At 38.6% G+C, this 288,358-nt stretch overlaps 3 protein-coding genes across 3 annotated transcripts in view; 1 reads left to right on the top strand and 2 right to left on the bottom strand.

Moving 5' to 3' along the window:
- The window catches only part of LOC139731106 (uncharacterized), a 91,896-nt gene extending 2,560 nt beyond the window's left edge, over nucleotides 1-89,336 (top strand). The window contains exons 2-8 of the mRNA XM_071641986.1: nucleotides 15,793-15,930; nucleotides 20,062-20,294; nucleotides 21,522-21,588; nucleotides 22,220-22,468; nucleotides 86,521-86,620; nucleotides 87,807-87,931; nucleotides 89,089-89,336. Coding sequence (XP_071498087.1) covers nucleotides 15,793-15,930; nucleotides 20,062-20,294; nucleotides 21,522-21,588; nucleotides 22,220-22,468; nucleotides 86,521-86,620; nucleotides 87,807-87,931; nucleotides 89,089-89,336 — 1,160 coding nt within the window. The remainder of the gene's footprint in view (nucleotides 1-15,792; nucleotides 15,931-20,061; nucleotides 20,295-21,521; nucleotides 21,589-22,219; nucleotides 22,469-86,520; nucleotides 86,621-87,806; nucleotides 87,932-89,088) is intronic.
- A 7,550-nt stretch (nucleotides 89,337-96,886) lies between these two features.
- LOC139731105 (uncharacterized) lies at nucleotides 96,887-256,499 on the bottom strand. Its single transcript, XM_071641985.1, has 74 exons — nucleotides 256,429-256,499; nucleotides 239,150-239,785; nucleotides 238,495-238,644; nucleotides 212,452-212,641; nucleotides 211,755-211,915; nucleotides 201,814-201,900; nucleotides 190,076-190,208; nucleotides 182,802-182,953; nucleotides 181,770-181,848; nucleotides 180,842-180,917; nucleotides 180,005-180,075; nucleotides 179,111-179,124; nucleotides 178,137-178,272; nucleotides 176,269-176,546; nucleotides 175,343-175,558; nucleotides 174,225-174,402; nucleotides 172,957-173,028; nucleotides 171,695-171,787; nucleotides 165,955-166,041; nucleotides 164,988-165,142; nucleotides 164,491-164,571; nucleotides 163,602-163,737; nucleotides 162,193-162,344; nucleotides 161,224-161,381; nucleotides 160,036-160,109; nucleotides 158,175-158,335; nucleotides 157,433-157,646; nucleotides 156,669-156,984; nucleotides 155,871-155,938; nucleotides 153,454-153,717; nucleotides 151,656-151,919; nucleotides 150,980-151,111; nucleotides 150,220-150,366; nucleotides 148,837-149,124; nucleotides 147,505-147,665; nucleotides 146,815-146,947; nucleotides 145,492-145,941; nucleotides 144,753-144,979; nucleotides 143,906-144,038; nucleotides 142,690-143,118; nucleotides 141,955-142,287; nucleotides 139,936-140,613; nucleotides 137,272-138,083; nucleotides 137,166-137,238; nucleotides 136,917-137,120; nucleotides 136,468-136,488; nucleotides 132,402-132,674; nucleotides 131,544-131,762; nucleotides 130,677-130,774; nucleotides 127,177-127,375; nucleotides 123,122-123,574; nucleotides 121,575-121,921; nucleotides 120,833-121,493; nucleotides 116,503-116,643; nucleotides 115,903-116,076; nucleotides 114,585-114,605; nucleotides 113,956-114,125; nucleotides 113,071-113,290; nucleotides 112,218-112,372; nucleotides 111,319-111,397; nucleotides 109,969-110,103; nucleotides 109,390-109,446; nucleotides 108,336-108,493; nucleotides 107,535-107,621; nucleotides 106,409-106,547; nucleotides 105,379-105,530; nucleotides 104,527-104,734; nucleotides 103,090-103,343; nucleotides 102,189-102,278; nucleotides 101,044-101,239; nucleotides 99,889-100,040; nucleotides 99,479-99,557; nucleotides 98,047-98,134; nucleotides 96,887-97,130 (listed from the first exon to the last, which is right to left on the bottom strand). Exons 2-74 carry the CDS (start codon nucleotides 239,669-239,671, stop codon nucleotides 96,887-96,889), a joined length of 14,208 nt encoding a protein of 4,735 aa, XP_071498086.1. The 5' UTR covers nucleotides 239,672-239,785; nucleotides 256,429-256,499.
- A 12,485-nt stretch (nucleotides 256,500-268,984) lies between these two features.
- On the bottom strand, nucleotides 268,985-287,359 carry LOC139731104 (uncharacterized). Its single transcript, XM_071641984.1, has 6 exons — nucleotides 287,260-287,359; nucleotides 277,079-277,432; nucleotides 274,902-275,450; nucleotides 273,230-273,397; nucleotides 270,831-270,906; nucleotides 268,985-270,428 (listed from the first exon to the last, which is right to left on the bottom strand). Exons 1-6 carry the CDS (start codon nucleotides 287,357-287,359, stop codon nucleotides 268,985-268,987), a joined length of 2,691 nt encoding a protein of 896 aa, XP_071498085.1.
- Nucleotides 287,360-288,358: the final 999 nt, after the last annotated feature.

Below are 288,358 nucleotides of genomic sequence, written 5' to 3'. Positions count from 1 at the left end.
GTAGGATTTTCACATTCAATAGTAAGGTTTGAAGAAAATTAGACCAAGCATTACAATACACCCTGTTGGAAAGAACACAGTGCCCAACAGAGTAAAACAGAAGGTAAAACACGGTGTGAAATCTCTTCACACTGTTAAATTTGAGAGTTTTAACGATGTGAGCACATGTAGATCATCAATTCATACAGTACGCGCAATAGAAAACGCCCGACGAAAGTGCGTCCAAATTTCGTCCCAACGCTTTTTTCGTTGTTGATTTCGTCGGGGACGTTTTCAACGCTTTTTGCGTCCAGACTTCATGGACGGATTTTGGACGAATTCAACGAATTCAACGAAATCCCCGAACGCTTTTCCGAAGCTGTGGACGCTTTCAACGCTTTCGACGCTTTCAACCCTTTCAACGCTTTCAACCCTCTGTACACATCACACACACAGCTACACTGTATACAAAGTTAGCTCGAATCGCGAATCGCTAGCTCTCCCTTCGTCGAAGTTGTCTAGGTTTCCCGTCCATTTCTCTCATTTTCTCTCTTTTGCTTTCGTATCATTGTATCCCTTTCTTTTCAGAGTACAATCATACTTCTGAGAGTTTAGTTTTCTCATTTTTATTAAGTGATTACCTTGTTTGCAACAATTTGGGGTGAGTTTTTGTTCGAGTGTTTGTTGAGTTTTTCGATTGAACGATTTGTCGATTATCTTCGTGTGTGCGGGGACATCGTACCCACTCGTTTGTTTCCGTGTAAGTATTTTTACCGTAAAGTGTCTTCATCGTTCGTCTTCACGCATCGGGTTTTCACCTAGTTTTCCTCATCGTAGTTTTCCACATCCATTTTTTTTCCGGTGCAAGATACTCTGTGTATTTTCTGCTACGGTAAAATGCCATCGTCGATAGTTTTTGTGTATTCATCGTAGTTTTCCACCTCCATTTCATTTTTGTGTGCCAGATGTGTAGCTAGGTCTGCGATGTCTGAATCGTTTACAGGTTTGTTTTGAGAGGGATTTTGAGGGTTTCGCGGTGGATGAGATTGACTGGAATGATAGTGATAATAATAATGATTCTACTATCTAGTGGTGTTGATATACGAGCTCTTTTGATGATGCAATTTATTTCGTGTGACCGACCATCATGACGTTGGCGATGACGAGTACGAAACGAGTAGCCTACACATGTATAATGTAGGCCTGTAAGACGAGAGTGACACTGACGACATGGCCTGGCCCTGGGGGGCGGTTTTAGTGTTGGCTCGCTCGATCGTGCACTGGAGTGGTCTAGAGACCTGCATTTTATTTTTGCATTTAATTGTATCCTTTTGCCTTTTTCACTCTGGTTTACTGCTACCAAAATTTATGTCTCTGAAGAAACTCAACCAGAAGTTAGACAATATGTTTGCACATCAAGCCCAAGTCTGTCAATTGCGATGTTCCTACTCCTTTTTAACTCGAAATCCCATTTTCTTTGCTCATTTTTCCACTGATAAATTATTTAGAACTGTACTGCATTTCTGATGAATTGCTTTTGTTATATCAAGAGCCTGCTGAGTAGGTGTTTCATTCTATCCTTTCAATTATCTTTCTATCACTTTCTTCTTTGACCCTGGATGGAAAAGAAAAACCCTATCTTGCCATGTAAAGACAGAACACATACCATCATGAAATATCATGACATTACTAAAGTAATAAAAGAAATAGGAAAGCGAGAAAATTCTTGTTTGTAAAATCATAAATCAAAGGTGATTTCATATGAACCAGCTCTTTGAAACGTATTTAATTTGCCTATTGATACTTGCTTTGCAAGTACACTGTATACGTTTTCTCTCCCATGGACTTTGTGTCCCCCTTTTTTATGTGCTTTAATGATTATTATTCTAGTTTGTTTTGTCAATATCATCATTATTGCTGTATCATTATTACCATACTTTGATATGGTTAATTGCATTTGTTGATTGACTCTCACTTTCATTTCGTTGCCTCCTCTTGGTACTTGTGCAGATCCTTTCAAGGGCTTGCTGTTTGCTCACCCCCCCCCCCCTTTGCTGTTGCTATTTCACTCTTTACCTTTCTTTATCTCTCTGTTGTTCCTTATCTTGTTTGATGTTGCCTCCATATTCATCCTTTTCCTTCAATGGTTGCCCCCTGGCCCTCACGACTATTACTAACCTTCCCCTGCCTTTTGTCTGTCCATCCTCCTGCTCTAATCCCCCTCCCTTTACCTGTTGGGCTCCTTGCCCATGACATCCTACCCTCTCCTTTTGTTTTCTTTGTTTCGTGTCCCTTGCCTGTTCCTGACTGTTCTTGTTGTGTGAAGTCGCTTTACATGTATGTGGTTGCTTTTTCTGCCTATTTGCCATTTTGCTTTTGACGAAGATTCTGCTATGATCGAAAGCTTAGGTCCCTTTTGACTCTATCCGAAAAACATTCATGTACACTCCCAAAACTTGCTGGGCTGTAGTAATGGAAACTTCATTATCTAACATGGGAGGGGGAATGCTTTCATTTTCTCAAGAGAGCATTTGTGTGAGAGAATGCAAAACTTGATTGAGTGTTGCCAAGTTGTTTTCAAGCTTCTTCATTTTATTTGATCTTAAGCATAATCACTTTCGTAAGTACATGTACAGTATTACGATTTCTTCTCCCCTGACTGTAATCGGAAAGTTCGCCATAACGATGATCGCTAATGTGTTTGGATGTGCCGATATGGGAAACACGTGGTTCAAAGGAATGCACCATGTGCTACTGCAAGTTTAATGGATAGAATGCGCCATAGGCTCAGTTACGGTAAACAGTTTACGTTCGATGCGAATGATTATTACGTCTTTCAGGATCGAGGAATAATACACACAAAACATGCAAACAAACAAATCCACGAACGAGTGTTGATAACCAAAATTCATATAATGAAAAGTAATAGGCAGTTTTGATGAGCGTGAAATTAATTGTCATAATTTTGCTGTTTAATTGGGTGGTGGCTGCATCACATAGGACATCGCAGTGAATTTGTCTAGGCATATGAGACATTTCATATATTTCTGTGATTGCATTTGAGTGATTAATCAATTCCTTTTAACAGTTCGGGAACATATAAATGCATTGTACTTAGATCAAGTACACAATAATCGACGGTTCGATGTATGCGCCTAAAGAAAGGCGAAAGAATCAGAACATCTTTGCAATGATTCCTTTAACTCAACTCACCAGCGAGTTCTTCGATCGATATTAGACCAGTGCGCGCATTCTTTCGACTGGCACCTGGGGTCTGGCACGCACCTGGTTTTTAACCGGAGGGCCAAACCCCAAAAAGTCGCTTACTTAACGAGTGAGTTGCACTCTCTCTACAAACTAAGTAGACCATGCTTATTTTCAAGTTTTTATTGTAACAAACAACATTCCACTGGTCTACCTCAAAAAATTTGTTGCGAAAGCCTTCAAATCCAAGATGGCGTCCAAGATGGCCGCCATATTTACTGAATTTGTTATTTGAAAGATAGAATTTGATTGAAACATCAGATTTCAACAAATTTGATGTCATATGAAAGAGAATAAAATTGTCTACAAGTTGATACCATTTTTGTGGGTTATTGTGATAACTGGATTGAGATTTTAAGGAAAAAACACTCATTTTTTGATATTTTTCTGAAAAAAAGGAAAATCATGAAAATGCTTGATTCAGCATAAATCAGAGAAAGACTGAAGGATTATCTTGAAACGTTTCAAGAATTTTGTTTGACATATAATTAATATTTGGAGAAAATTAGGGGCCAGTACCATTTTTGGTTCAGGAGTTATAATGTCTCAAACTTGAAAACTCACTATGTAAAAATGGCCACTTTAGTTGTGACAAGACTTTGTTGGTAGTAAAAAAAAGCCTGTGCGCGCCAAGACTACTACACGCCCCACTGGCACTGGCGCTTGTAGCAGTGCCAGTGGTACGTGTAGTAGTCTTGGCAAATGCAGACTTTTTCTTTGACAAACAAGGGTTTGTGCCTGCAAACTAACTTTTCATACCAAGTGGTAGCTCAGGTGACGCTGATTGCTATTATTTCAAAGTAGATTGTTCTGAAGCAGATGAGATGAAGTAAAAAATATCTTTCAAATAGAAGTAGAAGCTTGAAATAACCTTGCTATAGAAAGTTTAAAACAAAATTTGGATCAATCACTCAAAAAATTCAAGATTGCAGGCCATCAAAGCTGACATAGTGTATTGCGCCAAAGCAAATGTATCACTTCGATTTTTATACAATTTTGTCTGTTTTGGTGTCTATTAATATGGTTTTTATATATTCTGAACATTTTAATGCTATTTCAAACCATCATAGGTTTCTATGGAGACATTTTTCAGAATGCACCATGAATATTTCTCTAAAAAGTTACAAAAAATTAAATCAAAATGTTTATGAAAACCATGCAGAAATTAAAATCTTTCCCATATAATCAATATTTTGGAGGTCAGTATTGTATTTGGTTCAGGAGTTATAATGTCTCAAACTTGAAATCCCATTTCACATAATATTTATTTGCACGCATTTGTTCCCAAAGACGTCACAGAGGGTCAAATCCAAGATCGTGCTTACTTTTCGAGTTCCACTCTCTCTATAAACAAAATCATACATAATATTAAGCATACTAAGCAATGTTCCGTAAGTACACCTCAGTAGATTTGTTGCAAAAACCTCCAAAGTACAGATGCGGCCCAATAGGGCCGCCATTTTTATTGAATTTAACATTTCAAACATAAAATTTGATAGAGACATTGGATTGCAACAAATTTGATGTCATATGAAGGAGAGCAAAACTTCCTAAAAGTTGATATCACTTTAGCTGTGTATAGTGATAAATTGGGGGGGGGGGGTTGTTTGCTTCTCTTTTTTTTGGGGGGGGGGGATCCATATTTTTATATTCTTTTGAAAAAAGGAAGAAATGTAAAAATGCATGATTTAGTATTTATCAAAGAAGAACTGAAGAATTATTTTGAAACCTGCAATTGAGATTGAGATTTACTGAGATTGAGACATAATTCATATTTCTGGAATTACAGGCAATATCATACACTGTTGACAAGTTAACATCTAAAACTTGAAAAAATTATATTCATGCATTATAAATTTTGCATACAATGTGTTTACATGGTCACATGTAATACTGTGTAATGGTCTAGTGACTTGCAAGTACCTGCATGCAAACTAACTTTTCATGCCAAGTGGTAGGTGACGCTAGTCGCTATTACTGTAGCATTTCATCATAGTAGATTGTTCTGAGGCAGATAAGATTGAACAGAAAGTATTTTCCAAAAAGAGATAGGAGCTTGGAATTTGGCACAAATTTTTCCAATGTGTAATAATTAGCGATAAAAACAGTATCCACACAAAATTCAAGATGGCGCTAATTAATGGAGGTTGTCGTTCAAGGCATTTTTTCCCATTAGTGCACGTAAAACAAAAACCCAGCTTTACTTAATTCCTCAAGCTAGTTCTGAACTGTGAGTTAGGGATAGAACAACTAATGTACAAACTTAAATCAGTATATTTAATGCTAAATATTGTTAGATGTACTAAATAGATCTGATAAGAATGTTTTTTTTTATATAATTCAAATTCAAATTCAAATTCAAATACTAAATTGTTAACAGTTATCATGGTTATGGTTTCTTGAAAAGAAATGGTGATATCTCCGTATGTTTTAGGCTTTATTATGATTTTTTTACATGGTAGAATGTTTTGTAATACAACTAACCTGCACATATAAATCGAATGTTATATCTCTCCCAATGGCAAACAATACCTTAAGTGTGTTGCGTCAAAGTTAAATCTCAACTTATAACTTATAATTTGATATATATTTTTAATCTTCTTATCTTTCAGTCTATTACATGTTTCTATACATCCGAACGATATTGTACTAGTGTAAACCATATGGAGGGTCTTTTTTTTTTTTTGGAGGGGGGGGGGGGTGGAGCTCATTCTAGTGTTTGGGTGAGGCCCAATCTTTGATAAAAAAAGAAATGCTTCTGTATCAAAGATACTATATGCTTTTTTACTTGTATGTTACTCTGCTGTTGTAAAAACGTGAATGATGATGGTATATGTGTAATAATGTCTGATCCGTAGATGTCCTTGAAAGCCCTTCTGATCCGACCCCCCCCCCCCAAAAAAAAGAAAAAATCCGACATGGCGGCAATTTCTCAACTTTGCTCTTAAATGTGTTGTGCGAAATTACTTTTCAGTATATTGTTCGAATAAAATTTTCCAAATTGATTATTCGTGCTGTATATTCACATTTACAAATAAGCATGCTGAAACTGTATTTACTGTTATCAGATTTTTCTTACATTGTTTTTGGGCTGATTTCATGTGGGTTATAGTGTCACAATTGATCTGAACTTATGCCATTGGTAGATGCTTTCCCATATTAGATATCAGGATCACTCGAGAGTGAAAATGTTCATTTTCATTTATTTTAGAGTGACCTCGGGGATCACTCGAAGAGTGACGAGTGATCCCTATTCAAAGGCAGGGCTCGACACTAACGTTGGTCCGGTGGCCCGGGGCCACCAAAAACGCATGTCGGGCCACCAAAATGTCAGAAATTAAGAATTTGGTGGCCTGATCGGGCCACCAAAAAAGGTCGGATATTTGCCTTTGGGCCACCAAAAATAAAAGTTAGTGTGGAGCCCTGCCTAAGGTCACTCTAAAATGAGTGAAAATGAACATTTTCACTCAAAAGTCACTCCAATTTCACTTTAAGTTCACCATTTTCTGCTATTCACTCCTCACATCAAAAGTAAAAACTTCCACTCGATTTGTTTTTTCTCTTTCGGAGAGTAGAATATCACTGATTTTGAAAATGTGTCCATAAAAACCTAAGACGGTTTAAGATATCAAAACAGACAAAATTGTATCAAAATCGAAATAATACATTTAATTTGGCGCAATACACTATGTCAACTTTGATGGCTGTCATCTTGATTTTTTTTTTTGAGCGGTTGATCTAAATTGTGTCTTAAACTATCTATAACAAGATTGGTGCCAAGTTTCAAGCTATTACCTCTATTTGAAATTTTGTTTGCTTCATCTCATCTGCTTCAGAACAATCTACTTTGAAATGATAGCGATCAGTATCACCTGAGCTACCACTTGATATGAAAAGTTAGTTTGCAGGCACAAACCCTTGTTTGTCGAAGAAAAAGTCTGCATTTGCCAAGACTACTACACGCACTACTGGCGCTGCTACCAGCGCCAGTGCCAGTGGTGCGTGTAGTAGTCTTGGCGCGCGCAGACTTTTTTATGACCAACAAGGTCTTGGTCACAACTAAAGTGGCCATTCTTACGTAGTGAGTTTTCAAGTTTGAGACATTATAACTCCTGAACCAAAAATGGTACTGGCCCCTAATTTTCTCCAAATATTAATTATATGTCAAACAAAATTCTTGAAACGTTTCAAGATAATCCTTCAGTCTTTCTCTGATTTATGCTGAATCAAGCATTTTCATGATTTTCCTTTTTTTCAGAAAAATATCAAAAAATCATGCCGTCAATCCCTCGTTTGAGGCGAGTCCCCACCCGGGGTGTTCCCAAAGTGGGGTGCGTATATTTGTCGTTTGGGAGTTGGGAGTCGAAGTACTTGTCCCAGGGAGGTGGAAGAAACGGCCCTGCTTGTCCATTGCAAATAAACTTTCTGCTCAGGCGTGACAAACCTGGAGGTCAAGCCAGGGTTTGATGACTCCAGCAGCTGTCGTATTACGTAAGAGCATGATAAGGATATCTGCCTGTGGCAGACCATTCAAAGTGAACTCAATTTTCTCTATCCTTTTTAAAGTTTTCAATTTTATATTCTATTGAGAAATTCTATGGTCATCCATTTTACATTTCGAACGAAAAAAATTGACCCGTAAATAGCGAAAATACAGGAATAAGAAGGAGAGCATTGCCAGTTTGCCGGTGCTATTTGGCAGTGAGTTACAACGGGGAGGTGAGACTACTCCCTGGTTACAATCAGCCTGCTGACTGGATCGTTGAGAAAGCAGCTGTCGTATTACGTAAGAGCATGATAAGGATATCTGCCTGTGGCAGACCATTCAAAGTGAACTCAATTTTCTCTATCCTTTCTAAAGTTTTCAATTTTATATTCTATTGAGAAATTCTATGGTCATCCATTTTACATTTCGAACGAAAAAAATTGACCCGTAAATAACGAAAATACAGGAATAAGAAGGAGAGCATTGCCAGTTTGCCGGTGCTGACAATGTGCTATTTGGCAGTGAGTTACAACGGGGAGGTGAGACTACCTCCCTGGTTACAATCAGCCTGCTGACTGGATCATTGAGAAAGAGAGAGAGAGGGAGAGAGAGAGAGAGAGGGAGAGCGAGGGGGAGAGAGGGAGGGAGAGGGGGGAGAGATGGGGGAGGGAGAAGGGGAGAGCAAAATGGAATGACAATAGTTCCGGTCACTACAGTACAGGCATGCTCTGTCTGCATACACTGAATGTCTACACTCACACACACACACGTACACACACACACGCACCATGGAGCTACATGGCCCATGCCAAAACCAAAACAATCTCCTCCTCTCGCGGTGCCCCCCCCCCCCCTCTCCTGTGGCGCTGTGGCGATGACTGATGCTTAGATTAGGCCAGGGTCAAGAAACAGGTGTTTTATATCTTTGACTTTAAGTCATTGATTGCCAAGATATGCACTGGCATTATTTACTGGGGTGTAGCCTCTTCAAACGAGAGATTTGCGTCATGGAGTGTTTTTTCCTTAAAATCTCAATCCAGTTATCACAATAACCCACAAAAATGGTATCAACTTGTAGACAATTTTATTCTCTTTCATATGACATCAAATTTGTTGAAATCTGATGTTTCAATCAAATTCTATCTTTCAAATAACAAATTCAGTAAATATGGCGGCCATCTTGGACGCCATCTTGGATTTGGAGGCTTTCGCAACAAATTTTTTGAGGTAGACCAGTGGAATGTTGTTTGTTACAATAAAAACTTGAAAATAAGCATGGTCTACTTAGTTTGTAGAGAGAGTGCAACTCGACCTCTGTTTTTAGCTTTTGGCCCCCCGGTTATTTGTGGAAATTTCCACAAAGGGAGAGGGTGGGGTTTTTCCAATCCCAAGAGACCGCATTACACAAGAAGACAATCTCGTCGCTTCTATTATTTTCCGTCACTTGTGTTTCCCCCTTATTCTTTGCTAATAATGAACATTTAGGTTGAACTTGATGATGGTTGTTCACACGTGGTTCCTTTTGTTGTGAGGTGTAGGTGTTTTCTTTTTTATCATTCTTGGGAGGGGAAAGAAGAGTAAAAGAGGGAAAACTCATTTAAATAAACGAAGGGCACGTACGCTCAGCATCCACAGCAAGCCGTCTTTTACATCAGCATCGTTGATTATCATCACCATCATCAGGCATCACTCCGATAATTTTGTCCTTTTCTTATAAACATTTAGAAACACGATCACCATCACTCGAGATAAACACGTAGCAGTGGCAGATCCAGAGGGGGCGCATGAGGCGCACGCCCCCTTTATTTATCGTTAAAAGAAAAGAAAAAAAAAAAGAAGTGAAACCCGGAAGTGGCACCAGAAATATTACAGAATTCCTGGATCCGCCCCTGCCTGTACGAAAATAAATGACAACAAACAAAGTATCAACAACTTCCCCGACAACTACATAAACATTACCACAGAGCACACCGAAGCGGCTGGGATCAAACACCCTTCGAAATACTGCAGCAAAGCGGGAAATCGCCGTTACTAAAATGCATATGTACACAGTGCGAGGCAATTGAAAGAATTACCTTTAAATATTTCAGAATATAAAGGGAAAAAATTAAGTGATATGAAACGAAAGAAATCGTATACCAAACGAGAGGTATGAGAAACGACCTCCAATATTATAGGCCCTTAGCCGCAGCATATCAACAAACATGAGTATAGGCACACGGAATATGCGTGTTTGGGATTCCTCCCTTCTATATTTCTTTCCTGAACTACTAGTATTCCCAATGCCCGAATGAAATAATGACTAGTTTGTTACTCTGATTTCTTCTTCTGAGGTAAGGAAGTTCGTTCATCCGAAAACGAAAGGATTGACACTCCGAAAGTTTGCTAATCGGACAATGCCCCCCCCCCCCCCAAAAAAAAAAAAAAACAGCCCACAAAATGCTCGTTAATCAAATTATTGGTTAATAATAGTGAAAGACGATAATAATGATAATAATAATAATAATAATAATAATAATAATAATAATATGACAAAAGACAGAAATAAAACAATATATGGCCCTATAGCAATTACCCGCAGCATGATTACATTTTCGAATCAACAAACATGGATAGGCACAAGGAATATGCGTGTTTCGGATTCGAAATAACGCCGTAACCATCGGAATAGCGCACCCGTTTTCTTTTTAGGAATAATGAACACCAAGGAAATGAATAAATTATTTCAAACTATAAGAATCCAACGTAATTCTTGCCTTAATGATTTTCCTCCCTTCTATATTTCTTTCCTGAACTATTCCCAATGCCCGAATAAAATAATGACTAGTTTGTTACTCTGAAAGTGGTGTTGTGAGTAAAGGAAGTTCGTTTATCCGAAAACGAAAGGATTGACACTCCGAAGGTTTGCTAATCGAATGACAAAAAAAAAATAATAATAATAATAGATTTTATTTTCACACTAGGTACGAACGTCTGCAAGGTGTAGGGAATTTGCGTGTTACGGAACATTTTATCAGTTTCGCATCAGTGAACTTTACGTGGGTACTACAAAAATGCCTCCCCCCTTAAAAAAAAAAAAAGTATTACACCAACACTTGAGCATAACAACAAACAAGAAAGCTAACAAACAAATAAACAACTTAAGATTTAATCTCATGTAGCTGCTTTGAATATTTCACGTTCCGTCTGTATATTATACTTCTTTTCAGAATTATCTCTCGCTTCCCGCTTCACAACTAGGAAATAAACGATGTCATACTACAAGTATATAAGAATTAAACTTATTGTCTTGCTCTAATATAGAATTCATTATTCCAAAAGTTCGTTTATCCGTGAATACAAAAGGCTCGATACTACAGTACTATACGAAGGTTTGCTTATCCGACAATAACGCACCTACCCAATCACAAACATTCGTGCATTTTCGGATTATGAATCATAATATAATTTGACTATCACATTTACGAACATCTATACTAGTATTTCGTGTAGGGAAGTCGCGTGTATCTGAACGTTTCATTTTCGTACTAACGAACCTTATATATGGGTGCATGGGTACAACGAACATGACCCTCACCCCCCCCCCCCCCCAAAAAAAAAAGACAGAAAGAAAGAAAGAAAGAGCTTAGTCAAACTAAGAATCAGTCAGAATTAGTCGCTTTGAAAATTCCACGTACCGTCTGAATTATCTCTCTGTCCAATAAAGAAATAAACGATATGAAACTAAGAATCAAACTTATTGTCTTGTTTTAAATATTTTTTTTTTTTTGCTTTTCTGATTCAGTAAAAAAACGGGCAATGTAACGCGCAATTGCTGAAGAAAGAAAATATATTTAATGACCAAATAACGGCGAACAAATCCTTCTAATTTCTTTTTTCCTCTTTTGGGGGTTAATTTTCTTTCTAATACTCAAATGGATTTTACGTACACGCAATTTTAGTGAAACCATTTTCTTTTTGGTCGGCATTCTACGATAAGGTTCCTGTGGGTTCCCGCTCGCCAAAATTGCGTGATTTCTCTTAAATACTATGAACCCGAATGATCTCTGATTGGTAATTTAGTCTATTTCATGATCAACAGTTGTTTATTTTCTGCTTGTAAAAAAAAAAAAAAAAAAAAAAAAACCCACCACGTGAACTATACTCGTACTAGTACATCGTACATATCTCTGTTTCGTTCAGCCAGTCTCACCTGCCTGGTTTAGCCCACAGAACGTGGTTCAGGCGAGCGAGCCATGCCATAGCAATGGCGACGCACACACGGCGCACTCGCCTTTCCCACCACGTGCACTTTCCCTGGTTAATACGGTTACATGCAGCCAGCAGCATGAAATGTGTATCAGGTGACTTACTAAATGCAGTGATAACGGTACCGTACTTACAGCTAGGGTAAGGGAAACTAAAACTTTTACAAATTGCTTCAATGAAAACGGCATCGATATATGTATACATGTTACCATTTTAATATTATCATGTGTATCAGGTGAATTCCACGCCTGTCTACAGTTCTCATTCCGACCGCTGTGCTACTTGCTGAGTCTTGCAGTGTGATTCTTGCCGGCTGGCTAGTGGATGTGGCCACTACACACACGTGTATTCCATGTGCGCCTTGGATCACGGACGCTTCTAACGAAATTTGGACGAAACTGCCGAGCTCCGAACACGCATTTTCCGAACGAGCAACGCATTTGCCGAACGGAATTGAGCGGGCGGTCGTGCGTGAAATGCGTCCACAAAGCGTCCACAAAGCGTCAGATATTTACTGGATCGATAACGAAAGTTCGTCCAAATTTCGTCCAGATTTCGTTGCTACTGGATCGATAACGAACTTTCGTTGGAAAACGAAATTGACGGAGGCGTTTCTTATTGCGCGTACTAATAAGGTGAATCATCAATTCACAGTGTGAAACAGAACATTACTATGTGAACTCTCTGTGAAAAACCAAACCACAGTGTGAAATCATATTTACACCGTTAAATTCGAGCGTTTGACGTAGTCAACGATGTGAATTAATTGTGAAAACACTGTGGAACCCTGTGTTCTTTCAAGCAGGGTAGTGTTGAATCTCTTTTGGTAAACATTTATGCCCCCATCCCTGGAAAAGAGACTGAAACAGTTCATGACGTCACAGTCGGGCAATAATACAAATATAACTGATAGTGATAAAAATGATGATAATAACATTATCATTAATAACATTGATACTACTGCTACTACTTAATATTAATGATAATTATGATGATAATAATAATGATGATGATAATAATAATGATGATTATAATGAAACAAGAGTACAAATAAATTCACTAATTCCTTTTCCCAATTACTGAAGTGCGCATTCCTTCGACGTGTTGCTAGCATAAGGTTAAGTGTAAAATTACTTTAGTTACCCTCCGGAAAATGCACATCGAGTGCAGCTGCAGTTCTTTCATTATGCTAGAAAAATGAAAATATGTGTGGAATTCTCTTTATACTGTTGCAATGCACTGAAATCACAAATTGTTATTGTCTTCCTATCCACCCTAATAACATATGGATGTAACGGGGGAAAGCAGGAAAATAAAAAATGATCCATAGCTTTCAATAGAATTGTCCGATTTTCTTAAAACTTTACTCATGTCTACAACTAACACATCTGCGTTCACGGAATCCATGTATTATGTGTGGGGTCAAACTTCCCTGTAACGACTATTCATTTCGCCAATATTACTAGTTAGTATGACTAATATAGGTTTTCCCGGTCAATTTCATACTTTTGTCACTCAAATTCATTAATGTGCATTCAAATTCACGCAGCGCACGCACGCGAAAATATTGGGGCATTCAAATTCAAAATCCGAGCGATCAATTTCATTTATGAGCGTTCTACTTCGTTTTCGTGAAATCAAATTCACGATTGGGCATTCAATTTCAAAATGCGAGCACCGACTTTCCTACTCGTGCATTCAAATTCATACGATAGTCACGTGATATTCCCAATGAGCTTGTTTAGAGCGTTCAAATTCATTTTTAGACGATCAAGTTCCTACTTCGTGCAATGAATTTAACGAGGAAAATGGAGGAGACCTTTAAGAAAGGAAAAAGAGCCAACACAACCAATGAATGCTTGCATATAGTGTAATTAGGATTCTTTACATGTTCTACATTGTTCTCTGTTCATGTATTCTTTGTCTTTCATCTCAATAAATTTCAAATTGCAATGTCCAATCAGCAGTGCATCCAAACAACACGACTAGTAATCATATTTCTTGATGATACTGCATGCTGACAACGCCCCAACACCAACCACATAATGACAATTCATCAATGCTTAAGACAGCAAAACACAACAGACAACACGTATAAAATGCTCATGTATCAGTTTCAATATAGTCAAAATTGTTTTTTTTTCCTCGAAAGTGTCACTCAACCCTCCGTATTATGCTCGTCTGTAGGCCTATACAGAGCCTAATTTTTGTTTTTTGTTTTTTAATTTTCTATCAAAGAAGATGGCTGGATAACCCATATTCAGCTGCAAAAGCTGATCTTCCATATGGGGTCCAGTTTAGATGTTTTGCTCTTTGCGATGAATAAATGAAGTGGGATCTTTTACGTGCATGAGTTGTGACTCTTTTACGCGTGGGACCTCCATTTTATGTCCAATCCCAGGGAAATGTGCCTGTATATTCCTATTTGCTAAGCGCGAGTTTAAAATTGTCAATTAACAGGTGGACCTCTACTGCAAAATAAATAATCAACATAAATCCCAATATATTCCAAGCCAAGTGAGAAACACATGCATACACGGCCCCAAAGTAACTAAATTCAGGACTTCTTTTAAATTGAATGCAGTTATTTGGAACATGGTTACCTATTCACGAATTTGAATGACCGACGAGATTCCGTCGCCAGCTTGACGTGAATTGAATGCTCTTTGATGAAATGCGTGCTCCTCTCTTAAATTTGAATGCTCCGATAGTGAATTTGAATGTTCCGATAGTGAATTTGAATGCTTCGTTAGTGAATTTGAATGCTCCGAGAGTGAATTTGAATGCTCGGATAGTGAATTCGAATGACCGGATTTTGAATTTGATTGCTGATTCAGTGCTGCGAGCGTGGAATGCATGAAATCGAATGCTCGGAATAGGAACTTGAATGGCAAAAGTATGAAATTGACCGGGAAAACCTATAATATGACTAATATAAGTTATCCCATACATGTATGTGGATTCAATAAACGTAGAAACGTAAGTAGTACATATGAGAGAAGTTTAAGGAAAATCGGAAAACAATATTGGAACCCATGTAAGACTACTACCTGTTCGGTCCTATAGGCTATCCAGCGATCATGTCTTGTGCAGATAGGATATGAAAACAGACAAAATCATGGTAAACAAACAAATGATGATCTGTCTACAAACCCCGGAGTTAGATCTATAGAAGGAGAAGAGAAGTCTCTCCTAAATACATTGTTGTGGATTTCGCAAATGCAGAAAGATCTGTAAAAAACTAAGTGCAAATTTTAGGAAATTCGGAAGACAGTTTTATAAGTTATGATTTCATAGAAATTTAGATCATTCCATTAGCATCATTACAACAAATATTCATACCATGAACTTACATCGATGTTGAGAAGTTGGTGCGGGTGAAATGTAGAACACTGATGACATTTGATTATAGGAGAGTTGAGGAAAGATGTCCTTTATTCCTTTTTATCTAATACTCCATAGTTTTCCAATCTGTTAATGTATACAGGATATTGGTCTGCGAACATGGGTAGACAATGGCATAGTAATCGTCATTCTTTGATATGAAATATTTGCTTATTTCCGCAATAGGAATTACTTGGAATAGTCTTTAATGTAACAAGAAGGGTTTCTTTTAACAGTATTTGACGTGTCTGATATTCACTTGTTTTGTTTGGAAATGAAAGAAAAAGTGAATGAATGAATGGATGAATGAAAAGAAGAAATAAAGAAAGAACGAGTGAATGAATGAATAGATCAATCAATCAATCAATCAATCATCAATCAATCAATCAATAATTATCATAAAACGAGCTATCCTTGGTTTTGCTCTGTAGGATTTTCGTGCGATTTCGGTAGGAGAAAGTTCTGGGGTTTCATTAATGACTTGGAAACGTGCAGTATTCGATCCAGCGAGTGGATAGTGGCAAGTGGTTACGGACCCCATGGGAGACAGCGCAATGATAATAAAGGAGGTAAGATTATATTGGTTAAAGTTCTATTTTTGCTTTGCTTTTTTAAGCATGTGCATGATATCATACATAAGCATAGTTAAGGTTCCTGTAGGATAAAACAACCAAAAGTAAGAAGAAGAGAAGGAGGAGAGACTGAGAAGGAAAAGTACATTTTAGTGTAGGGCCTACGTAATTTATCAAGACCAGTAAAAAATATGTATGTATATACATTTTGTGAATATTGTTGGTTTACCGGCATTCTGCTGAAGTCAAACTAACAAAACAAAACCAAAAAAAGAAATGCAGCTGTTATGAAAAGTGATACAACACTAGCTGAAAAAACAGCAACACCAAAACACACACACGCACACACACACACACATACACTAAACAAGTTGCGTATCATATGCCTAAAATGTAGATGTTGTGTAGCAAGTTTAATCCAATCAGCCGCTCATTTATAAAAATCATGTTTAAGTCCCGACATCGCTCATTCCTCCAAATTAATTATTATTACCATCATCATCATCATTAGATGTAGTGAACAGAGAATTAAAGTTGGTTCAAATGAGGATTGAAGCAAACAAATTATCTCTCAATATTAAAGGACAAGTTCACCTTCATAAACATAAGGATTGAGAAAATGCAACAATATTAGTAGAACACATCAGTGAAAGTTTGAGGAAAATTGGACAATCGATGCAAAAGTTATGAATTTTTTAAATTTTTGTGTTGGAACCGCTGGATGAGGAGACTACTACAGCTTGTGAGTCATATGCGTACAACAGTATAAAGAAAATGTAAAAGAAAATTCAACATATTTTCACTTTTTTCGCATAATAATAGAGCACTTGACTTGCCTCTTTCTAAAAGCAGGGGGAATAATATTATCCATAACATTTGTCGGTAACGAGTCAGGGGAATGTGTACTTTTTTCAAAAGATGGAATTTTGTGAAATTCTCTTTATATTTTCCTTATATTGTTGTACGCATGTGAAATCTAAGTTATTCATACACTGCAGTAGTCTTCTCATCCAGCGGGTAGTGCACAAAAACTTCAAAAATTCATAACTTTTGAACGGATTGTCTGATTTTCCTCAAACTTTCAATGATGTGTTCTACTAATATTGCTACATTCTCTCAATCCTTATGTTTATGAAGGTGAACTTGTCCTTTAACAAAAGTATTTATATGTTATTTAGTCATTATGTTGATCACCTGCAAGGCGATATAAAATGAATAAGGTTTGTTTAATTCAAGTTGAATCATCTAAATTTTTAGGTCTTTATATTGACCATGAGTTATCATAGAAATATCACAGAGATTACTTATCTAAGATGCTTTCAAGAAATACATATGTGCTGGAATTTTAAATAAGCTCAAACATATTTTCCCAAAATATATTTTGAAAAATGTATATTCAACGTTTATCTTACCCTATCTGAGTTACGGTATATTTGCCTGGGGAAATTGTGCAAAATCGCACATAGAGAAAATTTTCAAAATTAATACGGAAACGGGTTATCGTTCAGTCAGCCTATCTGGTTTTTATTGTCACACGAATTACTTCGTCTTTGCAAACCGACCCCTTAAAGTTGCTGAATTGTTTTTATACAACTTAGGCACATTTATGTTTCAATTATCAGCCAACGACTTGCCTGAAATTTCTCCGCTTATGTTTCAGAAAAACTATGAAGTTTATGCTTACTAAAAGACAAAGTGATTTATTTCACCTTTCACGCACTTGCACACTCCTTGCTAAAAAACAACAACAAACAAACAAACAAACAACAACAACTTTTTTGTTTTTACCGGACCCAAATTCTGGAATGATCTTCCCGAAGATTTAGTCAAATGTTCTTCTGTGTTTATACAAAAACTCGAATCAGCAATGTTACTTAATGAGGGTAAGTTGCATGATAAGACTGTTTTAACCTGTTATTTTACTATCCTCTTTCAACGCATGGCGGATCAATCTGCAGTGTATGCTTGCTTGACCTCTGGTTCCAGCGTTTATGCTCCCATTATATTATCACAACACTGTCTAGTATTTTCATTTTGAACTCGTTATGAACAGTACTTGATTCTAGATAATTGTTATAATATTATGCTCGTTCACTTGTCTATTTATATGATTTTTTAACTCAGTTCTTATTCTTTTGCTTTTGTTTTTCCAATTTTATTTTTATTTTATTTCCCTTCTTCTTCCTTTTGTATGTACCTCGGTAGTTTAGTTTTCATAGTTTCATAATTTCAGTACGTTTTGTCCTAGTCTCCACTACAAAACTAATTTACATCTTTTTCCTATTGATAGAACCCGCGTTTACAAACTGCTTTTGGGGTTCCCATGCCGTCAATCCCTCGTTTGAGGCGAGTCCCCAACTGGGGAATACCCAAAGTGGGGTGCGTATATTTGTCGTTTGGGAGTTGGGAGTCGAAGTACTTGTCCATTGCAAATAAGCTTTCTGCTCAGGCGTGACAAACCTGGAGGCCAAGCCAGGGTTTGATGACTCCAGCAGCTGTCGTATTACGTAAGAGCATGATAAGGATATCTGCCTGTGGCAGACCATTCAAAGTGAACTCAATTTTCTCTATCCTTTTTAAAGTTTTCAATTTTATATTCTATTGAGAAATTCTATGGTCATCCATTTTACATTTCGAACGAAAAAAATTGACCCGTAAATAACGAAAATACAGGAATAAGAAGGAGAGCATTGCCAGTTTGCCGGTGCTATTTGGCAGTGAGTTACAACGGGGAGGTGAGACTACTCCCTGGTTACAATCAGCCTGCTGACTGGATCATTGAGAAAGCAGCTGTCGTATTACGTAAGAGCATGATAAGGATATCTGCCTGTGGCAGACCATTCAAAGTGAACTCAATTTTCTCTATCCTTTCTAAAGTTTTCAATTTTATATTCTATTGAGAAATTCTATGGTCATCCATTTTACATTTCGAACGAAAAAAATTGACCCGTAAATAACGAAAATACAGGAATAAGAAGGAGAGCATTGCCAGTTTGCCGGTGCTGACAATGTGCTATTTGGCAGTGAGTTACAACGGGGAGGTGAGACTACCTCCCTGGTTACAATCAGCCTGCTGACTGGATCATTGAGAAAGCAGCTGTCGTATTACGTAAGAGCATGATAAGGATATCTGCCTGTGGCAGACCATTCAAAGTGAACTCAATTTTCTCTATCCTTTCTAAAGTTTTCAATTTTATATTCTATTGAGAAATTCTATGGTCATCCATTTTACATTTCGAACGAAAAAAATTGACCCGTAAATAACGAAAATACAGGAATAAGAAGGAGAGCATTGCCAGTTTGCCGGTGCTGACAATGTGCTATTTGGCAGTGAGTTACAACGGGGAGGTGAGACTACCTCCCTGGTTACAATCAGCCTGCTGACTGGATCATTGAGAAAGAGAGAGAGGGGGAGAGAGAGAGAGAGAGAGAGGGAGAGCGAGGGGGAGAGAGGGAGGGAGAGGGGGGAGAGATGGGGGAGGGAGAAGGGGAGAGCAAAATGGAATGACAATAGTTCCGGTCACTACAGTACAGGCATGCTCTGTCTGCATACGCTGAATGTCTACACTCACACACACACACGTACACACACACACGCACCATGGAGCTACATGGCCCATGCCAAAACCAAAACAATCTCCTCCTCTCGCGGTGCCCCCCCCCCCCCCTCCTCTGGCGCTGTGGCGATGACTGATGCTTAGATTAGGCCAGGGTCAAGAAACAGGTGTTTTATATCTTTGACTTTAAGTCATTGATTGCCAAGATATGCACTGGCATTATTTACTGGGGTGTAGCCTCTTCAAACGAGAGATTTGCGTCATGCATCCTATTTCACATGTTATAGAATTGTCTCTTGTGTACACACGTATGTATGCTAACACATCTTCTGGTTATGACCCGCTTTTGATTATTTCATATCTTGCTTGTTTGTATTTCTTTGTCTTATAATATGTATAGATGTCCAGTGAAATATGAAAATTAACGTCCTGGAGCTGTTAACTGTGTCTCGAGTGTAGGACCAGTGCAGTTTCAGTAATTACAATTCGAAAATTCAATTCAATTTTTATCATGTTGATCGAACCTATCTGTAACGCCCAACCTCGCGGTTGCTCGTGAATCCCATTCCAGGGGGATATTTCATTGCTGGAGCCGGAGGCAGGGCCAACGGGGCCGAGTTCGAAATTCCGCAGTCGGCATTGGGGAGACTTTCTGCGGGAAGATTGTCCTTCGACTTCAAGATTTGGCAGCCCAACCCGAGTACCTTGACAGTAGCTGTGTGCGGGGCAACACATCGCATCACTAGAAGTAACTCGGGATGGACTGGACCCAAGGAGATCAATTTCTACTGCTCAACACCTAGGGTTAGCTACTCACTTTTATTTGATCTCGTCAAGGAGAATTCTCCTTAGCAATTATTTTGACGCTGATCACATGCTGATTGAAGTGCAAAAGGAAACTCCCAATTAACACATTGTTGTACGGATTATAATTATATTAAAAGTTTCTCATGAATACAGGATGCAGCATTGTCATCATCCCATTCCTAATAAAAATGATCAGAGTAATTGCACAATACTGGTTTTATTCGCAAGTATTTGACTCTCTCTGCAACGGAAAAACTTTTTCGTTCACTTATTTCTTCACGCCTTGATTTCGGTAATCTAATGGTCTGCTTTTCAGTTTATCAAACTCAAAAATTGTCCAATTATAAAAGCTACAAAACGCCGCTGCACGCATCGTTTCTTTGTCATTGTCAAGTAAACGCAGTCATATCACCCCTATCAAAGAGTCTTCATTGGTTGCCTGTGCACGAGCGTAGTAGGTTTAAGATACTTCTTCTGGTTTATCATGTTATTGTGGGAACGGCTCCTGATTACAACGTTTGTTTGTTTCGTCAATACCAACCTACACGAATTCTTCGATCCTCAACGTCTGGTCTCTTACATATTCCGTTTTCTAGGAAATCTTAGGGGAGGGGGGAAAGAGTATTATAGTAATTTTGCTGACTCTGGACCAACACTGTGGAATTCACTTCCACATGAGGTGAAAGAATTCAAGCTCCATAACATCTTTTAGGAGTAATCTAAAATCCTATTTGTCTAACCTTTCTTTTTGAAGACAGACTTTAATGTCTTCTTTTTCATCTTCTATCATGGTGTATGTATTTTCAGTATTTTTGCTTTGATGTAAAGCCCCTTGAGCATTAGAGTGGAGAATGGCGCTATAGAAATCGTATGTATGTATGTACATGTATGTGTGTTTATGTTGTTTTATTCCCTTCGAATTGTGTGATTTGATTTGCTTTAACTGATTAACTTTTAAAAAAAGAAGTACCACATTAGAAGTTACACTCTTACGGTCCTCGACATCCCTTCTATTTGCCTATGTTTCCACTTCACTTAATAAGAAATGTTGTTTTATGACTTCAAAAAGATCTCCGGTAGACCTGGGTGTGTGTATATATCCTGGTTGTTCAGTGAAAAATAAGAACACGGGAAATCCCCCGCACTTTCCTCTTTCGATTTGCACGAGGCAAAACAATCAAAGTTGTCTTTTCACTGATCATTGCATGTATTTCCCTGTTTCAGATTACTTTCAGAGCGAAAGGGACTGGAAAGATAGCCGTGGATGATGTGACGATTACACAAATTCAAGGTAAATGCAAAACTTCAGGGGGTCACATGGGTAAATCTATCTGGTTTTGGTTGAAATTTGCCTGCTAAGAACAGGTACATCCTACAAATATACCCCCAAAAAAGTTGATAAGATAAGCCTTTGTGTTTTGTCTTTTGCAAGTCACCTGTGGCATATCAAACTTGTAACTTCATGCAATAAAACATAATTTCGCGGCATGAAATTTTTTGAGAATTGGAGTCCATGGCTGTATTCATTGCATGAAATTTCGCGATGTGTCTCCGACATTCAATGCACATAATGCGGACAAGAACTTTAATTCCCGTGCATTTTGGTTTCGTCAATCTTGCGGAATCAAAATGCACGCGAACATTCCTCCTTTTACAGTGTACTGTAATTAGAAATTAAATTTGTTTCCAAACGTCTTTCTCTCATCAACTAAACACACACACATACACACACACTCACGCACACACGCACATCCACACTAACCAACCTGACACTAACACACACACACACACACACACACACACGCACACTCACGCACACACACACATCCACACTAACCAACCTGACACTAACACTAACACACACACACACACTCATCCTGACACTAACACACACGCTAACACAAAATCCACACACGTTGCAGGCACAACGGCACCTACGACAACCAAACGGCAGCGACAGACCACCATGATTCCAAGGAAGGCGACGGTCACGGAGACTAGAGATGTGAAACACTCCTCACAGTCGACAACCCCTCATTCCCGGGCAACCGCGGCCAATGGTGGTTCGAGCGGAAGACCTGTCCGTACTGAAACCATTGGAAGTGCGCCGGAAGTGACGTCAAGAACAGAATCCTACCAAAGCACGACGTCACCAGACATACGACATTTAGGTAGGTCAGGAATACAATGCGTGCATACTGTTTGCACTTAAATGTTTCGCGTATATGCCTATTCACGTAAATACACAGGCAAAAACACAAAATGCATAAGATGTATGTAGGATTAGGATTATGTATATATAATATATATAATGTATATAATATAAAATTTGACTTTTTAATATCTTTTATGCATTTGTGCTTTTGCTTCTGTATTACTTTTTTACAAATATCACCATATTATATATATATATATATATACGTGTATATATATATATATATATATATATATATATATAGAAGTATTGCAACAAGTTCACTCGGTTGACATCAGGTTCATCCGTATTTTATTACTACTCGGAGTTTCATGCCACCTTCATTTACGGGCAATCATCAGGCAATTGCCTGATGATTGCCCCTAAATGAAGGTGGCATGAAACTCCGAGTAGCAATAAAATACGGATGAACCTGATGTCAACCGAGTGAACTTGTTGCAATACTTCTGTCTAAAGCTCTTCCTTTGAGGATATCGAGCACTCTTCATAGAAGGATAGAATCACCAAGTGTATATATATATATATATATATATATATATATATATATATATTTATTTATATATAGTAGAATGGAAGGCGTTGCTTAATTAGTGACTTAGCTGGACAGTCTGTTTCAGCCGAAGCCTCGTCAGCAACTAAATCAGTTTCTTGTTAAAGTACAGTGTAATAAGACATGTACGGCTGTGGTGCACTCAAGCAAGCAAACTTGGAACTTGTACAAGAATTATCTAAAAGCAGCCGTAAAGAACAAAGACTACAATATTGACTCCTAAAGAAAGACATTGGACCCAGTAAGCATAGGGTATGAATAATTTTGAACATGACAATTCTTGAAAATCCATGAATAGAAAATCCCTGAAGTGAAGAATTTCCGGAACTGTGTATTGTTGTTATTCTGTCACTTGTTAGTCACATATTATAACTCATTTTCAAACTTGACGAAATGCGTTCATTTCTTTAAAAAAATAAAAAATAACAAAAATTAACAAGGGTATGAATAATTTTGAGGACAACTGTATACATCAAATGGGTTAGTCAAATACCGGTTAGTGATTGGCTAAACTCAGTCACGTGGTGGAGGTACATTCGTTATGTTCGCCCATGGGCGAACATTCTTGTAAATGTCCTCACATGGGAAAACATTTTCACGTAACAAAATGACAGAAGGCCTAGGACCGCGCGCGCACAGTAAATTTGGCTCTGCGCGAGCGAGCGATCGAGTGCGTTGTGTGTGCTGGTGGTTGATGTTTTTATTGAATAGAATAAAGGCGACAGACTACAATGTAGCAAATTATATAATTCGTCAATTCAATACAAGGTTTTGGAGAGAGATTTTTCTTTTTATAGTGACTCATCTTTCAATCTCTCTCTTTATCTCTCTCTCTCACTCTCTGTCTCTCTCTCTATATATATACATATACATATATATATATATATATAGAGAGAGAGAGAGAACGAGAGATATGACACGCATATATATATATATATATGAATGTGTATATATACACATACATAATATGTAAGATTTTTTTCACAAAGATCCGCATATGCTTGTTATATGTTTTTGTTTTGCTTTGTGTTGGTTTTTTGTTTTGTTTTGCTGCAATGTTGGATCCACTCACCGCCCCCACCAATTCGCCCCAACAAGTCCCTGAAACAGGCACAATGATGAATATTTTCCTTGGCAATCGTGCATTTCCTTGTTTTAGTGTGGGATACAGACAGCTCAGAGAGCATAATGATATCCTGGCCTGATTAATGAGAAATAAGAAAAAAAAATGTGTTGATAATGAAGGACTCAGTGTAAACAATTCACTCTTTTTTTTATAACCGCAAGCACGTAAAGTTATTTTATGACAAAACATATTACTTCCTTGATGACAACACAGAATTCTCTTTCGAATTTTCATCGATCTATTTTCAAGTTGTTTATTACAGGGTTTCTATCTGTATTCTTAGTATCTGTAATAAAAAAACCCCTGTAAAACAGGAAGTTCCCTCACTTTCCCTCATTTTGAATTTCATTTGATAAATGTGAACTTACATCGGGATTTAAAACTGATCACTCTGTAATATCTCTTACATCTAGTGAATGAAATCAGAAGACGTGGTTTCTGGAAGTTTAAAACATCCCTTTTACATGGCTGGCAATGACATTCAAGAAAGTAAATTTTTGTTCTCTGCAATTTGAGATCTAAACAGTTTTTTTTTTTCTTAAATGCCAAATGCGATCAATTACTTGTGACATACTATTCAGAAAGCAAAACGGAGCAGATTAAATGAAAAAAGGTATCTTAGATTCTGATTCTCTTTTCCAGAGTATTAAACTCTGCAGAGATGAATTAGATGCTTTATATGTGAAAAAGTAAAACAAAAACAAACGTATGGTGTCATGGTTAGATCCGGAGCTTGGTGAGAAGAACATCTTTCATTGGGAAAAGAGTTATCAAGACAAAAACTTTTCCAATGAAGATGGTCATTTTTATTTTTTCCACCATGTCCACTAAGGATATTGTGAATCCTGTTAGGATAAGATTATTTTAAATTCATATATAACTCTTGTGACTCCCCCCCCCCCCCCCCCACACACACACACACATACACATACGCACACACAAGCAGAGTTTGGCAATTCATTACCAGATGATATCAAGGATGTTAAAGTGTCTCAGAATGAAAAAGGAAAATGTAAAGGTTGGATGACACTCAATAAGTGTTTAGATAACCCTAAAATCAAATTGACATATGCATATACCTCTTGTGACCCCCCTTCCCCATATCACACTCACAAGCAGAGTTTGAAAATTCGTTACCAAATGATATCCAGTATGTTAAAGTGTTTCAGAATGAAAAAGGAACATGAAAAGGATGGATGACACTCAATGAGTGTTTAGATAATCGTAAAACTATGAAAAATGATACCACTCCGGGAACGGACGGTTTCCTTGTGAATTTTACAGTTTTTCAGAGATGTGGGAGAAGTGTTATTGAAAACATTGAACATTTCTCTTTGTGCTGTCAAATATTGTGCTGTGACCAAGTAAAGAGCAATCTGTCATCTGAATATTCCACAGAAAAATCATGACCTATCATTTTTGAGGAATTAGCCACCGATCTCTATTCTTAACACGAATCATTAACTTTTGGCAACCTGCCTTACTCAAAGGCTCAAGAAAGTTTTGACTGAGATAATTAGTTCTGATCATGACCGGTTTTCTGAAGTGGCGTTTAATTGGTGAAAACATTGGATTGGCATTACATAATGATTGACTCTGAGGCTGCGGCATTTATGCTTCTAGCAGACGCAGACATGACATTTGATAAACTGGAATGGTCTTATATATGTTTAAAGTTCTAAAATATTTCAATTTGGGGATTGCAACGTTTCTTTGATACAGATTTTGTGTACCGATATTTCTTCTTGTGTTTAAAACAACGGTCATGCCCTGAGGTGTTTTTTTTTTAATGTTACGCTATATAGGCATGTGCCAAGGATGCGCCCTTAGCCCGTTGCTGTGTGTAATCCGTCAAGAAATGATGAGTATATGGATCACGAGAGATGATAATGTTAAGGGCGTCACACTCAATGGTGTTGAAATTAAGTTAAGCATTTATGCTGCAGACACAACTTATAATGTTAGAAATACAAACTCTCTTACCAGAAGCTTTTAATCAATTAATTGATAGTTTTTTCCTTCTGACTTTTTATGTATAAAATCGCAAGAAAGAAGAAATCATAGACATATAGGATGTTACAAATCCCATGCTGCAGATGTTTCATTTGCTTGATTTACATATTCAACAAGGCACTATAATAGGCAAAACTACTCTTGTCAAATCACAAGGTATATCTCAACTCATATTCCTATTTTCAGCGCTTCCTAAGATTCTACATGCTTTTATAGAATATAAATTGAGCGTGTGACATATTCCATTATATGGTGTCAGAAAGCTGATGATAAAATCAGTCGTAATTATTATGGGGATTATAGTGAAGGATGGTTGCGAATGTTACAATCAATGATTTCTGAAAATAGTATGGGTAAACTGAATCCCGACAGTAGAGGCAGCTGCTGGAAATGTATCTTTGATTTTAGTAATGAAAGATCTTGGTAGATATTCATTTCTGGTTTGAAACGTATGGATTACAAAGATATACAGTATGTCAGTAATGTATTTATAAGACTTATTTGCTGGAGGAAATTAGTTTTCTTCCAGACCCCCCCCCCCTTAATGTTATATCCACAACCAGATTATTTGAATTGATTTCTGTATCAGGATTAATGGGAATGTTATTGTTAAACATATACTTAGATGAATAGAGATACTATGGGAATTCATTTGTTAAACAAATAGTTTATTTTTTAACACATTCTCAAATCACTAATGTCAAATTGAGTGCAATTTTGGGATTATTTTTCTATCCTATATCTGCAATCCCTTTCCAAGGGAAACATAGTGTTTGGATATGCACAAACGCAGTACAAAAACTATCATGAAGAGCTTTTTTCAGATACAAATAATGTTACTAACGGGTGTAGATTTGCTGATGAAACATTAGCTGATGAGCTTCTTCACGTTAAAAAAATCGCGTTCCTTTTGTTGAAACGCAAGCAGTAGTTGCTTGTGCATGACAAAAATTACCAAGCACAAGCAAAAGGTTATACATATGGGTTTAAGCAATTGTTTGAGCTTGACCTTTTACTAGACGAGCTTGTGCTTGTACTTGAAGCAACTGCTTACATAAGCAATTGCTAGTTTTATGCATTCGGCTCAAATTTACGTCATTGTGTTCCTGTCTTCACGGACCCATTTAACCCTTCCTTATACGGTAACGTGGTAAAACCGGGCAACTCATTATCATGCGCATCTATCAATAGACTCATGTACGCTAAAGTGTCTGCATTTATAACCCAAATTCATGTTTGTATTATGGTATATAAATTGAAAAAAATTACTTCAGTTGAAAGCTTCGAACTTTCACTATCGATATTTTTCTCTCTCTCTCTCTCTCTCTCTCTCTCTCTCTTTGTCTCCTGGTTGTGTGTGTTTTGCCTAATTTACCTTGTTAATAACGGAACATATCTAATTTTGTGCTTGTGGAGCTGCAAAACTACACTGCAAAAAGTCCGGTGTTGAATAGTGAACACCGAGCTGGTGTTAAATTTTCGGTGCTCATTTATGGTGTTAAATTAACACCAACGGGTGTCATTTTCAAATTTTAAACTGTTTTTTGAAGAGTTTCTTAGTAACTGCACTTCTTGTTGATTTTTAATTTAAACAAGACGATCAAGAATTTTACATTAAAATACTCGATTTTTGAAAAAAATGTGAAAATAAATTTACACCAAAGTAACACCAGCTGGTGTGGTCTCTTATTGAAGCTGGACGGGTGTTAAACCATTGATATTAACACCAACAAATATCAAATCAACACCATGTGGTGTCATTTTTGAATGAACACCAGTACAGTGTCAAAATAACACCAGGTACAGTGTCAAATTAACACCACGAAGTGTCAGGTGAACACTTTTCAACACCATCACAGTGCATTTTTAACACCTGTGGGTGTGGTCCTTTATTGAAGTTTGATCGGTGTTAGATTTAACACCCGTGGTGTTAAATCTAACACCGATGTTTTTACAGTGTAGTATGAAGACGTACGTTACCAGGGGCAGATCCAGAGGGGTGCACCGGTTTTTTTTTTTTTTTTTTTTTTTTTGGTAGTTGTTGTTAAAACAAAAAAGATAAAAATGAAAATGGGGGTTGCGCCTCCTTTAATTTGGTAAAGGCGACTCCCCTTTACGGAATTCCTATCGATCCGCCCCTGCTTACAATCGAGCTGATCGATATTGACTGCGAAACTAAACACAGATACGTTCATGTTCATGTTTACGTTCATGTTCCTTATCGACAGGCAAATAGAATAACACACATAGAGTATAGTGGCATCAAGGTTCTTGGAGAATCGTGGCAGGAACGGGGTAAAATCCACGTTATGTTTTGACATGTTATTGTCATGAGCCTTCGGAAACGCCATGACGTGGACTTTCACACGCTTGAGCTCCGGAACAAATACTTCCCAGCGATTGAGGCGCATATCATTAACTTCACCTACTTATCGAGCTCCTATGCTGAGAGAAGAGGTTGATTTTTTTTTTGTACACTCAGCGAGGTGGCGTATTTCCGTTTTTACACTGTGATGTGTGTTTTTTAGGTAGCTGGAGCATGTCAACCTTTTCCAGAATGGGAAGATGTCAGTTTCCTATCATCGTCATCTTGTGTGTGGCTGTCTTCACCCTTTTTACTTACTCATACTTGCGCACATCAAAAAGCTTCCTTGATACAGTGCCGTTGAGGACCCTTCTCGTCACGAGAGAGCGTGATGAGCATGGCCTGAACAAGTCCACTTCGATTTCTCAACGCCTGCAAGAACACAGCATGACCCGAGGTATTCCGCTGGATTGTAGGTCCAGCGCAAATAGTACTGGAAGGAGGAACAACACTCCATCAAGAGCAGCCGACATTAATCAGTGCTACATATACAAACCTTCCTTCAAGCGACCGCTGCCGGAAGCATTCTGGGCTGTGAGGCAATGCAAACGTAGGATCCCGGGTGCTATGGTAGTGGGCCACAAGAAATGCGGCACGGGAACTCTCAGCCGATTCCTAGACCTCCATCCAGCGATCTCCATATCTCACGAACTGAAATTTCCCGCCGATGATGTCGATAATGTGTCCGTCAGTGAATGGGTGAGTAAGATGCCTCTCTCTGGTCAGTTTCAACTCCCCATGACGGGGAGTCCCCGGTTCCTGACTGACCACAGGCAGATTTTCTTCGCCCTGAAACCACTACTACCCAATGACGCCAAATTCCTCGTCATTCTCCGAGAACCTGTGCAACGAGCAGTCTCGGACTACATACACATTCTCGCACGTTCAGGGGCACCAACGAATGCCAGTGGGCCATTTGAACACATGTTCCACGGCGAGATATTCCGGGATACGTTTGAGAGGACAGTTTTCAACCTAGATACCCACCAACTTGAAAGTGAAAAAATTATTATTAGGCTGGGTAAATACATTGAGACTATCCGGTCTGTGCTCAATCAAAGTGTCTATCAGCGCAAACAGTTTCATTTCATTGACGGGAATTCTTTTGCAGAGGATCCATTTCCTATCATGCGAGATATTGAGCGCTTCTTGGGGCACCTCCCTGGTATACTGTATGTACTGTGTGATGTTCGCATGAGCTAGTGGCTAGCTGCGTATACTTCGTACGACTACGCATTCTCTTCATCGCATCGTCGATCGTCGTCACTCGTCATCTATACTGTAATCTAATCATCAGATCAGATCAGATTAGTGAGTGCAGACCACATTATAATAGATAGGGTGGCCATCATGGACGATGATACATCGTCATGGGTAGCGGATATTACCGCCGAGTTGTCTATTCTGAACGCGGACGATTGGGTCGGAGACCCTGCCTGTATTATGTACTTGCCCTGGCGTGTGTACATAAATTCAGGACGGGGAAGCGACTGTGCCCGTGCAGGGCCAACGGTCAACGGCCACAGTTGCACTGCACATTTATGCAGTATTTTTGCACTCTTCATTGTTTTACTAACTAATATGAAGAAGGTGAGCGTTGTATCACCTGCCTGGAATATACTATATGTAAGAAGCAATGCCGAAACCCTTTCATTTTACTAGGTAAACTCACAGTTATAGTTCTGTCAGCTTAGCCTGGTGTGAATAATCTTTACAAAAAAACACACACACACACACAAAGTGAACATTAAAACTCATAGATAAGTACATGACAAATAAGATGTAATGCCTTCTTCAGACAGGAGCATAAAGAAATTACTGTCTATCTCCCTCTTACACAAACAAACAGAACACTATTGTCTCGACAATACAGTGTGAAGGATAACCATTATAAATAAACCTATCACAGGTATCAGTATTTGAGGTTATGTGTGAAAAATGCCCTACAAATTAATGAAAATCGCGGACAGTAGACCTTTGTCCATAGTCAACTCAGTGCAACATCGCAAAGCCATTGTAATGGGTTAGCTTTCTACCAAACACTGATAAATACCAATCAGAGGCGTACCTTTGATCAACAAATAAGGGATGTGCCACGGATACCAATTAATCGTACTTGATGAAGCTCATACCTGTACATATTAGCATGTTACAAACTGATAGGTTCATATTGCCCCTTGACCTATGACCAATATCTGTATTAGAATTAAAACAATGGATTCTTATGAACTGTTGTTCATCAACAACTTCCACACCAATCAACATCCCTATTAGACACTCCTATATGAAGATGTGAAGGTAAATAAAACTGTAACTTTCACGTACAAGGGTATTGTACGTACACTACTGTAACTCTGTAGTTACTACCACTGACCTGACACTGTCAGTGTAACCAAACTTTAACGAATTTCAACTGTAAAGGATCAATTTTTTTTCTTCAGAATTTACATTTCAACATACTTGTAGAAATTCACATGAAAAGATGTACACTTCACTGGATCACTTGAATTTGGTTTCAAATTATTGGACCAAATGCATTGGAAGTTTGACTATAAATGCAACATAGATGCCTGAAACTTTTGCCAAGCTTATGAAAATTACAATCTTTATCAAAATTCCTTAACCAAACTTAAAATGTAGGGCCCCTAAATATGATGAAAGAGGAGACTTTGCTATACAGTTAAATCAATGGGGACAAACAGTATTTGAATCGCAGCCATGAAATCTGGCTATGCAAATTTAACCTGGATTGTTGACGCTAGCTGCTCAGGAAAGTGACCTCTCTGTACACTATTGTATCTATCTAGATTCTACATTTGCACATGAAATACTTTAAATTCTCAATACTGTGATGACAAAAAACTTACCACTACTTGCGATTCCCTGACTAATGACATTTGCTGCCTACTGCTGGGTCAGTTTTTAAGAAGCGATAAACTGACCCAGCAAATGTCATTTCGATTACGGCGTTATCATAATTTGACATAAATGAGAACTTAGAGAAGTTTTTCGCGGAATTATACATAGAAAAATAGGCCTACTTGTCGATGAAACGCAAAGGCCCTAGCAGTTAAAGATAGATTAGAAAAAGTCATTCCACTTCAATCATTGATTCATGTAATAGACTTCTAACGTTACTTACACATCATCTGGATCTGGATTCCTTGAAGTTGTTGACTTGGTCAGCTGGGGTTGCTTGATTGGCGTAAGCCGTGGCATTACAATTCCACCGTGCATGCCGTAACACGAATTTGCACATTCTAAATTCCTGCAAAACTGTTCATGCAACTCCAGCAAGTGGAAAGCAAATTTTTCATCGGCACGCTGACGCTGAAGCTTCCCCCTCTGCCACTGGTCTCTTACTTGTCCTAAGCAGGGAGGTGAGAGGAAACCTCCCTGTCCTAAGCATGCTAAGAACACGTCTCTCTGCGTTCTCCACTCGTCGATAGCGTCAAACAAGTAGATACGTTTTACTCGAGTTGGACGGCTGTTTTGATCTCCATTGTGAGGTTTCATTACTAAACCAAAGCCAAGGCTAATCCGAAACAGTACACGCATAACACACACATTATTGATATTGACATACCGGTACCGACGACTTTATACCAACTTTGTTATGTTCCGATCCGGCCCAACATACTGTAACACAGCTGACGCAGCAGACAATTGCCAATGAGATCAAAACAACCCGCCATATTAGACCGGGGGCCCAGAAGATTTATTCAGCTGAAAAGGGTCACACTTTTTATTGGTCTCATCATATAGGGATGTGTCCAAGGGTCAATAAAATGCATTGCTGGCAAGTCACATCCTGTACCGTAAGCCTAGGGACCACAAAAAGGGACCCCGAAAAATGGATTTATTCAGCCGAAGGGGGTCACGGACAAAAGTTGGTGGATATTGTTCCTTTGGGTGTACTTATCATGAAAACAGCAATGCCTTCTATTTTATCCTGTACGGGGCCCCAGACAGTAGCCCCAAAGGGCCCCAGAAATATGGTGTTATTCAGCTGAAAAGGGTCACGGCTAATTTCTATTGCAATGGAAGTAGTTCCCATCAGAGATATCCAAAACACCAATGCCAGCTATTTTATCCTGTACGGGGCCCTAGACAGTAGCCCCAAAGGGCCCCACCCCCCATAGGCCTACGTATAAACACACACAAACATTGATTTTATTCAATTAAAAAGATTCAGGGCTAATTTCTTTTGCAATGGAAGGAGTACCAATCAGAGATATCCAAAACACCAAAGCCAGCTATTTTATCCTGCACGGGGCCCCAGACAGTAGCCCCAAAGTGCCCCACCCCCTATACGCCCTATACGTACAAACACACACACACACATTGACTTTATTCAGCTGATAAGAGTATAACGGCTAATTTCATTTGCAATGGAAGTAGTACCCATCAGAGACATATAAAACACCAAAGCCAGTTATTTTGTCCTCTACGGGGCCCTAGACAGTAGCCCCAAAGTGCCCCCCCCCCCAACACACATACTCACACAATAGTTTCATTCAGCTGAAAAAGGGTCACGGCTAATTTCTTTTGCAATGGAATTAGTACCCATCAGAGAAATCCAAAATACCAAAGCCAGTTATTTTATCCTGCATGGGGCCCCAGACAGTAGCCCCAGACAGTAGCCCCAAATTGTCCCCTTACCCCCTCCCCCTCCCCCCCCCACACACACACCATAGGCCATACGTACAAACACACACAAACATTGATTTCATTCGTGCAGCTGAGAAGAGTCACGGCTAATTTCATTTGCATTGGAAGGAGTACCCATCAGAGATATCAAAAACACCAAAGTCAGCTATGTTTTCCAGTACGGGGCCCCGGACAGTAGCCCCAAAGGAGCTCCCCCCCCCCCCCCCCAACACACACATCCACACTAGTTTCATTCAGCTGAGAAGAGTCACGGCTAATTTCTTTTGCAATGGAAGTAGTACCCATCAGAGATATCCAAAATACCAAAGCCAGCTATTTTATCCTGCACGGGGCCCCAGTCAGTAGCCCCAAATTGCTCCCTCCCCCCCCCCCCCCCCCCCACACACACATTGATTTTGTTCAGCTGAAAAGGGTCATGGCTACTTTCTTTTACAATTGGTAGTAGGCATACTCATCAGAGATATCCAAAACACTAAAGCCAGTTATTTTATCCTGTACGGGGTCCCAGACAGTAGCCCCGAAGTGCACCCCCAACACACACACACACACACACACACACACACACACACACACACACACACACACACACACATTAGTTTCATTCAGCCAAAATGGGTCACGGCTAATTTCTTTTGCAATGGAAGTATACCCATCAGAGATATCCAAAGCACCAAAGCCAGTTATTTTATCCTGAACGGGGCCCCAGACAGTAGCCCCAAAGTGCCCCCCCCCCTCCACATACACACACATACACATATACACACACACACACACACACACACACACACACACACACACACACACACACACACTAGTTTCATTCAGCTGAAAAGGGTCACGGCTAATTTCTTTTGCAATGGAAGTAGTACCCATCAGAGATATCCAAAATACCAAAGCCAGTTATTTATCCTGTATGGGGCCCCGCACAGTATAGCCCCAAACACGGGTAATTTCTTTTGCACTGGAAGAAGTACCTATCAGAGATATTCAACACACCAAGGCTAGTTATTTCATCCTGCACAGAGCCCTAGACAGTAGCTCCACAGTGTTCCATCCATTATACATGTACTGTGAATCAGCTGAAAATGGTCTTACAAATTCTTTTGTAACGTTAATATCAGGGCCTACTGAACAGAGATATCACAAACACTAAAGCAAGTCATCTTATCCTGTATACGGGGTCCCATAGGTTACAGTAGCAAAACACTCAAGAAATTTGCAAACGGAAGCATACTTCTGTATAGTGCACAACCAAGATGACCATATATTACGACAACCAGTCATTTCATCTTGTACTGGGCCCAGGTTACAGTAGCCATAAAGTGCCCCCCCCCCCCCCCCACATAATTATTATGACATCATTTAGCTGAAAAGAGTCATAGTTGTTTTTCTTTTACAATCGAAGTAGGCCTTAGTTTACATCATAGATACCCAAAACATCAAAGCCAGTTAGGTTTTCCCAGCCAATTTTGCACTTTTGTTCGTTCATTAATTTTGATAGAAGGTTCGAATTCGTAAAATGGGTATTCAAATTGGCTGGTACCCTACGTTCATTCAAATTCGCCTTGACTTGCCGAAAAGTGTATTTCAGTCATTAAATTTCGCGAAAGACAGTCAAATTCCAAACGTGTTCATTCAAATTCAAATCATGCTATTTCTTTGTTTCAGATCTTTTTAACATGTGTTTCTATGTGTGTTTTCGTTTCATCTATGAATTACTGTTATAAAGCAGTAAAAGTGTCATATTTCTTATCTAGTATAACTGGATTTGATTGTTCTGTAACCAGACTGGTAACGCTCCTTCTCTTTCATATACATGTCATTATAGGCATATACGTGTACCAGTAATGCAGCTTAACATCATTTTTTATAGTCATGACAGCACAATATATACAGACGTATATCTCTAGAAGACATAGAAAGAATTATTAAAAAAAAAAATTGAGGATCATAACCTTGACTTCTTGTAACTGGCCGACCGCTCGGAATAAAGCGCTCGTAACGGCCAGATAATTTGTGGCTTCTTATTTCTTTGGATTCAAAAGGCACGTTAAAAAATGGTGTCAAAGTCTCTTAAACGAATACGAAAACATGAAATGCTATGATGCTTACAAAACAATAACTACGACGAAAGAAAATAAGGAAAGAGGCCAAGCATGAACATATCTGTTTAACAGACTGCAGAACATGTTAAATTAGATGGCCAGAAATCAATTTGAATGAACGAGCGCAGCATGTAATCACGTGACTATATCATTATGAATTTATGAATGAACGGATAGTAGAATGGTACTTGTATTATATGGATTTCAGTTGAAAAAGTGTTATTTAGAATAAGGTTAGAGGTAATGTGAATGTTTCAAAATAAATTTGAATGAAGAGATTAATATGACATTGAACTACCATGTCATCTAGGCGAAGTTTTTGCTAAATTTAATTCAACATTAAAGAATTCGATTAAAAGAGGTGCGATATTGGCCCGGATGCAGGGCCCTTGACAGGTATAGCCCCAAGGTATTCCCACCCCATATGAATTAATTGTTTTTAGGTGAAAACAGTCATGTATGCCTATTTTCCTTGGCAGTGGAATTAACAGCTGAGATACGTAAAACACAAACCCATCCAGTTAAGGGGCCCCCAGCCAGTAGCTGGAAAGTGCTCCCGTATTATTATATTCTAAGTGAAAAGAATCATTGCTATAATTTCTTTTGCATTGGAAGTAGTACTCAAGGAGGTATCAAAAACACCGAAACCAGTTATATAGGTGTACGGGGCCCCACGGAGTGTTCCTAAAGTGTCCCCACATGTAATTCCACTATCAAGATCTGCATCCCGATCTATTCAATCTGTCAGATCGGGAGAGAGCGGCAAAAGTGTACGGGGACCGGGAGCATCGTAGCAGCAGCGTTTGGGTGATGGGGTTGGGTCTGGCAATTTTACAGATCGGGAAGAAATTTTGAACTGGTTCAAAATTTCTTCCTCATCTCCCCATCAAGATTGACCTATTTTGAATCGTAGCTCAAACGGGGAGAGAGCAGTGACAGTGTAAATACCGCAGGATGAGCGTAACAATTCCAGGTTTTTCTGACCGTAGTAACAGCGGCACAAGAACGGGAAATATAGTCTAAACTAGACACCGACGACATGGTCCCGCTGCTGCGCCGCTTTCTTGATCAAAGCACGACCTTCCCGCTTTAACGACGCTCTCACTAAGTTCTCTACTCTCGTATAAAATCAAGGCCTGTTCCTACGACGCTTCATTCCTGCTTCGATAACGCTGTTGGCCGCTTTAGCTACGCTGTTCTTACGCTTTCCCAGACTCAATTATGCACGTCTTCCGCTCTCGCCGCTCTAAAATCGAACGTAGCCGATACGCTGGAAAATGTTTGCCAGAACAGCAAAACTGATGATGATGAGGAGGGCGCGTTGTCGTTGTCGCGAATATGAAGACGAAGGAGCGCATATTAAGAAGAAGAGATGCACACAATAAAGAGAATAAAGCAAAACACTTTGGAGCTACTGTACGGGACCCCGTGCAGGATAAGATATCTGACTTTGGTATTTTTGATATCCGATGGATACTACTTCCATTGCAAAAGAAATTAGCCGTGACCCTTTTCGGCTGAATGAAACCAATCTTCTGTGTGTGTGTGTGTGTGTGTGTGTGTGTGTGTGTGTAGGGGGCACTTTGGGGCTACTGTCTGGGGCCCCGTACAGGATAACATAACTGGCTTTAGTGCTTTGGATTTTATCTCTGATGAGTACTACTTCCGATTGCAAAGAAAGTAGCCGTGACCCTTTTCAGCTGAATAAAATCAATGTGTGTGTGTGTGTGTGGGGGGGGGGGGAGGGGGAGGGGGTAACGGGACAATTTGGGGCTACTGTCTGGGGCCCCATGCAGGATAAAATAACTGGCTTTGGTATTTTGGATTTCTCTGATGGGTACTAATTCCATTGCAAAAGAAATTAGCCGTGACCCTTTTTCAGCTGAATGAAACTATTGTGTGAGTATGTGTGTTGGGGGGGGGGGGGGGCACTTTGGGGGCTATTGTCTGGGGCCCCGTACAGGACAAAATAACTGGCTTTGGTGTTTTGTATGTCTCTGATGGGTACTACTTGCATTGCAAATGGAATTAGCCGTTACTCTTATCAGCTGAATAAAGTCAATGCGTGTGTAAAAGAGTCACTGCTATAATTTCTTTTGCAATGGAAGTAGTACTCAAGGAGGTATCAAAAACACCGAAACCAGTTATATAGCTGTACGGGGCCCCACGGAGTGTTTCTAAAGTGTCCCCACATGTAATTCCACTATCAAGATCTGCATCCCGATCTATTCAATCTGTCAGATCGGGAGAGAGCGGCAAAAGTGTACGGGGACCGGGAGCATCGTAGCAGCAGCGTTTGGGTGATGGGGTTAGATCTGGCAATTTTACAGATCGGGAAGAAATTTTGAACTGGTTCAAAATTTCTTCCTCATCTCCCCATCAAGATTGACCTATTTTGAATCGTAGCTCAAACGGGGAGAGAGCAGTGACAGTGTAAATAGCGCAGGATGAGCGTAATAAGATATCTGACTTTGATATTTTGATATCCGATGGATACTACTTCCATTGCAAAAGAAATTAGCCGTGACCCTTTTCGGCTGAATGAAACCAATATATATATAAATGTGTGTGTGTGTGTGTGTGTGTGTGTGTGTGTGTGTGTGTGTGTGTGTGTGTGTAGGGGGCACTTTGGGGCTACTGTCTGGGGCCCCGTACAGGATGAAATAACTGGCTTTAGTGCTTTGGATATCTCTGATGAGTACTACTTCCGATTGCAAAAGCAAGTAGCCGTGACCCTTTTCAGCTGAATAAAATCAATGTGTGTGTGTGTGGAGGGGGGGGGGGGGGAGGGGGAGGGGGTAAGGGGACAATTTGGGGCTACTGTCTGGGGCTACTGTCTGGGGCTACTGTCTGGGGCCCCATGCAGGATAAAATAACTGATTTTGGATTTCTCTGATGGGTACTACTTCCATTGCAAAAGAAATTAGCCGTGACCCTTTTTCAGCTGAATGAAACTATTGTGTGAGTATGTGTGTTGGGGGGGGGGGGGGGGGTGTGGCACTTTGGGGCTACTGTCTAGGGCCCCGTAGAGGACAAAATAACTGGCTTTGGTGTTTTGTATGTCTCTGATGGGTACTACTTCCATTGCAAATGAAATTAGCCGTTACTCTTATCAGCTGAATAAAGTCAATGTGTGTGTGTGTGTTTGTACGTATAGGGCGTATAGGGGGTGGGGCACTTTGGGGCTACTGTCTGGGGCCCCGTGCAGGATAAAATAGCTGGCTTTGGTGTTTTGGATATCTCTGATTGGTACTCCTTCCATTGCAAAAGAAATTAGCCCTGAATCTTTTTAATTGAATAAAATCAATGTTTGTGTGTGTTTATACGTAGGCCTATGGGGGGTGGGGCCCTTTGGGGCTACTGTCTAGGGCCCCGTACAGGATAAAATAGCTGGCATTGGTGTTTTGGATATCTCTGATGGGAACTACTTCCATTGCAAAAGAAATTAGCCGTGACCCTTTTCAGCTGAATAACACCATATTTCTGGGGCCCTTTGGGGCTACTGTCTGGGGCCCCGTACAGGATAAAATAGCTGGCATTGCTGTTTTCATGATAAGTACACCCAAAGGAACAATATCCACCAACTTTTGTCCGTGACCCCCTTCGGCTGAATAAATCCATTTTTCGGGGTCCCTTTTTGTGGTCCCTAGGCTTACGGTACAGGATGTGACTTGCCAGCAATGCATTTTATTGACCCTTGGCCACATCCTTACATGATGAGACCATCAAAAAGTGTGACCCTTTTCAGCTGAATAAATGCTCTGGGCCCCCGGTCTATATGGCCATGAGCATTGCAACTTGCTATACATGAAGTTTAGAGTTTTAATATTTCTTCATCAAAGCATATTTATAAATACCAAATATTAAACAACGTAATATATGAATGATTTAAAATATTGTTATATAATATTTTCAGACATTTTAAAATATTATTGCTTAGATTGCTGAAATTGGCACCATAGTGCAAATAAACAGAGACTGCAGCCAGATACGTACGTACGTACACCACACAGCTCTACTGTTGTGTCGCGACGGGGACCCGTAGGAGAGATTTTCATGCGCATGGCTGTTGTGCGGTTTTGTGCGTGCACCCATTCGGCCCCATTCGGTAGGTATTCGGGCGTCCATGTTGAAATTACAGTGGACGGCTCGTACGGCTCTCGTGCCCCATCTGGTTTTCGCTGGTGCGCTGCGTAGCGTCGTGTTCGGCATTCGGTACGTACGGGGGTACAATAACGGGAGGAGCAGCTTGTCGTGCTTTTCTACTGAGCTGCGAATTGCCTGCGACGACCGGTTGCCTTTAAAGCAGCAGGTCCAGATGCCACGATGTCTACTTTATGCACTGCAAAAAGTCCGGTGTTAAATATGAAACACCGAGCCGGTGTTAAATTTCCGGTGCTCATTCATGGTGTTAGATTAACACCTCCGGTGTCATTTTAAAATTTAAAATTGTTTTTTTAATAGTTTCTTAGTTACTGCACTTCTTGTTAATTTTGAACTTCAACAAGACGGTAAAGAATTTTCCGATAAAGTACTTGATTTTTGAAAAAATCACAGTAACACCAGTTGGTGTGGTCCCCTATTGAAGCTGGATGGGTGTTTTACCATTGAAATTAACACCACCAATATCAAATCAACACCATTAGGTGTCATTATTGAATCAATAGCGCAGTGTCAACAATATCACCAGCCACACTGTCAAATTAACACCACGAAGTGCCAGGTGAACACTTTTTAACACCGTCACAATACATTTTCTACACCTGTGGGTGTGGTCCTCTATTAAAGTTAGATGGTGTTAAATCTAACACCGATGTTTTTACAGTGTACTTGCTATTTATAGATAAATTGTTCAATTTTATAGTAACATTTCACTACTTTCTGTAACGACGCTAAAGATGATTTTTCATCTTTACGTTTGGTAGTAAATATGTAATGTTTGGTATAGGCCTATGAAGATAATCAATTATAGAATTCGCTACACTGCAAAAAGTCCGGTGTTAAATAGTGAACACCGAGCTGGTGTTAAATTTTCGGTGCTCATTTATGGTGTTAAATTAACACCTACGGGTGTCATTTCCAAATTTTAAACTGTTTTTGAAGAGTTTCTTAGTAACTGCACTTCTTGTTGATTTTTAATTCAAACAAGATAATCAAGAATTTTACATTAAAATACTAGATTTTTGAAAAAATGTGAAAAATAAATTTACACCAAAGAAACACCAGCTGGTGTGGTCCCTTATTGAAGCTGGACGGGTGTTAAAACCATTGATATTAACACCAGCAAATATCAAATCAACACCATGTGGTGTCGTTTTTGAATTAACACCAGTACAGTGTCAAAATAACACCAGGTACACTGTCAAATTAACACCACGAAGTGTCAGGTGAACACTTTTCAACACCATCACAGTGCATTTTTAACACCTGTGGGTGTGGTCCTTTATTGAAGTTTGATCGGTGTTAGATTTATATAGCTATATACATGTGTAATGTTCGTTTACGTGTGGCAAGTCGGTACTGGCACTTCGTGGTGTTAATTTGACAGTGTGGCTGGTGATATTGTTGACACTGCGCTATTGATTCAATAATGACACCTAATGGTGTTGATTTGATATTGGTGGTGTTAATTTCAATGGTAAAACACCCATCCAGCTTCAATAGGGGACCACACCAACTGGTGTTACTGTGATTTTTTCAAAAATCAAGTACTTTATCGGAAAATTCTTTACCGTCTTGTTGAAGTTCAAAATTAACAAGAAGTGCAGTAACTAAGAAACTATTAAAAAAACAATTTTAAATTTTAAAATGACACCGGAGGTGTTAATCTAACACCATGAATGAGCACCGGAAATTTAACACCGGCTCGGTGTTTCATATTTAACACCGGACTTTTTGCAGTGCATAAAGTAGACATCGTGGCATCTGGACCTGCTGCTTTAATTTCGAGAACGGTTTCTCGCCCAATCATGGACGTTTCATCAGCTTGTCTCATTTGGAGAGGTCTGTAGTACGGATAATGTCTCGACGACCGGCTCCGAGCAATAACGTCGGTAACGGCGGTGATTTAGCATAGTCGGAAGCGCGTCTGCCTCATGATCCAAAGGACCCGGTATTCAATTCCCGAATCCCAGTGAGAAATGTTCTGTGTAATCATACCATCCCTTCTTGTAAGGGGCAAAGCACTCTGTCTTTTGGATAGGAAGTAAAATGGAGGTCCCGTGTGTGAGAGAATCACAACTCACGGACGTAAAAGATCCAACATCATCCGTTCATCGTAAAGAGCAGGGTGCTTACCCGGTGAACATAGTGGTTCCCGCCTAGCATCCAACTAGACCCCATGGAAAACCAGCTATTGCAACCTAATAATCATGAGATATCAAGTCATCTTCTCAGATGGAACTAAATCAAACAAGCAAATAAACGCTGATCGGCAACGACGTTTTCCCTCTACCCAATCAGGCGAGCAGATGAAGCGTTCAGGATCGGACGTAAAACCGTTCTCGGAATCGAAACAGTGAGTCCAGATTCCATCCAAGGTTCTTGCTGTTTGAGAGTCCTCTTTCATAATTATGTTGTGTACAGTCATGACATACATTTTTGTACTCCTTTCCTACCTGACAGTGGTGCTGTGTTTTGAGGTTTGTTTAACCTACCCATGGAAACAGGTTGTCGCCTCCACACACTCATGTAGCCAGATGGGTGCTTATGGGAGACACAGTTCGTCATTCTGTTGATCTTCTTAGTGACGCCAATAAGTCACCTATGCATTTGAACATTTACGTCACTGGGTTCAGGTCTTCACGGGTCAATTTAACCCATTCCTCACGGAAACCTGGTAAAACTGGGTTCCCGTACACCGTCATCTCATAGACTCAAGTACGAGTACACTACAGTGTAGAGTGTCTGCATTCACAACCAAAATTCATGTTCCATGTGAGTGTTACGATCACGATAAGTTGAAAAGATACTTCAGTAGAAAGATTTGAGCTTTCGCTATCGATATCTGCATAGCATAGCCCCATTCTCAGACTATAACAAATTTCTCTTTACGTTACCAACATCATATCATTATATATTATAATCATAAACATTACTATTCAATAAAAAAATTAGAAGAAATATTGGAGGGCAATAAACATTTTGAACACATATACATAAAAATTGCATGATTATATCTACTGGGTATTAATATCATATACATTTAAAAGCTTCAAATTAAAAATCAGAGGTGAAGTGTGAGCATTAAAAGATACATTGGAAATTATTCGAATACCTTTTTTTCTGTAATACAAACAATTTTTTCATACAAAAATCATTTCCATTGCACCAGGCCACATTGCAATAATTGATATGGGAAATGAATAAAGTATGGTATAACAAAATCAGAGTATATCTGGGGAAATGCCTCAGATGATAAAAAATACCAATACCTTTGGCAATACGATTGCACACGACACCAATGTGTTCATGCCATGAGAGCTTGTCATCTATACACACTCCTAAAAACTTTACACAAGACAAACGAGAAATTGTTTGACCATTAAAATACAAAACAGCATTCAAATCAAATTTTCTCTTTCCAAATACCATAAACTGAGCTTTACTTACATTTATTACCAATTTATTATTAATCAACCAATTACCAATTACTTTGATATTGGATATACAAAAACTACATAACAAAATACAAATAATATGACAACTTAAAATTCTTGAAGGGGTGCGTCAAACTGGGGAAAAACAATTGGGCTTCTCGTGGCTTGTGCTTCGAGGCTTATCCCGGTCTGTGCCGCCAAAAATCACACTGCCTGCAATGCTCTGCAAGTTTGAGCGTGCGCCTCAGCCTCAGTGCCTTCAAATTCCCTGTAACACACACCATGGACCTACTACACATGGACTATGAACGGAGGTCTTTCTTTGATCCCATCATCACCACCGCCTCCTGATTATGTGTATCTTAATGAGTACATTCAGGTGTCTTGACAATAACGATTGTGTGATCATGTATCGTCACTAACAAAAGAATCATTTCCCTCATTTCAGTCTTGTTTCGCTGATGTGCCTTTTTTCAAATGGAAATATCTTTAAATAGATACAGATGATGAGGAGCAGCAAAACCTGAGAACGTGACAACCTTGTGTCAAAAGATGGATAATTGCTGATTCGCACATTTTCGCACACGCATAAGACCTTGCCTAAAAATGGCGAGATATACCTGTTCTCTACCATTACCATCCCTTTTGCTCGAGCCGGAATAAGCTGCGGAAAAGTGAAATATTGATATCACAAATGACAATCATTCTGGCAAAATGTTAGCTTTCTCTAAAAAAAACTGCCTGCTTCTCCCAAGCGAAATTATTTGAGGCATGATTTCCAAACATACACCACAACTACACATTCATTTTACTTGTTTTTTTTGTGAGTTATTTTCCTCTGCGCATATTATATTTTAGATTTCGTGAAATTCCGTCTTGTTAAATCTCCCGGCTTGCTGGCGGTGACGATCATGGGATCAAAGCAATGAAGCATGTTGAAAATGTCTTTGTGGCGCTTTTGAGATGCACAGGTGCATGCATTAATAAACAATACGATGAATATCCTTCTACATTAGGTCAATGCATACACATACTGAGGAGCTTATTGCAGTTCCTCGGCCTCACATCCTTCAGGGAGAAGCCCTGCATCTACCCACACTCACATTCCCTCTCTCAAATCTGGACACTCTCACACTCACTTGAATACACAAACACACAAGATTTTGTAGGAAGTATGCCAAAACCCTGGGCTATGTGTTGTTGTCTTGCTGGACGAGACTGGTAACCTATCCCGTTCTTTGTAATAATCCCACTCTATTGAGTTCTAAACAAAGACTTAAATGTGAGCGTCATCCTCTATGCTAATGAAAGAAGTGGGAGGGGGGGGGGGGTAAATAAAGTAAGCTAGCTGCTTCACTGCTTTCGCACAGGCGACCGTGTTACCAACTTCTGTCTTCTTTTAGTATCGACAGTCAAAAAGAATAGCATACAGCGTATGGCCAGCTATTGGGGCATCAAAGCTCTTAGAGAATTGCAGGAGGGTAAATAAACGTTATGCTTTGAGGCGTTATTATCTTGAGCCTTCGGAAATGCTTATAGCTCCGCGCGAAAAAACACTTCGATCCCAGAGAGGCGCGTTATGATATCTGTTACTTCACTTATCTTATCAAACTCATACTGATGGAGTAGATAAGTAGACATTTTGGAACACTCAGTGGGATGGCGCACTTCCGTTTTTACACTGTGACGTGTGTCTTTTAGGTAGCTGGAGCATGTCACCCTTTTCCAGAATGGGAAGATGTCAGTTTCCTATCATCGTCATCTTGTGTGTGGCTGTCTTCACCCTTTTTACTTATTCATACTTGCGCACATCAAAAAGCTTCCTTGATACAGTGCCGTTGAGGACCCTTCTCGTCACGAGAGAGCGTGATGAGCATGGCCTGAACAAGTCCACTTCGAGTTCTCAACGCCAGCGAGAACATAGCATGACCCGAAGTATTCCGCTGGATTGTAGGTCCAGCGCAAATAGTACTGGAAGGAGGAACAACACTCCATCAAGAGCAGCCGACATTAATCAGTGCTACATATACAAACCTTCCTTCAAGCGACCGCTGCCGGAAGCGCTCTGGGCTGCGAGGCAATGCAAACGTAGGATCCCGGGTGCTATGGTAGTGGGCCACAAGAAATGCGGCACGGGAACTCTCAGCCGATTTCTAGACCTCCATCCAGGGGTCTCCATATCTCACGAACTGAATTTCCCCGCCGATGTTGTCAACAATGTGTCCGTCAGTGAATGGGTGAGTAAGATGCCTCTCTCTAATCAGTTTCAACTTCCCATGACGGGGAGTCCCCGGTTCCTGACTGACCACAGGCAGATTTTCTTCGCCCTGAAACCACTACTGCCCAATGACGCCAAGTTCCTCGTCATTCTTCGAGAACCTGTGCAACGAGCAGTCTCGGACTACATACACATTCTCGCACGTTCAGGGGCACCAACGAATGCCAGTGGGCCATTTGAACACATGTTCCACGGCGAGATATTCCGGAATACGTTTGAGAGGACAGTTTTCAACCCAGATACCCACCAACTTGAAAGTGAAAAAAATATTATTAGGCTGGGTAAATACATTGGGACAATCCGGTCTGTGCTCAATCAAAGTGTCTATCAGCGCAAACAGTTTCATTTCATTGACGGGAATTCTTTTGCAGAGGATCCGTTTCCTATCATGCGAGATATTGAGCGCTTCTTGGGTTTGCCAACATTTTACAGGCGCTCACATTTTATCCAGGACGCAGAACGCGGTTTCTTCTGCGCCAACATGACGGAAAGGCCAGATTTCCGATGTATGCAACCAGGGAAAGGGCGACCTCACCCGAACATCTCAGAAGATGCCTTGAACAAATTGTACGATTTCTATAGACCATACAACCACGCCTTAGCCGAGGAAATAGGGCTTTCTTTTCCCTGGCTGAAAAGTTAGCATCACTTGGGGGATAATGATTCAGTTTGATAATTGATTATCTGATTAGTGTTCCTGCTGTTAGCTGGTGATACGCTAACAGCGTACTACCTATTAATTGCATTAAGTAAGGGATTTCCCTGTCTTTGTGTTTTATTCTTCTATGTTGCTGCATAACCTGTATTATTTTGTCTTACTTTATATTGATAACACTCAAGATAAATGAGGTTATTGGCTTTTTTTTTGCGAAACTCACTCGTTATGTATCGCTTACATAACGATCAGTATCCATTTTCTTTCTTTTTTTCCCTCATTATTTCAGTTGAACAAGAAATAGTGATTATGCTCTTTTCCTACAGAACAATCTGACAAATTTCATTTGCATGATCCTAAAACGGTGATGGCTGTAAAATCTATCAGACAAACCGGATCTATTTTGTAACTCTCTTCCTCGAAGTCCACATGTACTCTGTTGAGGAAGCTATAAAAATAACGGAGCTCTCTAGATTAAAGAGACTTTATTGATATGTCTTTGTGAGTGTACTGTACATGAAATTCCTTCGTGGAAATATCGCCACCCTTAAAATCTTTTACGTAACCATAGGTCCGTTTCATGAAGTCATCACATGATTAATGTCTTTATATAAATCTCAGAATGGCCAAAGTCGCTCATACGTAGCTATGTAGAGAAGTAAAAACCCTTACTTGAGGACGGTCTCTCAAAAGCGTGTCTTCATGAGCGAAAAATTTCTCGTAAGACTTTCATGTAATGGACCCCATGAAACCGAACATGACCTGGCATACAAAGCTACTCATCTCCACATGGCTGACGAAATATTATGTCATGCCTTGCTGATCAGTGATCCAGGTGATATAACTTTGTGTAAACCTACTACGTAAAAGCAAACAAACTTCTCCATTCCTTTTTCCCATTCTTTCATCATATAATATATGATTATTAGAATAATAGAAAAATTGAATATATTATATTCTATTATATTCTATTTTTCCTATACAAAGGTGCTGCAGACAAAAACAAGCTACGCTTATTAATTGTTCCCCTTCTGTATTATTCATTATTATTATACTTTTTTTTTACACATTGTGAGGCCAGTGGAGACAAATTTACTTTGTAAACAACTTTAGTCATAATATTTATGTATGAACAATGTGTTACATAATTATGTGCATGTACAACAATGATGCAGGAACCAATAAATCATATCAAATTAAATCAAATCAAATATAAAGGTAATACCCATGGCCATAAGTTAAAATTCCGCTCCTTCGTTTTCCCCATTCCTGTGCAAATGTAGAGTACTCTCCTCATAATCGGGTAGGCTCGGGCAGACCGTTTCTTACCCGATTAAGCGGAGTACCCGATTAGCAGAAGAACACGTCTCATTCACAATGGACACACACAATGTGTATGTACATGCATTGTACACTGCACCAAACACCTACACTAAACACCTACACTGACATGCTTACGATAACACGCGTGCTTGCACGGCACATTATACACACTTTACACTTGCTCAGTCACGAGCAATAATTTACACTTTTTTTAAGGACAATTATGTCTTCAGAAAACTTTGTCGTTTGACTATAGAATCCTCGCTAACACGCAGGCGCTTTCCGAAATGAACACGTCTCTTTGCGCGCACTAGTCATGCAGAATGTCGGGTTGCTTTTCGAGAAGTGACTGGGGGAAAGCAGAATTATGGAGCTGGTGTATGGCCTGATTTTCGTTGCAAACTTCTCGTATTTTGAATGTTGTTGCGGAGCAAGGGAGGAGCGCAAACTGTGTGTTCAACTACTGTCTGTCTATGCAGCTGTGAGTGCCAGCTATATACATGTGTAATGTTCGTTTACGTGTGGCAAGTCGGTACTGGTACTTGTGTTTTCATGTTTAATCACTCCCCAAATGATCGGTCTTTTCTGCAAATTAAGCAGAGAATGCGATTAGTCGTGTAAAACCCGACATTCATGATTTCTGAAGTGTTATATCTGCGATAAAATGTGGGTAGAAATTAGATAAGAGGAAAATCGTTTACCCGTTTATGCGGAGAAGCAACCCGATTATCAGGTAATTTTAATGTGCATTGGAACTGTTTTTGACATTACTACCCAATTAAGCGGAGTACCCGTTTAAGCCATACCCGATTACGAGGAGAGTACTGTAGTGAAAAACGTATCTTTTTTTATTCCGGCACAACTCGTCATAACGCTAAGCGACCCCCTGTTTTTATTGCATGTTCCAAATGCATATGAATTGTAAATAACGTTGTATATATCAATTTCCAAATATAACTTGGGGTTTGCCTGACATTTTTAAACATTTATCATTCAATTCAACAAATTTGTAGTTCAATTTCACTCCGAGGACTGGAATATGCCATGGGATCTTATTTTCACATTCGTATTTTGTCGATCATTTTCGAACAAAGTCTATTCAATTTAGTCATTATTGTCACACTTTCTTGTCATTGACACTTCCAAATTCGTCCATCGCACTCACTGTACACATAACAACAAAGGCAATTCTGTCTTTTCAGTGCTTTAAAGGGATCGTACGGTTTTGGTTGAGACCTAATATCAGGTTTCTAACATTTTTTTGTGAGATAATGAGAAACCTCTTATAAAATATGAAAGAGCATGTAATTCTATGAGGAATTCAACGTTTATTTGATGAAAATTGGTTTTGAAATGGCCGAGATATCCAAAAAAGAGCAATTCTAATAAAGTGTGGGACCCACACTTTATTACGATTGCTTTGTTTTACTTTGTTTCTGGATGTTTCAGTCATTCCAAACCCAATTTTCATCAAATAAACTTTGAATTCCTCTTAAAATGGTATGCTCTGTACTATATCCTAAGTGTTTTCTTGGTATGTCGCAAAAAAAAAAAGTTAAAAGCCCAATTCTTATCTCCACCAATAATGTACCATCCCTTTAAGCGATCAGTTTCGTCAATTTTCCTTTGAATTCATCTCACAATCTTTTCTGTTGTGATTTCTTGGTTAAATCATTTTTCCTGTAACTCTACAGTTCACTTTTTCCACATTTAGGGGTAACATTCACACACACACACACACACACACACACACACATGATTACATGCACATAAACAAACACACCCTAATCAGAGTACACACAAACGAAATCAGTGATCCACGACTATTCCGGGCAAATAATACGTGTAGGCCTACAGTGTGTCCTACCAAACAGTAAAGAGTTTTGATTTTATTTGTCCTTTTATCATATCGGTGTGTTCCCTTACGATGAGTTCCTTGCATTTCATGTGAAAGTCAGCCATGATTAATGATGAATCAATGTCTATGTTTTTGAGTGTGATTCATTGATTTATTGTACCATGCAGAAACAATAAATGAAATGCAATGAAAAAATGATCAATGACAATTTTACATGTATAGAGTTGAAGCCCTCTTTGATGTAAAGTACAAAAAAAAAGATATTATATTTTTGCTGTTTTCCATGTTGAATATACTTTGCTTCATACATAAGATGCAATAACATAAAATCAGGAAATTTGGATTTGAGCTCTTTTATTTTACTGATTTTACGTTATTGCATCTTAGTAGGTGTGTGGGGATGGGGTAAACGTGTGTGTATGTTACTTCTAAATGTGGGAAAGTGAACGGTAGCAGGAAAAATGAAATAACCAAACATCACAACAGAAAATATATGAGATGAATAATTGCAGGAAAATTTGACGAAAATGATCGCTGTAAGATAAAAATTGCTTTTGCTGTTGTGTGCAGCGAGTGTGACGGACGAATTTGAATTGCAAATTATGAAAATGTCTGACAAAAGACTAAGTTGAGTAGACTTTGTTGGAAAATGATGGACAAAAGACGAATATGAAACTAGGATTCCACATACATAGTACCTGCTGCAACTACAAGGAGTAGACCAGCCCTGGCTGGGGGGGGGGGGGGGGGGGGGGGGAACTCGGTGGGCTAATGGATATCAGGGGCGGACCCAGGAATTCAATAAAAGGGGGCACCTTTACAACAGGCGCAAGCCCCCCCCCCCCCCTTTTTATTTCTTTTGTTTTGATAAGAATCAAAGGGTCGCGCCCGGTGAGCGCCCGCCTAGATCCGCCACTGGATAAGGCACCCATCCTTGATCAGGAGGCCGTAGGTTCGAATCCCGTCCGAGTAAGCCTATGTGTACCCATGATTTCTTTTGTCATGATGGTCACTACTAAAACACTGATCAGCGACTTCTACACTGTAAAAACATCGGTGTTAGATTTAACACCACGGGTGTTAAATCTAACACCGATCAAACTTCAATAAAGGACCACACCCACAGGTGTTAAAAATGCACTGTGATGGTGTTGAAAAGTGTTCACCTGACACTTCGTGGTGTTAATTTGACAGTGTACCTGGTGTTATTTTGACACTGTACTGGTGTTAATTCAAAAACGACACCACATGGTGTTGATTTGATATTTGCTGGTGTTAATATCAATGGTTTTAACACCCGTCCAGCTTCAATAAGGGACCACACCAGCTGGTGTTTCTTTGGTGTAAATTTATTTTCACATTTTTTCAAAAATCTAGTATTTTAATGTAAAAGTCTTGATTATCTTGTTTAAATTAAAAATCAACAAGAAGTGCAGTTACTAAGAAACTCTTCAAAAACAGTTTAAAATTTGGAAATGACACCCGTAGGTGTTAATTTAACACCATAAATGAGCACCGAAAATTTAACACCAGCTCGGTGTTCACTATTTAACACCGGACTTTTTGCAGTGTAGCGAATTCTATAATTGATTATCTTCATAGGCCTATACCAAACATTACATATTTACTACCAAACGTAAAGATGAAAAATCATCTTTAGCGTCGTTACAGAAAGTAGTGAAATGTTACTATAAAATTGAACAATTTATCTATAAATAGCAAGTACACTGTAAAAACATCGGTGTTAGATTTAACACCATCTAACTTTAATAGAGGACCACACCCACAGGTGTAGAAAATGTATTGTGACGGTGTTAAAAAGTGTTCACCTGGCACTTCGTGGTGTTAATTTGACAGTGTGGCTGGTGATATTGTTGACACTGCGCTATTGATTCAATAATGACACCTAATGGTGTTGATTTGATATTGGTGGTGTTAATTTCAATGGTAAAACACCCATCCAGCTTCAATAGGGGACCACACCAACTGGTGTTACTGTGTTTTTTTCAAAAATCAAGTACTTTATCGGAAAATTGTTTACCGTCTTGTTGAAGTTCAAAATTAACAAGAAGTGCAGTAACTAAGAAACTATTAAAAAAACAATTTTAAATTTTAAAATGACACCGGAGGTGTTAATCTAACACCATGAATGAGCACCGGAAATTTAACACCGGCTCGGTGTTTCATATTTAACACCGGACTTTTTGCAGTGCATAAAGTAGACATCGTGGCATCTGGACCTGCTGCTTTAATTTCGAGAACGGTTTCTCGCCCAATCATGGACGTTTCATCAGCTTGTCTCATTTGGAGAGGTCTGTAGTACGGATGATGTCTCGACGACCGGCTCCGAGCAATAACGTCGGTAACGGCGGTGATTTAGCATAGTCGGAAGCGCGTCTGCCTCATGATCCAAAGGACCCGGTATTCAATTCCCGAATCCCAGTGAGAAATGTTCTGTGTAATCATACCATCCCTTCTTGTAAGGGGCAAAGCACTCTGTCTTTTGGATAGGAAGTAAAATGGAGGTCCCGTGTGTGAGAGAATCACAACTCACGGACGTAAAAGATCCAACATCATCCGTTCATCGTAAAGAGCAGGGTGCTTACCCGGTGAACATAGTGGTTCCCGCCTAGCATCCAACTAGACCCCATGGAAAACCAGCTATTGCAACCTAATAATCATGAGATATCAAGTCATCTTCTCAGATGGAACTAAATCAAACAAGCAAATAAACGCTGATCGGCAACGACGTTTTCCCTCTACCCAATCAGGCGAGCAGATGAAGCGTTCAGGATCGGACGTAAAACCGTTCTCGGAATCGAAACAGTGAGTCCAGATTCCATCCAAGGTTCTTACTGTTTGAGAGTCCTCTTTCATAATTATGTTGTGTACAGTCATGACATACATTTTTGTACTCCTTTCCTACCTGACAGTGGTGCTGTGTTTTGAGGTTTGTTTAACCTACCCATGGAAACAGGTTGTCGCCTCCACACACTCATGTAGCCAGATGGGTGCTTATGGGAGACACAGTTCGTCATTCTGTTGATCTTCTTAGTGACGCCAATAAGTCACCTATGCATTTGAACATTTACGTCACTGGGTTCAGGTCTTCACGGGTCAATTTAACCCATTCCTCACGGAAACCTGGTAAAACTGGGTTCCCGTACACCGTCATCTCATAGACTCAAGTACGAGTACACTACAGTGTAGAGTGTCTGCATTCACAACCAAAATTCATGTTCCATGTGAGTGTTACGATCACGATAAGTTGAAAAGATACTTCAGTAGAAAGATTTGAGCTTTCGCTATCGATATCTGCATAGCATAGCCCCATTCTCAGACTATAACAAATTTCTCTTTACGTTACCAACATCATATCATTATATATTATAATCATAAACATTACTATTCAATAAAAAAATTAGAAGAAATATTGGAGGGCAATAAACATTTTGAACACATATACATAAAAATTGCATGATTATATCTACTGGGTATTAATATCATATACATTTAAAAGCTTCAAATTAAAAATCAGAGGTGAAGTGTGAGCATTAAAAGATACATTGGAAATTATTCGAATACCTTTTTTTCTGTAATACAAACAATTTTTTCATACAAAAATCATTTCCATTGCACCAGGCCCCATTGCAATAATTGATATGGGAAATGAATAAAGTATGGTATAACAAAATCAGAGTATATCTGGGGAAATGCCTCAGATGATAAAAAATACCAATGCCTTTGGCAATACGATTGCACACGACACCAATGTGTTCATGCCATGAGAGCTTGTCATCTATACACACTCCTAAAAACTTTACACAAGACAAACGAGAAATTGTTTGACCATTAAAATACAAAACAGCATTCAAATCAAATTTTCTCTTTCCAAATACCATAAACTGAGCTTTACTTACATTTATTACCAATTTATTATTAATCAACCAATTACCAATTACTTTGATATTGGATATACAAAAACTACATAACAAAATACAAATAATATGACAACTTAAAATTCTTGAAGGGGTGCGTCAAACTGGGGAAAAACAATTGGGCTTCTCGTGGCTTGTGCTTCGAGGCTTATCCCGGTCTGTGCCGCCAAAAATCACACTGCCTGCAATGCTCTGCAAGTTTGAGCGTGCGCTTCAGCCTCAGTGCCTTCAAATTCCCTGTAACACACACCATGGACCTACTACACATGGACTATGAACGGAGGTCTTTCTTTGATCCCATCATCACCACCGCCTCCTGATTATGTGTATCTTAATGAGTACATTCAGGTGTCTTGACAATAACGATTGTGTGATCATGTATCGTCACTAACAAAAGAATCATTTCCCTCATTTCAGTCTTGTTTCGCTGATGTGCCTTTTTTCAAATGGAAATATCTTTAAATAGATACAGATGATGAGGAGCAGCAAAACCTGAGAACGTGACAACCTTGTGTCAAAAGATGGATAATTGCTGATTCGCACATTTTCGCACACGCATAAGACCTTGCCTAAAAATGGCGAGATATACCTGTTCTCTACCATTACCATCCCTTTTGCTCGAGCCGGAATAAGCTGCGGAAAAGTGAAATATTGATATCACAAATGACAATCATTCTGGCAAAATGTTAGCTTTCTCTAAAAAAAACTGCCTGCTTCTCCCAAGCGAAATTATTTGAGGCATGATTTCCAAACATACACCACAACTACACATTCATTTTACTTGTTTTTTTGTGAGTTATTTTCCTCTGCGCATATTATATTTTAGATTTCGTGAAATTCCGTCTTGTTAAATCTCCCGGCTTGCTGGCGGTGACGATCATGGGATCAAAGCAATGAAGCATGTTGAAAATGTCTTTGTGGCGCTTTTGAGATGCACAGGTGCATGCATTAATAAACAATACGATAAATATCCTTCTACATTAGGTCAATGCATACACATACTGAGGAGCTTATTGCAGTTCCTCGGCCTCACATTCTCAGGGAGAAGCCCTGCATCTACCCACACTCACATTCCCTCTCTCAAATCTGGACACTCTCACACTCACTTGAATACACAAACACACAAGATTTTGTAGGAAGTATGCCAAAACCCTGGGCTATGTGTTGTTGTCTTGCTGGACGAGACTGGTAACCTATCCCGTTCTTTGTAATAATCCCACTCTATTGAGTTCTAAACAAAGACTTAAATGTGAGCGTCATCCTCTATGCTAATGAAAGAAGTGGGAGGGGGGGGGGGGGTAAATAAAGTAAGCTAGCTGCTTCACTGCTTTGGCACAGGCGATCGTGTTACCAACTTCTGTCTTCTTTTAGTATCGACAGTCAAAAAGAATAGCATACAGCGTATGGCCAGCTATTGGGGCATCAAAGCTCTTAGAGAATTGCAGGAGGGTAAATAAACGTTATGCTTTGAGGCGTTATTATGTTGAGCCTTCGGAAATGCTTATAGCTCCGCGCGAAAAAACACTTCGATCCCAGAGAGGCGCGTTATGATATCTGTTACTTCACTTATCTTATCAAACTCATACTGATGGAGTAGATAAGTAGACATTTTGGAACACTCAGTGGGATGGCGCACTTCCGTTTTTACACTGTGACGTGTGTCTTTTAGGTAGCTGGAGCATGTCACCCTTTTCCAGAATGGGAAGATGTCAGTTTCCTATCATCGTCATCTTGTGTGTGGCTGTCTTCACCCTTTTTACTTATTCATACTTGCGCACATCAAAAAGCTTCCTTGATACAGTGCCGTTGAGGACCCTTCTCGTCACGAGAGAGCGTGATGAGCATGGCCTGAACAAGTCCACTTCGAGTTCTCAACGCCAGCGAGAACATAGCATGACCCGAGGTATTCCGCTGGATTGTAGGTCCAGCGCAAATAGTACTGGAAGGAGGAACAACACTCCATCAAGAGCAGCCGACATTAATCAGTGCTACATATACAAACCTTCCTTCAAGCGACCGCTGCCGGAAGCGCTCTGGGCTGCGAGGCAATGCAAACGTAGGATCCCGGGTGCTATGGTAGTGGGCCACAAGAAATGCGGCACGGGAACTCTCAGCCGATTTCTAGACCTCCATCCAGGGGTCTCCATATCTCACGAACTGAATTTCCCCGCCGATGTTGTCAACAATGTGTCCGTCAGTGAATGGGTGAGTAAGATGCCTCTCTCTAATCAGTTTCAACTTCCCATGACGGGGAGTCCCCGGTTCCTGACTGACCACAGGCAGATTTTCTTCGCCCTGAAACCACTACTGCCCAATGACGCCAAGTTCCTCGTCATTCTTCGAGAACCTGTGCAACGAGCAGTCTCGGACTACATACACATTCTCGCACGTTCAGGGGCACCAACGAATGCCAGTGGGCCATTTGAACACATGTTCCACGGCGAGATATTCCGGAATACGTTTGAGAGGACAGTTTTCAACCCAGATACCCACCAACTTGAAAGTGAAAAAAATATTATTAGGCTGGGTAAATACATTGGGACAATCCGGTCTGTGCTCAATCAAAGTGTCTATCAGCGCAAACAGTTTCATTTCATTGACGGGAATTCTTTTGCAGAGGATCCGTTTCCTATCATGCGAGATATTGAGCGCTTCTTGGGTTTGCCAACATTTTACAGGCGCTCACATTTTATCCAGGACGCAGAACGCGGTTTCTTCTGCGCCAACATGACGGAAAGGCCAGATTTCCGATGTATGCAACCAGGGAAAGGGCGACCTCACCCGAACATCTCAGAAGATGCCTTGAACAAATTGTACGATTTCTATAGACCATACAACCACGCCTTAGCCGAGGAAATAGGGCTTTCTTTTCCCTGGCTGAAAAGTTAGCATCACTTGGGGGATAATGATTCAGTTTGATAATTGATTATCTGATTAGTGTTCCTGCTGTTAGCTGGTGATACGCTAACAGCGTACTACCTATTAATTGCATGAAGTAAGGGATTTCCCTGTCTTTGTGTTTTATTCTTCTATATTGCTGCATAACCTGTATTATTTTGTCTTACTTTATATTGATAACACTCAAGATAAATGAGGTTATTGGCTTTTTTTTGCGAAACTCACTCGTTATGTATCGCTTACATAACGATCAGTATCCATTTTCTTTCTTTTTTTCCCTCATTATTTCAGTTGAACAAGAAATAGTGATTATGCTCTTTTCCTACAGAACAATCTGACAAATTTCATTTGCATGATCCTAAAACGGTGATGGCTGTAAAATCTATCAGACAAACCGGATCTATTTTGTAACTCTCTTCCTCGAAGTCCACATGTACTCTGTTGAGGAAGCTATAAAAATAACGGAGCTCTCTAGATTAAAGAGACTTTATTGATATGTCTTTGTGAGTGTACTGTACATGAAATTCCTTCGTGGAAATATCGCCACCCTTAAAATCTTTTACGTTACCATAGGTCCGTTTCATGAAGTCATCACATGACTAATGTCTTTATATAAATCTCAGAATGGCCAAAGTCGCTCATACGTAGCTATGTAGAGAAGTAAAAGCTCTTACTTGAGGACGGTCTCTCAAAAGCGTGTCTTTATGAGCGAAAAATCTCTCGTAAGACTTTCATGACATGGACCCCATGAAACCGAACATGACCTGGCATACAAAGCTACTCATCTCCACATGGCTGACAAAATATTTTGTCATGCCTTGCTGATCAGTGATCCAGGTGATATAACTTTGTGTATTAAAACCTACTACGTAAAAGCAAACAAACTTCTCCATTCCTTTTTCCCATTCTTCTATCATATATATTCTATTTTTCGTATAAAAAGGAGCTGCAGACAAAAACAAGCTACGCTTATTAATTGTTCCCCTTCTGTATTATTCATTATTATTATCCTTTTTTTTACACATTGTGAGGCCAGTGGAGACAAATTTACTTTGTAAACAACTTTTGTTTTAATATTTATGTATGATACTAACAATGTGCTACATATTTATGTGCATGTACAACAATGATGCAGGAATATGGAACGCCATTAGGGAAACAATACAAAATTCATTTCGCTCCAGCCAATATTCATTTCACTTTTAACAAATGCATTTCACTCACCAACATGTATTTTTCTTTTTACATAAATACATTTCACTTTTAAATAAAAATTCATTTCACTTTTCACAAAAATACATTTCAATAAATTTGCAAAAAACTTAATGCATGTTGTTCAGTAATTCGCTGGAAAATTTACCGAGAAATATTTTCCTGGAAGACACGGTCATAGAAGAAGTTTCCTCCATCAAATTCTTAGGTTTGATCCTGGACAATAAACTTACTTGGGGTTCGCATATTGATACTGTATGTCGTGTTATTTCAAGGAATATAGGTGTTATAAACAAAGTTAAATTTTATCTTCCCAAAAATGTACTTTTTATGTTATATTCTACTTTGATACTACCTTACTTAAATTATGGGATACTCGCATGGGGAAACACTTTTTCTACTTATACAGAAAGAATATTATTATTACAGAAAAAAGCTCTTCGTATCATTTGTCACGAATCGTGGAGAAGTCATACTAATAATTTATTCCACGAAAATAATATTTTGAAAATTCATGATCTTTATCGTTTGCAATTAGGACAATTCATGTATAAACTCACCAACCATTCTCTCCCCCTTGTGTTTGATTCCATGTTTTTAAAGAATGAAACTGTTCATGCATATCCAACCCGTCAATCCCATGAATATCATTTGCCTTTGACTAGAACGGTTTTTGCAAAATCTTTATTCTCCTTTTCTGGACCAAAATTCTGGAATTCTCTGGATAATAACATAAAAGAAGCTTTAAGTTTTCATACATTTTCTTTAAAGTTAAAGAATTATCTAAAAACTTCGTACCCAGCATAATTCATTTTTCTTTTTTTACTTTTGATTTTCAAAGTTGTTGTTGCTTCGTTATTCTCACTACTCTTTCTTCATCAGCGAGCCCGTGCTTCTGTGCCTCCAGTGCCCTGGATATGACCCACCATTTTCCTCTCCTCTCCCCTCCTTCCCCCCCCCCCCCCCCCCCCCTTGTCCACCTCGGACTTACTACCTTCTTCACTGCTATATCTTTCTATCCTCCTCAATTTTTTCCTTACAAGAGAGCCGCCATGTGTTTGTTAATGTGCGTCCGTAAATGTGCTTGTATCTGTGTATTACTCTTGTCTGTTTTTTTTTGTTTTTGTTTTGTTTTTTTTTGCTACCGCTTAGGGAAATTTGTTGTTGTTTTTTGCATTTTTTACATTTTTTGCATTTTTTTTCTTGATGAGGGGACTGCATTCTACAAGCTCTGCTTTTAAGCAGTCCCCTCCATTTCCAGCAATATCGTTTATGCATTTACCACAGTGACGTAACAGATATTTGTATCTCTGTTGATAATTTACCTATATTTTTCTTACAATGTTATTCTGTTCATCGCATTGTGGTACTGATTTCACGACGTCTGTGTATATGAGTGTTTCTTTGTATTTCTTATTTGTTTGTTGGAAGTGAAATAAAATCAACTTGAACTTGAACTTGAACTTGAATAAAAATTCATTTCACTTTTCATAAAAATACATTTTACTTTAAAATAAAAATTCATTTCACTTTTCACAAAAATACATTTCACTTTTAAATAAAAATTCATTTCACTTTTTTCACATTTTTGTAAAAAGTAAAATAAATGTTGGTGAGTGAAATGTATTTGTTAAAAGTGAAATGAATATTGGCTGGAGTGAAATGAATTTTGTTTTGGTTCCCTAAAGGCGTTCCATAGGAGTCCGAGTACGGGCAACGGCGTGGCGGGGATTTGATCTTAGGGGTAGCGGTTAGTATGCGAGGGAGGAAAGCGAGCGGGGGGGGGGGGGAGGTGGGAGCGGGTGTCCCCCTCCCACGGTGAGGCCGCTTTGCATTTTGATGTTGTAAATGGTGCAATTTGATGCATTTTTTGCATGTTTTATTGACTTCAAACAGTCCCACATGTTTAAAGGGGCCTGAAATCCAAATGCATGTTGATTTATGATACCCTCAACATCACTTTTTTTCGGTGAAATGTATATCTAGAAACATTCCATATATTTTTAACGATTTTGTTCTTTCATTTTTCTACATATTACTTGGGAACTCCCACAAAAAAAAAAGAAAAAAAAATCCTTCCAAACGAATATTCCTCAGATGACCTCATCTGTGAATCATTGCTAAAGTACTGAAATCTTTAAGAAAAGACATTGGAATGCGCCTTTCCCTCGACTCAGCATAACTTGCATGTTCCCTCGCCATGTCTTTTGTTTGTCACATTAATATCACAGAAATTGAGATATCTCGTATACGCATATTTGATGGAATATTTTGGAAAAAAACAAAAACAAACAACTGATCTGAGGGAACTGAGCGAGGAAACGGTAAATTAAATGGGGATACGACGTGGTGCCGGAGGCATTATGTTTTCGGGTTGTCCGTCCGTCCGTCCTTCCGTCCGTCCGTAAGAATTTTGTGGACAAGGTAACTATCAAAACCTTTTGAGGTATCCTAATGAAACTTGGCATGTATGTGTATTAGGGGGTGAAGTTGTGCCTATCAGCTTTTGGGTGCACATGCTCAAAGTCAAAGGTCAAAAGGTCAAGGTCAAATACATAGAATTTCACTATTTCCGTCATGTCTTTGCAATGCCTGAAGATATTTTCTTGAAACTTAGTGTATACATGTATTAACCAATTAAGATTCTCTGTTGAAAGTTTGGGTCATTAGGTCAAAGTTCAAAGGTCAAGCAAAAATATTGAAACTTTACCTTTTTTCTCTGTACCTTGGAAATTGTTCAAGGTCTCTGCATGGAAGATAGTATATGGGTCAGAATTTTGAACGATGTACAATTGATCCAAAACAAGGCAAAATTTAAAAAGTAGGAAATTCTCCAAATCATTCATCTTACCTGAAAGAGTATAACTCAAGCTTTAATATGAACCCAATTATACTAGGATTTTCCCAGAGGAACGAGTTTTTATTCACCGCTGAAGTTCACCATGTCCAGAGCAGCGAACGTCCGTGAGGAATAGTACTGCACATACATTTGAATTCCATTTAACATAGTTTCCAAAGATCTAATTCAGTTAAAAATCCTAACGAAATATCTTAAGGGACATGTGTACGTGATTGCAGAATATTAAGCTTGTACTCTTAACCTGTTCGTAATGGTAGACAACTGATGATTTAACTAAATTCGTCATTTCTGTGAAAATATTGCTCTTCCGCTAAACACTTTCTTAACTTTACGCGCATTTTACAGAAACTCAATATTTTCACCTCTTATTTCACTATCCCATACTTTAATCCTCACTCCCAAATAATGATATACCTTTTTAAGATGTATCTCATCTGGGCAGTCTCTATAACCCAACAAACATAGCATAGTTTTCATCACGGAGGTTCGCGTGTAGCTCACGGACGTTCGGAACAAACAAGATATTGAACAATGCAGCTCTCTTGAGTTGGAAACGCATTCTACTCTCAACAAAGAGCAATTTCATGTCGAGAACAAACTCCTCTGCAAAATCCTGAATAGATATTACCAATTCTCAATTATAGAAGCTTGTTTATCTTCTCATACTGGGGAATCAAAGAAAACAATTTTTCCATCTCTCGTAAATGAACGTACAAACGTACGTGTAATCTCAGTGACGTAGTCCATCCTTGAGAACGAATATACTTATCAAAATTTCGTTTTCATGAAGTAAATATTCAGGTCCTAAAGTTGTTATAATTATAAAGTCTACAATGCAAAATTTGCTTTTTACATAACGAACATGGTCACAGCTAAAATTATGACAAAGAATTAATATAGAAAAACAACAGAAATGTGCTCCGTTATAGAAATACGAAGTTTAGCTGGGGAGGGCAAACGAATACGTTAGGAAGAAATCCCTCTGTGTTTGCTCCTTGTGTTACACACTGTTATCGAGGAGAATTTGTGTTATTATATTAGTCAGAAGTGATAATTGGTTCGATACTGCGAAGTTTCGTCATAACAAGTCCATAATAAGTCCATATAACTTGGATGGATGTTTGTGACTTCGATATTATACAATATGGTTTGCTATAACAAACCTTTTGTAGCGCGTCATTTCGGAGGCTCGTTATTCATACAGTTTGTCAATACAAAAATTGATAGAGTTCGTATCAATTATGAAGCTTGTTTATTCGGTAAATGATAGGAATCTCCGAAGGTTAACCGAAAGGCTTATTAATTGGAACATGAAAAATTATGTTCGCTTATCCAAATGTGGAGAAACAAGTAAACGACTAAAATCCTCCAATTTCAAAACCTCATAATAACCGTTTTCACCTAAACGAATATCAGGTCCATTCCACTTTTAGAAGAACGGACCTAAAAACAATGATCCTTAATATCTATTTTTCGAAGAACATTTCTAATGACAAACCTCCTGAATTAACTACAATTTTTGTTTTTCACTTTGGAATAACAAACCTTTGGACATCGGAGTAACGAATCTTTGGAAGAGTGAACGTATCAAAGTGCAACCTTAAACCTATTCTTAATCATTACTGTTTTTAACATATGTTTTCAAAGTAAGCACAAATGCACAAACAAATTGACGATCTCTCTGTCTCTTAAATGTAAAATGAAAAAAAAAAACAAATCCTGGAAAAAAATTACAAATGAATATTGCTTTTCATTGATGAGTATAAAACAACATCATGTGATGATAAGCGGAGGATTTGTGTGTTTTCATCAATCAATAATTGTATACTGCATGATTTTTGTTCGCTTGTGACGGCATTTCGATGAATAAAAAACATAAACAAACAAACAAAAACTTCTCCAGAAGAATTTGGTATAACGGGAGTGCACTGGCAATACTTTTCTCTGTGTGTTGGAGCTCGATTCCCTTCTCTGTTTCTCAGTCATTTTCATTCAACTGCTTCCACGTCCTTTTGAAACTTTTCCGTTTCTTATTCAACACATGCTCATTACAGACTTCTTCCGTCATTATCCTGAATGTGATTGCGTAGCACTTTTCGGATTTGTTTTGGTTTGTTTTGTTTTGTTTTTTGTTTTCTATTTGGTCGCAGCATGTTCAGGCTATTGAGGGAATGAGAGAAAAATCGTCATGAAGAGAAAAATAAGAATGAATTAAGGCATTTAATATCATGACAATTACAGCGAACGTCCGTTATGGAGACCAAAACTGGATGTGTTCTGTTTGAGACGGCAGCTACCATACTCAAAAGATAAACACTTAGAGCACCTGTCACTAAAAAGTGGCACTGATCCTCTTTCTCCTGCTATGTAATCCACTGACTTATTCAACCAACGAACATCCGTGAAAACAACGTTTTCCGTTTGTTATTACAGGTAAATTGAGTGCTGAACGCTATTCACTTTCGGGTATGAGCGGCTCAGTGATTTGGTAATATTTTCAACTAACATTAATCTTATGTGCAGTGATATATTTGTAATTGTCAGAAATTTTCTTTCTCGGACAGAACGTCCGTGAGCGAAACTTTCAGAACCTGTAACAGTACAAGTTGTCGCGAGAACCTCATTAGAAAGAAATTTAAACGCACAGAAATTATAGATTACGCAAAATTCCATTTTCCTATCACTTTGTTTTAAGTGTTTGACTGTTTTTTGTATAATTAGAGGGAAAACAAGGGTAAAATTGTGAGTAAATTTTCAATTGTTTGTTCATCATGATCACATAACGCCTTAAAAATTCTGAGACAACTGCTCTAAACTCATTTTCTACTTTGTAAAACTTTATTTGTCGCTATTCGAGCCAAAAGTTTTAAAGAATACAGGACACTTTCGGGACAAGTTATCCCTATCGGAGGGATTGCATACGTCACGGACGTTCTCTGGAATTATCACGGACGTTCGTTCTACTACTAGGGTCATGTTCGAGGACGGATAACTAATCGGCAGAGAGTACCTAGCCTTCCTAACTCTTTCAAAAATTTGAAAAGGTATTGTCAATGCAAATTATAAGAAATTTGACATCCTTACAACATATGTATTGCTCAGAGGGGGTTCAGGAGGTGAATTTTCAGAGAAAATATTAATTATTTGCTTGGTTTTTGGTGAATTGCATGGTCAAAAAACTGCGGACGAACCTCAGTCCGCTCCAAAAATGGCATGCAGCTCCTCGGCTAGAGAGCCAAAGGTAAAATGCACCTTCGCCATCGAAGCAAGATGGTGTCCCACTCGAAAACGTTTTAATCATCACGGACGTTCTTTTTTTCTTGGAGGTTCGTCTAAAAATATAATTTCGGTTCCTATTTGACAAAGGATGGACAGAAACTCAAAACAAACATATTATCGTGTTGCTAGATCTTAGTTGATTACGACTCAGAACAATATCGCCAATAACGTTTCATGGGCTAAGATCTTTATTAGAAAATAGCGGAGGCACGTCCGTGACGAAAACTGAGTATAATTTTGCATAAAAGAATATTACGTCCCATGTACAGCCAGCAGACGTACAATTTTTGCAGGATATGTTCATTAGGTGGAACACCAAATTTTCGTATACGTTACCGTTGGGACAACAAAGTAGAATTTGCAGCAGCGATAGAAATAAAAGCACCACGGACGTTCGTCTGTTTAGGACTTTGATATTTTAATTGTTCTCTGTAATTTTATACGTGCTCATAAAGTTCTTATAATTTTGTGGTACATACCCATGATATGTCAGATCCAGAACATGGTCAGATATTAGATGCCACGTACCATTAAAAATGCACATCATTAGTTTGAAAAACAAAAATTATTGTGAAAATAGCGTTTTTACCGTATTTTTACGCTTTAAGTCCTTGTGAAATGAAAAATATCAGGCAAAAGTCAATTAAACCATATATTTCCTGAAAGGAAATTTACCAATCTTTGAGATGACATGAAAAAATCTGGTTTCTTAGATCATCCTGGCGTGTTCTAAGGGAAAGAATGTCATAAGGTACGAAAATTGCCAATTGTACATCGTTCAAAATTCTCACCCATATACATGTACTGACTGGCAGTGATTATCTAGAGAATTTAGGGTTCATGGGGTCAAAGGTCAGGGGCCAAAGGTCAAGGGCAACACTTCAAAATTTTACTGTTTCCCTCATGTTTATGCAATGCCAGCAGGATTATTATTTTTTGTTTACACTATGTGTATGCATGTTTAACCTAATAGAGATTCTTTGGAAAGTTTTTTTTTCTTTTGTTTTTGCCTCTAAGGTCAAAAGGTCAAAGATCAAGTGAAAGTGGCTCAAGTTACCACATATCTATGCATCTTCTGCCTGACAGTGATTATCTTATGAATTTTAGGGTCAAAGGCCAGATGAAAATGGTAACAATTTACTATTCAATACAGAAATTGCACTTTTTCTCCATACTTTGAAAATTACTCCATGCATACATGTATGAATGGGTCAAAGTCGAGTTAAAGTCTGTAAATCCCAAATACATGCTCTTCTATTCATCCAATTAAACCTAGGTCAAGGAAGGTGAGCATTCAACACATTTGTGACAAACTTGTCAATTTAACATTTTGCCAATTTTGTGAAAATGTAATCACACATTGTCCGCATGTACTATTTAGACCTATTAGGAGAATCATGCATTATGGCGGAGGCATACCAGTCGCCATAGCGACATTTCTAGTTTTAATATAAATCCTAAGTCTTGTGCACTCAGAATTATTTAGAATTTTTTGTAAAGCTGAAAAGTGTACTAAGGTTAGGGGAAGGGACACAGAGGGGGGGGGGGGGGGGTGGTTTGGAGCCACAGTTTGGACTGTCTCAGCTGATTGCTTCCGCGTACATGTATTCTCGTATTCGCGTCTTCCCATCGTGTAGCGAAAACTCCCTTGTGTACAGTGAACGAGGAGTCTTTCTATTTTTTCTCTCTTGTTCAATCTCAATATCTTCCGTTATCTATAGCTATGGTTTTCTCTTTTTTCTTAACATCACATGCGTACTAGATCATTAATGTTTTGCTGTGTGAAATGATCGTTTGTGAAAACTTTATTTCTTTGCGTATTTTAATGAGGCCCCACATGTTAAGCTCGGCTTTGAATACTGGGAATCCTCCTGTATGGTCACGCAGGTTTTTTTATTTTATTTTTCCTTTTATCATACCTGTGTGTTCCCTCGCTATGAGTTCCTTGCATTTCATGTGTAAAGTCGGCCATGATTAATGATGAATCAATGCCTATGTTTTCGGTGTGATTCATTGATTTATTGTACCATGCAGAAACAATAAATGAAATGCAATGAAGAAAAAAATTCAATGACAATTTTACGTGAATAGAGTTGAAGCCCACTTTGACGTAAAGCAAAAAAAAAATTATATTTTTGCTGTTTCCATGTTGAATGTACTTTGCTTCATACATAAGATGCAATAACATAAAATCAGGAAATTTGGATTTGAGCTCTTTTATTTTACTGATTTTACGTTATTGCATCTTAGTAGGTGTGTGGGGATGGGGTAAACGTGTGTGTATGTTACTTCTATAAATGTGGGGAAGTGAACGGTTGCAGGAAAAATAAAATAACCAAACATCACAACAGAAAATATATGAGATGAATAATTGCAGGAAAATTTGACGAAAATGATCGCTGAAAGATAAATATTGCTTTTGCTGTTGTGTGCAGCGAGTGTGACGGACGAATTTGAATTGCAAATGATGAAAATGTCTGACAAAAGACTAGGTTGAGTAGACTTTGTTGGAAAATGATGGACAAGAGACGAATATGAAACTAGGATTCCACATACATAGTACCTGCTGCAACTACAAGGAGTAGGGGGGGGGGGGGCTCGGTGGGCTATTGGATATCAGGGGCGGATCCAAGAATTCAATAACATGCGTTGACAGGGGGGCACCTTTACAACAGGCGCAAGCCCCCCTTTTTTATTGCTTTTGTTTCAATAAAAATTAAAGGGTCGCGCCCGGTGAGCTCCCACCTGGATCCGCCGCTGGATAAGGCACCCGTCCTTGATCAGGAGGCCGTAGGTTCGAATCCCACCCGAGTAAGCCTATGTGTACCCATGATTTCTTTTGTCATGATGGTCACTACTAAAACACTGATCAGCGACGTCTGGAGATTCTATAATTAATTATCTTTATATACCAAACATTACATATTTACTACCTTACGTAAAGATGGAAAATCATCTTTAGCGTCGTTACAGAAAGTTGTGAAATGTTAATATGAAATTGAACAATTTATCTATAAATAGCACGGTACAAAGTAGACATCGTCGCATCTGGACCTGCTGCTGCAGCTTTAATTTCGAGAACGGTTTCTCGTCCAATCATGGACGTTTCATCAGCTCGTCTCATTCGGAGAGGTCTATAGGCCTAGTACGGACAATGCCTCGACGACCGACTCCGAGCAATAACGTCGGTAAGGGCGGTGATTTAGCATAGTCGGAAGCGCGTCTGCCTCATGATCCAAAGGACCCGGTATTCAATTCCCGAATCCCAGTGAGAAATGTTCTGTGTAATCATATCATCTTCTCTTGTAAGGGGCAAAACACTCTGTCTTTTGGATAGGAAGCAAAATGGAGGTCCCGTGTGTGAGAGAATCACAACTCAAGGACGTAAAAGATCCAACATCATCCATTCATCGTAAAGAACAGGGTGCTTAACCCGGTGAACATAATGGTGTTCCCGACTAACATCCAACTAGACCCCATGGAAAACCAACTATTGCAACCTAATAATCATGAGATATCAAGTCATCTTCTCAGATGGAACTAAATCAAACAAGCAAACAAACGCTGATCGGCAACGACGTTTTCCCTCTACCCAATCAGGCGAGCTGATGAAGCGTTCAGGATCGGACGTAAAACCGTTCTCAGAATCGAAACAGTGAGTCCAGATTCCATCCAAGGTTTTTGCTGTTTGAGAGTCCTCTTTCATAATTATGTTGTGTACATGACATACATGTTTGTACTCCGCTCCTACCTGACAGTGGTGCTGTGTTTTGAGGTTTGTTTAACCTACCCATGGAAACAGGTTGTCGCCTCCACACACTCATGTAGCCAGATGGGTGCTTATGGAAGACACAGTTCGTCATCCTGTTGATCTTCTTAGTGGCGCCAATAAGTCACCTATGCATTTGAACATTTACGTCACTGGGTTCAGGTCTTTATGGGTCAATTTAACCCATTCCTTACGGAAACCTGGTAAAACTGGGTTCCCGTATACACCGTCATCTTATAGACTCAAGTACGAGTACACTACAGTATATTGTGTCTGCATTCAGGACCAAAATTCATGTTCCATGTGAGTATTACGATCACAATAAGTTGAAAAATTACTTCAGTGGAAAGATTTGAGCTTTCGCTGTCGATATCTGCATAGCATAGCCTCATTCTCAGACTACAGTGCACTCCCGTTACAACGAACACGGTTATAACGAAATTTCGTTGTAACGAAGTAAATGTGGTCCCAAAATTATCACCATTAAAGTCTATGGTACAAAATTCGCTTATAACGAACACGGTTATAGCGAAATTTCCGTTATAACGAAGTCTTTTCCGAGCGCCACAGACAAAGAAAAACAAAGAAATGTGCTCCGTTATAAATGCGAATTGCTTCCGAAAATACGTAGCGGAACAAGCATTTATTGTGTCTCTGCACGGGTAAACGCTTCACACCACTGTGTGTTCGCTCCTTGTGTCACGCACAGTTTCTGAGGGGAACTTGCGTTTGTTATTGTAATACAGTTGTCCAATCACATTTCACATAGCTGTGCAGTGTATGATGAGTATTTAGCAAACAGAATATGATATATATATACGTGGTTTCCGTGTTTTTGTTATATATGGCATTTGTTCGGTTATAACGAAATTTCGTTATAACGAAAGAAAACTGCCGGTCCCGAGCATTTCGTTATAACGGGAGTGCACTGTACAACAAATGTCTCCTTACGTTACCAACATCATATCAATACGGAGACTTAATATTCATTATGTGAAATAATTGTGTTTCTAATTTCAAAGGATTACAACTCTTTCAATCTTCCAAAAGGGATATTTACTCAAATAATATCAGCAATCAAAGCTTTCTTCCACTTTGATATTGGATATACAAAAACTACTTCTCCTGTGCCGCCAAAAATCACACTGCCTGCAATGCTCTGCAAGTTCGAGCGTGTGCCTCAGCCTCAGTGCCTTCAAATTCCCTGTAACACACACCTGGCATGGACCTACTACACATGGACTATGAACGGAGGTCTTTCTTTGATCCCATCATCACCACCGCCTCCTGATTATGTGCATCTTAATGAGTACATTCAGGTGTCTTGACAATAACGATTGTGTGATCATGTATATATCGTCACTAACAAATGAATCATTTCCCTCATTTCAGTCTTGTTTCGCTGATGTGCCTTTTTTTTTCAAATGGAAATATCTTTAAATAAATACAGATGATGAGGAGCAGCAAAACCTGAGAACATGACAAACTTTGTGTCAAAAGATGGATAATTGCTGATCCGCACATTTTCGAACACGCGTAAGACCTTGCCAAATGGCGAGATATACCTGTTCTCGACCATTACCATCCCTTTTTGCTGGAGCTGGAATAAGCTGCGGAAAAGTGAAATATTGATATCACAAATGACAATCATTCTGGTAAAATGGTAGCTTTCTGTTAAAAAAGAAAAAACTGCCTGCTTCTCCCAAGCGAAATTGTTTGAGGCATGATTTCCTAACATACACCGCAACTGCACATTCATTTTACTTGATTTTTGTGAGTTATTTTCCTCTGCGCATACTATATTCTAGATTTCTCGAAATTCCGTCTTGTTAAATCTCCCGGCTTGCAGCTGGCGGTGACGATCATGGGATCAAAGCAATGACGCATGTTGAAAATGTCTTTGTGACGCTTTTGAGATGCACAGGTGCATGCATTAATTATCAATACGATGAATATCCTTCTACATTAGGTCAATGCACACCCATACAGAGAAGCTTGTTGCAGTTCCTTGGCCTCACATCCTTCAGGGAGAAGCTCTGCATCTGCCCACTCTCACATTCCCTCTCTCAACTCTGAACACTCTTATACTCACTTGCATACACAAACACAAAAGACTTTGCATCCTACACAGTTAGCACATCTGTATGAAGTATGCCAAAACCCTGGGCTATGTGTTGTTGTCTTGCTGGACGAGACTGGTAACCTATCCCGCTCCTTGTAATAATCCCACTCTATTGAGTTCTAAAAAAAACTACAATGTGAGCGTCATCCTCAATGCTAATGAAAGAAAAGTGTGTGTGGGGGGGGTAAACCGGTCATATTGTGGCACTACGCACTCATGCCCGATCGATATTGACTGCGGAAAGTGAATAAAGGAAGCTGGCCGCTGCTTCTCTGCTTTCGCACAGGCGGCCGGATTACCAACTTCTGTGTTGTGTTCTTTATCGACAGTCAAAAAGGATAGCATACAGCGTATGGCCAGCTATAGGGGCATAGAAGCTCTCGGAGAATTGCAGGAGGAATGGGGTGAAACACGTTATCATTATGTTTTGAAACGTTATTAACGTGAGCCTTCGGAAACGCTTATAGCTCCGAGCGAAAAACACTTCCCAACGAGGCGCGTTATCATACCTGATACTTCAATGACTTATCAAACTCATGCTGATCGAGTAGATTAGTAGACATATTTTTTGACACTCAACGTGGTAGCGTATTTCCGTTTTTACACTGTGACGTGTGTCTTTTAGGTAGCTGGAGCATGTCAACCTTTTCCAGAATGGGAAGATGTCAGTTTCGTATCATCGTCATCTTGTGTGTGGCTGTCTTCACCCTTTTTACTTACTCATACTTGCGCACATCAAAAAGCTTCATTGATACAGTGCCGTTGAGGACCCTTCTCGTCACGAGAGAGCGTGATGAGCATGGCCTGAAGAAGTCCACTTCGAGTTCTCAACGCCTGCGAGAACACAGCATGACCCGAGGTATTCCGCTGGATTGTAGGTCCAGCGCAAATAGTACTGGAAGGAGGAACAACACTCCATCAAGAGCAGCCGACATTAATCAGTGCTACATATACAAACCTTCCTTCAAGCGACCGCTGCCGGAAGCGCTCTGGGCTGCGAGGCAATGCAAACGTAGGATCCCGGGTGCTATGATAGTGGGCCACAAGAAATGCGGCACGGGAACTCTCAGCCGATTTCTAGACCTCCATCCAGGGGTCTCCATATCTTACGAACTGAATTTCCCCGCCGATGTTGTCAACAATGTGTCCGTCAGTAAATGGGTGAGTAAGATGCCTCTCTCTGGTCAGTTTCAACTCCCCATGACGGGGAGTACCCGGTTCCTGACTGACCACAGGCAGATTTTCTTCGCCCTGAAACCACTACTGCCCAATGACGCCAAGTTCCTCGTCATTCTTCGAGAACCTGTGCAACGAGCAGTCTCGGACTACATACACATTCTCGCACGTTCAGGGGCACCAACGAATGCCAGTGGGCCATTTGAACACATGTTCCACAGCGAGATATTCCGGAATACGTTTGAGAGGACAGTTTTCAACCCAGATACCCACCAACTTGAAAGTGAAAAAAATATTATTAGGCTGGGTAAATACATTGGGACAATCCGGTCTGTGCTCAATCAAAGTGTCTATCAGCGCAAACAGTTTCATTTCATTGACGGGAATTCTTTTGCAGAGGATCCGTTTCCTATCATGCGAGATATTGAGCGCTTCTTGGGTTTGCCAACGTTTTACAGGCGCTCACATTTTATCCAGGACGCAGAACGCGGTTTCTTCTGCGCCAACATGACGGAAAGGCCAGATTTCCGATGTATGCAACCAGGGAAAGGGCGACCTCACCCGAACATCTCAGAAGATGCCTTGAACAAATTGTACGATTTCTATAGACCATACAACCACGCCTTAGCCGAGGAAATAGGGCTTTCTTTTCCCTGGCTGAAAAGTTAGCATCACTTGGGGGATAATGATTCAGTTTGATAATTGATTATCTGATTAGTGTTCCTGCTGTTAGCTGGTGATACGCTAACAGCGTACTACCTATTAATTGCATTAAGTAAGGGATTTCCCTGTCTTTGTGTTTTATTCTTCTATATTCCTGCATAACCTGTATTATTTTGTATTACTTTATATTGATAACACTCAAGATAAATGAGAAACTCACTCGTTATGTATCGCTTACATAACGATCAGTATCCATTTTCTTTCTTTTTTTTTCCTCATTATTTCAGTTGAACAAGAAATAGTGATTATGCTCTTTTCCTACAGAACAATCTGACAAATTTCATTTGCATGATCCTAAAACGGTGATGGCTGTAAAATCTATCAGACAAACCGCATCTATTTTGTAACTCTCTTCCTCGAAGTCCACATGTACTCTGTTGAGGAAGCTATAAAAATAACGTAGCTCTCTAGATTAAAGAGACTTTATTGATATGTCTTTGTGAGTGTACTGTACATGAAATTCCTTCGTGGAAATATCGCCACCCTTTATAAAATCTTTTACGTTACCATAGGTCCGTTTCATGAAGTCATCACATGATTAATGTCTCTATATAAATCTCAGAATGGCCAAAGTCGCTCATACGTAGCTATGTAGAGAAGTAAAAACCCTTACTTGAGGTATCTCAAAAGCGTGTCTTTATGAGCGAAAAATCTCTCGTATAAGACTTTCTTGACATGGACCCCATGAAACCGAACATGACCTGGCATACAAAGCTACTCATCTCCACATGGCTGACAAAATATTTTGTCATGCCTTGCTGATCAGTGATCCAGGTGATATAACTTTGTGTAAACCTACTACGTAAAAGCAAACAAACTTCTCCATTCCTTTTTCCCATTCTTCTATCATATAATATATGATTATTAGAATAATAGAAAAATTGAATATATTATATTCTATTATATTCTATTTTTCCTATGCAAAGGTGCTGCAGACAAAAACAAGCTACGCTTATTAATTGTTCCCCTTCTGTATTATTCATTATTATTATACTTTTTTTTACACATTGTGAGGCCAGTAGAGACAAATTTACTTTGTAAACAACTTTTGTTTTAATATTTATGTATGATACTAACAATGTGCTACATATTTATGTGCATGTACAATGATGCAGGAATATGGAACGCCATTAGGGAAACAATACAAAATTCATTTCACTCCAGCCAATATTCATTTTACTTTTAACAAATGCATTTCACTCACCAACATTTATTTTTCTTTTTACATAAATACATTTCACTTTTAAATAAAAATTCATTTCACTTTTCACAAAAATACATTTCACTTTTGAATAAAAATTCCTTTCACTTTTCATAAAAATACATTTCACTTTAAAATAAAAATTCATTTCACTTTTCACAAAAATACATTTCACTTTTAAATAAAAATTCATTTCACTCTTCATTTTTGTAAAAAAGTAAAATAAATGTTGGTGAGTGAAATGTATTTGTTAAAAGTGAAATGAATATTGGCTGGAGTGAAATGAATTTTGTTTTGGTTCCCTAAAGGCATTCCATAGGAGTGCGAGTACGAGCAACGGCGTGGCGGGGATTTGATCTTAGGGGTAGCGGTTAGTATGCGAGGGAGGAAAGCGAGCGAGGGGGGGGGGGGGGAGGTGGGAGCGGGTGTCCCCCCTCCCACGGTGAGGCCGTTTTGCATTTTGATGTTGTAAATGGTGCAATTTGATGCATTTTTTGCATGTTTTATTGACTTCAAACAGTCCCACATGTTTAAAGAGGCCTGAAATCCAAATGCATGTTGATTTATGATGCCCTCAACATCACTTTTTCGGTGAAATGTATATCTAGAAACATTCCATATATTTTTAACGATTTTGTTCTTTCATTTTTCTTCATATTACTTGGGAACTCCCACAAAAAAAAGAAGAAAAATTCTTCCAAACCAATATTCCTCAGATGACCTCATCTGTGAATCATTGCTAAAGTACTGAAATCTTTAACAAAAGACATTGAAATGCGCCTTTCCCTCGACTCAGCATAGCTTGCATGTTCCCTCGCCATGTCTTTTGTTTGTCACATTAATATCACAGAAATTGAGATATCTCGTATACGCATATTTGATGGAATATTTGGGAAAAAAACAAAAACAAACAACTGATCTGAGGGAACTGAGCGAGGAAACGGTAAATTAAATGGGGATATTCCCCTTATACATAAAGGAACCTTTGGGGTTTTTTTGCCTCCGCCACGAAGTGGTGCCGGAGGCATTATGTTTTCGGGTTGTCCGTCCGTCCGTCCTTCCGTCCGTCCGTAAGAATTTTGTGGACAAGGTAACTATCAAAACCTTTTGAGGTATCCTAATGAAACTTGGCATGTATGTGTATTAGGGGGTGAAGTTGTGCCTATCAGCTTTTGGGTGCATATGCTCGAAGTCAAAGGTCAAAAGGTCAAGGTCAAATACATAGAATTTCACTATTTCCGTCATATCTTTCCAATGCCTGAAGATATTTTCTTGAAACTTAGTGTATACATGTATTAACCAATTAAGATTCTCTGTTGAAAGTTTGGGTCATTAGGTCAAAGTTCAAAGGTCGAAAGGTCAAGCAAAAATATTGAAACTGTACCTTTTTTCTCTGTACCTTCGAAATTGTTCAAGGTCTCTGCATGGAAGATAGTATATACATGTACTGACTGGCAGTGATTATCTAGAGAATTTAGGGTTCATGGGGTCAAAGGTCAGGGGCCAAAGGTCAAGGGCAACACTTCAAAATTTTACTATTTCCCTCATGTTTATGCAATGCCAGCAGGATTATTATTTTTTGTTTACACTAGGTGTATGCATGTTTAACCTAATAGAGATTCTCTGGAAAGTTTTTTTTTTCTTTTGTTTTTGCCTCTAAGGTCAAAAGGTCAAAGATCAAGTGAAAGTGCTGAACTAAGTTTTTCCTCCATATCTCGAAAGTGGCTCAAGTTACCACATATCTATGCATCTTCTGCCTGACAGTGATTATCTTATGAATTTTAGGGTCAAAGGCCAGATGAAAATGGTAACAATTTACTATTCAATACAGAAATTGCACTTTTTCTCCATACTTTGAAAATTACTCCATGCATACATGTATGAATGGGTCAAAGTCGAGTTAAAGTCTGTAAATCCCAAATACATGCTCTTCTATTCATCCAATTAAACCTAGGTCAAGGAAGGTGAGCATTCAACACATTTGTGACAAACTTGTCAATTTAACATTTTGCCAATTTTGTGAAAATGGAATCACACATTGTCCGCATGTACTATTTAGACCTATTAGGAGAATCATGCATTATGGCGGAGGCATACCAGTCGCCATAGCGACATTTCTAGTTTTAATATAAATCCTAAGTCTTGTGCACTCAGAATTATTTAGAATTTTTTGTAAAGCTGAAAAGTGTACTAAGGTTAGGGGAAGGGACACAGAGGGGGGGGGGGGGGGTGGTTTGGAGCCACAGTTTGGACTGTCTCAGCTGATTGCTTCCGCGTACATGTATTCTCGTATTCGCGTCTTCCCATCGTGTAGCGAAAACTCCCTTGTGTACAGTGAACGAGGAGTCTTTCTATTTTTTCTCTCTTGTTCAATCTCAATATCTTCCGTTATCTATAGCTATGGTTTTCTCTTTTTTCTTAACATCACATGCGTACTAGATCATTAATGTTTTGCTGTGTGAAATGATCGTTTGTGAAAACTTTATTTCTTTGCGTATTTTAATGAGGCCCCAAATGTTAAGCTCGGCTTTGAATACTGGGAATCCTCCTGTATGGTCACGCAGGTTTTTTTATTTTATTTTTCCTTTTATCATACCTGTGTGCTCCCTCGCTATGAGTTCCTTGCATTTCATGTGTAAAGTCGGCCATGATTAATGATGAATCAATGCCTATGTTTTCGGTGTGATTCATTGATTTATTGTACCATGCAGAAACAATAAATGAAATGCAATGAAAAAAAAAAATTTCAATGACAATTTTACGTGAATAGAGTTGAAGCCAGCTTTGACGTAAAGCAAAAAAAAAAAGATATTATATTTTTTCTATTTCCATGTTGAATGTACTTTGCTTCATACATAAGATGCAATAACATAAAATCAGGAAATTTGGATTTGAGCTCTTTTATTTTACTGATTTTACGTTATTGCATCTTATGTAGGTGTGTGGGGATGGGGTAAACGTGTGTGTATGTTACTTCTAAATGTGGGAAAGTGAACGGTTGCAGGAAAAATGAAATAACCAACATCACAACAGACAATATAAGAGATGAATAATTGCAGGAAAATTTGACGAAAATGATCGCTGAAAGATAAAAATTGCTTTTGCTGTTGTGTGCGGCGAGTGTGACGGACGAATTTGAATTGCAAATGATGAAAATGTCTGACAAAAGACTAAATTGAGTAGACTTTGTTGGAAAATGATGGACAAAAGACGAATATGAAACTAGGATTCCACATACATAGTAACTGCTGCAACTACAAGGAGTAGACCAGCCCTGGCTGTGGGGGGAGGGGGGGGGGGGAGCTCGGTGGGCTATTGGATATCAGGGGCGGATCCAGGAATTCAATGACAGGAGGGCACCTTTACAACAGGCGAAAGCCCCCCCCCCCCCCTTTTTTTTATTTCTTTTGTTTTAATAAAAATTAAAGGGTCGCGCCCGGTGAGCTCCCACCTGGATCCGCCATTGGATAAGGCACCCGTCCCTGATCAGGAGGCCGTAGGTTCGAAATCCCACTCGAGTAAGCCTATGTGTACCCGTGATTTCTTTTGTCATGATGGTCACTACTAAAACACTGATCAGCGACGTCTAGAGAATTCTATAATTAATTATCTTTATATACCAAACATTACACATTTACTACCTTACGTAAAGATGGAAAATCTTCTTTAGCGTCGTTACAGAAAGTTGTGAAATGTTAATATGAAATTGAACAATTTATCTATAAATAGCACGGTACAAAGTAGACATCGTCGCATCTGGACCTGCTGCTGCAGCTTTAAATTCGAGAACGGTTTCTCGTCCAATCATGGACGTTTCATCAGCTCGTCTCATTCGGAGAGGTCTATAGTACGGACAATGCCTCGACGACCGATTCCGAGCAATAACGTCGGTAAGGGCGGTGATTTAGCTTAGTCGGAAGCGCGTCTGCCTCATGATCCAAAGGACCCGGTATTCAATTCCCGAATCCCAGTGAGAAATGTTCTGTGTAATCATCATCTTCTCTTGTAAGGGGCAAAACACTCTGTCTTTTGGATAGGAAGTAAAATGGAGGTCCCGTGTGTGAGAGAATCACAACTCAAGGACGTAAAAGATCCAACATCATCCATTCATCGTAAAGAGCAGGATGCTTAACCCGGTGATCATAGTGGTGTTCCAGACTAACATCCTACTGGACCCCATGGAAAACCAGCTATTGCAACCTAATATTCATGAGATGATGATAATAATAATAATAATCATGGAACTAAATCAAACAAACAAACAAACAAACGCTGATCAGCAACGACGTTTTCCCTCTACCCAATCAGGCGAGCCGATGAAGCGTTCAGGATCGGACGTAAAACCGTTCTCAGAATCGAAACAGTGAGTCCAGATTCCATCCAAGGTTTTTGCTGTTTGAGAGTCCTCTTTCATAATTATGTTGTGTACATGACATACATTTTTGTACTCTGCTCCTACCCGGTCTGACAGTGGTGCTGTGTTTTGAGGTTTGTTTAACCTACCCATGGGAACAGGTTGTCGCCTCCACACACTCATGTAGCCAGATGGGTGCTTATGAGAGACACTGTTCGTCATCCTGTTGATCTTCTTAGTGGCGCCAATAAGTCACGTATGCATTTGAACATTTACGTCACTGGGTTCAGGTCTTTATGGGTCAATTTAACCCATTCCTTACGGAAACCTGGTAAAACTGGGTTCCCGTATACACCGTCATCTTATAGACTCAAGTACGAGTACACTACAGTATATTGTGTCTGCATTCAGGACCAAAATTCATGTTCCATGTGAGTATTACGATCACAATAAGTTGAAAAATTACTTCAGTGGAAAGATTTGAGCTTTCGCTGTCGATATCTGCATAGCATAGCCTCATTCTCAGACTACAGTGCACTCCCGTTACAACGAACACGGTTATAACGAAATTTCGTTGTAACGAAGTAAATCTGGTCCCAAAATTATCCCCATTAAAGTCTATGGTACAAAATTCGCTTATAACGAACACGGTTATAGCGAAATTTCCGTTATAACGAAGTCTTTTCCGAGCGCCACAGACAAAGAAAAACAAAGAAATGTGCTCCGTAATAACGAAATGCGAATTGCTTTCGAAAATACGTAGCGGAACAAGCATTTATTGTGTCTCTGCACGGGTAAACGCTTCACACCACTGTGTGTTCGCTCCTTGTGTCACGCACAGTTTCTGAGGGGAACTTGCGTTTATTATTGTAATACAGTTATCCAATCACATTTCACATAGCTGTGCAGTGTATGATGAGTATTTAGCAAACAGAATATGATATATATACGTGGTTTCCTTGTTTTCGTTATATATGGCATTTGTTCAGTTATAACGAAATTTCGTTATAACGAAAGAAAACTGCCGGTCCCGAGCATTTCGTTATAACGGGAGTGCACTGTATAACAAATGTCTCCTTACGTTACCAACATCATATCAATACGGAGACTTAATATTCATTATGTGAAATAATTGTGTTTCTAATTTCAAAGGAAATCAACTCTTTCAATCTTCCAAAAGGGATACTTTTACTCAAATAATATCAGCAATCAAAGCTTTCTTCCACTTTGATATTGGATATACAAAAACTACTTCTCCTGTGCCGCCAAAAATCACACTGCCTGCAATGCTCTGCAAGTTTGAGCGTGTGCCTCAGCCTCAGTGCTTTCAAATTCCCTGTAACACACACCATGGACCTACTACACATGGACTATGAACGGAGGTCTTTCTTTGATCCCATCATCACCACCACCTCCTGATTATGTGCATCTTAATGAGTACATTCAGGTGTCTTGACAATAACGATTGTGTGATCATGTATCGTCACTAATAAATGAATCATTTCCCTAATTTCAGTCTTGTTTCGCTGATGTGCCTTTTTTTCAAATGGAAATATCTTTAAATAAATACAGATGATGAGGAGCAGCAAAACCTGAGAACATGACAACTTTGTGTCAAAAGATGGATAATTGCTGATCCGCACATTTTCGAACACGCGTAAGACCTTGCCAAATGGCGAGATATACCTGTTCTCGACCATTACCATCCCTTTTTGCTCGAGCTGGAATAAGTGTGGAAAAGTGAAATATTGATATCACAAATGACAATCATTCTGGTAAAATGGTAGCTTTCTGTTTAAAAAAAAAAACTGCCTGCTTCTCCCAAGCGAAATTGTTTGAGGCATGATTTCCTAACATACACCGCAACTGCACATTCATTTTACTTGATTTTTGTGAGTTATTTTCCTCTGCGCATACCATATTCTAGATTTCTCGAAATTCCGTCTTGTTAAATCTCCCGGCTTGCAGCTGGCGGTGACGATCATGGGATCAAAGCAATGACGCATGTTGAAAATGTCTTTGTGGCGCTTTTGAGATGCACAGGTGCATGCATTAATTATCAATACGATGAATATCCTTCTACATTAGGTCAATGCACACCCATACAGAGAAGTTTGTTGCAATTCCTCGGCCTCACATCCTTCAGGGAGAAGCCCTGCATCTACCCACTCTCACATTCCCTCTCTCAACTCTGAACACTCTTATACTCACTTGCATACACAAACACAAAAGACTTTGCATCCTACACAGTTAAGCACATCTGTATGAAGTATGCCAAAACCCTGGGCTATGTGTTGTTGTCTTGCTGGACGAGACTGGTAACCTATCCCGTTCTTTGTAATAATCCCACTCTATTGAGTTCTAAAGAAAAATTTAAATGTGAGCGTCATCCTCAATGCTAATGAAAGAAAAGTGTGTGTGTGTGTGTGGGGGGGGGGGGGGTAAACCGGTCATATTGTGGCACTACGCACTCATGCCCGATCGATATTGACTGCGGAAAGTGAATAAAGTAAGCTGGCCGCTGCTTCTCTGCTTTCGCACAGGCGGCCGGATTACCATCTTCTGTGTTGTGTTCTTTATCGACAGTCAAAAAGGATAGCATACAGCGTATGGCCAGCTAAAGGGGCATAGAAGCTCTCGGAGAATTGCAGGAGGAACGGGGTTAAACACGTTATCATTATGTTTTGAGACGTTATTAACGTGAGCCTTCGGAAACGCTTATAGCTCCGAGCGAAAAACACTTCCCAACGAGGCGCGTTATCATACCTGATACTTTACTGACTTATCAAACTCATGCTGATCGAGTAGATTAGTAGACATATTTTGGGACACTCAACGGGGTAGCGTATTTCCGTTTTTACACTGTGACGTGTGTCTTTTTGGTAGCTCGATCATGTCAACCTTTTCCAGGAAGGGTGGATGTCAGTTTCCTATCATCGTCATCTTGTGTATGGCTATCTTCACCCTTCTTACTTACTCATACTTGCGCACATCCGAAAGCGTCCTTGATACAGTGCTGCTAAGGCCCCCTATCGTCAACGGAGATCGTGATGAGCATGACCTGATCAAGTTCACTTCGATTTCTCAACGCCTGCAAGAACACAGCATTCAGAGTTCAAGCAGCGCCGGAAGGAATAACACTCCATCAAGAGCAGCCGACATTAAGCAGTGCTACATATACGAACCTTCCTTAAAGCGACCGCTGCCGAAAGCACTCCGGGCTGCGAGGCAATGCAAACGTAGGATCCCAGGTGCTATGGTAGCTGGCTACAAGAAATGCGGCACGGGAACACTCATCCAATTCCTCGACCTCCATCCAGCGATCTCCATATCTAACGAACTGAAATTTCCAGCCGATGATGTCGATAATGCGTCCGTCAACAAATGGGTGAGTAAGATGCCTTTCTCTAGTCAATTTCAACTCTCCATGACGAGAAGCGTCGGGTTCCTGACAGGCTCCAGAACGATCTTCTTCGCCCTGAAACCTGTACTACCCGAAGACGCCAAGTTCCTCATCATTCTTCGAGACCCTGTACAACGAGCAGTTTCGGACTTCATACACATTCTCGCACGTTCAGGGGCACCAACGAATACCAGTAGGCCATTTGAACACATGTTCAAAGGCGAGATATTCCGGAATACGTTTGAGAGGACAGTTTTCAACCCAGATACCCACCAACTTGAAAGTGAAAAAACTATTATTAGGCTGGGCAAATACATTGAGACTATCCGGTCTGTGCTCAATCAAAGTGTCTATCAGCGCAAACAGTTTCATTTCATTGACGGGAATTCCTTTACAGAGGATCCGTTTCCTATCATGCGAGATATTGAGCGCTTCTTGGGTTTACCAACATTTTACAGGCGCTCACATTTTATCCAGGACGCAGAACGCGGTTTCTTCTGCGCCAACATGACGGAAAGGCCAGATTTCCGATGTATGCAACCAGGAAAAGGGCGACCTCATCCGAACATCTCAGAAGATGTCCTGAACAAATTGCACGATTTTTATAGACCATACAACCACGCCTTAGCCGAGGAAATGGGGCTCCGTTTTCCCTGGCTGAAAAGTTAGCAGCACTTGTGGATTCAGTACAACGTATTATAATTGCACATCTCTGATTAGTATTCCCGCTGTTAGCTGGTGATACGCTATTAAAGAGCGTACTACAAATTGTTTCAGAGAAATGTAAATCGGCATCCTTCGCTTTATATAGACTTGGAAAAGTTCGTCAGCTTTTGGATGCAAAGACCACTAAAATGCGTGTTCAGGATTTTGTTATATGTCATTTAGACTACTGTAACAGTTTGTTGTATAATATCTAAGACTCACAGCTACATAAACTCCAGACAGTTCATAATGCAGCTGCAAGATTGATCACCCTCACGAAGAAGAATTCTCACATTTTGAAGCAGATACATTGGCTCCCTGACCAGTCAAGTATAGTTTTTAAGATACTGTTACTGACTTATCAGTGCCGGCATTCAATGACGAGAGAATATATCAGTAAGTTCTTGGTAAGGTATGCCCCCCTCGTAATCTAAAATCAACTCAAAAAAATCTTCTCCAATGTCCTGCTATCACAACAAAGTTTTATGGTGAGCGATCTTTAACTCATGCTCCTCCCACACTGTGGAACGCTGTTCCATGTTTCTATATAAAAGAAGCTCCCACAGTGTTAAAGTATAAAACTGCTCTCAAGACGTTTCTGTTTAAAAAGTATTATGAATAAGTTTGGTTTTGCATCTATGGTACATACATTGTACACTACATTTTCCTCTTTCTATTTTCATCCCTCTCCCTTAGAGCACATAGAGACACTACGGTGGTGATATGCGCTATATAAGCACTGTGTTATGATTGTTTGCTTTAAGTAAGGAATTTCCCTTCCTTTGTGTTTTATACTTCTATAATTCTGCATAACCTGTATTATTTTGTATGAACTTATATTGATAACACTCAAGATAAAAAGAGATTACTTTTTTTTTGGTGAAACTTACTCGTTATAACTGTTTCGCTTACATAACGATCAGTAGCCATTTTCCTTCCCCCCCCCCCCTCACTATTTCAGTTAAACAAGGACGTAGACCCCGTTTACAGCCCCGCTTCAGTGTTTACACGCAAAAGGCCAAATGCGAGGCCAAAATTGGCCTCGCATTTGGCCACGCTCTGGAGGTGGTCTCAGGCCCGACTCGGCCGCGGCCGAGTCCGGCCTTTTCTCAGTGTAAACGTAAACTCGGCCAAATGCGCGGCCAATTTTAGTCTGGCTTCCAAAGCCTCTGCCTGTACTATTTCGTTGTTCAGGATATTAACCCCCTCAACATCGAAAACTAATATAGTTTAAGGTGGTTTTGTCCTGTAGAGGATTTTTTCCTTCGGAAAAGGCCTTTGCCCAAACGGTGATTTCGTCGACACGGAATTCAGTTGGCAAAGGGTCTGAAAACCAGACAATACCAAATTGCCTTTGTTTACAAGCAGATCGCCACTAAGACAAAATATTGAAAGGTTTGAATCAAAAGCGCGGCCGAGCCCGGCAGTGTAAACGGACAAAATTGCGGAGCCCGGCCTCGCAATTGAGGCTGGGCTCGGCCGCGGCTCGGCCCAGCCCCGCACTGTAAACGGGGTCTTATACTTGAGTCACTAGATGTCACAAAAATCCCTTCTTTTAATGCTGAATAGTTCGAAAACTGTATATCAGATAAAACTGTCACAGATATGAGAAACAGCTGAGTAGTGTACAATTTAGTCAGTTAGAGGTGATTTGAATATGAAAACCTATAGCAGTTTCACGAAATCCATGAATAGTTTCAAAGTTAGGTTACAGATTTTTATCAAACTTTAACCCTCTGTACAAAACCTGAACTTTATACAGGAACCAATGATGTGTATGTGAGTGTGTACTTACAATGACCCTGAACAATGGACATGGATACCACCTGTTCAGAGCTCTGCTCTAAGGCACATGAATGCTTTATCAATTATTCATGACGGATCGCCCTGCGCACTGCTATTCTGAATTCATGGCAAAGGATGAAATGCATGCACATGAAAAAAGTCAGCACATGTTTCCATGTGCTTGCTTACACCACATTTCAGAATGAATAAAGACTAGCTGTGAACGTGGAATTCCTCATGAATAAATAATGGACATTCCACTCCTGGTCATTGTCCGGGATCATTGTCTGGGTGTCAGCTACACAATCCCATACACACCAATTGACTTGTGTGCAAAGTTGCAGTTTTGTACATAGGGTTGAAAATAGAGCAAAATCTGAAACCTAACTAAAAATCAATGTTTAATTTAATGAAACTTAATCATGCTTTCATTTCGAAATTACCTCCACCAAAATTGAACACTATTCAGCTATTGCTCATATGATTGCCAGTGTTATCTGATGTATAGTGTTTGAACTATCAAGGATCCAAAGTGGGAAATGTTTTTGTAACACCTGGTAGTTATTACACTCTATTCCTTCAGGACAATCTGACAAATTTCATTTGCATGATCCTAAAATGGTGAGGGCTCATGTGATATCTGTCAGACACACCGGATCTATTGTAACTTTCTTCCCTGTGATATTTGAAGTCCACATTGTACTCTGTTGAAAAAGCAATAAAAAAGCACGTAATAGCTCTTTAGATATCAGAGACATTACTGATATTTCATTGTAAGTGTACTGTACATGAAATTCCTTCGTGGAAATATCGCCACCCTTAAAATCGTTTACGTTACCATAGGTCCGTTTCATGAAGTCATCACATGATTCATGTCTTTATACAAATCTCAGAAGGGCCAAAGTCGCTCATACGTATACATGCAGCTATGTAGAGAAGAAAAAACCCTTACATGAGGTCTCCCATAACCCATGTGTCTTAAGAGCGAAAAATCTCTCGTACACGTGCAAGACTTTAAAGGGAACGTATTGTTTTGATTGAGACCTAACTCGGGTTCCTAAGTAAACATTTCTTGGCGAGTTAATGAGAAACTTCTTATGTAATATGAAACAGCATGTAATTCCACGAGGAATTCAACGTTTATTTGATGAAAATTGGTTTTGAAATGGCTGAGATATCCAAAACAGAGCGATCCTAATAAAATGTGGGACCCACTTTTTATTGATATCGCTTTGTTTTACTTTGTTTTTGGATGATTCAGCCATTCCAAACCCGATTTTCACCGAATAAACTTTGAATTCATCTTATAATGATATGCTTTGTACTATTTCATAAGTGTTTTTTTTTTTGTATCGCAAAAAAAGTTAAAAGCCCAATAATCATCTCCACCAATACTGTACCATCCCTTTCATGTATAATGGGCCCCATATTACCCACCATGCATGACCTGGCTTACAAAGCTGTTCATCTCCACATGGCTGACGAAATAATTATGACTTGCTGATCAGTGATCCAGGTGATATAACTTTGTGTAAACCTACTACGTAAAAGCGAACAAACTTCTCCTATCCTTTTTTTTTTCCTTTCTTCTATCCTGGGGATATCTTTTTTATTTTTTCCCATAAAAAGGGACCGCAGACATTAACAAGCTACACTTAAACTGTTCCCCTTCTGTATCATTCATTATTATTTACGTTTTCTAGCCAATGGAGACGAAATTACTTTGTGAACAGCTTGTCATGATATTTATGTATGATACCAACAAAATGTTACATAATCATGTGCATTTACAACAATGCAGGAACCAATAAATCAAATCAAAGCAAATCAAATCAAATAACAAGGTAATACACGTGCGCCTAAGTTAAAAATTCCGTTCCTTCGTTTCCCCCTTCGCTGTGCAAATACTAGTAGTGGAAAACATGTATTTCTTTACTGCGGTAGAGCTCGTCAAAATGCTGGGCGACTCCCTGTTTTGATTGCATTTTCCAAGTGCATTTGAATCGTAAATAACGTATTTTCCAATATAACAGTACTTGGGGTTTCCCTGTCATTTTCAAACATTTGTCATTCAATTCAACAAGTTTGTAGTTCAATCTCATTTCGAGGAATGTGGAATAGCATGCCGTGGAATCTTATTTTCAAATTCGTATTTTGTCGATCATTTTCGAACAAAGTCTATTCAATTGAACAATTATTGTCACACATTCTGGTCATTGACACTTCCAAATTCGTCCGTCACACTCACTGCACACACAACAGCAAATGCATTTCTGTCTTTTCAATGCTTCTAGCGATCAGTTTCGTCAATTGTCCTTTAAATTCTTCACATAATCTTTTCTGTTGTGATTTTTTTGGTTATTCCATTTTTCCTGTAACAGTTCACTTTTTCCACATTTAGGAGTAACATTCACACACACACACACACACACACACACACACACACACACATGATGACATGCACATAAACAAACACACCCTAATCAGAGTACACACAGAAGCAAACGTGTACTGTCACACAAACGAAAACAGTGATCCACGATTTCCAGGCACGTGTAGGCCTATAGTGTATCGTACTAAACAATGTGTATTGTACAGTGAACGAGGAGTCTTTCTATCTCTTTCTCTCTTGTTCTTCTCATTATCTTCCCTTATAGCTGTCCCTTTCTTTTTTTTTTTCTGAACATCACCTGCGTACTAGATCAGTAATGGTTTGTTGTGTGAAATACTTTGTTTACCGTAGTATAAGTAAGTCGATCGTTTGTTCAAACTTTATTTCTTTGCGTATTCAATGAGGCCCCAAATAATATTATAAAGCTCGGCTTTGAATACTCAATGGGGATCCTCCTGTATGGTCATGATGGTGTTTTCATTTTATTTTTCCTTTTATCATATCTCTGGTTTCCTTCACGATGATTTTCTTGCATTTCATTTGCAAAGTCAGCCATGATTAATGATGAATCAATGTCTATGTTTTCGAATGTGATTCATTGATTGATTACACCATGCAGAAACAATAAATGAAATGAAATGAAAAAAAAAAATGATCAGTGACAATTTTACATATGTAGTTTGTTTCACACAAGATGCAATAAAATCAGGAAATTTGGGCTCGAGCTCTTTATTATTACTGATTTTACGTCATTACATCTTATGTAGGTACGTGGGGGTAAGTACAAAACATGTGTTTATGTTACACCTAAATATGGGAAATTACACGGATGCAGGAAAAACGAGATAATCAAGATATCATAACAAAAAAAGATATAGGAATTTAAAAGAAAAATTGACAAAAATAATCGCTGAAAGATAAAACTTGTTTTTATGTGTGCAGCGAGTGTGACGGATGCATTGAATTGTAAATGACGAAAATGTCTGACAAAGGACTAAATTGAGTAGACTTTGTTGGAAAATGATCGACAAAAGACGAATGTGAAACCAGGATTACAGATACATAATTACCACCCACTACTAGTACCTGCTGCAACTACAAAGATAAGAACCTGCACTGGCTGTCGGGCTGTCTAGTGGATAACAAGGGCAAATCCAGGAATTCTGTAAAAGTGGGGCGCCTTTACAACTACAGGCGCTGCCCCTCCCCATTTTTTTTTATTTCTTATGTTCTAACAAAAATTAAAGGAGGGGGGTGGGGGGCTCGCCCGGTGAGCCCCCGCCTGGATCCGCCACTGGATAAGACAACCGTCCGGAGATCGGGAGGTCGTAGGTTCGAATCCTGCCCGAGTATGATAGGTATGCCCATGACATCTTTTGTCATCATGGCTATACTACTAAAACACTGATCAATTCAGTGCTTATTTATATCGATGTATAGAGCAATATCTTAATCAGTTGCAATAAAAACAACTCGACGAAAGAATTTAATGAATTTGAATAAAAAGGACTCCTCTCTCTAAACCCTTCGCAACGTTACAGCATGCAATGATAATGGCATGGCGAGATGGTTGTACGACATCGAGAAAGTTAAATGTCGTAAACGATTACTCTTGGTCATATCTTCTGTCATCTTACCAATATTGCCAGGACGGAAGGGAGGTGCCGAGTCTTCGGCCATCATTGCGACAAGTCTCTTCCTTACCGTCATCTTCATCATCGTCCTGCTAGCTGTACATCGTAGATATAGGTAAGAAATCCCACCATCCAGGAGAACAGACGACGATGGAATGATAACAGTACACTGTTTATTTTGATAACTTTGTCTGCCAGGTGCTCGATTAATTAGCCAGCCTTCGTAGCTTTTGCCGCTACAGGACCTATATGCAATGCAAAATGCATGTAGACTTGAATTAGTTTAGGACACCCTCACTGATCACTTATGCAGCCAAGTGAATATCTAGATACGTGTCATTTATTCTATAATATATATATATTTTTTTACTATTTCTACTTGGATTATTTGGATATTTTACGTCCCCCCACAATGAAACAAAAAATCCTCCTACATCAAGATTCTTTCCATGTTACTATCGTAAATTACCACAAAATTACTAATATGATTTATTTTTTTTTAATTTAAAAAGACATTGGAATGCATCTTCTCCTTGAGTTAGCATAATTTGTATATTTCAGTGTTACTGGGACAATGAACAAAACACATTGCATAGAAACATGTTGCTGAAACTCAGCAACATGCTCAGTCTAAAGACAGGTGAATTTCGATGTCTTTCTGTGTAGGTGAGTGTGGGAGTATCCAAGTAAATTATAGAAAAATATTGGAAAATAAAAAATATATGGCACGTATAATAATAATAATAATAATAATAATAATAACAATAATAGAAATAACAATTATGATAATGATATAAATGATAATGATGATAATAATGATAATAATTATTATTATTATCATTATCATTATTATGATTATTATTTCTATCATTATTATCATTATAATTACTATTATTATCATCATCATCATCATTATTATAATTATCATCATCATCATCATCATTATCGTTGTTGTTATAGAAATTGAAAGCAACTGAAATATTGCAGTCTTGTCCACTCTGAAATGAAATGAAATGAAATGAAATGAAACCTATTTACCAAACAAACATCGTCAACGTAGTAACAACAGTCAATAGTTGAAGTGCAGTTTTGGCAAAAAAGAACCGGCAATAGCATGCAGGCTAGTCGAGGCCAGTCCTTTCAAATATGATATAGATTACAATGTATTACGTATAAATTTACAATATTCACAGAAGAAATTTTATATGTACATATTTGCAGGTTCTCATATGGGATCATTATATACATTACTTGGTAAGAGATACTTGCGACTCTATTCATGCCATTGTGATCTTTCTTAGGGCTGCGAAGCTAAGAGGAGAAGTCACTTCCTTGTCGGATTTTTCCAATATGGGATCACCATTCCGTGTCATCAGAAACGCCTACGCCAACTGGTTTCACAGAAATGACGCAAACACGTCACCGGGTAGGTATCAGTTACGAAACGGATAGAGGCACTTCCCGGGCGCGTGTTTTTTTAGACGGCACAGATTGGGGAAACTAAAAATCTATCGGAGACCCTATTCCTAAACCTAACCCTAATCCTAATCCTAACCCTAACCATCAAACCCTAACCCTAACCCTAACCCTAACCCTAACCCTAACCCCAACCCCAACCCTAACCCTTACCCTAACCATAACCATAACCAAAAACCCTATCCCAACGTTTTTCCCATAGGTTTAACACGCGCCATGCCCCAATCTGTGCCGTCTTAAAAAAAACGCTTCCCGGGCAACCATATAGTCAGTTATGAAAATATGCTTCCGCCCCTTGATCTCTCTCTCCCTCTCCCTCCCTCTCCCCTCCCTCTCTGTCTCTCTCCTATTCTCTATCTATACACTATCTGTGCGCTTTTGCTTCCTGTATCTACCTGATCTCCAGGGTACGTTTTATTGTTTTCCTTACTTAATATACGTTCGTAAGGAAATTGATGAGTCTTTTTGGTAAAAGTTAATGAGCTCGAGTGGCAATAAAAACCAGCCGTAATCGAAAGTTATTATGGTATAATAGTAGCAGCATTAGGATATGAATACATGCCTTGGTCTCTATACATTAGTTTTACTCCTTCGTTGTCTGCTCTTATTTTTTCTCCACCTCCTTTTCTTCCATCTTTTTTTTTTTAATAACAAGCGTCATCGTCTTATTCTGTTTCTTCCATTTCATTTCACCTTTCTCTCTTCATGGAATTAATCTCTTTGATATCCTATTTCCTTTCTTCCCACAGCATTTCCTAATCCTCCTCGCTCCTCTCCTTCTTCTTCTTCTTCTTCTTCGTAGCAAATTCTTTCTTTTATCTATTAGTCATCATTTTGTCACGTAAGGTTAATGATGCAGATGAATTTACCTCCATACCACGTATTTTCCCTTATCTAGATCATCTTGTATGCCCAATATGAAATAAGGTTAAAACAGTTTCGAAGTGCCGGTATTCAAAACAAAATAATAACCTGTTCAGACTATGAATACACAATCATACCATCACATTCGTCATTTATCTACATTTCTTTTTTAAAGATTTTCATCCTTAATAATTATTTTGTCTTGTGCTCAATCCTGTCTTTGTTTTGTTTCTTAATTAAAAGGAGATAATAGTCAGACTGCACCAACATCAAATGGTAGAAGGTCCCCGCCACCACGAGCCAGCCAACTGTACGCTAGCGTGCGCAAGGCTCCGGACTGGAGGCTGGAACTTCACCCCGACAGCGTAGACCGCGACCCGAGTGAGCGACCGGGCCAGCAGCGTTGGGGTTGTAACGGAAGAGACAGCACCCGTTCGGCCGAAGTGGAAATGGTTGAAAACGAACTGTACAAATCACATTCGTTTCACTGATCACTCTATCTGTTTTTATTTGTTTATTTGTTTATGTTTTTGTTTATCCTTCTCTACATCTACAAGGCGGGGCTCGACACTATTTTTTTTTCTCTCTCTCTCTGGTGGCCCGTTCATTTTGTGTATGCATGTTTTTAATACACATACAGCTGAAATTACGCAAAGTCAGTATACAGCACTGGTACTAAGAGACTAAATGCTGTCACATTTTTCTTTTTATTGAAAATTCCGATTCCGATAAAGGGGACTGGTAAAGAGCAGGGCTTGTACTTTGCAGCCACTAATATCTTTAAATTTCACACTTTGGCATGGACTCAAACACATAAGGAACGTACAATAATCATTCCATTTCGATCCAAATCCTAGCAGCAGCCCGATTGGGCCACAAGAAGATAACCTTTTTGGAAATTTGGTGGCCCGACATCAAGTTTTGGTGGCCCCAGACGAGCGCCAGTGTTGAGCCCTGGTTAAATGATGTGTGGAGGCTGGCGCCTACATGTAACTGTTTTAGATTGTATAGACTTGAAAGTTCACTGAGTTATCCAGATGAAGGCAAACTTTCCCGACGGCCTAATCCCCGCCAGTTCAAAGTGTCTGATTTCATAAAAAATGCTCATTACATCGTTTTAAATTCTGTCTTCCATGGATTAGTTCTTGTAATGTCGGGCAAGGTCGGTGGTTGGCAGGAACAACCTTTTAATAAGTAGAGCTTATAAGTTTTTATGATACTTTATGCATTTTTGTAAGAAACAGTAGCCTACGTATATTTGTGAATTCTTATACATGAACATTGAAAAAACAAAAGAAGGCAGAGAAAAGGAAAGACAGGCGGACAAAAAGAAAGAAAGAAAGAAAGAAAGAAAGAAAGAAAGAAAGGAAAAGAAAAACCTGTGTAAACATAATAGTGTGCACAGATTAGTCAACTGGATGTACAGAATGTATATCCAATGAATATACCGTTGCACTCTATTACATAGGGTGTTTACTTCGAGAAAGAAGTATGAAAAAAAAATCAAAACAAATCTATACGACCAAGAGAATAAGATATTAGATTATGTGAATATTCGCAGACAATTAATTTGAATCAATAAGTACATCAGTCCACAACATGTACAAAGATACAAACACATGCATACCAACACATCTGACACACACAAAGCTGCTTGCTGTGATGACTAAACTACCTGATGAAAGTACATCAGGGGGTTGTTTCATAAAGTTGTTCGTAAAGTTACGAACAACTTACGAGCGACTGGTGATCTGTTGCGAAGTGCTATACTTACTAGAATTTCAATAATTCACCACAAGAACTGATCACCAGTTGCTCGTAAGTCGTTCGTAACTTTACGAACAATTTTATGAAACAGGGCCCAGGTGTATTTCCTCCTAATTGCGTTTAGTGTGTAAAACAAACACACAAATAAACAAACACACACCCACATGCACACACACATAACAACAAAGTCACAGAACGCTCGCAAAATTATGCAAAGACAAACTTGTATTCACGTCTGACCATCGTGTGAAATTTTAATAACATTCAAGGTGAGATTTTTTTTTTCTCCAACAGAACACCTTACTTGAAGTAATTATCTACACAATCGTTCATAAAGAGATGTAAACACGGTGTATTTCTATTACACAAGGAGACAGCCAAGCTGTGACGGTGTCCAAATCAAAATAGCAAATTGCGCCATCTTTGGCAGACAAAAAAAAAAAAGTGCGACAAAGCGAGTTACAGGTCCAAATTTTTAATTGACTCATCAGGTCCAACGGTTCGTGGGCGCGTCTTCATCAAAGTCGACCGTCTATGTTGCTTAACACAGACTGCAATTTAGGATACATAGATTATTGTGTCATTTCAATTTAAGGCTGGAGAGTGAATATAATCTGGGGCGATAAATCGCCTTCATGATTATCTGAGTGACATATCAAGTGAAACAATAAAACAACTGGGGGACAAAACAACAATCACATAACATCGGGCACTGTATAACTTTATGTTGGTGTAGTTCAGTCAAATCTTCCCATTCTTACAATATCTGTACTCTCAGTCTAAATGGACACATGGTCATGCTAAAGCTGGGGAAGAGAGTGGATATGACAAAAGCCTAGAATCATCTTTCCTAACATTACAGCATCGTGTGAGTGGGCGCTAAAATTTTTTTGCAGATCTTCTACGACTATCAAAGTCGCAAATTACACCATGATTAATACCCAACTGCAGGAATGCCAATGAAAGTGGGACAAATCAATTTGATCAAAATATATCGGCCAGGGGGGCATTATATTTAATGAAGCATTTTTGTCCGACAACTTGTCGGACAAATTTGCTGTCAACCAATCAGATGCAAGGATTTCAGCAGCTTTTAACATTTTGTCAGACGAAATATCTGACAAAACGCTTCATGAAATGCCCCTCATACTTGTGAAATGCAATGAGGAACCCAGTCTGTGTCAGTGGCCTGGAGTATCCAGATCTGTCTGTAAAACTTGAATATCTGTGGCTTTGTTGAATATGGTTATTATGAAAATGTAAGAACACGACAGATTAATTACATGGAATGTTAGCGTATCACTATGTACATGAGTGTCAATTAAAATGTATCATGCTAATGTTTTTTGCTCAGTTTCAGTGGACCTTGGAAACACGCGACATCCTTGCTTTCTTCATTGTAGTCATTTCTAGAAACAATATTTTATCACATCTATTAGAAAAGTTCATCTGTTCGGAGGAGTTACATATATATATATTTTTTTTTGAAACCTTGACGGTTTTCCACCGTGGGCTTTCGTGAAGCCAGACGTATCTCCGCGGAGCATACCCCCGACGATAAATACACATCTTTCGGTCTACAAATCCGTGTGCTTCGATTTCAGTATCTATCACACGTTATTGATGCTGAAACTCTGTTGTTTAATATACACAAGGATATTTTTGTATTGGCAGCGTACAGAATCTAAAGCATCACACACACACTAGATTCAATTGCATGTCTCTGAAGATAAAATAGCATTCCATCCCATCATGCATCATTCAAGTTCCTGATAGTACTGCATTATGAGGCCATAATTGGCAATATCTATAAAACACATCGTTCCTTTTGTTCCCACACATACTGTTTGATGTACATTCTTCTACATGTAGCACAGGTGCATGCATGAATGAACATTTTGTAAATTATCGATATTAACAATCTGGTGTGAATTTAACTGATGCAAACCAAAAGCCGTTTGTAAATTTAATGAATTCTGCATGTTGATGCCTTTCTTAAAAGGTGGGGGGGGGGGGGGAGATGATGGGGAAAATGGTATTAAAGATACAAGTCAAATGAGAGTCTAGATATAAACAAATTAATACACCATGAAATCAGATGACTGTCATTATGTGAAATGCATATTCTAAGCCTTTCATTCTTTAAGATTTCATTAAACCGTATTTTGCTCACTGTATATGAACTCTTTATAATAAAAGTAATTTGAGTCTGTATTCAATTGTACACTGCTTTTGACTGTTGTGGGTCTACACTGTATTCTTTTACGCTTGTTGAACTATAGCATACAAAGAAACAAAGTAACATCGTTTTGTGCAAGATTTGTTAACACGACTCACAGAGACTCCAACCCCAAGCACCTTCTGATCTGGAGATTCTCCCGCCCGAAACCCTTAGCAAACGGGAGACTCCAAATTGATGTGTGCGAAGCGCGAAGTTCCTAGGGTTCTAGATGTTCTCTGGTGCTATCTCAGGCTTATTTTTTCAACATACGATAGCAATAAGTAAGAAATCCTTTCCAACGGGAGACACAGAGCCAGGGCGGGAGAAATCAAATCTCAAGCGGGAGAACGGGAGATTTTGCAAAAAAGGGCTTTCGGCGGGAGATCTACCGTCGAAAACGGGAGAGTTGGAGTCTCTGGACTCATATGCAATGATGATTTTACATGTGCCTTTAAAGCTCTCACAGACAACTTGTGTAACTCTCTGTTTTGACATGCATACATGAATATACGCATTAAACGACATTGCATCAACTGATGCATTTCTTACGGTAACATATAAGGGGCTTAGATTACTGTAAAAGTGGAAATTTTCGCGGTGTTGAAATTTTCGCGCATTTCGCGCAACCAGAAACTAACGTGAAAATAAAAGCACGCTAATATTTTTGCTTGCCATATGTTCCTGTGCGTGATGTCTTGATTCCGCGGAATGAAAAACACGCGAAACTCTTCTCACCCAGCCAAGCGCGAAAAATTAGTCGCCGAAAATATCCACTTTTACAGTACTCTGGACTGCACTATGACAAGATACATCCATCATAAAAACTATTAGAGGCATTTGATGTGATGTGTGTTCCTCTCCCCTGCTATACATGAGCCATCACAAGATTTTGCAGTACATGTGTTGTATGTTGCAAAAATAAGCATCTACATAATCATACTACATAGAAGATCTATCATGGTACAGTAATAACTGCTCTGATCTACAGCCTTTTTTTTTATAACTTTTATTTCTAAAATATAAATTATTTCTGTGTATTCTTTTTATACATACATTTTACAACATTATCAAAATCTCATATACAGAACAAAAACACATGTACACAATTGTCTGGGGATTTAGTACTTATTAATGCCACTACATAACATCAAGGTGGTGCAAGCATAAGTGCACATAAGTAAGCTATATACATCAAGTGTAAAGTGCAATGTGATTTTCTGTTGTAGGCAAAGTTGAACTTAAAGTATGAAATCATCCAAAGATTTCTACCATCTTTGTTCTGCCTCAAGTTACAAATCCGAGTTTTTGTGCACACCTTACAAACAACTGACAGACAGACCGAGGCACAGTGTGTTTATGTATGTCAGTTCATTTTCTCTCTTTCTCAAAAAAAAAAAAAGTTAACAATTCAAAAATCTTGAAATTATCAAATACAGAACTTCCCTTCCTAATTCCGGAATGCGCAAACTCTGACAAGGCCGCGAGATTTGTTCGTTCAAAGGAAGGCTGCGAGTGGCGTGCAAATGTGAAAATCTTCGTCCCTCGAGTGGAAGCTACAAGATACTGTGTGTGTACAGACATTATTCAGACACAACATATTACATTGTATGCTACATACACACACACACACATACACACACACACACACAAACCTTCTCTTATATATACAAAAGACTTGTGCTGCACATTCTTCATAAATCATATTGCACAGAGATAGAATCGTGATTAAGTCGAGAAATAATCTCTTGATATATCTACTGTACATGAAACTTGGGATGCAGCTCCTTATTACAGTGACAAAACAATGAAGATTTAAAGGCTGCGTGATGCTGATGTATTTACAAACGAGACGACCTTCTAATTTCATTCTTTACGACATTCCAACAACAAAAAAAACAGAAATATCAGGCAAAATACATATATCGCTTCCCATCATGTAAATCAGCTTTCTCCATCTTGGTGAGCACTGCTTACATTGAGTCTGTCAAATTTAATGCTGGTATGTACATTTTCAATGCCCTCCGTTTAAGCCTAGTTTTACAAATTTGTTCATTAAACATGAAAATGTGTTCTGCATCGGCAGAGCCAAACCTGGATCCTCAAAGGTCCTTTTTGCCCACAATTCAAAAGGTAGATCTGAAACAATGATGGTGATCTCTAAGCACACACACACACACACACACACACACACACACACACAAAATGCACACACACACACTCACATTCATTGATTGTCACTCAGCACATTGTCACTCACATTTTTGTCTTGAACAATTGCACAGTGCATAATCATTGTGCATCAAATACCACTGACACATATTCAAATAAACTGCTTCACTTTAATACGTCACTTGATCTTTGTTAGGAAGGGAAGGCTCCAGAAAAATATACAACACTAAGGGGCTGACAGTGCAAGCTTTTCTGCTATAAAAGTAAACCTACAATGTACAGTTAATATCCATTATGTTCTTTTGGTCTCCAATATGGTAAGGTTCAGTGTTACGGGGGGTTTCAGACAAGACACAATTTATACTGTATCTTTTGAAGGCATGGCATAAGAAAATCAACATCAGAGTTCAATGGTGCACTGACTTCTAGAAGTTCTCTTCTGTACATATAATTTTTTTTTTGTTGAAGATCATACAACTCAGATTGGTTTTGATAGCAAAAGACCCCCAAATCCTTGTGAATTATTATTTTATGCCCCTGAAAATGATGCATCCTATATCATGTAAGATTTTTCAATGTCTTAATAGTACAAACTGATATGAACAGAGTAAATGGGAAGGGCTCAGAGTGGTTGATACAAATATCGCATGGCTAACAAAACAAGCAAATCATAACAATGACCACATCACAGTCATACAACCATTCAATGCACAATGATCATAACATACATTTCACATGGGCAAATATTCACAAAACACTTTCTGGCAGATGTACAGTGTAACTTAATTTGTACAAGAGACACCCGTCTGAATTTGCCCATTTTCATTTGGTTACACCTGCACAAAGCCGTACAGCGAGATGCAATAGCGCCATCCAGAAAAATATATCCTTCAAAACGAAAACACCATAAGACAACATGTACACTGTATGCCGATACCCTAGCAAGCATTACACTGTACTTCACAGTAGTGGGATTACATCCTACATGTACGTACCGTACTACACGTATGTTAGTTGAGGAAATGGATTACCGGTATGAAAGTACAGTAGCACTTAATATCTTGGCAGCTGCTTAGCTGACATTGCAACAGCATTGTTCAACCACCAAGTTACTTCAGCCTTCTTTTGGTACTGGCTTGTGCTTAGCCATGTTCTTTGCCCTAACTGGGGACCATTTCCAGGTACATTGTACTTGTACTTTCATATGCATTCTTACTCTCACATTTTCAGTGAAACAGGGAATACAAACAAATTGTCTGTCTTCTCACTTACAAGTTCTTCATTTGGGGCCTGTTGCATAAAACGTTTAACCCGAGAAAACTCTGGTACGAACTGAAAACTCAGGTTAGCATGATTCCCCTATTGACTTTACACAGGAAAATCTCTGTTAAAAATCAACCCGAGTTTTTCTCAGGTAAAAAGCTTTTTGCTATAGGCCCCTGATACAGTATCACACATATCCACTGTGCAATGAATGCTGAGTATAGAGAGGAAATGAATATTCATCACAATAGTTTAGTCCCAACTCAATACCTCATGCCTTGTTGTTGCTGTTTTTGTGGGTGTGTGTCTGTTTATTTGTTCTACGCTGGACTTCCAGTGGGGACTAGCCTGTTGTCTAGAAAGCCAGTAAGAACAGACACATGGGAATTACAGCATGACATGAAATGGGTGGGACCAAGGCAAAATGTTACCAGTGTGTCTTCCTCAGTATGTACACACCCACACAAGGATGTATAGTCCCTCAAGTTAACCCATTGAGGCTGAGCTGATTCTGATATAACACACATTTCCAACAGACATCTGACTGAGTACATGTACACTTGTATATGTACTCAAGACTAATCTTCAACGGGTTAATATCCACGGGTGTGCTCACTCCAACTATTCTGCTCCACTGTTTGGAGTGTCCGCTCCATTGTCCGCATCGGCAGGGGGCGTGTCTGCATCGCCGGGGGGAGTGTCCTCTTTGGGCCCTTCCTCTGGGTTGCTGGGTGGTTCCTCTGGGTTGCCGGGTGGTTCCTCTGAGTTGCCGGGTGGTTCCTCCGCTGCCCCTCCATCTTCTTTGGGTGTGTCTGCTTCCAGTGTCACCTCGGTCTTGTTGTCTCCCTGGTCTACAGCTAGCCACCTGTTGGAGCAAAGTGGTGGGGGATATTAGTAAGCCAGTTCACTGTAGTTCCATTTTAGAAAAAGATTATTTGTTATACTAGGGAAATTTGTTTTTTTAATTCTCAGAGTTAAGTACATTTTTGTATCTGTGATATAATCGTTATTCACACAATCTCTATAAACAGTGCTTGCCAAACACATCCACCTGACAGCGACAGAGTGTTCAATTAAAGCCTAGTATTTGACTATAACAAAAGAGACAAATTGTCAATGCATTCAGTGCAAAATACTGAAATGAGTATGCTTCCCTAATTATTAACTGATGGACCATTCTGATCATCTGGTCTACATGCAGCCAAGTTCATTCTTTATTTCCCAATGAATTCCATAAATTGTTCTGTCAGGCAAGCTAATGCATTATGTTGCTTTGAAAACAAGTGAAGTTTCTAACCAACTCATAAAAAAAAGAAAGGTAATCGGGGAAATGTGCACATGATTTACAGTAACTACAAGCTGGTTTATTCCTGTCCACTATATAAAATACTGTACATGTACGTGCAAGTACATGTATAGCCTATACTCAAGTAAATCATCAATGCCAAAGTCACAAATTGGCAACGTTGCCTAATGAGGGTGGGGGCAGGGTGTTGTCAAGCAACAATGGATAGGCCCTATGTACCCACACTAACCTTTACGACAGATGTACCTTGCATTAAAAACATACGCTTTTTGTACTTTGCACAGCCACAATATACAGTCACGTAAATTACACATGTACATATATAAGCAAAGCTGTGCTTTTAGTGATGTCGGCTACTTTAATACCACATCTGCAAATGTTATGTGAATGGTGGCAAAGAAAAAGAAGAAGAAAGAAAAAGAAAAAGAAGGAGAAGGAAAAATAAAAGTCCAACAACACTACTATGTGTACTTACTGGTCACACCCAAAAGTGAAAGTCTTCTCATCCACACCATTTGATGGCGTTTCCGTGACGATCACTTTCTCCAGGTACCAGCCGGATTCTGGAAGTTAGACATCAAACAGAGGACAAACTCTAAATTCATTTATCAACCAAATCGTCAAAAATTTTGCCTTTGCCAGCCACGCTACACAAGTTCACAGGATACTCTTTTGTTTTTAGTTATGGGCAGGTTCTGAAAGAGCAGACTTTAACCCGTTGAGGACGGGCTGATTTTGCTGCAACGTGCATTTTCCATTGACACCTGCCCGAGTTTACTTGGGACTAGTCCTCAACAGGTTAAGCTTTAAAATTATGTAAAACTCAATACAAAGGGACTTTCCTTGCCTGTCTTGACAAAGAAGGAAAACACACACTCTGGAAAATTGTTTACTAATTAATAGAGGCTTTGAAGTTCAGGGTCTCTTGAAGTGATTAATCTCACCAGGCTGTGCTCTGGGAAAGTAATGGGACGAAAAACAGAAATGTAAAACTCTGCAGCAACCGCAATAAAGAGAAATGAAAGGGAAACAGACATTTTCCACACTTACGAAGCATATTCTATTCCTTACTTAATACTAACTTTAAATGCAGTAGCAGCATCCTTTTAAAAGCCTTTAGAGTTGAAAGTGAGGAGTGTGTAAAGCATCTTTTTTTTTTTAAAGAAATGAAAAGGGGTCTCTAAACATACCTAATTGCACCATTTAAAAAACAAAACAAAAAACTTGCAAGAAACACAATTTCCCATTTGTTTCATGTTTCCAATATGTATAATAATGTAGAACAAGAATTGCTCTTTCAGAAAATATAAAAACTGAAGATAGACTAGCATGACTCATTTCACCTATTTTGAGTCGTCACGCAAAATCAGAGCGCGCGACTTTTTGTTGGTTTTGTGATGCACGGTCATATGATCAATTGGAATTCATTGTTTCTTGGACTTAGAAATTGTCTAATCCGATGTTACAGTATTTCAAACCAAACAAGCATGGTTCTATTTAAACAGGGTTTAGGTTGGTACACTGTACATGTATGTGAGCAGTTAGCAATGTATAGGGCTTACTACCTGCTGAGTGTAGTGGGGTTTAATAGGGGTATAATAATGCAAACACAGGGGAACCTCTTAACCCGTTGAAGACTAGTTCAGAGTATACTTGGGCAGGTATCTATGGAAAATGTGTGCTATAGCAAAATCAATTCGTCTTCAACAGGTTAAGAGTGAGCTGCTTGGCAACCCCTGTAATTTCCTCATTATATCAGAGATAAAGCAAAAGGTTAAACACAAATGGGACTTGTACTTTACATCAGGTGTCTCAGTATATCTGAGCTGGCTATAATGATGTTCAAGGGTATCATGCGAGTATGTTCAATATGTAAAACTCTGTGGGCCATGGCCATTGAACAATACCTGGCGTGGATCCATCATGTCCCACAATGCACTGCAAGATGTCCCCAACGGAGACGCTTTCAATGGTGAACGCATCGACCTGCAAGTTTGATATGAGGAAAATGATGATTCTTTGCTACAGAGTATCCAATCAGAACACATCATGTAAATCTTTATCATACACTATGAAATATAATGGTAGAATTTTAATTTTATGTTTGTGTTTATCTGGAGAAAAGTTCATCTGGCAGAGACTGTTCAGAGTCTGAGCAGATAATCTATGCAACACATTCTACTCATGGCACAAATGATATATAAAAATGTACAATGCATATACATGTTATTCATGATATACGTCATGTATATACAGTTTGTAGCAGTAGCGGCATTATTTTTTTTTTCTGTAACTCTGGTATTTAAATCACACTTACCGCCCCCTTCTCAAAGACTTTCTTGTCCTCGCCCCAGACGAGTTGCCTCTTGCCCGTGTCGCCATGGTTACCGACCAGCATGACATACGCCTGACTCGAGGTTTCTCCGTTCTCCTCGCTACCGGTGTGAATTTCAACCTTGTAACGCACAACTGGGAAGGGTTGATAACAACGGAATGACAGCCATTAGACCAGAAAAGTGAAGATCGGATGCAACATTTAGCAACAAGGCGCTTTAAGAAAGAGTCACATATTGCAATTTCTTATTATCGGCAACAACAGAAGAAGAGGAACAATCATTCTATTACCTATTGGTAATTTCCAATCTACAAAAGACTGATTGGGCTTGCAGAGGCTCCAACTCTCCCGTTTTCAATGGGAGATCTCCCGCCGAAAACCCACTTTTGCAAAATCTCCCGTTCTCCCGCTTGAGATTTAATTCCTCCCGCCCCGGCTCTGTGTCTCCCGTTGGAAATGATTTGCTACTGTATGTTGAAAAAATAAGCCTTAGATAGCACCAGAGAGCATCTAGAACCCTAGGAACTTCGCACTTCGCAAACATGAACTTGGAGTCTCCAGTTTGCTAGGGGTTTCGGGCGGGAGAATCTCCAGATCAGAAGGTGCTTGGGGTTGGAGTCTCTGGGCTTGTTAATCAGTGAAATGCAGAGCACACTTACTTCTAAATGTACTACACATTGTAGGGTTCACTGACGGTACACTCTTGTTGAAAGCTTTTAGGAACTTCTGACTTTGCAATATTTTAATAAACAAAGAACAGATACAACTTGAGTCGCTCCCAAATGGCAGAAGTTAATATTCTCCTCATGAAGACATATCACGATGATACATACATCTAATAAGCTTTATAAATCTGGGGCCCGTTGTATAAAAGCTACAATTATGGTAACTTTGCCATCAAATGGTAACTTTCATGGAATTCTTGATTTTGATTGGCTGTTGAGAATTGTTGCCATGGTAGTTACCATTGGATGGCAAAGTTACCATACGTGTAACTTTTATGCAACAGGCCCCTGGTAAAATGGTCAGCAGTAAAACTATAATAAGTAGGTATCAAACTCATCAACTACATCGTATCCTGATGGAGCACAACATTTATTGACATACAGTGTATTCAAATCATGAAAAATATGCTACCTTTCTCTGGAGGCATGTCAGGCCTTATTGTAGGGAGTTCGAGGACAGGACTGTCGACCTCATCATCTTTCTCCTCGCTTCCTTCTGTCTCTCCGCTCTTCTCACCGCCCTCTCTCCAGATGTTGGAAGACCATTTCAGCCAGCGGTCGACGAAGAAGTGGAATTCCTGCATCGTGTCCTTATCCTTCATTTTTATCTGGGAGGTGAAGGAGGAGGAGCAGATTAAAGAACGATTATTTCTGACACATATTGCACATGAAAATATGAAAATAGGGAAGTGGTGTACCAGCAAAAAGTGAATCTGATAAGAATGGGTGAAATTGACAAGCACAGCTGTGAAACTTTGACAAAAATTGAATAAGAATTCAAAGAGATGTCATGAGCTTTTGAAGAAAAAAACTGAGTTTTCATCAGTTGTTTTTTCTTTTTTTTTATACAAGATCATTGGAACATGCCGATTTCATGACATTGTTATTATGTGTCATCAACTCAGCCATATTTGCACATTGTATCATCTGTTTAATAGTAGCAGAACTTCACTATATCATAACTTCCCTCGCTTGTATCTGATTTTCATCTAATGTTCACTGTTGTGCTTGTAAAATTGTACTTTTACTTTTCAAATTGATTTTTAACTGGTCCAGAATTAGCCTGGGGTAGTCATGATACATTACTTGTAGGTGTTTCCTTTGTATTGGTACAACAAAGTAGCAACTTGTTTCTGTCATTTAACTCTTTGTTCTACATTTGTATGTTCTACATCTTTGTAGCCCATAAGAAGTTTGTTAGCTCACGCACAATGATGCCCACATAAAATGTATGAAGTAAGTCAATAAAGACCTGTATATTCTCAGCTTTGGGCCTGCAGGGCACTGGCACTTATTCAACATACTCATAGTTCATTGCATATGATGTGTATAAAGTGGAATGGTGAGACAAACATTCATACAGTGTACAGAAGAGACATCGATCTCCATTTTTAGTTTATGATTATCTTCCGCTATAAGGTTGCCAATGCTCAAGAAGGTTTTCGAGCGCAAATCAAGGAGGTGCTTGCAAGTTACATGCAGGTCAATAGGCAACAAAAACAAAACAAAACAAAACAAAACAAACAAAACACAACAACGACATGACACCAGCCCCACCTTCTTCAGGAACATCTGGGGCGGATTTGTATCGTCTCCATCCAGGGAGATGCGGATCTTGTAGATGGGTCCAATCTCTCCGACATCAATCTATGGGGAGCAAGGTATGATGACGATAACGGTGATGATGACTTGATTTGAAAAAGACGTCTGGCATCATTTGGCTCATAATTCAAGGTAACACACATGTGAATCAGTTTGTGTGAAATTATAATGAAAAACAAATTAAACATGTAAAGTCTGCATCTTTGCAGTGGTGTAACTTTATTTCTTTTCAGGCTCAGTTCATTATAATTGTAGACAGACACATGCATCCACACACAGAAATCCATACACACACACTACACATCCTCTCTTGAACAAAACACTCGTCCATGGATTTAAACATGGAAGAAGATTTTAACCTTTTTAAAAATGCATCACAGGAAAGAACTTTTACTCTGAAGGCTGCAATCTTAAAAGATGAATACAGTTGACCATATGTACATTCTGGTTATGTATGCTGGTGTTTCTTGGCAGATACAGCTACTAGTTTTAAAATGAGATCTTTAGATCTGTTGTTTTAGACCGTTAACCAAGGCAATCAAAAGATAATTATGGCCGGTATACCCCTTGATGTCCACTACATTGAGATGTCAGGTTTGTGAACTTGTACAATTAAGTACAACTATTTCCTCAAAAGAAAAAGTAGAAACAAAAGCACAACAAAACTCACTGATTATAGCCATGATGAGGTACAGTACTGGGGAGTTCCCAGGCAGAATTATGATGTGTGAAAATTCCACACATTATCTATGTCTATCTAAGGACTCAGAATCAGAGGGACTGTAATATAACATAATATGCAGACTAAATATCACTGAAATGATCTGCAACAGAATGAATTTGCCATTGTACTCACTTCAAATTTCTTGGTCACTCCTGGTGGATACAGCATTGCATCTCCTCCCCCTCCTCCATCATCGCCTGCTCCCTCCGCCTCCCCGTTCTCCAATGGAACAGTCCTGCTGGTGCCCTGACTTCCATAGGCTGTCACGTGCAGCTTGGAGTTGCAGCCCATTCCATCGTCAGATCCGGGGGTGAGCCATAACGTCCAAGACCCCTTCGACCCTGACTCCTCCTCATTGCCCTCTTTTGCAGTCGACTTGCCCTCACCTGAAGGAGAAAAAAAGAGGAAAACATGAAGGAGTTGGGATGGAGCGGCCTTACTGTAACACATGGAAATCCCAATTTCATTTCACCATCATCATCTTCAAAGAACCTCTAAAAACTCACTTGTTTCATTAACTTAAATGTTTAATAAACAATCCAACGGTAAAGCACATTTGAACATGTACGTTTATGGAAAATGCGCTGTGCAAATGTATTATTATAAGTATTGTACATGTATTATTATAATTATTGTATTATTATAATTATTGTATTACTTATGGCATATAAAAATGACAAAGACAAGAGAAAGGTTACCAATTCATAGGTCACATAAACTTTGTGTGTAAGCTCAAATTCAAATATATAAAGTATATCCATGACATTCAGAGTTTTAAAAACGTATGTGTATTCCTCCTGCAACCTCCATTGCATAAAATATACACAACATGAGGAAATTTCAGATGTGAATGTGCAGTGCCAAACTGTGGCCCATTATCATTATAACCTGTCAATAATTAGAGAACTGGGAGTTCTTGCAGAGTTGTAGAACATATATCATAAAGTTTCTATGCAGTGGAGATTGATATATCATTATTACCTCCGCCGGGGGGGGGGGGGGGGGGGGGGGGGGGGGGGGGGGGGGGGGGGGGTATGTTTTCGTTACCGTTGGTTTGTTTGTTAGTTAGTTGGTTGGTTGGTTCGTTCGTTTGTCCGTGTGCAAAATAACTCAAAAAGTAGTTAAAGGATTTGAATGAAACTTGTAGAAAAGGTTGAGAATGACACAAGTAACAAACGATTAACTTTTGGTCGTGATCCGATAATTTTTGGGGAATTTATGAACGATTTTGATATTTTGACAGGTAGGGTCAATGAACTTGGGAGATCAGGCTGCGCGTATTTTGAGGTTTGCATGCGCGCACTAAAGTGCGTGCTCTAGTTTCTGATGGAGAGAGGCGCGCCGCGCATCTGAGGGCTTATGACGTAACAAAGGCTTCTATATTGGGAAATCGGGTGATTTTTCAGTAGGTGAAAATATATCTCCATGGAAGGGCAAGATCATCAGTGGCAAGTAACTGCTTGGCGGAGGTCTGTGCTCTCGGAGTGCTTTTCTAGTTGTTATTGTCATTATTGTCATTCTCTGTAGTAAACTGTTCATCTGTTGTGTTCTCATCTTTCCATCTCTCACCTTCCACAACCAGCTCTCTCTCCGGGCTCGCGTCTTCCGTCATGCCGACCCACTCGTTGCAGGGGAGGACGTACGACTCCTTGGAGTTGGTGGGGGACACGGTGATCGTCTCTGGCAGCCATGCATCGTCTGCTTCGTCCGATTCCACCGCGATGAGCGCCCTCTCTAGTTTGCCGATGTCCACAGCTTCCAGCACAAACACATCCTCCTGGGAGTAAAATATTACATGAACATCAATTGCTGTCATGAACATATGGCTGGAAATGACATGAATGGAAATGCAGCCTTGCACATCAATACAATAAGTTGATGCTGCATCTGACATACTTTTCTTTTTTTTTTGGAAGCCAAGCCTATATCCTTATATAAAAAAATTGTAATATCTCCCTTTAACTTTGCACTCTCACTTTATCATTATTTCTAAACATGTATACAATGCAAACAGAGCATCGTTCAATCTCACCTTTATGTGCATCTGTTTGTCTCGGCCAACTTCTTCTTTTTTTTTTTTTCTTTTTTTTTTGCTCTAACCCCCTCCCTCTGGGGGATATACATGTACAATAATTCTTTCCTGTCTTAAGAAAAAAAAGAGGCATCTGTCATATAGGAATGACCAATGCATACTGAAATGTTATTTGACATTGGACTGTTAACAGTCCTGACACATAATGACAACTTTTTTTTTTTTTTTTTTTTTTTTAAAGGAATAAAGAAAAATGCAAGAGTTAAGAGCTGGACAAATTACTGCTATAAAGTCCGTGGCCTCATCAACGAAGTAAGATTAACTTGATTTTATATCCATACGAGAACCAAGCACAAGGAAAGCACAAAATTAAAGAATTCATTTCTTACCTGTCCCTGCTGGAAGGCTGTCTCAAGGTCCGCCTTCCACAGGTGCCGTCTACCGGTGTCTCCGGCATCGCCGATGAGTTTGATGAAGACGTTGGCGTTGCTCCAGGATCCAGTTTCATCTTTGGTTGTGGTCTTGACTTCATACTCCACAACTGTCAGAATATCACAGGGTATTCAGAGATTATCAGAGTAACGTCCAATCAAGACAACAACAGAAGATGAGACACATACACAAAAAAAAACAAGCAAAAATTGGTATATTTTCAGAAATTTTACTTGAAAACTGTGTAAAGAATAACAACAAACCATAAAAGCAAAGTCTACACAACTACCCCATCTCCTTGGAATTATAAAAAGATAGTCTGTACTGTGATATCTTCCTTGTATGATTTCTAGGTATTGCAATGCACAAAAGACAGCTCATGCACTTTTGATTACAGAACAAATATTACTAATTAACCACCAAAATCTTCAGAGGGTGAAGTTTCATGAGACATCTTGAGTAGTGCCAATGTTCAAGTTGTCTTTAGGAGGGAAAATGCAAAATTTGTGTTATTTCATACACACACACATTACATGATTTGACTACTATTTGACAAGTAAGCTTGTAATCCTGCTATTCACTCCATTTACTTTCCTACTCATTTTTAGACACATTTGTTTGTTTACCCATTTTTAACTACACGTATCTACATGTATTAATTCACTTAATCATAAAGTCATCTATTGTTTCATTCATTCATTCATTCATTCATTCATTCATTCATTCATTCATAAACCCATCCATCCATCCATCTGTCCCGCCAATAATCAAGCCTTCTGTACTTCCACCATTCATTCATTCATTCATCCATTCATTCATCCATTCACACATTCTTCCATCTACTGATTCATTCCTGCACCAATCTATTCATTCATTTTTCCATTCTTCCATCCATTCACCCATTCATCCATTCCATTTCAATCATTCCTTCATTCAACATGCACAATATACTCATTTGACAGACTGGTGACATAATCTCTGACCCACCTGGCAGAGGCTGCTGACCGTCCTTCAGTGTGGGCACCTCCTTAGCCAGTGAGGTGGCACCACTCTTCTCATTCTCCCCAAGGCGACACTCTGGCCGGTAGACGAGCTCCTCCTTAGTGTCCTGGTCAACTAGCCGGACCTGAGAAGAATGGGAGATAAATGGATATTATTAAGGTATCACCAGATCATGCATCAACTGTCTATGCAAAGGATTAGTGTTATGTTGTTTAGGAATTAGATTGAAAAAATATCTATATCTAGAACAATAACAATTCTACCTGTACTACTACAAATAGGATAATGATGACGAAAATTGTAAAAAAGAAGACTGATATTATCAATAATCATATTATTGAAGAACACAGAGATTGTAGAGGCATTTCGGCATGATGCATCAACCTGTTTATGCTCAACAGTACTACATTTGTATGTATGTTCAAGAACAATGATTACGGACACCAACAGATATATATACCAATATTAATACACTTTTACTACTTCTAAAACTGATAATGATCAGTAGTATGAGAATGCAACAGTATTATCATAACTTTTAATGCAGTGATAGTAGTTCTCTGTTTTAAATTTTCTTGAATATTTCAGCAATACAATACAAATGTGTCAATCACACACAGTAGACAATGTCATAAGACATGAACAAGATAAGAAATATAAGTTAACATCACCAATGATCCTAGAACACACAAACAAGCATAATGATGACAATAATGATATCAGTAAAATATTAATGGTAAAAATAACAATCATCATCATTATCATCATCATCATCATCATCATCATCATCGTCATCATCATCATCATCATCAGATGGGCAGGGCCCTCTGGTAGAGCAGTGGCAACACTGAAGAGGTTACCCTGGGTAAATAAGAACTTATTATTATTGTTATTATCATTATTACCATAGTGAAAACCACTACCAGCATTATCTTGTTATGCACAATATATATCACAGAAAAGGAATTGTGTGCCACTATTCCAGTATAGAGAAACATTACCAGTTATAAGCACATTGTATACTGTATCCCTGATTCATTACAGTATGAAACCACAGAATTCATAACAGTCCAACATGAAAACCACAACAATGAAACGGGGAAAACCCTACCGTGTCTACATGGATGACTTGGTTTCCTCCTGAGTTGTCGTGGTCAAGTCTGATCTTGGTGATGGCCGTAATTCCCTCTACTTTTATCTGTCATCAGAGATGGAGCACGACACACAGGAAAATTTTTACAAGTGTATCTCACATACAATAAGCACAGAGCAGCAGAATGGATGTTGCAAAACTTTTCAATGATGTACGGTGAATGTGATATAATAATGCTGCAAGAAATCATGAAAAAACAATTCAATCTACTAATCTCAAAATCAAGCAAAAAAAAAAAATCCCTTTTGGCATTATAATGAACAGTCAACAGACTGCTACTGGATACATTATTTGTACTGTATGTTGATATGTACTATCAGACTGAGTCTTTTGCCATTATCACTTGCTTTACAGGGCCACTGAGCAAGTAACAAATGATTGTGAAAAGCAGAAAACGACGGGACTGGTACATGTACACATTGTAGCTCTTTGTCCCGTATGCAGATCTAGGCAAGGAGACTAAAGTACCTTGCCCAGGGACTTAACTGTTGATGATGGGGACTTGAACTGGGGACCCAATGACTGAGTGCCTATGGTCTTTTCCACTGTGCTATTGCACAACCACTGGAAATACAGCCGTAGTCAAGAGATTCATTCGCACCATAACTACATTATTTAGTGGATGACATAAAAGCGCTTGTGAAGGTAAACATATCATGCATACAAATGTACATACAATTGTATATTTCACAATACCACAATCATTTGTTCCTGCTTTAGTAATACATGTAGTTGTTGTAATATAATAAAACCCCCAACCTTGCACTCTGTTTCCTGGCCCGGCTGGAAGCCATCCTCCGGTGCCAGATGATGCGGTCCCGACGAAGTCTTGCCATCATAGACAGTGAGATGGAGATTGGCGGTGAATGACGACGGTGAGCTCTCCGCCGTCTTGACAAACACTGCCCAGTCTCCCTCTGACATGAGAAAATGGAGGAATCACACAATTATTATTTTCATCATTTTTGTTATATATATATATACATTGTACATTGTATATATGTACATCTTGGAATTTTCCCCATGTTGGACTTCGAATGTTGTAATTATTAGAAGAAAGAGTCTCAAGTACGCCATGGATCCAATGATTACAAAAAATTTTATTACAAAATTTTCGGTCTACCTCAGACCTTTGTCAGTGCAAAGACAATGCAAAGACAATGTCTTTGCACTGACGAAGGTCTGAGGCAGACCGAAAATTTTGTAATAAAAGTTTTTGTAATCGTTGGATCCATGGCGTACTTGAGACTCTTTCTTCTAATAATTATATATATGTATATATATATATATGCACACACGTATACACAAAAGATTACTCAGAACTGTAAGAGAAGTATGATGTTTTGAATTAGTGTACAGCTGCAAATTGATATTGTGCTCCTTTTCTTGCCATATCTTATTCATGTAAAGTACAATCCTGTTTGGTGACCTAAAACTTGGTGTCATTGACACTGCAGATGCATGCCAATAAAATAATACTAATATCGCCCCGCCCCCACCAAGAAAAAAAAAATAAGTTGAGAATGATTGAAAGAAAGAAATTGAAAACAAAAACTTCTACTTGATCATTATAACTGCTGTTAGTCTGGAATCGGTATGCCTTTATACGCGTATCCGGGCAATTACCCCAAGAGGAGTTTGGGTTAGGGTTACATGTAGGATTAGGTTCAGGATTAGGATTAGAATTAGGGCCAGGGGAAGGGTCCGGGGTAATTGCCCACGGGGTAATTGCCCTAGACCCCTTTATACGACATGCAGATATCATTATGGTCTGTATGATCTTTCATATGACTTGGCAATATGCAAGACTTACTTGATTCAGGCTTCTGTTCATCCGCTGGTTCTTCAACTGCCTTTGTGGATCGCTTTCCTGTGACATAATTAGGTCAGAACAAACACATTACCAATGGCTGCTGTTCAAGATGTGACAGACTTGTCACTGATCAATTACTACAGCTGATACATTCTTCATCTTTTTTTTTTTGCACAACTGTTCATCCAATGCTATGCTACACTGTATCTAAACAAATTTTGAAACATTGCGTCAAAACTACAGACTATCTGAAAATATGTCGAAGTACTGTACATTGTAGGCATTCCATGCATGAGAAATATATTATGCAAAGAAAAACCTGCAATTAAGTTTTAGGCATCAAAATATCTCCAATTCAATTGGTTTGATTTTTTTTCTTTTTACAAAACATTGCAACATTTGAATATATCTTACAAAATAAATACTACATAATCTAGGGGATTGAACCAGTGAAATCATACACTATGTTTCAAGTGCAAAAATGTTCTGAATTCTCACACAGTTTTCATTAATGATGAAAAGTATAAAGACGGGTGAAATAAATATTGACTGTCCAGTATTCAGGCAAGATGCACTCACCGATGAGTTTGAGTTGTCTGTGTGTCTTCTTGTCACCCACGTGGTCATCAAGCCAGTTGTTGGCAGGGAAGAGGTACTCCTCCTCCGCATCCTCCGCCTCCTTCACAGTCACATTCTCCAAGTACACCCCGGCACCTGTTGCAAAAAGAGATTCACATTAATCCTGTATGTGCCCAAGGATTTTGAGTAACCTGCTGAAGATGAACTGAATTTGCTATTATACTCATTTCCCATAGGCACCTATCCGAGTTTAATAGTACAAAGCGTGTACATGCACTCAAGACTAGTCTTCAACTGTTTAACACTTATTGTGCTTTATTTGCAAATGGTAATGGGAGTGCTTTTTTCACTGATTGACACAGGCATCTGAAAACAAATTGCTATAGAATGGAGATGATCCCAATCCCCAATCCCTATCCTAATCCCCTAATCCCTATTGTGTCACCAAGGCTTTCCTGTTAGTGGGCTTGCCAATCAACATCTAGGTCAAGTTTGGATGCCTGGATTACTCACTGCCAATGAAAGAGCGCAACAAGATCAGCTATGTGCCTGACCACATAAATGGATAACTTACCTCTCTCTTTCAACCAACATTTAAGTTAATCACTCCAAATTTGACCTAGCCGTAGGTTAACAGGCCCACTCAGATGTAGCAGTGTGCCTCGGTCCAACAAGATGGCCATGGTGACATTATTAGGTAATGTCTATCCATTGAAAATTAATTTTCAGACATCACTGCCAATTGGAGAAGTAGGTACTCCAGCATGTGTGCCAGTGTCAATTGGCAAACAAAGCTCACTACGGCTTAAGTTGAATATTTGAGGGAATGGTGTAATATTGAAGTGCTCTTTCATTGAAAATAATCAGATCACTGACCCTCAGCCCATCAAGTAGTAGGGACATTTTGCAGTCAAGAATCATCTTAGCATTATCCTAGTACATACATGGAATTTTAATCAGTTATCCTACTACATGACATATGCTCACAGGGTACAACTCAAGCATACAAGAAATAAATGTATATCATAGGAGTACCAAAAGGGCAACCTAAAACATTTGATATGCCACTGAACTCGGCTACACCTCGGTATACTACTTTTGTTGCTGTCCAGCAAAAATGCAAAGAGTGCATTACTAGATTTCAGTAAACACATGTGTTGCACTCTGTCCTAGTCCCACACTACAGTATGTAAGGCAAAAGTGAGACAAGGAGAATTGCCCAGACTGAGTGATCCTTGTTCACTGGCGGACAGTTTGGGGGCGTCCCTGTCCTTTGGCAAGGAAAGAGTGCCAATGGATATGCAGATTGGAAAAGAAAAGTGTGGTACGAGTTTAAAAAGACGCACTCACCATATCCCTTGCTGTCATGTCCAATCTCCACCATGGTAAGTTCACCCAGGGACACCGCCTCCAACTTGAACGTGTCCAGCTGTGGAGAAATATATTAAACAGACATTCTAATATTTAACTGTTCTGTAATCTTTATCATCCGATTATCAGCAACAATGCCTGTGCACAATTTTTGTTCCCAACCATTTTCATTCCAATAGATGCAACTTCAACAGAACCTTGCTTTCACTGTTCACTGTGCGCTGCCGATAATATTTGAGGCTGGCTCACTGAACTGCTCTGGAAATGACTGCTAAATTGGAGGCTCAGGTTCAAATTCAGATTTGTAGACAAATATTGATTTATACAAGTCTGTGCAAGAAATAAAGGATGTTGAGTAAAGTGTGCACACATGATACAGTGTATATGAATGCATTCTCCCCTACTGCAATCTAGGGTACTGCCAACATGCAAATGTCTTCCAGCCAATCCTGTTTAAGATGCATTGTGCGATGGCTCGTTAGCAAAGTTGGTTTCATCTCACTTGCCAGACCAATGTGTGAACAGCGCTCCTACTGTGTATGTGACCAGGATGAATTTGCTTACAATCATGTGACTAACACACTGCAGTATCGCAGTGGTGACCAATGTGACTTCAATGGCTGCAGATTAGTTAAATTAAAAATCTGTATACTCTCTTTGTCATATTCAGATTCATACTGAGGAAAAGAGCAGTTACTGCGAATGAAATCAATGAATTGTATGGCATGTGGATGAACACGCACGCCAGACAAACACGGAATGGACAATGCAACTGCACTATCCTACAGTGGATCTGTGACAGGGCTCTACTGTGGTGCTTTGAGTATTGGTGGTACCCCAAAATGCCGAGTATTGAGGGAGCAAGAAGGAAGCCAAACCTGATTTCTGAGGAACTTGGTGTCGTTGCCCAGCGAGTGATAGAGGGCTCTCTTCCCCGAGTCACCATTCTCACCGTGGAGGACGACCCAGAGGGCCGCGTCCGTGTTCGCCGCCCATCGGTCACCCGTGCGCACCGACACGAAGTAGACTTGCACTGTGTGGGTGAGAAGAAACCCAAGATTGTACATTTTAAAACTCATCCTAAGCTAATGTACATTCAGCAAAGTACGTCGTAGGCTTTATGATGCACACATACAGTGTATAGTACAGCACTACTGCTAGAAGACACTATGCGACGTACAAGTACAACATCAATATATAAACATGAAAAATAACACATGATGTAAAGATTATGAACTGTACAATGTTTTAAAATTCACTGCACTGGCACGACGTATTCATTCTAAATACACTTTATTATGAAATGAGATTATTGCTTTTGATAATTTTGCAATACTCTCTGGGAAATACACTTTAAACATTCCACTTTGAAATAGGTTAAGGTATGAAAATGTATTTGATTTACTGAAACTTGTATAGCACGAACCACCTGTATGATTTTACACTCATTCTGCAAGCACACTGTATTCTGGTACTAATTACTTTTATGAAAGTTTTCAGTCCTGACAAGTTATCAGTCTCTGACAATTTCAGTAACAATCCTTGGTTTTGACTGGCTGAGAAGCTCTGGTCACTAACTGTTACTATGGTAATTGTCAGAGACTGACAACTTGTCAGGGCTGACAACTTCTACGAAACGGTGCCCAGGACAAAAACAAGACAGACAAAAGAAAGGTTAAGGAGCTGGAAGGAGAAAAATAGGGAAGAGGGAAGAGGGGCAGTTCCACCAACCTGGCAGTGGTTCCTCTCCTTCTCGCTTGACCGGTAGCTCCCGGTAGAGGTCCATGTCATCCAGACCCCTGCCCATCCAGCGGTCAAAGGTGAAGTCCAGCTGCTCCTTCGTGTGCTTGTCCTCCATCCGTACCTCCTGGAGATGCCAGCCTTCCCACGATGCACCGTCCTCGTAGCCGATCCTGATCTTGTACAGGTCGCCGATCAGCCCAACTTGAATCTTTTTGTATGACAATTGACAGCATACATTTAGACGGTGTTGCGCATCATTCAATCACTTTGTATTCAGTGGTCTACATATAATTGTAAATACTGGTGGATGACTGGTCATTATGCAATCCTGCAACCAGTGCAGCAAGGGTCAAAATTATCATATTACAAGCAGTGACAGGTAATATTATTCATATCCACGAGACTACTAAGTTTCTGCCCCATAGCAAGTGATGGTTCTGATCCCTCATAGCAGCGGGTATTGCATATTGAATCAAATTAATGAATCTTGCATCAAGTTGTTTTTATTGCCACTGATTGACAAAAAGCCTTTCATTGATGGACGTAAATAAACACTGATTATTCAGTGCTGTGAGCAATGGCCATGATTAAAATCATGAGCATACTATATGTACATAAGGGATTAGATGAGGAATCAACACCATCACTGGCTATTGGTCAGAAGCACAGAAGTCTAGTTGATATGATGACTGTCTAGCAATCAGGAGGTCCCGAGTTCAAATCCAGATTTTAAAAAAGAAACAGAAAAAGAGGCAAGAATCATTAATATGAACAAAAAATACATTAAAGATCGCTAAAGAAAAGATCATGTACATATTTCTACATACAACTCTACAAGTAGTTAGTTATGAGCATCAAAACAAAGACACTCACATCAAATTCCTCCGTCTTTCCCGGCTCAAAGCACCCTTCCTCTCTCCTGTCCTTGTTGAGAATGATTGGGTCAGATTTTCCGTCCTTCCCGTAGACAACCATCTCCACCAGGGCATTGTGGGAAGGCTTGGAGTCCTCGTGGGTCACCACGGTAACCTTCCACTCGCCCTCTGCAAATATAATTGGACAGAAACATAAAGGTGTGACATCCTTGAATAATTTGCATGTGTAAGATTAGTAACAGTGTATACACTAAAATCAGTATGCTTTTGAAGAAAAAAAAAAGTTCTAACAGATACAATGTAATTGGGCATATTCGGTGCATGAGGTACAAGTGTATGCTGCAAGCTCTATGCTTTCCAGTGATTTGTACTGTTTAAGAATTGAAAGGAATGAAAAGATCAATGTGATCTGGCATTGCAATGGAAGATATGTTTGAAATAAATTTGACCTTGCTATTAAATATCTCAAAATATTTCCAATTTCTTTTTACATGTGCTAAGTACTTGGATACTCAGGATCAAACTTTAGAGTGAACTCAGTAAATTTACTACATTGTACATATAGATGAAAACGATATGAAGTATTGATGTACACTTGTACAATGTAGGCCCTACATTTGTACTTACCAGTTTCACGTAGATCCGGCTCTGTGTTTGTGAAAGAAAAATGAAACAAAACAGAAACCAAGAAAAAAGTTATTGTCATGAGAAATACAGTAATAGAAATCCACATTTTAGCTCATGAGATAGTCAATTCAAACCAGATCACCTGTCTATAAGAGAGCATGGCAAGACAAGACCCAACACTGACCCTTCCAGCTGGTCGCACTGTAGGGTTCAAACACAGACTCCTCCTGTGTGTGAGGCACATAATCATTATTGTGCTACTCGTCAAACAAGCTTTTTACCCTTCTAGTGGAAAGTTTTGCGAGATTTGACTTTTTGCATTCAGCAGGGTTTAGATGATTTCATGGATGCTCGGGGTTTGAGCGAGCACTCAAACAGCTCATTGATGTCATGGCAGTTTACAAGTACAGTTGTAGGGCTTTGGCAGCACATACAGCATGTACATGTACATACAATACAGTCACCTGTATGCTATGATTAAAGCTGACTGGTCCACATTTACAATATGAACAACAATTTTGCACTTGTCTTTCTGTGCTGGTTTCATATCACACGAAATGTGCAAGAGTTTCCACACAGGAAAATTTCAGCCTTTACAGGAATCCCAAAATTGCCAATACACTACATGTACATGTATCTGCAACAGTATTCATGTGTGCCGTTATAAGCTTGGACATATACATGGTCAGGGTTCCCACAGAAATTTGAAAACAGAATTCCATGACTTTTCCATGACTTTTCCACGACTGAATTGCTGCTTTCCATGACTTCCTTTCTGTCACAGTTTCCAAAATCAGACACATTATGATGGCCTCCACCTCCCCTCACAGCCATCCGTTTCACCCACTATCTTACTCATAACATGTACAAATGTACGTCTATTATCATTAGTATATGTCCGGGGAGTTATGTAGAATTTGGGATGTCACAAAACTGGGAAAAATGGAGATCATGAACACCAATTATAGCAGCAGAGTATGATCACAGAGTATGAGAGTTGCGAGACACGACAAACTGGAAAGCTGCCATAGCCAAGAGGTAAATGCAATTCCATGACTTTTCCATGACTTTTCACAAATTTTCCAAATTCCCTGACTTGTCCCTGACTTTCCATGACCACAAATTTTTCCAGGATTTTCCAGGATTTTCCATGACTGTGGGAACCCTGATGGTGTGCATTTATGTCTTTTTCAATAATGTGGCTTACATACATGTACAATGTACGTCTATCACTGACAGAATATAACTGTCTACGAAAAATTAGTATTCACTAGGAACAGGTCACTTAAAGTCTGGACTGATGTCTCTCATCACTCACTGGTTTTGTCCTCCAGAGTCAGAGGGGTACTCTTGGCACTGTCCAGCAATGACCAGATCTTGACCACATAGTCCTTCTCTGGCTGCAGGTCAAAGAACTTTGCCTTGAGGATGTCGGCCTTCACTTCTTTGGTAGCCACTGGCTGATCGGCCGACTCACCTGTTTGGTCCTTGTCTGTGGAATCAGGTAAAGATATTACAAAACTATTATAAACAATGACAAAATCAATCAAACAGAGCTTTCCAAACTTTCTATGAATTATTGAGCAAGCAGAAAATTGAAATGTTATCTTTTTCATTAACACCTTGTCTTCAGATGTTTTTTTTTTCTGTCAAAAAACAAAAATTTAACAGAAAAACACACAGCACAGGAATGTTTCAAATTACTTCTTTTAGAACCCCATAGGCAAAAGAGAAATTAAAATATAACCTCAACACAGTTTAATTCAACATCATGAGCGTGTACAGTACATGTACATTTGTACATGTAGTTTCTTTCCCAGCCCCCCTCCCCCCCCCAAAAAAAAACAAACAAACAAACAGCAGAGCAGAAACAGTACATGCCCATGTACAGCATATGTAATTATATTCAAGTCCTGACCTTTGACCTCCTGGTCCTCTTCACCCTGCTTCAGCTGACATGTGATCCTGTAGCCAGTCACCTTGCTCTCTGGAGTCTCCCAGGTTGCTGTGATGGTCGTCGCCTCACACTCCAGCTTGGCCTCTACCACAGGGTTGGGGCCTGATGGGTCAAAGGTCAAAGGTCACATTTATGTGATTTCAATTTCCCTATCGTCAATTATTACACGTACATCTATTTCGTGATGGGAGGCTCTCTCACAAGATATATTGCACAAGTCTGTCATTTATTGACCATAAAATACAGTTTGCATTTTCTGATTTGTGTCTTTCTTTTCACATTTCTTCGTAATTTTTCCCTTTTTTAATGTCAGCTGTCAAGGAATGATGATGTTTTACATTCAATCCATATTACTGTACCGGTATTCACATGCACTGTGCCTGTAATCATCTCTTTCATGAGCAATGCCTCATAATGTATGTATTTGGGGGGGGGGGGTATCCCATGAAAAATACACCTCCCACACTACACAAACTAGGATGACTGAATGAAGTCATTTCCTTAAACTTTCAAACATGATGTAAGTCTATCAGACTTTGGTTTTCAAATAGCACAATAGCATGACTAATGTGTTATCAAACTTAGAGCAATAATAAATTTTCCTGAACTGCAATGTACAGTAGACACTAAAATAGCACCACATGCAGTTGTACGACATATTTATTGACACACCAAAAAGAGACAAGCAAATTCATTAAATACTTTGTGTGTGTGTGTTTGCAACATTTAAAATGTATGTATGTGATGAAAGAATTAAAATGGCCTTTAACTAAAACAAAATGCGATACCTTGATGAAAAAAAGGTTATCCTTATTCAAAACAATTGACAAAAATATGAATGAAATGTCACAACAGCAGACAACGTGTCAACAATTGTTGTTGTAAATAATTACCGTGTAGCGAACGAACCACCAAACACATACAAACAAACAACAATGATGCAGTGCAGATAAAAGAATGATAATACTAGTGATAGTAGTTCATACACATCAAACAGTTCTAAATATCAAATCATCAGTGGTAATGAAGTGACAAGAGGAGAGAATGCTTGCTAACATAGTATGGCAAATTGAAGAAGGTGAAACAGCTGAAAATGTTACAACAAAGTATTGAAGATATTTCAGATATCATAATGACATGAGGTAAACCTGGAAGATTTAGAGGAATAAAAAGTGGAAAAACAGACAGCACAGTCGGAAGATGCATTAGATATTCTGTACTAGAGTTGGTGGATCATAGAAAAATACAAGATGTTGAATGATCAAATTCTTGACTTCTATGAAGTGAGAGGGAATGGAAAATATGACGTCAATGAGTTTCAGCAAATCGTTTCCATGGAAACCATTGCAGAGAAGACTTGAGTTAAACAGACAAAGACGAGAAGTAACTGGCATCATGCATCTAAAATGAAAAACTAGGATCTGAAAAGATTATGAGAAATCACTGAAAAGATAATGAAAGAAATTGACCACCTGCAAAGTCAAAGGTATGAGAGAGAAAAAGAGATGGAGAGATGGTGAACAAGTGTTTGACAAAACACATGCATACTTAATATGATGTACAAAGTGTCTCTTCCTTTCAGGAGTCACCCCCTACGATATGATTTATTCCCATACAGTGTTACAGGTATACCCCCATTCCACAGAGATTCTTTCTCATCAGTTACTCAGCGGAAGGAAAGTTTGTTGCTTCTGACCACCCACCCAAGTGTATACAATGTAGGATCGCAGTCGGATGAATCCAACTTGATTGGTCGACTATCAGGTGAGTGTCAGACATGTCGCGCGCCATCCTCATCGGACGATCTTGCCTCATCGGATCACCGCCCGACATGTCTGACACTGACACACACCCGATAGTCAACCAACACAAGTCAGATTCATCGGACTGCCATCCGGTACACTTCAGTGGGTGGCCGGAAGCGATAAACTTACAAGTACAGATGTGTAGCTTCCGATGAGTGACCGATGAGAGAAAATCTCTGTGGAATAGGGGTATCACAGAAGCATAGACTTTACAGTAAGCATAGATACTGCCAAAAGCAGTAAGAAACGAGTTGTGCCGTTTTGAGCTACATTTGTACATTACTTCAACTCAATGTCAAGACTTAACTAGAAATGTCGCTATGGCGACTGGTATGCCTCCGCCATAATGCATGATTCTCCTAATAGGTCTATAGTACATGTGGACAATGTGTGATTACATTTTCACAAAATTGGCAAAATATTAAAATGACATGTTTGTCACAAATGTGTTGAATGCTCACCTTCCTTGACCTAGGTTTAATTGGATGAATAGGAGAGCATGTATTTGGGGATTTAAGAACTTTAACTTGACTTTGACCATTTCATAAGTTTATGCACTGAGTAATTTTCAAGGTATGGAGAAAAAGCGCAATTTCTGTATTGAACAGTAAATTGTTATCATTTTCATCTGGCCTTTGATTTATAAGAGAATCACTGTCAGGCAGAACATACATAAATTCAGCATGTTCTAAGTTTCAAGATAACTTGAGCCACTTCCGAGATATGGAGAAAGAATTAAGTTCAGCACTTTCACTTGATCTTTGACCTTTTGACCTTTGACCTTCTTGGCAAAAAAAAATCCCAGAGAATCTCTATTGGGTTATACATGCATACATCAAGTTAAAAAAAAAAGTCCTGCTGGCATTGCATAAACATAAGGAAAATAGTAAAATTTTGAAGTATTGCCCTTGACCTTTGACCCCTGACCTTTGACCCCATGAACCCTAAATTCCCTAGATAACCACTGCCAGTCAGTAGATGCATATATATACTATGTTCCATGAAGATACCTTGAACAATTTCCAAGATACAGAGAAAAAAGTGAAAATTTAACATTTTATTTGACCTTTTGACCTTTGACCTTTTGACCTCATGACCCCAAACTTTCACCAGAGAATCTTAATTGGGTAGTACATGTATACACTAAGTTTCCAGAAAATATCTTCAGGCATTGCATAGATATGGGGGAAATAGTAAAATTTTAAGCATTTGACCTTGACCTTTTGACCTTTGACCTTGAGCATGTGCACCCAAAAGTTGATAGGCACAACTTCACCCCCTAATACACATACATGCCAAGTTTCATTAGGATACCTCAAAAGGTTTTGGTAGTTACCCTGTCCACAAAATTCATTACGGACGGACGGAAGGACGGACGGACGGACGGAAGGACGGACGGACGGACGGACGGACGGAAAGACGGACGGACGGACGGACGGACGGACGGACAACCCGAAAACATAATGCATTTTATGCCTCATTTATGCCTCCACCACTTTGTGGCGGAGGCATAAAAAACTACAGACGAACAGCATGCATTTTACCCATAAAAAAGTTACATTTCAACAGATTTGAACAGTTGTCATAAAAGGTTTGTGAGTGCATCATTAAAGTAAATCCTAGAGTGGCACTTTTGCTTTTGTTCTTGTTTCATCTTTTCTGTAAAACTTGTGGGGTAATAATAGCAATGTACTTTTCGTTGGAATATGCAAATTGGAGTTCTATGAAATTTTCAATTACAGTGTATTTTGTTCCAACACAAAGTCAACCTTCACTGAGAAAACATCCCCTCTACCACAATATACAGCAAGCACACCAGACTGAATGATCTATTCTACTGTACTCGCATTGTAATTTGCAGGAAAGGCATACCATGGAAAATGAAACATAGTCACCAATGTAGCCAAAGATACACATGTGTGTCCATTTCCAGTGCATCTACATGTACAACTAAATGCAGGAACGACAATCACATGCTCACTTTGAGTCTGTCTACAGGTTGTATCAGAAACATGAACTTTCACATAAAATTTCACTTAAAACACAATACGCATAATAATGAGGGGGAATGTTTGCATAACATTGCATTACAGTATTTTTTCTGCATATTGTTTTACATTTTTTCTGAGTCTTTTTTTTTTTTTTTTGGGGGGGGGGAGGGGTCAAGTGTATGCAACTTACATGTACATGTACATACAATGTACAACTGTACCTGTAGCAATATTCCAAATTCATCAATCACATTGGGAGCACATAGTTACATGAATGAGTTTGGTTATCATTTTTTCGAGTTAGAAGTCCACCCGTGTTGGGTTCCAATATTAGAAATGCACTGGAAATGAACACACAGAAAGAATGCATGGAATCTCTGACACACACACAAGGCTAATGATGCAATACGACAGACTGATGACTTCAAAATGGAGAGATCAGGCAGAGAACGACAGGCTTCAATAACTCTGCATGCAACCCGATGCACAACTCACTCTCCGGTTCCTCTGTTTCCGCCTCCACACTGGCCGCTTCACTCTCCAGCTGACCGTTCAGGGTGACCACTGTCACGGTGTAGCCGGTCTTTGGCCGCAGGCCCGAGATGGTCAGACTGGTCCTGTCCCCGTCGACGATCCTGATCTCCTCCTCGTCCTCGATATCTGAGCCCTGACCTTTCTCATCTGCTGTGGATTTGTCTGCGTCGGCGTTAGACTGATCCTTCGAATCCGTTTCTGCCTTTGCTTCTGTGTCATCTTCATTCTCCTTGCCAGAGTCTTTATTCCCATCATCCGCCCCACTCTTTTCATCTTCTCCTGCCGCGTCACCTGACTCTTTCTGCTGATCACCTGACTTGTTCTCATTCTCGTGCGAAGAGGCATCCGGGCCTTCGCCCTCTTTCCCCTCCTCCTTGGAAGCATTCTCTGGTTTGTCATCTTTCTCCTTCTCATCCTCCTTGTCAGGTGACTTGTCATCTGACTTCTCGGCTTGATCATGTGACTGATCAGCTGCCTCCCCCTGGTCAGGTGCTTTGTCATCTGGCTTGTCCTTCTCGAGGTCATCCGACTTCTCAGCTTGGTCAGGTGACTTCTCGGCTTGATCAGGTGACTGATCAGATGATTTGTCATCCGACTTGTCCTTCTCAGGGTCATCCGTCTTCTCAGTCTGATCACTCTCCGCATTATTTCCACTCTCGGGCGATTCGTCCTTGTTACCTCCCTCTTCAGCTTTGTTGTCAGCCTGCTGGTCATGTGACTTGTCAGCCTGGTCACCTGATGCATCACCCTTTGAATCACCTGACTCCTTCCCCTCGCCGCTCTTCTCACCTGCCTCAGTCTTCTTCCCTTCTTCCTCTCCCTCCGTCAGGTCGCTCTCCCCCGTTTCGTTCTCTGGGTTTGAATCACCAGACTGGTCTTGTGACTTGTCAGCTGACTTCCCTCCTGGGTCAGGTGATGCCTCGTCGGTATGCGGCTTGTTTGGTCTACACATCACCTTGTAGCCGGTTACGGCGCCCTCGGGCTTGGTCCATGTGATGGTGAGGGACTCGGCAGTCGCTGCTGCGCTAAGGTCGATGACCGGCTTGGGGCCTGAAACATGGAGAGATGTCAAACAAAGCAATCACAATGTAAACTGCAAAGTGTATGAAGGAAAAGTGACAATATTTGCTTTTTTTGTATTAAGTACACATTAGGGGGATTCACACGTACACCAATTAGCGGGATACAAATCTCAAGATTTGCATCGCGATCGCAATCTCAAGATTTTTGCACGCGTCGACACAAAAACCCGAAAATTAGCGCGATCAGCAGCGCGACGTTAAACCCAAGAAATCTTGCTCTTACACTGTACTTCTGAATAAGCGTGCTAATTTGCCCTGCCGGAACGTGTGCACGATCGGGTTTAGAGTTTTTATATCCCATCATTCAATGCGCATATCACAACAGAGAGGCCTCTGCGAAGAGGTCCTTTACCTCTTGGCGCACCACAACAGCGCGGGAACCACATCACTTATGACGCTCAAAAAAACAATGGGCAAAGAGAAGCGCGCTGTGTGACCCAGTTTGCAGGTTTGGCTGTTATCTCGATCGGCAATTAGCGGGTCATTTCCCTGTACGTGTGAACGGTTGCAAAAAAACTTGAGATTCCGAGTGCGATCACTAACCCACTAATTTGGAGCATCTGAAGGGTTGCAAAAAATCTCGAGATTTGGAGCGCGATCGTCATCCTGCTATTTTGTACGTGTGAATGCGGCTATTGCAACAGGTACAAATTGTACAGAAGACACATCAAAATTACCACAGACGCTATGCAAATATGTAGTAGGTTAATATACATGTATGCCACAAGAAAGTGCCAAGCTCGTAAAATTGCTTACATTATATTCTCATGCATTCACACCATTTTATAATGCTGCCTATACAGTATCTAAAAAAAAAGTAATGAGTTAGAAGTCAGGAAGCAGCCTTAGATCACATATTGTTGGACCTACGTATCTTGTACATACAATGTACTCCACAGTGTCTTGAAAGCACAGATAGCAAAATCCTTCTGAGGTAAGGGATTTCCTTCCTTTTTTTCAGCAGGGGTCTTTATTTGTTTTTTACCCAATAACTGAGAAGTAATTTCCACCATAAGTTTATGATCGAGAGAAAGACAAAGCCACACTACAGTAAAATAGATTTCAACCTCCATGTCAACTTTTCTAACCAGTTTAGAACCATAAAGACAGCCAAAAGTTTGGACATGTCTGTGAAACTTGTCTACATTTCATCTTTGGTACTGCTTACACTCCAACGTTGTGGTCCGTTCCTGAACGGTGACCCCTTCACTCTCGCTCGGCCCATTCAGAGTCACAACGGTGGCCTTGTACTCCACGTCCAACTCGAGCCCGGAGAAAGTGACACCAGTCGTGTCGGCATCAACCACTCTCTCCTCCCCGTTGTCGGCCTCCTCTGGTGGGGATTCCCCCTCTGGTGGGGATTCCCCCTCTGGTGGGGATTCCCCCTCTGGTGGGGATACCCCTTCTGGTGGGGACGCCCCTTCTTGGGATTTCCCCTCCTGGGAGGTCCCCTCTGGGGATCCCTCCTCCGGGGATTTCTCCTCCGAGGGTTCCCCCTCCGCCACCACCACCTTGGACAGCTTGATGCGGTAGCCGGTCCTCGGTCCGTCGGGGTGCTGCCATGACAGCTGCACGGCATCATGGGAAGGCACCATCTTAAGATCCTCGGCTGGATTAGGCACTGCATTGTTAGTATATATCGGCAGGTTATAAAGAGCTGACTATTCATGAATATTCATGACAGGACTTGAAATACATGTACTATGTTAATGTACTATTCATTAGCTACCGTACCACATACAGATGTACTTACTCTTGGATTAGCTTCAATACAAACTGATCATACACATGTAGCACAATATTAAAGTTGTTTCATTGTAGTTGTACAATATAGATGTACAATGTACCTGTCATGATAAAATAAAAAACAAACAAACAAACAAAAACGAGGGACAAACTTTATGAACATAAATATAATCCATGTAACTTGTGCTGAAAAGTGCTACATCTTGCCTAAAATGAAAGATGAACAGCAAACAAATCACATCAGACAACTCCAGGCATTCCGTCACAGGTAGTCACCAGTATGGTAGAACAGAATATAACATGGCTTGATCATTCAGAGAAAGAAACATCCATAAGTGCATTATACATGTGTACAACTTATATGTATGCAAATAACAAGAAAGACTACAGAGTGTACATGTACATGCAGATGATAGAATCCTGTAGCCACTGTACACGTGTTGGTCTTCTTGTGTGATCCAAGACAAAACTACAACATGTAGAAGGGAAACTGAAAATCACAAAAGATGCAATGATGAGATGAAATGTCACATTGAACATGCGTGATGTAACCATTCATGCCAGCCTGTATGAAAAGTTATTAAAAAAAGGAGAAGAAAATCAAAATTAATGAAAACAGGCAATGAAGATATGTTTCCGATCTCTGCAAATCTGAAGTAAGTCATTAACATGTCACAATGCTAAAGGGCATGCACTGACAAATACAACACAAAACATACAGAGAATATTCTGCCATATATTCAGCATGGATGCAACAGACCATCAAGAAATTTGACACAGGATATTGTCCAGTCTTTGAACCTTGATTCAAATCTTTGAGAAGAATAACTCCCATTAATTCCTTTGGTTACAGTAATTAATTCTGGCTTCTGTACAAAAAAATGATAATAATAATTAAAATAAATGAGTAAAACGAGATGTTGCCTCAATTGACTGTCTCTATAAAAGAATAAAAGTGTTCCCCTGAACCTTTTAGAGGGTAAAAGGCTTGTAGTGCACGAGTAACACCATAGTAGACGAGGTAAATGATTATGAGATAAATTTGTCACTGGGATCTTATTTCACTGTAGTAAAATACAACAGGCCCAGCTGTAAAAAGCAAAACAAAACAAAAAGGGTAAACAAATGTCAAGCATTGAAGTTACAGTACTGTACATGAAGTGATGAGCATGGACATTTTGTATCCATTGACACACAACAATCGTCACAATTCTATTCATGTTAGACATAATTTTTGGATACTAATCTTTGAATGAATACATACACAAGTACTGACAATATGAATACACAAACATGGAGAGAAATGTATAATATACCACAAGTAATTATTTTTCTGTGTACAAGTCATATTAATGGAAACATTCAATGGCTATTAATACAACCAAATGGGCATGGATGTGCTACACATTCACTCTAAAACTGTGCATCAAACACTGACGATAACATTGTAGTATCCAATTTGTGATGACTGCTCAACAATGCAGTCACTTTCAGAGAACAAAATACAAATGTACATGCTACTGATAGAAGCATAAACAAACAACAAATAAATATAAAAAACAAGTAGTAGATTGATACATGAATGTTTAAGTGAAAGCAAGATATTTCCAGGATTTCCAAAACAAAGATAGTGTACTTGATGAAGACATACCATTACATGTGTACATCTTTCATGATACAATCATGGTTAGCATTTGAACGACACACAAAAATCATAAGTGAGGTGGCGGCAATTTGAAGATATATATCAACGCTAAAAATAATGGATTTCAATTGTAGAGACCATACTTGGAATATATATGAGAAAACTGTTTGAATCTGTGATGTTTACACATTGCATACAGGGCTCACCAGTAGCAGTAGTATGGTGGCCCAGTGGCCCTGTGGCCCGGAGCTTCTAAAATACATGGTATGATGTTGAGCCTCCAAATTTCGAAAAGGGCTAGATCTTTTGGTGGCCTGATTGGGCGACTAAAATTGCAAATGTACCGTTACGTTTGTTTTTGTTTTGGGCCACCAAAATTTAAGATTTTAAGATATCTGTGTCCCAAATGGGGCAGCAGAGAGGGAAAAAAGAATAGTATCAAGCCCCATGCATACACAGTGTGCGAAGCATATTGTATACATGAGGAGCAGCGTCAATATGAGTCTTAATTGTGCACTGAACATCGTGTAAGAGAGGTCATGGCACATTCAAGCAATATGTGTGCACAACACGATAGTACATAGTATAAATGCTTTGGTATTCAGCAAACCAATGTGTACTGCACACCTCACACCAGTCTCTTCAAAAACTGTATTGAGTGCAAAAATTATTCATCAATATATATCTTTCAAAACAAACATATTTGGAAAAAGATCTTAAAAAAAAGAAAAAGGGAATGAGAACAACACTATACACATATGTATGTACAGACTAATGATGCCAGTGATGTTGGTTATATGAACACAAAATCTACAAATGAGTTGTTAATTTCAGAGAGCAAAAAACATCATTGCTATCACACTTTGGATGAGAGTGGTGTCAAAACATAAAGACTACAGGAACAGCATCCGTGCATGTTATGTAATGATGCCCAACCTGTCTTCTTCTTTTTGGTCCTGAACTTTTTGTAGTTCTTTTGGATAGTCCTAGCCGCCTGGTCCTTCTTCGCCAAGCGATGGCGGTATTTGACCTGGATCTTTGTCGCAGCTTTGTCCCTGTCCATGGTCTGCTTCGGGGGAGCTTGGGAAGGGTATGGACACAAAAATTGACTTGTCTCTCCCAGACATAGAAAGGCCTGAATCTACAGCTTGCACTTTAGAATTGCTCCACTACAAAATACAATTAGTGAAAAAGTGAGCAAAGAAAAGGGGATTCCATTGGGATTCAAACCTATAAAGACCTCTGGATTGCCGCTGGACGGGTGCTCCACTGACTGGGCTACAGGAAGCCCTAGTACAGTGCTTGTCTAACAAACCTTTAATTCTCGATGCTCATACGTACTAAAGTGTCTACTGCAAAAACTATCATAATGTGTCTGAGCTTTAAGTGAGAGTCATTATTTCTCTTGTTTTTTTTTAAGTGATTCTTATTCATGACTGTGGTATGTACACATTAATTAGATGTTGATACTTAGTGTAAGTTTATGCAGTAAGTACAATATTTTACACTGTATATCACAGCCAATTGAAAGACTTAATTGTATAAGACACAGCAGAGTTTAAGGGTATGAAAACTTGTGGTGACAAGAACACCATCTGAGTATATTTCATGACATACTGTACATAATGCTAAAAGTATTTATTGTTTACCCTGGTACTTGAAAAACAGCTCCCGGTTATACAATGCACATACTACAAATGCATAAGTTGAGTGTATGCAACATTTACGTTGCTTTCTCTATTAGTAAGGTTATGGGATGTAGTCCTCATTTTACCCTTCATTAATAGTGAGATACATTGTATGAGGATTTCTAGGCAAGACTGGAAACTTACATGTTTGGGCATCAACTGTAGAGGGCGCACTCCTCTCTGGACCAGCCAGCGTGAAAATGGTGACCTCGTAGAGACGACCCGCTTTCAGACCGGTCACCTCCAGGCTGGTCTCATCCGGGCCAATCTCCTTGAACTGGTCTTGGTCTTGGTCCTGGTCCTGGTCCTCCTCATCCTTCTTTTTCTTCTTCTTCTTGGACTTCTCGCCAGACTTGTCCTTGGAGTCCTTGCGGGACTTGGTCTTCTTGGATTTAGAATTATCGCCGCCATCTTCCTCCTTCTTAGAGTCGTCTTCCGGTGATTTCTCCTTCTCATCTGTGGGGAGAAAGATAGGTATGGGTAATTTCTGTGTCACAACAAGCAGGCTTTGCAGCTGGTATATCACCATGGAAACCAAAGCTACTGTGACATGATACAGAATGATTAAACTCTCTTGTCTGTCTGTTGGGACTCACAGATTTCATGTACAGGAATGTATCTGTGACTTTTGAAAATCATTAGCCCTTTATGTGCTCAGACATTTACAATGTGGCTTCAATTGCTGCAACTTTTTGTCAGCTAGCATTCAGTAATCCCTCCAAACTGGACCTACATGTACAGTTGTACAAATTGTACATTGTACGTGTACACCTTGTACACTTGTACTTCCTGAGTTGTGAAGTTGTAAAACAAGCAGAGTAAGAGGTTAGTCTAAAAAAAACAAAACATGTTCATCACATGAAATGATGCAAACAATGAAAGCCATATTAATGCATTCCTACTTGACACATACATGTACATTATGTATTCCGAATTTTGATCAATCAAAATGTACCAATATTTACATGCCAGGTACTCTATATCTTAAGTTTAATGTTTCATGCATTCATATTTTCACATACATGTATAAATGTACTCTGTATATACAAGGTTGTACTCTCAAGTTTACTAAATACCTAACAGTAAATTATTGCCTCACTTTCTGTGATTCCATACTTTGTCTGCATTCGGTACATAAAATGCTAGTGTTCTATGTTTCCCCCACACACAGGCATGTACTTTTCACAATAGCTACAGACTACATGTACAGTTGTACACTGTATACACTGAAGGCACACTCAGTCTATTTTGGTCACTTTGTAGGCTCAATACAAAGTACAGTAGAACTGATCTGTAAAAGAGTTGACATTACAACTTTTAACACTGATGGTTACTACAAAGTGTAAGTACTACTGATGCAAGATATAATTTAAGTATGTGTACGTATGTAAACTTGGAGGACAAAGCTACACGGCTGTACATTGCAGTACATATACAGTAGATGGTGGGGGGGGGGGGGGGTAAAAATGCAAGAAACAGCTGACTCTCACAATAATGGATACATGTATATATTTTTCATGTACCTGCCAAAAACAAAGATCTGGAACAAGTTGTATGCGAAATAGTCGCTATTTCTACAAGACGATATGGTTCAAGAGAAGTGTAAATCAGACACAAGATTGTATAATAATATGTACTTCATGCTTATGACACATACTGAACATACTACAAATAATGGCCAAATTTATACCAAGGATGCACTGTAGAGAATAAATATGATGAAGCTATCGAACAGAAATCAAAACAAAATGGAGGAGGGCCACAGGCAGAAAAATGACAGGCACTATGACACATATCATTGATTAATGGTACAGTACCCATCACACTGCATTGTGTACATTAGTTGTGATACAATGTACAGAAGTACATGTACACTAGCACTTTGTCTAGACTTTTAAATGCAATATACAAGTTTTGTACCAACAACTAATTGTCCTTCGCTTTCTACGAAATAAACATGGGCCTATTAAATATGAGAAGTATCGTCTGTAAAATGCAAATTTATGATCATCACATTTTATGATTTTCATTACAAGTTTGTAGGTGTGTACACCTACGTTTGTACATTGCTCGGTCTGAAATTTGAAGGAATATTAATTTCGCTTGATAACGTGTGCATGTGACAAACACAGGTCTTCACGACGTCATTTGCCTTTCTGGGTAGACACTTAAACAATCTCACTTCACTCCAAGTTAGTTCTTCTCAAGCGCTCTATTGACTCACACTGCATTCTTTCAATGTAAAGTGTAAGCTACATGTAAGCACCATGTAAGCACATCTCCTACACATCCTGAAATCTGGTCTTCATTAAAAAAAATGAATAATAACAATTATAAAGAAATAACGAATAAATAAATAAATAAATAATAATAATAATAATACAATATGCACATATATTTTCAGACTTAGGCAAGTACTGTGTCTTTTAGATAGCATTACATAAGTTGTACACATTTAAATGACATATGACTTCTTGAAACTCAAATTTATGCACTTCAAACATGGCGGGGGGGGGGGGGCAGTAGACAAACAAGATAGTAAATGGTGAGACACACATGCACAATATATTATTACAAAATGGGAAATTATGAAATGATTGGGAACTCGAAACAACTGCAATACAAATATATTTGACAGAACACTAAGAATTGCACTGTGAAACAAATATTTCACTCACTCAATTGAGCGCCAAAAAGGATTCTATTCACTCATGAGAAAATAAATTGTTTACCGGTGAATTATATGTGACTATAAAGTATGTACTTGTATAAGATACAGTATCTTCAACATCACTGCCACTTCACTCATGGCTTCCTGAGTTTGCACTTACCTGTACACTGTATGTGGGCAAAATACAATGTTGGATATTTTTCTGCAATATCTGATTTTCATGCTAGGTAGTAGAAAAAAACCACAACTCAAATTGGACACATTTTTCATTCATGAGTTTCTATTTGCACTTACTTGTATGTTGGACAAATACAAAGTTGGATATTTTCTCAAATTTCTTACATGTACATATATGTATGTACAAGTACATCAACATGAAACAAACAAAACAACAACAATCAAGTTGGAAACATTCAGACACAGAAACTGCAAAAGTGAAATGTGATTTTGGAAGGCACTGACAGTATATGTATACGCCAAAAGCTGCTGCTGCAATTACTGTAGTTGACCTTCTAGTAGTTTTCACTCCAGGCAGCGTTGTACTGGGAGGATTATTTACATTGTACTTTTAATACTTGATTGAGCAAACTCTTGACATGTCTAAATAATGTAAAGATGTCTGGGTTGCAAACACAACAAAGTGGAAGGAAACTTTGGGTATTAGATGGGCACAACAAACAAAAGAAAACAAGCTCTAGATGTGTATTCACAAAACAAGAAAGGTATAAACCCGTATACTTGATATTGAGAGACCAACTGTAGCTATAAGTCTAATGTCTCTATGCAATATTTTGTTTTAAGGTAACAGTAGCAGGCACAGGACAAGGTAAACAATCAAACAATCGACGTATTACTCATGTAAAATTCACCTAAGTATGCTAATACAGTACTCAAATTTTGATGCAGGAAATGTTAGCAAAACACACTGTCAGAGAAGTGACACTACCAAACCAGCACTCTGTGTTCTACACACTATACCTTTCTTCTTCTTCTTTTTAAACTTCTTAAACTGCTTCTGTATCGCGAGGGCAGCCTTCTCCGTCTCGGGATCCTCCAGGTCGATATCGATCTCTTCTGATCGTGTTGCCATGGAAATATTGTACATATTCAACAATTTTGAAGTGGGGTATACAAGTACCAACAGGAACCCTACATGTTACCTTGTTACATTGAACAATGTCCTGCAACACTTGCACAACATGATCATTTCATAAAAGCATGCTACAAAAATCAAGTCTGCATTTACATAATGTCAAGTCAGTGTATACTGGATATTTTAAAAGTGAACAAAAAAAGCTTCAACTTTGGCAATGTTTGACTAGCAGATGTTTTTGGTCCATATACATGTATATCATAATTCAGATTGAAAGCTCACCTCAGTTTGGGCTAAAGTTTGCCTATGCAACTGTTACTTCTGCAGAATAAGCGTTCTTGTACGTACAATGCACCTTTACTTCAATTATACAAATACAACCTGTCAGCATGTATCATATCATAAAGCCATTTATATGAAATAAATTGAAATAAAGATATCTACAATGTACTTGTAAGTATAACAGTACAAGGTATGCATTCAATCTTGTTTGAAACTGACAATGATTGAATGCACAGTCACATAATCTTAGGTGCAAACAGCCTTGGGGGATGATATTTGTTAAAAACTACCAGCATGTAACCTTCACATTGTATTCATGTCAAACTCAATGGCTGTGGATATGCTTTTGTTTTAAAAGTTACATTGAATTCTTTCCCGGAACTAAAAAATAAGACAGAAGTACACTGAAATGAATTCATCCTGTTCTACTGAATAAAGAAAAGAAAAATATCTACATCTTCTCACCTTCTTCCTCTTTCTTCTCATCTTTCTTTTCTCCTTCTTCCTTCTCGGCATCTTTCTTCTCTTCCTCCTCCTTTCCATCCTTCTCTTCGCTGCTCCCTTCCTTGGTCTTCCACTCCACCCTGTAGCCAGTCAGCTCTCCCTCAGCGGGCCGGGACCAGCAAACCTGCAGCTTGGTGGAACCGACGTCCTCCACCTTTGGTTCCACAACAGGGTGGGGCTCTGTGGGTGAACGTGTAATGTAAACAATTGTCTTTTGTCATCACAATGATAGGAAAATAGATGGTTTTTGCTTTAACCCATTGAGGATGAGTCCGGAAAATACTCGGGCAGGTGTCTATGGCAAAATGTGTGTTGTAGCAAAATCAGCCCATCCTGAATGGGTTAATCCCATTAAAAGTGCAAGTGCATGTTCAATCTGTATCATCACAGACTGATGGTAAATGAAGGAGCAAGCCAGCAGACAAAAATAACACTAGCAACATCTTTATTCATGTAAATTGTTTAAAAGTTACTAAATCAATTTCAAGCTTTCATGAGTGGTCATTTTTTAATTAAAAGTACAGTGACAGAACAATTACAGTTTTCAACACAGTTGATCATGTGATCTGAAATTGCAGAAAATTGATTTGACAAAAAAAAAAATGGCATACAGAGAGTAAATCAAATCAAATCAAGCAATGTGGAAGCAAATGTGGACTGACGTAGAATGCACAGCACATGATGGATAACATATCTGGCAGACCTAGGATGAGCCTTTGGCTCAGGTGGGCTAGAAACAAACTAATGACCCCTCCCCCCAAAAAAAAACACAAAACAAACAAAAACAAAAACAAAGCAAAATAAAAAAAAAACCCTCACTGGTATATTTGCTGACTGTGACAGCCTTGGACTCCACGTCCCCATTGATGGCGTAGATCTGAATCTCATGCTCTCTGCCTGCCACCAGGTCACTCAGCTCACACTTGGTCTCCTCCCCTCCTTCCAACTTGACCTCTGACCTCTCCCCGTCACCCTTGGGCAAGCAGACGACCTTGTAGCCGGTGACCTCACCGTCCGGCTTGTCCCAGGTCAGCTGGATGGCGTCCAGGGTAGATTCGGCTGAGGGATTTTTGACCTGACTGCTTTCGGAATCTAGAAGAAGAGATGAGATAATGGTTGGACTTTAAAGATTTAAATAATCATATATTACAAACTACAAAATTGTGCATTACAATTGTACATACATGTACAATGTGCACCTGTACTGCATCATGATGATAATGTGACAATTTATATAACATGTATTACAATACATATTTGTATTGCTGGTATTATACATCATTAAATGATGTATTTCAAATACAAGTGTATCATGTATCATATACTACACACATCTCTCAAATGAAGTACAATTATAATAGATCATAATTTTAGAAAATAAAAACACATTGGAAATCGCAAAGAGTTGTAAGTGTAATTTATGATTTAACTGTAAATGGTGTTAAGGTGATATTAACACAGACCAGTATGAACATTATACAAAATCTTTAATATCATGTCAGTTTATTGCAGTACAAGATGTATACCACCATTGTCGGACTACAGCAGAACACTGGTACATACAGTGTATCATATCACAGCTCTTTTCCCTCCAGTACCTGGTCACCACATAAATTGTCCCCTATACTGGGGACTCAACATAATGTACATTGTAGTTTGAACAACTCTTAAGGGCAGATGCCTTGAATTTCCTTCAAATAATGTGAAGAAAGATACAAATTATAATTATTTTGTTATCCTGGCAACTAGCCCTCGAAGAATTATGACATTAGCCACCCAGCTAGTTGGGCAACATCTGAAAGTTAGAAATGTTAGTCAAAGTGCAGCCTACTTTGTAATACATACTTAAATACGTGTGAACTCACAAACCAAACCCTAAGGAAGTCCGGCTTAGTTGAAAGATCAATCAAAATCATAAACATCCATCACACATTAGAATCAAGTTATCAGACACAACCTTTCTTGACAGTTGTACAATACAAAAAACATGTGCTGAAAAAGAGAATAACAGCAAACAACATATCTCGGTGTCTCTTCTTGTTCTAATACCCATAAAGCAATGTGCAAGAAACATGAAAAGAATACAGATTCTCATCTCCCTTCTAGTGATCGTTCATTCATTCAGACTATATGTGACCATGCACCACAAAACCAACAAAAAGTCACACCCCTTGATTTTAAATGGGGACTCAAAAAACGTGAAACGGGTCAAAAGAATCAATGTTAAGTTTGTCATACAATTGTATTTTCTGGAAGGGCTACCCAGGCCTTCTTCTACATTATTCTTAAGTTTGGGATCATAAAATGAATGGGAAAGTGCATTTTCAGCAGTATTTCTACAACCCTTTTTTGTAGAGTAGGAAGATCAGGTATGTCTTAGAGGCCCCTTTTCATTTCTTGATAATCGTTTGCACACTCTTCACTTTTAAGTCTGATAACTTTTGAAGGGATAACGCTACTGCCTTGAACGTTGGCATTAATCATGGACAGAATGTGTTAATAGAGCATGCTCAATTTCAACTTAAAAATTGATAATTCCTTCATTGTTGTTGCTCCAGTGGTTTACATCCTGTTTTTTTTTTGTTGTCCCATTCATCGCACAGCTAGCATGGTTTGGTAAAGATTAAGCGCTTGAATAGACAGATAGACCCTGTACTTGAGCCTCTTTTCTCGGTTCATACTTTTCCAGAGCGTGTGCTCTCTTTCCAATATTTAAATAGGTTAGGGGAGTCCATTTCAATTGAGCTATACAGGGTGGCCCAAAAAGAACGGAACGCCTAAGACCTTCAATTTCAGCACTATCATTGCAAATATGTCATTATGTTGCATACTATTAGAAAGGCCATTCTTTTTCCAAAAGAATGACACCAAGCTCTTTAATTTCAGTTACTGCGTTACGATTTTAGGCCCATTTTTGTCAACCCTTGCAATTTTCAAAATGTGATCATTTTACACTCTCAGAGATACAGAAACCAGTGAGAATTCGGCTTACCGTAGAACCAGTAGCGTTCGCAATGTGCGGAATGTGGGGCGGACAGTGTTATTGTCGTCGGGTCGTCTCATCCACAATGGTAACGGACAATGACAGCCACATTCCACACATTGTGAACGTTACTGCTTCTATGGCAAGCCGAATTCTCGCTGATTTCGGTGTCTCTGAGAGTGCAAAATGATCACATTTTGAAAATTGCAAGGGTTGACAAAAATGGTCCCAGAATCGTAACGCATGAACTGAAATTAAAGAGCTTGGTGTCATTCTCTTGGAAAAAGAATGGCCTTTCCAACAGTATGCAAAATAATGACACTTTTGCAACGATATTGCTGAAATTAAAGATCTTAGGCGTTCCGTTCTTTCTGGGCCACCCTGTATATATCATTGTAAAGCTTAGAGTCTGTTTTTTCAGAATCTGCCCTTAACTAAAAATCCATATCTGGCGACTTTTTGTTGGTTTTGTGATGCAGGGTCACATATGTACAAGTACAGTAGCTGTATTTCATCGTGTCGTTCCTCACAGCACAGTGCAACACCACACCCATACAACCTGTGTTCAAACACTCATTGGTTCAGGAGACGTTTGATGCATTTATAGTCAACTTTTCTGGCAAGAAACATGGCTTTGACACCATGTTCTGTGGTTTACAATTTGCTATGAACGGTAGTCCTAATCTCAAACATGGTTTTCAGACACTGTTTTATAATGCACTGTGGAGGTACACTGTACAATTCAAGTTTATACCATGCTTCACTAGAAAAAAAGCTTTTGAAAGTCTTATACTGAATGCGACCGCTGCCTTAACCCTATTCTAACTGGGGGGGGGGGTCAAATTGACCCCCCCTCGACATTTCGCGCCACGATTCCGCAACGCGCAAAGATTTTGCCGCATCGTTTCATGACTTTTTTCATTGAAGTCTCTTGCATATTTTGAGACCAAATTTGCGAAGTCCGGGTACACCGTTCTGAAGTTACGCAATGTTTTGCATATGCATGTCAACCCGAAAACAGCTCAAATTCATGATTTTGTGGGCAAATCCAATGCAAATTGTGTTTTTTTGTTTAATTGATATAAATTAGATTATTTCAACTTTTGAACATCAAAATTAATCAATTCTAATGTAGATAAGCTTGAAATAGTGCCTGCAACGAATTTTGGCCAAAAAACAATAGAAAATAAAAGGTAAAAAAAACAATAAAATATATAAGAAATTAACAAAACAATAAAAAACAAAAGAAACTGATTTTGATTGTGTTATTTTTTTTCAAGAAAATTGTTTGATGTGTCTTGAGGAACTCTGACACAAAAATTTAGCAATCCTTCATTCTTTTTGATGGAGTTATAGGTGAAAATATGATTTCATACGTAAATTTGCATAATTAATTTATTAAAAAATATGAAACAAACATTTTTCTATTGTATGACCATGTAATCTTGTAGTTGACATCCGGCTCTATGTTCAGGCAAAATTTTGCGGCGATTGCGCGATGGGCGGCCGAGATCTGAAGGGGGGGGGGTCAATTTGACCCCCCCCCAGTAAAAACTTGGTCTCAAATAGCCCAGTTAGAATAGGGTTAAACACAATTTAAGTGACGTCACAAAGTCATCATGAACTCAACGTCTTGTTCATAATACACATCAAGTTACACAGAGCACGTACTCCATAGTTACACTCAGTGTAGTACTCCTTAGTTACACTTGAAATAATCAGAAATACTACAGTACATCAATACTAATTTTGCAAGTTGTACACTGCAAGATCGTGGATATCACAATCTCTCCGTGGGTTAGTAACGTGCTAAGAAGACATTTTTACGGGTGCATAATACAGTGTAGGTGCTCTGTCAGAACCCACTTCAATCTCTGCATCCAAATGAACACAAGTTTATACCTTCTTCATCGTCGATGGGCACTGTGGATTTACAAGAAGAAGAAGAGATACATTGATTAGTTAAGAATATAACTTAACTACTTGAGCTATAGTGAGACAACACTGAGACCTACAGAATGCAATGTCAGTCATCTTTCTTCTTACTCATACTCGCATGTCAACAGCAAAATTGACAAAATTGAATTCTATCAAGATTTCAGCACAACAGTTCAGAAGGTCTACATAGAAAATATACAAACCTACTACGAAATTGCACTTCGTCGCAATATCTAAACAATAAAATGTATAATGTGCAGTATTTCAGCAAAGAGAAAATAGAAAGTTCTTTTACACATGCATTCAAAATTCTAAGTCTTGCCCAGAATTACTGTTTTATATTAACTTTTTGTCAGAGGCAAGTTCATATCTGTAGAAAGCGATTCGGAAGCAATATTTGTTGTTGTACTCACAGGTTTTGGCATTGAGTTTAACTCGTTCACTCTTCTTTTCCCCATTGAGAGCATATATCTTGATGATGTAAGCCTGATCCGGAAGGAGACCATCCACTGTAACCTTAGTGTTGCTGGGATCATCTATCTTGATGTCTTTAACATCTGCATCTTCCTTTGATTTGCTCTTCTTTTCCTTCTTTTCCTTTTTCTTGTTCTTCTCATCTTTCTGGGATTCATCTGCCGTTTCCGCTTTGGTGACATCATCACCATCATCCTTTTCATCATCATCTTTTGATTTGCTCTTCTTTTCTTTCTTCTCCTTCTTTTTGCTCTTCTTGTCCTTGGGAGATTCCTCTGTTGTGCCTTCCTTTACATCATCCCCGTCGTCTTTTTCAGCTTCGTCGATATCCGTGGCAAATGCCACCGATTTCCTCTTGGTTTTCTTCTTCTTGGATTCCTCATCCTTCTCTCCATCATCCTCATCATCGCCTTCCGCTTCTTCTTTTGCATCTGTCTCCTCTTTCTTCTTTTTCTTCTCCTTCTTCTTTTTCTCCTCTTTCTTGTCTGAATTCTCATCACCTTCTTGCTCCCCCTCCACGTTTTCTTGCTCAGGAACTTCAAGAGTTGCCCCCTCCAGCTTTTCTCCATCCCCCTCCTCTTTGGTTTCATCTTCTCTTCCAACCAGTCCTTCGTCTCCTTCATCTTCCTTCTCTTTCTTTTTCTTCTTCTTCTTCTTTTTCTTTTTCTTCTCTTTGCCTTCTTCATCATCATTGTCCTCCTCAGCATCTACATCTTCCTTTTCACTTTCTTGGTTACCATCCTCTACGGCTTTCTCTTTCTTTTTCTTCTTTTTCTCCTTTTTCTCATTCTCCTTTTTTGCGTCCTTGGAAACAGTGGCTGCTTCATCATGATCATCATCCTTATTGTCAGCCTCTTCTTGTACTTCATCCCCTTCTTCTTTGCTCTTCTTTTTGCTCTTCTCTTTTTTGTCTTTCTTCTTTTCTTTCTTTTCCTTGCTCTTCCCCTCTTCTCCTTTTTCCTTCTTTCCATCGGCTGAACAAGTCACCAGGTAACCTGTAACATCCCCCTGTGGCCGTTGCCAGGACAACACCAGGGACGTTGTGTTCGTCTCCTCAACCACCGCATCCGTAACAGGAGATACTTTGTCTGAACTGGCAGGTGTCTCTTCTGATCCTAAGAAGTAAAAAAGAAAAAATATACATTTCAGAAGTCTTGCATACACAGCATGCACAGCTGTAGAACAGTAATGATTTTCTGATGCAGCAAAGCGTGATAACATTTTACTTGGTAAGATTACGCTTTGGATACACTGTATATAAACTGTAAGTACAGTGCTTTGTTCACCCATTGCAAATTAAGCTGGAGTACGTCCCGTACCAATAAGCACAGATGTCTGACAACTATCAATGAATAGGCGCTTGTATTACCTATTAATCTTCTTCACCCCTTTTGTGTCACTGTGAGCTTCCTGTTGGACTGAGGCATACTGCTACATTTGAACACCTGAGTGGGCTTGCTGAAACTTTACCACCAGGGGGGTGTTTCATAAAGCTGTTCGTAAAGTTACGAACAACTTACGAGCGACTGGTAATCAGTTTTTGTGCTGTACGTGTATTATTAAAATTCTGGTAAGTACAATATAGCACATCAAACTGATCACCAGTCGCTCGCAAGCTGTTCGTAACTTCACGAACAGCTTTATGAAACACCCCCCAGGTCAAGTTTGGATAGATTACTGAACACTGATGAAGAAAGCTAGTCAAGCTAAACTACATTTCAAGTGCCCCAGGTATGTAAAAGGGTCAAGGTCGTTGATTATCAACAGATTTCTCACTGGCTGTCATAATTGCTACACTCACACACGAACCTTCTGTATGCCAGAAAAAGTCCACTCTCCTCTGTTACATGTAATACCTCATGGCACAGCTTGTTACTGCAAAACATGATATATTCGCGGCATGAATCTTGGCGCTCGCGAAATTCACGAAATTCAAATGCATGCGAACATTCCTCCTTTTACAGTATAAAGAAATCATCATTTTTTTGTTTGTCACAATCCCTAGGGCTTGCATGGCTGCACTCAGCTCTCTATTTGTTATATATAATGGGTGATAAGAAAAATTGACAAAGAACCTCCGATACTTACCCGTAGTGGCTGATAGCGAAACTTTCTCACTCTCCTTGTCCTCGTATCTGGCAAAGATCTCCAACTTGTATTTTTGCCCACTTGACAGGTCACTGAACTCTGCCACCAGGGTGCTGGGGTCATCGAGCTTGACTTCTGACACGGGGTCAGCATCGCGACCTTTGGCCTTGCAGGTCACACGATAGCCGGTTACGGCACCCTCTGGTCTGTCCCAGGTCAGACTGATGGTGGAGAGAGTGGTCTTGGCTTGAGGGTTAGATACTGGCTTCAGAGCTATGACTGGCCCTGTACGGAAAACAGCATGTACAAAGTAATGAATATCATATAGCTTGTGAAGGATAATGCATAGTGAGTGGTGGTGGTGTCGAGGTGGTGGTTGTTATTGTGGTGAGGTGGTGCTTGTAGTGGTGATGGTGACGGTACGGTGGTGGTGTTATGGTAGTGATGGTGGAGATGGTGGTGGTGGTGGTGGTGGTGGTGGTGTTATGGTGGTGATGGTGGTGGTAGTGATTGTGGTGGTGGTGGTGGTGGTGGTGGTGATGGTGATGTGGTAGTTGAAGTTCTGCGGGCTGTGTGGTTGTGTGCAATGTGAAGTGAAAATTAATCAAATCTTTCTGTCCTGTACAAATATGAACACATTATATCGACAATGAGAGCAAGAAATACATGGACTATTAAAACAAATGAGTGTTTGGAAACACCATCTACACTCCATCACTGATCTCACATTGATTTCAAATTTACGCAAACACTAATTGCAGACGTTTGTCTCTGTATTTTGTTTGTTTGTTTGTTTGTTTTTTTGTTTTTTGTACTTTGTTGTTGTTGTTGTTGTTGATGTTGTTGTTGTTGTAGGGAAAGTCAACATACCCGGTTTTCCTGTCAGTGTAACAGCCTCACTCTTAGTCTCCCCGTCCAGGCTGGAGATCGAAATCACATACTCCTCATCAGGTTCGAGGTCTTCAAATGTTGCCTTGGTGACAGCTGGATCTTGGAGTCTAATTTCCTTATTATCATCATCAGGTTCATCATTATCTCCCTTGGATGCTTTGTCCTTTTTCTCTTTACCCTCCCCTTCTTCTTCTTTGGCTTTCTTCTCCTTTTTGTCCTTCTTTTTCTTCTTCTTCTTACTCTTGTCAATCTCTCCATCTTCCTTAGCATCATCTTCTCCCCCAGGTTCATCATCTTCCTTCTCAGTTTCTCCTTCCTTCTCTCCATCCTTAGAATTCTCCTCTTCTCCATCCTCCTTCTTATCTTCACTCTTCCTTCTCTTCTTGTCGCTCTTCTTCTTCTTCACCTCTTTCTCTCCCTTGCCATCTTCGCCTTCTTCAGTCGCTTTCTCCTCGTCCTCCACCGCGGCATCCTCTGCCTTTTTCTTGTCTTTCTTCTTTTTGTCCTTTTTCTTCCCGTCCTTGCCAGCCTTTCCAGCTGAGCATGTGATCAGGTAACCTTTGACCTCATCACTGGGCCTCTTCCAGGACACCTTGAGTGATCTGGGGCCAGGTTCTAGTTTGGCTTTCTTGACGGGAGGCAAGGTAGGTGATTCTCCTGCAAGAAAAGAGATGGACAGTGATGAATTCAACATCTTACAAAACAAATTCTCAAAATGTCTCTTTATATAAGGTACAAGTGTAGTAATCCAGTAAAATGTCATATGGAAGGATTTCACTGTAGGTTGATGAGAAAACTGTGTTGAATGAAATCAGAAAAATTTCATTGTAGACTGTGACATTGAGAGTGGGCTTCCCTGTTCACTCCAAGGCCAAGGGGAACATTAGGGGGAAATGATTGTGGTACTTGAAACTGCTAATGAGCTTTGTTGACCCATTAGAGCACTTCAGGTGTCTGTAAACTAAGCTGTTGATGAATAGAAATTACCTAATCCCTTAATCCTTATTGTATCACCATGGCCTTCCTGATGGACCTACATGTATACAATGGAGGCACATTGCTACTTTGTTGTACACAAGAATAGGCCTGCTACTCTACAACTATAATGTAGGTCGAGTTTGAAGGGATTACTGACTGGACTGCTGGACTGACATGCACTGTTGCACCCGAGTGCGCTGGCTAGCCTACACTGAGGTGAAGTTTGTAGGATCTTTAAAATCTGTTGAGGACAAGTCTCGGGTATGCCCGGGCAGGTGTATATGGGAAATGTGTGTCATAGCAAAATCAGTCCATCCTCAATGGGTTAATACTGACAAACACCTGCAAGGTAAGACAAATGCCTGGGCAAATACAAGTGTAAAGGGCTACACTGTATTTAGATAGTTGGGAGTCAACGGCAGCATGCATCAGTATATACAGCTGTAGGTAAAACAATCTCTTGCTTATCACTGGTTTTGATCTTAAAGGGGCATAGTCTCGGTAGTGTAGAGGGCGCTGTTGATGATACTGCTGATCACCGTTAGCATTGATATGAAGATTGCTGAAGTTGAGCTGTCATCAAGAGTAAAGTGCGTAGGTGTTGCTAAGTAACGTTGCCTTCACTGTCTTCTCTGCGCATCGCGCAGTCTGTAGTAATGCCAGGGTGCGTGCATATGTGCTTGTTATTATGACATCACAAAAGAAGTTTCCTAAAGCTGTCATCCCCCTCAGCCAAATCAGCCAAACTGTGATCGGACCAATGACTACAGTGAATCGGACTTCTTCGGACTCGGGGAAGTGGGCCAAAGCATAAGCGCTAAAGAGGAGTCGATAGCGCAGGTCTCTATAGGAAACTTGCGCCATGCGCGCGTGTACGCATTTGACTAAAACACCGGGACCATGCACCTTTAACATCCTGGTACACTGTATTGCTGAATTTTCTGCTACTGTCACAATTGTCACATGTCATTATTGCCAAACTAAAAACAAGGTCAGATTCATAAGGCACTGTGTACTTACTTGGCTTTACCGTCACTGAAGACTTTTCTCCCTTTTCTTCCCCATTCACTGCACAGACGTGAATCTCATACACCACGCCCTCATAGAGGTCGGCAAAGGTCACAGAGGTTGTGCCTGGGTCGTCAACCTTGACCTCCCTCAGAGCTGGGTCTCCCTCAGCAAGGTCAGACCCTTCAGGTTTGCAGGTGATGGAGTAACCTGTCATGGCGCCCTCTGTTGGTTGTTTCCAGGTAGCCAGGATGGTGGTGTCCTTCCACTGGGCTGAGAGGTCTTTGATTTTAGGAATGGGTTTGACCTCCTCTGCCTTCTCGTCTTCTTTCTTCTTCTCTTCTTCTTTCTCCTTCTCCTTCACTGTCTCTCCCTCTTCCTGTTCAGTTGGCACATCTTCTTTCACTGCAAATATATCAATTAAAATTGCAAAGTTACAGATGGAACTCAACATAGCCACAGTTTTGTAAAAGTTTTTCCTCCTTTTTGGGGGGGTGTGTGCATTTTAGTGTGGTCATTGAATCAACTTTAATATTCAATGTTGGATGGAAGTATGCAGAACAAACAAAGCCTGATTACTCATATAAATACATCCCTAGTATGAAAGTGCAGATATTATGACCTTTGTCAGTCACATTTTACATATCAAAAAAAAAAAAAGATTCTGTGAGAAAGTATAAAGTGTGAAAGTAAACATTATATTATAAATCTGGCACAACTTTCGTTGTAAACTACTCTGCGGCATACTGTTCTTACTTGTCTTGGCTTTGAGTTGCACTTTTTTACTCTTTGTCTCTCCAGCTAGAGTGTAGATTTTGATCACATATTCTTCATCCGGTTTGAGGTCTTTAAACATCGCCTTCGTCTCATCAGGATCAGAAATTTCCATCTGTCTCTCTTCTCCTTTCTCTTCCTCTATGTCTTTTGATTCTGCCTTCTCTCCATCCTCATCTCCTTCTTTCTTCTCCTCAGATTCATCCTTCTTTCCCTTCTTCTTTTTCTTGTCTTTCTTCTTGGACTTCTTGTCTCTGGGGGTACTGGATGAGGAGGCTACAGGCTGACAGGTGACCAAATAGCCAGTAACATCTCCTGCTGGCTTCTCCCATGCTACGCTCAAAGATGTGGTACCGGTCTGTGACACCGCAGCCTTTTCTACCTTGTTAACTTGGGCAGCTTCTTCTACCTGGCTGTCTTGGACAGCTTCACTAGGAGAACCTGTAAAGTGAGGTCGAACAGTGAATGTTGATTGCTCAAATCAATCAACAACAGAAGTACAGGGCATTGGGTATGGCATTATGTCATCATAAAATGTTGAGAACATGTTCTACAACCTAAAAAATACAGTATATCAGTATGAAGAAGACATCCGATCAAATCACATTAATGTTATGCTACTGTATATTCATACACATATGAAATACACACAATGAGCAAAACCCCTATGCATTTGTTTCGACTGCCAGGACTACAGTACATTTCCACTGGAAAACACATAAACTCACATTGTCACATTAAGGATAAAATACAAAGAACAAAAGCTGCTCCATGGACACGTGCGTATTACTGTATAAGCTGTTATTTCTGCAAAGGCTGAATTTTCATGAATTTTGCATATCACTGTTGTACCGCGAATTTAACGACATGTGAATATGTTGCCCATGCCCTGGTGTAATAGTGCACTTTCATATGACAGCTTCGTGTCAATTGGAAAAAAAAAAAACATCTCCAAACTGTCCATGACTTCCTCATTCGCGAAAATATCTGTACGCGAAAATAACAGCTAAGTGTACAGTAACCCTTTACGTACTTTGAGTGCTGATTGGCACAGAAAACCCATAGCTTTGCACATTCCAACAATTTTACTGTCCATCCAAAGTCCTTGGCACAGAACTAGTTGAGATAAAAGCATCTAGCCTATTGGCATATCATGTCATTGCCTTTGTTGACACAGTGGTGTACTTACCAGTCTCCGCTGTGACAGAGACGGGGGCACTTCGGACTTCGGTTCCCACGGCAACGATGCACACCATGTACTCTGTCTTTGGTTCCAGGTCTTCAAATGAAGTCTTCTCAACATCTGGGTCTTCCAGTATCACCTTCAAGGTTTCAAGACATGTCATAGACGTAGGGAGTGACAGAAAAAATGTCTCAATGAAACAAAATGACTATTTCCTTTCATCTGTTTGTGTGGCAAGCTGCCTAGACATGTGTCAACTTTTTTTTATACAATTACTGCAAAGAACTCTTGGCCATCACAGACAAATACATTGTAACTGTTGTGATCAGCCATCTAATGTAAGTCACCTTCAGCAGCAAATTGCTCAGAATGATGTTCATTTATAGATTGACATGTGTGACAATTGGCAAACTGCAACAATCTGAAATGACAGTACAACTTGGAAAGTATTCATATCACAATTGCAAAACAGTATGATTCACTCAACGGTTTCCACTTACAAGCTGAAACATATCAAATGAAAGCAGAAATCATGAAACCTTATTGGCAGACTATTATAACTTAACCCGTTGAGGATGAGTACCGAGTATACTCTGGCAAGGGTCTATGGGAAATGAGTGTCGTACCAAAATCAACTCGTCCTCAACGAGTTAAAGACATACCCAAAACTAGAGTAGACTACATGTAGGTAAATTAATGCAACAAGCAGTTGCATCAGTTGAAAATGTTCGAATTCACTGAGAGCTTTGTGGGATTTGGTCTACAGGACACTCTGAACCTATTGCAAGAGGTTTACATACTCAAACTACTTGAACATGAAAGGGGGACAAAAAAATAAACATCAAAGACCTACCTCCTTGATAAGTGTCTCAGGATCGTTCTTTAGCACACAGATGAGATGGTACCCTGTAATAGGGCCCTCTGGCTTCTTCCATGTGACAGTGATTTCGTTGACAGCGGCCTTGGCCTCGACGTCACCGACCGGAGGGACATCCTCCGAGGTCTCGCTGGGCTGGGCGTCCAGGAGTTCACCGATTTCCAGTAGCTGCTCGATTCCGGCGTTGATGTCCATGTCGATGTCTCCGGAAGCTGGGGAATATGAAGAATTTGTGTAGCAGCAAAGTTTAGAACCTGTTTTTTCTCTTTCTCTCTTTGCTCATAACAGGGAAAAATTCTCATTCACAAAAGAATAGAAATAGAAACACATGGCACATATATTCAGCTACAATAATCTTTTTACTATGGAAAATTTGCCCGATGACATTGACTTTCTGGTTTCAGGTCACTGACAGACATCACTAATATTTAAACAGAGAAAAAATGTAGATACATTTATTGATAAATTCTAACTATAATTACCATCAAAGCATAAGGTGATGTTTGACTCTGATTCTTTCCTAGAGACCAAAAATTTTAATGGATATCAGTATATTGTAAGTCCTGTGCAAAGCAGTACAAAACACATTCTGGCATTAGGGACAGTTTATGAAATCCAGACTACAGTTGTGTAAGATTCCTGTCTACACCTACACAGTGCAGACACAGTGATTTGTTTCTGTCATCACGCAAAAGTCATGAGTGTTTGAACTCACATGTCTTTCCGGTCAGCTTCACCCTGTCACTCTTCTTATCTCCGACCAACGTGTAGATCTTCACGACGTACTCCTCCTCGGATTTGAGGTCCACGAGCAAGGCTCTTGTCTCCCCGGGGTCTTCGATCCTTATTTTCCTCTCTTCCACAACTTTCTCCTCCTCCTCCTGCTCCTCCTCTTCCTCATCTTCTCCATCTTTCTCATCACCATCCTCTTCTCCTTCTGTTGCCTCATCCGTCTCCTTTTTGCTCTTCTTTTTCTTCTTCTTCTCCTTCTTCTTGTCCTTCTTCTTGGACTTCTTCTCCCTCGGCGTGATGGCCGAGGCTGCGGGCAGACAGGTGACCAAATATCCGCTCAGGTCTCCCTCGGGTCGCTCCCAGGCTACGGACAGAGATGTGGCTCCAGTCTCGGCTATCACAGCATTCTGGACCTTGGGGATTTTCAGTTTCTCTGTGATAGAGAAGCATCGAGAGCAGAAGCACAAGATCGTGAGATCCAAGAAAGTTTAACCCTTAATGTCCTTTGTTCCCTGATTAGCACACAGTCTGGAGAGCTTACTTCATCAATGCACATGGATGTCTGGAAGCTAACTGTCAGTGAATAGAGATTACCTAATCCCCCTAATCCCTATTGTGTCACCATGGCCTGCTCCTGGTCAGAATAAGGTACATTGCTACACCTGAGTGGACTTGCTACTCTACAACTTACAAACTGTAAATGGTATAAAAGATGGGATGGGTTTCTGAATGTTAGATAGCCTGACCACAAAGGGCTATTAAAAGGAGAATTACAATGATATATACCAGTGCCCATTACTTATACATCTCAGATTATGGCCATTCAAAAATAAAGCTTTGGGTACATACAATTACTGTACTTGTACAGGTGTACATTGTGTGTTCACACTAGGGCAAAAAGGTTTGTACAACCTGTAGCTCAAGAGCTGCTCAAATTTGACAACAATTTTAAATAATGCTGTGAAGATACATCTGGGATGACTCAAAACGAACCTGTGTCTGCGCTTAAAGGATATTCCTTACAAACTGTTGTAAATACAATGTATCCATTCATACCAAGAACAATCACAGAGTGGAACACACTGCCATTGACAGTCACAGACATTAAAAACAAAGACACTTTCAAAACAGCAGTTCTCTACCACATTCAAGAGCAGAGCAATTAACTTCTGACTTCTCTATCTCTTGAGTTATCAGCATCGGCGCACCCCCGTCCAGTTGGCCCATGCACTGGGATGTTTGACAGTACCCAAAAAGGAGAAACTACATGACGTAAGAAGGAATTAATCAGATGATTTAAACTTACTGGTTTCCATGGTGACCATGGCAGCTTCACTCTTGGCTGACCCATAGAGAGCCACTACACTGACCAGGTATTCAGTCTCCTCATCCAGGTTCTCAAGCTTGGCCGACTTGTGGTCTGACCCGTCAAGAGAAATCTGAGACAAATACAAACAAAATAATTATTTGGAGCCAAGAGAGTACTATACAGTTTGCCACTACTATTCAGTGTATATATTATGGAAGATCTCCTTCAAGTAGAGAAAGAAATGCACACAGTATTATACCTGTGTTGTGACTCATCTCGATAGGTTCAATATTGGAAGCTAGAAATGTGAAGGCAATGATTGTAAATGTTGTTGAGTTTAAAAATGAGTGAAGAGAATTGACCTTTGGTAACGATTACTGTTTGGTGACAATCAAAAGCAGTTTATTAAAGATTAGATCAGTGTTCTTATTTGAATTAATTGTACTGATTGGATAATCTTGATGATTTCAGTAATAAACAATGATCAGACTGCTAGTAAATTGACAAATATCACAATATTGATGTTGGTTATAATGAAAGATTAACTATGCACCAGGAAAAGATTAAAGCAAGATTAACTATTTGTATGCACCAGGAAAAGATTAAAGCATAGTCTCACTAGCATAATTTTGTGACGTTGGCCTGGCTGGAAAAAAATAAAGAGAAGACATTGTCAGATGGTCTCACCTCAGCGACAGTAGTATCAGGATCAGCTTTGGGGACACACGTGACATGGTATCCTGTGATGTCGCCCTCTGGAGGCTTCCAGGAGACAGTCAGTGAGTTGGATGTGGGTGTGGCAGTTACCTTCTTGACTGGAGGGGTGTGGTCCGCTTTGGGGGAATCCCCTTCTTCATTCTTCTTCTTCTCTGGGTCAGGCGCATCACCTGTAAGCAAACATATGGTGTTAATTGTACAATTACAAAGGAGTATATACACACATTTGTATGACACATATACAATGTATCTTTATGCTTTGGCCAATAAGCTTCTTCTACACTGTACAAGTTCATACTGCGCTAGCAGTACTGTATGTACACCATTTTGTACATGTACAACTCTACAAATATGTATAACTTTTCTTATTCGGGTGATTCATCTTCTTTTACAAATTGTTTGAAGTGACTAGTGTACATGTGGTACCTCTAATTATCACTACAACAATGTTAATGAAGACTGTGTTCAAAATTGTAGGTGCACCAAGATTCAGAGTATGCAATCAAAAGACTTTGATCGAGAAACAATTCGTACAGTGTACATTAACTGTATTTTGTGCATACACACACTCCAAGCAGAAAGACTTACACATCAAAGTCAAGAATCAAACTGCACAAACAGGAAGTGAGCAGTCATGTTAATCCACAGCAAACAAACTTGAGTTTAAGGAGACTCAATTTTTTTCTACTGTACATAGCGAAGTCCACGCCCTGTCTCCAACTACATACTAGAAATGTATAATCCGACAATTTTACTTCAAGCGAAAATGCTGTTGTACAACTACAGTGTACATTACTGAGATATACTGGTAAATTCGCTCATCTAAATTTATTTGTTAGGATGTAACATGTATAATCTCACCCTAGGATGATAATTGCGAGATGTTTGATTTTCTGTGTACAGTATAACTGTCACGATACGTAGCTATGGCTAGATATAACTGCAAGAAGTATGGAGGAAATGGCATAATATCAAAGTGCAGCTCGAAGTTGCTAGACAACACTTACCCCTTCAAACTACAAGAAGCCAGGTGTGAAATGCATTAATTGTAAAGAGGACTGCCTTATCTCAAAAGCAAATACATGTATGTTAAACACAGTGTACCTGTTATGGTGCATGAGAAAAATACACTGTGGGTAAAATCATTAGCCGTTTACATTGCAATGTATGATCATCATACAGTAAAAATATAAACAATTACAGTACATGGTTCACATCTTATAAAAGAAGATGGTGCAAAATAACTGCAAACACATCAAAGTTCAGTGCTGCCACAGGATTCAAAACAAACGGCATACTTACTCGTCTTTCCTTCCACTTTAACTCCGCTGCTTTCACGCCCGTCGCCAGAGACGGCGTATATCTTTGCCACGTACTCCGTGCCGGGGGCCAGCCCCGAAAACGTGGCTTTTACTTCCGCGGGATCGTCAATTTTGACGTCCTCGATCTCGGAACCCTTTCCACCAGATTTCGGGGAGCAGCTCACGCGGTAACCCGCGATGTCCCCATCTGGTTTCTTCCAAGAGACGACAAGCGAGTCGCCCTCCCCAACAATGGAGGCTTTGCGAACTTTACTAACTTTAACATCCTCTGAGGGACATACAGTCAATAGAAATTATTTGTTTTTTTTTTTGTTTGGTTGTTTTTTTGTTCAAAATTGGTTCATTTTGTTGGGGGTTTTTTTGGAGGGGGGAGGAGGGTCCACATCATGTGAGGAATGCATTAAGAGTAAATGGGAATGCATGAAAAAGAAAAGGAGATGCTGGTGAATATCAAATCTTCAAACAGGTTGCATGCAGAAGACCGGGCATTACACCTAAATATAGTGTAGTTTCAAAGTCAGATACTATTTTTCAGTTATATGCTACTTTGCGTTTTCTTTTAGTTGTTTTTCTCCAAATCTTATTCAAGCTACAAGCATGTACATGTTGAATGCACCTATAAAATATATCTTTGTAGGTAACTCACACACACCACACTGCTAAACGTATATTTGTGTGTCTCTGGCATGATGTTCGCATTCTACTTCTTTCCCTCTTACAACCCGTAAAGAAACACATCAAGGCTAATATGGCATAATGTCTTTTTAATAAATCTGTATTGTAACATACAAATTTACAAATGTACATACATATATGTAAATCAACAAAGAAATCCAAATAAAATCACATACAGAAAATACAATTTACTGTACAATGTATGTCCAATATGTAAAAGTAATTTCAATGAAATGAGTCCACTGGATGATGTCATCAAATTCTAGAATGAATTAAAGAATGGCAAATTTTCAAAATCTCAAGATATTTTTTCTCTCTTCTTCTACAATTATTGTATTTCATTTGCATCACATTTTCTCTTTATACATCATGTAAGTTTTGTGCTTTCTGAATTGATATTATTAGTATTATTATGACTATTATACTTTGTGAAATATTCATTCTAACAAGCTTTCTCTCTCTCTCTCTCTCTCACTCACTCTCATTCACTTGCTACAAAGTGTGCCTCTGATACCAACTCAATGTATGAATAGCTAACATTGTACACAATGCATTCATGATTCCAGTAGGAACTGCAACTGGATTACGATAAAGAGACTGCCTTCGACCTTTTCATGCTTTTTTTTTCTCTCAACTATCTACTGTATATAATTCTATACTATGTCAGCTATCATAAAAAAGACCTTACCTGTTCTAGCAGAGATGGTAACTTTTTCGCTGTCCTTGTCTCCGTACATGGCGATGACATCCACCGTATACTCTTTACCGGATGAGAGACCGGTGAACTTTGCACTGGTCTTGTCAGCATCATCTAGAGTTAGCTCTGGTTCATCACCTGAAAGAAAAAATATATAAATACAAATGAATAAAAGACTGAATGGAAAAAATAGCTAGCTAGCGATTTAGCTAGATAGATAGATGGACAAACAGATAGATACAAATGTACATAATTTATATAAATAGATCTTACATCTGTAGATAGCGTAGATAAACAGATAGATAGACAGGGAGATAGATAGATAGATAGATAGATAGATAGACAGATAGTAAGATAGATAGATACATACATACAATACAGTGTACATACATACATACCTGTACATACATACATACATACATACATCACATGCTGTAGATAGATACAAGTAGGTTGACACATAAACATGTTCAAAGGATCGCTTTCTTCACTGATTGGCACAGCCGGCTAGAAACTACATAACTGTTAATGAATAGAGATTACTGATTCCAGGTAATCCCTATTGTGTCAACATGGCCGCCCTGTTGGACTGAGATACATTGTTACACTTGTCTAAGCTTGCTAAACTTTACAACCAGGTCAAGTTTGGATGGATTGCTGAATGGTGATGAAAAAGCTCGGCGAGTTAAAGGTATAATAGGCCTGGGCATACAAAGGGTTAATTGATATTGAAGAGCGCCCCCACACTCACCATCAGCTGGCTGGAGTACGGCTCGGTATCCGGTCACCTCACCCTCTGGCTTCTTCCAGGAGACCTCGATGTGATCTGTCCCTGACTTGGTAGAGTGATTTAGGACCGGCAGGAGATTCAACTCAGGTGTTTCTGGAGGAGGAAAGCAAACAAATGAAACAGCATGTAGGCAGTATTCATGCATGTACAATATGTATATGTGCTTAAAAAAAGTACAATACATTGTAGAAGTGATATAAGCTGTTTATTCATTGTTGTTGTTCTTTTTTTTGTGTGTGTGCCTTGATCATCCCACATAATACTCATTTGTTTTTCTCAGTGATTCCATATTTCACTCATTTATGTACTTAATTATTAAGTGCTTGCACATTGGATTTGGGCCAATCTTTGGTAATCATTAGTACATTGTATCTAACATACACATTAAACTTTGAGCTCGATTTACACGTCAAACAGACATATTCAACAAAACAAAGCTGTCAAAAACCACCTGATTTCGGCTCAGCAGGTTTACCATTCATGTAACCATGCACAAAGATATAAGACAGGAAATTCTTGTCGATTACATAATGTAATCATCGACTCACATCATGATCAGGGCATGGGTAATTTTTCAATTTGTAATCGTAGCACAGTTATGATTGATAGTTTGATAAAACCTTTGTTTAAAACTCACTTGTCTTTTCTTCCAGGGTAACTTTTTCACTCTCTGTGTCACCGCTGACTGTGATGATCTGCACTTTGTAGTCCTTAGCTGGGTTCAGGCCGGTAAACTCGGCCATCGTCGTGGCAACGTCGGAGATCTTCAGGGACGACTTCCGCGCATCAGAGGGCGAGAGCTTGACCTTGTAGCCGGTCAGCTGGCCTTGGGGTGTCTTCCAGTCGACCCTGACCGAGGTCACCGTGCTCTCGATCTTGGCGCCCTCGACCTTGTTTGGTTCTGAAAAGTTGGAACAAAATCAGGTACCATAGTATCATTTGTGTGCTACGGTAGACCTTGCACCATTTTGGATATTGAATATTCACACTACATGCAAAGTAAGTAGTACAACGTACCCACTTACAAATACGTATGACCTATTGAAGACTAGTCCCACCCAAATACAATGTATACTTGGGCAAATGTCAATGGGAAATTCATGTTAACCCGTTGAGGACAGGCTGATTATGCTAGAACACGCACTTCCCATAGACACCTGCCCAAGTATACTCGTGACTCATCCTCAACGGGTGAAAGCAAAATCAGCTCATCCTCTACGAATTAATAAGCAGAGCTCCCTATTGTATAGTCAGTTCATATCTACTGATGATACAAGCACTCATTACGTTTGGATCAATTTACTACATGACTGTATGACTCTCAGTCACAAGAATTTGACTCACAAGGAAGGTACGACCTGAAAAAAAAAAAAAAAAAAAAAAAAATTGCATACCACAAAAGGTGTGTTAACTATGTGTACATTGTAGCTCTAGTGGAGAGAGGAAAAAAATATGTCTATAAATGAGAAAGAAATTTCCCGGTTGTGGCATTTCCTCCTTTCTATACACTGATAGTGGATATGCTTGAGTCTTTTGCTTGCAGAAACTAAAGTTATTGGTGCCCATTAAAGAGAATGAATCCAAATGTATCTGTGAACTGAGGAAAAGCTGCAATATCAGTAGAACATCTCAGTGCAGCTTGAGCAAATCATGACAATCTGTTAAAAAGTTATGAATTGTTAAGTTTTAGTGCAGCCATTGCTAGAAGAGAAGTCTTCAACACTTTGTGATGTCATGTCTGGAAATTGATTTAACAAAAAAGTATCAAGAAAATTCAAAATACTTCAATTTCTTAGCATAATGAAAGAGCACTTGACTTACCTCTTTCAGGAAATAGGGGTAATAATTGTTACCCTTACCACACAATGCTATGTCAGTAACAAGTTGAGGGTACATGTATGTGCACTTTTCATAAAAAGTAGATTCAAAAGGGGCCTGAGCTTTCGATCCTAACAGAATCTTTGTCAGAGACAAAATGACAAACATGTAGGGTAAAGAAGCACAGGTATGGACTACAAACAAGAAGCACGGTCTGAGGAGGGCTAGGGACACGGAACAAAGAAAACAATAAGGGTAGTATTAAAGATAGAAGTCAAAGGAAGGGAGCCAAACAGGTACAAGAAGGGGATTAAAGCAAGGGGGCAAGCAGACAAAGGGAGAAGTGGGCCAGTGATAATCCCATGGATCAAAATGGGCAACCTGTGAGGGATAAAAGTGAATAGGGAGGCAACATCAAACAAGATAAGGAACAACAGGAGGGTAGAGAATACATGTACAATCATGTAGGTAAAGAGTGAAATAGCAACAGCTTGAGAAAAGTGAAATTTTGTGGAATTCTCTTTAACCCATTGAGAACAAGTCCCGAGTATACTCAGGCAAGTGTGTATAATCAGCCCATCCTCAATGGATTAAAGCACCAGACTTGCATCACTCACTTGTTGTGGCTTTGAGAGTGATCTTCTCCCCTTCAAGTTTCTTGTTGATGGCGACGATGCCAAACGTGTACTCCTTGCCCGGTGTGAGGTCGGCAAACATGACCTCTGTGGCCTTGGCGTCAGTCAAGGTCACCTGGGACTCCTTGGGGTCGGGCGGGTCGCAGGTCACGCGGTAGGAGGTCACTGGCGTCGAGGGCGCTTTCCAGGACAGGGTGATGCTGTCCGTGGTTGCTGTGGCAGCCTCTGATGTCACTGTGTTTGGAGCTTAGAAAGGTAAAATGCAGTGGAAACAAATGAAGAGTTTCATTGAAAAATACAAGTTAATTCTATTCTTGTTGATTTTGAATATTTTACATTAAAGCTGATGCAAAACAAAGAAGATAAAAGGAACACAAGGGATATTTCTTATACAAATTCCCATATTCCTTGATATGCAACAAGTTAGGTAATACTGGAAGGTTTTATTTTGCTCTATCTGATGATGGACTTACATGTACTTTAAAAATATCTACAACTAACAAGGCAATCGCCAAATTGTGTCTCGCCCATTCGCGTACAAGGAATTAATATTTTTTATAACTCCCAGAAGTTAATTGACCTGCTTATGACCTTTGACCTTGTGGTGACCTTCAACACCCTAAGGGACATTTACCATCCGAGTTTGGTCACAAACGGACAAAAGGATCAAAAGTAATGAGCCATAATAGAAACACGCCATAAAAACATAACATTGGGCCCTAAAAATTTGTTGACCCCTTTCTGTGACCTTTGACCTTGTGATGACCTTTAACTCCCCAAGGGACATCTACCGTCCAAGTTTGGTCACAAACGGACATAGGGATCAAAAGTTATGAGCCACAATCAAAACGTGCCCTAAAAACATAACATTGGGCCCTAAAACTTTGTTGACCCCAGTCTGTGACCTTTGACCTGTGACGACCTTCACCTCCCCAAGGGACATCTTCCATCCAAGTTTGGTCACAAACGGACAAAGGGATCAAAAGTTATGAGCCACAAACGAAATGCGCCCTAAAAACTTAACATTGGGCCCTAAAAGTTCTTGACCCCTGTCTGTAACCTTTGACCTTGTGGTTACCTTCAATTTCCCAAGAGACATCTACCATCACCCAAGTTTGATTGCCATTGTAGCAACATGTGCTGAGTTACGTGTGATAAGAGAGTCTTGCAAGTAAACTTTAACGTATGACCTCAAATGACCTTTGACCTTATCATGTGACCTCTTACGGCACTATAACATGAAGGTACCCCCAGTGCATCCATCACCCAAGTTTGATTGCCATTGTAGCAACATGTGTCGAGTTACATGTGATAAGAGAGTCTTGCAAGTAAACTTTAACGTATGACCTCAAATGACCTTTGACCTTATCCTGTGACCTCCAACGGCACCATAACATGAAGGTACCCCCAGTGCATCTATGACCCAAGTTAGGTTGTAATCCAAGCAACTTTATATGTGAAGTTACTTGTTAAAAGAGAGTCTTGCAGGTAAACTTTAACATAGAAAAGAGAGTCTTGCACATACTCTTTAATATATGACCTCAAATGACATTTGACATCATCACATGACCTCTGACAACACCATAACATGAAGATACCCCTAGTGCTTCTATCCCCCAAGTGTGGCTGCCATTGCTGTAACAGTTGCCAAGTTATGCATCATAAGAGAGTCTTGCAGGTAAACTTTAACATTTGTGACGGACGACGGACGACGGACGACGGACGACGGACGGACGGACGCCATTTGGATCCCTTAGTCTCGCCTTAACCTCCGGTGGGCGAGACAAAAATGGGGCTTAACCTGTTTTGCAATAAATCTCTTCGAACACATATTTGATCTCTGATTTGTCTTTTGACTCCTAAATATCATCTGAGAAGCAAATGGACATGCCACCTTAAGATGTTAAAGGTACAGTGTATGCTTGATTCTTGAAACAACATTGTTCACATGGTACATCTACACTTGTACAATGTACCTTGTCTAACATTTTAAGCTGTTTCAAATCCAGGTTTAAAAAATTAAAAAGAAGGTGTGTATCACAATTCAATCACAGTAAAGAATAAGCAAATACATGCAAGAGCAAAAAAAAAAAAAAAAGGAAAAGAAGAAAGGAATTATTGTATCATTTCCACAGTGAATAGTAATGAATAACACACTTGCTTGTCTTGTACAATTGTACCTTTGCATAGTCAAAACAGGAAGGGCATTGAATAATTTTGGCAGGACAGTTAAAAGCAAGGATAAATCAATGTTTTGATTATGCATTACATGATGATATACAGTATATTACAGCAGTGTGTACAATTGTATTCAGAACCAAAATAGCCAGTGTTACAGTTCTTGCATAAAAGTTCATTAAAGCATTGTTTGCACATGAATTATGTCACACTCGTGTTACCTGCAGCTGCTTTCCCAGGCACAAGAGTGCGCTCAATCTTTTTGTCATCTTTTCCTGAGTCAAACCACCTGAAAGAGGAAATAGAGAATTGTTGGGTTATTGTCACAGAAAGGGGAAAAAAATTATACAAAACTATTTATTAGCAAAACTATCGAATGATGGCGTTATGTCCAATTATATGAAATGTGTTTATACCATGCAAATGCTAGACTAAGTGTTTTTCTCCACAACATTGGCATATTATGATTATTAAAATCTGTGTGCTATAATTGGTAAATGATGATATAAATGGTATCCCGGGGAACCAAATAAAAATCAGCCAATTTGTTGAATTATTCTTTTTTTTTAACGGTTGTACCCTGGGTTGCCAAAAAGTGGGAAATTATTTTGGTGCTGGAGTTAGCGCACTAGCCACTGCACTGCACTGCACTGCACTGAAGCACACGCTATTGCTAGCACAGTGTACCATGCATGCATACAACGTGCAGTGGCATGGGAAGGACTATGTACACGCACACACAGTGCATGCATTTCTCCTCAAGTGGACATGAGGTGGAGATACACAACGTGGTACCCCAGGGTACTACGGTACCGCGGGGTAACGTGTGATGCATCAAATACAGATTTGCATGCTTTTAAGAAACTTGTACATCAACTTATTTTACCAAGCATCCTACAAATGTATAATGAACTACTGTAGAGGTAACATTCAGAGAACTAATTAAGCTAGCCCAACAATTCACCACAATTTTTTTTCTTTTTTTTTTTCTTTTTACCATAACTATGACATCGACTTACTTTTCACATGGGAAGCAGACTTCCTGCTTGGCGTTCTTTGAGTCCTTCACAACGACCTTCTCCACATACCAGCCCCGCCCCGCCTCCTCCGCGTCGTGACCCAGGATAACCTTTGACAGCTTGCCCAGGAAGACCGCTTCCACCTCGAAGGCATCCATCTGGCTGGCCTGGAATGGCGCCTCGTTGGACGTCTTGGGCCTGACCAGACGGCGCTTGCCCGAGTCGTGGTTCTTCCCGACGAGGGCGATGTGTACGTTGGCATCGGTGGAGGCGTCGGACTCCGATCCGGTGAAGATTTGGATGTAGTATCGTGTGACTGGGTGAAAAAATGCATTTCGCACATGAAAGAACATTTTAATCTAAGGAGGGGGTTGCAAATAAGATAAAAATTTAACATAATATATTTATGTGTACATCACTAACTTATATGACGGCTAAGGTGCACTTCGCATGTTTTCTATAGGCCTAAATTGCAATCGTATTTGCAGCATTACTGTGACTAGAATTTATGATAGATTTCATAACTGAAAAATACAGTTCCCAGGATGTGATATCCTTGGGCACCTCATCAAAAGTCCTTTACGTACCACTTCAGTATCTGAATTCATTTTGAATATTTAGTGTCAAACAAGTGTTCTCATATTGACAGAAACAGCTGCATGTCCCCCCACAAAAAAAACCCAAACAAACAAACAAAAAAACAACAAACCCAAGAAGAATGGCAATCAAATGTACATGTAGTGGAAAACAAATGATCTACTAACCTGGAGTGGTCCTTTGGCCTGGCCAGACAGCAGCCATCTCCCTCCAGACATCCCTGTCATCACGAGTCCTCGACATCCACCGGTCCACGTCGAAAACTTGCTCATCGGACGAGTTCAAGTCAATCATCCGCAGCGTCTTCAGGTACCAGCTACTGTCGTCGTTCTCATGACCAGCGCGGACTTTCACCAGCTTGCCAATATCACCCAGGTTTATCTGGTCATCGTAAACAAGAATTAGAACTTCTTTTCATATCAAATGACCCCTCGGACTTTTGCCAGCTTGCCAGTATCACCCAGGTTTATCTAGTCATTATAAAAAAGAATTTAAACTTTTTATCATAGAATTGGTCCTAGCATGTTGATGCTTTTGTATTTTTTTGTTCTATTCTCCTTTCTTGAATAATTTTTATGTATGCATGTATCCATCAACATATAAAGGATAAAAGTGAATGCAAAAACAGAAACTGTACATGTCTTTTTCAACTACAATTTGTAAAAGTAAGGTCATCATCAAGAAGAGATGACACTCATTGGTTATACATGTACAATAGAAAATATTTTGAAAATATGATGACAGTTATCACAAACATACATATTTTGTATTATACAATGTGCACCAATCGAAATACTACATGTACACGTATGCAAGCATCATGTACATGTACAGTAAATTAAGAACTATTCTGAAATGTCAAAGAAATACTACTTCTATGACCGTCTTCTCTTCCTTATCTTATCTTACCCTGAATTTTTCACAGCTGCCTGGCTGGAATCCCTTTCCATGTGCCGGCTCGAGCGTGATGTCCGTCTTGTCGTTCTCGCCGTAGACAACGAGATGTACCGGCGACGAGAGAGAAGAGGCATCTTCACTTCCCGTCACTACGTACACCTGCCAGTCGTGAGCTGTCAGAAATAATTCACACATGTACAGTAGGCACTCTTATTTACTACCAAGATGATAGATTAGAATCCAAGATTTTCTTTGCTTTGACTTTCAGATAAATTTCCTTTTATCATCTGAATATTTTACAGTTTATGATAATACTACAAACTGTTGTATATACATGTAGTGCATTTTAGACCTGTTAAGAATTTCAATATGCTTTGCAATTTTTACAAAGCTTACATGAACAGAGCACAGCAGTAATCTTTGCATTGAGCACCATGCATATGTGACCCTGCACCTCAAAACAAACAAAACGTCGCCAGACATGAATTTTTAGTTAAGACCATATTCCGAAAGAGCAGACTTTAAGCTTTAAAATGATGTATAACTCAAATCAAATGGACTCTCCTAACCTTTCTAAATAATGGAAAGAAAGCACAAACTCAGGAAAAGTGTGAACTGAGAAAAGAGGCTCTGAAGTACAGTGCCTATTCAAGCGCTTAATCTTTACCACACCGTGCTGGCTGTGCGATGAATGGGACAAAAAACAGGAAGTAAACCACCAGAGTAACAACAATGAAGGGATTATCAGATTAAACTGAAATTAAGGATTCATCATTAACACATTCTGTCCATGATCAATGCCAACTTTCAAAGCAGTAGCAGTATCCTTTCAAAAGTTATTAGAGTTGAAAGTGAAGAGTGTGGACAAGGTTTTTCAGAAATGAAAAATGAATTCTAAAGACACACGTAATCACACTATTCTACCAAAAATGTTCAAGATAAACTGCTAAAAAACACACTTTCCTGCCCGTTTTATGATACCAAATTTTAGCATAATGTAAAAGAAGACCCGCTCTTTGAGAAAATATGAAAACGTCAAGTTCGGCTAGGTTGACCCATTTCAAGTATTTTCAGTCCTCACGCAAAACCAGTGTGTGCGACTTTATGTTCGTTTTGAGGTGCACGGTCACATATGCAGTACTGTAAAAGTGGAAATTTTCGCAGTGCTGAAATTTTCGCGCATTTCGCGCAACCAGAAGCTAGCGCGAAAATAGAAGCACGCAAATATTTTTGGATGCCATATGTTTCAGTAGCTGATGTCTTTATTCTGCGGAATTAAAAACACGCAAAACTCTTCTTACCTGGCCAAGCGCGAAAAATTAGTCGCGCAAAAATATCCACTTTTACAGTAATCACTAGTCTGCTGGGGGGAAAAAAGAAATGAGTGCAGTGTCAGTCAATCTATAGGACAAGCGATGTTGTACAAATGTAACCTGTGTGAGAAAGACTGTCACTCAGGCATACAGTAGGTGTGTTCAGTCATAAGAGGGTGCTCCAGCACTACATGTACATGTACATCTGACAGCAACTGCAGGACAATACAGCTTGTACCTTCAACTGATGGATGCCCCATCTAATCGCAACTACAGTAACACTACGTTACAGTAACACTACATGTATGTTACAGTAACAATAACCAATAACAGATGTCATGTACAGCTGTACCATTATTGAACAGCCCTCAATTTCACAACCAATTACAGTACTTTGTTTCTGATATACATGTACATGTAGTGGACCAACATTGCTTTCCCTGACATTTACACATGTGCACCTATTTTGTGCCACTCTACATGTGATTCATGCTACAGGAATATATAGTTCAACAGATATCTATTGTAAATGTAAAATGCTATGCAGTTTTCCAACTTACGCTGAATTGTCCTTGTTTCTGTGAGTTTGAGTTCTCGCTCAATCTTGTTGTCATCTTCGCCGGCATCCAACCATCTGTAAAGAAATTACAAACACTTCATGAACTTGACACACACACACACAAAAAGCTTACCTGTGGTAAATCCTTCAAATCTGGCTTGATTCACACAATCAAGTACGCTGCACACACACAAACACATTGGATTGCATAGATTGTACACATTACACTGTAACGAATGTTCATGTCGAACAGCTACATTGTACAAAAATATCTGAGTTAAATCCAAGATATTAATTCCTGCAGAGCGTTGTACCAATAAGTTTATGAGCATGCTTAAAGCTTTAGAGTAATGTACCGGTAATGGTTATCCCTCAAATCAAAGAAGACAATCATACATGTACAATGTAGCTCTTTCTAATGTCTGGTGCAAGTACAATTGTATCTGGGTAAGTAGCCTAGGTTGTATTTCTGCAGCAACTGGGTCAACATGAACATATCAATGGTATTCACACATCTTATTCTACAATGGGAGCTCGTAGTGGGCACAAACCTAGAGTCTGCTGCTGAAATGCCAAAAGCATAAACTAGAAAAGCACTCGGAGAGCGCAGACCTCCGCCAAGCAGTTACTTTCCACTGATGATCTTGCTGTTCCACAGATATTAGTGATTTTCACCCACTGAAAAATTGCCCGATTTCCAAATATAGAAGCCTTTGTTACGTCACAAACCTTCAGATGCGCGGCGCGCCTCTCCCCAGCAGAAACTAGAGCACGCACTTTAGTGCGCGCATGCAAACCTAACATACATGCAGCCTGAACTCCCAAGTTCATTGACCCTACTTGCCAAAATATCAAAAATCCTTCATAAATTCCCAAAAAATTCTTGGATCACTACCAAAAGTTAATCGTTTGTTACTTGAGTCATTCTCAACCTCATTCTCATTCAATCTCATTCTCAAGTTTCATCCCAATCCGTTCACTACTGTTTGAGTTATTTTGCACACGGACATACGAACTAACTAACGAACTAACTAACGAACAAACCAACGGTAACGAAAACATAGCCTCCCCCCTTGGCGGAGGTAACTACTGGACTCCATAGCTTCTGTACATAACTCTAAGGGGAAAATTCATATCATGGCAGCTATGATGCTAGCAACACAAGAGACAATGGTGAAGAAATACTCACCTCTCGCAGTTGAAGACGTACTCCGTCTTGGAGTCTTTCTTCTCCTTGACGATGACCTCGTCCAGGTACCACCCCTCCCCGGGGTCGTCGCCATCGTGACTGACGACGACCTTGGTGGGCTTCTTGACTGACACTGCCTCCAGCTCGAAGCAGTCCACCTAGGAAAAAACAAAGCAAAATGGTTATCATCTTAACCCTTCTGTGCCAGGACTTCAGACAGTGTGTGCAATGCTGCGGGGTTTACTGTGCCAATCAGCACTCACAGCATGCAAAGTGGTATAGGGGGGTGTTCCTTAAAGCTGTTCGTAAAGTTACGAACAACTTACGAGCGACTGGTGATCAGTTCTGATGTGCTATACTTATCAGAATTTCCATAATTCAGCACAAGAACTGATCACCAGTCGCTCGTAAGTCATTCGTAACTTTACGAACAGCTTTATGAAACACCCCCAGGTTAGTTATCCAATCTTTATGGATTCTGTACACAGTGCTAGGTGGCCGGCCTTTTAGTACACTTAACAGACTGAGGTAATTACACTGTATCTGCATGCTTATCAAGAATATTTTATGAATACACATTTCTATCTTCTTTCAGTATGAACAACATTGATCAAGTCAACATAAATATACTACATGTAGGTGATACTGTGTATACTTGGTACACTGTACCCATTTCAGTAACCAGTGAAATTTATACAGAAAACAAAACAAAAACAAAAACAAAAACTAAATAGAAGAGAAGGGGTACTTTTTTAAGACAGAAGATATTTTGCATCTTCAAATAATGATATGTCAAGTTTGACCAATGACATAGCAATGCACAGGAGAAATTCATATTAATTTATATTCAATCTCTCAAAGAATGTGTGAGCATATAGTGTGCTACTCTCCCATTGCTTCTCAATAGCATTAACACAGCCCACATACACACAAACACACATACATCTAGGTAGCACAAAGGGGTCGTACCTGTCCCGAGCGAAACAGATCATCATTGTTTGACCTGTGGAGCAGTCGCTTCCCCGTGTCACCCTTCTCACCGAAGAGGTTGAGGGAGACGCTGGAGTCAGTGGCAGCGTTGGGCTTGGTTCCTGTCACGACCTGGATGTAGTACTTGAGGACTGTGGGCAAGGAATGATTCAAAACAATTACAATTATTGTACATATTGAAAGCAAAAACTAGTCCTCACATACATGTCGGCTCTATACCGCAAAATTGCTGTGATAGAAATGCTGGTCTCAAGAAAACATACTTAGTCTATGCTACAGTTTGATAGACACTATGTGACTTTGATATTTTAAATCAATATTTATGTAGCCAGAGGTACATTGTGTATAATGTACCATGCTATACAGTACCTACATGTAGGTAGTCAAAGTCACAACATATACATGAAGGACTACAAACATTCACATGTCAAGGGAAGTGTTGAAAACACATCTTTAAGAGAATACTTGTACATGTACGATTCATGCACTTCATTGATTGATAATAATTGCAAGCTCAAGATTTTCTCTTCTTTGCCAAAACATTAAGAAATATTTACTTCATCAAAGAGACTTTTGCAGAAACAAGGAAACCTGGAAGTCCTGTAGAGAACTGTATTCTGGGGAAAAGCATCTAATACAAAAGCATCTCTATCTATCAACCAATAGAAGCCCAGAATCTTTTAGATTCAAACTTGTACATGTATGAGACATCATTTTCTAGAATGTTGTAGAAAACCAGGAAGAAGGCTAGAAGTGCATAATACCTATGAAAAGAAAATGATATTATATACAACTGTGTACTTACATATAGATAATAAACTACATTTGTTCATGTACTGTATACAGGTCTGACAACTTCGTTGTCATGACATTTGCTCTTGTGCTAACAGCTCCCATGAAATACACTGTATGTGCACGCAAAGCCAAATATAAAATCTACCCACACATACAATACAATGTACAGCCCTAACCCGTATCCTAATCCTCAAATCAAATTACGCCTAAAATCCTATCACAACCCTATTAAACCGTACATGTAACCCCAAGTTTCTGGAGGAAATAAGACCCATATCCTAATCCTCAGATCAAATTACGCCTAAAATCCTATCACAACCCTAACCGTACATGTAACCCCAAGTCTTTGGAGGAAATAAAATGTAAGACCTGAGCAACTGTCACAGGAGCAAATGTTTTGACCCAACAATTTCACATCTTGGGAAGACATAGACATGAAATGTTGATTCTGACTACTCTTAAAGGAAGAAGAAATCATACTTGTCAATTTTAGGAGCAGTTACAACTCTTATTTTTAAGTGTATATTCACATTTATTCACACATTTGGGAGATCAGAGGGGAAGAGGGAAAAAAGGAGAAGAAATTGTCTCACCTGGTAGAGTTTTCTTTCCTGGAGTTGAGATGGGAAGTTCCCTCCACACGTCCCCATCATCCTCCTTCACCGAAAGCCAGCGATTCTTGAACTTACAGACGTGTTGGTCGCCGCTCTCAGGGTCTATCAGCTTCACCTGTTACCATGGCGATGATCGGAAAAGTCCATGTAAGTCACAAACTCGAACCTCCCTGCATGCAGGACTTACAAGTTACACATGCAGAGTACCTGGGCAACATTCAAACAGCCTACAGATTCGTCTTCCAAGAGTAGCTGCTAGGTTCTGCTGTGCATAGTAAGACCCAAATCATCAGCGGAATTTTGCTTCAGCGGCAAAATATATCTTCTCTTTTCCTTGGTTTGTGCCAAAAGTCTAAAAATGATTTCTCACATATTTCCTTTTTTTATAAGTACAGTTTGGCCCACTTCTGCTTTTTGAATTTCTTTGTTTTGGGGTGGTTTATTGTCTCCTTTTTTGTTGTTGTTGTTTGTTTCCACTGATGTTAAATACAATTAGAATGCAACAAACATATGTGAAAAGAATTCAATGATTGTTTCAGTGAAGAATGAATAAGGCAGCTTCAGAGAATAAACACTTCTGGGCTTGACGATTGAAACTTGGAAATCTAACAACTACAGCAAAATACAATTACACAAATTTATTTCTTATTGGTTATCTGTGTATTCTACATGATATTGTCTAGCATTGTATCTTGGATTGTGATCTTTTACTCTAAATGTTGCTTTATTAAGAAAAATGATATCTAATTCATACAGCTGTACTTATCCTCCTTTTCTGATCAAAAATCCTCAACAAGTGATAGACAAAAAATGCACTCTACTTGAAAAAAAAAATGTTTCATTTAGATTATCTTGTTGTCATGCCAACCGTATCAAGTCTCCAGGATGCCCTGTAGGAGTCCAATCCAATCCGGATCTTGTAGATGTTGCCAATACCCTTCAGGTTGACCTATGAGCAAACAAAATGAGAATACAAGGTGTGCATATATTATAAAACCTGTTGAAGACTACATGTAGTCCTGAGTTTTTTCGGGCAAGAGTCTATGGAAACTTTGCATTATAGCAAAATTAGTGCTCGTCCTCAACAGGTTAAAAAGGCCAATAAATCGCTCTTCTACAATTGTAATTACAGCATATACAATGTACATGTGCCAGCTGAGGTACACAATATGGTAATTCAAAGACTCAGTGATTCATTCATGTACATACATGTAGAATTGACAAGATACACATGTACGCAGTAATCTAGGCTGATAAGAAATTGCAGCTGCGTACATGGCATTCAATCCTCCAAGGAGACACAAAATACAAGAAGCCCAGCAATCCTGTGACAAGAGACTGGTGTATCATCCCATCTCAGCTCACCTTGAATGACTCCTCACTGCTGGGGCTGAACAGCTTGGGGCCACCTTTACCCAGAGTGAAGGGTTCCGACACCTTCTTCTGTCCGTAGACAACCAGTACCACGCTTCCCTTGGTCGAGAGAGATCCTGTTTTCACCACACACTTCCACTCACCATCTACAATGTAAGTCACAGAGAGAAAATGCGGTGAAAAGTAAAAAAGCATGAATCAAAAGCAAACAAAATAGGTGGCATCGATGTGGCAATTGTGTGAACAAGATGTTATATTGGTAATCAGGTGTGAATTTTCATCTTTGTTTTTTTTTCACCATTTTGCTTTCATTTATCTTGTTGCAGCTGTTATTGCTACGTAACTGTTGTTGCTGTAGATGTTGTGCATATAATTGTCATCGCTGTTGTGTCTTGCATCTGTCCTGGGTCTCGTTTAACAAAAAAAAAAAAATGTTAGTATGGCAAACTTTTGCTCATAGAGCAACTTTTAGTAGCAGCAGCCAATCAAGAAGCAGGATTCTTGTCATCGCCATGACGACACTTGCCACTGAAGCAGGAGTTGTTACCATAGCAACCACTTTTTTTTCTATAAAATGGAACCCTGGTTATCACTCACTGATGATTGCTTGAATGTATTTATGGTTTCACCTTGGACAGCATACTGTACTGTATAAGCTGTTATTTTCGCGTACAGATATTTTCGCCAATTAGAAGGTCACAGACATTTTTGCGAGATGTTGTTTTTGCGAACTGACACCTGTACAATTGTACGCTATCTTGTATGCATTGTTACTCTAGTGTATGGCGACATTTTCGCGTGTTGTTAGATTCGCGATCCAACTGTGATTCGCGAAATTCGTGAAAAACTAAACCCTCAAGAAAATAACCACTTATACAGTATTTTAATCCTCTCATTTTCTTCCTGAAGTGATCAAACTGCAGACTCATTGACGACGACTGCCAGGTGTTAATTTTACCTTCGTATTGAGTTTTCTCCTTCTCATCCATTAATGCAGGGGCGGCGGCTGCTGGTGCTGCTTCTTTGACTTGCTTCAGCTTTGATCCTGGAAGGAATTGAGAGGAGACAGGGACTAAAAACATCACCAAGTACATACAGTACGCCTATAATCTCAATATAAGAGGCCTTCATACATATACAACACTATGATTTTTCGTTTCATTTCTTTCTTTATTTTTGTACTCAAATATTATGAGAAACCTGATGTAACAAGGCAATTGTTGTAGTTTTTCAGATTCTTGTTATAACAAGGTTCCCCCGTAGCATAAAAGGCAAGACAAGTTGTACCTTATGCCTTTTTTATTAAAAAAAATCAGGTGAAAATGCATCAGGTATTTGTTTTTGTTTCTTTCATTTGCTACCAACCTCCCGTTATGAGATTGGGCTATCTTTAAAGGTACAAGTGTACAATTGTTGTACATAGCACAGTTGCAAAATTTTATAAAGTAATTACTGTTGAATCCAACCACACTCACCTTGACGATAAATTCTTCAGACATCAGATGAGTATAGAATATTGATCATAATCATGTAAGCATAATAATGTCAGTGAGGGGTTGTAGGAAAAATACACGTAACAACCATAAGACTACGCTAATAAATAAACAAACAATTTATCTTTTTTTTCTTCCGTGTGATGGTATTCTGTACAAGTACATTTCATGGCTCTTCATGCTACAGCAGCAAAGACCTGAAGTGTTAGTAGGGTGCATTGGTATTAGGTTTGTTTAACATGTGCAGGCATCTTATTCCACGTTTGTTCTCTTATTGTTGATATTCGTTTTTCACATCATTGTAAATTGTACTTCAGCTAAAAGTGATGTGTTCTACTATGAATCAAAGAAAAAAACCCAATAACAATATTTTTCCTGTACTCAAGTTGAATATACATGTATAGTCCCCTGCAATATGTGTAACTTCAAAATATATGCATCACTTTTTTCTGACATGGAGTTGGCTTATTGTGACATTAAATCAACTTGCATACAAAGAAAAACAAAATGTTCTTTTAAATAAAAATGTTAATTAAAGGTGTTGTGGTTTGTAACCTCACCATGACTGTTCTATAAAGAATGGTGAAGTTGTATGCTGGTGACATTGTTTTTCTTTCCACTACTTTTTCCTTTGACATTTCGCTACCACCATTTGTGAAACAAAACTTATTTTTTACACTATCGAGTCACATACATCGCATTGTATCTTTAGATACTTGGAAGATTTTCTTTCTCTACAATGTGTGTGGGTTTGGTAATCTTTCAGCTTCACTTCAAGTGGGAGTGGAACTAAGGAGGGGATTCAAGCAATTTTACACACTTTGCATTGCTTTAATTTCCTAGCAAATGTCAATACATTTGCTATATAACTGCTGTTGAAAACATGCTGCCTAAATATTGAATAAAATATTTCATCGTGCACAAAAAAAAAAGACAACACACAGAGTGAGCATTATCCACTCTACACTCAAAATTGCTGTTATGCTATACAGGTTTCAAAACACACTGTTATTAGTCACAAGTGTTGGCTTTATTGTAAAATTGCAATGAGCTAAAAATATGATATATTTTCAAAATAAAATTGTATTCAACAATTGGATTATGTGAGCCTTTCATAAAGCCAAGCACAGCTGGCAACCTCCTGCTCATCACACTGTGGAGATATTAAATCGCTGCAAAGATTCATCTGATTGGAGTATTAACTGGTTAGAAGTTCATTTTTGTCACAATCATGTTGCAAATTACCTGCACCTAGTGGGAAGTCTCTCTCACAGCATTCGATTTGAAGAAGCCTACAGACCCAGTAGGCGAAAGTCTCATCAAGAACAGGTATATGGGCAATTCCGCGGTAACGGAATTACAAATCAGAGAATTTTGGCTCATATTCTTTCACCCTGTATACAGGATTGATTACTTTGCTTTCTCTTGATACATTTAAAAGATGCAGAGGTACTCACACTGTCACCCCAAATACAAATTTGTTAAATGTTTTCACTTGGATGGTTACAAAGGAGGTCTATGTGCGATGGTAACGGAATTACCAGAGAATTTAGTCACAACTTCAACTCTAACTTTGGGAGTTGTTTCTCTGAAATCTATAACACATACACTGTAGGTTGTTGTCTGATTTAATCTTTGATTGTGTTGACTTCAATTCGGTTGTATTGTTTTTCAAATATTTCATCACATTTTCCAAGCAGCACGCTTTTTCCCTGTAAAGTCAGTGGTAACGGAATTGGTAACGGAATTGGATGTGTACTCCTTCTGAAATACACTGGAAAAAATACACATTCTTGGTACTCATGTATTCTGAAATGTCTTGATGAAGATTGTTTATGCCTTTAGCTATAATATAACCACTAAATAAGTACTCTCTAGCCTTTGACCTTGAACTACTACAAGTGTATAGGTGCCAAATGAGTTTTTATTGTCAAAAAACATAAAATGTTTGTGCTAACGACTGTGATTTGAAGTCGTAACTATGTCAATCAAGATCTTGTAACTTCTAAGTACCACATCCATCAAAATTTGTCTACTTTCAAGTTAAGAATTTCACACTCTGCAGGTAAATGACATCTAAGACACATGGTAACGGAATTACGCTAGAATAGCCCTACACAAGTACAATTCTATAAATCCAGTCAGCAGTACTCAAATTTTCTTGTATTTCTTTTGTTGATATCATGCAAGACAGATTTCTCTGTTTTCTTCTTCCTAAATATGCCAATAATTGACAATATGTGTGAATTACTTACAAGTATTCTACATAAATATTATGTGCACGTGCATAAGAAAATAATAAAAAACTGTCCGGATTGACACTGAATTTAAATCTAAATCATAAAGTGCCAATTTACAGTGCAAGAGCACAGTGTGCAGCCCCATCATTGAACACAATGTTTAATATTAAGGATGAACACTAAAGATGCTTGAAACTTTTAATTTGGTAAGTGAAAAAATGCACTTGTGGTTCAATGACAAATATAAGAAATTACAATTCAATCATAAATAGAAAAGAAAATTTTCTTATATGATTATGGTACTGCACCAGTGCTTAATCATTATTATCTGTATGTTGTGGCATATATTAATCACTAAAAACTTGTGACATTTTACTAATAGCTGAAGTTGCCCCCTGGTATATAATGTAGTGCATAATTTGATAATTCCCTTACAGTGTAAGTCCTACGTGTACTTAAGCCCACCAAAATAAAATGAACTAAACTAAAAGGAAATAGAAAACAGCAAAATAACTTTAACAAACTACAACTTTTTGAACCATTAGAGTGAGTCCACCAAATTCTGTTAATTCATAGAAAGGTAAGAGGGCCTCTTTTATCCATCTGCAGCTCACTGTGTTAGAGTTAGATTAATCAACCTATGAATAATGTTAGTATTTACTTCTGACCACACAAAATTTCCAAAATGACGTCTTCAGAAACACAATCATGACTTGGCCTATAATTTTCCTACAAGTTTCCTGTCTCTGTCTTTCTTCTTTGACTTTGTCTATTTTCTCATCCTGAGTGTTGCCATATATTTATTCACAAGAAGTGTGCATCTTCTCTTTTGCAGTAAGTTGTATTTTGACTGCCTGAAAGCAAATTATAAAATACACTGTAATGGCACTTGTATGAAAGGAAACTGGATTGTACAGCAAATGGTAACATGAAGAGTGAAGGTAGAAGCAGAAGCCCATTGACTTTAATATTTAAAATCTTCTTAGGATTGGAAAGTATAGGCCTAAATGTTACATTTTAGAGTTGTATCACAATTACTGACTGGGTAAATGTTCATCACAAATGGTGTTTTTGTCTTTATTCCTTTTAAAAAGAAAGGATTAAAGAACAAATTTCAAAGGGTAGCAGATGCTCTGTATCAAATGGGCATGAAAATCAAAATACATGTCTCTGTGGAAGAAAGATCTAAGAAACAAATGAAAGAAGGTAATAGTCATACACTTACCATTAAAGATAAGGGACTTGAGGATGAAAACAGGACATGTTCAATAAAAGGTCAGACTATCGACTTGGTGATAATAAAGCCTTTAGCATACAGAAAGATCAAAGGTGTCACATTCAGTGGGCATCCCGTGTCAAGTAATGACTTCTATCACATTGTGTATGATCCTTCTCTTAAATTCTTGATCTTTCCTCACAAAAATTATCCTGTTCATTTCTATCTGTCAGTAGCAGTGCTCTCTTTTCCTTTTAAAGAAATTTTATGTCCTTCCTCCTCTTTGTAACCTTTGTTCAATTTATGCTGCATCACACCCATTCAATAGTCCCTCATCACTATACTTAGATTTTGTATGAAACCATGAGACTTTTTGGCAAGAAAATATACAAATTGATATCTCAGAATTCAGTATGATTTTTAACATTTGAGAATGAGTATCTGTAGCAAACCTTATAAAGTTATCAGTTAGCACAGTCTCCATGTACACATGTAGTTCTTGTACATGAGAGAAGGTGAAGGAAGGGAGGAGACTTTCAGCACAAGAAGTCTTGTCAAGCGTGTACCCTGATGTCAGGACTCACTGTCAGAGGCATCCAGCTACACTGTATGCTGAGTCATGTCAGTGTATCATACCATACATATTTCAACTTTCACTCCTTTACTGCCAATCACTAACACTGTTAAGCTCAATAATAATGTCCTGAAGCTATTTCATGAACAGTTCACATACATATTGGCACGAAAGTAGGATATGTCATTCTCTTCCATATTAGCTGTGCATGTAATTCTGTTACCATGTAATTCCGTTACCACAATTACAGAAGAACTGAAGGAGATATTTCACAAAATGTTTTGTGACTTTTCAGGGAGTCACATGTAGAGAAAAAATTTACAAGGGGAGAAAAAATCAGTGATTAGTTTGTTCAGGAGAAAACTTTTTTCAATTTTATGGTAACGGAATTACGTCAATTTGTCAGTAGATTTTGAAAATTTCTCCAAAAAATATCATAATGAGAGTGACTGAATACTTCATTAAATGTGATTGTTGAAGCATAGGAATAAAGATGTGGAAGTATGGATAAAGCAGAGAGATATTTAAGTTGTTTCATTTTAAATTTTCATTTACAACAATGTAATATTGTAAGATTTTAGATAAATACAATAAATAGTCTTCCAACTTCAAAAGTGTGTACAACAAAAACGAGGAAAGTTATTGGTAAAGGGTTTTTTGTTTCCGTAAATACAACAATCCGTCTGTACGGGAAACTGAAATTTCTGAGCATTTACTTAACTTTGAATTTTGCTGTTTTTGCCCTTCCCATACGGAATTGCCCATATGTAATTTGCAACTGATTGTGACAAAATGAACTTTTAACCTGTGGAGATGATTACATTGTAGTTTTATTAGCAAATGTATCACCTGAAGAAATAAGATAAAGGATAAAATAAAACAACAGGGGAATAGTTAGTAAGGAGGGGATATGGTGAAAAGGGTCACACACTATGTAAAGCCATAGCAGGGCAGCAGATCAGACCAGGGATTTTCAAGTCCATTGACAGCAGCAGTTGTGCCCCTTAGGCAAGGCACATTATCCAACAGCCTGGTCTTTTCCAGGAGGACTGAAGAAAGATGTTCCCGTGGTTGTTACCCTTGAAGAATTAAAGTGCTTATGTCAGTGGCCGCATATTAAAATATACCGTAAGGCCAAACACACAACACACAACAATTTGAGAGGATGTTTTTACCAGTAGGACCCGGCTTTCCTTGTGCTTTTCTTGGAGCTTTGGCGGGAATGCCAGGAACAATGTTATCCTGACTTTTCCTCTTTTTCATGGGTGCTTTTTTTTTTAGGGAACGGGTGATGGGTGTAACATAACATGACATAATATGAATTTGAAGAAATCAAATAAATAGTAAAACTACCATACTTTAGATGTTCTCGCATCTGCACAAGAATTCTGCTTTATCTGTACGTGCAAACAGAAACACACTGACAGATTCCAAAACAAAAAGGCTAAGTCCATATTCATGAAAGATCTATACAGTGTGCACATCACACCCCTCAAAAAACCACCAAGATACAGTAAACTCATCATGCATGTAACACACACATTTGTCTATGTCTATTACGAAAAAGGTAATATTCTGAATAGAAATATTCTCATTCAAATTGATGGAATTCTTGCCTGAAGTTGTTGTATTTTATTGCAACAAACTAACTGATTGTCAATCAGTTGCAATAAGAAAGGAACATTATCATCCCACACACCTACCATACAGAGTGTAAGTACAGTGTATCCCCTGTAAATTCTCTACAAGTTCACATTTTTCAGCTGGTTCTAGTACAGTAAAATGTGCACAGCACCATCTAAACATATGAAATAGCCTGCCATTTAAAGTCAATGTGTCATTTCTGAGCACTACTCCAAAACCCATTTCAAAACAGTCCCTGGAAAGATGACATAACATTATTTGAAGGTATAGATTCTGAAACATTGCAGCTAAATGAGAATCTTACGCTGATTTGAGTTCGACTTATCATGTAAAAACAAAACAACACATATTCAACATCAGATTATAATCATTTCCAAAACAATGATTGAATTTTTGATAAACATGAATGCTTTACCAGCTGTTAGTGAACATGGATAGGTATGGTGTTGTTTTTTGTCCTTTTTTTTTTCCCCTTGTATACGTGTACTTACAGGTGTATGTCCATGCTTTACCATGTCCACACATAAAAGAACAATCTGGACAAAGGTTTCCATAACTTATCTTGTCAGTACTAAATTCTTTTGAAAATATTTAACATTACCTAAAACTTCTCTCAACTTACATTACTTTTAGTAAGATCTGATAAATTTCGACTTGATGAAACAGCACATTGATTACAATGTATCTAAAAGAGTAGCACTCACAATTTGCCAACATCCACACATGTACAGAGCGACTCAAGAATGTCCAAGAAAGCACCCAAAAAGGGTGTTTGGTTGGGTGGAATACTTACGTTTCTTGGGCACCTTGTTGGGTTTCGGTGTAGTGGGTGGGGTTGGCGTTGTGATCTTCTTTTTGATTCCAACTGGGGGGGGGGGGGGGGGGGGGATAAAATCAAATATTTCTTGATTGAGTCTCTGTGACAATGAGCCAGCCATCTTCACAAAATCAAGGGGCTTTATGAATACCCAAAATTAATGATCAATCAACTAATTGATGATTAGCTGTGTAAAGCAGGGCAACCAAGCTCTGGGACTGCAGAAAACATACATTTGTATGTACTCATACAAGGTAGTGCATTCATCACATTTCCAATACAGCAGAACTACACATACTTGTAGTAGGTATGTTGAAGAAAACTTTCAGAACACAAAAGTTTCAACACAAAAACACATTTTCTAATTTGAATGACAAAGATAAAAACACACTTTATTCCATGATGAAAACATACAACTGTACAAGTCAGCTGCCCAATGTATACAGTTATTTTCTTGTGACAATTCTAGTCTTGGGGACATGTCAGACTATCGCACTTATGGAACATCCTAGATGGTATTTCTAATTTGTGTCATCATGGAAAAGAGGGAGGGGGAGGTGGGATTTTTAAAATTCAAATTCCTGTAAAACGGCTGATTAACCACTATTCGTACACATTGTTTCTTTATTGACAGCCAAAAGCAAAGTGTAACAGAAAATTTAAGTGTTATTCAATTTTGCGTACTACACAGTTTGGAGAAACTTCAAACATACACTTGTAAGCACATAGAAAGAACACTGAAGGTCTCAAGAAAATATGACACAGGTCATATTTTCAACAATATCTCAGGACAAAAATGATAATGCACAGTACAAGGAAGAATTTTGGCAGAATCATATTTTTGTGCTCAGCCGGACAAGGTAAATTTAATGTGTTTTAATTTCACAGACAGTTGCTACCACTGACTGAGAACTTCAAACAGCTCACCATTGCCATGGCAATCAAAAGGCTTCAGCAGCATTATACAATACTGTGAACATGAAAACAAAAAAAAAAACAACTACAAATAACATAACAGTTAAACCCCTACAATACACCTAGCATGTGGCGTGATACCTACATGTACAATTAGTACACAGTATGTACATCAACATGCAGAATTTCAACACAAATTTAGCGCACCTACAAAAATAAAAAGTAGAAAATTTGCAAGAAAATTTGTACACCAGAAAAAAAAAAAAAATCACATTTGCCATAAGTGGTACATATGCTGCTGCAAGATATGTTTCCATGGCAATACTCACACTCAATGACCTCAGGGTAGAGTCTAACATTGGGTTCCCCCGAGTCGATGGTCGGACGGACGGCACCGTCGGGTAGGAAGCCCACGGAGAGGTTGCGGCTGGCGTGGGACTGCAGGGTGATGTACCCCTTGTCCTTCATCTTGTTCACAATGAAGTGGCAGGCCTCGTCTCCGGTGCCCTGGGAGATCGTTGACCACCATTGATCGTTGTTGTGGACAATAGTCAGACAGGGAGAGAGAGGGAAGGAGGGGATGAAAGGAAAGAAAAGCGAGAAAGCAAAATGTGAACTCACATGGTGATATCAAACTCAGTGTAACTATATACTGTATGTGAAATCTGCAAAGAGAAGATTAGGAGTAACCTGCATTGACAAGTTCAAATGGCCTTGCGTAGTGGTAAAACACAGCACATACAAAATTTGGGCTGAAGCAACACTTAATCCTGTGTGTCTGTCCAGACGTATGCATATATTTTACATGTGCAACAGGGTGCAGCTTGTTTCCCTCAAAATGAGTATGAATAAACATACTACATGTACATGTATTGTGAACTATAATATATAACCTGTTCTAAAAGTACGAGGAATAAAATGAATATACAAAGTTGCATAGCTCATTTCAATGGAATCAAATGTTCCTGAGAAATTAAGCTCTTTAACGACAGCACAAAAGACATAAAAGTTAACTAACTTTCCAAAGTACTTCACCCCCCCTCCCCCGCAAAAAACAAAATCTTTCAAGCAAAACAGCACTGTAATCTAAAATTTGCATCAAATCCGTAACAACCTACTTATTTTGTACATATAAGTCAGCCCCAAAATCTACTGAGTCTATTTAGCAGATTCTCTAAATGTTTCTACAAAGACAACATACATGTAGCAGCAGGAAAAAAAAAATTAGGTGGAAAAAAAGTATTTCCACAAAAAGAGATGAAAGAATAATAATAAAAAAAAGGAATGAAAAGATTACCCGCTGAGGCAAGCGAATAAGATACTAATCAATTAATGTACCAATCGGTTTGTAAGTTCAATTCAAGAAAAAAACAAAAACAAACAAACAGACAGACAAACAAATACTAGCATGCTTGCAATGTTATTAACATTCTCTGTAACAACTAACCTTGGCATCACACTTGCCATCCTTGATTTGGAGGTATTGGTCTGGCCTGGCCACGCTCTCAAACATCCTAGTCTTCTTCCCAGACACTCTCCTGACTCGCCAGTAGGCACTCTCCGTTCTCTGGCCCGTGGCGGTCAGTGAGCACGAGCTGTCTACGCTGAAGGTCTGCGTCCGTGAGGTGTAGAAGACTAGAAGGCAGTTGTCACTGAAGGTACCCTGAAAGATGTTTAAATTACATAATCATTAACAAGTGTACAATGTAGAAGTGTCCACATTTGAAATATTTGTAACACAAATTTTTTCTAATCTATCTGCACAGATGAAGAAAACATTAAAGACAAGGGCACAAGATGAAATCCACAATACAGTCAAACCTGCTTGAGCGGCCACCTGTCTATAACAGCCACTTTTTCGTCTCCCTGGGGTGGCCGCTATAGACAGGTGTGACTGTTATTTGTTGCTTTCAAATGGTAACATTACTTCAATTGGTGAGACTTCATTATTCATTGATTGACTAAAGCACAACCAAATTGTATACAGTGTTATTAAATAGAGCAAGAATTTATTACTAGAGTGGAACTCTTGCTAAATTTTTAATGTGAATCGTAATCATAATACAGTCCACTGTTTAGACAAAAATGTAATTCTGTAGATATGGACCAAACTAATTGTAGATAGGAGAAAAATGTAAGTGAAATTATGACATGACACCATCAAGGAAGGCGGCAAAAGATTGTGTGAGATGAGATAATGATCTGGCTTCTGTCCTATAATTGCAGTATTCTCATCTAAACGTCTACGATTAAAACTCAAAACGGTAATTTTCTAGACAACCGCAAAAACAATTTTCAATACTACTGGAGAATTCCTGAATTTGTAAGAGGATGAACTTTGCCTCATAAAAAAAGCAAACTACAATTCCTCACCTTGACGTAGCAAAAGAAAAGCTTCTGCGGCCCAACTCCCGACCCTCTCGTGTCGTGGGGACGCCCACTCTGCACAAACGTCAGCATCTGATTGGGCCACTTGACCGACTCCAAGGCGACGGAGCGGTCCAACTGGACCTTGAGCTTCAGCTCGCTCTGCAGGCCCGCCTTCTTGGCCCCGCCCACTTTGTTGTTGTCGATGGCGAGAAACAGCTCGGGCTTGCCCTGTGTCTTGAACATGCGGACATTGGCGCGAACCTTTTCCACGTGGAATATTGCTATAGAATGGATTGCAAGCAAGTTTTGGGAGGTAAGTTATTATTTTACCATTATCATTTATTCGGCTTTCAAACACAAATATTAATTTGTTAATTATATTTGAGGATCATTTCTATCTATAGTTATGGGTGCGTTTGCTGGAAGACAAATTAGCTCCTAAATATGAGTCATAGCAGTTCATGACAATTTCACATGGTGCTTGAAGCAGTTGAAATAATTCATATTGTTTAATCAATACTTGTATGTTATGTAAAATATGTAAATACTGATGGGAAGAATAACCAGGTTCTTTCAGTGGTGAAACCAAAGACAAATTACCAAAGTGGTCAATGGGAATTTTTTTTTTTCTGGCATGAAACAATGCTTGATTTCATAATGTAAATTATTAAGCATGTGCAAATATAAAGGGGAAAGTGTGATGAAACCTGTCAAATTGCACTGGTTTAGTAGAACAATATACAATGTATTAGTCAGTCAGAGATCATAACAATTACTCACTTTCCAGTTTCTGAAAATATCTTAGAGTTAGAAAATGAATAACTACATGTACAAACAGGAATATATTATGAATTCATGTGAAAAGTACCAAATCTTCACCAGGGTTGGCAAACCACAATTCAGTCCATGTATGTATTCATGCATCTCTGATGATCTGCTAAAAAACACACTTTTTATCGTCATGGTGGCTTATCCCCTACACTGGTGGCAACAGTTGCATATTGATGTCAAAAAGACGTATCACATCAACAGACTGAGTCCTACTGGATTTCTACTTACGATGTTAACAAGTGTGTTTTGTGCCACAGATTTTTATTTCATTGATCATTCAAAGGATTGGTCAATCATACAAATTCTTCAATTTACTGTAAGCGTGGAAATTTTCGCGGTACATTAATTTTCGCGGATTTCGCGCTACGCTCGGCTAGCGCGAATTCAAAAACGCGCGAATATATCTTCACAATTTTCTACGCACATTTTGAAAGGGATGAATTGTGTGCGCTTCATCGATGATACTGCTACGTAGTACAATGTACAGGCATGTTTACGCTACTGTACTAGTACTGTGCGAAGAGACGATACCCTAGATTGCTGTGTACTGTAGCATGCATGTGTGCACCGCACGCATCGATGCTACAGTCCCCCTTGACTACGGTACTAGAGTCACAGCTGTACTACGTATTTGAGTGCTTGTACTCGCAGTCGAGCCGCTCGCTACGTCGCTTGTCGTACGCTGGCATAGCAAGCTATGTAGCAGAGGCTTTGGATGAAAGCAGTGAATGTGTACTACAGTAAAGTAACCTGCTGCGGAGCGCGAATTCAAGAACCCGCGAATACGTTTTCGAGCCGCTCAGCGCGAAAAAGTAATCGCGCGAAAATATTGACGTTTACAGTACATATCAATGTCCTCTACATGTACGGGTATGTTTGAAACGAGAATGATGATGTTCCCTAAAGTTTAACCCATTGAGGACGAGTCCCAAGTATACTCGGGCAAGCGTCTATGGAAAATGCGTGCTGTAGCAAAATCAAACCGTCCTCAACGGGTCAAAATTATCTGCAGATCCAAAGCCGATCATGTGGCCTCTCACCATTTTTGCCGGCACTCTCGGGATCGCCACACGCGTCCACTGAGTTGTCGGGGGTGACCTGGACAGCCCTGCCGCTGACCTTTGACACAAAGGTCACCTGATTTCCTGCCTCATACTTCCACTTCTCCTGGTCCCACTACAATGAGAGAGAAATGGGACTGATTGCTTCAATTTCAAAATCCATTCAAGATACAAATTGTAAGTCTCTCCAGTATTATCTCAGGTCCGTTATGCCTTCAAATTTCCATGTAAAAATTGAATTGGTTTTAAAAGAGTATTTGATAAATGTTACAGCAGACAGGTCCTTATAAGTTTTATGGCAGTGAAAACTTGAGCAGTGAAAACTTGAACTTTATCTTTCATCCTCCTCTATCTAAACCTAATTGTTTGTTTGTTTGGTTTTTTTGTGTGTGTCATTTCTGAGTGAGGGATTACAGAATCTTAAGCTTTGTACTGAAATCGTTATAGATTGCATCACCCCACAATTATATTTTTATGCTACAGCTGTATACACTATCTACATGAAAGATTACTCAGGTACTTTGCAAGATCTTTGAAACAAGGAAAACTTCACATTATTACATTTAAAAATTAAATACAGGCTCATAAGAATCACATTTATTACACATTGTTCTTGTTGTTTTTTATTTGTTGATGTTTTAATATTTATCAAACAATATTTCAATTACACGATTCATGGCAACATATCAAGAAATCTAAAGTTTCTTTTTTTTTCAGGGACAGGCTGTAATAAAGGGCTGTGCCTTCCTGCTTGTTTCCTACCACTATCCAATTTCTTTGTTTTCACATCTTTTTCATGAATGTTGTCATGACTAATGCTTTTATGTCTTAGTTTGTAATGCTGTCGATTTCTGTTATATGCATGATATTATTGAAAGTGTTAAATAAACTGCAATCAATCAATTAAGTAATCAATCAATCAATCAATTAATCAATCAATCAAACAAACTTACCATCTCCTTTTCGACTGTGCAGAGTGGATGACAAGAGGAAAAGAGTGAAAAGAAATCAGACGTCAGATTCTCAACAAACATGAGCACATCCCCATGTACAACAATTTCTCTGGTTAATCAAATACCATTTTACAATGACAAAAATCAAGCATTACTGTAGCTATTGGTATACTGTAAAGTACATGTACATGTTGCAATTATTAGTAGTAAGCTAGGATCACACAGTTGTACTTGTATGAAGTACACTGTCTTATTGTATTAAGCAGTACACATACAGCATGCTCACAAGATGCATTTCCTTTTTTTTTTCTTCTTCTTCTTTTCTGGGATGATTATACACACATTCTAGTAGTCCATAAAATCATTCAAATGAAATTCTTCCTTGTTCTATTTCGGTCTTAAGGTATCAGCCCTATTTCATACGTTAAGTGATCTTTAATAGCGCAACTAAACATAAGTTTCATATGAGTAAACACGTAGACACAATCAATGCATACATTGCAACATCAGTGTAGATTATGTGTGCATACCCGACGTGACATTAGAGTAGCATGGAAAACTATTAAAACTTTTCACTACTTGATACACTTTCTTAGAACAGACTACCACTATGTAGAAAAGAGACTACACATTCTATATCCAGGTCAACCTGAACCCCACTTGATTTTCCTTTTTTGTTCTTTCCTTATAAATGTTTTGAGTATTTTCTTTTCAATTCTGGTAGTGCAATGGCACTGCAACATGTGCATGAATCCCTGATTTGTTCCTGGATACTGGTGCAAGGGTGATATAGCACCAAGTTGAAACCACATGACTGCGCATAATCGATTGCTCTCTAGTTGACATTGTATCGTGTGTGTGTGCGTGTGCATTCGGTGGCGTTTCGATACTCACAGCTGACGGACTTGTTGTTGACGTAGAGTTCTCTCACCGTGTTCCCGTCATCCTCACCGGAATCTAACCACCTGAAAAATGAAATACAAAGATGGATAATGGATACATGCATATTCTTAAAATTATTTTGTTTTTAGAGGGGAAAGAACTGTCTTCAAATAACAAGGAAATGCATGCAATCTATGGCACAAATTAGCTACTTGTACAGCCGTATCTAGTATGATATATTTATCTCTCTCTCTCTCTCTATCTATCTACAATATAAATCTGTCTTTCTGCATCTCATTCTTTCCTAATATTGTTATGTGCACATACATACAAGTAATGGAAAAGGTTAAGAAAAAAAGAATTAAGATTTATTGACACATGTAACAATGACAAAAAAATAGAATTGTTATCAGTGATAACTGATTATTACAGTTTTTTGTGTCTCATTTGATATCACTGCTTTAATACATCATAATTATTAGCACGATTGTATTAAACCTACAAATGTACAAATACCATAATAATTATCATACCATTAACAGGAAGACGTAGAAAATTGCTACTGGGAATGAAATCCATTTTGCATGCAATGCTGCAGCTTGTACGTTCTGAAATATTTGTACACACATTCCAAGTTATCTTCAAACCCTGCACTCCCAGGGCATTATAGTAAAATGCTCCTTCTAATTCAGCAAGCTACAAAATCAGATATAAAATCATCTCACTTTACTCACATTATTATATTTTTGTTTGTGTTTTCTTTCCTTTGTTGGGGCAGGGGGGCACTGCCAAATCATTCATGTAACCATTACAAGTAATTGATTTTTCCACTCTTTTTCTTCTTCTCACCTGAAGCATGGAAAGGTCGCTTCCAGTCCGCTCTCCGTCTCCTTGACAACCACTTTGTCCAAAAACCATCCTTTGCCTGTGGCAGACAACAATGGCAGTAAGAGAATGAATTGTCTTATGCATTATAAATAATGGCTTCTCATAATAGTTTGAAACAGTTTCATATTGATTGGCAACGTAGTACATCGTACATTGTGGGCCAAATGGTTTGCTTAACTCGTTGAAGACGAGTCCCGAGTATACTCAGGCAAGTGTCTATGGGAAATGCGTGTTGTAGCATAATCAGTCTGTCCTCAACGAGTTAATGCCCACATGCAAACATCAACGGAAGCAAAAGGGATGATTTCTGTACACGCGTGTTACCGTGAACCAGATCATATGGAAGGATACTGCTTCCAAGCTTGTGTTGTTTAATCTGCTTGTTGATCTACTCAACAATGTGGAAGTGTCACAATGCATGATTTTCATTTAGAACCAATAACAGTATGTGATGCTAACGGTAGAAGACTTTTCATTTCAAAAATTTGGAGGAGGGAAATCGTGTTGTTCGCTATTACTCATTTTCTTGCAACATGGCAGTATCCTCTATTTCAACATCACATACACTTCTCACTAAAACACCATTATCCTATTGCACTTTAATACTTACTATATAAGGCCATACACGAGCACAAAGAAATGTACACACTGCATGTCCCCAATATTTTGTGTCCATGAAAATTCACAAAAACAATGCATCAATAGTATTTTTTCAATGTTTGTCATATATTTGTTTTCTGATTTTTTTAACTAGTGACGTCTTTGTGCGTCAGAATGTCGGCAGACAGAAATAACGAGGCAACTTCGTCGCAACTGCGTGGGTGGATGTCTTAATAATCTTTCTCTTTGTTTCAAGGTGATCATTACGGAGAAATGACGGAGAACGTACCTTGTTCAGACGTGTCGTGGCCGATAACAATCTTGCTGACAGCGCCCAAGGAGACGGCCTCCACTGTGAAGACATCCGACTAAGATGGTCGGGGATAGAGAGAAAAAGAAGAAAAGATAGGAATCAATCAGAGTTCTACAAAATAAGAAACAACCAACCTTAAAAAATGAGAAATTAATTCACCCCGAGGAGCAAAGTTCCACTCTTGATAACATCTACGGCCTCCAGGTGAGAAAAAATTCTGCAGATCCATATCAAAACCATCTTGATGTTGGGGTGCACAAGGAATTCTAAGATGTACGTAAAACTGCACAAAAAATGCACAATGGCAGATGAAATACCCATGTTTTTTGAGATACAAATCTTTGTGATCTAAGCAATGATAGTCACAATGACATTTGAACGTATTATAGGTGTAAATGTTTGAGGCATAAATTTCTAGTAAAAACACATACTGTGGATACCATGTAGTTTGGTAATGCAATTTAATACCAGAGAGACCAGACATGTGTCATTAAGTCCCATGCATGCAAATCTATGTGTATGTTTGGTGGAGACAGCTTTAGGTAATCATACATGTAGTAGTTGATGAATAATTCTCTTCATTAGCCCTTCCATCATTATATTTATTACTTTTTCTTTTTTTTTGGTTGCAGAATTTTCAGAAGCCTCTTCACGGCTACAGTTATTATTGATTACTTTTAAAAGTTGCAGCACATACAAGTAGCAGATTAAAGCTCCTGTTGCTTTCTCAAATAGACATATTTTTTCTTATATAAATGTCTTTTTTTATTTTCTCAAATTTATATGCAGATTCAAATACATTTAAGCAAGACTTTACGTCAAATCTTTCTCTGGTGTTATAAAAAGCTGTGTAGTAAAATTCCAAAGTGTTAATCTAGAAGATAAACCAAGGTATATAATTTGGGTAGGAACATTCCTGAAGGATTCAATGGGTAGATTTAACTTTCATAATATTCAGTGACTGAAATATCAACACATTTCTGCAAAAAAAAAGATGATCATTCTAACCTTTCCCTTCTCAAACTTCTGTTTCCTTCTCGATCTGTGTAGAAGGCGTGGCCCTGTGTCCCCCCTCTCCCCGTACAAAGTGATGTAGACGTCAGCTTCCGTGGCCGCATTCCAGTAGTTTCCTGTTGTCACGGTAACCTGGTAGATGAGAACTGGATGGAGAGGGAAGGAGGAGGAGGATGGTGAAGGATGGAGTAACTCTGTATGCATGACTGCTGATGTGTGGGCACTGATTAACCTAATTGATTCTGATATTCAGGAATGCAAACACACGCAAACACAAACACATCCCTCAAAGTCTACACATGCAATTGTACACACGCATGCATGCACAAACACACACAGACAAACACACAAACACACATTCACTTTATTACCATCTCCAGTGCAATGAACATGATGCATTTGATGTCTCTCAAAACCATTTATGGTATTAAACATCACTTTCTATTTCAGATGTAAAAAAAAAGAGTGTGTTTGCAAACCTCGAGATCCAATTTCCCTCTCCCCACCCTCACCCCCCTCCAAAAAAAAAAAAAAACTCTCTGCATGCCTTATAAAGTGAAAGGAACAAAATTTTCTAATATCACGAACAACAATCATTTTAATAGTACTACACAACTGGTTCAATATCATAGGTATCAAAAGTGACTGAGATGTTTTATACCGGAACAGATGATATGCTCTATTAACCCGTTGAGGACGGACCGATTTTGCTATAACACGCATTTCCCATAGACACCTGCCCGAGTATTCTCGGGACTCGTCCTCAACGGGTTAAGAAAAACCAAATACCCCAACACATTTATTTTTGTTTTCATTTCCATTTTATTTCAACAGGGTAGCCCTTTCAGTTAAAAAACTGCTCTACCTTTGTTCCTTTTATAAAGTAGAAGGAACAAAATTTTCTTATATCATGAACAACAGTCATTTACACAACTAGCTCAATATCATATTAGGTATTTGACATTTGTCAAGAATAATAATTTTTTGTTCTCCGTATTCATCAATCTTTATACCACATTATATGCCAAAAGAACGAAAATATACTTCAGTGTAAAGCTTTTCACAACAAATCAAAGACAAAACCTCACAAGAATAAAAGTAGATTCCTGAAAATAAAGAAAGGCAGAAAAAAAAGATACTAGCAAGTGACATTGTGTAACTGTTCACTTGATCAAGGATGAGACAGCAAGATCATGGGGGTGTTTCTTCAATTTAGTCAGCGCTGACAAGTTGTCAGTCTCTGACAATTTCAGTAAATCCTTGGTTTTGATTGGCTGAGATGTTCTGGTCACTGACTGTTACCATGGTGATTGTCAGAGACTGACAACTTGTCAGCGCTGACAACTTTCATGAAAAGGTACCCAGAAGCCACACTATTATATCCTCCATCTTACGTATAAGAGTATGTGTGCATATATCTACAATGTACATCATGTGCATGCACATATGTGCGCACGGACGTTGCTGTGGGTAGACTTAATAGAAAGGGACAATTTGAATAGCGCTGACCTAATTACAAATTTAAGCAAACCAGACAGATAAATGCATATAGGTCAAACAAATTAGACGTCCTTCTTCTCCCCCTCTCCTTCTCTCATCTCTCTCCCTCCATATATTTCTCTTTCTCTTACTCCATCTCTCACTCTCTCTCACCCCCTCCATCTTTCTCACCATCTCTCTCTATATACATATCTATAGATCTCTTTCTCTTTCCATTTTGGTGCATACTGTCATGTATTGCTCTTTCACCCGTTGAGGATGAGTCCCAAGTATACTCGGGCATGTGTCTATGGGAAATTGCGTGTTATAGCAAAATCAGCCTGTTCTCAACGGGTTAAGGGAACCAAAAAGAAGTCAGACAATTGCTCTTCCACTCATTACTTCGCATGGAGACAATGAGGGTTCTATTTCTTACAGAGCACTCAGTTTGTGCAAATGTGTCCAAACATGTTTCCAGGTTACCAAAAATAGTCCTTGTGGGCTCTGCAAGTAAACTAAGAACTGTGCTTCTTCCAATCGAAGTTATAATAATACTAATAATAATAATAAAGGACATTTATATTGCGCAGCTACTATAGGAATATACTCTACTGCTCATTACAAAGTAATAATCACAACATACATAATTCAAACATAGAATGCATTGTTCAAAGGATGAGATTTTAACATGATCTTAAACTCATTAATTGTAGCTGCTTGCCTTACAAACAAAGAGAGATTATTCCATAATTTAGGTGCAGCATACAAGAATGCCCTGTCACCAAGAGTAGCTTTTGATTTCCCTGATGGATATTTCAATAGTGTTGATCCCGTTAACTTCAGAGATAGTAGAATGTTTGAAATAATGTTTTTAAAGGCGCATAGACCCAGTAGTGTAGAGGGCGCTATTGATGATACTGCCGATCACCGTAAGCATTGATACGAAGATTGCCGAAGTTGAGCTGTCATCAAGAGTAAAGCGCGTAGGTGTTGCTAAGTAACATTCTTGCCTTCGTTGTCTTCTCTGCGCATCACGCAGTCTGTAGTAATGCCAGGGTGCTTGCATATGTGCTTCGTATTATGACATCACAAAAGAAGTTTGCTAAAGCTTTCATCTCCCTCAGCCGAATCATGAGCCGAACTGTGATCGGACCACTGACTACAGTGGATCGGACTTCTTTGGACTCGGGGAAATGGGTCACAGCGTAAGTGCTAAAGAGGAGTCGATAGCGTTGTAGGTCTCTATAGGAAACTTGCGCTGTGCGCCCGCGTACACATTTGACTAAACCACCAGGACCATGTGCCTTTAACTCTGCAAGTTCCTGTATGGTGTATGTACACTGGTGCTGTACCATGAGCTGGCAATCACGGTAGGGAGGTACTTGGTCATGTGATAATAGGGATGCCATGGTGTAAAATATCAAAATGAACTTGTTTCATGGCATAAAATTTTTAGGTCCTAGTGAAAGATGAAATATCATGGCGCAATTGAAATATGTTTGATACATCTTGAGCAGAATGATACAGAAATGTCTCATTAAAAAAAAAACCCAGAGATTCCTCACATTTCACATACTGATGCGGGAGGGGTAAATGTACAAGCAATGATAAAGAGTTCTTATAAAGGTCATGGGGCAATAAATAAGGATGACTTAACAAAATACAGGTGGTAGCATTCCCAGAATTCATCAGATCTAATTAAAAGAATCAATGATCTGTTATATTTGTTTCACTGCACACACCAGCTACATATATACATGTATTTGCTCTTTCTCCAATGAAGAAAAAAAAATATCATTGAGATAAATCAATAAGTCCATGTAGCGTACTTAGCCCTCCCTTGATAAGCTATTTGATTTCTTCTCTTCCCTGTAATTAGAAAGGCAAAGCCCCATAACCCTTTCTGTGCCAGGGACTTTAAACAGTATGTACAATATGTTTTGTTTTTGTGGTTTTTTGTTTTGTTTTGTTTTTCCCTGCAAACCAGCACCCAAAGCACCCACAGGGTTAAACTGTAGCAACATCTTAAGCTTTAAGGTTTGGAGCTCGCAGTGTTGGGGATTAACCCGTTGAGGACGGTTTGATTTTGCTACAACACGTATTTCCCATCTAGACATCTGCCCGAGTATACTCGGGACTCGTCTTCAACGGGTTAAAGAAGGATCACCATCAATTGTGGAGTCAGTTTTTGGACATCCATGGCTCAATGGCAGGGTAGAGCATGGTGGGTGAGAATGTAGCTCTCATTAACTTTCATCCGCTTAAAGCCATCCTCAACTCTTAGTGTGCAGGGACAATACGACCTTCAAGAAGGTTTGAAAAAACTAGCAGGCATTACCAATGACAATCACTATGTACTCGTGACAAAGACAGAACATGCCGTTCACCTCTGCAGGGATATGCACCTCCTACCCCCCCCCCCCCTCCCCTTCATCTCCAACGCAACCTTCATCAATTTGTGTAATTGAATGAGGATCCTGGCGCGGAGTCGACGGTGTCTGCCGCTCGGTTGCAAGAAATGTGATTACACGTCCACGGACAAGGGCTCCGTCTCCTTCAAGCTTCGCGGCACTTTCATTAAAACCAAACTAATTTGAAGTAAAGGAGTAAGAGGAGGAGCAGGAGGAGGATGCTAATGGTTACAATACCGTGGATGCAGTATACAAGGATCATGGCTGATGCATCTAGTAGCCAGCAAACACTCTTAACGGAGAGATATATAATAGACAGACACAAGAAAGTCTTGTAGGGTGTGTGCTGTGTGCATACCATTGAGCTAAAGCAGACCAGCATCTACTTACTTTCATGACTACACGAGATAATATAATACGTGTACTTTTTTAGTAGGAGTCATAACAATATTGGGTGTAGTCTTCAATTTATTAGTATTCTAGCCATTATCCTCATTAATTCAATTGCCATATTACATTAATGTAATTATTGCTGATCATTTTTTCCATTATGATGATTATTAATAAAGGGATAGTATAGTTTTGGTTGAGATCTAGAGTTTCAGTTTTCCATTCTTTTTTTGTGTGTGTGTGTGAGATAATGAGAAACCTTTTATGAAATATGAAAGAGCATACAATTGTAAGAAGAATTCAAAGTTTTTTGATGAAAATCAGTTTTGAAAAGGTCAAGATGTATATAAAAATAAAGAAGTAAAAATAAAGGGTGGGACCCATGTTTTATTAGGACCACTTTGTTATACCTATTTTTTTATATCTCAGCCATTACAAAAACCGATTTTCATCAAATAACCTAGGCTTTCTTTTAATAACATTTCTTTTAGGATTGTATGCTCTGTAATATTTCATACTCAAGTGATATTTAGCATGCAAAACGTTAAAATCTAAATCCACTCTCTCAACCAAAACTATACCATCCCTTTAACATAACCATGATCACTTTTATCTTCCATCCTTGTACTGCAATACCATTGCAATCATCATAATTAACCATGATCATTTTTATCAGCAGACCTATTATTGCTTATTCTACTTAAAGGGAAGGTACATTGTATAGTATTGGTGAAGATGAGGATCAGGCTTTAAACTCTTTGCGAGATACCAAGAAACCATAAAACTATATAATCCCTTCAACTACTTTATCAGCTACCAACAAGTACAACTACTACAGCAAGAGGAAGAGCAAGTAGTTCATGTGATGTCGAAATACAGATCTTATCATCATAATACCAGCATCCCCCTGACTCCCCCCCCCCCCCCCCCCTCTCCCCATCCACAATGCCATCAATTGCTTCAATCTTTCTCTATCAATCCTGTTTGGTTCAGGGTCAGAACTGACAACAGACAGCACAGACTTTTCAACAAGAATTCCATAATTATGGCAATATCCCCCCAAAATACAGCTTTGACTTTGTATCAAGTTACGAACACTCACTTCCACATAATTCATTTCAAAGAGGTTTGCCTCGTATGTCCAAGAAGGTAATGTACACTCGTTGCTAGAAGTCGCTGATCATGTTGCATTCAAACGCAAGCACATTGCCAAATTAATGTAATTGCTTACCTACTGGGAATTTTAATGTACTTGGGCAATGCAGCTACGAAACCCTTACATCACTTCCATGTTATCTCCTCTTCTCCTTCAATTTTTCTTTTCTCTCCACATTCTATTTTTCTCTGTCACTTTAGGCTCTGAAGAACATTATTCCGTAAAATAGATAATGAAATATTGAATATTTGAAACATTCTTGTAACTAGTGTTTTAATAGGGTTTTTATGCTTTAATAATCCATCTATAAGTCTCCCTTCCAGTCTCTTTCTTTACCTTCGCAATCCCTTATACCATCTCTCTTCCAATTTCACACTCCTACACGATGTTCCTCCTCCTATCCCTCTTTCACCTCAATTCTTTCCTTCTGTCTTTCCAATTTGCTTTTCCTCTTTTCACTTTCTCAATTGTTTTACGTGTCTCTGCTCTCCTCCTTTTCCCATCTATCTAATCCTCTCCCCACCCCACTCACTAAAATCCTTCTTTCTCTCTACATTTGCTTTCTTCCCTGTATATTCTTTTTCCTGTTTTGTAGCTCTTTCCTCTCCTTTTTTCCCCCATCTCCCTTTCTCTCTCTTTATTTTCATTACTTCTGTTCATCCTTCTTTTCATTCTGTTCTCCTCTTCTTTCCTTCTCTTTTTCTCCCATTAGTTTTTCTCCATCTTCCTTCTTCTTCATTGTAAACACTCCTCCACTCTCTACCCTTTTCCCTCTCTCCTTCTCTCCTGAAATCCCCCTTCTTGTATCCTTTTATTCTCTGTCATTTGCTTTTCTTCCTGTATCTTTTTTCCTTGCTATAAGTCTCTCTTTTTCTCCTCCTTTCTGTCCTTCTGTCTCTCCCATTAGTTTTCCACACTCTACCTTCCTCTTAATTCTTAATACTTCTCATCTCTTCCTTTCCTAACCCTCCCTCCCTATCTCCTCCCTTCTTTCCTTATCTTTTTCTTCCATTAGTTTTTATCCATCTACCTTCTTACCTACCTTCTTATTGTTAACACCCTTCAAATCTCCTCCATTTTCCATCTCTTTCTCCCTCCCTTTCTCCTTCCTTCTTTCCCTCTCTTCTAATACATTTTCCTTTTCTTCTATTAATTTTCAACCCTCTGTCTTTTTCTTGGATACAACCCTCAACTCTCCTTTCTATCACATCTCTCTCTCTCTCCCTGTCTTCTTCCCTTCCTTTCTTGTCTTTTTTCCTTCTCCTTTTCTTGTATCAAATTTTCTCCCTCTATCTTTTTCTTCATTATTAACACTCCTCCATTCTCCTCCCTATTCCATCTCTCTTACCCTTCCTTCTTACAACGTTGTATCTTTTTTCTTCTCTTCTTTCTTTCTCCTTTTCTTCTATTAATCCTCCTCCCTCTACCTTCCTGGATTTCTACATCCCTTTTCTCTCATCCTCTCCTCATTTCTCCCCCTCAATTCTCTCTCTTCTTTCTCTCCCCTCTCTCCTCTATTTTCCCTTCATCTCTCTACTTTTCTCTACGTCTCTTACACCCTTTCCTCCTTCCTTCTTTCCATCTCTTTCTTCCTTCTCTTTTTCTCCCTTTATCTTTCCTCAATCTACCTTCCTCTGTTTCTAAACCTCTTTTCACTCATCCTCTTTTCATCTCTCTCCTGTCTCCCCTCTCGTCTCTCCAACTCTCTCTTCCTTTCTTTACCCCTCTCCCTCTCTCTCTCTCTCTCTCCATCCCCCCCCCCCCTCCATCTCTCTCCTTGTTCTTTGTAGGGTCACAGCAAGTTAGGAGTCAATGACACCCAGTCTTCTCACCTGGGTAGACGGGTTCGCCGTCTCTCCTAACCGGGAGCTCTCTCCACGTCTCCCCGTCCTCCTCCTCCCGTGACATCCACCGTTGGCATGGAAACGACAGCTCCTCACCGGTGTGGACATCCTGAAGGCGAACCTGGAGGAAACAACAACAAAGAGCCCAAATTGTACGGCCAGCCAGACAAGAAAACAAATAAAAAACAAGACACACAATGAAAATGACAGTTATGAGGAAAATGACCAATGTTCAGGACAAGGGGAAGGTAAACTTAATCTACTAATTCTTGGAAATGTTGTCTCCACATCCATTTTTACAATATCCTGTTTTTGTCCAAGAAGCCAGTCTGAAGTGGTAAGACCTTAAACTACATATTAGTTTTTTGATGACTTGGTGCATAGAAGAAGCATAAAACAGTGAACAGGGTGTGGCAAGACAGATTATGCTCAGATAAGCTCTGGTGGAAAAAAAAAAGAGAAAGATAATGAAGCCTTGCAAAATGCAAATTTACCTCATACTAAGAGCAACCCTACAGATACTTTATTTCATTGAAAATCTGTGGACAAAATATGAATTTAGTTGGCTGCCACTATCACTAATTCTTCCACCACAACTTAGCCAAATGCAAAATCACAATCAAAGAAAACCATTATATCTCAGATTTCATTTTAATATGAAAGATATTGCTTAATATACTTTTGATTCAAGTAAACCTACGCAGATATTCCTCCCTCTTCTGCCCTCCCCATCCCCCCCCCCCCAACCTTGGCATTGGTATTAATACTGATTGCCAAGTTCACCCCCCTCCCCCCTTCCCCCCCCCCCCCCATGATTTCTTTGTCATTTGGCACATATGTCTGTATGGTTTTGAAATGGCAGAGATATCCAAAAACACAGAGGTTCCCCAAAAAGGTGCATGGATCCAATCTTTCATTAGGACCACTTCGTTTTTTCTTTGTTTTAAGATATCTCAGCCATTTGAAAACTGATTTTCATCAAATAAACTCTGAATTGCTCTTAGAATTATGTGCTCTTCAACATTTTATGTAAGTGGTTTCCAATTATCTCACAAAAAGTTAAATCCTGAACCCCCATCTCAACATAAACTATACCATCCCTTCAATATCAAATCTATAATGCTACATGTAGGCACATACATGTATAATGGGATGTTCATTAACCACATAACACACTGTTATTACTATATGCCTTACATCTCAATGAAAGGCAAATGTGCAATCATCTGTATAGTCACTTTAATATTTGTGAGTATCAATAGCTGTGTGGAGTGGCTGGGGAAGCAGCAATGGGGGGGGGGGGGGGGGGGGACTTGGACCAATCTCTGACGACTTCAAGGCGTATAGCAAACAGATGCATGATACTGTGAGCCAGTCAGCATGCATATTATTTCCCTCAAAGTGAGTGCATCTCTAATGAACCTTGCTGACCCTTTAAAGGATTGTGATCTGCTCAAGGACCAACACCGTGCAAAAAAAAAAGTAAACAAAAAATACTGAATAAGAAAAGCACTTGGAGAGTACAGACCTCCGTCAAGCAGCTCATTTCCACAGGGCCCATACAAGCATGCTACAAATTGCCTAATTTCCCACGGATAAAAAAACCTTTGTTTAATACCTCAATTTTCCGCACGCTGCGCGGTGCCTCAAGCAGAGCAGGCGCTTCAGTGCACGTAAATGTACAGGTTAGGCAAACCTCAAGTACGCGCAGCTTGAACTCTCAAGTTCATTGACCTTATTTGCCAAAAGATAGAAAATCCTTCAAAAATTCATAAAAATTTACACAGCACTACCATGATTTAATTATTTGTTCCTTGTGCTTTTATCAACTTTTCCTGAAAGTTTTATCCAAATCCGCTCACAACTTTTTGAGTTATTTTGCAGACAGACAAACAAACCAACTCCAACAAAAACATAACCTTCTTCCTTGGCGGAGGTGCATTTGTAAAAATAAAGAAAAAAAATCACATGTTGAGGATACCGTCACAGCTAAGTGGTATTCCAAGATATCTCTATCACAACATCCTTTCTTCCACACCGGTATTTCAGGATGCTTGTAACTGTGGGCATGTTCCTATTAACCCGTTGAAGGCGAGTTTCAAGTATACTCGAGCAGGAGTCTACGGGAAATGCGTGTTGTAGCAAAATTAATCCTTCCTCAATAGGTTAAAGTACCTACTATACTGTATACATTATACAAGTATGACCCCTGTTATCATGGAAGAAATTGCTGAGTATAATGGTATCGCCAAGCAAGAACCTTGATTTTGTTTATAGATCTACGATTGCATATGACGCATCAGAATTTGGTATTACAAGCTTTCTTCTGTCACAACTGCAATGTACACTGTATTTTCATTTTAAAAATTCACATTGACTGATTTATCAACTCTGTCGTGAGTCACTTGGGAGGCCTTGTCAGTGCATACATTGTAGCTCCATTGAAATTTGACCAAAGGAGCAGAGATACACAACATTTGTATGGACAAGTGTAGTTGGCAGTGGTTGGCGTGGGCAGGTCCGAGCTATTAATGTGTTTCAAAACGACTTTGTGTTTTACCGTAAGTATCAACTCTACAGAAACATGTTTCTGGCTCGAACTAGTTTATAATAACCACACTTTTTCAGCGTTTTAGAAATGCATTTCAGGCCCCATAATCAAAACAGCTTTCCATTTATCCATTGCCCCAAACTGTCTGGAAATTGTTTGGAAACCTTTAAAGAAGTGAGTTGATAAATGCAGCCACATATAAATGCACTGAGGCTGGCTTTGGTGTAAACATGTTGAGATTTTCAAGCTGTAAGAGTTTTTCTTCACGATGAAATAGCTAATGGTGAGCTCGTTGATAACTGTGTTCACATAGGTTCACACGAGCAGTGATGATGCATTGGGGTTTCTTTTATCATCAAAGCTTTCATTGCAGTAAGAAATCTTGTGGAAATAAAAGGGAAAAGTTTTATAATTAATGAAAGGTAACTCCAAAGTTGATGAAATATTATCATCTTCACAGAGACCATCAGTTTGCCTCCCTTGGGGTTCAACCATCAACATTCACATAAACCCTGAGTAAACTTTAGGTAAACCTCACTGTAATACTTGAATATTTTTGTTGGTTTACCTTAACACTGTTACAGTCAGGAATTCACTTCGAAACAAGGACTTAATACCTTCACACTTTTTGCTGTGTGCTTCCGTACAACAGCATCTTCTGCTTTGAAATGCGTCAGCAGCAATTATTTCCCACAGGGATCTTTGAAAAGTATTTCCACTCACGACTGCACACACACGGAGAATTATTTCGTGAACGCATTTTTGATGCACATTCATTTGAAGTGGTAATAAGAACGTCAAACTGGAGACATGAAAGTGCAAAATATAATCTTTAAATGCAGTTTAAACATCCGTGAATAGTCCACCAGGAAAGTGATTCCATTTGGAAAAAGCATTCATTGATTTAATACTATTTAAACGTGCAAAGAGATAGATATCAGCCTTTCAACCACAGTTGTTCTATATGTTGTTACTTCTTCTTCTTCTTCTTCTTCTTCTTCTGCTTCTACTTCTTCTTTCTCTCCTCCTTTTCTTCCTTCTTTTACTTCTCTTTCTCTCCCTCCTCCTTCGTCATCATCATATCATTAACACCACCTTCTTCTTCTTCTTCTTCTTCTTCTTCTTCTTCTTCTTCTCTTCCTCCTCAATACTAGAGTAATATGTGACATATAACCTCGCCATTAAAGACAAGTGAGATTATAGACAATTTTTTTCTCCTTTTCTTTCATAGCCGTTCTTTTCTTCTCCCTTATTATGACTCACTTATAAGTATTCCCATTGTTTCTGCATTCCCTTCCCTATATGTACAGTATTTGAAGATACAAGATAGTTTCTAATAATTCCTCCATTTCTCCTTCATTTACCACAACACTGAAAAAGAATATAGCTTTCTGATTGGCTGATTGCCGATCATGTGACATGTAATTAAAAGCACTATTGCACATTGTCTCTGTCAGCCGTGCAATTTTGTGCGAGCAAAAATGGATATCGCATAGCTGACGTCACCAATAGCCATTTAATAACCCCATGTTAAACTCACGATTGACTCAAAGTCTTTGTGCCATTGCACGGCTCTGATGTCCGAATAAACAAACACTTGCCGCGCGCACTCAAAAATTACAAGTGCACTTTATATACAAGCGCGTATTTTGGAAGTCAGGTTTGTAAACAATTTTAACTAATGAGTTTTGTGTCTATTATCTGTACCTACAATGTACGTACAATGTACATGTACATGGTTGACTGTGACTGTGCTACTTTAATAGTCCCCTTTCAAGGAAAATGGTCGTCATTTCAGTGCTTGATTCAAGAACCTGTGTGGACCACATCTGTTGACGTCCAAGGTGTTGTATGAAACAAATAATGTGCATTACTTGTGCGATGGAACAAGACTTATAATGTAGCTCTCACTACCATTCATTGTATACTGGCTCCTAACTATGTATTCATCACACACTGCATGGTTCGTCATCTGGATTGTTTGCACTGGAAAAATAATGCTGGCCCTAAGGGAAAAACTTCACACGTCGTACTGTCCATAAAGACATTAATATGTAATACAGGGCTCGACACTAACGGTGGCCCGGTGGCCCGGGGCCACCAAAAATGAAAGTCGGGCCACCAAATTTCAAAAAAGGGCAAATTTGGTGGCCCGCCTCGGGCCACAAATTTTTTTTGAAAAGTATGTCAATAAATTCGTAACTTTTTGCGCTGGAAATTAGCAGTTAAATTTGTTTAAAGAATGGATGAAAAGGACTGAATGAGTGCCTGAGAGTGAGTGTTGCAAGTTTGTCGAAGTTTATTCTTACTATCATAAAACTTGAATATTTGACTCATAAAAAAAGGACTTTTAATGTTTTTTATTGGGTTTTTTTCGGGACACCAAATTTTTCTCTCGGGCCACCAAAAATTTGAAATTTAGGATTTTGGTGGCCCCATCGGGCCACCAAACAAAAAAGTTAGTGTCGAGCCTTGTGTAATATAAGAGACTTTACTTTTCTTGCTCTTCTCCTGACATATCATCACCTCCTTTCACATTTATATTGCTTTTAAACTGCTTAGGTTTATAAGCTTCTAAGGCATGCATTTTTCACCTTCTGAGTGTTATTCAAAGTTGAATCATCCGCCTCCATATCAAATGGCTTGCCACTGTATCCCCCCCCCCCCACACACACACACACATGCACAGACAATAATATATTAATAGGCTTGCGTTCTATAAGTTGTATTCTGCACTGTCAAACTACTTTCTCAAAAAAGAAAGATAATGCTCTTACCAGCACAGACCTCCTCATTTAAAGCAAATAAAGGACAAAGGCGCCTACACGAATCCCGGTGCGGAAATAAGTTTACCTACGGCACCTTTTAAGAGATTACAATGTTATTCCACACACAACCACAAAGGTCAGCTACTTTATTCATTCATCTTTTCTCTTTTTTTTTTTTTTTTTGGGTACTTTTTCTCCACACCCCCTCTGGCAGATTTTATCATAACTCTCGGTACCAAGACAACAGCTTTATATAACCTTGCAGTATAACAAGTTGCAAGCAAATGCAACATTTACATTTTGGTGAATCAATTCCTTGGCTTCGCAAATTATACCCCCCAAAAAAAGAAATGAAGAAATGCACCTTAAGACACAAAGGAATACCTCATGATTATGGTGATACAGCTATTCCCTAAAAGGTGTTTTGAGGAGGAGTTGGGCAGATACCAGTTTAAACCTCCAAAGTGTAATCCACAGCCTACGGAATACATTTATGACAGCTATGACAATTGCTACAACGTGCATTGTACGTGGCATTTCCATTTTTGAAAAAGTCTAAATATGAATCTTAGTCCGTAAGGAATACATGTATATACACTGTATATACAATGTACACTTTAAACAAATATGTCTAGTGAGCAAAACCATAGCCTGCATAGTACACATTATTAATGTGTACTATGCAGGCTATGGTTTTAAAGCCATGACAACTGCCACATCATTCTATTTTTGTTTTGCATGCAGCATCTGTTAATTCAAAATTTAATACTTTCTATTAAGTACAGAGAAAACTTATTGTATGCCATGTTGATCCTTAGAGCCTATACAGTGTGGCACTACATCAATTAAAAGATTTCATTGAAAACTTTTAATTGTAGATTATTTTTGTGTGTAAAAGCTGCTGAAATCTGTTTCAATATCCACAAGCAGTGGGCAAGTTGAGTAAATGAAGAGTTTGTTTGCAAAAACCGATAAGTCCATATTTGCCAAATGGAGATATTTGCGATTAAAGGTCAAGAAAAATAAAGAGAATAATAACAAAATGTTTGCTTCTTTTGACCATAACTTCAAAAACGTACCTTTATATGTAGTGACCAATATATGATTTAAAAGGTATCATTTTGTACTTTATGACAGAGACCGTCCTTCAAAATCTTCAAAAATGGACTTATCGGTTTTTGCGAACAAACTCTTCAAATATTGGTCATTTTGCCTCTGATGAAGATTTTGCAGTAACAAATGAAATCAGTGTGCACAGTAATCCCATGTACTCATCCTAGGAGTTGACTTGAACCTTTCAAAATGTTTTTGTTTTATCTACACTGTATTTGTCTAGTAAGCTTGCTCTATTCAGGATCTATGTAAAAAGAAAAACAGAAAATCTGCCTTCAAAGCAATCAATATTAAAAGGCAACCTTTAGTAAATGCCTCGAAATACGTACCCTATCATCAATAAAACCCAACTGGTGGTTTAAAGACATGCAGAATGTCTTTGGTGTTTGCTTACAATATCATAATCACCATCTTGATACAAAGTAATGTATATACATAGTCTTTGTTTGCTTGTTGTTGTTGTTTTTTCAAAGTTCACAGTAAGAATGGTGATCTATAGTGCCAAATAAAATCAATACAGTCTGTGCCATTCTACTTTCAAAGTGACAATGTGTACACAAAACAACATGTACGTGTACTCAGCATACTACGTTCAGCATACAATATTACAAGTCATCGCATGTAAAGAGGGAATCACATGTAATTCTAAAGAGCCCTCTTTTCACCTTCAGAACAAGCATGCAGGGATAAAAAAGGAAAGGAGTGAAAAAAATCAATGGCTTCGACAAAAGAGGTTCTTGTTTGAGCCGTGGTTTGGCGTGTTACTGTTGACAGGTTACCCGATGTTGGCTTTTAAGAGACTGCAACAGCTCTGAATACTCAGATTCAAGGGAGAACAGAAACTATAGAGGAACTACATGTAGGATGGAGTAGAATGGATAAGAGGCATGCCACATTAGACATGGGAGGCGGGGGAAAAGGGGTTAGATGCAGCGTGAACGAGATGATCTGTCAAACTACCGACATGGAAGTTTCCAATCCCACAAATTATACCGTGAAATCCATAGCAGCTCTTTGAGTGCTTAAATTCACAAATTTACTATACAAAGTACAGATGTAGCTAAACGAGTGGCTCCTCATTAAAGCATTCGGCATTTAGCTATATATTGTTCTGCCTTGACTCAAGTCAATGATATCAAGAAAGTAGCATGCAAAGATTTGTTCTTCTGCTTTTAAAGGGTGTGTACAGTTCTGGTCGAGGTGAGGATAGCTTTTAACGTTTTGCGAGATATTCAAAAACCACTCTATGAGATGTCAAAGAGCATGCAATTCTAAGGGGCATCAAAAGTTTATTTGATGAAAATCGGTTTTGAAATGGCTGAGATATCCAAAAATAAGGTGAAACAAAGAGATCCTAATAAAAGGCGTGGGCCTGTCGCCTTTAGTTATTATCACTTTTTTGGATAAATCAGCAATTTGAAAACCAATTCTCATCAAATAAACATTGAATCCTTCTTAAAATTACATGCTCTTTCATATTTCATATCATAGAGGTTTCTCATTATCTCATTTAGGAATGTTCAAAACATGAATCCCCACCTCAACCAGTAGTACTGTGCAGTCCCTTTAATAGAAAATTAGTCATTCCTGGTCACAGTTCTATCGCCCACCTACAAAATCAGAGGGGGGGGGGGGAGAAGGATATGTTTGAAAGATTTTTGTCAAATTGAATTAAACTTATCATAATCATTCATTCCTTCTCAGCTCATATGATGGTAAAATTAAGAATGCTAAAAGAAACCTATTAACAAACACAACAGATTCATTTAACCACTAAGATGCATGGCAGCTATCTGCTTCAACTACAAAGTTTGATAGGCAAATGTCTCCCGTAATATTCTTTGTGGTTGTGAAGATGACGGCAGTAAACTTGTTTAAGAAAGAAATGCTATTAATGTGATTGGGGGACAAACGATGACACACACATACATTTCGTAGATTTCATTTTGAGGAGAACGGAATAAAACCAGAGGTGCACTGGCAATAAAGCCTAAAAAGACAAATTTGATGTGCAAAATTAAATGAACAAAAGGAACTTCTTGTATGAAGGATAAGAAAGAATTAGAAGGGGAGAGAGAAAGAGAGAAGGAAAAGAATGAGCCGCTCCCATTTAGAATATGAAGCAGGACAAGAATAGCACCAGGAAGAAAAATGCGTATGACATTTACCAGTTCAGATATGATCTAGCGTCGGTAAGAACAGGAAACACCTGCAAATAGGCATCAATTTTATCTGCTTCTGTCAGTTTGGATGATGAAAAGCGTGAGGAAGGTGTTTTCTGACAGTGAGAATTTTTCAACAGGATAAAAACTGACCTGACCTGCTTTTAAACTTCAGAGAAAAAATAATGGATTTGATAGGAAAGAAGTGTTAATGTCAACATAGATGTACACCAATGCTGAAAAGTATTCTTAAAGTTGTATAAAGTGGCCTCCAGTTTTAACCCGTTGAGGACGGTTTGATTTTGCTACAAGACGCATTTCCCATAGACACCTGCCCGAGTATACTCGGGACTCGTCCTCAACGGGTTAAGAAAGAATATATTAATGGTGATGAGAAAAGATGTTCTAAAATGGATAGAAATCAGTATCTGTATATAACTGACTTATCTTAATACAGGGTAGATTGAGTTCTTCTATCACATCCGGCATGGTGTTAAAGTTAGCTAGTGAAGAATACACTTTTACAAATGTAGGCAGTTAACGAGACCCTTTTTAACCCGGTGAGGATAATCTGATCTTGCTTTTAACATACATTTCTCATAGACACGATCCCGAGTATACTCGGGACTCATCCTCAACGGGTTAAACCAAGCAAATACTTTTATGCAAAGCCCTGTCATCGCATCCACAAATATTGCAATCTACGATCCATTATTTGTTCCATTGAGGTCTTTCTTTTTTTCTCAGCCTTGCTTCCACTTCATATTTTCCTACGGTACACTGTACATGTATGTTCCATCTTATCATAGAAGACGAACCATCACTCTTCGCTTCCAAATAGGGAAAGTTTTCCCAGCTGCCGACTCTCACTTGGGCACACACTGTAAGGTACACAAACATCGCTGATACACGTTGTACTCCCAATCGCTTGAAACGCTGCAGAAGCATGCTCATACCAATATCAATCTATTACAGATATTAAAGGTATATCAGGACTCGACAATACTGATAACTGTTTTCTCTGGTGGCACCTCTGGGCTAATGACTTATTTTAACCCGTTTCATTCTGAATTCTGAAATGCCAATAGACTTAACACACAGGCCACCAGGTTCCCGTACGGAATGGGTTAATTCAATGAATTTTTGGTGGCCTGAAAAATATAGTGTATTGGCCCTATTACAATAAAAAGAAACAAAACAATGTACTGTATTTTGAATCCAATGTACAGTGTTTGTATTTACATAATCAGGCCACAAAAGATAGCCCCAACCATGTTGGAAATTTGGTGGCCCGACATCAATTTCTGGTGTCCCCGTGTCAGCACTAAGGAGATGGCTGGTAACTGATCAGTGGGAATCACTGGGAATGCTGGGGGATGATTGTTCCAATCCTTGTGGGATTCATTTAAGGGTACATTATATATCTATTGTTGTGTGAAACTTGTTTGCTTCAGAATGGTCTCATATTCAAGTAATGTGCAGTTTAATGTCTCCAGGTAAGCGTGCCTGTACAGTGATGGGGCATTAAACTGCACATCACTTGACTATGAGACCGTTCTGAAGCAAATAATTTTCACACAACAGTAGATATATAATGTACTCTTAAATGAATCCCACAAGGATTGGAACAATCATCCCCCAGCATTCCCACTGATTCCCACTGATCAGTTACTGTACTAGCCATCCCCTTTAAGCCCTGTATCTGAGTCATACATCCTTATTAACAAAGTGCGTCAGATGATTGTAGGATTATTACATACATACAATAAAACACCACATACACACAGCATTACATAGCAACATTTTTTTAAGGTCTTTCTGTGGTGATCTAAAATCGATGTTATAATCGATCGATATCGATATCATAACCAGACTGACAAATTCAGCTTGATCACAAAGGTTTGTTCAATTTGCTCATCATGAAAATTCAAAGCCAGAAACCATACAATAAGTACATGTGTTTTTAAAATCGATGTAAGGTCATGTAAGGTCTCTGAAGGAGGACTTTGGTCAAATTGTTGTTCAAATGCTTTTGGGGGAATTCTATTAACCCCTTTAATTGATAACTTTGTTTGTTTGGTTGCCTTTTGTCACATTGTCATGTTATATTGTTCACATTATTGTCACATTTTCATGTATGCAGGTTTTCTTGAGTGAAAACATGAATTTTTTGGTGAAAACATAATTCGATTTGGGCAGTTTGAAAATTCCCCTCGTGTCTCATTTGCAAGGCAGACACATGTAATGTATTATTGCTTTATACGTCAATATCAGTGAATGACCACAAAGTAAATAATCTGACAGGTCTCCAATCTTATAAAAAACATGCAATGAATCACCATCGCAGACTTTGCAACAAGTTCACAGAGGCAAATCTAACCCTCTATGTTTAACTTCTCAAGCTTTTTCATGTAATCAGCATTCAGTATTCCACCCAAACCTGACCATCTTGTAGATGATCACGCCTACTTGGGTGTAACTATATGTGTCTCAGTCCAAGTGGCAGGTCATTTTGACACAAGAGGGATTAGGGGGACAAGGTAATCTGTATTACCTGACAACTGGTTTCTAGACATCAGTGCTAATTGGCCAAAAAAGCCTTCCAAGGAGTTTGCCAATCAGTGAACATACATGTACAAAATACAGTAAGGCTTAATACTGCACAGAACTACATGTACCAGTGATATCAAAGGGATGGGTTGAGATGGGGCTTGATGTTTCCAACATTTTTTGATGATTATATTTTGAGACAACGAGATATCTCTTCTGAAATATAAAAAACATATAATTCTAAAAGGGATTCAAAGTTTCTTTGATGAAAATCGGTTTGGAAAATAGCTGAGATGTCCAAAATAAAGTGGTCCCGCCTTTTATTAGGGCCCATCTTTTACTAGGACCCAACTTTAAAGATCACAGTGTTTTACTTTGTTTTTGTATATCTCAGCCATCTCAGAACTGATTTTAACAAAACAAACTTTGAGTTCCACTTTGACTTTATCTCTTTAACATTTCATGAAGTGGTTTCTCAGTATCTTGCAAAAAGTTCGAAGCTGAATTCTCACCTCAACCAATACTATTACCATCCCTTTAAAGCTAAGCAAACTTTGGCTCCAATTCCATCCCTCTACTTACCTCGTCGCATAACCATCCTGCGAAGTCGGTCTGGTTGTCATGCCCAATTCTAATCTTGTAGATTTCACCGATGTTGCCAACTTGCAGCTGTTCATTAAAGAGAAGAATATGGGGAGTAACAGTTAGCAACAGTTCACTCAAGATGGTTGAAACAAAGGTGTAATAACGATAAAATGAATCTTAAATTAATTTTGTTTCAACAATTCAGTCAGAAACAAACTTATGTAAAAAGTTATTCCTGTGTGGAATGACCTTTTTTTTTAAATACAAATTTTAAAGTTCATTCTGATTCTACTAAAAAGACACCTTTCAATACTTCAATAATTATCAAAAACATAAGTATACATTCTTGAAAATTAGGAAATTGAGGGAAATGCACCCTATATAATGTGTATGTAAATGTCTAATTATTGTTTTACAATGGTAAGAATGATTTTTATCATGTTTATATGTACATGCCCTGTATTCACCTTTTTGTCAGTTGTGTCCTGGGCTTTGTGTGTGTGTGTGTGAGGGTGTGTGTGTGTACGTGTCTGTGTGTGTGTGTGTTTTGTAAATTTGCTTCTTTTGTTAGATTTCAATATTCAAGGCAAAGTGATAAAATATAATTTTCATGCTTAGGAGTAACGGATGTTCATAAAATAGTCATGAATCTGGGTTTATCCCCTTCTCAATTTGTGGGTCACAGAATATTATTGATGAGTGCATTGAATAAAAAACATATATTTCTCTTTGTTCTGCTTCGTGCTTGCCTAATGCTTGCTACCTTTTCTGAAGCAAGACTTTCATCTTCACTGTACATGCCCAATGTGCACTATCGTAGATCTCCCTGGTACATTGTATTTAATGCATTCCCATAAACATTTCAAGCCTCGCTCAAGTTTCCAGCTGTTGTAATGCTTCATATATGACCATCTTTGGCACAAGGAAACAAATTCAATACACATGGCTACATGTAAATTCCTGAATATATACACAAATTAAATAAATTTTATAGTGCAATTTGTTGCTTTAATCTGTATTCCAAAGGGCTATTGCACATTGTGTACATGTACATATCAGTCCACCTTTTTTGTTCTTTTATTTTCAATATATGGCATCTTTCTCTCTCTCTCTCTCTCTCTCTCTCTTTGCTGATCTTTTCTCTCTTTTAGTGGGGAAAACGCCCCTTTGGTAAACTCAAATTCTCACAATTACGTTGGGATGGTGTAATGTTCTTCCGGTTTTTTGTCGTCTCCGTACATGCTAAAACAATTTCAATATATCAAACGCGTGAATGAGGAAATACTATTAGATTACGGCGCTACCGCACAAACACAGTCAGACGTGAAACAAATGCATTAGGCGTAAAGATTGTCAGGTTCTCAGCTCTCTCATGATGCAAATTTGACATTGATCGGACACAAAAGACGTGGAATTGCTGGCTCATGTTGGCACGCAGGCGGCGCGGCGCCATGTTCAATTTTGCACGCCATGCATAGCAATGAGGTGCTACATCATCTGACAGTGGGATAGCAACACTTCATATCATCAATAAAGAAGGAAACTAGACTCGGGTCTAGCCATGGCTGTTATCATACAAGAATGACAACATCACCAGTACATCAATACACTCTGTGACTGCACCAAATACCACGCTCCAATGCACAATCATCTACATGTTGTATAATCACGACACAAATTGATAGATCATTGTATGATCTATGCTCCCCTGGAATTGAATCCTGCAGGCTCTTCTATTCAAAAAAAATAATAATAATAATGACAATAATGATAATAATAGAAATAATAATAATAATAATAATAATGATGATGATAATTTATACATAAATAAAACTAATAGATAGAATGACTTTGTTGTCGTGCCTATTAAATAAAAACACATACACGTTGCATTCAAACTTCAAATCTTGCATTTACCGTGAGGAGGCAGTAATCAACTGACATTGAGTATTATTAAACAAGCCCCCCCCCATTTCGTTCTTGTTGCTGCTGCTGCTGCTGTTGCTGCTGTTGTTCTTGTTATTGTTGTGGTTTGATAATTTACCAAGTTGTATTGTTTTGCAAATGCCGAATAGATAATGATTATAACAATGATGATACGAGTGTACACTGGTTGCAGGGAAGTAGCAAGATCTGGACTTATCTTCATCTTTTAAAAAAAAGAGAGAGAGAGAGAGAGAGAGCACAGAAGTGAAGAACAGAATTGAGAAAACACCTGTTTCTGCTATCCCTCAGAATGTATGCAGCAAATTTAGAAAAAAAAAACATATTTTTGCAGTTAGTTCATTTTTTTATCACTCATTGGATAGAAGTCAATCATTTTCATACTTCCAGCAGAATGTCATAACGGCTCATTTCTGCTACATCTTTTAACCTGTTGAGGATGATATGATTTTGCTACAACATGCATTTCCCATAGATACCTGCCAGAGTATACTCGGGACTCGTCCTCAACGGGTTAAGAACTGTCACAAGAAGAGTGTGCTTTAAAAATGTCTGTCACACAAAGGATGAACCTGATAACAGGCAACTTCCCAACAAAACCCTTTCTGTACCAATTAGTCTAATGTACTCATTTTTTACAGACATACAACTTACAGACAGGAAATTAATGTGGAAAGCGGGGGATTAATGTCAAATATTAACCAGCTGAGGACGAGTCCCGAGTATACATGTAGTCGGGCAAGTGTCTATGGGAAATGTGTGCTGTAGCAAAAGCAGCCATCCTCAATGGGTTAAAGGGTGTGTAGAGTTCTGGTCGAGGTGAGGAGTTAGCTTTCGACGTTTTGCGAGATATTCAGAAACCCCTCTATGAGATGTCAAAGAGCATGCAATTCTATGGGGCATCAAAAGTTTATTTGATGAAAATCAGTTTTGAAATGGCTGAGATATCCAAAAACAAGGTGAAACAAAGAGATCCTAATAACACGCGTGGCCTGTCGCCTGTTATCATTATCACTTTTTTTGGATATCTCAGCCATCTGAAAACCTATTTTCATCAAATAAATATTGAATCCTTCTTAAAATTACATGCTCATTCATATTTCATTAGAGGTTTCTCATTATCTCATTTAGGAATGTTCAAAACATGAACCCCCACCTCAACCAGTACTGTACAGTCCCTTTAACAGGAGTGGTACATGTACATGTACATGTACACTGTAGTTCTCCTGTTTTTATTGGTTAGATGATTTTCAGGTGAGCTCCATTTTGTGATTAAAATCCAGAGATATACACCTGTAACCTCCTTTCTTTCTCTCTTCCTTATTTTAATACTTTTCTGTTATCAAAACTAGAAATGTTGCTATGGCGACTGGTATGCCCCCCCCCCCTTATACTGTATGGTTCTCCCAATAGGTCTAGAGCATGTTTTGACAATGTGAGATGACAGTTTCACATAATTGGCAAATAATTGAAATGACATGTTTGTCACAAAGTCAAGTTTTTACTTTTCTTGAACTAGGTTTCATTTGGATGAATGGTTTAAAAAATGAGTGTTCAAGAGAGCAACTGTTGGGGAATTTGAGCATTTTTACTCGACCTTTGATCCTTGCCCTTTGACCCCATGGCCCACAAAACATTTGCAAATAATCAATGACTGGCATCATCCATTTTCATGACAACACGCTGAGCTGTTTTCAAAACAGACACTTCCATCAGCTTTCGAATGCAATCTGGTACGTGGTGGTTTGTCACAGAAATGCGGGCCATGATGATGTCTGTGAGCTAGACTAAACCCCTGAGAGCTCTGCAAACCCCGGCATAATCAGTAATTTGCCATGCATGCAGTAAAACAAGGAGGTTTTTGCAATCAATTTTCACTCTCACATCTCCCCCCCCCCAAACTTTCCACATCAATCCTATTACCGAGCTGTCAAATCAGACAATAGTGAAATGCCTTGCATCAATCATGACCTCCATCACCAGGCAAACGACATCCCGCGATGAAACGACATCCCGCGATTAATGAGTGATCACGCCTTCTCTTTCCGTCGTCAGCGTCAACCAATACTTGCCAGCTGGTTGACAGCAAGAAACATATCTCCCGTATGGGTCTTCCCATGAAAATGACACCGTCAAATTATACACCGGGCATTTATTTAAATTTTTGGATGAGCGGGATTTAATCACACCTCATGTCCATGCATGAAACCAGAGTTCTTCCGTTTTGGATCACAATTGATTTCCTCGGCAAATGTTAGAGGGCGATCATATTCTGGCTCAATACGCCTAATCTCCATCATTAACGTGATAATGAATTCATGTCGCAGGCAAGCGCTCAAGCCTGTCCGGCAATGCGCCCTCACGTAGAAAGCTTTACTTGTGGCGTTTTATGAGATGTCAGTGGCATTTGGCGCAAAATCAATTTAAAGGTACAATTAACCATTTGCAGTGAAACAAAAACCCAGCATTAGTGTTTAATAATAGTTCTAAAATGTGAGTCTGGAATAGAAACAACCACTGTAAAAAATTTGAATCCGTATAATTGATGTTAAGTATTGATAACTACACAAAATGTGAACAATAGTTAAAATAAAAATGTTTTCAGATTAAACTTTCTACAGTTATGGTTTTAAATGAGAAAAATACTGATAAAACTTTATATTATAGATTTTTTATTGCAAAAAATTTACATGGTAGGATGTTTCTTGATACAACAGACCTACCTATATGCATCAAATATGATATCTTTAACATTTTTAATCACTGTTCTCAAAGGTAAACAGGACCTTTAACTGTAATAAGCTTTCATGATAATAGACATTATCTGTCACAAGCCAAATTGCATTCAGTAAAATTTGCATTTAAAGAACCTTGGTGAAAAGGAAATAACAAATCAAGCATCACTCCATTATGAAACTACAACTTATGTATAATGCTATTTTACTGTGACTGATTATCAGAGCTGTCTCAGTATGCAATTACAAGAGTAGAGGAATCTCCAACCCAAACTTTGTGTTATTGCAATATATATGTTGATTCATACGTGCATTGCAAAAAATTTTGGTTCACATCTGAACTACTGTTACAGTGGAATTCTCCGTGCTCAACCAGATTAAATGCACTTTGCATGTCTTTGATAATGCTGAATGAACATATAAAACAGTAGAACAATAATTACATCTAAAACAAGCAAAAAAAAAAAGTTATTTGACTGCGCTGATTTCATGTCCACAGTGCCAAAATCATGCAACAAGAATACCATGCATGAAATGATATGTATGTATGAAAACTGTGTAAATGTGAATCAAGGCTGCCACAAGAAAAACAAAAAATAATACAACTAAACTGTATGGTGTAGCTCAGTCGGTAGAGCACCGGGCTAGCAATCCGGAGGTCTCGGGTTTGAATCCCGATGGAATGCCATTTTCTTCACTCATTTTTCCACTGTATAGACATTGGCGAGTTTACTGACCAGTGTAAAAACATTTATTGAAAAGAAACCAAAAAAAATTATATGTAGGACTCAAGGAATTACAGTGCAGCTATTCCATCCACAGCTGTGCACATACTCACTGCATTTCAACATGTAAACTGTACTTAAAGGCATACTTTTAATACCATTTGCAGATGAAACAAAAACCCAGCAGCAGTGCTTTAAAATAGTTCTAAAATGTGAAGTAGGGATATAAACAACCAATCATGCTGTAAAAATTTGAATCAGTAAAATTGATGTTAAGTATTGTTAAATATACAAAATGTGAACAATAGTTATAATAAAAATATTTCCGGACTAAACTGTCTACAGTTACGGTTTATTGAGAAAAATGCAGATATCTCCATATATTTTAGGCTTTATCGCGAAAATCTTATATGATAGGATGTTTTGTGGTACAACAGACATACACATATATTGACATATCAAATGTCTTGGATATCTTGAAAAATTTTTAAATCACTGTTCCCAAAGGTAAACAGGACCTTAAAACATGCACACATCAGTTGATGCTACACGTACAAGTCCATGTATATCGGACAAGACGTTATAAATCCTTTGAAGTGGACATTGGGAAGGATCTTTGTTTTAAATAAGATAATACAACAAATTTTAACGACAGTATAAAATACTGGACAGATGTCAATGAAATTTGTGTCTTCCAAAATATAGAGCAATGTATGCATCTGCTGGTTTCATGCCTACTAATATGAAAGGCAGATAATGTTAAAACAGTACTAGTTTATTATAAAGGCAAAATGCATTGCAGGACTACTAATTAGTCTTTAAAGGACAAGTTCACCTTCATTAACATAAGGATTGAGAGAATGTAGCAATATTAGTAGAACACATCATTGAAAGTTTGACAAAAATCGGACAATCCGTTCAAAAGTTATGAATTTTTGAAGTTTTTGTGCAGTAACCGCTGGATGAGAAGACTACTGCAGTGTGCGAATAACTTAGATGTCACATGCGTACAACAATGTAAGGAAAATATAAAGAGAATTTCACAAAATTTCATTTTTTGAAAAAAGTACACATTCCCCCGACTCGTTACCGACAAATGTTATGGGTGATATTATTCCCCCTGCCTTTAGAAAGAGGAAAGTCAAGTGATATTTTATTATGCGAAAAAAGTGAAAATATGTTGAATTTTCTTTACATTTTCTTTTTACTGTTGTATGCATATGACTCACAAGCTGTAGTAGTCTCCTCATCCAGCGGTTCCAACACAAAAATTTTAAAAATTCATAACTTTTGCATCGATTGTCCAATTTTCCTCAAACTTTCACTGATGTGTTCTACTAATATTGCTGCATTCTCTCAATCCTTATGTTTATGAAGGTGAACTTGTCCTTTAACAAACAAGTGGCCTTCTACAGTTTGTACATATAGGGCCGAATTCACGAAGGTGGTACAAATGAAACCATGCTTTAAACCATGGACAAAAACCATGGAGCGCCAAGTGTCGCACATAATATTTCGTTACAAAATTGGTCATTTCGTCAAGAAAATGACCGTTTCATTAACTGAATTATCAATTCGTGCACAAAATGTTCATTTAGTTACAAAATGTTGTAATTTTGTTTACAAAATAATCATTTCATCGACGAAATGACTGATTCCGTAATGAAATATTCCATGCAACACTTGGCGCTCCACGGTTTTTGTCCATGGTTTAAACCATGGTTTCATTTGTACCACCTTCGTGAATTCGGGCCATAGTGTACACAGGTACTCTCTGAAATCACCTTCAAATGCATCATGAGAATATATTGGGATGAAAGTGAGTTTGCTATTAAATGCTCTACAAGAATACTCTAAAAGATTACATTCCTCTTGAGTTTGACAAATTTTCTCTCCTTTAACTTTTCTTTAAATGGTGAATGAAATAATCATACAATGCGTAGTACATGTACTGGCAAGACATAGATGCTACACCTTTTTTATGTGGATGTCTAGTGCATTCACACACACATCGATTTCAAGGATGATTTTCTTTTCCTAGATGCCACTGAAAGTAGGGCAAAATTTTGTTAAATCTTCGGCTGAAATCAAAACCTACTGTCCTTTTTATTCTTTCTGTTATTTCCTTTATCATATTCAGGCTAATAGATGTATTTTATTATAAATGCCTTTATTCCGGTTGCCAGACGACAACACACAGAAAACTGATTCTTTAGATGCAGCGCAGGCAAGTTTCCCGCCAGTAATTGCTTGACGAAAATAGGCAGAGAAGAAAAAAATGCAGAAATGAATGTCTCTTCAGAAATGCTCTTATTACAGTCTGTGGCATTTGACTTCAATCAGATTCTGCCACAGGCTCATACAAATTGCAGGAATAACCACATACATATAAGATAAGATAACCCCCTCCCCCCCCCCACCACATACACATACACACACACACACACACACACACACACACACACACACACACACACACACACCAACACACTGCTCAACAATTGCACAATATCTATGGCAAAGTTGGTCATTGGAATGCGACATGTTGCTTCAAACATTTCTTTAAAGGAGCAGAACATGCGATATTGTACTACACATCAGTTGCGAAAACTAGTTCATACAAATGAGATGGCAAAGCAGAAGAAATCAAAGCCCTTGCCATGAAATGATTCTGACCTTAAAAAAAGAAACATTTTCTGTGTGATTTCAACTGCGAAATTTGACAACTCCCTCTCCAATTAGCGACATACCATTTGAGGGTTAGAAGAGGGCTACCTTTAATTTCCGAAATTGAATACAAGGTAATGATTGTATGCCCACACTTTACTGTGTCTCCATAGAGTGAAAAAGAAATTCCTCTTTTTTCCCCCTTCTCTTCTACATGTCGTTTTATCTTTAGTAATCTGGTGGGCTAGTAACTGCTCTGCTCTCCATTTTTAGTGCTTGGTCAAATGCATCTGCAATCTTCTATACACTAGCCAGATGAAAGGGGAAAGATAATAGCATAAAACTCTCCAAATCGACTTACAAACATGTGTGTTGTGTTAACCATTAGAATTCTCCTGAGACACATATCAACTCTGTCAATGTAAACGCGCACTCACCTCTTGTTAACTTCATTCTTCTTTTCTCCTCCTCAATCTCTTCCTCCTCTTCTTCTTCTCTCTATCCCTGTCATCTCCTTCTATCTATCTTAATTTTCATCTTTTCATAAATCCCTTGTATCATACATGTACATCTACATAGCTGTATGTTGTATCTGTACGTCTTTGCATCAGTTTGTCTGTGCATCTGTGTGTGTGTGTCTGTCAGTATGTCTCCTCCTCCTCTCTCTCTCTCTCATTTCAGCATGTTTGTGTGTGCTGCTTTGTGCTCGGACAAAAGTTGTTGTGATCTTTAAAACACCCTCCGCATCGACGGGAAAGCGGGTTGCAAGGACATCCTCCAACGCCTTCTATTCATGTTCCATGTCATCATATCACAACAAACTCAAGTACATGTTTTCGTTGAACAATAAACAAAGCTACTAGATGCCTCTCAAAGGAATTCACAGAAGCTTTGCTGCATTAACCTGTTCCTTTCGCAATTCTCGGAGAACCTTCAATGCTCACAAAGAAGATTCTTTGTGCTGGTTGACTTAGAATGGACAGGTTGGTAATGAGCCTGTGCGAAAGCAGTCAAGCCCCTCCCCACAGTCAATTGCATGTGGCATTGAACAATGCAAAATATTGATTGGACATGGGATTTAATGGAGTATGTGCAGGGCTCACAAACCCTTTTCTTTATACACAAAGGCCCGAATTCATGAAGGTGGTACAAATAAAACCATGGTTTAAACCATGGACAAAAACCATGGAGCGCCAAGTGTCGCATGGAATATTTAGTTACAAAATTGGTCATTTCATCGACAAAATGACCGTTTCGTTAACGGAATTATCATTTCGTGGACGAAATGTTCATTTAGTTACAAAATGTTGTCATTTCGTTACAAAATAATCATTTCATCGACGAAATGACTGATTTCGCAACGAAATATTCCATGCGATACTTGGTGCTCCATGGTTTTTGTCCATGGTTTAAGACATGGTTTCATTTGTACTACCTTCGTGAATTCAGGCCTATAAAGGGCACACACATGGGATCAGCAAAAGTCAAAATCTTGTGAGCTCAGTTTTGATTGCAATGTCTTCACACAAGTCTTAGAGCAAAAAAAGTGCATTTCTACGTTAGAAAAAGTAAATTGGACAAAAGATGCACAAAATGTTAATACAAAAAAGAATCTATATATTGATAGAAGTAAGTGTAATATTTTGATCAAAGTCATTCTTCTGGTCAGCATATCTAAATACAAACAGACATAAATTCAGACGATGAATGCAGACACTCTTGTCTACATTTTGGGAACCTGGTGTACCTGGTTCAAGTATGATGAGTTGAAATTACGGCAACCAGGTATAGCATGTTTCTGTAAGGAATGGGTTATTACAAAACAAAGAGAGAGAGAGAGAGAGAGAGAGAAGGAAATAATACTCACGTTAAACTCATCCTCATTTCCTGCCTCAAATCGTCCATCCCCGCTGCCCAGCACAATATCCTCTGACTTTCCTTTGTCGCCGTAAACAGTGATGGACACCGTGGCATCAGTGCCTGCCGCCGGGTTGTCATCGGTAACCACCCAGGCACGCCACTTGCCACCTGCAAAATCACACAAGAAATACCAGATACGTGTATGAGCAGAGCACGCTTCTTTTGGGAATGAAGTTATGAAAATTATATTCAGAAGATAGTAGTAATCCACTGCACTTGCACTCTGCACACTTTTCCTGCAGTGAATTTATCAATTTATTTTCCATGCTGTGCATAAGCTACACCTGTACACATCGAACACTGGATAGTTTTACTAAAACTATTTTTATAACTTTGTACATAAAACTATACATATTATGAGCCTGAGGTACTAGGCTATGAGTTGTCATGTGATTTCACTAGCATTCAGGCATAATCTTTCTCCCTCTAGAAGGTACATGTCTGAATAGATATCCTGCAAATTAATAAATGATTGGAAAATCAATCAATCAATATAATAATCAATCATGTGACAGTTACAGAAATTATTAATACACAGGGGAATAAAAGGGGCAGACCCAAATAAACAAAACTATGATAAAAAGGAAAAGACAGGGCTCACAGCCTGTCATATAATGTAGAAATAAACTGAAATCATTTCTTACGAGATTTCTTGACGATCTTCTGCGGCGGCTGTCCAGCCACGTCCTCAGACTTTCGGCGGGTCGACTGGCGCGTCCCCGCCACGCCCTTGAACGGGGAGCTGTCCTGGTAGGGTGCGGGCTTGAAGGAACCAGTGGCCGGGAGGGCGACAAACAGATCGGGGCCCTGGAATACCGCCGACAGACTCGGAACCTGGATCAAAAGTGAAGCAACAGCAGCGAGGATACAGAAAATTACAAAGAAAATTGATCCAAAAAAGCACATTTATTGTCCAAAAACAAAAGGCAAAAACAAAAGTCAAGGGCAAGAGCATGAGGGGAAGACAAAGGGACAAAAGGGCATAAATACTGCAAATTTAGAGAAAAGTTCAATATCATTCAGTGCAGAAATGTCTTCGAAATATAAAATGGCATGGAATGCATGATGTATCAAAGTTATGTGACCATAACTGCCAACTAAAGCACTGTCATAACACATTCCCTCTTTGTACACTGTACATGTGTAGGATTATGAGTTCATATCTACTGCAGTTAGTTTGGCTTGCAAGGAAAGAACAAAGTCTTTGAGTAACTGTAAAGCAAAAATATTTTCGCGGTATGACATTTTCGCAAATTGCCACTGGCATTCAATGCACAAAGTGTACAAGACAGGTATTCTTGCATGCATTTTAACTTCGTGAATCTTGGCTCTCGTGAAATTCTCAAAATTAAAATGAACACGAACATTTCTGGAGTTAATACGTGTGTAATGTGTGTGTATAAAGGAGAGTCATGTCCCTGGTTTGAAACATGTTTTTCACTCCTTTTGAAACCCACATGACAAAACACAGTTTGAATGGAAAAACAGAAGGGATTAATATTTGCAAACAGTCAGTAGGAAAGTGAGTACTATCAAATATATGGGGATAAAATGTTTTCAATGACTACAGCAAGTTTCAAGATTGCCAAGTAGATTTCTTCAATAAGCTTTCATAGAGTTTTGAATACATCTTTGACAAGTAGTTTTTTCTCTTGAATTACATTCAATACTGACTCCTCTGTCATTCTATGAGAATTTTGGGTTGAATAACTGATTTCATTCAAGATTTGTTAGGGTTTGTTTGTTTTTTTCTTTCTTCAAACATTGATAATTATGTATGAATTTATCAAAGTAATATTCAAAATTACATTGTCTGCCATTGTGGATGTATTTTTCTTTGAACAAAAATGTGTATGATTACATCCATTGACAACCAATATGATTTTCTTCTTGATTACACTTCCAAATTCATGTTCTCATGACATTTTGCTGTGTATATTTGATCAATAGATTTTTTTCTACGTATTGATTTTATCAATCATTAAATTTTGCTTGAATGTCTCGTTTTCTTCAAACTTTTGCAGTTTCAATCAATAAGAATGATTATGACAATAATGCAAGATTAATTGAATACTTTCTCATCTGCATCGCAGAGGAGAAGTTTTTTATGTGGCTCGGCCAAGAATCTGCTTTAACTTGATGCTTGTTTTGTCAGGAATATCAGCAAACAGCAGGTCTGTAATTGGGCATTGTTGGAGGCTACCAGATGTTGAAATGTGAGTTTATAAACCAATCAAAACACTGCGCTGTCAAAGATTCAAATTCATTAATCATGTACACACCCACTATTCTAGGAGTAGGGTCCCTGGAGAAAGTCTAGTGTCCAACACAAAGGTGTATTGTATATGTAACAAAGGTGCATTGCATAATTGATGCAATGTGGACCTACAAAATATAATGACCAGTATATTTCCAGCAGCAATTTGTGGCATACTATTCTATGCCACTATTGTATGCCACAAATGTAATGACACTGTCGTGCAATGCATTTGCTTGCAGTTTTTTTTTTTTTATTCTTTTTCTTTGTTGAAAGTTACATCCTGCTAATTACATTAACTTTTAGTGCATGACCAGCTGGATGTAACCGAGAGTAACCCATGTTAATGCACCATGCAAAGCTGTGTGTCTATGACCAGTATATTGGCTATAGGTAATAAATGCCAGGCCCCTATAAAAGGTATCCTACTGGAGAGGAACTTTTCGTAGCGGAGTTGTGCAAGCAACCATTATTTTTTGATCACTTTCAGTAAATTAGTAAATGAGTGAATAAATGCAAAACGCACTGTAATGTCAACATACAAGTGATGAAAACAGGGATGTTTAGCAGAAATTATATCACTGCACTATTCAATCATTGCAACGGCATCAACAAAAAATAAAACACGAGGTACAAGCATTGTCTGTATGGGGTACCAGCCACAACCAAAGATGGAGGCATGTAGCAAATTGATTTACCAAGTGCAAGAGCTGAATTGGCATCAAAGCTGTCTTTTCAAAGTGGTCACTCATGACTTGAGGGTATAAACTATTGATTTCAAGCATGACATCCACTTCATTCATTTACATGCAGGGAGATGAAAAAAAAAATGTATTCATTGCAGCCTGTTACACATTTCTGACATATGGCATTTAAATATCCATGTACATACTATACACTGTATACCACATTCTGGACTGATTAAGTTTTATCAAAAGTAGGTGCTGCTAGTTTTGAATGGCACACAATAGCTCGCAATTGCATGCAAGTGGGGCAAATATTTTGGGCCTACAGGCATTCCTGTTTCAGACATTTTCTCTCTCTCTCTCACATGCACACACATCTATACACACAATAAACGCACACAAAAATACACACCTCAACACTCTCTATCTCTCATTCTTTCCCAGCTCTATCTATCTTTCCCTCTCTCTCGTATTTCCTCTCACCCTCTTGCTGTCTATATCTCTCTCTTGTTTTCTTAAAGGGTGTGTACAGTTCTGGTCAAGGTGAGGATTTACCTTTTAACGTTTTGCGAGATATTCAGAAACCACTCTATGAAATGTCAAAGAGCATGCAATTTCATGGGGTATCAAAAGTTTCTATGATGAAAATCGGTTTTAATATGGCTGAGATATCCAAAAACAAGGCAAAACAAAGAGATCCTAATAAAAGGCGTGGCCTGTCGCCTTTTATCATTATCACTTTTTTGGATATCTCAGCCATTTGAAAAGCAATTTTCATCAAATAAACGTCGAATTCTTCTTAATATTACATGCTCTTTCATATTTCATAAGAGGTTTCTCATTATCTCACTTAGGAATGTTAAAAACATGAATCCCCACCTCAAAAAGTACTGCACAGTCCCTTTAAAATACATGTATATCTCTTTCAAATTTGTTATCATCTGTAAAGCCATTCATCTGGATATTTAATTATTGTCATATGTCTCACTGAAATAATTTCAGTATTGGATTTGACTGGATTTTATTGATTCCCTTTGAAATCCTAATCCGTTTATCTGTCAGTTTCATATGTTATTTTATTTCAAATTATATTCAATACCCTCTTCTCTTCACTGTCCAGGTGCCCAGACACTAATAGCTTCCCTTGATATGTTTTTTTTTTTTTAAATCAACATTATCCAGTAATCTCTCCAAACTTCACCATGTTGTAGATCAGCAAGCCCACTTTAGTGTAGCAATGTGCCCCAGTTGAACCAGAGGGTCATTGCAAAACAATAACGATTAGGGGGATTATTAGCTATCAAAGTAAAACTCAATCTTTTCACAGTTTCTATACATCTGCTTCAACAGGCAAAGAAAACCCTCCAGCATGTGTGCCAATTGACCTACAAACAGAGTACAGGTGCATTCACACTGCATTCGACGCGACAGCACGACACGACACAACGACACGACACACGACAAAAACAAATTACTCCAGTGCAAACCCAATGAGACCGTTCACATTTCAAGCATGTCGTGTCGTCCTTCCTGATTCGACGAGGACACAACATAATTTGTCGATTAAGCAAATCGCTCACAGAGCGATTTTTCAAGCACGACACACGACACTCTTCGCGGGGGTAAAGTTTTAGCCAATCACAAACAAGTATCCTCTTGTTAAGTTTGCTCGTGTCGCTGGAAGCGGGAAACAGGCGAAGCCTCTCTATGGACTTTTACATACAAATACCAAAGTTGTAATCGCTTAACTTTTTCAGTCCCATATGTAAGAAACTGCGTTGTTAACACATTGGAGTCAGTGCAAAGTATTAAAGTTGTGCAGATAACGATTACAGTCAGTATGCAGAAGGAACGGCCGGAGCTCGCGAAGAACATTGCGCACATCACGTGAGTTAGCCTAATTTAGTGTGTCACGGCCCGTCAAATCAAACATTCTGGCGGTGCGGCGGCCCCAAACCAGGCTCTCCATCCAGTCTCGATCTCCAGACTACCACTAGAGATATTCTAACATTTGTATTGTAGAATTGTTGAACTTTTTACGAAGTTAACCCTCAACTCCAACTTCCAAGTCAAGCTGCCTTCGAACTTTCGAAGTCGTTACAATTCAAAGGTAAGACAATCAGAACGAGAGTGTCAGTAACATAAAAAACATTAACTTTAAGTTTAAAAAATTAAGAATGTGTGTACGTCTAACAACTCCAGAGTCCAAGTCCAATTCATGAGATTGAAGTTATAAAAATTCGGACAGACTGAAGAGTCTTAGACACATCATGATCATTTACTTTAACAAGTTAGAGTACCGTAATAGGATCTAGCTAGGCTAATAATATACACAGGCCAGTCGCTGTACGTAGATTCGTTTTCGCACAGCGTAGTAACAGCGTCTGGTTGGGCTAGATCTAGACCGACGCCGCAACGGTGCATGATTTTGGTAACATGTCATTGACGTTGTTTTGAAATTAAATGTGATGATAATCAAGACATTTATTTTAGGTCTAGACTCTAGATCTAAATCAACTTAAATTTGAAATGATGTTTTTGTGTAAATCATAAAATGCATTTCTATCTAACTTTTACTTGTCCGCGATACTACCCAGTCATGATTTTGAATGCTACAGTCCGCAGCCCCATACGCTATGCGTATACGTATGATATGGGGCTGGTCGCAGTAACTTGCTTGTGTTCATGTGTAGTACGGTACCGTATTACCGTATGTCATGTGCTTTTTTAGCCCGACCAGACAGACGATGTTTATACTACGCTATGACGTACCATGTACAGCGACTGGGCTGTGTATAGTTAGTGCTTTTTTAGATCCTAGCCACTCTAAATTAGTAGAAATTTGTCGAAGGGGATCCTTATTCGTGGTCAGAGATAAAGCAAGCCTCCCATACAACCTTGATGCATTTAAAAAAAACCTAAAGTATCGTAGAATTTCTTAACTAGAAAAATATCGTGTAGCAATTGCCAATACCCAGGTAACAAATAGAACTGTAAGAAGGCCCTCTGTAGATGTAATTCATTATTGTATTCAATAAAGATTCATGTTGTCACATTAAAAAAAGAAAGAAGATATTTTAAGTAAGAATGAGATTGCATGAAGAGACTGTTTAGTGTTCAATTGTGTTAAGTGTTAACGTTAGAGTTACATAGCTTCCTTAAGCTGAGGAAAGCTACTCTGGCCTTTACTGTCTAATATAAATCTTGCATAAACAGTAACTTTATAGGCTCTAGAGCTAACGTTCGTTAGGTTATATTTACCGGTACTTATTTTGATTACCGGTAACTTTTACCAGGTACACAAATGTCAGTGAACTTTCAGAAAAATTAAACAAAGTTGATTACTGGTACTGGTACCGGTACTCACAGTTTGCTTAACACTCATGTACATGTATTTATAAGCCTATATATCCAGAAAAGGATTTGTATTTTATATAAATTTTCCTATTTGTGCACTGATTTATAACACAGACATAATTTTCCTGATTTATATCTAGGGGATAATTCTAGGAGCAGCACAACTACAAGCAGGAGCCGAGTCCCCACAAACAAAGGCAGCACCGCTACCATAACAACTGTAGCAGCTAACATCCCAGGAACATCAGCAGCACCTCTCGACGCAACAGCAGCATTAGCAGAGCCTGTAAAGTGCGACCGTAGCAGCTGAACTTCTGCATACAATTGTAGAGGCACAGCCTCTACGTACTACGGTACTGTAGCAACAGAGCCTCTATGCATGGTACCCGGTACCGTAAAACTGTACATTTGTAGCAGCATGACCCTAACTTACAACTGTAGCAGCTGAGACTGTCAGACTGTAGCAGCAGACTAGCCTCTACGTACAATTGCAGAGAGTGGTGGTGATGAGGATGTTTTTCCTTCTGCCTATAATGGTAAGTTTGATTCATAATAAGTGATTACCGGTACTTGTGGATCATACAGTGTACCGGGTACCAGGTATTAACAAACATTTCTCTGGTTTGCATAGTACTATGTAGGTGAATGGAATGGGTTGTTTATTACTGTCAGTGGAACAGATGATTGGACTATATCATGTCATTTGACAGAAATCACTGTTTTGATATCTGGAATGTAATACTTGTACATTTATTGTAATGTGGATCTTATCTAACTTTACTGTCAAATATCTTATGTAGATATTAACCTGGTGATGACAGGCTGATGTTGATATTACAAGCTCTTCCCTAGACACCTGCCCGAGTATACTTGGGGCAAGTTTTTAATGGCCTTACTGTAATTATTTCATTTATAGCAATGTTGAATGCTACTCAATGTAGTAAAAGATTGTAACCAGAAAAAGAGGAAAATGCAAGCACTTTATGTTTTTACGTGAAAAATATCAAATTTCTAATCAATGCGTATCAGTTATTATTTGCCTTTGCCAACCCAAAGGTGTAAAAGCTCAAACCAATTGCACTTGAATTACTGTGCTCTTCAGAGATCAGCAGACTTTGATGACAATTTGCAGTTCAAATAGGTATGCTGTAGCTATTTTCATTTTGTCTCACATAGTGTTGTAGTTGATTGCCTGTGAAGAATGTTATTTGTTTTTTCTTCTGAAATTGTGCTTAACTCTAAGAAATACTCTTCTTCACATTTTTTTTTTTCAAACCTGCAAGTACATGTAATGTTTTATTACATAGTGTATGACACAACTGTCAAATTTCTTACTGAAATTGTCCGTACAAGTTTTTGTATTTTTTGAACCACCGTAGGCATAGATGTTCTTGTCAAGTGGAAGAGGGACGGTTCTATGAATCCTGTCAGCTCAAGTGACCTCCATCATGCTCAACGGACCAAACTGCAAACGAGGTTCCTGCGTACATATGAGAAGTGAAAATGGCTGGTGGAAAGGGAGGGTGCTTCAAGTCTTCAACATACCCATGGATGGACGTAGAATGTCGGATGATGAGGGCATTCCTCTTTCTGCCTGAGGTAATTTGAATACATAGTTACCGATACTGATTTATTCTAGATCAATAACTGTACCGGTATCAAGAAAATTATGTTTCTATTCATTTTAAAATATGTAGAGATTTTTATGCATAGTATCATGTAGGTACAATGTACTTTCATTGCATTACCATTTGAATATAAATATTCAATTCTGTGTAATGAATAAAATGAATGTTGTAATTGTAGTTTGTAATGACTGTAGGATGCTGAAGATTGTTAGCTTTCCACTTCCTTTCTTTAAAAGTCTGATATTGATTATTACTTATTATGTCAATGTCTCTTCTCAGTCCAAAACAAAATCAATTACTGATAATTTGCTTTATGTGCATGTAATATACTGTATATTCTAGTGCCCATGATAGATGTTTGCAAGTATATCTAGTATAAATCTTGTAGATTCTACCCTCAGGATGCTCACATAATTTGTTCATTGATGCATTGCTTAAAACTTCCCCAGCAGTATCGTTACTTGTGACAGCAGTAGCAGAGCCTCAACATCGATTTGTAACAGCTGAGTCCCCAGAAACATCAGCAGCACTGCTTGAAGTGGCAGCAGTAGCAGCAGCAGAGCCTGTACATACAGCCTTAGCAGCTGAGCCTCTGCCTCTAAGTACGACAGTTTAGCGGTAGAGCCTCTACTTACAACTGTAGCAACTGAGCCTCTACGTACCACTGTAGCAGCAGAGCCTCTACTTGCAACTTTAGCATTTGCACTTCCAGGAACATCAGCAACACTGCTAGAAGCAGCAGCAGCAACAGAAGCAGCGACTGCACAGCAATCGAACTGGTCTAGTAGTTATCTTTTAAATTACAAGATCAATATAGGGAGTTCTCCATAATTATAATACACCAGTTGTTTCAACTCAGATTGGAAATGGTAGCACACAGTGTAACTGTTCGGTTGATTCCAATGATTTATCTTATCATGGATAAACGTCCAATGATTTGTTTATCTGCCGTCACACTTTATATGTGCATACGTAGTACATTATTAAGTCTTTGTAATTGTACTACATGTACATATCGTGTCATCTGCAATGGTAGCTATAACAAAAGCATGTTTTCGTCCATTTTGCAATTAATAGAAAATTTTCTGAAAAATAGTAATGTAATGTGTAGAGGACATAGTACATGTTATTTTCACCATATCCGCTACCCTGACGTATTATTGTTCCTAAATACTATGAACAAAGGAATTAAGAGTACTGGAGGTCTGGGTTATTTACACAGGAAAGCAATTTTCCCCTACAGAATAGTGCAACATTTATGAAAAATTGGAGAGAAATTAGGATGTTATGACATTAAATTTCACTTTTTGAGGGGGGGGGGGGAGAGGAGCAATCATTTGTTAACCAGTCATTTTGAATATCTAAATGAGTAATCGTATAATGTACTCCCATCACGATTTATGAAACTTTATTTCATTCTTTTACATATACATGTACAAGCACGTTAAAACCAATCGGAACAATAATATTTTTCCTCAATTATGTGGGGTGGCTAGAAGGCAAGCTTTAAGGTCTAATAATTGAAATAAGAATTATTGATCATTTCTGTGGCAAAGATATGTAGAGAAAGTAAAGTCCCTCATATTGAGTATTAAACGACTGGTATTTTGTTTCCAATTTTCATCACCATTTTGTGGAGGTAAATAATTTACTTTGCCCTTTTAGATTATGTGAATTCTGGATCTCAGTTGAAATGCGATCCTTAATATCAAGTGAAACATATTCAAGCCATTGCTTTTTACAACCTCAAGAAAATAAGTTCATTCAGGGAGATGAAAGACATCCTGCTTGACCCAAAACTTGCATCTTTTGGATGTAATTCTCTACAGTATATAATCTCATGTTCAAGCCAAGAGAGACACCAACTATCAAATTACTTTACTTGGCCTTTCCAAAACGTGCATTTGTTTGCTAGGATACTGCGCCTGCTGGGGTGGAAAAGTATTCAGTGAACTTTTCTCGGAAACTATATGCCATAGTTGCAAATGAGTCACCTGTTGCCAAGTATCTGTACGAAGAATATTAAAGCATACATTTATTTGTGTGTGGTCCATGAACTTTATCTTCCCAACCCCGAAAAAGTCATTCAGGGATATTGCCCTTAAATATTTTTCAGATGAAAAGAACAATTTACATATTTTCAATATACCATTCATTGTTTCAATGAACAAAGATTGTTAACTCATACCGAAGTAGGGAACAATTTCATCGGTCTCAAACATTTTTGCCTACAGTATCTGAACAATTCACATGAGCCAATGTAACATTGATTTGATTTTGATTTGATTTGATTTGTTTCTGCTTAATTCCGTTACATTAGATAGGATCATGTACATGTCATTTATGACAAACAGTATATCAACACATAGTTTTTAGTACAATTATACAAGACAAATACAAATATACTAGCTTATGGAACTTAAACAGAAGGGTCTCCAAAATAAGCCGAGGCTTGACGGTATGGAGACTATATGCTTACCTACTCTGCATAGAATAGGGAATAGAGAAAGAGAGAAATAGGGAAGGGTATAGGGGAAAAAGGGAAAGTTACAGAGTGTATGGGTACCACTCAACTACTTTACAATGATAGTAATGATGATAAATACAGTATGATAATGATATTAAAGTTAACACGTTCAGTTGCCTTTGCCGGAGTAATGACCAAATATGCACTATGAAAATAATAATGTGTGAATACAAAATATCTTATACATATTGTTATCTGACATTGAACAAAATATATCGTGTTTGTTTTATGTACGCAGTAATGGTAAGGCACATCGTACACATACATGCTCATATAATATACATGATGTACCTATCCTATATTGGACATTGCACATTGGGCTGTAACTAAAATTTAAAGTCTCACTTGCAGATTTATAACTTCCTCACAGAGAAAATTTTAATATGTTATAGGAACGAATGGCTCGAGCATTTTGAGACTGCTTATAACACGCAGATCTTTTAGACTATAATGTGATCTAGATGTTGAAAAGGTATGAATAGAGAGGTGGGTTATAATGAGCAAATGCTCTAGGTTGACATAGGTCCTTTAAGAAGAGTATAATATTGTACTAAAAAAAACCTTTAAAATGTAGATCAGATGTTAAAGGTACTGTGGTATCTTTGTGAGTAAATTCCCATATCATTCCCACCTGATTCATAATTCAGATTTTTAAGTGTAAAGTTAGCATTATTTTACAAGTTTCTTATTTTTGTGAATATCTGATGATGATCCAATTTGTGGGATTTGAAGTCCAATGTGTTTCCCTCCCTTGGGTCTCATTGTTTACAGGTATGAAACTGGTGTATTCTGTGTTTGTACATAATGCATTATTTATCAATGTGCATGTTTACCAGACATCCGTCCTCTGTTAGAGTACAATTTCAAGATGAGATAATATTGATTTGTTGATATAAAACAGTGACGAAAATATACTTGCAATATATCAATATCTCGGCAACAACTTTAGATGGAAGGCAATTATTTGTTAGCCGATTCAATTAAATTTGGTATACTTCTGATCTCATTTTAATGCAGTATCAAAGGGGAGTGACAGTCCGTAGTGGGTTAGATGGCGTTCTATCAAAAAATTTTATGTCGTCTGAAATAGCACATGGAATATTCAGAAAGTTGGTTTGAGAGAAATCAGTCTAATTGCTGTATATATGGGAAAAGAAAATACATGTACATGTACTTGTATATAGGACTATTAAAATTCAATGTCCAACTAGAATCAGACTCAGTGCCACTGTTGAATCTGACCTGTAAATTTATGTGGTGATTTTATGCCGTTTCAATTAACATTGAAATATAGGCCTATTCTGTGAAAAATTGAAATTGCATTTCTTTCGTTTTGTTTATGAATTTTACTCTGAAGTGTAATATGATCTGAGTTGATCTCATAACGATCAGTGTTTGCTTGTTTGTTTGTTTGTTTGTTCGTATGTATGTTTTAGGGAGATTAAAATAACGTAGAAACCAAAAATGTGATGAATTGATAAAGTCAGTCTTATTAATTTCTCATCTCCAAAGATGTTTCAAGCTCGCACAGAACGATTTGACTTGTGCGTCACAGGTTTCCAATGATTGCAATCCCGTGACATATAGAATGTTGGTGTTCATCATGATCTGTTAGCAACTGTGTCCATATCCAGCGGTGAAACGAATGTGCGTGTATGTGTGTATGTGTATGAGCGTGTGTTCGTGTGTATGTGTGTGTGTGTGTGTGTGTGAGTGTGTGTGTGTGTGTGTGTGTGCCTGCACGTGTATGAAACAAAGAACACAAAATACTACAGAGTGTCAGTAAATATACATTATATTTTAATATTATTATTCAAAAAGTGTAACATTCATTAATCATCTACGAAGGTGGTGATATGGATCATCTTTTTATAATAATTCATCAGTCTCACCTAAGGCAAATTGCCATTCTCTCGAGGGAAGATATTGCCGCTCGGAAAGTGGTGGATTGCTTCTCTATGTCGTCACTGATGAGGTGATGGAGTTGCGTGAACTCGTCAACACCCATTCTGAAGTAACCATAAAACCTGTCTTCATGACTCAGTAATTCTCTCACCAAGTGGATATATTCCCCCAGCGATGACGTTTTTTGGTTTATCTCATGCACCCATTCTCTTCTTCCTACTACAAACAAATACGAGCAGGCGATAATCGCAGCTTCCTCATCATCAAATACGGGGGCCGCCATTTTGATTGTTTGTTGCCATGGTAATGGTATTAGATGGGCTACGTTTATCAACTTTCCCCTGTTTAAACGGCTTTCGATAGCCCTTTGGAAAGCCCTTTCAATAGCCCTTTCGGTGAGCCCTTTCCAAAGCCCTGACTGCCTGTACTATTAATGTGCCGCTTATTTTCTAAGAAGGGACGGCGAAAAGCAATTACCATCATAAAGACATATCTTCCTCTGAGAGTGACGAGTCATGATGCTATGCCACATGAATCATTCGCCTTCCTATCTGTGAGGCAGCTCCAGTTTAGCACATACTTCAAATATTTCTGAGAGGCGGCATGAGACTGGCTGCGTTTATCAACTTTCCCCTGTTTAAACGGCTTTCGATAGCCCTTTCCAAAGCCCTTTAGAAACGGCTTTCAAAATAGTTGCGTTTATCAACTCTCTTCGCGAACACATTTTTTTTTAATTGGCCTGTCACTGCAAAGCTGCATTGCGCTATTCAACCCAAGGAGAAGTACAAGTACTGAAGTACAAGACTACAAAGCCGTTTCAAAACAGCTTTGCGTTTATCAACTTCCAAAAGGCTTTTACAAACAGGTTTCTGAAAGCCTGTTTAGGAAACCTGTTTGGATAGCCACAAATTTGGGGCTTTCGAAAAGGCTTTCCTAAAGGGCTTTCAAAACAGCTTTGCGTTTATCAACTCGTAAAAATTCCTTGAAAGCTGTTTGGATAACCTGTTTCTGCCGAGAAAAGGAGTTGATAAACGCACCCATGGACTAAAAATCGAATGACATCCAACACGACATTTATGGGTGTGTCGTGCACAGTGTGAACGGAAAATCGAATGTCGTGTCGAAGTGTCGTGTCGTTGTGTCGTGTCGTGCTGTCGTGTCGAATGCAATGTGAATGCACCTTAAGGGTTAAATGATTTTTACTTGTGCTTTTCCCATAAAAAGGTCAATGATTTCCTGGGTGATTATCTTCAGAGAGATTTGTTTTCCATAAATGTCCAATCCCTGCGTATTATGACCTGTTTAATGCTTTTCTCAAAAGCTTTAATCTCTCGCAATCTCCATCTGTCTGTCTATCTGCCTATCTGTTTGTATCTCTCTCTATCTCTCTTTATACATGTTTTACAGAACATACAGCTCTGTAAATCTTCCTCTCGAAATGTCTTTTTTTTAATTTCTTTTGCTATGTCATATAATCTCTTTTATCCTCCCCTACTCATTGCTTCCATGTCTAGGGGGAAAAAATGGTCCAGCATCATCCCAACTCTTGTCCAAAACAATCAGCTATTACAGCTCAGCTATTTTGTTACCATGGCAACCCTAGATGAGGAGGATACACATGTCAGGGTACAATGAGGACCCACCCAACGGAGGCCCCTAATGGGTCTTCAGAGACCATTGTACATAGTCCCTGATAATGATGATTTGAGCTGTGGCAAGAATTATGGCAAGGCCGCTACTTTACCATTTGTGAAATATACATCTATCAGTCGGCAGCTCCCTCTTGAGAAAATGGCAGAAATATCATGCAGTCATTAAAGTAATATCAAAGATGATGAATTGTGATGTAATTGTGAGGTAGTCATATCAGCTGATGATGACTGAAAAAGATAATGATCAAGATATCAATTAGCCTGTTGATAACGATGATGGCTATCTATGAGAGAGATCACAAAAATAAATGTAGTGTGTATGAATATAAGTCAATAATCCAATTCAATAAGTAGAAAAATTCACTGAAATGTCGTTTCCAAAGGAGCTTCTGATATATTTTTACGTGGAAGCTATACTTCTTTTGTTCTAATCTACCTAGTTGCAAGTCTTATGGCTGAATTTTATGCTGACTGCACAAATTTCCTGAAAGCATCATACATCAAGTGCAGAGTAATACTGAAAATCAGATCAAAGTCTGCGACACTGCTGTTAAAATTCTGCTCACAAATGTGTATTAAAAAAGCTATTCAAGAGAAAGTTTGATACAGATTATTATGTATAACACTAATCCTTTATAGCAAACATTATTTTCATCACAACTTCAATTCTTTTTTAGTATTATGCCTTCATTAAAGACCTTTTAAGCATGACAACTTCCAATACATTTTATACACATTATGCCATTTTTCTAGGCATTGATTTCAGACATCTACTGTATCTGTGCAATGCCATGCAAGCTCTCAGAGAACAGTATCCGTTTGGAATAGATACTAGGACCCCGTTTACAGTGCGAGGCGAGGCCGCAGCCGAGCTGCGGCCCGGCCCAGCCCCGCTTCAGTGTAAACACGCAAAGGCCAAATGCGAGGCCACAATTGGCCTCGCATTTGGCCTCGCTCTGGAGGTGGTCTCAGCCGCGGCTCGGCCGCGGCCGAGCCCGGCCTTTTCTCAGTGTAAACGCAAACTGGGCCAAATGTGCGGCCAATTTTAGTCTGGCTTCCAAACCCTCTGCCTACTATTTCGCTAATCAGGATATTAACCCCCTCAACGTCGAAAACTAGCATAGTTTAAGGTGGTTTTGTCCTGCAAAGGATTTTTTTCCTTCGACAAAGGCCTTTGCCCGAACGGGGACATCGTCGCCACGGTATTCAGTTGGCAAAGGGTCTGAAAACCGTTTGTTTACAAGCAGAGCGCCACTACGACAAAATATTGAAAGGTTTGAATTAAAAGCGCGGCCAAGCCCGGCAGTGTAAACGGACAAAATTGCGGGGCTCGGCCACGCAATTGAGGCCGGGCTCGGCCGCGGCTCAGCCCGGCCGAGCCCGGCCCCGCACTGTAAATGGGGTCTTGCTAACTGCCAATTGTAATTTTGAAGAAATCTACAATTACAAACATTAAAAAGTGTCCAGTTCCCCTTGTATCTCAACTTTCCCTACTTGAGTCCTATAAAATATGCCTTCACTATCACGCCAATCCTCACGTAATACCTGCTCTGCCTTTAAATCATACGATTGAGTCAAGCAGATAATGCCTTTTGAGACTCTTCCACGAGTGTTGCATTCATATTCTGTCTTCATTTCCTACCCGTGAGTAATGCATATTTGGCCTTTAATACCCACAGATGCATGATGCAATTCTCCTATCCATACTTGCTTCCCCCACCCCCATGATGTAGATTTCTACTTCATTTATTTATTTTTTCTTCTTCTTCTTCTTGAGTGGATGCATAATCTGCTTTTAATTTCTATCCTTGAGTGCTAGGCTGCAGTGATTCCCGTTAAAATCAAGTGAGCTCCTTGTTAAAATACGGCCGTAAATCTTTACATAACTCTAAGATATTATGCAAGGCTCCAATGGAACGGTATTGTTTTGGTTGAGATGGGGCTTTAGGTTTTGAACTTTTTTGTGAGATAATGAGAAACCTCTTATGAAATATGAAAGAGCATATTATACATGTATTTCTGGGAGGAATTTAAGGTTAATTCAGTGAAAATTGGTGTTGAAATGGCTGCGATATTTAAAACAAAGTGATCCTAAAAAGAAGACCCACCTTTTACTAGAATTGTTTCATTCTACTTAGTTGCTGGATATCTCAGCTATTTTAAAACCGATTTTCATCAAATAAACTTTGAATTCCTCAAGAATTGTATGCTCTTCAACATTTCAGAAAGTGGTTCCTATTAGTGTCTTGCATAAAGTTAAAAGCCGAATCCTCATCTCAACCAATACTATACGTACCATCCCTGTAATATAGTCACTGTTGCAGTGAGGTTTTATGTTTGCACTGCAGTGCAAGCAGGGTTATGTCATAGGCATTAATTCTTCATATTATGCTTTGTAATTTTGACTCGCACGTCCCCAGGGATCCATTTCACGAAAGTCTTTATGTGAGACTTTTCGCTCCTTATAAGACACACTTATGAGACACTCCATGAAATGGATTTTCTTCTCTTTGAAGGTCTCTCATAGCTAAATATGAGTGACTTTGGCCATTCTGAGAGTTATGTATTTAAGATTTTTATGCATGACTTCATAAAACAGACTCCTAGAGTGCATTCTTTCTGCTTGGCACAGGCATCTGGGAATGTAACTGTCCGCAAATAGTGATTACTTAACCCGTTGAAGACGGACTGATTTTGCTACAACACGCATTTCCCATAGACACCTGCCCGAGTATACTCCGCGCTCGTCCTCAATGGGTTAATCTCCCCTAATCTCTACTGTGACACCAAAGCCTTACTGCTGGACTGAGACACAATTGCTACACCTGAGCGGGCTTCCAAACTTTCAACTAGGTCAAGATTGGATGGATTTCTGAATGCCTGAAATATGAAAAAGGCTACATTTAAGTTAAATATTATTAAAAGCTGGGTGCTTGGATAATATTAAAGGGCTGTATTCTTGCATGATACCATACACACGGTTGCAAGCAGGAAATGAATCCACACTAAAAAATATTTTGGGCAAACAAGTATTACAGGGTACTACATATTATTTCAAAATTTGGTTTACCCTGAGAAATGTTTCAGTGAAAATCATTTGAAAACACACACACACCTGATAATGTCTGGATTGCTTTATACATATTCCTGCTGCAGATCTTTTGCATGAAAATTTACAATAATCATGTCAAAGTAATTTTCAAATTCTGATTTGTTTCATATTTCAACATGTGGCAGCATGACAGATGTCTCTATGAAGACACCAGCTTTCAACTCTATTTTTTTTTTTTTTTGGCTTTTAATAGATTGATCTGTTTTCTGAAGAAAGTGAAAATTCAAGAGGTTTTTTTACATTTTTTATGATCCTGTGAAGTATTCAATTCTACTCTAGCCAGATACTACACATTTACTGAGCTCATTTTCTACTCTATGTGCTTGCAATGTAGACAGCATATTTTGCGGTTAAAAAAAAAATCATAAAAAATACAATCTTTTAAGGGTAATAAAGGCATGCATTATTTCACAGGTACTAGTCTGTACCATAATGCAGATTTATGACATTTGTAGGTCATTTTATCTCAACAATAACATCACAGTATGATGCACACTAATTTTGGAGTCATTTGTTTTCTTTCTAGTGTACAATCTGTACATGTAACTAAAGAACTACTTTTCTTTCTTACTTTGTATCAATTGATCCATCTTGTACCTGGTCACTATAGTTAGAAGTGTGTAATTCTAAAGTTGTAGCAATGAATCCCATTTGAATTTCTCTTTATTATGCATCACCCTGTACATCTTTTCTCAACAAGTCATAAGGACTTTTAAATTGAAGAGGAAAGAAATTGGTGCAGTTCATTTGTTGTACAATACCGACAAAGAGGCAGAAGTAGAAAAACAAAAAACAAAAAAACATCACGCAGCACTGAAAAACAGTAACTTCTTCTTATTTGATCAAATTTGGTCTTCCGGTCATTTCACCTTAATGTAATGAAGTCGATGTAATAATAAGATCACAATCACCCAGAAAGAGATCGTATCACACTCACAATGGAGGATGGCACACGACAGACAAAAAAAAAGAAACGTATGCATGTTGCAGCGACCAACTATAAATTCGACTGTGGCACGATGGCGAGTTTAGTGACTAAAAGTAAAAAACTGATTTGATTTCTCTCATCCGCAATTTTAATACACACACTTGAACTTGCACTTTCACATCTATGCGCTCACACTGCACACGCGCAATCTTTGGAGCATGCAGTGTGCAGATCATCTCTATGGGGAAAAAAGAAATAAAATCTACAAAACATCGTTCAGCTGCAGCTACACTTTCGTTTACCCATCAGATGAACAGTGCACTCCCAAGGCAGGAACATGTTCTGAAATGTTGCAAGCTCCAATTCATTTAAATGCAAATATTTGAAATGTACTGCATGTATACTTTGTCTGCTTTCAAACAGTCTACAGAGCACTGCCAAAAGTAAGCACTTGAAATTGTGCACCAAAATCATTACCGGTACACCCTTTCGACAATTAGTCATGATGTACAATTGTATATGCATAAACAAAGCATGCATGTGTATGCTGTATTTTACATACTAAACATGCATACTTCATATACGGTATAGCAGATGCAATCGTCCATATCATATGAAACTGAGTGGTCAAAACACTGTACTTGTAGCATACTTCATGAAACTGTTTGTATTAGAAAAAAAAAAGGTAAGGAAGGTGCATCTAAAGTCTGGAATCAAACTTACATACCCGTGGATAGATGCTTGCCTAAATTGTACACTTTCTAAATACCACAGTATCAGTTGTCTTGTCACACTTTTCTCAGCCGCGTCCTATCAAAAGGATGTCTTTCCTTCGGCTTTGGTTTGCACTTGAGACCACAGAATACAATTTGATATTAACTATTGTATGAAATCTTTAAAAAAAAAAAAAAATCTACACTGTGGTACGGAAATGCCAAACCTGTTAAGAATTGGAATGGGTACACAAACATTGTACAACAAATGTCAAAAGTACAGTATTTCCTGTACTTTCCACTACCTGCCCACAACTCCAAACACCTGGAATTTGTGTAATTCAAGTAAACTTTAGATCTTATTTCTGAAAGTCTCATGAATAAAATGAAAACAAAACCTGAGCAAATGGCCAACAAAAAAAAAGTACAAATCGTATTTTCTCCTTAAAAAAAGAAACACACACACACATATATAAAAAAGAGTAGAGATTCCTTTTGTGGCAATTTATACAAGTTGTACAGCTTGGGGTTGAGGCAAAATCCACTGTCGGGGTAAAAATGCCAACTGTTCTTTATTGAAACACAGCTTTGGTAAATGTTAACACCAGGTTTGTTTAATGTGACACACTGACCTTGATGATGTCAGTGTGGAGAAAGGGTGGGTGGAAAGGAGAGAGCAGGCAGAGACAAGAATTGCACTTTTAACTTAAAAACATGGTAGCAAACATCAAGTACTTATCACAACCTATTTTGCAACAAATTGAAATCACTCAAATCATTTTTGCCACGCTACAACAAATGGATCCAGCGTCGAGGAGGGTCAATTTTCTGAAAATGACATGACATTATTTCCTTTCAGTTAATACACTTCCGCTTTATATGAACATGACTCATAAAAGAAGTCAGTTGCGGAGATATTGACGATTTTATGAGACCATGTAGAGCGGTGCACGAAATCAGCGTTTCGAGAAAACCGCCTTCAAAGTTTTCTTTCCCCCGCAATCGTGATCACAGGGACGCAAAACAGTTTTGACCGATTGACAATGAAAGGTTTGCTCAAAGCAACCTCTGCGATGTTCATTCAAGCTTAGCACCAGCAGGCTATGCACATTTTTTATTTTTTTCGCATTACAGACAGGAGCTGCGTTTCATTCCAGTGGACGTTTACCATTTTTTAACAGCACTGCAGTTAGCCTGAGGCCTGAAAATTCTTTTTTTTTTGGGGGGGGGGTGGTGGAATAAACAATATTTTTAATTTTCCTGCCCTATATATGTGTAGTACAATTCGGGGAAAAACAGCATTTTCTATGAAACCCATAGTTTTTTGGCAACAAAATGAAAAGAACAAAATACTACGACAAGTAACAGTTCACACTTTTTGCAAATACATGGCTTTAAAAACACTTTAGTGTGGTTAAATGGTCACAATTAAGAAAAAAAAGTAGTAAAGTTGCCTTCCACTCCTCTACTTTAAAAAAAAAAGTTAAATAGGTCTCGCATAGCGAGTATCATACATGATTGATTTAGGACCTGGAAATGTCTTTATGACCGTATCAAGGGGAAAGCTGTAATCTTCAATATTCTTTGTCCTTGTCCTTTTGCACTCACTCATTATATTGGCTAGAGACTACAGTAGCAGTGTTTTCATCTATTTTCAACCTGCACTAGGTAAGTGTTATAAGTATTTAATATATAGCCATGAGGTTCTATTTCCAAAAGAGATGGATATAATGTCGACGCTATCCGCTGACAATCCCACCCCCACCCCCATCTCCTCCCCCCACCTCCACCCCACCCCCTGCCTTCCCCTGCTCCCTAAATGATCCAAGGTTGTGCAGGTGTAGCAAATCTCTTTTTCACCCCAATTAGAGTAGCTGCTTCTTTCCCATTAGCAACCTAAATGGCCTCGCATTCGGGTTGTTCACACACGCTATCTTAGCCTCTCTACGAGGAGTTGCCCCATAATCCAAGATGCAGAAAGGAAGTCACGCTCCGCTAATATTTACCTGGACAGGCTGGAGTTTAAAATGGAGAGAGAGAGCATGAGATGAGCTATGTTTACTCATAAAAGAAAAGAAAAAAAGAAATCTGAATCTCTCTGTTTTAGTGCCCCAGCATGGACGAGTGAGGTATATTGTAAGGATTAACTGCACCCTCCAATAAAGTATTCGTTATGCACGGCTGAGTTTCAAAATGCTAATAGCAGCTAGTTTTACAATTGGATGTTCATTGTGTGAAACACACTGCACCTGTATTAAACCTGCTAGAATATTTTGTATTCTCAAAATCCCTCTACAGCCACCAATATCCCATTACACCCCAATTGTGTTTCTGCTAATCTTATGAAGATATGAAAACAATACCCATTTCACATATAATGATGCATTCTTTTGCCCTCCAAGTAAAAAACAAAACAAACAGTATTAGTATTGACTGAATTATTTGTGTGTGGGTGTGTGTGTTTATGTTTTTGTGTGCATAATATGTTTTCTTTCAGTTTGATGGTATATCATTTATTATCATATTCATTTTACTTTTATTACCGGTATATATATTCATTTTACTTTTATTTACATTATTAATGCAGAATCAATCAACAAAAAGATATAATGAAATATACAATTGTATGCACTTCAGGGGCAGATCCAGGAATTCCAAAAAGAGGGGGGTGCCAAAAATATTACTAATACCAATTCCGGGTTTCATCAGCTGACATGCAAAAAAAAAAAAAAAAAAAGCTTCAGGATGCAATTTTCCATTCCTCGTGGCACGTCCTGGTTTCATCAGCTGACAAGCAAAAAAAAAAAAGAAAGAAAAGGCTTCACCTCAATTTTCTGCTGGCACTACAGTCAGCTGACAAAGATGGTTTCTTCACTATCTAAAGGGGGACGTCAGCACCCCCCTTTCATTTTTTTTTTCTTTTTATATCTTTTGTTTTAAACAAGTAAAAGATTGAGAGACACACATTCCGATACAGAAGAATAGCAACGGACAGAAAAAAAAAGCACTGACAATACGAGTGACAATTTAAAGTGGGAGATGGGAGGCAGACATGTATGTTTTTGCATTCAATAAACAAAACAAAGACTAACTAGAAATGTCGCTACAGCGACTGGTTATACCCCCGCCAAACAACATTTCATAAGCTTTGGTCAAAACAACATTTGATAAGCTTTGGTCAAAAAACTGAGGAAGTAGTTAAATCCGCAAGATCTTTCCTTGATCTTCTGCCATTAATATGCCGTTACCATGGCAACGTACTTTCGGGTACTGTCGAAAAATGCGTCTTGCACATCTACAACCAAAGGCACACATCTGTACCAAGTTTCATGGAAATTGGGCAAAAACTGAGGAAGTAGTTTGCAACACAAAATTTTCCATCATTTTGGCTCATAATATGTGAGCTGTTACCATGGCAACATACTTTTTGTCACTGTCAAGAAATGCGTCATGCTGACCTATATCCTAAGACAAACATTCAATATGAATTCCATGAGAATTGGAAGAACACTGATGAAGCAGTTTTGCCATGAAGCATTTTGCCCTATATTTTACCAATAACATGCCGTTACCATGGCATCGCACTTTTTGCCACTGCGGAAATATGTGTCTTGCACATTAACATATTCAGATGAACATCTGTACCTAATTTCATAAAAATTGATCAAAAACTGTGGGAGGAGTTCGCGACGCAAGATTTGTACCCATTTTTGCCCATAATATGCCGTTACCATGGCAAGGTACTTTTGGGTACTGTCAAAAAAATATGTCTTGCACATCTACAACCCAAGGCACACATCTGTGCCAAGTTTTATGGGAATCGGTTGAAAACTGAGGAAGTAGTTCGCGACGCAAGATTTGTACCCATTTTTGCCCATAATATGCCGTTACCATGGCAACGTACTTTTGGGTACTGTCAAAAAATACGTCTTGCACATCTACAACTCAAAGCACACATCTGTGCCAAGTTTTATGGGAATCGGTTGAAAACTGAGGAAGTAGTTCGCGACGCAAGATTTGCAACGGACCGACCGCCCGACCGACCGCCCGACCGCCCGACCGACCGCCCGTCCGCTGATTCCTATATACCCCCTTCAAACTTCGTTTGGCGGGGGTATAAAAATGGAGGGGGGGTCCGCCTCTGGAGCCACTTAATGCACTTCCTTCTTAATTGCAGTATTACACAAGGAGTGATTTTACACAATTTCATTTGCTCTGGTTTATCAATCACTTGCACAGTGTGTGATGATGCAGTATGGTTTGTGAAAGTCCGAGTCAAATGCTTGCATTTTTCATTTGGTTACGGTGCAATTTTGTGGTTTTAGCAAATTCATACTTGCTTGCTGTCATCGAAGTACAGGTACTTTTTTCCCATTTCAAACTGGCTACATCTGAATAAATAAGTTTACATTTAACAAAGTGAGATTTCAAATACTAATCACAAAGGAATTCATTAAGTATTTTACTTTGTAACTCTCTGATTGGTTCATGTGTATGTACACTGATTTCCTGGAAACTTAGAGGTTAATGTAGATGCAGCGTCCACACAAAATTCAAGTCCTGTTAAGTCTCTAAAGCATTTATGATTAGAATGCGTCAAAAATGGGATTGAGTATTTCTGATAGACTGATGAAGCACACCATAGAGTAAAAATGAATACCGTTGAGAATACTCTTTCACTATAAACAGTATATATACAGAATTTAATAGTGCATTACATACAAATTAAAACTAGACACTAGCTTTGTTCAATTTCTTAGCATATTAACAGTACCAGGAAGGTGTTTCATAAAGCTGTTCGTAAAGTTATGAATGACTTACGAGCGACTGGCGATCAGTTCTTGTGTTGAATTATGGAAATTCTGATAGGTATAGCAGTACTACAAGTATTAGCACATAAGAACTGATCACCAGTCGTTCTTAAGTTGTTCGTAACTTTACGAACAGCTTTGTTAAACATGGTCCAGGTACATTACCTCCCCCTCCCCACCCCCCCCCCCCCCCATTAAATTCCTCCATCCTTCCTTCACACTCCAGTTTGATTTGATACAACATGCATGGTACTCGGGATATTTCATGATTACACAACATCTTGGGGTTTTTTTTTTTTTCCCACGTCCCAGTAATTTCCTCTCTTTATTCAGTGATATCTCATTAAAGATGAAATAACAACACCTCAACCCTCAGCTCAGAATTTTTCTGCTTTTTCCCTTTTTTGTGTGTAAGGGATTATAGTAGAAAGCTTGCGAGTCCCTCAGGGACAAATTCATTAGCAGCATCAGCAGTCAGGAATATAATGCCTCTTGATATTGTTGCAGGGAGATATCTCAAAAAGACAAGTAGTACAAGGGGAAACAAAGAGCATTATGTACAATACATTTTTATGTGTGTGGGACTAGGGGAGTAAGTTGAACAATGCATGGCTCAGATGTGACATAATGACTTTAAAGGTTGCAGCTAGTCTTGACGATGGGACCTTGGGATGACAGGAACTACTGAATAATTTGCTCTGAATAATGATTAAAAATGGATATGTAGTGAATTTAACCTTCCATTCATGGGCTCCAGCAGTAATTACAGTAATTCTCACCATGCTAATTTTCATGACCAGTAGTACGTACATGTAATCCATCTAATTCAAGGATAACGTTTTTCAATTTGGATGAATTTCTCTTCCTTCTTTCTTTCATGTTTGCCTCAAAATAGCATTCTTTGATCCATTCTCATTTTTTCTGAAGCAAGGAAAATGATCATTCAGAAGAAAAGGCAAATAAAATGGAGTTTTGTAGCATTACTCTCTGGAAGAGATACAAGACTGTATATCCATAACAAAACACCTGACATATTGTAGGCTTTAAGAGCTGGAAGAGATAATGAGGCTGCCAGAGGCAGAATAATGAGGGAAACTGAGCAAATGAGGTCTGCTTCACGTGGGGAAATGGCAGATTGACAGAAAATTATGCTGCATCCAGTGCCATTAAGAAACAACATTTAAAAAAAAACACACAAAAAAAGGGTACAGTCTTGCAGACATCAGCAACCACTAGAAAATTGTGTCAGTGAATGTAATGATCCTTATCATGTTTTTTACTCGCATTTTCAAAACAAAACACTGAAGTAAGAATCATCAAGAGCATAATAACGCTTAAACACCGAGACAGTTCCATCTTCAAAAGCCTAAGGGTACTTTATACTCATGCATGTATGGCATGTCTGTTTGCAAAGAAATAACATTTTTCGTGTGTGTGACAAGCTGGCTAAGCCTTATCATGAATCTTCTAATGGCAGAAAAATCCATTCAGGTTAGATTGCGTGGGGATGTATGAAACTTATCTACACTATATATCACAAAAGCCTAGCAGCAGTTTACCAAGAACATTATAGTATGCTGTAAATACTATAATAACTACTATTGATCCTAATCTGTTCCAGGTCTAGAGTTATACCTTGGTCTCTTTAAAAAATAACTAGAAATGTCCCTACAGCGACTGGTTATACCCCCGTCAAACAACATTTCATAAGCTTTGGTCCAAACAACATTTGATAAGCTTTGGTCAAAAAACTGAGGAAGTAGTTAAATCCACAAGATCTTTCCTTGATCTTCTGCCATTAATATGCCGTTACCATGGCAACGTACTTTCGGGTACTGTCGAAAAATGCGTCTTGCACATCTATAACCAAAGGCACACGTCTGTACCAAGTTTCATGGAAATTGGGCAAAAACTGAGGAAGTAGTTTGCAACACAAAATTTTCCATCATTTTGGCTCATAATATGTGAGCTGTTACCATGGCAACATACTTTTTGTTACTGTCAAGAAATGTGTCATGCTGACCTATATCCTAAGACAAACATTCAATATGAATTCCATGAGAATTGGAAGAACACTGATGAAGCAGTTTTGCCATGAAGCATTTTGCCCTATATTTTACCAATAACATGCCGTTACCATGGCAACGCACTTTTTGCCACTGCGGAAATATGTGTCTTGCACATTAACATATTCAGATGAATATCTGGACCTAATTTCATAAAAATTGATCAAAAACTGTGGGAGGAGTTCGCGACGCAAGATTTGTACCCATTTTTGCCCATAATATGCCGTTACCATGGCAACGTACTTTTGGGTACTGTCAAAAAATACGTCTTGCACATCTACAACCCAAGGCACACATCTGTGCCAAGTTTTATGGGAATCGGTTGAAAACTGAGGAAGTAGTTCGCGACGCAAGATTTGTACCCATTTTTGCCCATAATATGCTGTTACCATGGCAACGTACTTTTGGGTACTGTCAAAAAATACGTCTTGCACATCTACAACCCAAGGCACACATCTGTGCCAAGTTTTATGGGAATCGGTTGAAAACTGAGGAAGTAGTTCGCGACGCAAGATTTGCAACGGACCGACCGCCCGACCGACCGCCCGACCGCCCGACCGCCCGACCGCCCGACCGACCGCCCGACCGACCGTCCGCTGATTCCTATATACCCCCTTCAAACTTCGTTTGGCGGGGGTATAAACATACTAATAACAAAAATCCAATGGAAGTATGGTTGACAAATATGTTTTCACTTTTTGTCTTTGATGTGCTCAAGCACTGAAGCCATAGATTGCCTGATTAACTTCATGGACACTAACTAATGAGTGCTGACTATGAAAAAAAAAAATCACAATAGATCAGCAATACATGTCGTTCTATGGTCATAACTGGCTTCATCTACCTCATAAAAAGTATCAAAAATATTTTTTAGCCAGGTCTGCTCATTCTACCATGTATCATCTCATTACTTCTCACAAAGTACAAATGAAAAGAACTGTAAAAACGGACCTGAAATCTGAAATGTCTTCACAAGTTCTTTAACATGTATGTCCTATGAAGAGGTATTTAAGATCAGACACAGAAATGAATGTATGGGACTGACCTTTCTGCCATCTGCTGTACACAGCTTCTTGATGGGAACCCTGAATGTTTCACTGATATCGGCCAGGATGTCTTCGAAACTTTGCGCTGTCCGTCGATTCAGCAGCATCATATGTTTCGTCTGTGGGTCGCCATTCATCATCACTATGATCTGATGGTTTAACAATAGAATGAACATGAAAATGGCAAATATAAATTTGGGAAAAGAGACACAATTCCTTTGAATCTCATTGCATATTCTACTAAAAAAAAGACCACACACAATATTTATGGAATTCAAAGTACATTGTTCCACATACCAGTCACACCTACCATCGTAAACAACAAAAAGGTAGATGGTTGATCAAATTCATAATATTTGTGAAAACAATGGCATAAAGAGCTACATGTATAGCCATTAACAAATCGTAGAAATAAAACTAAACAAATTTTAGCACAGTGCACATCTTTATGAATAAGAGATGACAATATATTTTTAAAACTTTGTAAGGACCATAGGTTAATCATTTGGGGTAGCATTCTAGTCTGACCTACTCATACATTATCAGCAAAGATATGGGGAGTGACTCTTCAGCAAACTGAAATTTTTTGAAGAATATCACCTGAGCCTCATTTTTTTCACGACACTTTAAACATGTTCAAAACATTGTACCCACCTTCTTCGGCGTATTTGGAACGCGCTGGGTTGCATGGCCTCCATTCATCATAGGGGGCGTTCCATTTACTTGTGGGGGTGACACCGAGGAGCTGCCGTTGGCCTTGATGGGAGGGAGGCCGTTTTGGTGGTAACTCATGGATGCAGCCACCAGCTTCGCTTCATGCTTGGAGGGGAGCTTTGCATTGCGCCAGGCCCTTGGTTTATGTACCTTGTCAAGATTGAGGGGTTTCTTCTTGCGGTCGGAGACGACGTACGACCGCCCGTCCTCCAGGTCAGTGATGTCCTTGACATCGTGGACACCCCCGGGTGTGTAGACGTTGCGGGCGCCAAACGGGAGGGCGACCTTCGTGGTCAATTCTTGGAGGAGGGCATCAAAGCTGGGATAGCGGCGTTTGGTCACTGCCAAGCGCAGCCCGCTGAAATTCGTATCGTTCTTGTAGAAGGTGATCACCTTGGCCTTGGCCGCGGCTGCACGGGCCTTTGCCTCTGCGGCAGCCCCAGGGCCCTTCTGGGGATTCATGACTGTCCTGCTATGTTCTAGTCTCACAGTTTTTGCACTTGATCTTACAAATTAGTGGAGCCATCCTTCTTGATTGCACGCTGATATTAGAATGTCCATGTCCCTGTAGAATAACTTGATACAGAAACAAAACAAAATTCATTCACCTTTGAAAGAACCTATATGGTGTCATTTTGCAGTATAATACTCAATGTACATAAACCATTATGGATAATTATTTAAAATAAAAACCAAAGAAATCAGTCTTTGAATTAAAAAAAAAAAAAAAATATATATATATATATATATACATTAGCGAAAACTTTGAGCAAAGAAAATGGGTTTTCATCGGGATTCGAACCCAAGACCTCCAGATTACTAGACCGGTGCTCTACCGACTGAGCTATTGAAAGCCCTAGATCGGTGTTCGTCCCAAACCCTTAACTCTCTTAATAGTTTTCGCTATTTATTATTACAATTGTTTCTGGTCAGTTTTTCCTTCCTTGTTTCAAAATATATTACAAAAAGCTGCATCGCTTCGGCGATCCCTCACATTTATTCCAAAGTTGATTTACATCATTTGGGTTTATGTCAGGTTAATGTGTGTGTGTGTGGCACACATACACACACTATAGCTTCTGAGCACACGAGCAAAGAGAGTTAAGGGTTTGGGACGAACACCGATCTAGGGCTTTCAATAGCTCAGTCGGTAGAGCACCGGTCTAGTAATCCGGAGGTCTCGGGTTCGAATCCCGATGAAAACCCATTTTCTTTGCTCTAAGTTTTCGCTATTTATTATTACAATTGTTTCTGGTCAGTTTTTCCTTCCTTGTGTCAAAATATATATATATACATTATATATATTTGGGGTTTTTTTTTACAGGGATTGTGGTTTTATCTGAAGCATGCAAAACAAAATCATAATCAGACAAAAAAAACACATACTCACTTGTGATTATGTAAACTATTTCTACCAACCAAATCATTAAAATTTCTTTGAAGGAAAAAAGGCAATTATCATCTTGTAGATTAGAATCACTACAAAGTTCCTCATTTTTGGAGTAAAAGGTAGAGGCCTCTTTACAGACATGGTAATAAAGGCACATGTAGTGCACATCAAAAGCACACATTAAATAAAGAAGTCAGAACAATGTGTCCCAGTGATATCAGAAATGCATCTAGATCTTCACACCATATTGACTCTTTTAAAGGGTGTGTACAGTTCTGGTTGAGGTGAGGATTTAGCTTTTAAGTTTTTGCAAGATATTCAGAAACCATTCTATGCAATGTCAAAGAGCATGCAATTCCATGGGGTATCAAAAGTTTATTTGATGAAAATCGGTTTTGAAATGGCTGAGATATCCAAAAACAAGGTGAAACAAAGAGATCCTAATAAAGTTGTGGCATGTCACCTTTTATTATTATCACTTTTTTGGACATCTCAGCCATTTGAAAACCAATTTTCATCAAATAAACGTTGAATCCTTCTTAAAATTACATGCTCTTTCATATTTCATATTAAGAGGTTTCTCATTATCTCACTTAGGAATGTGCAAAACATAAATCCCCACCTCAACCAGTACTGTACAGTCCCTTAAAAACAAAGTGTGATAATTTCATTTTAAAAAGCTTTGACAGAGTGTGATGCAGAAGTACAAATGGCTGAAGTTTCACGAAACTACATTGGTACAATGTAGAACCAAAATAAAACAGAAGAGAGATCCGGCAGTTCTCAGAAGGTACGCATTATCACAAATCAGTGATACTGGTCAAGAGACAGCACATGTTACTGCACTTTCAGAGTCAATTTCCCAGAGTCATCAGTCACTGCAATACATTTTGACACAGAACACGACAGTCTTCCTGAGAAATTCAAGCCAAGAAAGCTGGCGAGTTGATAAAGCTGGCGAGTTGATGAGTTGACAAGACAAGAAAAAATTCAGTCACTCACAGCACCGACCCAACAAAGTGATGATAACTGAGAGCAGAGAACATTTTTTCCCCCCTTTAAAAAAATTTGAAAGCAAATCTTACTGCATTTATCATGAAGACCATTTCACCGCCCCTGTCATTCCACAATCAATTTAGTTAGGAGCAAACAAGCGCATGTACAAGGAAGTGTACTCAACCACAGAGATGAGAAATTGGACAAATAGTTTTCCACCAAACAGTTAAAGGCAGGCATCCAGGGGAAACTGCGATGCTAAGTGTTCAAGTTACTATGAATACACCAAACTCTTATTTGGCGGTGCTCGTCTCGGGTTTCAGCCGGTCGTTTCAGGCGCCAGACAAAACACCTCAAAATGTCATTCCTGTTCCGGTCACATAAAAGTATAAAAGCCGATAAAAGAGAACAAAACAAACAAATCGAGCACTGTGTGTCCCCACAACTTTTGCTCCCACCGCACCCACTGCCCTGTCATCCCTCTCCTCCTTCCGTCTGTTCAATAAATGTATGTCGGATGAAGGAGATTGTCGCCGCGGTAACCAATAGGATACCATTTCTCCCATCTCATCTGACTGAGACTGACACAGTGAATGTATTAAGGCAGCTCCCTTGGTTTGGGTGACGTTCCCCATCGCCATGGATACCTCAAAAATATAGAAGATCTCTTGGCGTGCTAATTGGAGAAGACAGAGCAACTTTCAGGATTGCCATGGCAATAAAGGAAACATTTATATGCCTAAAATCCTCATTCTGGGGAGTAGTTTGAGAGTTTTTCTCGACATAACATCAAGTAATTAACATCACATCACTCACAGGTGAATTTCAAGTTGCTTCCGAGCCAAAGCTTGAATCTATTTGGTTTGTGCATTGCATGGCACAATTTGTTGTAGACTGAAATATTGAACTCTTTTAATAAGCAAAGGCAATTTGCGACCAGATATTAAAATTTCCTTTCCCTCATGCCCTTGTCAGATTGATAAATAAAAAGTAGTGATGTCATGATATGACATGGTAGGTCTATATTCAGATATAGATCAACATAGATCACACATAAGGCAGCCATTTATTTCTATCAAACACACACACACACACACAAAGAAATTAAATGTCTACTATTCATTGTGCTACTACTGTTTCTTATGTTAAAATTTTTGAAAACAAAAATTGATCTATCAAAGAATCTATAGTACAGACATAATGAAAACAAAATTCATGATGCTTAGAATTTGATAATCAACCTATTAAAGTAGCAAATGTGATGAAAATGTTATTTTATTCCTTGTGAAACACAAACAGCAACAATGAAAGCAATAGAAAAAGCTTAGCAGAAACAATGGTAGCAATAGCAAAAGCTTAGTGTACAGAAACAATGGTGTACTAAGTAAATGCAGACCGTCCGCAGTAGCAGTAAACGCTCAACAAATTTTAGCATACTGGATACTGTGACTACAGTCCACACTTGTAAACACTATTTCTCCTTTCTATAGAAAAATTTCGCTAGCAATATTGTGATGTTGGAATCACAAATTTAGCATCCTCCAAGTGTGAAATGCACTATTTCAAGAATTTACTGTTGCAAAATGTACAGTCATGTATATTGATGGTACAGCAAAGCTTTTAGGTTTAAAATGTAAAACTCTCTTGAGATAAGATGTGTCTAATGGATCTCTTCAACAGCACAGGGTGTTTGTGTAACAAGCAGAAAAAAGAAGTTCTAGGGGAATAATGGAATACAGTTAAAATGGGTAAAAAAAATAAGCTGGGGAGATGGAGAGTTGGGTATGGAAAAATATTCAATGTCAATTTCTGAGATAGTGGACTTCAAGTTCTCTTTTCCACAAACCATGCCATCATACAATGTAATTTGCAGCAAATGCGATTTCACAGGCAGAACACGCCAACGATGCGGTATGGAAACAGCCACCAATTCTGCTTGCATTGAGGCTTTACTCAATGCCAGCAGTGTGTGTGTGTGGGTGGGGGGGGGGGGGGGGGTGGGGTGGAGTAGCGGTATACATGTATATCGTAGGAGAAAGAATCATTCAAGGTTGTCTTGAGAGATGCATGATGGGATAGTGAGGAAGATGCCCAGGGAGAACTATTGTAGTCTTATCCCACTGTGACAGCCAAACATGGAATAACATTGCAAGAGGCAAGTATAAAAGAGCTCTGTAATACTCCTAGAGGGAGTTTTTTGTTGTTGTTGTGTTTGGTTTTTTTTGGGGGGGGTTGTTTGTTTGCTTTTTAAGCAAACCTCTGTGTTATAAATAAAATGCTTAACTGGGTCTTTATCATTCTCTTCTCAGAGGAATTCTTCATCATTTTCTCTCATGTTACATTACACATAAAGCATACACTTTGGGGTTGAGGTGTGGGAGAGTCAAGATAGACACGGAAGATCCATAGGAATAAACAATTTCACTTAAATGTTAGGCTGAAAACCAGATGAAGTGGTTACGGAATTTGCTGCAAGGATGTCATCTTCTTACAACAGTGTGTACATGTATGTGCTCATGCACAGAGTGCTGTACAGTCAAGAATCAAACTGTCACCAGTCAAAAAGCAAGGAAGAATGAGAGAAAATTCACTACAAGTCAAATGGCTGTAGAAGCACCACGACTCACTACAAGTACAACTGTACCATTATATCTTTGTTATACATAACGTGCGCAATTTAAAAAAAAAAAATTATATCATCATAATTGGACAGTGTAAAAGTAGGATTTCATGACTTTAAGATCTGATTGGGAAGGTCCAAAGCAATTAGACTAAGTGCATCCAATTCAATCAAAATAGGTCTGTATCATCTGAGTATTTTTTTTTTCAGAAAATAAAGTCAGTTCAAATCAGGTCAATACACTGTATCTCAGTAAGTGGTCTAAATGACAACAACCTGGAAAACTTCACAGACCCTCTTTCCCTGACGACATGAATCCCCCTCATGTCTTTTTGGATCATCCCAGGCAGCTGATCAACTATCAAATACTTTACATTGTACACAAATGACAACAAAACAAGATCACTTCATACAACCCTATTTATTCCACCTTCTAAACTGCCATATTTAATATACCCTGTTAATAGTAGAATTGAATTATTATCCAACTATATTCAGATTTTGATTGATTGCAAAATAGGCTAATCACCATTTTCAAACATACATTGTAAACTGTTTTAAGTCCATCATCAGGTAGAGCAAAGTAAAACTTTTCCAATGATCAATTACCAGTTGCACCTGTTGCACAAAAGAGAATCTTTTAAAATTCATGATTAGAATTTTCTTATTTCTTCACAGTTTTAAAGGGGAGTGAATCCACTTTGTGATAAAACTCTCTGTGCACACAGATTATACACAGTATAAAAGATAGACCATTCTGTAACATTAGAACTAGGATGTCAAATTGTCTTTTAGTTATAGGATTACTGTCATCACTGATTGTTTTTTTTTTTAAATATAATTCCCAGCTTATTCTGTCTTTATTAAATTTGGAATTGATCCTCTCATAGTCACTGGTGAGTGGATGTATTAAATGTAAACTTCTCTTTCCCTGTCTAGTATGACACTATTGCCAGTTTTGTTGTTGTTGTTGTTGTTGTTTCATTTCATTTGGTGTGAAAGCAAGAACATCCATTCCACCAAATTTAATGTACAAATTATATGTCATTGTCCTGTCAAAGTTGTTGGCAGAATTAATAGCTACTGCTACAAAGTGTATGTACATTATGTCTTAATTCATAGTGATATCATGTTCGATGATGTTGGATGGAGGAAGGGGGTTATACTAACCATTACAAATTGACCAGCGTAGGAATTTCAGCATTTTTGTATTTCAAAAAGAAGTCAAAACAGCAAGGCATTCCTTTCCCACTTTAAGTTGCAATACATTAAGAGACTGTTTTAATGCTGCAATCTGTATGATATCACATATTTCATAATACTATTTTGTATTACTGGGACTTAAAGATATCTTTGCGAGTAGGTGAATTCGGGATTCAGAAGCACAATACAGGAATGAGCAGTTAAACTTTACATGTCAAGTTAAATGTAATCTACACAAAAGTTGGTTTAACACTGCATGCAATAATAGTATAGAAAATACAGGTCTACAGCAAATTAAGGGAAGTCTAGAAGAACAGAGCTGCTGCAAATCTGATATATTTTGTTTACGAAAATTTTATATCCCCTACAGCTGTAAGCTGTGCAATTAATGTCAAAATTCACAGTCTAGACAAGTAGTGTACTGTAGAAGCCTGGAAGTTTTGCTAAACCATTGTACAAATTTATGTATCATCACCCATGAGACTGCATACCTGTTACACAAGCTACTGTACAACTGTAGGTAATTGCTTTGCAAACATTGTACATTTGTAAAACCTTTTAACCATACCAGTGTTCATGTTACTGCAATTAAAGTGGGTATAATCATAAACAAATAATCACAGGAGACAGTGTACAAATTTAAAAGCCTTCAGCAGGGCAGTAGAGAGAGAGAAAGATGGCGCATATTTAAAGGGGATGTCTACCCTAAAAAATTAGTTTGTCTACAGAGAAATTATGTAGAAGAATTTGAGGAACTGGACAGTGGGAGTTTGAACAAATTCAGATTCAAAACTAAGAAACTTCTTGATGTTGTGATCAAATCAGTCAAAGACAAATTGGCCTCTCCGTGATGTCCCACTCGAGCTCATCATATTAAAATCTCTTTTCCCATCAAGTACAATTTCCAATATACAATTGTATGCACCCTCAACACAATATGCACATCTGCCATATCTCTCTATAACCCCTGCATTAATATTTTAATATGGATATTCAGTCATAAATAATGAAAAAGAGGAGAGATTTCACAGAATTCTAATTCACAGCAAATGGAAGGAATAAGTTTCTAAAGCTCACATGTAATAATTACAGCAGACACACATCTGCAAAACACTACTTTTTAATTTTTACAAAGAATTTGGTCAACTTTCACAATGCTGAACATTCCTCTCACTTTGGTTTTTTTTTTATGTTTGAAAGCAAACTTATGTCAGAGTGGACTTTTCCTTTAAGCCTTTAGCATGGCATTGGGGGGGGGGGGGGGGGGGGGGAGTGATGTTGCATTAAACTCTGTGGGTACCTGCAGCAAACTGTTCGTATACAGTACATCAATGGCCAGAGGGTTTGATTATCACATTGTTACCATGGTGACTACAAATTTCAAGAGATTAAACACCAACCATCTAACAAGGGCAGATTTCATAATTAGGCTAATGTACAGTATCATGTCCTTAAAAATGTTTATTTTATAAGTGCATACAGTGTACTTCATTTTAGCCTGTCCATAGCCATTCAGAAATTCTCTATTATAGTGATATTGATGGTGATTTTGCTGCTCGCAATATTGTAGCGATTCTGATCCTCACTCCATTTAATAGTCACATGACTGCAATTAAAATGACCAAGCACTGGCCAACCAGTACTATTAGTAGGCCATGTCAGGCTAAGGTACTCACAAGTATAAAAGCATGTTCTTAAAATTTTCCCCAATGTTTCCACAGTCCAACGACCAGTGTCTCATACAAAAAGACTTCTCCTTATACTGCCATTTCATAAAGCCAAAAGACAGCATGTACAATGTACACTGTCGACACTGTTTAACATAAACTGTGCAAGTACATACGTACGTGGAGAACGCAGACACTCAATCTATTAGTGTGCTGATAACAAATATCAAGGGCCTATAAAGGGTGTTTAACCCACTGAAGGCTAGTATCGAGAATACTCGGGCAAGTGTCTCTGGGAAATGTGTGGTATATGGCAAAATTAGTCCGTCCCCAACAAGTTAATGGAAGGGACATTTCTCACTGTCGTGTTCATTTTCCCAGGTGTTAATGATAAATCAGTCATTAGTTCAGCATACTACAGGTAGATTCCTATCAAATCTACAAACTATAATTCATATGATCATAATACAACGGAAACATTAATTGCAGTGCCTGACACCAACATAGATGAAATTGATTAGCATTGCACTTCAATTAGCCGATGGAAGGTCACACTCTGTCCCACTGGACGTCAAAAAAACAATTTGTTTTTATGTGTGCATTCAGAACAAGATTATCAAGTATTCCCATGTATACAGTGAAACTAATCTACACTTGAACACATCCAAGGTCTCCAAAAGTTAACATAAACCTTGGAATGAATTATTCACAGATTGTCTGCCACCCCCCCCCCCCCCAAAAAAAAAAAATGTATGGTAAACAAAGCCCATTTTTGTATTATATTCAGTTGAGTATTTAAAGTAATTTTCTTTGATCAATTCTCACAATTTTCTTACACTGTTCGGAAAGTGAATTTTACAGAGAAAGTTTTCATTGACCAGATATCATGTGGACTATTGAGTGAATGCATTAATTTCAATAGTAGAACAAAACAGTGAAATCTGAGGAAAACCAACACTGATAGTCAAAAGAGGACTTTATGATGAATCTTTACAGTTTGGGGACATCATCACTGAATGAGACGCATACAACAGTTCATGATGTCACTGCGGAACGTTCAATGATAATCCACAAGAGATAAAGAGAATGCAAGGAAATATATTTTTTTTCTTGAAATAGACATTCCTTTGACTTGTTACATTTATGTCAAGGGTGTTATTATTTCCCAGCTGCTTCCTGAAAGAGGCAAGTCAATTGCTCTTTCAACAGAAAAAAAAAATAAATTAAGGAATTCTCTTACTTTCTTTACATTGTTGTGCTATTACTATTGAGTATTGCTGCATTCCCTCAATGTGTAATACTGGAGGAAACTTTCCTTTTTCAAATTGTCTAGTTACAATTATATCAGAAGGAATTGACATGAGAATCATGGCTTTTAAGGACAAATTAGAATTTGAAGGAAAAAAAAGAACTTGTTAGCTGCAGCACATGCAGAGAGTCTACTGTGGTGTCGCAGCTGTCTTTTAAAATCACAAGACTGCCATTTTAAGTAAATGACATTTCATTTACACTTATCTATGGCGTTCACTGATTTTAAACATTGACCATGACGCTTGACCTTTTTTGACCTTGTTGCCATCCATACCCATTGTTTGCAAAGGGAGCAGTTTATAGCAAATATATATTGATATGATACATAGCATTCAACTCTGACTTCTTCAGTACCAGTATTGACTAGGATGACAGAGTCAAAAATGTTGATATTATCATTACTGAATATGAATTTCTTCAACTTTTACATACTAATATGCCTTGTCATCAAATTCTACCCTACAAAGCCTGGAACAATATAGTCTAGTTATTAAATGCTTTACGCAGGAAATGACATTTACACACCATTGGCTCTTTAATGTCATTATCACAGTTATTTCATTTTACAGTAATGCCAGAGTGTAAAATTCATTTCAATGTCTATTACCGTAGCATCATGCCACTTGATACTATAAGATTTGTATTTCAATGTTTATACAGACCTTGCTTCAATGTTGCTTTTGTTTCTTCCTCTTCAATGTATTTTGAATACATGTAGGTACAGTGCACGTCAAAGCACTTTTTAAATATTGGGGAAGTAGTTTCTAGATGTTGGGCCCTAATCCTCATAAAACTTCAAGTGTTTTTTCAAAGGCCTACACACTGTTAGATCTGGCAGACAAAAAGAGCACCAGATATATCAGCCCAAAGGACTGCAAATGTGACATTAAATGCATTTCATTTACTTAACTTAATTTACTTCCCATTTCCAGCAATTTATGTACACTGTATTTACGAGCTGGCGCAAAACCTAACCTACTTTGTACAACCCCTCATAATAAATAACTTGGCAATTTACAGCATTTAAAAGTCAACTAGTCTTGTAGCAACCAATAGAATTACTATACCATCATTGTGTAGCTTGGGCCATTGGCCCATCAGAGTAAAAATTATGCATGAGCTCCTCCAAAGAGAGCTGAGTGCTGATTGGATCTGATTTTTGCTGCCAAACCCGCTATGGGGCTTGACTCTTGCTTTGGTTTAACCGTCTCACATGACTGTCCTCATTCACTTTTCTTGCAAGATTCATGACAGGAAGAGGGCCTTTGAAAAAGACTACCGTAAACATTAATACAAACTGTTGGACTACACTGTACAATGGAGTTTGCAGTATCAATTTTATAGAGCTCTGGATTCATAGATTTTTTTTTTTTTTTTTTAACCTTGGTTAACAAGAACAGTTTGGAAAAAAAAAAAAGGTTTCAAGATTTTTGTGCAGCTTTGTAGTTAGTATCATATTAAAAGGTACATTGTAGCCTTTGCGCTGCATGTCAACCATTAAAACAGGGCCCAGAACATATTTTTTAACCCGTTGAGGATGAGTTCCAAGTATACTCGGGCAAGTGTCTAGATGGGAAAAATGCATGTTGTATAGCAAAATCAGCCCCTCCTCAACTGGTTAAGTTACAGCTCTATCTCTGCATCAATTCCTTCACGTGGTATATTTCTACTGTTTTTATACACTGTAGCTCTGTGTTTTTAACTATTTCAATATGTAGGGTGCAGAGCCAAGTTATCAATCCTTACCCACTTGCAGTTGAAATTCATCTGCCATTCATCCTTTTCCAGCTGATTCTTGCTCCATGCTGAATTAATTCATATCATTCCTGTAAAGAAAATAAAGTAAGACCATTTGAGCTAAACCAATGTCAATTCAAGTAGAAAAGTGGGAAAATGAAGAAAAAAAAAAGAAACTTCCATGACAGTTGTCAGTAAAGATTGCATCAAGTGCAGACAAAAAACTTGTTTACAAGTGTACAACCACAACCTTGAACAGATGTTGTACAGCAGACACCATACAATGTAAATATACCACCATAATTATGAGTGCTTGAATACAATGAAATTATAAGTGCTCATCAGTAAACAATACACAGTTCATACAGATTGAATAGATATCAACAGAATAAAGTCTGTATCTATGTCATTACAATATGCCTGGAGTACACCATACGTAGTTCTTTTTATAGTGTCCCTGGATACTAAGAAAAGGTAGATAATTGACAATACATAAAAGAATATGATGCATTCAAGTATGTTTGACAAATAATGGGAATACAATCAGTAGGACTACAATTGTAGAAGTGCCCACTTTAACACACAATAAGTAATGATTATTTCACAAATTACACACAAAATCACTCTAATTTGCAAATTACAGAAATGATGAAGAAATACGAAAAAAAAGCAGCACAAAGAGATACACAGCAAATGACCTTTGATGTCTCAAGCACACTTTCTCAAGATACAGTAATTTACAACAATGTAATGCGATAAAGCTCTATTTTCTAACCCATTATTTCTAACATCAATTTTAGAGTACAATACAAAAGCTAAATCTGCAGTTAGTGGCAGAAATCGATAACTTGCTGAATACAGATCTACTGGAATTAACATTTCTGATTTTCAGCAACATCAACAGGAATGGTTTCTTCTTAAAAATGAACGCTCAGGTCCTGTTTAAGTTGTCGATTGATAATAAATTGTGTACAATAGATTCAGTATTTACTCTATCATAAAGGTTCACAAATTTGCAGCATTAAGGATATTTAATACAACTCTGTCCACTTCCCAATGTTTGTACATCAACACATTTAAAATCTAAGACAAGTCTAGTATTAGTGTGTTGTTGTTTTTTTTTCTATTCTTAACCATACACTACTTTGAAATAAATGCTGAAGAGTTGATGAACGTGGTATGAGAGTCAGAGATTGTGTGGTTTTTTTAGAGAAAATATCAAAAATACTGCCCCATATTTTTTTAAAGAAAAGAATACCTGAATGGACTTCAATCGAATCAAAATACCACTCAAATGAAAGAACTTGATAAGTTCAAGCATTTGATACTAAATTTGTCCATGTAGCTCATATATTTTTCAAATTATTACAGATTTATGATCTTTAGGAAAAGTTTTTGTTTAAATTGCCCCTCTGGTATCCCCTGACAGTTTTCTTTCACCAGGAGTTGACTTTTTTTTTTCCTCTTGCAAAACTACCCATACTGGCATACTAAACCCCTTGAGAATTTAATCTTAAATTCTGGCACTATTTCAGCTGGTACTTTTAACTCCAATGAATTTACCTCTATATACCTGTTTTACCTCTAGTGTTTACATATTATGCACCTTGTTGTTGCTGCAGTTGTTCTTGTTGCATTGTGCTATGTTTCACTCATAGTTTCTCTTCCTCAAACCAACCTAAAACACCAAGGTGATGGTTGCGTTTAATTGTGATGTGGACTGATATTTGAATAAACCCTACAATCCATGACAACTGCATTTTACAATGAAATTGTGTTCAGTCACTAGCTGCTCTTGATAAAAATGTGGAATATGCAGCCTTTTGATTTTTGCAGGGTTTTTTTTTAAATTATTTATACACAATCCTGACTTTTTGCTTCTCAGCAAGTATCAAACAAGAAAATCAAGCCATAATCATGAATGTCTGTTGTTTGTGACCACCCCTAGATACATTATGATTGATTACTGGTTCTTTTTTTCGGAACAAGTCATGCAGTGACTTGGAGCTGAATGAATTGATTACAAAAGTTGACCTTTGAGACCTACAAAATGTAATTGTACGTTTTTTAGAAATGCATTCTGTTAGTTGGTGCATCACGCTATTCAAGTTTCTTAATCTTTATAGTCCATCTTCTTTCAAATGGAACAAAATTCACCACAATTTCCAACTGCTAACCTCATTTTGAAAAGAACACCACAGAGCATGTGAATGAGACTGGCGGTTGAAAAAGGAATTTATACCACTTGCTTTCAATAAACATACGGTACACTGAAAAAATGCTCATGCACAATACATTTTCAAGACTTCTGTTACATATGGCAAGCAAGCACAGGTTGAGCACTGCTCTCCACTCTTGTAAAAGCGCACTGCACATGTACTTGATTTGTTTGTCGTTGCCCTGTGCTACCAGGCTTTGTGCAAACAGCAGAAGGTGAAGGGCAGGCAGGCATGCATGCAATATTGCTGGACGGTTGTCAGCTCAAGTTCGTGATCGCCACTTGACTGCGAATAAAGTGCAGGACACTTGTTTACCTTGTACTACTATCTTATATCCATTTATACGTTCATGATAATCATCATTCAATGCTTGATTATAAAGCTCTACCTATGTTTACTTTGATTGCTAATCTTAAATTTTCTCACCTCCTTTCTCAGTATCTCAGCCACATCAGCATTTAAAACACACTCTGAGTACCAATAAATCTGTGTGGTTCACTGAACACTGAACAAAAATTCTGACCTTGGTTCTATTGGACTGTTTTTTCTGATTTCAATTATTTTATTTTCTTACATCTTTATCAAAACCTTTATCTTTGCATGACAGGTTTGTAAAGACATACAATTGTACATCCTGCCATACATGTATGGTACTATGTTCCCAATAAACCAAGTTTCATAATTTTCAGTGGAAATTAAAATCACTCAAACAACATACACAGTGTAGATGAAAACTCAGGGTAGTATTAATGATCAAGAATACTCAAATAACTGACAATGATGATATTTGATATTGACCATCATCTATAAAGTCATATTCATCATTGACACTATTTTGTATCTTGAGTATTAAGAATGAAAACAATAACTGATTCTTAAATAGTGAAAATTGTGTAAAATTAAACTAGAACAACTGTTGTTTGAAACATGTTTAACATTTTGCAAGTATTCAAATGAATACCACACAATACATAGAGGGTGAACACAACAACAACAAAATGAGAAAAACAGTATCCATTTTGTGATAAACAGAGAACTTTGTTTATTTTATTGAGGGATTTTTTTTTTATTGGTATGTAGCTCATGTGAAAAAAAAAAGGAACAATCCAAGCGCCCAAATAATTTTGGTTAAAGGGTGATCTGTAGCCTTTTTTTTCTTTTTTAATCTCACGGAGCAGACCGTGTGTTCTTCACAAAATGTACTGCCTGTTGGCATTGTTAGCATACTAGACTACAATGGATGAGACTACCAAAATAAGGTCATATGAATATGGATTACTATTTCCAGGTAACCTTTCTAAAGACCACAGCGTAATTTTCAGCATTGGAACTGGTCAGAAGCCTGCTATCTTTATTCGAATGGTAATTCCATTTTATTGGCAACTGCCCATGCACTTATGGTTGGGGGCATGGTGGGCATGTACATGTATTACACCAGCATTGATAGCAGATACATACGTCTGTATGTAGTAATATTTCACAATACCATAGAGCTGATGACAGATGGTATCTCCTACCAAGTACACTACATGTATGTTCAAAGTATCAAGGTTCTGCTCTTGTTGTAGTACTTATTGTACTTCTTCTTTTTTTTTCTTCCAACCTACAATGTACAATGGAAATTCATCTATTAGGTCATCAAGATACCACAACTGCAAAAGTATCATACTGCACAAGTTTGTAAAACGTAATTGAAAGTTATGTGGACATTTTTTTTTTTTTTAATGCAGCTGAATCATAATATTTCAAAAGTACAGGTCCTCTGCTCTCTGCTTTGTGTATGTGTGTGTATGTGTGTGTGTGTGTGTGTGTGTGTGTGTGTGTGTGTGTGTGTAGGTGCATGCGAGCCTGTGTGTCTGATAAGTATTTTGACAATTCATCAGATCTTTCTTTTCCTCTTTCACTTTTGTCTGAGTCATCAAATACTTTATATTTAGACCGTTTCTTCTCAACTACGTTAATTTCAAGATGCCATTTAGACGTGTACATCGCTGATTTATTATTCCTTCCTACAGTACATCTAATTGCCATATTAGATGAAAATGGCCAAGTCATTCAATGGGATTCATGTGCAAATTTGCAGGAAACAAATCTTGAAATTTGCATCAAGATCACAACCTAAGATTTTTGCAAATGTGGACACAACCAATAAGCGAGACCAGCATTGCGACGCTAATATCTTAAGAAATCTTGCACTAATTTCTGAATATATATGTGCGCTTTTTATTCGGCCTGCGGTGACCATGAGAATGCTCTTGAAACCAATTACTCTTGAGTGTATTTTAAACCCGTCATTCGAAGCATTATCGCAACAGAGCACGCACCACACCATTGTGATGCACAAGAACAGGGGGCAGAGCGATAACTTGTGCATGCAGTTTGGCTGATGATGGGCTGGGTTGAGGATGGGCTGATTTTGCTGCAACACGCATAATCAGACACTTGCCCGAGTATACTCGGGACATGTCCTCAATGGGTTACATTATAATCATTCAGTGGGGCAATACAGAAGGTGGTGATCGCTGTCCCTCAGATAGGACATTGATAAAATCAAGGTCATGTGCTGGAGAGAGTCACAATTACATTGTATGCCATGCATGTAAAAGATCCAGCTTCATTCATACATTGTAAAGAGCAGGGTGCAAAATCCAGTGAAGTGGTCCATCCCAAATACAATGTGTACACAGGAAAATGTATTTTCTCAGACCAGTCAAACAGTTCTAAATAAAAATTACTGAAAAAAACAAACAGATTAGGTGTATACCATATTAGCTGTACCTGGAAGAAAAATGTGAAGTAAAAATGCACTGGTTAACACAGCATGCCAACACCAACTACAATTGTATACGTACTATTATGAATCACGTAACATGTGACATGTAATTTGAAAACTCCCCTTGGAGTCCACTATGTGGTCTGGTGTGATTCAAACATATTGGAAAGCATTCAGTGATATTTGATGCAGCCCTAACGGGGTGAACTTGGAACATTTGCTAAAGGATGAATTACAGTTTATAGCACAAGATCAGACCGAAACGTCCCCTTTAGGTTCACACCACTTTCCATCCATGACCATAGTGCTAGTTCCTATCATCATGCAAAATGCCAACTACAACTGTAATATTGAATTTCAAACAGACACAGGATGAGTAGTTCAACACTATATAAAAGAAGGGGGAAAAAGCTCATGGGGTAGAAATATGGGAGCACAATGTATTGCTGTCTCACTATAAAAGGGAAAAAACAGTAACTCTTGCTTTAATCAAATATACCACTGCACTACATCCAGTAGGCCCTACGATACATGTAATGATGTATTATACTATTGGTACCAAAGGCAAAGCTTTCATAATTCAAGACAGGAACATTGATTAATTTATTAGTAGGCCCTACAATTTAAATCTGTCTTTAGTTTGTTGACCTTCTACAAACTCTCAACAAACACAAATTCTGAAAGCATCTTATTCTTACATCATCATACAATTGAACTTGTTAAAATAAATGTCACTAGCTGTCAACTTAATTGAGCTGCAAAAACATACAATTGTAATGAAAAAATGTGCCGCCATATCTCGTGTGTTGAAGGCGAGGCGTGCGAGGATAAACTCAATACTCACAAATTGTGTTCCCAAACGGAGGCAAAGATACCTGTTAAATCCACGTACATTATCCATGCTACTACATCTTCCGCTGTCCGGTCCTACAACTGCATCATCTTTTATGTTTGTCTGTGGCTTGCATGAAATAGGTGCAACATTTACACTGGCACTTCTTTTGGCAATATCAATAAATCGAGTGGTTAAACTAGAATATACTTCACTCAGTTCGTGCAGTTGCAGTCAGCTCGATTGTTTTATAGCTCTAGCTGCTATCTCCACTGACTCCCAGCAATAGGCCAGCTCCGGTCGCTAACGGCTAGGTATGGGGTCACGGAGCGCTAGGAAACTAGGTTTACTTTACTACGCTCAGCGGCGTGACCAGACTGTGTAATCTCTCCCTATTTTTCTTCCATGAAAATGTCGTGTCATGAACAACACAGGCATTCATCCCACGAGGAGAAGTGAATAGATACTTACCGTTTGATTTTGCATGTCTAAAGCTTTCGGGACATCAGTCAATAATTCAATCGATTTTCCTCCTTCGTCAGACCTTCCGCCGGTCAGCTCCTTGTAGCAGAAGGTTTTGAGCCGTAGATAAACGTGCGTACATTGTACGTACAAGTACGTACGTACTGGTGTGCTTAGAACATAGAATCCTTATCAACACGACGCACACGCCGGGTTCGTAAGCCATCTTAGACTTATTACAGTCGTTTCATATAGCAGGTAAGTTTACGAGTATCTGATTTGTGAACTCCTGAAGTTGTAAAACAAACCAGAAATTTCGACTTTCTAGGGAGGTTTCCATTAAGAGATTATAAAATATTCCAAGTTCATCACGTTCCATGGCCCTTGGAGATGTACTTCGTTATTTTGTATAATGTGCGAGATAATAAAGAATAAAGGTCCAAGATCTACGATCAATAACATATTGAAAAGAATATAATTTCCTTTGTGAATCGGAATGAGAGTAAATTAACAAAAATAATGAGAAGAGATATATAAGGACTGCGATATGATATGTACCACGGAGTACTGCCATGTTATTATGCCGTGTGCTGGCCATTTTCCTGCGTGTATGTGTGTTATGATTTTTTAAATCAAAAATTTGTCCCTTTTTTAGATCATTATATCTCCGAGCTATCCCCATTGGAAACTACTGAATGTGTATTGCTGTCGTACATTTCTAATAATAATTATATGGGTCTTTTGTACAAGACGTATGATTATATATTGATATCTTATAGATGACGCGAAATAAAAGCTGAGCTCTATCATCCATGATGAAAGATAAGCCCCATATTGTGATAGAATTTAAGGCATTATTCTTTCGTGGTATCAATGTCTTGTCGACCAAATTTGAAAAAGGAAAATAAGAATTACAGGAAATGAAGTAGCAAAGACAACTTGTTGCAATATATCTTGGTTTTGTATTTTTCTAGAAAGAATAAATTTGTTATTTTGTGTGTGTGTGTGTGTGTATGTGTGTGTGTGTGTGTGAGTGTGTGTGTTTTTTTTTATATAGTAAGATTGCGCTTCTCACTTTTTTTTTTCATTCCGAGCATTAATATAAAGGCCCATAATTATGAAGAAGTTGAATAAACTAGTTAGCAGTTGAGAAAATCGATTATTCAAATAATTTTTACATGAAAAGTCCTAGCAGCAATAATGACATTGATGATAATGATAATAATAGAAACATTAATGATTAGGATATCATGATTATTATCATTATATTATAATGATTATTGGCATTATCATTATCATTATTAGTATTACTATTTATCATTATTATTATTATTATCATCATCATCATGGCATCGTTATCATTCTCATAACCTTTGCCTCTATGATCTAAGTCGAAATTGAGGCGGATTGGAGAAGGAAAGCATTCCGATAACATTATTCAAGTTCCTGACAAGATACATGAATTTGTTGGTGCCCCTAGTATATAAGGTGATGATTAAAACAATGTGTCAAACTTGTTTGCAGGCTGCCGTTAGCTCTGAACAATCAAGCATTTTTTTGACTCAACAACAACAACAACAACAACGACAACAACAATCTGTGTGTATTTGGCTATATCATTTTGTTTCAGTTTGATTAATGTTTCGTGTTGGCTTTTGTTGTTGTTGTTTTCATTTAGGTCTATATACAGTACACTCACACCCACGGTTTTACGTGCGCTCACTTGGCGGTACCTTTAAAACGGCTGGACAGAAAGCCTATCCAACTGTGGTCCAGAGCTGCATGCCCATTTTTTTGTTGAGTGTTTTGTTTGGGTGTTTGTGCTTGTTGTCAGTTACGGAGCTTTCAAGTATTGTCGGCACTGTGTCCGTCTCTCGCCAGTCGCTTAGTCCGTAGCGACCGACCGAGGTCGCGTAAAAAGGATAGGTAGATTGGCCTAAGCTATCGTTTTGCTGAGGATTAAGTATGTTTACAGCAAAATATCATGAGGGGCTTCCTTTCTACTTGTTACTGACATAATAGGCCTACTCTATATTTCTATCGTATAGATTTCGTCAGAAAAGCACCACTGTAAAGTTTCGCTACAAAGCCGGTGATAGACAAAAGTTGAGCCTCAATAGGGACTATCAATAGGCCCTATATGAGTTATCAAACAGATTTCTAAAGGATGGGGGAAATAATGATGTGACATACGTGGTGACTATCAATGTTACAAACAAAGGTTTTGAAATAAGATAGAAAAAAAATGGGAATCCCGACTTTATGTATTAATCTATATAGTTTCATATAGGGCCTACACATTTCAAATTCACAATCGTGTCATTACACAATTGTCAAAATTCGTGAAATTAGCAGCCTGAAACAAGAACAATAGTAGGCCTGGTACAATGAGTGAATATGAATAAAGAAAAAATATGTATCTTCCAAAGGGGTTCAGAAACGCTGGAAAGTATAAGGAATCGTATAGGCTCTTAGTAACTATATTTTTAAGAGCAACGAAACAAGGAAAAGAAATGAAAAACGAAAGATAATGGGACTATTATCCATTTCTTAACAAGTGATGGTTCGAGCTGTAGAAAAAAAGTGATTGAACAGAGGAGAGAGGGAGAGAGAGAGAGAGAGAGAGAGAGGGAAAAATAACCATTTTTGTGTTCACCGCAAGTTCTTCCGGCATGATCTCGCTGTCAAAGATTTACTTCAGCTATGTTGAAACCCATGCTCTTTGTAATTCTTTATCACAAAATGTACTGGGACTAAAGGATTCTTCTTCGTACAGTTTTTGCGTCAAGTGTTTTGATGTAATTAGAGTCAAACGATCATTCGCCATAAGCTTCTCTTTCTCTTTCTCTTTTTTTTTTATTTTTTATTTTTGCAATTGATTATTATGATTATTACTGTCATGATTATTATTGGGAGTGGCTCTGGTTTGTCCAGTTACATTGTTATCAGCGAACTACAATAATGATGTGATTATCACCAGTTGTGTTGTTTTGTTTACAATCATTATCAATATGTGCAATAGTGATAACACTTTCATCATCCATTCATTCTAATCATAGATACATTGTATACAGTAACGATATTATAAATATTAGCAAAGCATTTTCGGGGCAATTATGTTTAAATGCATTTAGGTTGGTTTGAAGACATGAAAATTGACAATCAATGGAAAGCTAGATTAGAATGTTGATAGCTGATGTTGATAGATAGAGAGATGTCGATCGATCGATTGATTGATTGATTTCATTGATTGGTTGATTGATTGATTGATTGATTGATTGATTGATTGATTGATTGAGTGAGTGAGTGAGTGAGTGAGTGAGTGAGTGAGTGAGTGAGTGATTGACTTATATAAATGCATTTATTTAAATTTCGACTTAACTCTCATCCTTCTCTGACGGTTTATAACGGCTGAGGAGTAATTAAGCAAAAATAAGGCATTTTCTTATTTCATTTGCCTTTTTATAGTATAACCATGTGTTAACACTGAAAAGTATTTGAAGGGGGAAAGTCTTGCATACAGAAATAAATTCATTTCGTAGATTGATTGAGTGATGACCAAATATAACTTATAGCTTTCATTAATCAGCCAGATTATATGATACTGAAATGACTGTTGGGTCTATATTGATGTTTGTGACTGGTTGCCATGGACACGATGGAAATATACACAGAGTATGAGATCTCGTTTCACCACCTGATGACATGCAAACAAGAGAGAGGTATTTTGTATTAATGACGGCCATCAATCGAAGCGTGATGTATTTTGTGATATATGCACTTGAGTTTCGGCCTGAGAGCAAAATCATCGTACAAGGTCTATGCAGCGTGAATGAATGAGGTTGTCTTATGTGCAATCATGCTTAATGTTTGTAGAGCAGAATTAAAGAGAGCAGCATTAACATGAGACTATGAACAGAACATTGATTCGCGTTATTGCATGGTTGGGAAGTATTAAACCCGCTGAAAAGGAATTCAAGAAAATTTATGTTTAAGCAGTGTGGTTAGATTTACCTCAAAGCATATAATACTAATTTTAAATTTATTTTTAAACTCTTTTTGTCATTCGTTAAGGCCTGGAATAAACTTGACAATACTAATTTAAGTAACACTCGTTTTCATTATCTATTTAGATAAAAATCTGTTCTTGTCATATCATATGGTATAATCATTCCGAACATCACCGTAGAGGCCATTGCTTTATTATACAAATCTCCAGTTGTCGTTAACTGTCACTTATCTTTTTTTCCTTTTTTTTTCCCCAGGCAAATTAAATCTTACCCTTCGCTGTGAATTATTGTTATACTACAATAAAACTATATATAGTAATGGCTTTTACGAAGAGAGGGGTTGCGGTTGCTATTCTATCTACAGATTATCAGCGAAAATCATGATTTGTCTATAATGTGAAACTTCTGTTTATAAACTGCCATGAGAATGAGTGCATGACTGACAACATAATTGCATTCAATTTCCGTGTGGTGTGGTTATATCCGGTTTCATTGTATAGGGTGGATATAATTTTAAACGAAAAAAAAATGATTAATGACTTTCTTATTTTAGGTCCAATTTAAAGAAACTCAACCACTCTGTATATTTGCCTGATTTTACCCTCTTTATCAAAAACAATTTGGATGATTACAAAGTGACTTCGTAGACGTAAACACTTAGATTACACTATGTAGGAGGACGCTTGGATAATGGAAGATGAAATTCAAGCCAGCTTTAGGTTATTCTTTTGCCTGTAGTTTCCTGTGAATAAAATATAATTCGAAGAGACTGCAGACATAAATAATACAAGTATAAACAGCATACATGCAGATGGTTAGATATCATAGGTATAAGATGAGACAAGCTTCTCAATGTAAATAGAATGACAGGGAGGCAGACCGACAAACATGTTAATCGATAGAATATACTGTATGATTATTTAAATGTATAAAGAGTATTAGGTACGTAGATAGATAAAAAAGATATATATATGTATATATACATATATATACATATATATATATATAGACAGATAATTAGATAGATAGAAATATAGATAGATAGATAGATAGATAGATAGATAGAGAGAGAGAGATAGATAGAAAGATAGATAGATAGATAGATAGAGAGATAGATGGATAGATAGATAGATAGATAGATGGAAAGATAGATATAGAGATAGAGAGATAGATGGATAGATAGATAGAGAGATAGATATATAGATAGATAGACAGACAGATGATTAGATAGATAGAAAGATAAATAGATAGACAGATAGATAGAGATAGATAGATAGATAGATAGATAGATAGATAGACATAGATAGATAGATAGATAGATAGATAGATAGATAGATAGAGATAGATAGATAGATAGATAATTAGAGATAGATAGATAGATAGATAAAGAAAGATAGATATATAGATAGATAGATGGATAGATATAAAATTAGATAGATAGATAGATAGATAGATAGATAGATAGATAGATCGATAGAGATAGGTAGCTACCTAGATAGATAGATAGATGGATAGATAGATAGATAGATAGATAGATAGATAGATAGAGATAGAAAGATAGATAGAGAGAAAGAGAGAGAGATAGATAGATAGATAGATAGATAGATAGATAGATAGATAGAGATAGATAGGTAGCTACCTAGATAGATAGATAGATAGATAGATAGATAGATAGATAGATAGATAGATAGAATCTATAGATAAATAGATAGATGGATGGAGATAGGTAGATAGATAGATAGATAGATAGATAGTTAGATAGACAGATAGATAGATAGATAGGTAGATAGAAAGATAGAGATAGAAAGATAGATAGAGAGAAAGAGAGATAGATAGATAGGGATATAGATTGATAGAGATAGATAGATAGATAGATAGATAGATAGATAGATAGATAGATAGATAGAAATACACATGTTCATGTTTTTTCATGTTCAAAAGCAATATTTATATAAGACGAGTGTGGTAATGAAAAAGGGATAAATTCATCCATCGTGTCTGCTGACTGCTCATCAGAGCGAATGGTGCAAAACCATTATACACATCGTACTAACAGGAGTAACTGGGTTTTTTTATGTATTCATATGTGATATTATGTTTGTATATGTGCAGGCTTGGGAGATATATTTGTGACAATGATTGACAGAATGTGAAATAATTGGGTCGTTACTATGGAGTGCTCATGGAGGAATACTACTAGCATTGCACAATGTTATTATCAATGGAAAATCTTTCATGAACATGTTAGTAACTTTTCTACGCTAATCAATGTCCTCGTATAAAAGCCTCTATCAGATCCTAATGAGTTATATCTGATGCTGGAAATTGATGTGTGACGTCCTTGGCTGTTCTGTTGCACTATTATATTTCTTATTAATCCTATCAAAGAGCACAGGATGTTTAATTCCTGGCTTTAAAAAAAAAAAAAAACGTGGGAATCTCAACATTAATTCCACGTTCGCATGCTCGTCAATTGAATGGGCATTGTTCGTGCATTCTGAAAGTTTGCCTATAATGTAGGCCCCATGTTGTAAAGGTATGTCCAGGACTTGTTCATTACTCTTCAATAATTTAATCCACATACCTTGAACTGTAAATGCATGATACAATTTCCATAATGATATTACATATACTAGCCTCTCAATATGCTTTCACGTCGCCTCTCTCGTTCAGATACTCATCATCCGGGGCCGTCTCGTCAGAGAATGCCCACAAGAATTCAATTACTCTAAGTAATGACTGCAATTGCTTAATTTGGCGGCAACAGAGCCAAATGCTCTCACCTTTTTGCTTGTGTTATTGTACCTGTAACATTTACGAAACACCGCAGTTCATTGTCAACTTCTATGAGTTAAAATGCATAGCAAAGAGTACAAGAGAGGGAGAGGACATACACGTCCTTTGAAATAATTATCATTAATGGATCAGCCCAAGATTTTTTTTTTTATGAAAGAGGGTGAGTTCGCCCCCCCCCCCATTATTTTTTTTTTCACCGAAACCTGAAAGTGGCACCAGAAATATTTTTGCACCCCTCCCCCTTACTTTGCGGAATTCCTGGATCCGCCAATGAGTGTGAGTCAAACCAAAGAATACTTACGTACACTATTGGTGGGAGACCGCTAGCCAAAGAGACAAGAGGTTTCTGTGACAAGAATTGAAACACCGCCCTCATGCGTTCTTTTCCAGAAATGATAACTGGCCTCTTCCTTCGTTCTCACTGCACGACGTGTCGTGTACGCTGCGTTCAATGACTTATCACTCAAAAGGTCCCCATGTACCATTACAAAAAGAGAATTAAAGGTTCGTATTCGAAAAGTATTTCAGCATAAACTGCTCTCATTTAGGGTGTGATGGACATCAAGTACACTGTTTAACGAGATGCCTGGTTCTCCATGGTCTGACGTTCTATCAAGTCAGAAAGAAAAAAGAAAGAAAGAAAGAAAACAAGATGGGGTTTTAACTTAACGCCGACACTTCTAACCGTGAAATAGTGTGATCGATGTTAGTTACCATGCTCAACTTTTGGAACCATGCAGGTTAAAGACAGTATAGTGTTAGAATACTATGAAACTATTTAGCAAGCGGTTGATTGGGATGGTTAGGCCTATAGATGTTCACGGATCTCTTAATACATGTATGTATTATAGTGACCAGAAAATTCTATAGCTTGCAAAGTTCGACAGTTTTTTTTTTTTTTTTTTATACTAAGCCGCCATAATGGCTAACGGTTCCTTTGATGGTATACACGGTTTTGTGTTTGTTTGGTTGTTGTTGTTGTTGGTTTCTTTTTATTTGCTTTTGTTTTTCATGCTGCTTCATTCAACCTCACTGGAGAAAGTGAAGAGTTTGTTTGCAAAAACCAATAAGTCCATATTTGCCAAATGGAGATATTTGCGATTAAAGGTCAAGAAAAATAAAGAGAATGATAAGAAAATTGTTGCTTCCTTTGACCATAACTTCAAAAATGTATCTTTATATGCAGTGACCAATATATCATTTAAAAGGTATTATTTTGTACTTTATGACAGAGACCGTATACTTCAAAATCTAAAAAAATGGACTTACCGGTTTTTGCAAACAAACTCTGCAAGTGTTGATAAGAGACCCTTTACCATGTATTTTGATCACACATCATTCATTTAATTGTATGATACTGGTAGATGGTGAATGAAAGAAGATAAGAATATTATCAAAAATGAGAAAATTAAAAGGAGTATAGGGAATCTGTCTCTATCCACCCCTACCCCCCCCCCCCCCATCTCTCCCTGTCCGTACTATTGTATTGTATTTGTCTCTGTGTGTACGTATGTCTCAGTTCTGTCTGTGAGTCTGTCGACCTGTCTGTCTGTCTTTGCAGACATGGGTGTTTCTGTGTAGATATATAGCCTAGATCACCAAATAAATAAATTTACACAATCTCCGCACATAAATACATACAGTACATCATACATATACCGAAAATAATTACAAAAGAACTATAGAATGAAATTTTGCTTATTTGTTTGTTTGTTTTGTTTTTGTTTTTGATGTTGTTCACAGTTGTTACTGTTATTGTTGTTGTTATTGTTGTTGTTATTGTTGTTGTTATGACGTTATAGGCTATGCCTGCTTTCGTGTTATGAAGTACCGGTATCTCCTTTTTTTCATTCATTGACAGGAAACCTACAAAATTCACAATGCAACTTACCGGTATTCCATTCCGATAAATAGTAAGAGCTACAAGACTCGATATAATAATTATGTCGGTTTGTTACAAACTGCAAAGTACTTTGCTACCTTCCGCCTAATACACTTTAAGCGAGTTGGCACTTTGGTATAGAGTTGAAAGCACGTTTTTGCCAAGCCGAGTGGAAGTTTGAGGGACGAGCGCCGCCTGTCGTCGATAATCAGACAGGCGTGTCTAAGCTGAACCCGCAACCCACATTTACTGCTGCGGGATAATGATTGTTCTTGAAGATACATATCATTTCTTGCTAGTGCTCTATTTTTTCCTGATGATAGAATGATGTCTGGTTACATAACTACGGCATGTGAATCATGCAATGGTTAAACCTAGTAAAAAAAAGGGATGAATCAAACGCCTGCGAGCGACTGTAACAAAAAAAAAAGACATCAGAATACCAATCGATTTGATGTGATAATAATGAAGACTCAATAGGAAGTAGGCAATGTGAGCATGTTCTATCAACCATATTGTCAACGTGAGCCTGATGTCCTGAGTTAAACCTTGAATGCTTTCTTTTTCATTCTCATGGAGATGTTATTGTGTTATTGGTCATTGAATTCCTCCCCCCCCCCCCATAGACGCAAAACTATTTAATTCTAGATGTGTTTGTATGTGTTTTGAGGCAGTGCCATCGCCATCACGTTGTGAAGCTTGAATGTGTGAAAGCGTGCAAGTGTGCAAGTGTGCAAGCGTGTAAACGTATTAGCGTATTGGGGTCATCATCATCACCATCATTATTATCATCATCATTCACATCATCAACATCATTATCATCACCATCATTCTCATCATCATCATCATCACCATCACCATCATCATCATCATCATCATCATCATCTTCATCATCACCCTAGTTACCACAGAATACTGATATCGCCCACATCCAAAGCGTTACATCGACACATTCATCACCACCAATTTAAGCTCATCATAGCCGTCTTTGTCATCATTAATCCTCTGTGTGCCACATTTACTCACTGTCCATGGATGTGTGTGAAAGTTGTGCACATTATAGAGTCATAAGCACAGAAAGGGTTAAGTGCAGTCGTAACTGATACCGTCAACACTCTTTGCTTGTAACCATCTCCTATACGTACCTACACAATGCGGGTGGGAAGCGGTGGAGTCATAATTATTGAAAAAACTCGGAATTACCTTTTCGCGGAATCTCCAGACAATCTGGGAGAGTGCTCAACTAAAAAATATCCTTTTTTTTTTCTTGCCGGGGGTAATCATAATTAGATGCATGTATTTATTTATTTATTTATTTATTTATTTATTTATTTATTTGTTTGTTTGTTTATTTATGTATTTATGTATTTATTTATTCATTTCTTTATTTCTTTATTTATTTATTCATTCATTTATTCATTTATTCATTCATTCATTCATTCATTCATTCATTCATTCATTCATTCATGAGATTACTTCTTTTGCATCTTAAGATGCAAAAAAAAAAAATCTTCCCTCATGCTTTCCTTCTTCTTCTTCTTCTTCTTCTTTTTCTTCTTCTTTTCTGGGTCGGTGAATTAAGTTCCCTCATCAGCTCCACACCAGCAATACCTCTGCAATAAACTACATCGGGTGTATCGACCATTAAGCACGACATAAGCTCACATTAAACTGACAGCCAAGAATAATAACACTCGCCAGATACACGTGCTAGCCCCAAGAAAAGTAGTCCTGAAAAGGTATAGGGAAACAACAGTTTGCACATAACGCCCTCAACGACAGGACTGAATGAAAATATTATGAACAATTTGATTGCAAAACAAATAAACACCATTCTTATCAACTTGGGCTATTTGCGAGTATAGATAGAAAACAAACAAACAAACAAAATAAAAAAAAAATGTTTTTTTTTGCAAGATTATCCCTTGTTGTATTACAAGTGACGTATTACTGAAAAGGTTTGTTCTGTTGATGGACTATTTATTTCATACAGAAAACATTATTCCCTTCACTTATTCATCAAGTAGGAAGAATCTATTCAAAATTATCATGTATAGAAGTTTGGCCGCTGTAAATGGTTTAAAAAGTGGTCTACGTTAAAAAAAAAATCCTTGGTTACAAGTCAACCAGTATAATGTCATTAAACAATGGCTTTCGACACATTTTATTTACTCTTTTTATTTGGTAGACAATACAGGTCTAATCATTTTCTTATAAGTAAGTTCTCAACAATATGTATTATTGTAGACAATTTTGGCAATATCTACTTTTCTCCTCATGATTAATTTCTGGAGCGACGTTAGAAGTAAACGATTTTGGAACCAAGAATAAATATTGCAAACACGTTGCATTCCAGACGAATAAGTAAAATGACTGATAAATGTGAATGTTACAACACAAACCTAACTCTTTATAATTAATAGTTATCATCTGTCAATAAAGTATAACTATGAAACTGAATGTTTTTTGCTAAGAGAATATACAAAAATATTATGACAATGATATACTGTGAGGGGTTATGATTATGAATTCACTGTGATTACTCATTCTATCAAATGAACATGAACATCATAACAAAATACAAACATAATATTTGGAAAACATTCAATTTTGCTCTCATTCATCATCGGAACATTTCCGTAAACGGGTGTAGTTTCTTGAACATAAATGTGAGTGCCACATCTATATTATGTTTAGATGTTAGTGTTACGTAACTTTGTGAGGGAAAGAGGTGAACTTCAAAGTTATGACTCTACTACGAGGTGAAAGAACATAATAGATGGGATTCAAACTCGGGAACTCTGACTGATTAGACTCTTGACTTCTAATCGGAGGTCCCGAGTTCGAATCCCATCGAGAGCCCAGTTCCTACTGGACAAGATGTTTGTAGCAACCATGTCCCTCTCGACCCAGCCGGTATGGGTATCTGGCAACGCTACGATAAGGATTATTGGATGACCCTACTGAAGAGCGGTGGAAATTCTGAAGAGGATAACCAGAATAGAGAATTCTAAGACCATTTTCCTCATTGGTGGATCTGCCGACTTCGTCACTCCAAAGCGGGAGTCTTCATTTGCAAACCATGGAAAGAATTGTGAGTATGACTCTCTTCGCACAATTTTGAAATCAAAGATGCGATGGGCATCATATCATACACTAGTCTTTTTAATAGATATTTCCTTTACGAATATCAAACTATTCATGAAGGCTGTTTTTATTCTTGCAGAGGCCTGATGCTTGAGCACTTAGAACAAATTTGATTAAAAAAAGGTAAATAAGTAAAATAATTGATGATTATATTTGTTTTGGTAAACTTTAAACCTGAAGCCTGATGTGCTTTAATAACGTTACAAAATATAGCAATATCGAAGGAAAATGATAATAATATGAACTCACATTTAAAACAGACACAAATAAGACCACGATCTAATGCTTTGCTGCATTTTTTATTTTATTTTATTTTTTTTTTGGGGGGGGGGGGGTGGTCAATGAAAGAATGGGGGGGAATGGGAGGATACGGAAAAAAACAGGAAAATAAATTGATAGGTAGGTAGGTCGTTAGGCAGACTGATTTTAAACAGACAGATCTACAAACAGATAAGTAACGACACAAACAGAAAAAAAAAACGATGTGAATGAAGTATAAAACATTCTGTACGATATAAATACAAAAAATCAGAGAGAAAGAGAAACTGTGGAGAGTTTGACGGATGTGCTGCATGTCACTGTTCATGAATTATACAGACATTGTCGTTGTTACTGTTTCGTACATATAGATAAAAATGTTTATACACGTAATAAATAACATCACCCTTTTAATAGCACCAGCATTTGGTGGTGGATTGCTCCTTTTAGATATTGGAAGAGTCCATGTTCATTATACGGGGGAATCCGGAGGAAGAGAGGGACGCCTCGGGTGAACAAATTCCTGATTTGCTCTCGGCGTCATGTTCCCGCGGCCCACGTTAACATACCCGTGATTTAATGGAGAAATCGCGGGCGACAAGGGACTCGTGACCTCCGGGTAACTGTTCCCACCTATCGACGTCCGAACTTCACTCAAGGACGCGTACTGCGGTGATTCCGGGCCGGGAACACTCTTTTGACCGTTCATAGGCATGTACTGGTTCTCGCCATTTGAGGACGTGTCTATTGTCAGTGGGGGAGGTCGATTCTCATCACCATCCACGATCGATTCCGAAGTTAGCCTGCGTTTGAGATCAGGCGGCAACGGTTTGGGTTTCCCAAGTGTGTCGTACAATGAGGTACCTCGCGATGCTGGCGTGCCTTGATCGTCGGACCCAGCTGAGGTATCGCATGGTGGTTCTGGCGTCCCGTTAACTTCGGATCCACCTTGTGCATTTGGGTCTTTGCTGGTGTCATCTATCTCTGGCTTAGAAGGGGATAGGTTAGGATCGCCTATGCTAGCGTAGAGCGGGGATTTGTCCCTGGGGTCATCTCTACGTGGCGTATCCCCTTCGTGATGAACATCGACCTCAAGCGGCGACAAATGAATGGACTGAGACTTGATAACATCTTCCGCTCCTCCAGATCGGTGGGGTGAAACTTCATCTACCGCTCTGTCCGCAGTTGACCCATTTACAGATGGATCTTCCGGCTGAGGGTTGGATAGATCCGTAGAGTCTTGTTTCGCCAGAGGGCTTACTGCGTGTACGACGGCTCGCTCCGTGACGGGCGAATCTTTCGCCATCGAACCCATTGACGGTGACGATCTCGCAGATGACTCGACGTCGTCGAAACCGAGGTTCACTCTCCCATCGTATTCCATCATGAGTGCGTCCAGCATCTCGTTGCTCTTGCTCGTCCTTAGTCCGCCGTCTTCGGCTTGTCCATGGCTCCCTCCATCGGGCTTGAACACGTCGTCATCGTTGTCGAAAGACGGAACAGTCGAAAGCACCGTTGCCTTTTTACCCGATAGACTGGGACGACTCGCATTGTTCACGTTGTCATACTTCCCTCGCGATACGTTCGAATTTGCTCGCACTTCCCGAGGACTGTCGTAGATCCCTTCGGGCGCTCCCGAAGAGACGGGCTGGGATGAGGATCTCTTTGGATTCTTCTTCGGCGGGAGATCAGGACGGTTTCTGCTGAGTGTCACGCGCTTGACGAACTCTCGCTTTATTGAACTGAGGGAATTGGATAGAGTGGCTCTCTTAGATGCATCGGATCCCCCTTCCAGGTTATTTGTAGCATCGGCATCCAAGTTCCTGTTGCGTCTGAGTGTTCCACCTAACGTCCCAGTTTTCTTAACGTAACCGAGAACAACTTGCGGTACGTCACTCTCCTCCTCCTTTCGCTTCCTGTGTAGGGTGGGACATCGGTACATTGGTTAGGCAAAGCAATATAACTTTTACTTGTTTTATTCAACATACAATTATTATCTGTGCTTGAATCATTTTCTCCTTTTTCAATTGCCAAGCGGCTTAAAGCAACATCATCAACAACAACAACAACAACAACAACAAACAACAACACCGCAAGGGCACACAAACACACACACACATCAACATATGCCAAGATGATCACAAGCCCCCCACCCGATTTCCACCCCCTCACCCCCCCCCCCAAAAAAAAGAAGCAGCTAGAAAGGTAACAAAAAGATTGAAGATACTTTATCCTAAAGATCTGTCTTCTCCAGGTGACGAACACTAAAACCTCATGTTATTATGGCAGTTTCCCTGACAACCCAAACTGCCACTCACCTGTAACAGATGCAAGCAATGACGAGGACGATGATCAGGACAAGTGGAATGACGACCGCGACTGCGATGATCCATCCTGAACGTGAACAGAGCATGAAACTAGAGATTAGTCGAAGGGGACGACAAAGGCCTAATTTCCATGCAGACGAAATGGTTGGTGAAGTGGACTCTAGGAGTCTGTACCTCAGATAGAAGCAATGTCTTGAGCAGACATTGGTTGAATTGAATTGACAAGTTTGACATCTTTTATGAAAATTAATCATGGAGTTTTCAAGAAGAAGCTAAAAATTTGGCCCCAATGCGGCCCCGCCCCGCCCCATATCGAATTGAATTGAGTAGTATCATAATAACATGTTATTACAATTAATTTTATGTATCACATGCCAATCTTTTCATCCAAAACTTATTTAATGTTTATTAATTAGGATTTAGATCCGTTTCACCTCTCCCCTCTCAATTGTTTTTTTTTCTTCTTCTAACAAAAAACAATCTTGAGGGCAGATACATTTGAATCAAGAATGAGGGAAAGAAAATAGAAATGTCATTCTTTACTGGATTGAAGAGTTGTCACTTTATCCAGGTGAAGGAAAGGGGAAAAGGAAAAGTGGTTATGACCTAATTCTAGTTCGGAAGGTAAGCAGATATTCGCGGCAGTCTTTAACCTCTGGGTCATTCATCACCACGACCGGAAGCATCATTCCTCAAATATATATTGATATTTCCGCTCGAGATAGAGTAGATTTCCCCCTCTGAGAAATCATCGCAATAAGCTGACTTGCTCTCAGCAATAATTTCTCTTGCCCTCTCTCTTTCTCTCTCTCCTTTAAACACAGCTAATCACCAAATGGCTGCGTTTCCTGTGGTGCACTGTAAAACGAGTTGCTTGTTTACAGGTCACCATGGAAACCGGTCGATGATGCATCGAGGGAAATTTTCGCCAAACTCTGTTTGCATCCTTTTTCGTGGGCGGGTCATGTTGAATGACGTAAATAGACTATCCGTCTGATTGCAGGCTCGTTTTGAGTGCATTGATGAATAAAGGAAACATCTATTCTTGGCCACTGAAGAGAGTGACATTTCGGTTAACCCTAAAAAGACTGGGCTATTTTGGTAGCTCGAAAGACTGGGGGGGGGGGGGGGGGGGCCTAAAGGGCCCCCCCTTAAGATCTCGGCCGCGGATCGCGCGATCGCCGCGAAAATTTGCACAATGGTAGTGTGCGATGTAATCTACAAGATCGTATATTTAAATTTTCCAAAATAGTCTTCTTTTATTTTATTTTGATTAATTATGTTAATTTATCCGAGAAATCAGACTCTTTGATCTAAATCAGTAAATAAAGCTCCAAAAGTGCTCATTTTTGGTCTAATTATTCTTTGTGGCATTCTTAGCAAATGTACTTGAAAAAAAAATCGGTATCAAAATTAATTTCTTATTTATTTTATTGTTTTATGAATTTCTTATGTATTTCCTTGTTTTTTTCGACCTTTTATTTTTGTTGTTTTTTTAAACAGAATTTGTGGCAGACACTTTTTGAAGCATAATACTCCTAAAACAAATTAATTTTAGCCATTGAGAGTAAAAATAAGCATATTTATATGAACCATGTGAAAAAACTCAATTTGCATTGACTTTGTACACAAAATCACATTTTTGAGCCGTTTTCGGCCTCACGTGCATGTACAAAAAGTTACGTAACTTCAGAACCATACCCCCGGGCGTCACAAATTTGGTGTCAAAATGTGCGGGAAACTCGAAAGAAAAAAGTCATAGAGCATCGCGGCAAGAGCATTGCGTGTTGCAGAGTAATCGCGCGAAATGTCGAGGGGGGGGCCTTTTAGGCCCCCCCCCCCCAGTCTTTTTAGGGTTAAAGCTGACTTCATGCTCCTTGTTTTGGTATATTTTCCCTTTAATCTGTGATATTTACGCACAAAGGTTCATCCATTCCATTAAGGGAAATATATTGATTTTCCCTTTATTTTAGCGATTTTGCTGATTGTATAATCAGCAATGCAAACTTTTTATATATATATATATATATATACAATGATATTTAAATGCTGTACAAAAACAGACGTTTGGCATTGAAATGAAAAATAAATCAAAGGCAATCTACCCTGTTACACACAATGAACATATGTTTAAATCAATTCAGATCAAGTGTTTTTGTGTCTGCCAATTAATCGGCGTCAAAAAGATTCAAATTAGTTCATTATTATGATCATTTTATTTGAGTTGAAAAGGGGAAACGAAGATCTAAACGACGTTGAAAATAATGCGTCATAAAGGGTGGCTCTCTACAAGGCTATCAGCGCTTATCGCGAGCACAGACCGTTTATCTCAGCTGTGCAGACTACTATTCTATAACAGGAAACTTTCCAGCGGCACAACATACGCTCACCTGCACCGCCTTTTGTCTGACCGTTTGTTTCGCCGGGGACTCCGAGGGCAGTGGTGGTTCCGGTTGACACCGTGACCTTTGACATCGTGCGGGGATCCACGGGGGACATCGGGGAGGTGACTGCCGACCCTCCCTCACTGGACGCGGTTGGTGTCGATTGCGTCGTATCTGTACGAAGGATGACCAAGTTCATAACAGGTGTGATTTCATCCGACGTGTAGATGAACTGTCAGACTGCCTTCGACAGCAGGTGGACCAATGTATAACGATAACGATATCTATGACAGTTGTTCTCACTTTAATACTCATTAAGTCGTATTTATTCTGCTCTTTCTCAATCATTGAAGCTCTGCATGTGCATGTTACCACTAGGCAACAATTTTTAATTTGGGACAAGATGGATACCGTGGTTAAAATGGTTTATGCAATGATAACACTATAGTGTTGGCCAGGATTCAGATTCAGGATCTGTTTGCTGAGAGTAGAGCCTCTTCCTCTGCAACATACACATAATTATGCTTGTGCCAGATTCCAAGAGATACCCCCTTTACGGAAGGAAACGGGTTAGGATTTTGACCCCTTATAACAGGCTTTTGGAAGGGGAGCCATCGAAATTACCCCCCTATTTTAGGGTTTTAGAAGGGAGGCCAGCAGAATTGCCCCCATTACATGATTTTTGGAAGGGAACTAACAAAATTACCCCTTAGATGAAGGAAGAGTGCTGAGGTGAAAAGTGTCCACAATTTCAGCACCTGCATTGAAAGGAATACATTTAGGGACGTTTAGGGACGTTCTCATGCAGAATGTACCAGAGAAGATGTACTTCCTGCTGCATTTTTCCTTCACTCAGGGTCCAGGTTGGGATTTCTACAGATGAACATGTCTGAAACATGTTGGGAAAGATTTGTAAAGTACCCTTAATTAGAAATAATGATAAAAGACCCCCTATTTTAAGGAATATCGGGGATTTTTCCCCCCGAGCTGAGCCCCTAAAATATAGGCCTACCCCGTTCCTGAAAAATCGGGAACGCGTATGCGGTACGAATGACCACCTGAGTGGGGGGGGGGGGGGGGGGGGTCTGCACCACGGGGCGACCGTAAATCATAACAGATCATAGAATAGGACAATGGAATAGACGGGGGAATGATGAATGATGACATGGGTGAGGCGGGAGAGAACAAAAAGTAAGAAATATACAGATTAAGATGATCATGAAGAAGAAGAAGAACGAAAAAGAGAAGAATGAATAAGGAAAAAAGTAGACGGAAGAATGCACACAACATAAGAGAGGGGAGGGGAGAGGGGAATCGGATAAAAATGACAGATACAATTCTATGAGCATGTTGTTGACGAATATGATGCTGATAACGGTGATAAAAGAGGATGATTATGATGAAGATGAAGATGATGACGGATGATGTCGACGAGTATCGCCATCATCATCACCACCTTCTTCGTCGCCATCATTATAATCACCACCTCCATTGCTATCATTATTAGTATTATCATCATCATCATCACCATCATCAGATTCTCGTATACTTTTGTGATGACGATCATGACGAACAATGATGATTGATGGTGACGACTATCATCTTCATCATCATCATCACTATCATCATCGAATTATCGAAATGTATTTCGGTAATGATAATACACGTGCGCACTTACTGGGACATGCTATTCCAGAGATATTCCAACTACCGTCATCTCCGCAGGCAATTGTGAAACTCAGTGCTGCGTCGTCACACTCGAAGTTCAGTAACACACCAACGGGGTAATGTTGTCTCGTGGCGGAAGCATCGAGTGCGCCACCAATCGGCAATGTCGGCGAAGGATCCGGGCACGTCACCGGGCAATCGATTGGCAGCTCCCACAATCCCACACTGGTACACTCTGCCTGAAAAGTTGTCAGGTTCCCCGTGCACAGGAAGGTCTCCGTTTCGCCGATCCCGTAGCTGTCGTTGGTCCCATATGCGAAGTACACGTATGGCATCATGTCCGGACGGGAGCAGCGAATATCGCAGGACGGTGGCGCCGCTGACCACGCACTGCCGTTACAGGAGATCGTCGATGAGCCCCCAGCCAAGACGCTGGGATCTCGGCAGATCGTCGCATAGTCCAGGACATCATTCACGGCGAATTCTGTCCGCCCCAGAGGGGGGTAATGGTCCTCTCTGACGTTTAAATATCCCGGATGGAAGCAATCGGAAGTGGACTCTAATAGGCGCATACGGAAGTAAGATAGGGGAAATGAGACCAAACTGTTCACACGCCAGGTACAATGATGCTATAGTAATACAAAAATAGTAGTAGAAACGACAGAACAATTTACATTATTGACTTTTTCTAGTTGCTGCCTTTGATTATTTCAGGGTCAAAGAGTAAATACAAAGCGCGACTGCTCTCTTGAATTCAGTGCATGAAAAGCGGACATGACAGGTGAAAAAGAGTTTCAATACAGATAACTTAAGACAACACAGCAATAATGTATTACGAAGATGGTTATTCGTAGTCTACGTATTGATGATACAGATGTACTTCCATACATGATAAAGTGCGAAATGTCGCTGAATATGATTCTGGACGATTGCGCTCCTAACGCGAAGGCAGCCCGTTCATTCCTGCGTGAGAAGACATCTAATTTGGGACTGATCATGAGCGGTTCCGCACCATAACGTCTAATGGAGTACCTCGTCAAAACGGGCAAGCCAGCCGATTATAGGGCCTCTGTGAACCGTTTAAATGATGAATTGACGGGGTAGTCACGGTCTTTAATCTTGAACAGTTGGGAAGAAAAATTGTTACAATGATGGAACTTTACCCTTTTCAGCGAATAAATCATCCAAGGAATTATTGTTCAAGGAACATTAAATGATTGACATCCCATTTATTTCAGTAATGCTATAAGTTATTTCACACTGCTGTTTCTGTTTATTTGTATATTAATGTAAGTTTATCATGCCTGATATAATAGTTGTTTATGACATAAAGCGCTTTGTACCCCTTATAAATGCGCTATATATATATATTAAAAAAAATGACATTATAATGCAATGCCGGTAAATCAAGCAAAGCTTTTGATGCCTTTCTGTAAATCACGTGGCAGCTCCAAGCACGAAAAAAAAACCCAAAACAACAACAAACAAACAAAAAACCTCATATATCAATTCATGATATCTTTGCATTTTATCATTTATTGTTTTATCATACTCGCTGGATACTTTTCTTGAATGATAATAGGTTAGCTTAAAAGAGTCCTGTATACTTGCTACACGGTATTTCCCCTACCCCCCTCTTCTTATCCTATACAGAATGATGCACAGGACAGAGTGGATCCGTGATAATTGAACTGTTAACATGTAAACCCACGCGCAGCGAGTTTGTTTAACAATGTTTCCATAGTTAAACGAGAGCATCCAAATCTCACCGCTCCGCGAAATAGGCCTGTGCATCATTCGTTTTATAAAATTCATGAAATTCATGAAATTCATGAAATTCAACCCCATCATGCGTCCGGTATACCTACAACACTAAATAAGGCTTTTGAGCCATGCACTCGGATTTTACCGGACGCATGGCTCAATGTGGATCAGTAAAAGTCAATGCATTATTGACCAATCAGATTGCAGAGATTCTAAAGCCCATTTTATAATATCATTTTTAGGACAAGCACTACACCAACTTGTTCGTCACAATCGTTGCATCATTACTCGTTTAGCTATCAATGGGATTGGACGTCAAACCACGGAAGAGTCAACAAAATCATAAAACAAACAAATAAAAAAAAACCGAACAAACAAACAAACAAACAAGCATACACAATCACTTTTGATTATAGACTTTACCTTGGATTTCATACACACGCAGGGTGAAGCTGCCGCCACAACTCTGGGACGCGTTGCCCGTGCACGGCTTCTCGCACGCACCCCCACTCGTAGGCGATCCTAGGGCGTCGAAGCGCGCGAACGCGCCCCCGCATAGACACTGGCTCCCGTCCTGAAGGCCGAAGTAGCGCGCATTCTGACGGACGCAGATGTCGAAACACAACTCCACTGTCATACTACCGGATTGGCAATACGGGTACTTAGGGCTGCAGGCGCTACATGACTGATAGATGTCGTTGCCCGTGCAGTTGACGAGGTCGGGTAGGACATCGTAGTTAGGGTTGTCGTAGAAGCAGCCCGTGAATGTGTAGAGACCTGTTAGAGAGACAAGTCAGTGGCAACATTGTATTTGATAAATAACTCAATGGTGAAAATCAAGCCAAAAAAAAAAGAAGAGAAGTTTGCGTTAAACAGATAAACTTGTACAATTTAAAATGTTAGATGTGGACAGCACTCTTTACTGAACATGCTGAAACGACAATAACAAATACACTTGTATACCTGTATACGTTGTACAGAAGCTTCCAAAGCCTCTTAATTTCTGGATCAGTAAAACTAATTCTAAGACTGGAGTTTTTTTAATAGAAGAATAAAGTTCCTCTTTAAAATGTATACAATTGGCAGATTTCTGTAATCTCCTTTCTGAATATGTGCGGACTTAAAGGATCAAACCAGTCCCATCTAATTTTCCCCCGATATAGGATTGTCGGTGAAATGTATAGAGGTGCTAATTCAGTGATCCCAAGATGATAATTTCTGAAGCAAATTTCCCAACGGAATTTCTGGGTTAACAATTAGGAGCCTACACAAGGGCTCAGAAAAAAAAAAAAATGAATCAGCAATTCCTCACAGGTCGACACACCCTTAGACATGCCCCCGTATAATACACCTGACAATGGGATCCGTTACCTCCGAATCATGTGCGTTCGTGCGCAATCAAAGGCGGAGAGGTGTAAGCATTGTTGAATAATTATTTCCTTGTAAAAGATAGCGTGAGTTATAGTTATGGCTCTATATCTCCGCGATGAACGGATCGATATCCGGGCGATGGAATTTCGCTGTATAGCTGCAGTTTACTCACTTTTCTGGTGGGCGATTACGATACAAAGCATTTCTCATTTCACCGTACGGAGGTTGTTGTATTTTGAGTGTTCATGACACGGAACACAGTTTCCTCGACCGTAGGCACTTCTAAACTGTCAGAGAATAACCTTTATTACAGCATTTGTTGTGCGCTGTGTACTGCATGCAGAAATGAACGAAATACAACTGTAGTTGTATTGAGAGGGTTCAGCGAAGCATTGTGCATTATGTGTGCTTGTACACAGTGCGCGTAGTCTGCTTTGTATGATGTGTTACTGAAGGGAATTTGGCAAGATACACTGCAACAACAGACAACAGATTTGTGTATACCTAGACATCTGGTACTGCAATGAACAAAGTAAAACGCTGAAAGTATAGTCGACTGACGATCTGTGATGTTAGTTATAATTTCACTAATGATTTGGATGTATTCAAAAGAGTGTCGCATAGTTCATAGGCAAAGTGTCACTTTAAGTCTATCCGAACTAGTCGAAATGATTCGTAAGTATGAGGTATTTCATAAATGGAAATTGGATATATTCGAAATCAATGTATTTTGTAAATTATCCATTTTCCAGACTGATTGGTTCCCAAAAGATCCACAAGAGGATGCATGCGCGACATATCAAGACACGGGGTGTGAACCGTTGAAGGACCACACAAAGCTCCTCGATGATTCCTCAGCGAAAAGAAGTTATAGTGACTACGACCTGCAGACCTCCCCCAGTTGAGCTTATTAACCGGTTTTTGTGTGTTTGATTACTGCACCTGGATTTCTCCCTATTTTCTTTACAAGAGAAGTGATGTGGGTTCCTTGCAATGGCATGCCTAAGTGTTATGACTCTCTTACTCAACGGATAGACCGCGTATGCGACTCTCTTCAAGCAGTCTCCTCCTAAAGACTGAATTAACACCGCCGGCGTCACGTTTTTAAAGGGGGGAGGGGGAGAGTTCATATTTGTGATGCCACTTCCGGATTTCATTAGTTAACAAGTGAAAAAAGGAAAAGAAACTTTCTGTTGTCACTTCCGGGATTCTTCACCTAACAATTGCACGCACAATATTAAACCAGCGCTTCTTCTAACACTTCAAGGTTTCATCTTCGAATCGGATTTTCAGTCTAACATTTGCATGTCCAACGAAAAAAAAAAAAACCCAACGAAACAAAACAAAACTCTGACTCAGTTTACACACCATAAATAACCAATGATGCATTTATGCGGTTGAACTGAAACGACTCGTCTTGAAATCCTCTTTTTAGCTAATATGACCTTCCTTCAGTGATTAGAAGGTATTCAAACTGTACGGTCTTTTATTCGCGCTCAGACGCTATATATGGCAGAAGGCCTTCATACTTATGACTATAAAGGTCCACTTGTTAGGACAGATTTGAATAAGAAACCTCTGCCCTTTACGACATCAGCAAGCTATAGAGAATGTTATAAAGGATATTCACAGAAGATGGATGTTATAGACATGTAGGTTGATAGAAATATAGATAAATAGAGAGATGGATAGATGATAAATAGATATATAGATAGATAGATAGATAGATAGATAGAGATAGATGGATAGATAGATAGATAGATAGATAGATAGATAGATAGATGGATAGATAGATAGATAGATAGATAGATAGATGGATAGATAGATAGATATGGATAGATAGATAGATAGATAGATAGATAGATAGATAGAGATAGATAGATAGCATAGATAGATAGATAGATAGTATATATATATATATAGATAGATAGATAGATAGATAGATAGATAGATAGAGACAAACAGATGGACAAATAGAAATATAAACATAGATAAACATATGGACAGAGATGAACAGATAGGGAGAGGGAGTTGAGAGAGAGAGAGGGAGAAAGAGAGAGAGAGAGAGGGAGGGAGAGAGTACGTCTGTATGAAGGTGTGTGTGTGCGTGTGTGTGTTTATAAATACGTATGCATATTTTAGATTTGTTAGAATTATTGTTTAGTTGGTTGGACTTAAACTGATTTATAACCGTTTTTTGTTGTTAAGTTTATTTGGCGGGATCTTAAGTGATGTATTACTGATTGTGGATGTTAAAATGAAAATTGTGACAGTAAATACTGCAAAAACTATGTTAATCTTGTCTTTAACCATACTTGCTCCGGTTTTGTATACTTTGAACCTGAGAACGGATTGTTTTATCTATGTCTGATCTATGTCTGAGAGTAAAATCAATAAAAATCAAGGAAACATAAAACAACACCGAAAAAAAAGAGAGAACAAAACAGTACGAAAGAACAAGACATGAAGACTTTTCTCCATTATTTTTCTTCTACCTACATAACGATACCCGCTTTCTATAGTGCATGATCTTGGATGCACAACGCGACATTGTTTTTATGCTCCGAAAAGACGCATATTGTTCAGATACAATTTTGTCTATACAAATAGAAAGCGCATGAGGTGCATAACTGCATTGTTTTGGATTATTTTTTACATAAACGGAAAAGTATAATTGTCAATGAAGTCTTGATTTCCCATCTATAATTACATTATTGCAAAACTGCGAACTATCAAAATAGATGAATCGTGCTATAGTTCAGCCAATAAGAACACAATCGTGACGTCCGTTTGTGAGTATGTATCCTTCTCTCTACCCCCTCTTCCTCTTTCTCTCCTTCTCTATCTCTCCGTCTCTCTCTCCGAATGTATATTAATATTATATTAAGTCCTTTATAAGCTATTTCATCTATTCCATTTGACATTGTATGAGACTTTCAATGTCTCCAGGAGTACTGAGTGAAGTAGAAGCAGCTCCTTTCAGCCCACTACATTCTAAAAGTGAAATGATAAATCAACATTTTAAAATATTGTCACGCCTCCAACCTTTCCTTAACAACACTCAAAATACTAAATAGTATAGTTCCTATATCTATATTCAACACTCAAAATGTTGAACTACCATTTCAGGGCCCTGTATTATGAAGAGTTATAATTGATTATATAGATGATTTCTGTCATACCTTTAATGTCAGCCTGTGTTGTATTATTATAGAGAATTTTAAAACAGATTACATCTTTTGATAAAACGGTGTCCAGAAATAATAAATCTAACATTTTGAGAGTCAAATTTAACATTTAATTACAAAAAGGTTGGAAGAGTGACAGTCTTTAAGTTTTCAATTTAGCATTGCATATTTTGGGTGTAAAATGTCGTTATGATGTTATGATAATCATAATACATGATATATTGCTCAACCCCCCCCCCCCTCCAATAGATATACAATGATCTGCATTGCATTTTGGTTTCTTCATTCCAGAGGCCTCTGCAAAGTGAGCGTGTATTGCGCATGCGTGATTTGAACGCACCGACAACAAATACGTTCCAAGGCCCAGTGGAAGCTGAACGTTTATTTATCCACACTTTATTTGTATTTCCTGAAGAAGGTGAGAAAAGGGAGTGTTTGTTATAAGGTTAGACAAATCTGTGACTTATTGAAATTCGTTTCAAGTACTTCGAGTGTCTCAGTCCAGTGCCAAAGGAATGCCTACGACTAGCTGACCAGTGCATTAAGAACTGTGAATCTATTTTCGTGAGGAATGCAATTTGGACACAATTTGGAGTATTATTTTGACAGTTATCTCAATGTTAATCTGCAAAGGCTCCTCTACAATATCTGCATGGCAATAAAAAAAAACTTGATAATTGCAGTCACTTTCACATTTACTTCATTCAAACTCCTTTCTTATCTCTTTGTTGCTGCGAAAATGAGTTCAGACATTCCAAATTGAAAACTTATACACAGAATTGAAAGTACAATAATTCAAAGGAACGTTACTTTAATAAGAATTACCAACTGAATATGAAAGAGAATCACAGCATTGGCGAACAGCGTCAAGGACATCCAACCGTCCGTAAGTTATCTAAAGAGAGCTTTCTATATATGAAAAGATTTTCTCTATAAACAGCTCTCACGTGATTGTGCTTTCATCACGGTAAGTTCTTGCATTCAGTTAAAGAAAAAGGAAGAAGAAATGAATGAATGATATGATTGAATATTTAAATTAGTGCTGGAATAACAAAATAAGAAAAGAAAGAAAGGCAGAAATAAAGACAGCTTCATGTCTCTGCTCCACTCTTTTCTATTTCTCATGTCACGTCCAAACAGAAATATATACACCTGGGACTGATGTGAAACATTTAAAGTTGGCAGGACAGAATACATATTTCGATTTGAGATATAACGTACTCTAAATAAGTTTTCAATTATAATAATCTTATTCTAACAATGTCCATAAAATTTTCATTTTCTTGTTTTATATTGGTCCGTCCAAGTTTTGATAAAACTCTTTTCTCGTTAAAGTCAACAAGACTACAAAAATGCAGTTTCCACATGATAGGAATTTTTAATGATAAAACAGAAAATAGGTCGGGATATTCTATTCTTGATCGCACAATACTTCATGGTGATATAATATGGCCTTGTTTGTTTTTGACGGGAGACTGAAAGATACATGACATGAAACAGACAAAAACAAAAGTATTCGGAGAATGTTTTGTATATTCACTTGGCCATATCTGAAAGATGTTGTTTGATTGAACAAGAAATAAAATTTTGCTGACGTCAATGCAACTTACTTCCTGATTTCCAATTGTACCGTTCAGAGACAGACACTCGCTTGCTGCAACTTTTCATGAAGTGTTGGAGAGTGAGCGGCAACGAATTTCACGCGCTATTTCCTATAGATCTTATGCCAAAAAATAATGTAAGTACAAAGAACCAGTGCTGACACATAGAATGCAACATTCATAGTGGCACCTATTCTGTCAGTGTCTTTAGACTGAGATATAATGGCTGTAATATGACTGGATATCTTTCACATATTTCCGTTAATGCTTGTGTTTTCATTTGTGTTAGATTTTTTTCCATCTGCGCATTGCGCAAAGACTACAGTTGATATTTGATTTCCAATATAATGTACCACTGAAAATAAGATAAAAGCTTTCCTGTGTACGCATTTCGCTTGACGGAATCAGAACAATTGAGAAAATATGTTCCTGGCGCAATAATACTGTGCAGTGGGGATGATGCGCAGTGGTATACATATATAAATCAGATATATCCTCTCCACTCAGTGAAATATGTTTGCGTATAACAAAAGCACTGCCGTAAATAGGAGAAGCTGTGGTTAAAATGAAATTGGACACGGCAGGTAATTCTCGTCTGGGGCCTGTACATGGGCAAAGTTATTTCATGAAGATTGAAAATTCAATTTTGGGGGCAGGGAGGATTTCCTGTGAGTGATATCGTGGTCAGAATTCATAAGTGATTCCTTTCCACGATGTCTCAAACATCCTATGACACCATGACATAACCCCTCCCCCCCCCCCCACCTTCTTTCCCTCCGCCCTAATATCCACCTCTTTTATACTCCACAATTCCCAAGAATATCCCAACCTCGACTAGAATGGTGGCTCAAAGAGATACTCCGCACAGTGTAATTCGTTGCGACTGGTGTCAACGCACTACGCATGGACTATCAAACTGCCATTTTCTTTTTTTTTTCATGATATAACCGACGACATAAGAAGATAAAGAATTGATGTTGATCGTAACAATAAATGATAACAAGTATACACGTAACTTGTGACAGACTCCATACTTTGATTATAGAGTGACGTGTACACTGGGACCATTTTTTATGGTCGTCTATCAAGATGAACATTGTTTTTATACGCCGTTTTTGCTTTCATTACACGACGTCTGCAAAATAAAGATTGGCAATAGCCCATCACGCTTTTTATTGAGTTTCCTCCTTTTTTGTGTGAAATAAATGGCGATTTCGTAAAAAAACAAACAACTACAAGTCTTTCACTGGTTATTTCTTCGAAATGAATGCAAACAAAACCTGTCCAACTTTAAATGGTTTTGAGCCGCAAATGATAGTCTTATCACGACATTTTGATGAGCATATTATATTTGTTTCTCCATTCAGCTATTGATTCTTGAATTCATATATTTTTCTTCTCCGTTTGATGATTTAATGAATTCCTATTCCTAATATTTGAATAACTATGTTTTCCTTCCGTGTAGTTGACGAAGCCACAAATATGTTGCAAACATCCATGCACTTGGAGAGATATGGACACCATCATCATAATATTGTGTCTACACTGTCCGTACTAAAAATAACACTGAGCTTGATAGGCATGCACCTTCCGTCGTTGGTGAAAAAATATAATATGAGGCCATTTCATTCCCACTGTTCTGTTTGCGTGAAGCCAATAAGGTATATCAAGTCCCCGTCCCCCCCCCCTTTTTTTTCGTGTCATGAGAAAATGTTTGTGATATGGTGGACAAGTGGAACGTTCCATTTTACATCCCTGCGACATTCCCAAATCCCAATGTGTGCTATATATAAATACAAACAATCAGATTCTCTCGGACATGGGATTAGGTAATGCCTTCAAGGACGTAGTTAGAACGCCTATTTGTCAACATGTTGGGTTGTCTTTTCACCAGGGAGAGTGGTCATATTCTCTTAAATCGTGGTGTAACGTTCAGCCAAATCATTTTACACAAAATGTTTATTTACAGTTCTATTTCGGTATCATTTTTTTTTTTTTTTTTTGGGGGGGGGGGGAGAGACCGGTAAAGCTACGCTGAAGGTTTTAACTTTTAGTATATAGTAGCAACATCAAACTATTTTAGCTGACTCGTTATAATGTGACAACGCTTTCTTCTGTGACATTCAAAGTTGGCTATGTGGATGTTGGCTGAGCATAAAAGAATGTCTTCTTTGTTTTCGTAATGGTTCATGATGATTTTTAAAGTATAAGATACCAATCTAAGAACCACAATCTAGTCACAGTTTTTGCACTCTGTTCCGGAATCGAAGCGTCTTTCCTGTACAGGGAAATACTATGAAAATTATGAACCTTGGCTGAGTGACAAGGGGGTGACTTGGTAAAACTACAAAATATGATGTGACCACAGTTTGACCTTTCGTTGTGATTATGAGCAAAGCCGTCTTGAGTCCGTTAAGTACATTTTAATTCTGCTGACATTGTCAGAGATTTTGAAGTTTACTTCTCTGACATTGTGTATCGAAGGACTTGTGTGGCAAGCAGTTGCAACTTTCATTTGACATGGTCATACGTTGCCCACTGAATTTCAGCATTTCACGTGCAGAAATCAAGTTGCTTCAAGTGGGAACAAAGGATAAAACTAAGACATTATCAAAGGATGTCAACAACTTTACACGTACTGGATAGCACAGGACGCAAAACCTCTAGGCCTATGTGGATGAGACGTTTGTAAAATCTCAACTGTAGTATTTATCATGTCAATTTCATTTACAGATGACATTTGGCCTAATAATGACGTAATGAATCAAATCCATTGCTCAAGCAACAAATATGTTGGTATGTTTTTTTTTTTCAATCTTGTTTCTTTTGTTAGATGCATTTCTACAGCATACTGATGCGTCTGCTGGTGGGTTTCACAAGTAGGGATTTTTAAGTTTCATGAGTCATAGCGAACCGAAAGCCAGCTCGGTTTCATACCCCCAAGAATATTATTGGACATTACTACGTCCTGTTTGACAACTTTTCAGGCTTCGAGGTCAGCATGGAGAGATGTATGGTGAATATCAGAAGCTATATTGCAGGTTGATCACTGAGGATCACAAACCAGAGAAAAGTTAAATCAATCGAATTGGAACAACGTGATTACCTTAATCGATATCGACATTATCGCACACTCAGACGAGTGTCTCCCAAATGTGGAGACGTGATTGAACTAAAACGAGGGTTGATTTGCGCATTTCCACGCTTTCAGCATAAATTGGACATACTTGTACCACTTCTACTGCTGTAACATTCTCTTTTATGCCGAAATAAAAAACAAACAAACATACAATTGTGCCCTACTCTGGAAGCAAATGAAGCGAAAGTCACAGTTGCGATTTATTTTTATACAATTGTACATTTTTTTCTTTCTTTTCCCATCTTCTCTGTTCAGTAGGCTGTGATCAGGTTTGGCAAACCTAGGTGATTTGTGCTTATATCATTCACAATATGAACTACAGTGAGAAATATGAGGGTAAAATGAATTGAATTGAAATGAAATGAAATGAATTGAATGAGAACATCTCACAGAAAAATAACACTCGCATTTGATCGATGCTGTCTCTATCGCAAAGGGCATGTTCAACAAATATGATTCTTGATTCAATAATGCACAAGCACTAAAGTGGAAGGCACTACTGAAGTTTGAGGGAAGTCAATCAGTCCCTTCAATGGTTAGGATTTTTTTTTCAAAATATTTGAATAAATCCATGGGTGGCAATATCTGGATAAGAATGCTGCAATATTCTGTTATATCACATTGGTGAAACAACGTAAACATAAAAAAGAGATTGACACATGTTTTCCATCTTTTCAGCGTGAGGAAAGAGTACTTGACTTACCTCCTCAATAAGGCAGGGAAATGATAACAATCCTCAACGTACATCAGAAACAGGTTTGAGGGAATGTGTAATTGCCGTTTAACAATGAAATTTTGTGAAATCCACAACCATGATAAACTACTCAAAACTATATGGCCAATAATGTGAAACCCTTATCTGGGAATTAACTATAATGAGCTTCGCTTGACGATCAACTGAACGAATATCATGACATAATTATGTAGGCCTATAATGTATAGTCCCAGTCAACGTATCTAATAAGTAGGAAGGTGCGGTAAGTTGCAGTTCTTTATTTTGCTATGTTCTTCTCCTCAGCAACAGAAGTAAAAGTAGTTCAAAAACATGTATAAAATTGTGTATCTCTATGTACCTTTTCGTTAACCTAGGAGACACGGGGTATCTCTACATGTCGTCTGATGTAAGTTTTGCCCCCTCCTCCTTGTATCATTGTATACTCTCTACTTAGGCAATTGGCACAGAATAACATCAACTGAGTTCTTCACTGATTTGTTTGGAGAACCCATGATAATCCACACACTAAACTTTGGAAGCACCACTTGGACAAAGGGGGCCCCGTTATAAGTGTGCTCATGCATACTTACTTGTGTTGTTGTTAGGGGTGGCTTCCACGGCAGGTACCAATGCGTGGGTAAGGATGGTCGTAAGTGCAGCGATAAGGCAGGTACCCCAGCGGGCAGGCATTGCTCAACTTTACGTGTTAGTTTATGCAATCGCGTGAGATAGAAATATATACCGGGTGAGATATGATCCTGTGGGAATATATTCCTTTCGCGCACTGGGGGAAACGTGTATTACACTTCAGGACGAGTGGCCAAAGTCCCTCCGTCATAATTGGTCCAAATAATACGTCTGTGCGTGAGGGGGTGACCGGATCATCGGTGATTCAACGTTAGCTATGACGATGAAGTCGGATTACAGTTTAACCAGCGGATAATCTCGTTGTAGGTGTTTTTTCCCCTCACCGTGTTACACTCCGAAAATGAGGGAATCGGTGCACAGGCTTAGGACCCCTCACTTTATAGGGATTCGAGCTAGTGAATTTTCAAAACAATGTCGCCCTCGTACACAACAGAAGCTGGCAGCGGATTGTCGTGCGTAGCAGACGTCGGATTCATTATCACCCGAGACTGCCGAACCTGCGGATGAATGAGACAGCAAAAAAATAGAGATGACATTTTGATGTTGCGGTTACTAGGTTATGTTGTTATTGTTGGCGATGTTGTTTCCAACACTACCATCGATTGCAACTTAATGGCACTTTCATTTTTTCAAAGCGTAAAATGTCATCTACGGTTAAGATAAACTCCCGGTACTAAGTTGGCCAAATCATGCTGCGATGCGTGGCTCTCAGTATACAAAGTATCCTTCAGATGAAAAACAATGAGAATGATATCAAGAGAAAACAACAAAAACAACAAAAAAAAAAAACAAAAACAAAACAAAAACAAAGACAAACACAGCATAAAACAAAACAGCAACAAAAAGCAAAAACAAATGAAACACGTGTAAGAAAACGGTAGCAAACTCCCAAAACAACTTTGCAACAAAGCAATTCCGTTTCCAGTATAGATTAAGTTAACAGTCCTCCTTACCAAATGCGTATGAAGAACGTACGAATGTACAGCGATGAATCTGTGTGCCGTTATATGCAATTCACAATAACGTGTATGTATTCCTCAG

This window comes from Diadema antillarum, unplaced genomic scaffold, assembly GCF_040938485.1.
Source record: "Diadema antillarum isolate AM-2024a unplaced genomic scaffold, OU_Dant_1.0 seq00000357_RagTag, whole genome shotgun sequence".
Classification (NCBI taxonomy): Eukaryota; Metazoa; Echinodermata; class Echinoidea; order Diadematoida; family Diadematidae; genus Diadema; species Diadema antillarum.
This window is presented reverse-complemented; position numbering and strand designations above follow the sequence as displayed.

Bases quoted from the DNA above. Each gene is read 5' to 3' on its own strand.
- LOC139731105 (XM_071641985.1), bottom strand. From the start codon at position 239,671: ATGAATCCCCAGAAGGGCCCTGGGGCTGCCGCAGAGGCAAAGGCCCGT. The intron at 173,029-174,224 runs GTGAGTATTGCC...CCCCCCCCCCAG, and splicing joins CTACCCTGAGGTCATTGAGT to TTGGAATCAAAAAGAAGATC. The intron at 132,675-136,467 runs GTATAAACTTGT...CTCTTCTTCTAG, and splicing joins GCCCATCGACGATGAAGAAG to ATTCCGAAAGCAGTCAGGTC.
- LOC139731104 (XM_071641984.1), bottom strand. From the start codon at position 287,359: ATGCCTGCCCGCTGGGGTACCTGCCTTATCGCTGCACTTACGACCATC. The intron at 273,398-274,901 runs GTAAGTGCGCAC...TCCTTCGTACAG, and splicing joins CTCTGGAATAGCATGTCCCA to ATACGACGCAATCGACACCA. The intron at 270,429-270,830 runs GTGAGTGGCAGT...CACCCTACACAG, and splicing joins ATTGCTTGCATCTGTTACAG to GAAGCGAAAGGAGGAGGAGA.